Source organism: Xiphophorus maculatus, chromosome 20, assembly GCF_002775205.1.
Source record: "Xiphophorus maculatus strain JP 163 A chromosome 20, X_maculatus-5.0-male, whole genome shotgun sequence".
In the NCBI taxonomy this organism is placed as follows: domain Eukaryota; kingdom Metazoa; phylum Chordata; class Actinopteri; order Cyprinodontiformes; family Poeciliidae; genus Xiphophorus; species Xiphophorus maculatus.
The window spans coordinates 29,634,198-29,913,591 of record NC_036462.1 but is presented as its reverse complement, the minus strand read 5'-3'; the positions used below and the strand labels follow the sequence as shown (position 1 = coordinate 29,913,591).

The 279,394-nt window shown below is 40.4% G+C and overlaps 9 protein-coding genes across 35 annotated transcripts; 3 read left to right on the top strand and 6 right to left on the bottom strand.

Annotated features, from left to right (window-relative positions):
- Nucleotides 1-14,702: 14,702 nt before the first annotated feature.
- Nucleotides 14,703-37,891, top strand: LOC102228313 (microphthalmia-associated transcription factor-like). Of its 2 annotated transcripts, XM_023324479.1 has the most exons (10): nucleotides 14,703-14,763; nucleotides 19,730-19,925; nucleotides 32,794-32,994; nucleotides 33,073-33,168; nucleotides 33,709-33,817; nucleotides 34,076-34,159; nucleotides 34,340-34,396; nucleotides 34,531-34,606; nucleotides 36,038-36,185; nucleotides 37,016-37,891. In XM_023324479.1, exons 3-10 carry the CDS (start codon nucleotides 32,917-32,919, stop codon nucleotides 37,424-37,426), a joined length of 1,059 nt encoding a protein of 352 aa, XP_023180247.1. In that variant the 5' UTR covers nucleotides 14,703-14,763; nucleotides 19,730-19,925; nucleotides 32,794-32,916; the 3' UTR covers nucleotides 37,427-37,891. The 2 variants fall into 2 exon arrangements, with proteins under 2 accessions (XP_023180247.1, XP_005808522.1); XM_005808465.2 differs by lacking the exons at nucleotides 14,703-14,763; nucleotides 19,730-19,925 and adding an exon at nucleotides 32,149-32,291.
- An 8,540-nt stretch (nucleotides 37,892-46,431) lies between these two features.
- Nucleotides 46,432-91,834, bottom strand: camkv (CaM kinase like vesicle associated). Its single transcript, XM_023325755.1, has 11 exons — nucleotides 91,549-91,834; nucleotides 54,640-54,747; nucleotides 54,440-54,571; nucleotides 53,190-53,264; nucleotides 52,419-52,557; nucleotides 50,954-51,074; nucleotides 50,721-50,796; nucleotides 49,272-49,408; nucleotides 49,011-49,089; nucleotides 48,561-48,648; nucleotides 46,432-47,598 (listed from the first exon to the last, which is right to left on the bottom strand). The coding sequence occupies exons 2-11, from the start codon at nucleotides 54,732-54,734 to the stop codon at nucleotides 47,293-47,295; spliced, it is 1,248 nt and encodes a 415-aa protein (XP_023181523.1). The 5' UTR covers nucleotides 54,735-54,747; nucleotides 91,549-91,834; the 3' UTR covers nucleotides 46,432-47,292.
- Nucleotides 91,835-160,017: 68,183 nt separating this feature from the next.
- mst1r (macrophage stimulating 1 receptor) lies at nucleotides 160,018-184,790 on the bottom strand. 2 transcript variants are annotated; one of them, XM_023325668.1, is made up of 21 exons: nucleotides 184,481-184,790; nucleotides 177,934-179,238; nucleotides 173,407-173,583; nucleotides 172,108-172,230; nucleotides 171,088-171,258; nucleotides 170,847-171,007; nucleotides 169,704-169,839; nucleotides 169,449-169,585; nucleotides 167,957-168,133; nucleotides 167,700-167,799; nucleotides 167,373-167,591; nucleotides 166,451-166,597; nucleotides 165,098-165,251; nucleotides 164,773-164,862; nucleotides 163,856-164,071; nucleotides 163,693-163,773; nucleotides 163,408-163,589; nucleotides 163,091-163,200; nucleotides 162,832-162,997; nucleotides 161,876-162,012; nucleotides 160,018-160,394 (listed from the first exon to the last, which is right to left on the bottom strand). In XM_023325668.1, exons 2-21 carry the CDS (start codon nucleotides 179,134-179,136, stop codon nucleotides 160,154-160,156), a joined length of 4,128 nt encoding a protein of 1,375 aa, XP_023181436.1. In that variant the 5' UTR covers nucleotides 179,137-179,238; nucleotides 184,481-184,790; the 3' UTR covers nucleotides 160,018-160,153. The 2 variants fall into 2 exon arrangements, with proteins under 2 accessions (XP_023181436.1, XP_023181437.1); XM_023325669.1 differs by having other exon boundaries at nucleotides 177,934-179,195.
- A 1,334-nt stretch (nucleotides 184,791-186,124) lies between these two features.
- Nucleotides 186,125-194,057, bottom strand: mon1a (MON1 homolog A, secretory trafficking associated). 4 transcript variants are annotated; one of them, XM_023325387.1, is made up of 6 exons: nucleotides 193,930-194,057; nucleotides 193,400-193,610; nucleotides 190,787-191,173; nucleotides 188,682-189,447; nucleotides 188,193-188,340; nucleotides 186,125-187,137 (listed from the first exon to the last, which is right to left on the bottom strand). In XM_023325387.1, the coding sequence occupies exons 2-6, from the start codon at nucleotides 193,521-193,523 to the stop codon at nucleotides 186,997-186,999; spliced, it is 1,566 nt and encodes a 521-aa protein (XP_023181155.1). In that variant the 5' UTR covers nucleotides 193,524-193,610; nucleotides 193,930-194,057; the 3' UTR covers nucleotides 186,125-186,996. The 4 variants fall into 4 exon arrangements, with proteins under 4 accessions (XP_023181155.1, XP_023181154.1, XP_005808521.1 ...); XM_023325386.1 differs by having other exon boundaries at nucleotides 193,400-193,550; XM_005808464.2 differs by having other exon boundaries at nucleotides 193,400-194,057.
- Nucleotides 194,058-197,529: 3,472 nt separating this feature from the next.
- Nucleotides 197,530-202,627, top strand: traip (TRAF interacting protein). The gene is made up of 15 exons (XM_005808481.2): nucleotides 197,530-198,086; nucleotides 198,195-198,252; nucleotides 198,363-198,449; nucleotides 198,612-198,651; nucleotides 198,750-198,877; nucleotides 198,967-199,061; nucleotides 199,212-199,325; nucleotides 200,460-200,547; nucleotides 200,646-200,735; nucleotides 200,816-200,904; nucleotides 200,990-201,145; nucleotides 201,226-201,271; nucleotides 201,357-201,455; nucleotides 201,542-201,592; nucleotides 202,106-202,627. The coding sequence occupies exons 1-15, from the start codon at nucleotides 197,989-197,991 to the stop codon at nucleotides 202,211-202,213; spliced, it is 1,347 nt and encodes a 448-aa protein (XP_005808538.1). The 5' UTR covers nucleotides 197,530-197,988; the 3' UTR covers nucleotides 202,214-202,627.
- Nucleotides 202,628-202,757: 130 nt separating this feature from the next.
- On the bottom strand, nucleotides 202,758-224,511 carry LOC102232221 (metabotropic glutamate receptor 6). The gene is made up of 11 exons (XM_023353391.1): nucleotides 224,008-224,511; nucleotides 220,580-221,157; nucleotides 214,923-215,139; nucleotides 212,199-212,334; nucleotides 211,927-212,081; nucleotides 211,492-211,632; nucleotides 211,173-211,373; nucleotides 210,366-210,505; nucleotides 208,494-209,117; nucleotides 208,098-208,409; nucleotides 202,758-205,571 (listed from the first exon to the last, which is right to left on the bottom strand). The coding sequence occupies exons 2-11, from the start codon at nucleotides 221,108-221,110 to the stop codon at nucleotides 205,332-205,334; spliced, it is 2,697 nt and encodes an 898-aa protein (XP_023209159.1). The 5' UTR covers nucleotides 221,111-221,157; nucleotides 224,008-224,511; the 3' UTR covers nucleotides 202,758-205,331.
- A 1,388-nt stretch (nucleotides 224,512-225,899) lies between these two features.
- Nucleotides 225,900-265,078, top strand: cast (calpastatin). 21 transcript variants are annotated; one of them, XM_023325494.1, is made up of 34 exons: nucleotides 225,901-226,096; nucleotides 246,201-246,269; nucleotides 248,604-248,747; nucleotides 250,901-250,996; nucleotides 251,553-251,678; nucleotides 251,836-251,886; nucleotides 251,973-252,074; nucleotides 252,204-252,281; nucleotides 253,559-253,597; nucleotides 254,372-254,455; nucleotides 254,916-255,026; nucleotides 255,793-255,855; nucleotides 255,946-256,050; nucleotides 256,190-256,306; nucleotides 256,427-256,540; nucleotides 257,788-257,877; nucleotides 258,129-258,218; nucleotides 258,353-258,457; nucleotides 258,553-258,669; nucleotides 258,800-258,913; nucleotides 259,215-259,322; nucleotides 260,488-260,547; nucleotides 260,658-260,762; nucleotides 260,882-260,998; nucleotides 261,109-261,222; nucleotides 261,307-261,411; nucleotides 261,510-261,614; nucleotides 261,706-261,798; nucleotides 262,330-262,368; nucleotides 262,480-262,611; nucleotides 262,777-262,863; nucleotides 263,060-263,089; nucleotides 263,956-264,056; nucleotides 264,142-265,078. In XM_023325494.1, the coding sequence occupies exons 1-33, from the start codon at nucleotides 226,049-226,051 to the stop codon at nucleotides 264,046-264,048; spliced, it is 3,051 nt and encodes a 1,016-aa protein (XP_023181262.1). In that variant the 5' UTR covers nucleotides 225,901-226,048; the 3' UTR covers nucleotides 264,049-264,056; nucleotides 264,142-265,078. The 21 variants fall into 21 exon arrangements, with proteins under 21 accessions (XP_023181269.1, XP_023181262.1, XP_023181278.1 ...); XM_023325496.1 differs by lacking the exon at nucleotides 225,901-226,096 and adding an exon at nucleotides 226,535-226,675; XM_023325493.1 differs by lacking the exon at nucleotides 225,901-226,096 and adding an exon at nucleotides 231,775-231,919.
- A 552-nt stretch (nucleotides 265,079-265,630) lies between these two features.
- On the bottom strand, nucleotides 265,631-273,645 carry cd8a (CD8a molecule). 2 transcript variants are annotated; one of them, XM_023325516.1, is made up of 6 exons: nucleotides 267,657-273,645; nucleotides 267,231-267,557; nucleotides 267,038-267,139; nucleotides 266,843-266,944; nucleotides 266,691-266,730; nucleotides 265,631-266,274 (listed from the first exon to the last, which is right to left on the bottom strand). In XM_023325516.1, the coding sequence occupies exons 1-6, from the start codon at nucleotides 267,703-267,705 to the stop codon at nucleotides 266,226-266,228; spliced, it is 669 nt and encodes a 222-aa protein (XP_023181284.1). In that variant the 5' UTR covers nucleotides 267,706-273,645; the 3' UTR covers nucleotides 265,631-266,225. The 2 variants fall into 2 exon arrangements, with proteins under 2 accessions (XP_023181284.1, XP_014327776.2); XM_014472290.2 differs by having other exon boundaries at nucleotides 266,843-266,941; nucleotides 267,657-273,637.
- A 527-nt stretch (nucleotides 273,646-274,172) lies between these two features.
- On the bottom strand, nucleotides 274,173-279,064 carry LOC102231445. The gene is made up of 7 exons (XM_023325517.1): nucleotides 278,856-279,064; nucleotides 277,539-277,883; nucleotides 275,437-275,517; nucleotides 275,117-275,206; nucleotides 274,956-274,989; nucleotides 274,758-274,809; nucleotides 274,173-274,678 (listed from the first exon to the last, which is right to left on the bottom strand). Exons 1-6 carry the CDS (start codon nucleotides 278,911-278,913, stop codon nucleotides 274,791-274,793), a joined length of 627 nt encoding a protein of 208 aa, XP_023181285.1. The 5' UTR covers nucleotides 278,914-279,064; the 3' UTR covers nucleotides 274,173-274,678; nucleotides 274,758-274,790.
- Between the last annotated feature and the right edge of the window lie 330 nt (nucleotides 279,065-279,394).

The window sequence follows — 279,394 nt, the reverse complement described above, 5'->3', positions numbered from 1 at the left end:
CTAAAAATCTAGAACAATCAATCGCCTTTGGAAATCACCCAGTTAATAAAAGAACATTCACATGGATGCCATTTAATCTCAGAATAAATGCAGCTCTTCAAATGTTTTGGAGAACATTAGTAAGACAGTGTCATGAAGACCAAGGAGCAGAGCAGACAGACCAGGGATAGAACCGTGGCGAAGTGAGAAGGGAATGTCCTGATCTAATCACGTGGCCGGAAATTGGGCTGATCATGTGGTTTCAGACTCGATTAGAATCGGTCGATCGATGCATGTATTCTAACCCCTTAGGAAAAATAAGAAATAGTATCTACCATTATGTGGTGGTTCAGTCAGACTGTCCCGAAATAACACATGTGCGCCACTTTGCAGCAGTGATTGCCATAAAGCAAAGCAGAACACGGCATCAGCTGGAAGTGGAAGTAGCGCTGTATTTATCGACTTTTCAGACCCCCTCCACAGGTTCTGCATTTTCCCCCCAAAAAAGCAACTAGCCACAAACCTACCAACTTTTTCTGGTTCATTAGAGACTTTGGAGACAAAACGAGAAAGCAGCGATAGCACTGCAGTTACGATGAGCACCGATAGCTGCCAGAACCAGAAGGTTCGTGGTGTAGCAGCTTTCAGGAGAGCAGAGAGGAGAGAGACCCAATTCATTCCTGTCCATTTCCACGTTGCAATGGAATCACGCATGCGCAAAGCTTCCGGCGATCCCACTGTGGATTACAATAAATATTGTTTTTCCATGTTGCCTAATGGTATTTATAAATTAAAACTCTCACCAAATTAAATACCTGCATCTAATTTATACACCCTCAGTGTTCGGTTAGATGATAAATAAGCTCGATAAATTAAAAAATAAGGGACATCCTGGATCGGTTTCTTTGCTCTTATTAATTTTTTAATGTACTCTTGAAGTATCGGGAGTCGGTATTGGCTAAGACTCAAAAGAACTCGGATTCGGACTCTGTTGCAAAAAAAACAAAACAAAACTGGGACATCCCTGGTTCAGAGTTTAAATCAATATTCTAAGCTAAGCACATATCATGAATTTCTGTCCAAGCCATCACTGAAAAATGGAAATGGTATGGCACAACTGTAAACCTGCCAAATATGGTCTTTCATTTAAACAGACAATCCACACAAGGAGAGCACTAATCAGAAAAGCAGTCTGGCAGGCTGGAGTACCAAGCTAACTCTGTTGACAGGTCAACTATTACAGTAATTTCCAGACTATTGAGCGCACAAACTAACTTTTAAGGTGTCCACATTGTAACTTGAGATATTTACACAGAAATATTTTTAACTGTTAATGAAATATATATGCCAGTAACCGAAATACGTATCTTAAATGCGTTTTCCGAACACTGCTTGTAACACAGCTGCTTAATAAAAAGTATAGAAAAATTACCTGGAAAAGTCTCGTGTTACGGCTGCCTGGGAAGCACAAGCAGCAATATTTATCAGTTGCACCATTTGTCTCTCACGTTTTGAACAATGGGAGAGAAAATGTTGAAGAAATTAAGAAAAGCAGAGCAATATTTTTTTTTACAATTTCATTTCTTACTTTCAACATGATCCCTTTTGTTTTTAGTTTTCAGATTTATTTATATTTGGTCTTTTGGTAACACGGTAGCCAGTTGAGCATTTAGATTCTTATATCTGAACATACTGTATTTAACCCTTTTTTTTCATGTTGTGGTAAGGACCTGAGTCACATCATCTGGATTATTCATTCATTCATTCATAACTTTTCCCAACCTGCCTTGTCCTCTTCAAGAAGGAGCTGGAGCCTATCCAAGCTGTCAGTGTGGCAGGAGGCGCAAGGTCTCCTGTCGGTTAGAGGGCCAGCTAACCGTGCAGCCACACTCACACACAGGGCCAATTAAGACTCTTTGACACATGAGTTTGGGCTGTGGGAGGAAACTGGACCGGACATTGAGAACCTTCACTGCTTACATTTGAACTGGACAAGGGAATTTGACCATTTGGTTTGATTCTTTTTTTTTTTTAGAAGAGGGACATATTCAATACATAAAGAATGCCAGCACTTATGTTAGACAACCCTGGTTTAGTTTTTCTACATACATTTTTATTTTATTATTTTTTAAACATGGTTGGGAACATCTGTGATATCTTCTGCAAACTCCACCTTGTTTAATGACTGATTATGTATCACATAGTGCAAAAAAAGGCTTCAACATGAACTGTAGAGACAAAACATTTGGCATTCTCTGCAGTGCCTTGCATCACTCTTTCTCAAGTCTTTATAAACTGTGAGGGCCACAGTCCTCTCTGATGCAATGCTTTTGGAGCTGCAGTACATTTATCTCCCGTAGAACCTGCAGGGTAGGCACGTGCGGGGGGCAAAAGGGTGCTTGAGCCCCTGCCCTTTTTATCCTTGATGCCCCTAGTGCCCTTTTTAAGTTTAGTTTAGTTTTTTTTTTTCAAAAAAAATGTTTTATTTTTATTTTTTATTTTTAATCTGTATGTCAGAAGGCCTGTTTGTGTCCCTCAGCAATAATATTTAGCTAAATATAATAATTTAGCAAAATAAGCTAGTCTGGCTGCCCTCAGTGTAATAATGACTCTCAGAGCCTCCATGTTGTTCAGACTCCGGGTCCATGGTGAGGAGGAGGAGGGCGGATCTGCCCTCTAACTATCAAATTATGGGCAAGAATATTTTTTCATACACTGGTTTGTGAATAAAAACGTAGGTCTGACGTTAGAAAAACTGTTTCTATTTATATTTTCATAATCGTCCTTGCAATAGCGGGACAAAACCCGCCTCACCACTAAACACAGAAATGCTGCAGAGAAACTTCTGACTTTAACGTCATCATTCTGCTAAAGGCCCGGTTCACTACAGGCAGTCTGAGTCGGTCCCACCGACTGATATAAAGAATATCTGTCTTCATATCAGACGTCCTGATATAAGACACGGTACTGCGACTATCACCACGAGTCACAACGCAGCTCAAAGCCCTGGTACCACCTGGTACCACCTGGTACCACCTGCTCTCTGTTCGCTCTGCTTCTCCTTAACGTTTCTACCAGGCGGGTTAAAGCCGCTGCTGACGGGATCTGGGCTGGAGGTTCACGGCTGTAAATAGAAGTTATTGCAGAACCTCAAATGTTAAAGGAAGATTCGGCCCATTTAGAGTCACAAAATAAACATCAGAGAAAATATTGTAGTAATAATTAGAACCGCAGCAAAAAGCCAAACATGCCACAATGAAATGAATCAAAATGTCCCCAAAGCATCGGGGGACTGACATGGACCACCGGGGCATTCCAGGTGGATTCCAGGGGGATTCCAGGTAGATTCCAGGCAGATTCCAGTGGCTCTTCATGCAGGGCCGGCCCAAGGTAATATGGGGTCTTAGACAGAACCCCCCTCCACCCGGAACCCGTCCTACTAAGAACCTCAGCATCACTAACATGTTTAAATATCGATCAGGTGAATCTGTGAGAGGGAGACCAGGTTTATTGGCCCAGTTTAAAATCAATCACTGATTATTGGTTATTTGCTGTGATATATTTGTGAACAAACCCAATTCAAACACAAAGATTACACCATATTGTAGCCATGGTAACACAACAATCAAACTATCAAGATGATTCTTTAAATTTTTACAAAGTAAATGTCCTAATTAAATCCTAAATGTATTTTTTTTTTCTCAGCTGAATACATTAAATAAAATGTAATAACATTGTCATTCTCTATAAATGATGGTACAGGTTTAGATCTATGGTCTGTGTTACAATTAAACCATTTCTAGGGGCCCCTGAATGTCTGGAGGCCCCTGAATGTCTGGAGGCCCCTGAATGGCCCCTACCAGCAGCTAATGAGTTTTCTTTGCCTCGATATCTCAGTCTTATAATTGTAGATCTAGAGGTTTAACATCAAACTATTATATAGAGTTAACCCCTTTGAGTTTTTTGATCTATACATCAGTCTGCAGCCAGGTTGTTCTAGAGGTTAAATAGATATTATTAGGGCTTCATTAGTAAAATGGCAGCAATTTTGCTTATTTCATAACTTCATAACCTTTGACCTTCTCTCCTCTGATCTGTTTAACAGCTACAGTCTCAGATCAGCTCAGCCCTCCAGGACTGTCAGCAGCAGAAACAGAAACTTTATACCTGTTGGGGAAAATATAGACTAGATTTGCTTTGCATTTCCCCGTATGATGGCAACGATATAATAGGATCCAATTAGATTCTTGATTAATATGGGTTGTTGCTATGTTGTTGTACGGAGTTTTGTTCAATGTGCCCCTTTTTTTAAATTTGAGCCCCTGCCCCTCCTGGCCTCTGCACGGCCCTGCATGTCAAGGTTGTAACATTCAGTTTAATCGGCAGCTGTTGTTTTAAAAAGAAGCTATAACAAAATTGTAAAATAAATAAATAAACAAACGAGGTTGTTACACTGAGAGGTGTGGTGTGGAAGAAAAAAAACTCCTCAAAGTTGGCTGTAGCATAAACAAAGGTGGTTTATTAGGCCTCCTTCAGCACAGCATGGCTCACAGACAAGACAAAATGACATCTTCTCAAGCTTTCTTCCCCGCCCCCTTTTGGCTCAGCCAACAGTCCTCTTATATACTGTTGTCCCCACCTTCTCCATTAACTGCCCAGCCAATCAAAGTCCAGCAAAGATGGGCCTTTCTATAAAAGAGCTGGGTTTGAGGCGGGCCTCCTCTTTGGTAGGTTCCAAGATGGCCGCTACAAGGACACACCCAAAAGGTAACAAACATTTCACAAACAAAAGGATCACATACACATTCTAGAATTTAAATGTTACAGAAAATATTATTGCTTCTTAACAGAGGTCTTCTTACGCTGTTTGGTGTTATTTTAAACGCCAAGAGAATCGCTCTTTTTCTAACTTTTGTCACTTAAGTCTGACAAATAAAAGTCAGTCACCAAACACAGTTTTCCAACACGTAGTGTGTATTTCTAATTGTTCGTTGCTGATAGAGGATGGAAGCTGCTGATAGCAGGGCACAAAAATTAAGACTTCCTGAAAAGATGAGAGTGTAGACTTCCTGGTAAATCCTGTTCTAATGTAAAGTATGACAGATTACTGGATTAAGGAAATTTATAGTATATTACATGCTATCACATAATATTTTTTGAGAATTTGGAAACAGTTGCTCTTTATTTCCCCAAGTTATGGGGGGAGGAGAGGAGAGAATCGATATTTCAGCTGCCAGAAATTATTTGCCAAAGTTAAAGGAGGAGAACCAAATACTTTAGCCACCTGATATAATCCGTTCCCACTCTATAACATGGGAATAAATTAATTTACCAGCAACTCTTTAACTGTGCTTTGGAAACATTTGCTCTTCATTTCACAAATGTAAGGGGCTTTGGGATTTAAACTATCTTTCCATAGCTACCTTATATCAAAGTCCTGTAAGGATAAATATCAAACATAGTTTTCAAAATGTGATTTATGAACCATTATACAACATACATAAACCAAATACGAACCTGGAGGCCGATGGGACCCTCTACGAAGCCCTGGAGGTCAGCCAGGAGACCAACAGGACTCGCTACGAAGCCCTGGAGGCAGACTGGGAGGCTCTGCTGACCCCAAGCTCCTCATCTGACGCCTAACTAAAATAAAAGCAAAACTAGAGTTCATAAGATAAATAAGGGTCTGATGACCTGGCGACAAAGGAATTGTCTGGTGACGAAGGAGACCTGTGTTCGATGGCCTCAAGTTCCCATGGCACCGCAGTCCTGCGGGCCTCAAGCTCTCCTGTCAACATCTTTCAAGCGTTAAGCTTTTCCACCATAAGTCCCCAAGTGTCAAGCTCCCCTGACACGGTAGTTCTGTTGTCCTCTAGTCTTTCTGCCACAGATACTCAAGCATGAAGCTTGGAGTCCTCATCACACTTCTTTATTTAGAAGTACCAAGTGTCAACCCAGTACCTGAGAGTACCTGTTTGGTACATTTTCAGGAAGGTATTGGAGACGCCACTGATGACACGTCTGAATATAGGCTGCTTCTGTAGCTGATCTGAAACTGATTTGATGTTTTCGCTGGTTTTCTGGTTCAGCTGCTCCAGTTTAAGCTGCAGGTCGGTGTTCATATTCTTCAAGTCAGTATTTTTCTGCTCCAGGATCTCGTTTTCCTGCTCCAAGGCGGTGTTGATATTTTCCAAGATAGAACATTTCTGCTCCAGAGAGGTGCTTCTCAGCGTCAGGGCGGTGTTTATCTGTTCCAAGAAGTTGCTGTTCTCCTCCAAGGAGGCTCTTTTCTGCTCCAAGACGGTGTTTATCTCGTTGAAAATGGTGTTTTCCATCTCCAGGGTATTTCTTTCCCTTTCCAGGGCATGGTTTATATGTTCCAGAGTCGTGTTTTTATTCCCTAGAGCAGTTTTTTCCTTCTCCAGGGTACTTTTTTCTTTCTCCAGGGTGTTGATTTTCTGTTCCAGAGCGGTGCTTTTCTGCCCTAGGGCAGTTTTTTCCTTCTCCAGGGTACTTTTTTCTTTCTCCAGGACATTGTTTCTCTGCTGAAGAGCGGTGCTTTTCTGCCCTAGGGCAGTTTTCTCCTGCTGCAGGGTATCTTTTTCCTTCTCCAGGGCGTTGATTCTCTGCTTCAGGGAGGTGCTTTTGTTCTCCAAGGCAGTGGTATTCTGCTCCAGGGTGGTGTTGTTCTCCTTTAATGTTCTGTTTACGTGCAACAGTTTGTTTAATTTCTCATCTTTGTCTCGAAGCAGATTGTCTTTTTCAAATGCAGCTTGTTCTATGTTCAGAACTTGCATCTTCAGCTCCTCATTTCTTTCAATCAGAGACTGTTTTACAATGGACATCATGCCAACTTCTTTCAATATTCCATGGAGCTTCTGTGTCTCTTCAGCTAATGTCTGTTGTACTTTTTCCTTTCCAGAATCACAAGATGATGTCTTACTGCTGCGACTCATTGTTGATCCCGTTTCTCTGGACAAATCCAAAAACTTCTCAATGATTTTCTTGACTTGTGTGTTAGGATTTGCCTCTTTATCTCGAAAAGCTTTCATTTTCAATCTCTTGTTAGGATACTACTACGTGCTCTCTGTCTCTCTTCTTCAATGGTTATGACCGTAGAATTCAAGCGTGCAGCTCTGTGATGCCCTCTAGCTCCACAAAGTGTGCATCGCTCTTTGTGACATCAATTTGCGTGATGTCACACATTGATGTCACTGCCTCAGCAGAACAACTAGAAAACTGCTGAAGTTTGAATAAAAACAAACTTTACGGCTGAACGCTGCTCGGCTCGCCCCTTTTTTAAATTTGAGCCCCTGCCCCTCCAAAGGTCTCTGCACGGCCCTGCTGCAGGGAGATGTATGTTCCCCCTTTGTTCATCTCCACTGCATTTTTTCATCATGAACTGTTACTGTAAGGTTTGCCAGATAACTTTCTCTGGCATATTTACTAACCTTCTGCAGACAGATGGGCCTTATGGGTCCTAATGCGATGCAGCCCCTTGTTTAGGGTTGAAGTTAGGTTTGGGAGCATATTGGAAAGGGGACCTTCTCAACTGTCTAATGAGCAATTACATATGAGAGGACCTTCATATAGTGTCTAATAAAAAATCCTTATACATGAGAGTTTTTAACTGGTAATTTTTTATCCTAATAAACTTAAATCATCTTATGAAATATACACTTCATTTATCCTGAAGGTCTGAATAAACTGAAACTGAATTTACTCTTCTGCACTGTATATGTGTGTGTGCGTGTGTGTGTGTGTGTGTGTGTGTGTGTGTGTGTGTGTTCTTGTTTAGCTAGCCTACAGTACTTAGGACCTTTTGTGGCATATTCACTAATCTCTTGAAGACCGATGGTCCTTATGGGAACTAAAGCCTAGTCCTAACACGATAGACCCTCTATGAGGTTAAGGTTTAGGTTTGGAGGTAAAGTGTGAATTACTAGTATCTAGTAAGTAAGTATTACTAGAAACTAGCAAATTAGTGCTCAGACCATTACTAGTCCAGAGGACCCCAAAGCCTTTCACACTACATTCAATCATTCACCCATTCATGCACACTGATGATGGTGAGCTACATTGTAGCCACAGCTGCCCTACAGCGGTCTGACAGCAGTAAGGCTGCCAATCAGTGGCGCCATCTGTTGGGCCCTCTGATCATCACCAGCAGGCAAAGCGGGTAAAGCGTCTTCCGCAAGGACAGCATGACAGAGACAGACAGGGCAGGAATTCGAACCGGTAGTTGGTGAGGTAGGACGTGTCGTCATGGATTAGGGATTAACATCCTAACTAGCCTTTGGAAACTGCTGGGTCTTATGGGGGCTAAAGCCTAGTCCAGATGTGTTGGACCCCCTTTTTTGGGGGGTTAGTGGTTAGGTTTAGGGGTGTGGTGTAAATTAAGTTTTGGTTAAGAATACTCCGGTAATGGTTAGGGTAAGTTTAAGTGTTTGGGTTAGGCATAAATGCAGTGACTAAACGGAAATGAAGCCAATAGAAGTACAAACTTGTGTGTCTGTGAGTGACAGAGCAGTGATTAAATCGTCCACTAAAACTTAATGTGATCACACCGGTGGAAAAGCGAAACCTCCAAAAGGTTACAGCTTTATTGCCAGACAGATGGAAATTGCTGTGACTCAACAGGAAGCCAAGCAGAGTGGAGAGGAATAACAAGAATGCAATAAAGTAGGAGCTTCTGAGGATATGACAAAACCTTTATCTTACTCAGTTACTCTGGCTCAAGTTTCAGTTTACCTCTTTGTTTGAAGCATTTCACTGTTTATTATAATTACTATAGAATTGTCCATTGTATGGGTAGGCAACACTACAAAACACTCAACTCAAACTTGCTGTAAAGCATTCATTATTTATTTAAAAATGTAAGCAGACATTTGGCTTTCTTATACAACACATACATCTTTAATTTGATCCTTTTTTTGAGTCGCATGTGATTGTGTTTATCAGGGATATGTGCCTGTGTTGGATGAGGGGCATAATTGTGTAAAGATGCATCCAACTATGTAGTTCTTCTGTAATTGTCCATGAATGAACCTCCATTTACAGCTATAGTGCAGCTATAGCACCACCATGTGGGATAAACTTGTCCTGCAGCTTACAGAGAGCACAACTTATTAACTTTTCTCATTTCCTTAATTATTAGTCAGTAGGAAGGTTAGATCAGTGATATTATAGCAGAAAAAAATTAAATGCTTATGTAACCACTGCAGACTCATATTCTCTTTCAAAACAAATATTGCCCTATATGTCTTATATAAATATAGAACTGTCTGACATTGAAATACACTTTGAATGAACTTTTCTAGAACTAATAGACCTGCATATGTATGTCTTAAATATAACTAATACCTTTTCAAAGGCGTATAAATTTTCTGCTGCTGAAGTTACATACATAATAATTAATATAAAGAGAGCAATTTTGGTGATTTTTGTGTGTGTGTGTGTTTGGCTCCCTCTAGTGGATGTTTCACAAACAAGAATTGATTCAGCGTGTCATTTTTATCTAGAAAACTAAGGTTTTTAAGCCTTTAGGCAGCTCATAATATCTGTTCCTTCTGTTAGTGTTTCGATAATCTGCTTCCTGAAGCTGTAGTTTGGCTGATGTTGCATGAAAACTGTTTGGGGAAAACCCCCATAAAAATCCTTCTTTGGCCTCTCCAATTTTCATGCATGTTCATAACTTTAAGTGTCTCTTTTTCGTACATTGTAGAACTAAGACCCCATGCCTTAGCCACATCAGTCATCGCTGCACCTCCAGAATCGTCATTAGAAGCAGGGACTTTTTCTCCTAGTCGGCAGCATGTATTACCTCCAGGTGGAGGGTATGTGTCACCTCTTAGTCTTTAGGATGCACCGACTCCAACTATGTGTCATGCGTCCACTCCAGTCTACTTCATCTTCAGTTTATGCATCACTTTCTCCCTGGAAAGAACCCCCGTTGTCTCCTTCGTTATTCATTAACAGTGTAAATGGACCATGAGCAAGCGCGATATATTTACAGAAAACCATACAGTCTTTATCGGAACCATAAGGTTTCCCCTTATGGAGAGGGAACGTGAGGGGAAAAAAACATGAGAAAAAAACCTTCTGCTTCCGTGGATTTCTGTTTCCATGCGTGGGTGCCTTCTGTTTTGTAGTAAGCAGGGCAGATCTGAGCGGTGCTGTTAAATCTTTAATGATCTATTTTAAAAGTTTAAGACTGCTCCAGAGGCCTCAACATGAGTAAATCCCATTACCATCAGTTCAGATTTATGAAAGTCCTCATTTTCACCACTGGACTTGTTTTACTGGTGGCTGTTAAAATTATTTGAATAAATCCAGAAGTATTACCACCTGCTGTCACTCTGGTCCTTTAAGTTGCTGCAGTTTCACTGTAGATCAACTTCTAATACTATCAGACGTAGTAAGGGACCACCGATTACATCAGATGCTTTATATAATAATTTCTGATAAAAGTTGAAGAATGTTGACATATTAAAAAAACCCAATACACTCACTATCAGATTCACTGAAGCACAGCCTAAATCTGTCACATAAAGACTGTAGTCAAGTCAAAGTTTATTTCCACAACACCTTTAAAGCAGTAGTCGACCAAAATGCAACACAGTTTAAAAATTATGAGCAGCTTAAATAATTAAGAGTAGGAAAATAAATAAAAACAAAACAAAAAAGCACAACATGGTGAAATATGACAGTTACCACAACATAGACTAAAATAACATGTTTTCTAGAACCAACAGCCAACAGGTAGAAATAGGTTTTTAAAAAAGTGCCTTAAGATGAGCCACAGTCTGTGTAGCTTGGATGTGCAAAGTTAGATTGCTCCAGAACCCAAAGCCAGTTGAGAAACATAGTCCCTCCAGTGGGTCTCTGGTCTTCCTATGGGTTTCCTCCCAGTGGGACTTGCCTGGAACAAGAGGCGTCCAGGAGGCCTCCCAACCAGACGCCTCGTCCTCTCGATGTGTGGCGGCTCTTCTCTGAGCCACTCCCAGATGGCCAAATTTCTCACTCTATCTCTTTTGACCGCTTGTGCCTGCAAGCTTGTTCTTGCGGTCACTACGCAGAGACTGTAGATGAGGGTAGAAGCAGAGGTCAACCAGGTTTTCAAGAGCTTCAGCTTTTGGGTCAGCTTTCTCTTCATCACGACACATCAGTGCAGCGCCTGCCGCCACTCCAATCCACCTGCCATTCTCCCACTAAATTTTTCCCTCATTTGTGAACAAGACTGAGAGATACTTAAGCTCCTTGACTTGGGTCAATACCCCTACCCCAAAAAACTGGAGAAGACCCTCTACCTTTTCCCCTGGTCTCAACGTTGGAGATGCTGAAAATCTTAAACCGGATCCTCTAATGACTGCAGAGCGGTTTGAACCTGGTCATGTCATTTAGTGCTTGTCATTTTGTAGAGCTTTCAGGCTCTTGACTAACATTTATTTTTTGGCAGACTGAGAAGATAAGTGACGTTGAAAAATACACAGTGCAACAAATGCATTTTTTGGTCTCGGCAGGCAGAGCATACGTTGGTTAGGAAAGGGAAGCATTATTTGTGCTCTGGCACAGTAGATCCGGTGAATAACTCATTATCATTGGTAGAGAACACAAGATAGTGCCATGAATTGTCCCTCTGTGCACCGACAAATGGCCTTGTAACAAGTAGCATCCTCACACATTAAACAGTAAAATTAATTTCTATGCCTTCACCACTCATGGCGGGGAGCCTCATCTAGACAGTAGAGCTCAGAGTAAGAGACATTTGACACGCCATTCTGTCTTCTGTGCTGTTAGTAGACGTGTAAATGTCAAATGTTAGTTTTTCTTTTCTTTTCTTTCCCCCACTAAGAATTAGACATGAGAGACAGAGAGTATATCCAAAGCGCATTTGTCAGACGGTGCCTGGAAATGGGCAAAGGTTTTTGGAGGAAGGTGACAAAATAAGCGACTGGAAAAGAAACCAATTTTAGAGCCAAGTTTCAGGATGGAAATGGCTGACTCATTATTCATCCTTCCCCTTTTCAGTGGCTGCATCTGTCATGGTACATTGCAAAATTTAGCCTTGTAATGGAAGACCGCGGTTTTGTTTTTTGTCACGTTTGTGTTTTCTGTTTCTATACGTTTAAATTTGTTATGGACCTTGGAGGGGGAAAACAACAGTGAACCTGTCAGTGGTACAAATACATTTCTGTAATCAATAGGTCACTGCGTTTGTAGGAGAAATTTGGTCTGTTTGATCATGTAATAATAGTTGGTGTATATATATATTTTTGACAATTGTTTCTACCGACAGGGCTGCTGAATGAGGATACTGACCCTGCGGAATAAATGTCACAGACAGTTTTATGGTTCACATTACCCCAGTGAGACTAACAACCTTGGAAAATGTCAGCACATTTAATTTGATTACATATGTGGAGATATGTACAATGAGATAGTTACACAAGGAAAGATAAGAAGTTTGCTTCCTGTACAAGATCTTTAACATACTGGTCATAAACAACTCAAGCACCTTATCTGGAATGGTACACAGCACTCCTATTTCCCCTTTTTGCGGCAGAAAAACACAAAGTAATGCAGAATTATGATGTTAAAACGAAATGAAAAGGATATTTTTGTTTCTTTTTTTCCAAGTATGAATATGAAACAGGTGAAACCCATGAGGCAGTACTTTGTAGAACCACAATTTGCTAAAATTGTGGTCCCACAAGTAGCTTTCTTCCAAAGATTCTCAATTGGATATATGACTGGACTTCAACTGGGCCATTGGAACACATAAACATGCATAGATCTATGCATTGTACCTCTGGCTGTATGATGAAGGCTGTCCTCCCAGCCTCTGTGTAAGCCGAGGCATCGGATACGGTTTTCTTTTTCTCACTTTTGGCTTTTATTTAGCTCCATCCATCTCCCCACTAATTCCGAACCACTTCCCTATTGAAAAAGACAAACATTCCCACAGCCCAATTCTGCCACCACCATGCGTCACCGTGGAGATGCTGTACTCAGCTGATGCACGGTGCCTCGTCTGAATGGGACTTCTTATGGTGTTCTTTCCTCCTGTAACAAAAGAAAGATCTAAATTAAATTAGAATGTACGTATGTTTATCATGTGTTTAATTTTATTTTATGTACACCAGATCCAGCGGAGAACTGTTTTTATACAGTTACAAAGAATTTGACAATTAATTTCACTCACTTGTTTGCTAGTTGTACTTTTTTTTGTGTCAGTATTTATTTGAATGTTTCTTGTGTCCAGATAAGGATGGAATCCAACTGCTGATTGGAGTAACAATGGAAATCAGTCAGAGAGGAAGTAATCTGTTAAGAGATTCTTTATAGTGATAACAACATGCAGCTGACACAGCTATAGCTTGACTTAAAGAATACCATGCTAAAGATTGTTTTTCTCCACAAGCACAAGCTTCTCCTCACATAACCATGGAACTAATCTAAAATAAAGAGGCTGACATCAGACCATCGCCGAGTTTTAACTTCCAAGATAAAAGACACGCAGTGTGAGCTCCCATACTTCTTTCCGCCACACATGCTATATGCTAAGCTTACATTTTGGTTTTTCGTCCTGTACTTGGCGGGTGCGGGTGATTACGCCCTTTGATCATTTTGCATATTTAAAGTTTTCGGGGGTTTTTAGCAAGCAGCATTTTCTGCTACGAAGAATCGCTCTTTAGCGTGGGACATTTTGTGCCAGGCTTGGGCAAATTTGTAGCCACTTTTGGGACATTTCGTACCCACTTTGAAAGCCTCCAGGTCAAAAGTAGTTTCCTTTGGCCTGCTCATAGTCTGCTGCACTGCAGTATGGTGATTATATGTGACCCCATAAATCCTAAGTTTGAGCAGAAAACCACTTAGGAGTTTTCACAGTTCGTCAGGCGTTATAATCTAACTTTTATAAGACGTAACTGAGTAAAACAAGGTCAGTATCACAATAACTGGAAATCTTAAGGGAACAGTACGCTGTAGATTCAAAGCATGTATCATTATTAGTCAGATCATTAAAAATACTTAACTAACAAAACCACTACTTAAAATGATAAGCACGTGAAAATGAAAGTAGAAAGGTTCTACAATGGTAGCAAATGGAAACACAAATCCCTAAATCTTTCTGTATACTACTGAAATTTCATGAAATATTGGTCTAAATATTTCACCACTGTAAATAAACACTCACTGTAAACTACACTTTGGGCCACTTTTGTAGGTGAACATTGTACGTGTTCTTTTATTATTTTCTGCAAGCCCTCAGGGTCTTTTTCAGATTGTCAAACAAGCAAAGAACATATTCCTTTGTTAAAAAAAAGTCCCAACAACAACAAAAAAGGAAAATAGTTCTATTTCGTTCTTGGAACTGTTTAGACGTTTCCAAAAATAGCTTCCAGAGATTTTAATGGTAAAGAAGACACCAGAAGTCACGCTGAAAAAACCCCCAAAAAACAAAAAAAAAAACCCCACCCAGAAACTGTTATGCAGCCGTGTGTTTACTTACCAGCGATAATGCACATGATAATGGTTGTTGCAAAACCACAAAACGGCTATTTCTCCTTCCCTAAAGCTGTAGGTTTGACTAAAACCGCAAAATATCTCGACAAAAAGTTATAACTTCTGAGGCTCATTATTGTGTCATCAGCAAATGAGGCATCATTGTGTCAGCGCAGGAAGTTCCTAAATCTCTGAGTTCTTTAAAAAGGACCTAATTCCTCAAAGTGGAGCAATACGGATATCTGCAACTTTGGATTACGGCCGACAAAAATATATAAGGTAACGATGACACACGTTTTTTTATTTGTCAACAAAGTTCTAAATACTTTCAACCAACAGCTTTACACAAATCAGTGGTTGAAGAAATGTTTCATGCTTGACCTTTTGACATTTTTGCATAATCAGAATGGTCAACACAGAAGTTATATAAGCAGCTCATGCATGGCAGTCATTTTGTAGCCTCTGTTAAATCATGACAGCGTGACATTGGCTTTCTGTGGTCCCTGCGAGATCAAAAGGCCCTTCTTCTGAGACAAAGGGGTATAATTTTCCATTTTTAACATAAGTCAGTGGAGCAAATTTAGCTGTAGACACAAACTATTTGAAATGCTGCATCTGCGTCGTGGGTGTTTCAGTTGTTGACAGTAGCCACCAAGGCAGCCAGAAGAATCGTGTAACAATGGGCAATACAAATGTTAACTGACAGTACGATATATATATATATATATATATATATATATATATATATATATATATATATATATATATATATATATATATATATATATATATATATATATATTTGTCAGATAAAGTGACTTCTTTGAAATACACACTACATAAATGTGAAATTTTATGAAAGCAAGTGCTGGAATCCAGATTATCCAGAATTAATCTGGTTTGCAGGCCAAAAGAGGTGCTTACTTCCAAAAAACAAAATCTATCATCCACAACATGAAGCAAAAAAAAAGTAACTGCCACTATTGTAAACATAAGTAGTGAGTGACTGGTTCCCATTTATAAACCATATCTAAATTTGCCATCTTTTTTTAAATTATTTTTTACCTTTTTGCTTCTGAAATTTTTTCAGATTCTTTCAAACACTTAAGAAACACTCGTGCATAAGAAACATCCGAACCTCCTCTTATAGAAGGAAATCAGATAATAACATATATTATCTTGTCATGGGGAGTTTTGACTGTTTTTGATCGGATGCTAGTAGATTTGCATAAATAAACATATGGAGCCTGAATTAAAGATTCATTACTTTGTGTTTTTAATTCACAAGTTTGACATTTATGTTGCGTTTACCTTGGAAGTACAATCTCGGTTGAATGACTTCACAGCGGAGCTCAGCATGTTCTACTAGCTAGTTGGAAAACCTGTGGGACTTGCTAGCCGCGACTATTAACACTGCAATTTATTGGAGTCAAATATTTTCAGATTTGAGTGAACGACTGGAGATTTTCTTAAAAAAAACTAAAAAAAACTACGAAAACTAAAATCTGTATTTTATTACTGTGCAGTAGCATTTTATAGTTTTTTTTGTAGACAAAAAGAAAACTGATAGTTAAATAGCCCTTGATGCCAGCATGTCATTTTTTTTTCTTTAATTTTGGAGCTTGGAGCTTCCAACTTAAGCATGTTTATGAAAGATAAATTGTCCAAATCAGAAGATTTTACTGCTCAAAAGTCCGTGGTCATATCTGCTGGTCTTCCTCATAATGTGCAATAAACTGAGAATAAATTGATGCTGACGAGCTTAAAGACAGTTTTCAACTATGAGTTAAACATGGGAAAACTCCAAAACTTATGTTTGTGTAAAAAAAATACACATAATCAGTGGAGTTTAAGAGGTAAAATAATGGCATTTAACATAAAGGGGGTGTCAGTCTTTATGGCGTTGGCCAAGTGTAAAAGAGTTCAGAGAAGTGGTTTGACATGTTGGGGAATATGCTATTTTCCATTAAATTAGAAGCTTGGTAATTAATTAAATCAGTAATAGTTTTTTATAGTAGTTGTACATGTCAGATGCTAATTTAACATTCCCATTTGTCTGTTTCTCTCTTTCCTAACTAGTTTTTAACTATCAAATATTCAATAACTTTATTATCAGCACAGTGTAATGTCCAAAACACCATGCTGAAAAATCTCCTGGTTGTTTAGTCAATCTGTGTATAGCTGTACATGCAGCTGGAATGACTACCAAACAGGATGTTTTTGTTTTGTTTGTTGGAATATTTGATAAAAAAAAAAAAAAGAAAAAATCCAGATTAAATTTTTTCTGGAAATTTAGAAAAAAAAAAATGCTTTAATGATTTTAGTTGTTTCGTAATTACTTTCATAAAAGTGATTGGTCCAGCATAAAATGCAATTGGATCCTATTTTAACAAAAATACATAAATAAACTCCACATTAACATGATTTTATTGTTAATTGGTGCCAAAATAGCTGTGGAGTTTACTGGCTGAACTCGAAATGAAGCGTTTCTGGTTTCATGGAGAGCCCTCTGTGTAACAGAACTGGGGCGTAGTGTTAGTGAGAAAAACAGTCATAGCCAGAACAACATGATAAACCATTCAGGGACCTCAGTGAATTGCACTTTTGTCCCAGCCTGAGAATACAATGAGAGCATAAGTAGGTTACATGGTTATGTGGCCATAAGCAAGAGCTGGAATATTCTTCAGATTTAGAAGAAACCGAGTAGTTCTCTGTGACCTAATAAAGTGTTGGACAATCCAAAAACAGATAATAACCTTCCTGGTTTGGAAGCTGTGCCATTGACAACGTTGAAGTGCAAGCAGTAGATTGGGCTTAGATTTGACATGCCTGCCTAATTAGTGCGATTATCACACAGCTGCACAGGTTGAGAAGATTTGAAGTGGTTTTATCAAAAGAATCATTTTCTCGGGGAATGTCTTGTACTGACAGATCTATTTCAGCTTGGGATGTGCAGCTGCTGTCTGTGTGAATATACAGAAGTGAACTCAACAAGAACTTTTTTTTTTCAGAGTATTATTACACATGAGTAAATACATAAAGTCATCCGATTCATTTTAAAGTGCCTCAAGCCACACACTTTAACAAAGTGGCACATGCAGGGTTCCTATTATTTAAGTCAAAATTTCATACTTTTCCATATTAATCAATCAATCAATCAGGTGTATTTGTGTAGCACATTTCAGCCACAAGGCTGTTCAAAGTGCTTTATGTGATAAAAACACAAAATAAAAAGTCTTAAAAACATCATACAGTAACAAATGTTACATTTAGTCAAGTGCCATCATCAAAATCATCAATGGACATCAACTATGTTGGTCAATGTTCCAGTGATTATGGGTCAAAACATATTCAAATTTCCAGAAGTGGTCAAAGAGCGCTTCATGGGCCACTTTAAAAGTTTGAATACCAGAGGTCATGGATATGGAATGACATAGGGAATAAGTCTGACAGTACTTTCTCCATACTTACCCAGCTCTGGAAATTAAATAAAATTGTACACTTTCCTACAATCTTCCAGATTGTGTTGGAACTCACAGAAGCCATTATCCTCTGAGTTGGCAGAGGAGTACACAGCCTTAGATCCAGCCAATAATACCAAACTCTTTTGACCATCGGTTTTAGGATAATTAGCTATGATATTTGGTGATATAATCCCTAACCTAAAGATTTGACTTTTAATTCCACTGAAATGGAGGCAAGGCGAGGCAGGACTGTGTGTATATCACCATTCATACACATGGTGATTCAATAAGACATTAAAAACTTGAATCAAAAGAAAAGCTTGTGACCAGGCGTCTGCAGAGCTGAATGCCCATAAGGGAATTCAAGTGTGTTGGAGAAAGGATGCATCTAATGGTTACAGATTAGTTTTGATATTGACCTCTGACAAGATTTGAAATTCTTTAACGTCTTAGAGAACATTTCCAGTACCAGTTGGACTCTCATTGAGGATGCAGAGTCAAACCTAAATGCCTAACGAGGCGTCGTAGTAGTGCAACAAAAAAAGTGACGTCTCATACATGTTGCAGTCACTAACATTTTTCTGTCAGTCAATGGATAGTGTGGTGCCATTGTCAATACAACTAGTGGGAGGTCTGGGAGTAGTGCGGTACAGGCAATGGAAATGGACTGAACAGCGTACTGACCCCATGCCACACGGCTGAGTGGAAATGAGGCCTTGGAGTTTAGTTGAGTTCTAATATCTGGCCTTCTATTTTTTGGACCAAAAACAATGACTCACATTTTTTATTTATTTATTTTTGAATTAAGATACTGGAAATTCTGACCCATCCACGCATATTTTAGAACATCCTCACTCAGCGACCATGGGGGACTACGGTCAGATTGCTGATGGAGAAATATAAACTTGCATGTCATCAGCATAGATATTATATTGCAGTGTTTCTCCCAGTAATTTGATCTAGGAGGATCATGTTTACATCAAATCCAAATGGGACACGAGAAAGGTGCCTTGAGGAACCTCGCATACAAATTTGATTGTGCAGATTTATAATTACCTACTGACCTAAAGTAGTTCCCATCTGCCAAATAATATCTGAACCAGTTTAGCGAAGTACCAGACAATCCCATTTATTTTTTTACTGTTTCAGTCAGGATATTATCAGCGGTTTCTGACGTAGAACTGGAGTCCAGTGGACCCAAAACAAACTTTTTTGATGTGTCTCTATGAAGAAGGAAGCAGCTTTACCAATGTAGAGTCAGTGCTGTTGTGTGATTGAAAGCTACGAAACATTGACGTTTATAGGGTTTTTTAAATGAAAAATAATGAAATATGGTAAATATAGTAATATTTGCCAAACATTGGAGGTTAAATATAAGCTTGTTAATATCAGTGAGGTATTTTCAGGGCCTGGAGTAAAAAACAAACAACAACAAAAAAAACAAACACATTGAAGGTCTTTATTAACAGCATCTTAATTCGATGAAATACTGTTGATGATATTTTCCCGCAACTTAAATTCCACAAGCTAATCCCAAATACCTCCCAAATCCCTGAAATATTGGATGCATGTTTCACTCCTCTGCCCAGAACAATTACATATTCTTAGGACAAGAATTTCTGCTTCCCCTTCATTCAATCATCACATTGTACTCCACACCACAATGCCTCACGTTGCTCCCGGACTCAGGATGGCTCAGAAAAATGGCCGCAGCTACGTTAGCCTGGCGTGTTTAACTCCTCCTTCTGCTTGTGTCCTTGGGTGGGCTGGGGGGTCTTCAGCGCTCCCTCAGACCTGCATGGCCTCTACAAGCGCCGCCAAAGACCTCCCACCTCCGAGACGCCGGGGGTCCAGGTCAGAGAGAGGCTGACGCCAAGAGAGCGGGGAACCCTTCGCTTCCCCAACACCGTCCCATTCACACCTGCGCCCTGTGGGGAGCCTGAGGCCCATGGAAGTCCTGAAGGTAGGCCTGTTCGTGTAAGTAGTTCCTCAACCAAATCTCGTAAAAAGTCTTTCTCATCTTAATTTGAGTTAATTTGCTCCGATGAAAGTATTTGTCCTCAGAGATTTCGGTTCCAGCTCTTTGAGAGTGGGCTATGTTTAATCCATAGGGGGGGATTATCTCCTGAGAGAATTCCTGTTTCCAGACATTTTGGCATGCAAACCACCTAATCCTATTTGATCCACTACACTGACAAATTTCCATTCTGCTGCAGCCACCCTGTGAGATTCTAATTCTAATCACAAATCATAGTAAAGCAAATGAAGTTCTATACTTCGCGATATCAACTTGTCGCATTTTAAGGTTTAAAATTCACTCGGCCAGAGTTTTATGTCCGTGTGAGTGAAATTCCAGCTGTCAGACACTGGACAGGCCTTGGAGTTTAGTTGAGTAGTAGCCGATTCCTTGTAGCTGATTGCGTTGGGTTTTCTTTGATTTTCTGCACAATCAGGTCAAAGAAAAAACTATCATCATCATTTCCGCCGATTATCACGGATACGCGTTTTAATCGCTCTAGGCTGGATACGATCTGCTTGTGGGTGACGGAGACATTTAAGTTGTTGACTCGTCTGGAGAACAGGTTGCTATTTATATTCAGCTCTGCAGTCGCTACTAGCCGCGCAACGCAATCTGCAGATCCATACCCCCTGCAACTTTAGCATGAAAATCCAATCCCGCTGCGGTGGTTTTTGGCACGTGGCTTTTTGTTTTCACATGGCTCTCCAACTGTGTGTGTCGTGGAAAGTTGCTTTGAGCAAACTATATCTTTACATGTATGAATTACTAAAGATATTAACTTATTTTAGCTTGTTATATGAAGGCATTGCATAGATTAGTGTTTGACAGATGAAGGTTTCTAGTGAAACTCAGTGGTTACTAGTTACACCGACTAGATTGCTGTAATTATGGACAGTTTGTCTGTAATTTGCCATTTTTTACAAAAGTTGTTTACAAAACCTGAACTTTTACTTTTTCTGGAGTTTGTTTTGAGTATATTGATAAACAAGAAAATAATCAAAAAAATATTAACACAGATGAAAACCGAAACTCAAACACTTAAGGACTGCGACAGCCCCGAGGTTGTCATAAACAGCTTGTACCTGCAAATTTCACTTCATTTTTTGAAAAAAAGTGGATACACCGCAAAAATCTTACCAAGTATTTTTGGTCTAGTTTCTGGTGCAAATGTCTAAATAACCTTGAAATGAGACAAAACCAACTTATAAGTAACTTTTGAGGAGCTTGTCTGAAGTCAATAATTCCTTGATGTTTTTTTTTAAGTACATGTTCCACTGGCCGGTTATTTAATCTATAAAAATACATTTTCCCATGATATACATTTAGTGAAAAAAAATCTGCCAACAGTTTTAAGACTTAGAAAAAGCTCCTATATGTTGCAGAAAAGTTACTTGTAAGGTATTTTTGTCTTATCTTAAGCATGCTAAGATATACACTGGAAACTAGACAAAATATACTTGGTAATTTCTTAAAAAATTTTTACAGTGTACTAAAACTATAAAGTACTAAAACTTTGTGCATTTGAACACAAAGTAAATTGCATTGAGATTAGCCTAAAAGTTATTGTGGTTTTAAATCTAAGATAAAGTTTTGTTTGCACTAACAGAGTGTTTCTGTTGTCCGTGTTCTGTGTCAGTGAGTATTTAATCCATTGTTCTTCATAGTTGTGTGTAGCTCAGTCAGTGAAGTGACTCAATCTGTGAACAAAAAGGTGGCCCATGTTTAGGGATGAAAGCAAAAACTGTACATAGTGGCTGCAGGACATTCCTCTCTGACAGAATGACTAAAATAGGTGCTTTCAGTTGTTGGGGGGACTTTATTTGAAAAGTCGATTAGAGGGGCGCCACATTGTTCAGGTGCATGTTTTAGTTTTCTTAACTGAACCAAAACCCGACAAATTCTGCAGCACATCTACATGCTAAGGTTGTCAAAGTCAAGCTAGCATTACCGACCTATTCCCCTTCCCCTCAATATTTAATTTTTTATTAAAACTTTTTTCTGGCTTGTGAGATGTGATACCCTTGGATCTTGTTATCTAGATGTCGAAGTATTGGCAATTAATAGCAAAGCACTCTGTCCTTTTTTCTTTTGTAGATCTCGTGTACATTTGAGATTTAGCGTTTTATGCTACCGACGTGATAATTCATTGTCTGCGAGCAGCTTTTTGCCCTCACCACATTGCAGCGCATCTAAAGTTCATACAGTCAGACAAGTCTAATATTTTTTCCCCTCAATACTTGCAGTGTTAGCGTCAGATTTTATAAAACTTTTTTTTTTTTGATGTTTTGCTTTTAAATGTAATTCGCCATGCTCTCAATGCATTTGTATAAATCCAAAACCTAAACTTTGGGGTTTACTTAAGTTCTAAATACGCTGCTGTTATGTTGAGGACAACTGTTGTAGAGATTTTGTGTGGAAACATCCAGCATTCATCATTCAGGCTTCACACCCTTGTTTATGAGTTTGCAGGGTCCACGGCAGTGAGAAGAGTCTTTGTGTATCTGGGAATCCAGCTCGTTTCCCTCTGAGTTGTTTTGAGTGTTCGTGCTTCTCAAGATGGTATCGGTGCTGCTAGAGACGACTGTTGTTGTTGTTGATCTTCCCGACTTATCTGGCTCAGGCAGGTGGGGAAAAACGTACAATTAAAACAAAAATTCAGGGCAAGTTGTACGACTTTCTCTCATCTCCACAATGTCAAAAGATGTTAAACACAGGCTAAAACATAGACAGATGCGTGAGACAAGCTGCTCTTCAACCAACACTCATTTTGTAGCCATCAGCATTTTTCTGAGAATATACTGGTTGGACCTTTTTGGCTACAACTCTGGAGGAATAGAGTTTAATAAAACGGGTCAGTTTTCCAACATCAACCTGTTTGTTTGTTTTTTTACTAGTTTTATGTATTCTGAAACTAGTTTTGATGTGTTTTGGAACACCCAACAACAATGTAAGTTTTAACCTCTTGCCTGTTGAGTTTAAGGCAAGTTTGTGGCATTAACTAGCCGCTCACCATCATGGCAGACAGCTGTTGCTGTGTTGTTTGGTTTAAAAGCCTCACCATGGCTCTGTCTAGTGATTTAACCTCTGAATTAAGCATTTGAACATGACCATGTGGGAAACTGCAATTTTCCATTGAGATTTTTCTTGGTCGGCACCCTTTTCTCTTCACGGTGAAAGTGTAAGCCTTGTTGAGTGTAGCCGTGTTTACATTGACCATAAAATGGTGCGAATTGGAATTACGAAAAGAAATTTGTTTAGTGGAAACACAGCCATTTAAAAAAAACAAAAAAACAAAACCCTTTTTGCACTATGATGAGGGTTTTTTTGGCCGCACTGAAATTTGTTTTGCAAAACTGTAATGGAAACAGATTTTTTTGCACCACGTGAGACACGTGATCAACAACCGGATGTTGCCACTGGAGCAAACTGCAAAGAAGATGACAGGAAGTGGTAGGCGGATCACCGTTTAGTTTTTATTTTTAAATTTGTATGACTTACCACGTCAACAGACTTATTCATGTGTGGTTTTAACTGAGTGTCTTATTTTATGGAAACGTCGCAATTGCAAAATTGTGTCTTTTCTACGTTAGCGGAATATCGACAAAGATTTGCTCACATTCGTGGCGGAATGGCAGCGAGCTCCTCTCCTTCTCCTGCTGATGGCCAGATGGGTAACAGGTGTGTTCCTGCACACCTGTCGCTGCAGCTCCAAAACAGAAACAAAACCCACCGCACCATCTCAACGACCCGGATTCCCTACCTCATATTTTGTTTTGACCTCACTCTGCAGAAGACTTTTAAATATAATTTCATGGCCTTAAAAAAAAAAGCCCAGACTTTCAAATTTATCTGCTTTCATTCCACGTGCAGATGTTTGTGGCTCACGGTGACCTTTGCTTCAAACTGCAGGCACATTGAGCCAAATAATGCCGCATCTTTGTGCTCTTTGATATTCCGGGCAGGCATAAACTGGAGCTGCAGTCGAGCTAAGAGAGAGGCTTTTGTCGACGAAAACCCGGAGTGCACCTAGAGCTGTGGAGATGCTTCAAGATAAGGTTTTCAAAGAAACAGGACATGTCTCCGCATGTTTCCAGAACAATCCTTTCCTGTTTTTTTTTATTTTTTATTCCGACTAAGTTAAATCCAGCTGGCATTTGACTCGCTGCTCCTATTGCTATGGAAACGTACAGGCGGCCATTTTATTTGAACTTTTTCGCTCGATGTTTAGCATCTTTTCACAGCTTTAACGAGACTCTGCCTCTAAGTTAAACACTATTGTCCCCAAACTTAAGCAAGTGCATGTTCCAGATCGTGCAGTGGAAGGACAATGTGTCTAATTCTTGGAAGAGGACGTTGCATTCTTGCTGCTGTTACCCAAAAATGCTTCAGGGTGTTTAGCAAAGACGTCTCTTTGTCCGGAGCGCCTCCTTTTCATGGAGCGGCCTGCCTCGGCTGTCACTGCAGACAGTTGGGAAAATGTAACTGAGGGAACGAGGAATAAAACTAGGAAGCAAAAAGCCTCCAGGCATCAGTAAATAAAATGGGGAAAAGAAATCTCATTCTTGTAACCAGTTTGTTACCTCACGACCCCCCTACCCTCTTTGGAGTCAGTGTGTTCAATGATGTGGAAATAAACATTTACTCTTCAGTCACATGTTTTATATGGATTTTCAAACTTCGATTTGCAAAAGGAGAGGAAGCTGCACTGGAGCAGTTCACGGTCCGCACTGGTCATTTTCCCCTCGATGTCGATTATCTCCGGCCGCTAACTGTGAAAAATGAACACATTGTGTTCTGCAGATTTGAATTTCGAACGCCCTTTTGTCTTGAGACGTGTCCGAGGAGTTTTGCAAATGTAGTGAACGGGGGAGGCAAGTAAAAATAAAAAAATTCCCACGTTTCTCCACGAAGAGCGCATTTCCGCGTTTTTGGACTTTCTGAGAGCAGCGGCGTCATGTGGGACCTGAACAGGGGAAGCGAATTATTTTGTCATAGATATGACAAAAAATAATTATATATTAAAAATAAAAAAAAAAGTTGATGCATTATCACACATCTATCCAATTGAGTTTATATATCTTTGTTCTTGAGGTCATGCTGGGGCCTTGCTCTGTTGATCGAAGGTCAAAACATTGAGTTTGTTGAGTTTTTTTTGTGGATGGCAGTAGAACCACAGGGGGAAAACAGAGGAGTGTGACTTTTTTCTGTCTCATGCAATACTGTCATGACAGCGAAAGTTGAGTTAATATGTCTTTTTAAATTTTTTTTAATAAAAGTAACACACTGCAACTTTAAACACTGAAAAGTGTGGCTTGAACTCATAATTTGTGAAATGACTGTCACAGTCTTAGTCAGCAGTGCAGTTGGTTCTACTGGATTTTTATTTTGCGGATTCCAGAGGTGGCTGAGTGCTAATCCAGACCAGATTATTTACATTTTTATTTCTCAAAAATTCAGAGAAAACACTCACCAATTTCTCGTCATTTTCTAGCTACGCTTCACTTTGTTCAATCACATAAAATCCAAATAATACATAAAACCTTTTGATTCAGCAGGTCTGACTGCTCTGTAGGACTCTGTATGTAGAATAACAGCAGTCCGCCTGTGGAAGTGATTTTCGCTCTGACCAATGTCTTTTCATTGCGAGGGAAACTGCCGCAGGGTGTAGAGTTAATATTGTTGTCTCTTTTTTTTCTTCACTTTTTCTGGCATGAATTCCTGGTAAAAGAACAGCCTTTGATTCTATCCAGAGACTTGAACAATTTGAGTTTTATTTAGTTAATTACTCAACTATTTGATCATCGAAGAATACAAGATCGCATGTAAGAAGAGACATAAAAACAGAAAATGTTGTTGTTGCAGTTTGAAAACCACACATGGACCATAGATTTGGGTATTTAGATTGTGTAAATCCTCTTGTTTTACCAATGTATTCAAATTAAACCAGCTCAAAGCAGGAGAGTGTAGAACTCCTTTCACGTCCCGTCCATCATGTTTGACTTGGTCATTAAAGCTGGACTGAGGAATAGAAAAAGGAATAAAAAGACATCGTATTTCCTTCAAAAGCCAGATTCTTGTCTTTTTTACAATGATATTTGTTAATAATGTGTAGTATTGTTCATTATCTTGGCAGAAAGAAAAACTCTTAATTAATGTTCAGTAAGTTCAATTTTTGTGCTATGTTGAAAAGTATTTGGCTGAAGGCTAATTTTCAGACAACCTCATTTTCAGACAAAGCTCCCTTTCAGTTCTATCTGTCAATACGTTTGGGTTTAGCTTTAGCCCAAAGCTAACTAACTGTTGCCCTGAGCATTAGCAGTGATCCTAACCTCAAAGTGGAACTGCTGTGCAAAATGCAGTTTTTAGAAACTCTAGTAACTGTCCAAGTACTACAAAACCTCAACTCTGCCCTTTTCTGGCAACATGTTAATGTTTCTTGGTGTCTGGAAAATGAGCCATTTATTAAGTCACAATTGGCAGGAACTGCTCCCAACCTGGCAACCCAAGCAGAGCGGGGTCAGCTGGTTTTACCGCTGTGTGCGCTGTACAATGGCTGCTGGGAAAGACAAGTGTTTGGTTGTTGACTTTCCATCCAGAAACCACTTGCTGCGTTCTTGTCGGTTGTGCAGGAGGCTCCACTGCTTTTGTTTCTGCTTCTGGGTTTGACTCGGGGTCAAAGATGTATGGTTGTACAATTCTGTACCTGTTCACAGCCATTTTCACATGAGGGTGTATTATGCAGGATTCATATTTTACAAATTTTTGTATATTTGGGTTTCTATTGCTTCTAAAAACAGCCAAAGAGCTTTAAAGAACTCTCCAAGACATTTTCTGGCAATAAGTCTTTTGGTGTCGAAAATGAGCCGTTTCCAAGAACCTCTGGAATGTAACATCACAAATCAGCAGGCACTGTCTGTTACCTAGCAACCCAAGGGGTTTTGTTGTGGACTTATCATCCAGAAACCACTTGCTGTATTATTGTTGTGCAGGAGGCTCCACTTCTGCTTTTCAAAGATTTATGGCTGTTAGATTTAATTGTTAAAACTGTTCGCAGCCATTTTCACATACAAGTGTAAATGTTGAGTTGGTAGTGTGGGGTTAGGGGGGCATGGCCAACAACATCTTATTTGGATTTAAAGTAACAGGACGCCCTAAAACAGCTCATTCTGAAAGAAGCTCAAAACAGTCAGAACAAAGCAGACTAAATTCTCATTATCTAAGAATGATTTTGTGCAAAAAATGTAATGAACATGTTTTGAGTAACCCACACATCTTTCCTAATTTATTTAAAAGAAAGCATTCAGTCATTTGAATCAAAATGGTGTATTAGCCTACACACATTTGTGAACCAGAAGAAATTTTTACAGGCTTTCAAATTTCCATTTTCCAACAAAAACTGGAAGAAGGGTCAACCATGGACTGGACATACTGGGGAGTCTCTTGGTCAGAGTGGCAGAGCAATTCAAGTCCATCCAGTCATTGTGAGCTGGTGTTTCCAGCAGCCATTGGGCAAGAGACAGAGTACGCCTAAAGTTAGCTTGTTGGGTAAAAATCAACCCCTAGTTTTACCTTCTTCTAGACCTTCGTCCAACAGGCAGACTACAATTAACGCAGAAACTCAACATCGTCGTTCACAACTCCTCCTTCTTTTGGCTGATTGGCCCGGATGAAAAGCGTCCTGCTAAGTCAAACTCAATCATGAATCTCTTGTGAGGCGTTTTCTTACGAAACCACTCAAAGGCACTTTTTTTTCCTGCTCGTATCACCATGAGAACCATATTAGAAATTGTGGAAAATCTGGAAAAAATCTACACTGACTATGATGGCTTAAAAACACTAATTTGAGATTTATGAAACCTTTGCCGTTTGCTTAGACATGAAATCATGACTTGGTCGTATCGTTACGCCGATATCTAGAACAGTTTGGAGAGGTGAACACTGAAGTTTTGTGCTATGAAAACAAAACAAACGTCCACGATGGACTTACCAGTTTGTCATTTCTATTTGCTCACTATCTTACGGCTAATAATAATCCAGTACTGCAAGTGCCTCAATGTGCTCTTGTGCAACAGGTCTTATGCTTTTAGTTACCGATTTCCTAAAAGAGTCATTCAAAGACTTTTTTTCCTTTTGAGTGGTAATCCTCTCCCAGGAGATGTAACTAAAAACAGACCCATAACATTTAATGGCTTTAGCCCCAAAATCTTCCCGACTTATCAGGTTTTAACCGGTTTGTCTTTAAACTAGCCACAGGCCACCGCAAACCAGTCCTCATAACCAGCTTAATGTAACCGGCCCGTCGTTGGTGGGACTCAGAACCGTTTGAAAAGCTCCCCCGTTGTGGTATTTCAACATTTTAGCAAGCAGTAAATGCTAAATGTCTTCTTTTGACGAAATGCCCGAAGAGTGGCCGGATGCCAGGGGAATGGGAAAAGCTGGAGTGCGGAGAGGAGCTGATGTGAATGGATCCGTTTCATTTCGGGGGTCAAAGAGTGACGACTATCTCTCGAAATGTTGTTGGTCCTAAAGGCACAAGTCTAGAACACAGACCCATGTGCTTTCCCTGAGAAGGTAATAAATCCCTGTCTCACAAAGAGCCTATGAATAAAAGCAAGAAGCCGGGCTCGCTCAAGGGTTCGATGCAATGCAGCTCTTGTTAATAGTTCCCTTTAAACCCAAAGGTTTGGCTGAAGGAAAAGGGCAGACTACGAAGTGGAAACAAAGAAACACTCTACTATGAGTTTACAAAGAATGCTTTTTTAGTTTTTTGATCATATCAAGCTGTGTTCAGCCAGCGGCCACTCCCCACCCCCCCTCCTCTGTATTTGCGTTCACCTCTCCAATTAGAGAGTTTCCAGCCGTCCACAAACAGGAAGAAAACTTTCTGTTCTCAGCGCGTCACACAAGATCTGGCGGCGACCATTTGCATTATTAACTGGATAATTGAGAACACCTAGCGACACATGAGGACGCTGTTTCTAAATGCCTTGACTAAATGCCACAGACTTCAAAACGCTGTTGTGAACAAATAATCGTGAAACAATCTCTCGGTACACAATGTCCATTCTGTTCGGTTCATCCTCTTTATTTCCGGGCAGCGCTCGCAAGTGCAGATTCACATCGGTTTCAACAAATGGATTAGAAGCAAAAGAACTGGCAGCTGAAGTGTACAGACTGAAATGAAAACAATTTGGTAACACTTCATTTGAAGGGGTGTGCATAAGTCTGACATGACACGGTCATAAACATAACACCTGTTATGAACATGAAGGAGACTTTATGAATGTTTATGACTGATGTCATGAAGTGTCAAGGGATAAATAATGGCACATTTAATGCAAACTTGCATCTAACTCGCATAAAAATTCCACTAAAACTGTCAACTTTGCATTAAAAGTGTCATCATTTACCAAATAACACTTTTTGACAACAGTCCTTAACAGTCATAAACTCTCCTTCATGTCCATGACGGCTGTCATGTCATGTTTATGGCAGCGTCATGTCAGTCTTATGCACACCCCTTCATATAAAGGATAACCAAACATTTTAATAACACTCAATTTGCCCAAGGATGGATTATTTACAAAGGTTTGTTCAAAAACAACAACAGTGTTGTGTCAGCAATGTTTTTTAAATCACTGTTTTCATGTCAAAATGTAGTTTTCTAGTTCCTTAACAGATGAAAATAACCAAAAAAAGAAAAAACATTGAAACTTATAACTAGACCTGAAATTGATCAGTTCCAAATCAAAGTGTTATTATTTCCAAGTTTGTTTATTTTAAAAAAAAAACAACTTTATTCTAGAACAAATATGAAGTTGGTCTCCTTTTGGTCTTTTCTGGTTTAGCTGTTCACCAAACCAACATGTTTAAGATCATCACATATCAGACAAAGACAAGTTTTCAAATCATGATTTCATTTATTAAAGCAATAAATAAATAAATAAAAATATCCATACCAAACTGGAATATGTGAAAAAGTAACTGGTCCTGAAGCCTAACGACTGGGTCTACCGTCCTTTTTTTGTACTTAAATTTACACAAGAGGATTTAACTTTGAAACCCACAGGAAAACCTCTTTTTGGTTTCGTGTGGGGATTTTTGTGTGCGACAGAGTCGAAAAAGAAAGGAGAAGCGAAAGGGAGAAAGGCGCGGAAAGATTTAAAAGGAAAGAAGATGGGAATAGAGAGGAAGTCTCCCTCTAAACCTGCAGAAAGAGAGAAAACAAAACCGAGAAACCACCAACAACAGACGGAGCGTCTGCGTATTGTAGAAGGAGATTGAGCAATTTTGTTATCTCTGATATTTGAATTGAAATGACGTGTAGCGTGAATCCTCTGACGTTGCCATCATTCTCATGCTAGAGACTTTTGTGACATGTCTGAAACAATCTGAGGGTTGGCTTTTTAAAAATGTGATATAACTGGAAATGAGTGTAAGACACGGTGAGTGGAAACGTTGGATCATTTTTACTTAAAGCCATAGAAACAAAAGGGCGAAAAACAATAGTTGTACAGTAAATTAGCATCATCTATTCCTGTTTGGGTTTTTTTTTTTTTTTTTTTTTTTTTTTTTTAGATACATGCATTTTAGTTTTAGAAAGTAAATAAAATCAACAAGTTTTAATAGAAACAAATTGACATTTTGAATTTCTAGGTCGGCGAGCAACTCCAACAATTCTTTAAGACGAAAATCGTTGGTATGGCTATAAAAATCCACATTCTGGTCTTTGTGACTGAATTGTTTCTGTCACTTCCTGAATGGCTGTTCCAGCCTTTAAAAGACTTTTCAGAAGCTGCCTTTTGTGTGTTTTTTTTCCCCGTCTCTTAAGATAACTTCACACTGCTCCAGTTATTTTAAAATTAAGTCTTCAGGGAAGAAAATTCATCATTAATAGTGACCCATTGTGTGTGTTTCAGCCCAGTGCCTTTTCCTCCGTTGGGTGAAATGTTTTGGATCACTCTTGCACTGAGAGATGAATTTCTCTACCGAAAACTGTACTGGAGGATAGAATCGTATCTCAAGATCATTTTCTGTAACATGTGGCTTTGCGACCGTTTCTCGGTTTTCGTCTCCTCTGCAGTGATCGGCTTCCTCCCCTCCCCACAGCTGAGACGTCGAGAGTTTTAGCAGGAGAATGAATCTCTGAGCTTTGCTGCTAAATGCTTGTCCGACTGACGGCATGAAGGAAGGATTTACACCTGCATACTGTATGTCCTCTTTGCATAATTGTCCGGTTGGCGTGTCTTTTTGGTGTTTGTTGGAGCTAAAAGCTGATCTGTTTCTCACGATTCTTTAATGTTTTGTGCTTTTAAACACTGGAGCAGTGAGTTCATAAAGTCAGATTCAACAATATGACTGATCTATTCAAGTACAAATGATCAGAAGTGCAATGAAACTGTTTGCTTTCAAGATTGTTACCAAGTTTTTTGTTGTTGTTTTAAGTAAGGCAGCCATATTGGATTTTCAGAGTTTTTTTTAGAGAAACCTTTAGCTCTCACTGTTTTTTGTGGGACTCAAGAGTTTTATGGCTCTTTCTGTTCATTTATAGACTTCAAACTGGGATAAATGGATAAAGAAAACTCTTTGTTTCGCTGATAGCTTTTGTAACATGACGCATCAAAATCCAAATCTTGTTGGACTCATTGCTTTTAAAAAGGCTGTAATTTGGGAAACTTTTCCTAGTGACACCCTGAATGTGAATGACAAGCTAATGGAGCTTCATCCACTTCACTTTGCAACCGGACCAGTTGGCATGTTTAACCTCTAAAAGTCCAAAACAAAACCAGCAAACAGGCTTTTTGCTTTCTTTCTTTTTTTTCTGTAAACGCTGAATACATTTCAGCTTTTATCAGACTTGTTTGTCGGGGGGACAGTGGTGTCAATTGTGTTTCTGGCACTCAGAACAAACGATGTTTTATACCAAATGAGCAGAACTAAAGATTAAATGTTAGTTGGCCTTAAGCAAACTTTAGTTTGCAGACCACTAGCCAATCGACAGAAAGGCGCCTTTGTGCGCTGGGGGCCGTGACGTCAAAAGGCCTTCATAAAGACATAAATTCATAGTTTAATCCGGAACAACGCCGAGGTGGGAGGACGAGTCTTGATGTCCTCCTCTTGTTTCTTAACGTGCATAGCTAATGAGGCTTCTTCCCCGGATAAATAAAGCAGCGCCAACGTCGGCGGGACGTCAGATTTGGGCCGGCCGGAGCCTGTCGGAGGCGTTCCGAGGCGTCAGGGATTAAAACCTTTTTTTGTTCTCTCTGTTCGTTCTAATTTACAATCCCAAAATGCTGGAGATGCTTGAATACAGCCACTATCAGGTGAGATAGTCTTTTAGTTCTGCATTCTTTGTTTGATGACTAATTCAATTTCCAAGATGCCTGGAGACGTTTAAGATGTGCAAAGAAAAAGCAAAAAGTCTCAGAGTGATTTGTAGCATCTAATGCTAACGGACGTTTACATTAAAGCAGAATGGGGAGGCATTTCTGTGGTCATGTGATGTCAGCTAAAGGCTCAGCTGTGATGTTTTTGCTCCATTTCCGCTTGAGGTTATGAAAATAGAATGAACATAAACAGGGTTCTGATTGGCTTTAAAGGCAATTAAACACGACATGTCGTCTGAAATGTGGTCAGGAGTTTCCTTTAAATGGATCTAAAAACTAAAACTGGAATGACTGGGAATTTTAAAGCTGGAAACCTCTGTTGAAACCTCTAGAAATCCATTCACATTCAGGAGGTTTGATTCATAAACTGTCTTAATCTGGACAAAAGCTGTAGCATTAAGTAGAAAAATGTTAACATTTTTTCGTTGTTGTCTCACAGGTGCAGTCCCACCTGGAAGGTCCGAACAAGTACCACATCCAGCCGGCTCAGAGGCAGCAGGTGAGGCAGTACCTGTCCTCCGGTCTGGGCGGGAAAGCCGGCAGCCAGCCGCCCGACCACAGCATGCCGCCCGGGGCCGCCGGCAGCGCCCCCAACAGCCCCATGGCCCTGCTCACCCTGGGCACCAACTGCGAAAAAGAAGTAGGAGCGTTTCACGGGTCGTAGCAGACATCCTGATGCAACGTGGGAGGTTTTACCAAGCTGTTCTCTCTCACACAGATGGATGACGTCATCGACGACATCATCAGCCTGGAGTCGAGTTACACCGAAGACGTCCTGGGACTGATGGACCCAGCTCTTCAAATCAACAACCAGGTTATCTTATTTTGCCTTATTGGTTGTTTTGGGTTTTTTGGTTTTTATGACTGCATATTAATGCCATTGTGGATAGAATACATTTCTGCCAAATCACTCGGACTGTTTTAGAAAAAAACTTGGACATTTCCGAGTTTGAAAAGTCACAAATTTCCATTTTTTGTCAAATTCCAGACATTTTCCCCTTTTGAAATTCAGAAATCTTTGGAAGTTTTTCTAGAATTTTTCTGAGCTTAAAAAGTCTCACATTTTCCAAATTTCCCATTTTTAGGAAATATTCTGACTTTCAAAAGTCAGAAATTTTGAGACGGATTCATTCATTTTCCATTTTTCAAATTCATAGCAGTTTAAAATCTTCCACTTTTGAAACTCAAAATTTCCAATTTGTTGTTTGTTGAAAATTTCTGAGATTCTTTTGGATGCAAATTTTCTCCTTTATTTTCTCTCTCCAAAGGCTCTAAAAACGCCTCCTTAGTTTTTTTAGTTTTTTAAATTAATTTCTTCCCTGAACAAAACACTGACTCCTGCTTCACCCTCCAGCTGCCGCTGTCTGGTAGTTTACTGGACGTGTACAACAACCCGGGGCTTCCGCTGCCGGGCATCGCCATCGGCAACGCCTGCGCACCCAACATCAAAAGGGAATTCACAGGTAAATAATTGAAGATCCAGATACAAATTGCATCCATACTGCGCTTTAAACACAGACTTTGAAAAAGGAAGAAAAATAAAAGGCTACTGTAAATACTCCTGATTGTTTTCTCTCCCTGTGGGAAGAACAGTTAGAGAGGAGCCATGTTAGAAAACACAATATGAAATTGTTTCTGGACAGGCTCATGTGAGTATTTGTGTGTAATTATAAGTGCACAAGACACCATTAAGTCAATGCTTTGCCAAATAATCACTTCAGGTCCAGGCATGAAGCAGGTTCTGGACAAGTCGGGATCCTGTGGCCAGTTTGAAAGCTATCAGAGGCCAGACGGCTTTCCAGTAGGTAAGAATGAAGAATGAAACGTTTTGTCGTCGGACAATGTGTGTTTTGTGTTTGACTAAACAGCACGCAGTTTAAAAAAAATAAAATCCTTTGCATTTACAAAAAAAACCTCAGATAAACGTGAAGCTAAATTACCTGTATGAGTGTTTTGAGACCGTTTGTTCTCCCGTTGCTCCACAGAGGCGGAAGTTCGCGCTCTGGCCAAAGAGAGGCAGAAGAAGGACAATCACAACCTGAGTGAGTCGGTCGCACTGAAGACAAAATGAGATGTCTCTGCGTTTCTGTTTCTACTCGTGTTGAACAGAAAGGAAATGTAGTGGAATTCAAAACACCAATTCCTCTTTCTGCTCCTCCGTTCGGATCACGTCTAGTCGAGCGAAGGCGGAGGTTCAACATCAACGATCGCATCAAGGAGCTGGGAACCTTAATACCCAAGTCGAATGACCCGTAAGTATTTATTTTGTTCACTTTTGTTGAATTGGTGACTTTATGTGACAGGCCACATTTTTCAAAGATAACAAACAACAAAGCTTTCCTGTTTCCTGCCTGTCCTGGAGGGACGGCTGCAGCGGGACGGTTCAGCTTTAGGGACGTTCATCGAAATTCCTGTCAAATTTCAGACCTGAATACATTTTTGATCTGTTGGAAAACTCTTGTTCTGTGCTGACGCGTTTTCATCCGGTCTGACTACATTTGATGTTTTTAGAAAGAAGAAAGGGCAAAGCAATAAATACATAAACAGTCTGTCGATGAGTAAACTCTAGAAAGAGACGCGGCTGTCATGGCGACCAAAGGACGTTTAACAGAAGGTCGACTGTGGAGCTGAAAACACACGAAGGCCACACATTTCAGATTGTCATTGTTTCCGTTTGTTTTGTTTTTTCTTTTTTGTTTGTAAAAAAAAAAATAAGAATAAAAATTCAATTACATCTAAATTTTTACCTACTCATCAAAATTCTGGACTATTTTGTGTTGAGCTGTCAGGTAAAAGTCCAGTGAAAATAAGTTACAGTTTGTGGTTGTACTTAAACACACACACACACGCACACACACACACACACACACACACACACCCAAAAATAAATAAAAAATAAATAAAGAAAAAACTTTCAAAGACATTGTATAAATCACTTTGTTACTACTAATTGTTAGAATTAAAAAAAAAAAACATTTAGAATTATAAAGTATTTTGTACATGAAAATGTATAAAATAGTAATGTATTTTTTTAAATATTTTTCAGTAGGAAATGTTTTTGGATGGGATCAATTATTTATTTCGTTTTTTCATGTACATGCAAGCCACACATTTTAGATCAATATTTATTTATTTATTGTTTTACTTTATATTATTTTCCCTGCTACTGTTTTGTGTTGGGTTATGCTCATAAAATAGAGTTAAACTTTGTTTCTTTACTGTTAGAAAAAAAAAAGTTCAATAAGGATGAATCACTTGGTGAGAAACTGGACAAGTGACTTGATTATTACAAATTAGTGAGAGGAAATTTTAAAAATGAGTTTCATTTTGTCAGGAGTGAATTATTTATTTCTCATTTTACAGATCATTAAGTGGTAGAACTTTAAAAAGTTATTTCTTTCTGAGAATCAAGACATGTTTTTTGACATAACCTTTTTTTTTTTTTTAGAAAACCCAGCATCACTTCTTTGGAAGCGTCTCTTTTTCTGAACACACGCGCCTTGACATTTATCCATCTGCCCGTCGAGCCGCTCAACAGCGGGACTTTGTTCGCGGCGCTCTCCCTCTTCCATGTGTTCTCTTAAAAGTGCATGACTTATTGACCCGGGTGATCCGTGAAGATTCCCGCGTTGTTCTGGTCAGCTGGTCAGCTGTCTCCTCTTTGTCTCCTGTGTTTCCCCCAGAGACATGCGCTGGAATAAGGGCACCATTCTGAAGGCCTCTGTGGATTACATCAGGAGGCTGCAGCGGGAGCAGGAGAGGGCCAAGGAGCTGGACTGCAGGCAGAGGAAGCTGGAGCACGCCAACCGCCACCTGGTGCTGCGCATACAGGTGGGCCGGAGCGGCGTCCGCGACAAGCTGACCACGACTTTACGCTCGATTTGCAATCGAGGGCAGAAGGAGAGAAAAGACAATCATTTTGTGCATAAAAGATCATGATCGCACCGAAGAGCCCACTGCACTGAACCCATTGAATACCTCCTGGTTGTTCCACCAAATATTGATTTCTGAACTCTTCCGGAGTGAAAAAACGTTAGTTTTGTTTGTTTTCTTTGCATTATTTGAGGTCTGAAAGCACCGCTCCTTTTTCGTTATCTTGACCATTTCTCATTTTCTGCTACTTAGAATTTTAGAGACATGTTGTCAGTAGTTCATAGAATAAAAAAACAATGTTCATTTTACTCAAACATATACCTATATATATATATATATATATATATATATATATATATATATATATATATATATATATTTACACTTGTAAACTTGTTACTGTAAATTTAGTTTATCAGTGTATGTTACTTTCAAATAGTTGAAATAATATGCTACACTTAAATACCACTCTGCGGTTCAAAATTCTTTTTTTAGCTCAACTCAGTATGCTAATTTAATTCCTTTTAAAAGATCAAAAAATCTTCTTTTTTTGCTCATCTTCCCTCCAATTTTCTGAGGCCCCCACTTTGAAAAACACTGGTGTTGACATGTTGGTAGTGGGGGAGGGCCCAAAAGGAAGGAAGGAAGGAAGGAAGGAAGGAAGGAAGGAAGGAAGGAAGGAAGGAGGGAAGGAGGGAAGGACGGACGGACGGACGTGTTAAGGTGTTTGATGATGTCCCTCTGGTATTTCATGCAGGCGATTAAAACTCTGCTTCGTGTTCGTCCAGGAGCTGGAGATCCAGGCTCGGGCTCACGGTCTCACCGTCGTGTCGTCCCCGTCGCTCTGCACGTCCGAGCTGATGGCGCGGGCCATCAAGCAGGAGCCCGTCCTGGGCGACTGTCCGTCCGAGCTCTACCAGCACAGCTGCACCCCGGACATGTCCCCTCCGACCACGCTGGACCTCAACAACGGCACCATCACCTTCGACCACATGCCCGCCGACGCCGGCGACTCGGCCCACTACGGGAACTCCAGGACGTGTAAAATGAAGGAGCTGGTCAGGGACAACGGCCTGGGGCCGGTTTCGCCCAGCGACCCGCTGCTGTCCTCCATGTCCCCCGAAGTTTCCCACCCCGCCAGCAGCCGCCACAGCTCCAGCTCCAGCTCCAGCATGGAGGAGAAAGACCATGGATGTTAGCCCCACGCCACAACCAGCGGCTGAGCGGGCGAAGGAACTCAGAGGTTGTTTTCTTTTCAAAGGAGATTTTGTAAAAACAAAAGAAACGTTTTTCAATTATTGCTGATTGATTATTACTTTGAGCCAAGACTCTTCAGACCTTCTCTCCGTGTTTTTCATAAACTTCTCAGAAATACTTGACAAACACCCGACATACAAAACCTTGAAAACCTTGACGCAGCCTGTTTAATATTTGTTGTTGTGTATTTTACATTTCATCAGAAACTGGATCTGCCCCCCCAAAAAAGTGCATTATGAAAACGCCATGTTGTTGAAATTATAAGAAAGAGCAGAAATATGAGTTTGAAACATGTTTCATCTCAACAATTGCCCCATATTTAGGAAATAAACAGCCAATCCAATAATAATAATTTTTTAAAAAAAGTTTATGTAGCATTTATTTATTGTAAAATTGTGTCTTTTTTCTTCCAGATATCTCGTTTTGTTTTTGGTCCATAGACCTGATTTGGTTTTGCTCAAAGAGTCGAAGCAAATTCTTCCATCGCATCTGCTCATCGTAAAATCTAAAACAAATCTAAACTATAACGACGACTTTTGACGGAAAGGTACAGGAAAAAAACTTTTTCCTTTTTCTTCAGTGACGTCGACACATTTGCATCGCAGCTGTTACCTGCTTCCTGTTTACCCGACCGTTTGGGTCCTGTGTGGCCGCGACGCAGCAGAACTCTTGACTTTTCACGCCTTCGATCGCAGAACAATAGACACGCAGCGCTCAGAACAGGAGCTCAACAAAAGCAGGAGGAAAACATGGAATAAACGACACGGCGTGATGTTCCACCAAACCCTCGTCATTTCTCCACCCTAAGACCCACCTGACATGTTTAACCCAACCAGCAGCTGGGATGAGACACTGTGCGACTGAAGCGTAAAAGATTCAGAAACTACACACATTTATTTATCTCAAAATAAAATCCAGTGGGTTTAGACATCATCTAAACACCCAGTGTGGAATCTAATCTCAGTGTAAATCCACTTTTTCTATTAGTAACGTAAATCTGCAGTTTGTGACTTTTATGAAAAATATGCTGTCTGCACAATAAAACTGTCTCCATGCTGTGACAGTGTAACATGAGACAGATGACGCGTGAAAGACTCGCTCTCCTCCGCCGCCACCCTGAGCGACTACTGCCGTCTGAAGAAAAGCCCCGCTCCGACCAAACACAGCCAATCAGAGCCAGGAGGCGGGTCTTAGCGCTGTCAATCAACCTTGTGCTGATCGACAGTTCAGTGTGTGCTAACGGCGGAGAAGCAACTTGCAGTGACAGGAAAGCTGTGCATCTGCTGTCTCCGGTGGCTATGCTAACTAGCTTTAGAATTCATGAAGAGAAGCCGCACCGGAGCAGAGATTTGTGCCTTTGCACTGATTGTCATTGGAAAATGTCAATAATGTACCATAACAGGCCACCATAGGTTTAGATCATGTGTCGGTCAAAGTCCACAGACCAAAATCGAATTAAAAATCTGAACCACAATGTGAGACCTGATGTTCACAGATGCTGATGTGACTGAGCTACTTAGCAAAGAGAAATATGGGGAAACAAATAGTCTCTGCATAAAGGTCATAGAAGCTCTGACCTGAAAGGTCACACTTTTAAGTGTTGACTCAGAAGTGCTAAATACAAATTCATGCTCACATTTCTGTTTTTATTCATGACACCACGGTGCGTATGAGTCATTTCTGTTACACTTCACAACTGGTTACTTATCTCTAGCCAGAGTCTAAAAACAGGGAAAACATTAAAAGATGGATAAAAATAACAATCAATAAGAGTTTAATATGTAAGTTTCATAATATTTTTACTAAAATAAATCATTGATAAACAGTGTGTGAGGTCATTCATGGCAGCGGGTGCTGCCAACTTCACACCCAGAGGATGCTTTAATCAGCAGTCAGTGGTGAAGTGAACCTGATAACAGAGTTAATTGGCTGCTGCAATGTAGATGTTTCCTAAATTTATGTTTTGGTTTTCATGATTTTTTTTTAATTAGCTTGTCAGTAATTTAGAAAACACCATCTGGCCGAGAAAGAGAAAATAAAGACAAAGTCAGTAAATACTGACTAAAAGTTTGAGAGTGTTGATGCAACAGTGAGGACTGGGGTAAGTATGAGATCGTTCTAATCTAAACCGTTCTTACTGTTTAGAATGATTTTTTCTGCACAGCAGAAAAAAGTTACGTTCATTTTTAGACTCACGACACGTCTTTGCGAGGGTTTCCAGTTCACGCGGCAGATGACGGGCCCTGATTTTCAGGCGGAGCCACGAGTTTCGTCAACTTGGCAGATGGAGACTCATGTTTCCTGCCATTCTGTAAAAACTTCATCTGAATGGTGTACGAGCACAGGTACTTTTGAATCTTTGCAGTCTTCTGATATCTTAATAGATATGTTATCTAAATATCTTATCTATACAATGTGCACTGTACAAGTGAACACTAGCCAAAGTGCTAAACAGCCACAAAATGTGGGTTCAGTGTTTCGTCCAAGAGCAAGAACAACCTGAGACAATCCTGGGATTATTCATCGACCCACCAGGACAGTTGTCATTTCCTCCTATGTGAACTTTGGCTGCTGCTGGTGCTGCGTTCAGGTTTGTTAAATGCTCTTTGCTTCCTCTTTGTCCTTACATGCCTCATCCTGCTGTCTGTGATGTTATTGTTCCTTTGCACATTTTCAGATTTCGCTAAATCAAGAGGATTTATTAGTCTTTACTGTTACACTTTGTTCCTGGCAGCGATGGAGCCGTATTTTTACACCATTGTTATATTTAATAATGATCCGTAAGTTGTAGCTACTCAGGAAGCCTTTACTATTTGTGAAATTGTTAACTGTACCGGTCTTTGGCGCAGAGATGCAGCAAACACGTTGCCTGATTTAAATAAGTCCGATTAGGTGATACTCCTGTCCACCAGAGGGCAGTATCACCCCTCTTCTGAGTGGCGGGTCGCTCTCTCCTCTCTGTTGAGTCCGACGTGTCGGTATGACTGACTTCTAATGTAAATAGAGTCTCTGCTTGTATTTTTCTACAAATATTATATCGTCATTGTATAGTATGGCGAAAGAAATGAGCAAAAATGACCCAGTCATTTGTATAATCATACACATCTTTACATTATCATATACTATGTGTCATATTTGCTCATTTTCAACACATATGAGTATAGTGCGTATACTACGTCGAAAATGGTCAAAAACGTCTCAAAGTTATGTCCTTTTTGCTCATTTTTATTGCCAGTATCACGTCATTTTTTTGTCATGTAATGTAGTATGTAAAAGAATTAGCAAAAATTACGATTAATTTTAGAGTCAAAAATTCAAATTTCCTGCAGAAGTAAAAAAAAAGGGTGGTATAGTGTAAAAAAGAGAATATATATATATATATATATATATATATATATATATATATATATATATATATGGGGGGGCGGGGGGTCGTGTGTGTGTGACTCATTATGTCATATATTTTTGCTTGTTGAAAACTTTCAACTCTTGAAACCAAACTAACCAGATTATTCTAAAAAAAAAAAAAAAGAATGTCCGAGTTGTTTTGGCAGAAATGTACTCCTTTAGTCTCTACCTACGATGCCCCTAATACGGTATCCATCCATTTTCTAACACCCTTGTCCCTAATGGGGTCGGGAGGGTGCTGGTGTCTATCTCCAGCTACGTTCCGGGCGAGAGGCGGGGTCACCCTGGACAGGTCGCCAGTCTGTCGCAGGGCAACACAGAGACATACAGGACAAACAACCATGCACACACACACTCACACCTAGGGAGAATTTAGAGAGACCAATTAACCTGACAGTCATGTTTTTGGACGGTGTACCCGGAGAGAACCCACGCATGCACAGGGAGAACATACAAACTCCATGCAGAAAGACCCCAGCCGGGAATCGAACCCAGGACCTTCTTGCTGCAAGGCAACAGCGCTACCAACTGCGCCACTGTGCAGCCCCTAATATGATATTTTACTTTAATTTCTGGTGGCTGGATAGAGACAGAAGCAGTGACCCTCCTCCAACCTGAGCACTCTTCATGAAGCCATCATGACACACAGAGAGTTCAGCTCCCCTGAAGCTACGCTAACAGTTTGTGTGGCTGCCTGGCCAGGAAACAGGGGAAAGCTCCACAGAGGAGTCCTGGTTCTACCCCAGAGGTTTCAGGCTCTTCGCTCTTATTCCGATTCAAGTATCCTGGAAAAGTGTCACCGAATGGCCCTGCTGGGACTTCGCGCCCCACAATCACGGCTGCTGAGTCTGCTCTAATTGAGCAAGTGCGACACAGATGTTCCCGTCCTGGCTGGAGGGAGGAAGCAGAGTTCCCCACTTTTCTCCAGAAATAATCCTAATTGGCTGAAAAACAGGCGCCGCATGAGGTGGAGAAACGACAGGACCCAAGCAAAGAGACGGAATAGATTTTTTATTACTGTTAAAGTCATCAAGTCAGTCAAGGAGCACATTACAGAGCTTTACAAAAACCAAAATGCAGGACGGGAGCAGCGGGCGACCGCCGGTTCCTGGCAGAAACACCACATAACAGTAACATCTGTTGGAGCATGAACACAAACAGGAAGCAGGGCTTCAGACTGTAACAGTGTTTATTTAACATCAAACACATTCGACCGTCAGCCAATGAAATATCTCTCTGATATTTTCTGATTCAGGCTCTAAGGGATTATTTACCTGGCAAATATATTCACCACTTCCGCCCCTCCTTCCTGGGAACTTACTCAGATCTTCTCACATTTCAACCTTAAGATTGTAAATTGCTGGGTTTTTATGAGTCAGACCGACACAAAGTCAGTAATAGTTGTGAAGTTGTAATGAAATGTTCTTTGAACACCTCTGAGGCTTGTAGTTAGCCGAGTGAAAACTGTGGAGATGTTTAACCCAGTAAGGTCCACTGTTGTGATATTAGATCATCTATAGATTTTAACAAAAAAAACAAACAAACAAATGTTTACTTTTCTTCTGTTTTTTCTCCTCCTAAACCTAGAGATTGAATCCTACAATGTTTCGTAAAACCTTACAAAAGCAAAAATATTTTTATCTCTAAAGTGCTCCCGCAAAACCATTTTCAAGGTTCTTCTATGTTTTTCTACGTCTGGGTCTTCCAGGGTTAAAACCAGAGAAGCAGCCGATAGGCCCCTTGGTGACTTTGGAGGAGCTGCGCAGGTCCACTGCTCAGGTGGGAGGTTGAGAAGACTTAAAGCTACACTAAGCGTGGAAAGAAGAAAGACAAATAGTCACATTTGAAATTTGTGACGCGCCATGGGGAAAACCAGGAACAAGTCACCAGAGAAGAAGCAGGAAAAAAAAAAACAACATAAAAATACTTCAATTTCTAAGAATACAGTGATTTTTGTTTTACTGCTAAATCGTAAATAATCCATCCTCTGCTTTAAAAAGCAGCTTCAGAGATATTAAAATGGTCACATTTGTGTTTGGATTCAGAGTGAATCTGAGCTGTTTTGGAGTAAGCAAACGGCTGATTAACATACCGGGCATAATTGGCTATTCACACGTTTTTGGTTTTGGTTTCGGCCAATAAGACGAAAACATGACAGGAACATTATTGGGAAGCATCGACTCCACACTTTGTGAATCTGTAAATAACTTCAAACGCCTCTCAAGGAGATTTGTTCCTGGTTTCATTGTGGTCAGTCACATTCAGCAAAAGCTGTGAAGAGGTCACAGCAAACATGGAGGGATGTGTCTGGTCCCTGATGATGACTAACAGTTTTCCTGCAATGGTAAGATGTTTAGCCACCATTAGCATGTACACGAGATTGATTGACAGCGCTAAGACTTTCCTCCTGGGCTCTGATTGGTTGTTTCTGTCTGGGGAGGAGCTTAATTTTTTCTTTTTCAAAGATTGTCTGTCTCATAACATACTGTCATGGCATATTTTTTGTGACATTTACATACTGCAGTTACAGTTCTTAGAAAATCCATTAAGTTTGAGTGAAGCAAACCAAAAAAAAAAAAAAAACCACAATTCTCTCAATGTCTAATAAAGCACAATAAAGATGCTGGTATAATGTGAGAAAACGTGAAAAAGTTCATGGGGTTTGAATATGTTTGCAAGGAACTGTTAGCATAACAAAATACACGATGACATGATGACCAATCAGATTCAATATAATAATAAAAAAAAAGATGTTAAATAAACTGTAACTTGAGTATCAATCTTATAAAGCTAATAATAAGAACAGTAGCCTGTTTAATTCAAAATGTACATTTTCATCAAAATTCAGATGTATGTACACTTTTAACAATCAAAGTGACTGTGTGTGTGTGTGTGTTTGTTTGTAATACCTTGTGGGGAACATTTTCCTGACACATACTACGTTGTGGGGACCGACGCTGTTTTTGGGACAGGGGTCAGATTTAGGACTAAGGTGTGAATTGAGTTTTGGTTAGGGTTAGGGTTAGGGTAAAGGTGAGGTTTAGGCTGTGGAAATGAATGGAAGTCAATGGAAAGCCCCGGGAAAGTTAGCCACGCAAACGCGTGTGCGTGCGTGTGTCATCACCTATTGGATATAAATGAAGAAATCGGATCATTGTACTGACAGGCTGCTCTCTTTCTGTGGCCGATGGGGGGGGAAAAAAACATTTTCAGTGTGTGTCAGAACAGGCCACCCACACAGCCACCTACACACACACACACACGGACGCGCATTTATCTGACATCAACCTTACGCCGGAGGCCGTGTGTGTCGGTGACGCTGCTGACAGTCGGAGAGGACCACAGACTTCTGCTAAAGGTTACGTGGACTGGATCCAAAAGGACACAAAGAATCACAGTTTCTGCAGCCAGTCAGATATTGCTCCTTTCTTTTTCTTTGTGGTGCGATCACAGAGATCCGGACCTGTTGCTCTGTATTATTAATGCTTGACTGGACTAGAGACAGGAAAACATGGTTCTTATTACTGTTCATCAAGAATAAACTGAAAATAAGTTGAAATAAACTAAACACACACAGTGTCCCTCACGAGCTAATAAGCACCCATTGTAAAGACAAAGTATCACATGGGTAAATTTATATAAAAAAAAACATTAGAAAATAAATGAATAATAAAAAATAAAAGAAAAAATATTGGGAGATAAATAAACAATTTTTTTTTAAATGTTAGAAAATAAATAAGTACATCTAAACAAAAAACTATACAAAAATAAGTGGTACTAAAATTAATATAAAACAAAAAAAAACAATTGGGGAAATAAATAAAATTCGGGGGGAAATTATATAGCCAACATATAAATAAAACGGGGGAAAAAAACATTAGAAAACAAATTAATTAATTAAATCGAAAGAAAAAAATAGAAAATAAATGAATTATATATTATCTACAATTATCAAACTTCTTTCTTATTAAAACAAAGAAAGAAATATAAAATAAACAAACTACTTAATAAGTAAATAAAATTGAAAAATACAAAAAGAAAGCAGAGAGAGAGAGAGAGAGAACATGTGTGTGTATTTCTTATTTATTTTTTTTTAAAACACAATGTTTTTAACAAAATCACCGGTGTCTCACTCCTGGGTGGTTAAAGAGGTGGAAAAAAATATCCCAAGATCACTGTTAGAGAATTAGAGAGGCATTTTTATAAGCAAAGTGTTAAATATAAATCCGGCTTCCACTAAATACCTAAACAAAGTGTTAAAATGTGGCCCGGTCGACCCAGGAATGGTCCAACATGCAGAAAGTCTTCACAGCTCACCCACATCACTGTCAGGTGAGCTGAAAAGAAAAGATCATGCTGAAGGAAGATCTCTGTCTGTCTGTGCCGAAATGTGAAAAACGCTCCGAACCATCCGGCTGGAGCTGCAGAAAGTCTGCGAAATGCTGCAACAATACTAATTATGTATTTTTATTCAAGGCTTTTTGCAAATCTTTACCAGGACTACCATGAGCGGGAGGGGGGGCACTGTAGATAAAACAAAAATAGCAATAAAGCGAAAAAAAAAAACCTTCCCTCACAATCGCCTGGTTAATGCTTTTTTTTATTTTTTTTATTTATTTTTTTTTAGAAATTATTTTACAGTTTCAGCCAAATATTAAGACATGTGCGGCTTTCAGAGCACAAGTGTCAGGATATCAAGTAAAAGCAACGAGGCAAGCGGAGATCTAGCAGAAGAACAGCGGCTGACATCGGCTTATTGAAGGCGTCGGGATGTGGCGAGTTGAGGAAAACAAACAGCTGCCGATCATTTCGAACTGCTATGCATCAAGAACCGTGTTGGTCCTGCTGTGACCACACGGGGGCGGTAATGTGCCACAGCGCGCTCTATGGATGAAGCTTTCGCGGACAACGTAGCTCTCTACGAAGTGGGAAACGATGCATGCTGTTTTTAGCTACTTCTACAAAGGTCTCTATGTACAGGCTCTTTACATTTAACAGCCAGGAGATTCTTTCCCGAGCAAAGTAGCAAAGGAAACATGGCGTCTGTGTGAAGCTGCCTCGTTCAAAGGTACAGGACCGGGTGTAAGAACTCCCAGCCGCCAGTCTGAGCTTCCGGTGCTCAGTGGACAATAACAGGAAGTCAAGACGCTGAAGGAATGGACAGGAACAATTATTTCCCATGTGGAAAGAAAACACACATGAAGAAATATTCACATCCTTTGATCGTTTTCTCCGATTGGAAATGTATGGAGCTAAATTGTGACCATTAAGTTTGTTAGATTTTTTCCCCACACCCAACTTGAAAAAAATCGTTTTGAAAGCTGAAAGCAAAGTTTTGAACATGACAAAAATCATTTTTAAACTGATAGTTTTGAAATTGAGAAGTCTTCAAAACTGCTTTCCAGATTCAAGATTTTGAAACTCCCTAAATCATTTTGAAGCTGAAAAATAATTTAGAAACTACATTTCAGATTAAATATTTTTATCTATCAAGTTCAGTTATTTTTTTTTTTTAAACCAACTTTATGGCCCCAATTTAGCTCCATACAAACATAAACTCATTCAGTTGGGATTTTGTTTGGGATTTTATGGAGCAGAAAAGATAGAAAGTTCAGACTTAAAGCTGGAGCCAAATTCAACTTTCAGCAGAAAAATGACCCTCAACAAAGTCCGAGCTACGAGAGAGTAGTTCAGAACAAAGCGTATTCGTGTGTTTGAATGGTCTAGTCAAAGTACAAACCTGAATCCGATTAAGAATCAGCTGAATTTAATGTTAGCAGATGGTCACCAGTCAGTCTGACTGAGCTTTTTCAGATTTTTGATGTAGATATTTTGAAAGCCATAATCACTTCCTGCCGTATTAGCTAAGCATTGTTTCACTCTGATTTATCAAATAAAATCCACTGCAGTTTGTAATAATGAGGATCTGGAACGGTTCGAGGGTCTGAATGTTTTTCCAGGCGCAGCACCTTCCTCCATGTGTTTTGTTGATTAGTACGGTGGCCTACAGGGGACCATTTCTGTAATTTTCCCCTTATCGGCTTATTAAGCGCTAATCAAAATCCGTTTTAATACAATGTCACTCATTTATTTACACTCTCATTACGATTTGCAATGGCAGGCTTTAGGTGTGAGCCAACGGGTTAACAGATGAACTCGTTTGACTCTCTAAAGCTCAAGTTTGAGACACATTTGTTTATTTAACAAGAAAGCGCTATACAGGTTAGAATAAACAGAAAGGCAGCGCTCAGGGAAGGAAGCACACAGCCTTCATGAGATGATGCTAATGCTGCAAGTGAGGAAGAAGCAGAGTCAGTGTCACCATGCTAGCAGCTAATGTACAGTGTGCAGGAGGAGAGTTCACACAGGGCCGGTACCGTGGGGGGATGTGGGCGGGGCTTTAACCCTGCTCATCCATCGCCTCGCCCGCCGTGTGAAGCGCAGCGGAAGCTTCGCCGTTGCAGCGTGACGTGGGCTCGGCCGCCTGCGGCTCCTCGGCCGGGGCCGCCGCTGCCGCCTGTTGGCTCTTCTCCTCTCCGGCGGCATCGGGAGCGCCGTCGGGCCCGGCCGCAGACGAAGGCGCTGAGGGGTTGGCAGAGGCCTGGGGAGCCGTGGGGTCGGCAGCTGCTCCGGGGACGGCGGGCTTCGACACGCTCTGCTCAGGCGCTCTTAGTCTCTTCATGATGGTGGTGACTCGCACAGCTTTCTGTAAGAGAAGGAACGGGAATTTTTACACACATACACAAAAAAACATATATACTTCTTTTTTTTCCTTAAGCGTGTCCTGTCCAGCATTGTGGCACTCAGAACAGTTGTCCGAGTGTCAAAGTGAGGCCCAGCAGATTTACTTTCATAAACGGAGCATTACGGCTTTTGCCACGATACTCCACTTAATATGCGTACATAAAACTTTGGTAGAAATTGCTTTGAGTTCATATCAAGTGTAAAGGACACGGAGATGGAAAAGAAAGAGAGAAAGGTCAGGAAATGAGGAGACATGCACAGAGGAGAGAAAGAAGCGTAGAGAGAACACAAGTCAACACCTTATTGGTCTGACTCTGAACCTGCAGGAAGAGAGAAAAGAAAACAGAGAAACCATAGCAACAAACAACATGTGGATATGCAGGTCCTTCAGAGTCACCAGGAACCTCTTAGCTCTCTGTGCCGCTCCAGTTAGGAAGGACGGCCATGTCCTCTGAAGAGAGTTGCTTTCTTTGTGTAGGATTAGAGTAAATGTAGTTCAGGACAAATGAGCACTGCTGATTTCCTTTTGTGACATATGTCCTTTTATTTTTATGGAAGAGAATTAGGGCCAAATAAAAAAATATATATATACGTATTCTGACTTTTTCTCAGAATTTTTACTTTAATCTTCTGAGAAAAAAGTCAGAAATTTAAGGGAAAAAAAGTATATATTTTTTTCTTCCATCAGTGGTCCTGATCACCTTCCGTACCCTTTCATTCTACTTTGTTTTGTTTGTTCAAATAAAACTCCAGTATCACTGTAATTTGTGGCTGTCATGTGACAACATGTGGAAACCTTACAGTAAAGCGGTACGAAAGCTACGACAAGGCGCCGTTGGAATCTTTTTCTTTAAACTCACAGCAGCGAGAAGTGAAACCTGAAATGCCTTCAGCTGGCGGAGGAAGAGAACAAAAAGGGCTCACCTTCCATTTAGCTCTGGCGAAGTTCTTTTCTATCTGTGCACACACATTTTCCTTGATGTTCTTATCTGAAGCTGCGCCACCGGAGATCCTGCAGAAGAAAGAGGAGGATAGAAAATGATGGGTTACACTCACACCAAAAACAAGTTGCAGATTGCTAATACTTTTTCATAAACATGGGATATTTTAGTCCTATTCTTTTGGTGCAGTCCTAGAAGGTTGTAATATTACTAAAGGGTAAAGGTTGTTGGAAATACCTGTCCAGTACAACTAAGCAGACCAAGGGACAATCTGTCCAAATTGTTCAGGATAATTTATCTTCGATTTTATTTATTCTTTTTTTTTATTTTTTATTTAAAACCTCCTGAGAGGTTTTTTTAATCATGTTTAGCACACTCAGTTCCCGGCACTCTGATTTAGTCTGCACGATATATCAAAAAGTCCTCCGCCTACCATTCATGGTTTATGGCCTCCTGGGCCGTCAGCCTCTGGTCTTGATCCACCTCCATCAAACGAGCAACCAGGTTCTTAGCTGTCAGAGAGAAGTCAGAAGGAAGGAAACGCAACGAGAGACAAAGGGTTTTACTTCCTGACGGCATGACAACACAACCGTAACGGCTTTGAAAAGTCAACAGGAAGGAAGGAAGGCAGGCGGGCAGGTTCCTTCTGGAGTGTGTGAAGTGTGTGTGTGTAAAAAGCTGCCACTGAGAGTACCTGAATCGGAGATTTCATCCCAGTACGGAGAGTCGAACTCGTAATCGCCCGCCAGGATTTTTCGGAACAGGTTCTTGTCGTGGTTTTCGTAATCGTCGTCATCGCTTTCGTCGTAGAACGGAGGGTTGCCTGACAGACTGTGGTAAAAAAAAAAAAAAAAAAAAAATTAAAAACAGTGGGGGTCATGAAATCCTTGTAAGATATACCGACCACATTTGAGAACGTCAATGTAGAGATGCACCGATCAGGCCAGTACTGATGTTCCTATTTATTTTGTTCATGTGTGTGATTTTAGATTTCTATCATGTTCGAAATAAATAAAATGAATACATTTCTTTTTTTTTATGCCTGATCTAGTAATTCTGATGTATGTAAAAAAAATGTTTTATTCCAAGAACATAAAAAAAATTAATAAATCGTAGAACAGGTTGTTTGATAGAGGTGATAGTTTTAAATACAACTGAGATTTCCAAGACTTTTTCCGTTTATGCATCAAATCTCAGGTCCAAAATTAGACTTAAATTTATTTCACACGCAGCTTTGTTTCTGGGAAAATAAATACATTTTTTATGCATTCTGACCTTTCATCCACACAAAACCATTGTTTAAAATCACTAAAAACAATGATTTATAAAAAGTAATGCGCCAATATATCAACGTAACTGCTTCAACATGATTCCAAATTGACATCATCTTGGGTTTTTACAACTTTACATAATCAATCAATCAATTAATCAAATTTGATCTGTATAGCTCATTTCAGGAACAAGGCACTACAAAGGGCTTTACCTCATAAAATTACAAAAATCGGCAATTGAAACATTAAGTTATAATAGGCTGTCTAAAAGTATTTCAGCCTGCATGTCTGTCCACACAAATGAACTTCCTTGCATCATGTTTAATTCCAAACAGGAAGTTGTGGTTGGCTTGAAGCAATCTGATTGGCTGACAGGTTTTAGCTCTGTGCTACACTGCCCCCTATGGGTTTGGCGTGTTTAAAACAACAGTCAGGGAAGACTTTGTTTGGGTTCGTGTGGATGAAAACTTCTCTCAAACTGATTCCGTGCGCATGAAATAATTTCTTCTCAACAATATGGCGGATATATTTATCTTTTAGAAATACTCACCTATGTGTGAACAAGGGCTTAGATATTCAGACCTATTAGATTTAGGTCTAAAATAATTTTTATTCAACACAGGAGGTTATTTCTTGTAAAAAAAATAAATAAATAAATAAAAGACAGGCATTAAAAAGAACTTACATTTTATTAAGTAAAAGACACATAAAAATACCAGCTCACTCAATTTCTATGCTAGTAGTTGACATGTTTGTTGATCAAAAATAATATAGGTAATTGGTTTTGATGCATATAATGATTGGGGTAAAAACACATATTTTTCTGTATTTGGACTTCAGATGACTAATTAGAGACGATTCTGATAACTTACAGTATGTACATGATCACGCCCATGGCCCAGCAGTCCACAGGCCTGCCGTACCGCTGTCTGCCAACCACTTCAGGGGCTGAACAGGAAAAACATCATCAATGACCCAGAACCTCGTGCCACATTATAACTCTTGAAAATGAGATCTAGATCTCAACGGGGTTTACCTGGTTAAATAAAGGAAATAAAAATAAATTAAAAAAACATAACTGATTCACCACGTTTCGTAATCTCACCCAGGTACTCTGGTGTCCCACACGGGTCTTTGATCAGCCCGTTCTCCAGCTTGGCCAGGTGGAAGTCACTGATGACGATTTTGGAGTGCTTTAGACGGTTGTAGTACACCAAGTTCTCCAACTGTGGGTGAAGAGCAAATTACAAAAAGTCACACGCTTACTATGTTTAACGATTAAAATGAATATTTTTTGTGGAGCATCCAAGTAAGACAATGACAGAAAAAAAAATCTGTTTTAATTTGTACTTCATTATAATTCAACTTTGAAACAAATCCTTTTAATATTCCAAAATGTACAGCCACAGCAAGAAACACTTAGAATCCGTCAGATCTGCACAACATTCACGGCTTTGCTCACAATCCTTTCAGACTATGAACTCATTTTCAGACTGTGCTTGAACAGTGGTCTTAGCTCTGTCAATCATGCTAGTGTACGCACTGCTCACACCCTCCCGCTTGCACTCTGCTAGGCTAAGCCACAGCTAGCCTGTCGGGAGTGCGAAGGCTAGTTATCATGACCACAGACGACGTCAGATAAACAGTTTTCCTGTAACAGTAAGATGAGAATACGCATACACGAGCGTGATTGACAGCACCGAGTCCCTCCTCCTTGGTTCTGATTGGTTGTTTTTGGTCGGGAACGGTTCATTTCTTCAGAAGGCAATAACACCTCAGGGAGGAGGTGGACGAGATCCGTCTTTTCAGATGATCTGTCTCATGCTAAAATGTCACAACATGGTGACAGCTTTAACAAATACCATCACTGAGGAGGGTGACCATATGTAAAACATATGTTGTTTATAGCAGTTACATGCTGCAGCTTTAATAAGAATATTTTCATGTTTTATTTGAAACTTGTGAAAATCTTGCCTTATAAATAATAGTAATAAAACATTTAAATATGAATCAATTACCTATGCCACCAGGTAATAATTGATACCATTAAGAGTGGGCCTCTCAAAAACCATTCAGAGGGCCACAAATGGCCCCTAAGCCACACTTTGACCACCCCACAGTTAGACGCTATAAACATATAAAATAGGAGATTATGTTTTCTGCGTTGCAGAAGTGTTTGCTGAAACCAGAAAATCTTACCAAGTATTTTCATCCAGGTTCACTTGAAATAAGACAAAACTACAGGTAACTTTTTTTGCAAGATATAGGAGCTTGTTTTAAGTCAATAATGTGTTAATATTGATGAAAAAGTTCTAATTCCACTATCAGATTATTCCCATCACATTATTCCCATCCTGCCAGTGAAATAATCTGGCTGTGGAATAAATATGTTATCATCCATATTAAGGAATTATTGACTTAAAACAAGCTCCTGTATCTTGCTCAAAAGGTTATTTGTAGGTTTGTTTTGTCTTATTTCAAGCGTACAGAAATGTCTGCAGTGGAAACCAAACCAAAAGAATACGTGGTAAGGGTTCAGTGTTTTCTCAGTGTTGCCGCTGAGCCATTACCTTCAGGTTTCTGTGAACGATGTGCAGGGAGTGCAGGTAGGCCACGGCCTCCAGGACCTGCCGCACCACGTTGCTGGTGTCCCGCTCCGAGTAGTAGCCCTGGTCCAGGATCCAGTCGAACACCTCTCTGCCTGTCGCGCTGCGGAGAGGTGGGCAGAAAAAACTTCAATCAAAGCTTTGTTCATTTCTGCAAGCCAGCTACATTTTGCTTTACCTTTTTTTTTCCCTTTCTTCTTCAGTTCATTTGCCACTCAAAAACAAAAGCAATAAAGTCAAAGAAAATCAGACAAATAAACGTGAGAGAAGCTCCTCGTAATTTAGAGAACTCAGAAAAACCGACTTCAGCTACGAGAAGGTATTTCTGTCTTTCTAAGAACGGAGGATCGTCCACGGGGTGACTGATAATTATCATTTCCCCGCGGATGACTCTTGTTTGCTGAATTTTCTGCATAACCAAAAAAATCCCTCAGGTCTTCTCAGTGGGAAACATTCATTTCCACATTTAGAATTTCCACAGAAATGCACCCAATTCCCCCAAAACCGGGGGGTGGGAGAGATTGGGGAAGAAGAGAACGGAGCGACCGAAGCGATCGCATCTGAATACCAAATGATGCGGAGCCGAGAGCCGGTCTCTCGGAATCCGCTCGGGCCCCGAGCAACACCGGGGCCCGTTCCCCCAGGAGCGCTCCATCTACAGAAGCGGCTCGGTGGGGGTAGAGACGAGCTGGAAGCCTTTTAATCCCCACCCCCCCATCAGACGTCTAAACTCACAGCTCCAGGAAGAGGAAGTACTCCTTTTTGGTCTCGAAGACGTCAACCAGCTGGAGGATGTTGGGATGCTTCACCCTGAGGAAGGCAGAAGGCAGGGAGAGACCGATGTCATTCGATGAGCCAAAGCAGCAAGGCGAGGAAACCGCAGTTCAAGAATGTAATTTACGACGTTTATTATTCAGCACCAATGTTTTTGCTGAACTCCCTGGCACGAAGCGGATCAGCCTCGCCTGAGTTACAGAGAGCAAACGGAATAAAAAGTCGTGTATTTTCTCTGCCACCTCTTCGGAGGTGACAAGCGGTTTCCTTCGTGAGCGCAGAAGGAGATTTAGACGCGCAGCGGCTGAGTCCTGAATGAACCCAGAGGAGTCATTCAGGGAGAGAAAAATCACGTGTTGGGACGTTTATGCTGCGCGCCGGGCCCTGATCGGTGTTACTGATTCATAACTGTAATTAAAACATCAGGAGGTTTGAAAAAACAACGGTGAGAGGGAAAGAAAACTTCATTCCCCTTGTAATAGACGAATATAAAGAAAAGCATTTTGTATTGAAGGAAAATGATGCTTTGCAGAAATGTTCTCTATACCATGTTTGAACATGTAAAGGTTGTTTCAGCCCAACTCATTCAATCGAACCAATCCCTGCAACTCGGCGTAAAAAATAAATAAATAAGAAAATCCCAACTTTTTTCATTTCTCACATGTATAAATTCATGTGCCACTTAGATTTGATCAAACAACTTAAAAGTAAGAGCGCTGACAACAATAATATCAGATACTTCTAGCTTTTTAAAATATTGGAACAATTGACTGTCTACTTTGTGATGAATGTGTTCTTTTTTTTTCCTTGATGATTTGTTTTGCCTTACTTAATTTTTCCCCCCCCTAAATTGTACGGACTGCTTTTTGTTTCAAAATAAAAGACTTTCAAAGGTGCTGCAAAATCAGCAATTTTAGAAATGTGGATGTGTTCGCAAAGTCCTCAGAAAGAGAAAATAACACACTTATCTCTCTGTCAGCAACAAATAGTTCAATAAGATTATGCTAAAGCAGGATTTACTGAATGCCAGATAATCAGGAAAACCGATTTAGATAAAAAAAACAAGTTTAGATGTTAACTTTTTCACTTTGAGCTGCTTCTTTCTATTCACTTTTTATTATCTTGCTTAAAAATGCTATTTAAAAAGGAAAAAAAACAACAACAATTTGACAAAACTTAACACTGTCCAATAAAAAAAAACAACAACTCACATCTTCAAGATGAGGATCTCATTTTTGGCAGCCTTCCGGACTTTCCTCCCGTCTTTCTTCAGGAATTTCTTACACGTGTACATTTTCATGGTGGCTTTGTCCTTGGCCCTAAAGATCTCACAGAACTCCTCCCTGAAAAGAAGCGTTTGGTGTTAAAACGCATCTCTACACCACAATAAGGCAGACTTAAAGATACTCACGATTTAACAATCTGACCCAGGTCATATTTATCCGTCACGTCCGAAGGATTGTGGTATTCCTTCTTTTCCCCAACCGTTAAACAGCCAAATGGCATGGCCACGCCCGACCTGGGAACGACAGGGACAGAAGACGGGAAAACTTCAGAGCCTCCAACTGCATTGTGATACTTTGTATGATGACTTTGCAAAAAAGAAAAGAAAACTGTTTTTTCCTTTTCTTTTATGCTGAGAACGCTACCATACGACGTAGGCCACCAGAGGCAGTTTTAATGCAGCATTTTGTCTCATTTAACTTTCTGTAGCCAAGCTTTCCATAATCCTGTAGTATTAAAAAAGAAAGACACAAAAAAAAAAACACAAGACGATATCGGCTTCAGTCCCTCAGCTCTGCGCCGTCATCTTTTCCTCAGAGCGATAGCCTGACAAATTTCTCTCTGCGGGCAGACGGCGAGAAAAGTCGGGGAGCAGGGACCGCAAGAAAGCATTCTAGTGTTTCTATTACTGCATTTCTAAACAACCGGGAACAATACAAGTACGGGACAAGATAAAGAGATGTTCATCAGTCAGAAATCCGTGAACTACTGCGGCAGCTCATTAAAATTTCTTCCCAGACTCTGGTGTGTGCGGCTCTCTCTGAGGTGTTCGCTGCATGTCTTTTCACTGATTCATGCCTTCATCCTAATCTTGTCTTTGTCGGCCATTCTGTTGCTCTGTTTGGGATCATTGTTCTGTTTGTGACTCTTGGAAACTTTAGCATCCAGAGAAGTTGATGATCCCAAATCAAATCCTTTCTCTTAACTGGCCTGTCTTGAACATCTAACTTGCAAACTGAGGTCTGGAGCCAGACCGTGGTTATTCTTCGACTAGCCGGGCAAATTCTCTTTCTACGCAATTCCGCTCAATTCTCATCTCCCGTCAGAGCACCGTCTGGGATTTCTCCCATTGAGCTGGATTTCATCCTGGCCAATCAGTGAACAGAAGGACTTGTGGTGAATGATGAGGTCAATTTTCTGCACTGTTTAGAATTGCAGTCTGCTTGTGTATGATTGTAGTTTGGAAATGGCAGCGGAGGAAGTGAACAGATCCACTCAGTCCATGTTGATCCATGGGTTTTAACAAAAGTCTAATTTTGGATGTAGTTTTCAGCTTCACAGCGTAACTTCCTTCATGGTTGAATACATCACAGGGAAATGCTAGCGATTGGGTAAAATCAGATGCAATTTTTTAAAACTTTAGCAGAGTCCACGCCCCCAGCAAGAAATCATTTCCAAATGGTCGAGGCCATTCTTGTGCTTCTATTACTGCAACAAACAAACAAACAAAAAAAAGCAAAACAAAGGGTCGGTTTTTAACAAGCTACTCTGGGAGAGCTGTAGAAATCCAAAGCTCAGGTAAGTGAGGACAGCAATCTGCGATTTATTAAAAAAATGACAGCTTTGTGAAAGAATAGATAGAATAAATCGAAGAATACTGTAGTCTGCCATGGTAGAACATGGCAGTGGCAGCGTCATGACACAACAATGTCTTCTGTCGCAACGTGTTGGTCCAGGTAGAGTGAATGCCGCAAATCAGCGACTGGATGCAGTCTGCTGGGTTTCCTTAGAGAGAAACTTTTTAAACTACTTTGAATAATAAACTGAACCTAACGTTTGATTTCTTTTGGCGGCAGCCACAGATATATTTGTTATCTAACAGATATAACATATCTGTTATATTTTTGACAGATACAAAAATATAAAATAGTCAAAGTTCAAAAGAAAAGGAAGACTGATACGCAGAGAAACTGGCGGAGCTTATGAAGGGGTTGCAAAAGATAATCTCAAAGGGGCTGAATACAAATGCATGCCGCACTTTTCAGTTTTATTTCTCATTTTTACTACCACTTCAGCGTATCATGTATGAACTACACCAAAATGCATAGTTCTAACATGGGAATATTTCCAACTAATGTGATGCTACTGATCAAGTGAACATTAACATGCCCTATTTCAGTCCATATTATTCACATTCTTCACTCTCCACTTCTCCCCCACAGTCCTTCATACAAGGTGAGGTTTGCTCTTACTACGTCTTCCAAGAGAATGTTTTTTTATTTTATTTTATCATTCTTACATTTATTAACAACGTAGTTGGAACATGTTGTTCATGTGAACCCGACTGAAGACTTAAGAACACATTTCCTAAACAGCAAGTACCAAGTATCAGGCATTTGTCCTGGAATAAGAATAAATAAATAAATAAATAAATAAATAAATAAATAAATAATACTAATATCTCTCAAAAGCTGCACAGCACAGCACTTCACTGATAAGCATCGGATTGCTGAAGGTGTTTGTATGTAAAGCAAAGCAGCACTGAAAAACTTCAGCACAGCAGATTTTCCTAGAGGGAATTTGGGGTAAAAAAAAAAAAAAAAAAAAAAAAAAAATATATATATATATATATATATATATATATATATATATATATATATATATATATATATATATATATATATATATATATATATATATATATATATATATATACAGTATATATATATATGTGTGTGTGTGTATGTGTCTATTCATTTCTTAGCCTTTTCCTTTTCAACAACCATCTGCACTGACACTCTGGGTGATGGATGCTTGAATGTAAATAAGCACAGCCAGCATGAGAAGTGTAGCATAACGTGGCAATCTGTTCACGGCGGCGCCGCAGCACCACATCCCAATCCAATCTGGATGAACGAGGCTCGGCGAAGGAAGCCGCTCGGGCCGGAGCGAGGCGACTACTGTCCACCGTCTCTCTCTCAGACGAGGCCTGAGTCCGCGTCGTGCAGTCACAGAGCGAGAGGCTGACCTTTGGTTCAGCTGTACATCAGACAATTCAGCTCAAGCTGGGGGATCTGAGCAGATATGGCAGCTGTAGAAACCATACACTAACGAAATACAGGGCCAGATTTACAGGGATATGGGGCCCTGGGCTGGGGACTGTTTTGGTGCCCTATTCAATCAAAAATAGGGTTAATGCTAATTACAGTAACCAGGAATGAACTGATGATGCAAAGTTTAACATGTCCCTTTTGTCAGCAACTCCACTTTGTTCCCCCCAAAAGAAAACTACTATGACTTTATTGTTTTTAAACACTCGAGTATTGCTTATATTCAGAAAATGAATGATATGAGCCAAATGAAGAGCCCACTGCACTGAACCCCTCTGAAAACCTCCTGTTTATTCCACCAAATGTTGATTCCTGAACTCTTCCTGAGTTAAAACATTAGTGTTGTTGTCTCTAAATGAACATGAACTTGTTTTCTTTCCTTTATTTGAGGTCTGACAGCGCTGCAACTTTCTAATTTTCTGGAAATAAATTCTTCATTTTTGCTTGAATTTCTTTGAACTTCCTTTACGAGGTAATAGCGATCGTGTAAAGTTAAAGAGAAACATTCTCGTGTTTGATAAGACGCTTAAAGCCGCTCTTATTTTATTTTCTTCTTTTTAAAACACAGAGCTCGTTGGAAGCTGTGCAATAAGTGAACATTTTCCAGTAGCGGGGTGCTGGCCATGTCATGTAATGGAGGCAGGATAATGGCTCCATTTAAAGCAACCACCATCAGCAACATTAGAGCACTAAGTTCTGACTGCTATCCCCCCTCGGGAGCGCCAGTCAATGACTCGTAATGCGTTGCGGCACAGAATGTGACCCGGTCAACCCGCGGGGGCAACTCGGTCCCCCATCTGGTCTCTACGGGAACGGTGAGGCCGTAGGGCTCAGAAAACGATGGCGAAATGTTTGGGGCTCCTTCTTCTCCGACATCGGGTTGGAAGCTCTTGAATTGCTTAGCAATGTTTCGGATTAGGGTAAATGCAGTGCAAAATATGCACTGTCAAGATTTTTTTTCAAGCAGCGGTGAGGGGGATTAGTCTACCTGCAGCGGTGATATGATATGGAAATGCATCTTATAGAAATAAGTTATTTTGGGTGGTAAGCCTCTATGAAATGAAGCAACCCGCTGCATTGGTCCAATGAAATAAAATCCTCCAGGACTGGTGGAGGTGTTTTCAGAGGCAGGTTCTGTTTGCACAGGATTCACGACTTTCACGGTTCACAAGCTGTGGTACGCCAGGCGCAGGACAGTGGCGACTCCAGAGCTTTCATAACTCTGTTTTGCAGCATATTAAACCTGATTTAATAATCTTTTTTTAACTAAGTGGTATTATTCTTTTTTATTCAAAAGGTCTCAGCAAGTAAAATACAATTCAGTTCTCTCTGATTCTAAGTTAAGCAGCACAGTGGCCCCCCAGGGTTGCGTCAGTTCGCCTTACCTTTTTATTTTGTACACAAGTGAATGTGTCAGTTCTCAACCCAGGTTGGTAATCATATTTCTGACTTCCAGGGTAAACTCTGTTAGTTTTTTCATCATCAAACCACATTTTTTAAATTTCCGTACAAAGGGAAAATAGATCAACTGTTACCTTCCACCAATCATAAAACGTTTTTTTTTAAAAATATTTTTATGACCCTGGACAATAAACTACAAGAGTACAAATTCGGTAGTAATACCATTTCAAAGTAGTACTCTAAAGAGATTCTAACATCAGTCTGAGTGTAAAAGTATCAGTGGTTCTGTGCAACTACTTTCACGGAGCCCGTCAAGGTCTTTACCATCTGATAAACATTTCATTCAAAGTTTTCAGCTGTTGTCATGGTGAGCCTGCAAGCTGCTGGAGTCAAAAGGAACCTTTTATATATTACATATTTGTCAGTCTGCCTGTCAGCAACGTTATATTAACAGTATGTTTTATATATCTTTCCTGTTGGTGTTTTGTTTTAGCTTTTACTTTATTATTGCTGCAAGATTCCTTCCCTCTGTCAACTGAATCAGTGTGTTTAAAGGAGTGAAACTCAGCTAAATTACCTCAGAGAATTTCATCCCCCCCCCCGAATAGCTTTAAGCTAAAACACCATAGTATCTGGGAAAGCAGAGCACTCCCTGATAAAAAAGAAAGACTTCTACAAAACAGACTAAAATCCATAGAGGTTCTTTTCTGCTTAAAGTGCCGTCATGTTGACGTATTTTTACACAGTAAATAAAGCCACGTGTCACCAGGTCCAACATTCAAATAAACTTGCACCAAGTTAAAATTCATCTCAAACATGTCACAGCTAATGCTATTGTATTAACTTTTACTGCAGTCATGTTTGCATTGGATGATTTTTTTTTTTTTTTTACACAAATTCCAGTGATTGCTATGGGAGAAAATGGAGGTGGGAAGCAAACGTTCACTTCCTGCGAGAAACACACGCTCAAAACAGACACACAACGTAGGTTACAGGTGCGATTAGCTACCTAAGAATCAACAATATGTTGTTCACGTAAACCATTCAAATATAACTTTTTCCTAATGAGACGGTTATTCTGAAAATCTGAAACATTTCGAGTACGTGTTCCACTCAGGAAGATCATTGGTGTTGCGCCAAATTCAGCCTCCTTTTCCTGGAGGTTGAAGCTGCCGGCGAGAAAATTGCTGGATTAAAAGGAAGGTGGCATTATAGCATGATTTACCCCAGGTATAGAAAAACAAGACAGACTCAACAGTAGCTGCATTTCCAGTATGAATATTCTGCTAATATTCTATGGTTGATGGAAACAGCGAGTGAGACGTTGCTCTATGTTTCTCTAGTTAGAAAATACTTTGAATTCATTCTGAATATATGCCAGAAAGGTTGGAGGTGTTGAGTGAGCGTTTACTATAACTCACAGATTCTTGCATTCTCTTCACCAAACAAGGGATTTTCTTCCCTTAACAGAACCTTGCTCAACAATCTGACGATTGTTACATTAAACTAATAAGAGTTTGATCTTATTTTCCTGCTTTAATCTTCTGCTTGGATTTAAACACAATTCAGTGGTTACTGCAAAAATCGAAACATGAATATAGTAGTACGGCCCTTACAGTATTAGAACTCATCTCTAAAACTGGGCAGGGCTTTATTGTTTCAAGTCTTAAATGAGTGTTTGTACAAGTAAGCTAATAATTCTTTTAAACTGACCTCCTGGCAGCCTTCAAGAGCGACACACCGGACCCTCTACTTATCATCCTGCCATCCTGAGATTAGCTGTGACCTCAGCTCCAGTCGGAGAACCTCTGCAGCTACTAGGAAACAAACGTCTTTGACATTAATTTTGCTTTAATATCTTCTGATTTCCTGATATTTCCCACGAGAGCCATGAGAGCGCTTTCGCCATCGGCTGAAAAGAAAATAAGGTCAGCACACGGCGTGGCAACAGTCGCATAAATCTCCGCAGCGGACGGCAGAAGAAGGATGGCTCTCATCGACTTTCTGCTATTATGAGGGAAACCGTTCAAGAAAGCGATGTTGTATGTATTGCAATGGGGGCAATGAATACGAATGATGAGTTTATTTATTAAAGGGGGAAAAAAGTATATTCCCACCAACTTGGCCATATTTGAAAAGTATGGCTGTTGCTGCCAATGAGTGTTTTATATCGATGTGGAGAAATACTGGTCCATTGTTCTTTACAGAACTGTTTTGAGCCACAACTGGAAGGCTTTCTGGTTTCTAATTGAAGACTTTACCAGGCAACTCCAAAGCCTTAACTTTGCTTCTTCGTGTGTGTGTGTCATTCAGAGGTGGACCTGCTGGTGTACTTCAAGACCCTAATCTGTTGCAAAACCCCAGAGTTCCTCAGCTTCTGGTCATAAATTGATGGCCAGACATTTGCTTTCAGGATTTAAGACAGCAGAGCAGAATTTATGATTCTATCAATTACGGCATGTCAACCAGGTCCTGAAGCAGTAAAGCAGTAAAGCATCCCCAGACCATTAATCTACCATGCATGTTTGGTATTTAGTATGATAGTTTTTCCCCAACCCCACCCTTAATTTCTGTGTAGATTTACCCCAGATTTAATGGGTGGGACATCTTTGAAAAAATCTTTGTCTTATCACTCTACAGGATAATGAGTCTTGGGATCATCGGGATGTTGTCATCCTGGTCTGGTGTGAAGGTGGTGAGGCAAATGCTGTAGACCCAGGTTGAGATGATTAATGGTTGTTTTAATGATAAATAAAGTCAAACACAGTCAAAAACAAGTCCAAACAACACAGGCAGCATGACTGAGCGGAAGCCAGGGCTCAACGTCGGTAGCAACTGGTATAAAGAAAGGGCAACACGAAGGACTGAGCGCACATTAGACAAGGACCCGACAAAGACACAGACACACAGGGGGTAATTAGGGAACGAGAAACACCTGGGAGTAATCGAGGGGAGAACAGGACAACACGGAGACACAGAAAACTCGAAATAAACACACAGAAAAACACGGAACATGACAGATGTTTGGAAGATGAGCTGCTGTTCTTCCTGGTCTGCAGTTGTTTTTGCCGTTGAACTTTCCTATGGATGACTTTTTTGAACATTGTCTTTCATACTGACTTTAACTGAGGCAAGTTAAAGCCTTGAACTGAACTCCAGTGCGTTAGATGCGTTTCTGGGTTCTTTGTGACCTCCTGGATGAGTAGTTGACGGGCTATTGGAGTAATTTGGATAGGCTGGGTACCCTGGTTATGGGTCCCCACCGTTCCTTGTTTCTTTCTTTTGTGAGTAATGGTTCCGATTGTTGGTGGCAAGGTCCCAGGGGTGGATGTAATGGTATTTGTCCGGAGTTCCTTTAGGCTCTGAACGTTGTAGGGGTGCTTTGGTTGATGCCCATCCGCAACATCGCATGGACATAGGGAGTGGTTCCCCTGGACTGGCAGACCTGGGTGGTAGTGGTCCCCTGGTTTAAAAAGTGGGACCGCAATGTGTATTCCAACTATAGAGATCACCTCCTAACATCTCCTAAGTCTACTCAGGGAGGATCATCCACTGGATAGTCGAGCCTAGGATTCAGGAGGAACAGTGTGATTTTCAAACATTGAACCAGCTCTACATCCTCTGGTCTAGTAGACCCAGATGAAGATCCAGGACACGTTGCAGGGACTATGTCGCTCTGCCTTGGTATTCTCCCAGAGAAGTTGGCCCAAGTGGCTTGGGAGAAGAAAGTCGGGGTTTCCCAAGTTAGGTTGCTGCCTCTGCAACTCAATCCTAGATTAAGCAGAAGATAATGGATTATCAGATGAACAATTCCTACTGTGGTTCACAGTAGTTCAAATGCTTTAGAAATGGATTCTGCAGCTCTTTCCAAATGAAAGGATTTCATATGTACACATGTGTAGGAACAGATATTTCTCCTCTGGTCTTATATTTGTTTACTGTAGATCATGGCATGATATGATTCCTGTTTGAGATTTTTTAGCCTGCTTCATGCTACCTATTTAATTGGTTTGTTGCCGTTGTAACAAGATAAAATATGAAAAGGTTAATGAATACTTTTGCATTACATTTTAACTTAGATGAAGAGAATAAATTCCTTTGATTTGACAGAAAGCTGTGTTTATTAACTAACTGTAAAGACAAAATGGGGCACCAGAAGTAGAGTAACACATCTTTACATATTTTACATTATGAGGTCCAAGCTACATTATTTCAGTGCCCTTACACAAAAAACTTCATTCAGTGACTTCATCCTTCTGCATCATTACAGTACCTCATGTGAATTTATATTTCTTTCAACTTCTGACTTCAAGAAGAAATAGCTTCATGGGAGCACTGACATAAAAGTTTGCATTCCCAGTCTCTAGGGTTCTTTATAGCGCTGATTAAAGTTTGAATGCAGGATATAACATTTTTTATTTATTCTTATTTTTTGCCGTTTCAGCTTTTGGCGGCTCAGCGGAGGAATACGGACCTGAACACTAAGCCAAACCAGCACAACAAGAGACAGAAAGCTGCCTTCATTGTTGGATCGGAATAAAGATGGTGGCAAAGATTTTTAAAAAGTGGGCGAATACATAGTCGAGTTAATTATTCATGTCTGGCGGTCTCTTTTTCCTCTGCTTGTCTCGCTGGGCTGGTGATTCATGTCTTTCTTGTGTCGAAGAAACTGCCGAGTCCCGCGGTGCCTGCTTGGCGGCGCGCTCGGAGCAGAAGCATGGCGGCTTTGGCAGAGCACTAATAATTACCAGCCTCCTCTGCTCAGCCCTCGCCTAATCCCAGTTCAGTGAACCGTCCCGCCTGTCGGTGTCAGCGCGGGCCTCACAGAAAACACAAATCTCCAAAGGACGTAATACAGCCCTCATTTTGTCAGACGGCGCTGAAGAATGGGGGTTCTGTTCTGAGCCAGGGACATTAAACCATTAAGGCACCTTTTAGGAACAATCGCGCCGTTTGTGTCATCGCTCATTCCGAGCTTTGCTCTCCGTCTGAATTACACTGCAGCATTATTCTTATGAGAAAATACTGCAGCGGCTCCTGACTGAATACATTCAGTGCAGATTTCAGGTCAGTTTCTTGCAGCAAGAGGCGACGCAACCAAACTCCTAATAATCTTCTCTGATCAGTTTGGTCAAAGTTCTGCAACCTCAGTTACACTGGTCAACATCCCCAATAAAAATTATCTGGGGTTTTTCAACTTTCTTAGGGTCATTTTGATGAGCTGAATAAAAAAAAAATCACATTGGATTTGCTCAATCAGGTCAACTTTCTGAACTATGGATGCAACATGACTAGTGCCCGGTGGTTGGCTGCTAGGGCAGTCATTCATTCAGCAGCCCATCATGTTATTGAGTTAAAAAAATGTTTAAAGTTGACAGGAAATTTTAAAATATCACTTGATAATTATGTGTTATTAAAAGATTGGAAGATTAATACCTGAACACCAACTCTAAAATCTTTTTAAAAATGCAAACATTTTTAAAAGGCTTAAGACTTAAAACAAGCAATGCTTAGCCTGGTGGGATCACAAGTAAAGCCTGGTGGCCCCCCAGGCTTATAGTGCACTGAGGGAAACCCTGAAAATGCACGACTTGTTCTCACATCTGGATCGCTTTCCTGAGAATCTGGATCAGTGAGTGAACAGCAGGAGGAGAGACTCCATCAGGACAGAAAAGGGACGGAAAATTTTACACAATGAAGACGAAATGTTTGATTTACATGTAATTACCCCTATCAGTGTTTATTATTCAATTTACAGAAATCCAAGTTTGTAACATTTAATTAACACACTCTGTTAGAAAACTTTTTTTTTCTCCTAAAACCTTTTTTGGATGAGAAATATTAACAGAAATGAACTGATAAAGTCACAAAAATGTCATCACTTTAGGCAGAAGATCAGGTTTCTCTAAATCAAATTAGAATAAAAACCTGACTGAGAAAAATGGAGGTCACTTTAGGATTCGGCGGTGCAAAATAATCCTAACCCAGTTGAAAAAACACAGACTACTTCCAAAGAATGTTTTTTGTAACCCGGTGTTATCATTGGTGGTTTGAAAATAGTTTTGTGACAAACGCCCTCTCAGTTCAACCCTTACCTAAAGAAGTGCTGCGTTTTGCATGCAACGCCTGCAAGTCATGCAGATACGGTGAATATGCGGTTGGGTCACATCAATTATTAAAGCGACTCAAACCAGCAGATAAGCTGACTCTGCCACAACCGCTTGAATAGTAATAGTAAGCTGTGCTTGCATTTCCGGAGGGCATCTTAGGTCTTCTGTGTGGATATTTTTTATTTAATGTAGTGTATCACATTCCAGAAAGTAAAAAAAAAAAAAAAATTAAAGATTTCAGCAAAAAAGGATTTTCTTTAGCAGCCACCAGCCTATTACATTGCTGATCAGATTTGGGGAATTCAACCAGAAAAGCTCCAGTGCTGAGGGTTTATTAGAGAAGAAAGGCGGAGCTAGCTCTACCCAGGCGTTTTGCACAGCTGAATGGTTGCCATGGAGATGGAAGGATTTCTCAAAAATGCATGAAAGAATGAACTCCAGGTCTATATATATATATTTTTTTTTTTTGATGAGGGAGTAACATTAACAGATGATGTAAAGCTAAAAAATGTAAATTTTTGATAATACTGCCTTTTAAGTGTTTTTTTCTGGCAGACATTTAACAAAAATGTTTTTTCCTTATTTCTACTGTTGGATCCTATTATTGTCTTTTCTTGTGATGAGGTCACCTAGTTAGTTGTTATTGAAAGCCATAGAAATCAATAATCAATCACAAATCAAAAATGTCTTGTCAGGATTTCAGGTGATTAACCAAATACCAAGTAGAGCGCAACAGTGAAGTGGAAGGAAAATCAAATATAGGTTTGAATAAAAACCTCAAAACACCTGACACAGTAAAATCAAACCTCAGCTCTTAAGTAATGTTCCTGATGGAAAAGAAACAAATGCACAATTCTCAACCAAGCTACTGCTGTGAAATCAGTGGAGTAGGAACGGCATGCTGCTCACAGCACGTCCTCTCACACGTAACAACATTATGCAGCCGAGATGCATCAGACACGGCTTAATCTCAGTCTGCAGTACTTTCTGCTCCGCTTGTTTTTAGGAGCTCCTGTTGTTGGCGAAGCAACGCTAACAAACTGCTGTAAACATCTCTGTTCTTCTCTCTGAAGGCAGAGGTTCAAAGATCGTGATCCGAGGAGGAGAGAACCTCGACCCGGTTTACTGTGCCGTGATTAAGAGACTTTATTAAAAAAAAAAAATTATGCCTGTCCATCACCTTAGGCTACATCTGCGACCTGTCTTATTGTTGCCTTAGAGTTTAGAGTCAAAGAAGCGCATAAAACCCGACTGGAGTCAAAAAACAACTCTGGTCCACTAGTTTAAAGGGGCAGTGTTATGTATTTTACAGGCATATTTAGCCAATTTATACCACAGTCAAGTAAATATGTTACCTTCAGCTCTTATAAAAACGCTGTAAGTATAAAAATTACTTAAAAGAAATTTGACTTTGCTTCTTAGCCATGTCTGACGCATTCCAATTGGGCTTCTGTCTCTTTAAGAACCTCCTACTACTTCTGACACTCCCTCTTCAGCAAGTTGTCGCAACAGGGCTTGTTGCGGCTTAGGAACAGCTCTTCACTGACAAGCTGTTCCTAAGAACAGCATCAACCGGGGGTGCTGTGGTGGAGCAGGGGCAAAGCACAGCCCACGTATTGAGGCCCTAGTCCTCGTGGTGGTGGTCACAGGTTCGACTCTCGGCCTGGCGACATTTGCGGCACGTCTTCCCCATCTGTCATTAGCCTCTTTCCTGTCAAACTACTTTCAAATAAAGGCCACTAGAGCTAATAAAACCTTTAATTAAAAAAATGAACCGTTCTTAGTAGCGTTGTAGTTTGGATGATAAGCTCAGCAGACTCTCAGCTTCACCAGGCGTTTGCTAACTGTTGCTGCCACTAGTCTTGAGGAGCTGTGTGGAGGAACCCTGGGGTGGAGTGCTCTTTTAATCTCAGCATTGTGAGAAAAAAGATACAAATCAGAGAAAAAGGACAAAATTCTGATACTAAAGTCAAATTTGAAAGTCAGAATTCTTTGTGTTTTTTCAGTGGCCCTAATCTTCTTCCGCACGCTGGCGAACCAAAGGTGGCTCTCGAATGGAAGTTCATGTTCCATCAGACATTATCTGGGGAAAAATAATCAAAATGTACTTCATTTAAATGTCAGAGAAAGATACTTGTAGAATTATAAACTTTAAACCTGCTACTTTAATACTTTCTCTTCAGTAAGTGTTTGTTTCATTGTTTGTTTATGTTTTGGTTTCTTCACTGGAATCCATTTTCATAATTAAAAAGTGATTTCTAAACAGTCTCAAGAATTAAATGTAAATTAAATTTAAAGTGAATTTAAGAATTTTTTAACTTTAAGTAACATGCTGATATCTAATATTCCAGTAAACGCTACCAGCGCTTTGAAAATAACTCAAAATTAATCAAACTGACTCATCTCCATGTCAGCCTACAAGTTTAGTCAGCAGCGAAAATATCCGGCGATTATTGATGATTATTGATGTACCATCCATTTACCACTGAACGACCACTTGTTCACCTCCAGCAGATACCCAAGGTTCCTTCTGTTCACACTCAACACACACATTAGATTCCAGCAGTCGATGTCTGATGTTTTTTTTTTTTATAAAACATCTGCTGACAATTCATCCCCAGGCTGAACGGTGTGGTAGCTGAGTAGATATGAGCCCCCTTTATTTATTCCCTACTATATCTGCTGTAGTCGGAGCGTTTTCTGTCCTCTCCTATTTGCAAACAATGCACCCACTATTTCTAATTTTAGCCTGGGAAACGTCTCCGCTGTCAGAAGCAGTGTACCTTCATGTCGTTCCGGTGTGATGCAAGGAAGCGCTGTGAGCGCGGCGAATGAAGGAAAAAAAAAAAACAAAACCCAACAACAAATAAAACAAAAAATAACCGGATGATAACAGTATTGTCTGAATGTGCGACTGCGGACCCGGCTGATGTGGTTAATGTGTGGCGGAGGTCAGACCGGAGCAAGACAGACGACGGATGCAAGAAACCTGGAGCAACTTTAGAGTGAGCGACTGAGCGCTCCCTGCTCCATTCACAGGGATAAACAGGGAGAAGGATTCCTCCATGTTCCTCAGATTATTCAGATTTTACGGATTATAAACACAGACTGCCGAAAACAGGCTTTCGCATTAAACAGAAAGGTCAAACTGAGTGATTGGTTCACTGAATGCATCGCAGTAATAAGACGGAGGCTCCCACTCTTCGTCCAGCAGAGTCACGTTACATATTAGTTATAGATGGAGGCTCTGAGGCAGGCGTGTCAAACTCAGCTTCATTTTTGGGCTGGCCCTTTAAGAACCGCAACATTCTTAAAGGGCCGGTTTTGCCAGAGTGTATTGATAAAGCCCATTAAACTGTTAAAATATTAATAAATAGTTGTGCCTCCAGGATTTTACGATTGTTTTTGTGGGGGGCTTTTTGTAATCAAAATCATAGGTTTTGTGGCACCAATTTAGAAATACTTGCAAGGAATTTTTTTGCAATATTTGCGCTAATGTGTGATGTTAAGTGTGACTTTTTATTCCTCACTGTATCAATCACGGATTACAACTTGACATCAAGTAAGGATGAGGCAGCAGTCAATAAAACCCAATGATTTTGACCAGTTTTCAGAAAAAATGTCAATAAAGTCAGAAAAAACGTGGGGATCTGCTGATTTATCGGGGATTTTGTGTGAATTTTGCAGATCTGTGAAAAACCGGAGGGACTTATCCAGTTACTGGAACTGGAACATCAGCAGTTCCAGTTCCAGCAACTGGAACTGCTGATCAACATATTTGATGTATACTTGCTTGACAATTTGCGATGATGTGACGCTGTTCACTGTTTGTTCCATAATTGGTCGACAATTGGTGTTTTTATGACGTAAAGAACTTTGCAGTGCCTTTTCGCTGAACTGTGCTATAAAAATAAACTTGACTTGGTCAAATTTTTGAAGTAAATTAACTTTTGAATAATATTCTAATTTATTGAATTGGTTTGTATTTTGTCACGTTTATCTTGCATGCGGTTAATTTTGATGGAAGTGAACATTTTTAAGCTTTATGCTTTAGCTTAAAACTGCTAACAGTTTTGAGCTGATCCAAAATTTCAAGCAACACCCTGCAGTCTGAGAGTAGTGGGTTTTCAGACAATTATTTACACTTTGGAGTGAATAAAATTGAATGTGATCTCTGTTCCATTTCCAAGCACATTGGGATCGGCGTTTCTTAGTACACGAGATCTTGACTCAAGCTCCAAATCATCCTATTCTGCTTTAATCAACATTTTTACGCACTCCCTCACTATTCTTTCTTCCTTCTTTTTTATTGTTATTTTCTCGGGAAGTGACTTACACATGAAGAAGCTTAGCGCTCGTCTGCAGAGCACCAGCCAATCTCATTAGCTCCCTGTTCCTGTACGCTGCTTCAGTGGACAGAAATTTTAATTGCCGCGCATAAAATCGACATTACATGAAAAATGATCATCCAAAGGCGGGGATAAATAAAACGGGCGCCGCTTTAATGTCCGACCGGCGCTAATTGAAAGTCCCTCCGGACTGCTGACGGGGGAATTGATAGAGCACAGGAGAAACAAATTATGGGCGGTGAACTCGAGAAATGCTATCTATGAAAATAACAAGAGCCGACTTTAAGTGGATTGTATTTGAAGTGAGGGTTTTGGTGCGACGGCCACCGCGGGAAGAGCTGATTCCCCGCGGCAAGGCGAAGCTGTGTGAGTGTTAGGAGACTGACTGCAGCAGAAGGCGACAGTCTAGTGCTGGATCTTCTGTTACAAACACACAGCGGCCCACTTTTAGGACAGTTCTGCCTCATGTCAGGCGTTATACAGTATCCCATTATCTCTGAATGAAACTCAGCACAGTGAGAAATGAGAGTAAAATCACTTTTTAATCATATTCTCTGCTATCGGCTATGTTTGACCGTCCGCTCCTTCAACAAACTGACAGCGTTCATCTGTGTTTCACCTGTTAGTTTTACTTCACAGTAAAATGTTATTGTATTTTCAGGGAAATTATTGTACACACATCACGACCAAAACAACAAGCCTATTGGTGCGCTACAGTCAGGTTAGTGTTGAATGGCGTCTAACAGGCTCTCAGTGGCGTCAGTATGGAGGGGATTCATCAGCAGCCCCACAAGGCTAAGGTGTTCTTCATTCCTTTTCCAAAACAGATGCCTTCAGGGTTCACAAAAACCCCCCAAAAACTCTGACAGACAGTAGAGACAGGTTGATTACAACCTATTACAACCACACATTTACAGAATGGTCAAATTATTGTACATGTGGCTATTTTTTGGGATTATTGATTGTGTATCGTACACAGGGCACAATTATCGTACAAATACGATAATTATTGTACACTGGCTTCAGGTGTAAAGACACACTATTCCTAAAACATCCCGTTTGGTCTCGTTAGTCCAGAGAATGTTTTGGAGGATCATCCATATGTTTTTTGACAAATACAAGATGGGCATTGTTCTTTTTGGTTACCAACTCCGTCCTGGAGGCCATTTTTCCCTCTCTGGAGCCCAAGTGCTTCAAAAATATTTTTTTCTAAATCTGTCTAGCTTGACAGGTTTCAGTGACTTTGTTCTTGAATTTCTTAAAATTGAACAAGGTTTGTTGCTTTTTGAGACCTTACAGCCTGCTTTGTGTCGTTAGACAGATTCTATTTAAATTATTTCTCAGTTCTGATGCTCTGAAATCAACCCTGGGTTTGGCTAGTGAAATTAAACTTAAAGGAGACAGTTAATGACATATTCTGATCTGATCAGATTGGTTTATTTCATATAGGATTAGTTTTGTTGTTTTTTTTATCCTGCAGTCGGCTAAATCAGACTAGGATCTGAAAGTTCTTTTCCGTCCTGTATTTTTATTTTCCACGTTATCTGGTTCCATCTAGTCGTCACCTGCAGCGACAGCTAATCTAATTCACCTGTTAAATGTGTTCTGACTCCCTTCTGGGAAGAGCATCTCCAGCATCCAGCTATATTACTTACCAAACTCGACTTGCTGCTGTGCAGAAAATGTTTTCTGTTTTTCACTAAACCCCTAAGTAAAACTTTGTTTGTAAACTTTTGCACCCTGCATGATGAATTGGAGCATTTAAGTTCACAAAAACAAAAACCCCAAACAAAAGCACGTCTTTATCACCTCATCTTTTGCTGCCCCGAAATATGGAAATGATTTTTGATTAACTTCATAACCTTGTTTGGGAGATGAGATAACAAGACAGACAGGAGCATTATGTTTGGCTTCAAGCATGTCTTAAATGTTATATTTATTGACTTTTAAAGCTTTGTTACAGTGCTTTGCAAAAGTACTTAAACCTTTCTAGCTTTTTTTACCTTTGGTCACATTACAACCACAAACATCAGGGTTTTTTTTTTCACGTTTCACAGTCAGGTCTGTGAAACGTTTGAGGTTTGCTGCAGAACGTTTGTAAACCAACAACATCGTGAAGATGAAGGAAGATAGCAGACTGGAAAAGAAAACATCAGCTGGCAAAATAATATCCTGATATTGTCGAAAAGAAACACGATTTTACAATTGCTGTGTTTCCATTAAGTAAGAAACGCAATTAAAATGACACACAAAAATGTTTGCTCACATGATAAGTCGAAAAGAAGAAAAATGCTGCGCCATCATCCTTCTACTACTTTCTGTCGTCTTCTTCTTTGCGGTTTGTGCCAGTGGCAACATACGGTTGTTGATCATGTGACTCGTGTGATGTGAAAAAAAGTGTTTCCATTGCAGTTTTGCAAAAATAAACTTCATGAGCCAAAAAAAACACCTCATCATAGCGTCAAAATGTTTTATCGAAAAACAAGAGCTTGTTTGAAATTGCCGAGTTTCCATTAAGCAAATGTATTTTCAAAATGTCAAATTGCGCTTATGACGCTGATGGCCCAGTCTTTGCAGTCATCAACTCCTATGTTTTCGATGGCAACTGTTGACATTCTTCTAGAAGACTATATATAAGGTCAGACACTAATGTTGGACAAAATGGCCTCTCAAAACAGATGAGACCTAGATCCAACCCGGCCCGCGCCCGAACCAAACCAACTACTTAGCATTAATTAGAGGCCAGAGCCAGAAGTAAGCCCAGGCCAATTTTAATTAAGCTATTACTGCTTCTGTTTTTAGACCAAAATTTGAGTAAGCAGTATAAATTCTCCTGTTCTTAGCTTTTGTTTAGCATCTTCCAGCTCCATTTTGTCGCTTGTTGTAACTGTAGGCTAAGTCAAGTACAAACCATTTCAGAGCGGAGCAGGGTGGAGCTACGTGTGCATTTATTGTGCCGTGACCTGCGCTTGTTACAGTCTATTGAAAGCCTGCACCTTTCTGCCTTTCCTCAAAGGGGAAAGCTGCCTGCTCCTATTTGCACTATAATGAGCAGATCTCATTTGGTTTTATTCTCTGCTGTATGTATTTAGGCCCAATTTGTCCCAATTTTGGCTATAAATCTAAACTGTAGTGAGATAAGCTCATGTCTTTATGGAAGAACCAGGTTCAAATAGGAAGGAGCAACAACCAAAGCACCGATGAGTCCTAAACTCATTGGTAGAAAATGCAAATGTAGCTTGGCTAATCAGTTAATGTCACTGATACAAGATACAATAAAATAATCCATACAAAGTGACAACAGGTTGACTTTAAAATCTAGCAAGTAAAAGGGCAGCCATTTTTTCTTTAACTTTAACACAAAAGCAAGGTATTTTTCTGCCACATCTCTTTTTTTCTGTCGCACCGAGTTACACGTTTCCCCGTCTCCAGTGAAAGTTTGTGTCTCATGCTCTCATTAGCTTCTACTCCGTCTCGGCGTAGCAGTGTGTGCTGGCTCCGTCTTCCACTCGCTCCTCTCATTCAGTTTGAACAGCTCTATTCTCCATCTGGGAGAGGATGCTCCTTTTATTCCTCCCTTATATCATCGTTTCACTGAACTGAAAACAGATAGTTCACAGCTTGAAAAGGGGCTTCTGAGAGAGAGAGGGGGGGGAGCTGATACAGAGGCTGAGGCTGATGCACCCAGCAGCTGTTGGAGTTTGAGGCAGAGCTTCTCAAAACCCACTTTTTTTGAAAGATGTTTCAAACTATGTCATGAACAATATGTAGCATAATATAAAATAGGATGATTTGTCTAAAGCTGCTGTCTAATGAAGATGGGATTCTGAGAAGCGTGTTTCATTGGTAAGTTGTTGGCTAATTGTGAGAACAAAAGCAGTATTTTGTGGAAAATCAAGTCCTGTCTTTCATGTCTTTGAAAGATGTGTACTTTTGATGTGCTCTTATTCTGAATAGTGCATGTGCACTGGGATCAGTGCTGTGGACTTCACAGTGTTCAGCCTCATCAGAACTGGTGACATTACTTTTCCTACTTTTCACTGTCTTGTTTAATTGTTTTGCTGCCCAAAAAACTCACCGTATGCAAATGAAAGGGTATCTTTTTCCTTACTATTTGGACACATTCTGTCAAATCAAACGCTGCGCAAGAGTCAATAACTAAATTTTCGACAATGACCAAACACCTAGCATTGCGCACCTACCTGTGAGTGCATTCACAGCAAAAACATTACTCACTAATTTATCTTATCTTCACAGACCTAAAACAATGTGGGGAAATTAGAGGCAAGGAAAGCAAAACTTTACCTTTGACAAACTAAAACTTTTTCAGTCATCATCCTCCTCAGAACTTGTTTTCCCACATAAACAGGAGAGTTCATCTAAGCTAGATAATTGAAACACTCAACAATTCATTTCATATAATGAACACACTTGTTCCATGCGGCACACTGTTGTAAGTCCAGTTTGATGTTTTATTCAGGGTGCTGGCCCTTTCTATCTAGCAATTATCTCCACAGGAAGTTCATTTTTGATTAGAAAGTAATCTGCTAAATTTAAGACAAAATCATTAGATTTATTTTGATGTTTTTTAATCCTATGCACTCCAAAAACCCTCTTGTAACAGCAGCATTTTTTGACAATGTCAAAGCGTTGTACAAAATTGACATCTAGGAGCTTTACATTATTCCCTCATCCAAAACATACCTGGATTGTTGCCTTAATTAAAGGACTTCTCAAACATTAAAGGATGTTTGAGAGATCCTTTACTCTCCTGTGGCAAACAACCGTTCAGTTGTGCAAACGCCTGGGTGGACCTAGCCCCGCCTTCAAGGTGCAATTCTTAAGAGGAGCCATGTTGTGATGACTTCCTGAAGGCGGAGCTTCAGGAAGACCAGAAGCTTCTAAAAGAAACAGAGGCCCAATTACGAGGTGTTGTAATACAAAGTCTATTGATATATAAAGCCTCTTTATAACAACTTAAGGTAACATAGCTACTTGATTGTGCTATAAAATAGAATTACACTGCCGCTTTAATGGCAGCAACAGGAAGTAATAAATACTTGTACATTTCCTCTTATGGGATCCTCCAACATCCTGAAACAGTTCTGACAAATACATCAACTCCATTACACTCGTGTTTGTAGTCACTACTCTGATTTGTCGTAGTTAATAACGATGATCCAGTTACATCTCTCACTCATGCTCATCGTCTATTTTTCCAAACACGAAGGAGGCAAAAACTGATTTGCATCAAAAAAAAAAAAAAAAATGTCAGGATTATGAAGACGAACGATGCAAATTACAACCAAACTCAGCTGAATGCAGCTGTCTATCACTCTGGATTTGAGCGTACATTCCTGAATGCTCACCCCATAATTACGAAGTGAAGCTGCTCTGAGTTGGTGTTTGAAATGCTAAACCACCTCGCTACCACCGTCCCCCACTTTTTCCCTCTGCGTACTAAACACTATCATGAACACTTTGAGCATTTCTCTACCGTTCACTGTGTTTTTTCAGGCAAATGTCGTTTGATTTGCATTCAGATTTGAGAAATGCTCAAAAATAATTAATCACGCTTTAAAGATTTCCTGCACCATGTGTGACAACCGTTTGCATGGCGAGGCAGAATATTTTGTAACAATATTTCACAGTCTAACCAAAATCACTGAAATTTGTTTTATTTTTTGTTTGTTTGTTTGTTTTTTTTTGCTTATAGCCCAAGGAAATAGCGCTGACGAGAACGTCTAATTTATCCCAAACACCGGAAACTGACAAACTGTGAAAATAATGTGTGAAGGAAGAATATAAACTGCTGTACTGAGCAGTAATTATATGAAAAAAACTAAATATTAGCTAGTGTTGTTTGAAATGTGACAAGTAATGCAGTGAGGGGGGAAAGTATGAATCCTGTGGTTTGTGAACTGTGAACAGATGTTTTGAATTTAAAGATAAAAATACATCATAAATGTGCTAAAATTTGGACTATTTTTAAGTCTCACAAAACAATCGATGCCTCTTCAGTTTCTTCATATTTTGTCTCCTTTAAAACACAAAGCTGATGGAGATGTACCACAAAATGTGATTCTACAAAATACTGACTCCACGTTTTTGAAAAGCACATATAATTGTCCATTCACTTCACAATTATCTGGTACACTGCATACAGTTTCATACAATATACATGGCAGTTTATGTTTGTAATGTTCTAAAAAAAGATTAAAGAATCAGGGGGAATGACGCTGTTTACTGAGACAGGACCCAAAAAAAATAAAATCACCTAAACACACCTTCTTTTTTGAAATGCCAATTTTTTATGCCTCACTCCCAAAGAGGTTCTTTTAACTCTTCTGTTCAAAATACTATTTACTCATTTTAAAGGATAAAGCTGATCTGAGAGAAATTCAAACAGAAACAGACATAGTTTCATAAGTAGGGCACAATTAGGATTAGAACCATTTAATAAAAAAAATAATTAAAAAAATCATGACCCAAGTATTTGTTGAGGAAAAAAATGCTGATTTTTATTGTGTACACAGATGAACATACTCCTAAAACCAAATCTGCCTCAATAGCTGCATTTCCATAAATCTTAAACTTGCACAAATTTAATTTATGAAAATGAATTTATTTAATGGAAACATAATTAAAAGAAAAAATAAACTCATGTTTTTCGATAAGACGTTTTTGCACTAAGGTGAGGCGGTTTTTCCAGCCATATCGAAATTTGTGTATTTCGCAAAGCTGCAATGGAAAGACTGTTTTCGCATCACACGAGTCACGTGATCAACAACCAGATGTTACCACCGGTGGAAGCAGAAGAACAAGTGGTCGGGGGATTGTTTTTATAATGACTTATTACGTGATTCACGTGTGGTTCTAATTGCGTTTTTTATTTAATGAAAACAAAGCAATTGTTTGGTTTTTTTTGTTTGTTTTTTGTGACATTAGCAAATGTGGACAAGGTTTTGTACACATTTCTAATGGAAATGTAGCTACTGTTGAAAACAGAATGACTCTGCAGCAGATTTCCGGTCTGCTGTAAACACTGACCTGGCGAGGAGCGCTGAGCAGTGCGGCGTTTAGCCTCGACGGTCTGGACGGAATCACAGCACCGTCTGCCCAACGGCTAAGCCCACCTGCTCATCAACGGAGCCAAACCAAACTTCATCCCCATACCGGCAACACTTCTATGTACACACAAAATCTAGTTCACATTCCAGCCAGTGCTTAAATTGTTCCAGGCACTCATGCATGTTTTACACCCACAGTGTGATCACTTTTGTCCTTCACATAGGTAGAAGGTTCCAGCTCTTATAGGTCCAGCATAGCACTCCAGTTCAGCTTACTGTTTTATTCAGCATGTTGCAAAGAGGGTGTTATCTAACACATATCTGCAATGAAGTTTTCTAAACTTTCCCCGTTTTTTTTTTTGTACTCTTTTTTTTTTTCACCTCATAACTCTGAAAGTAGAAAAGAGCAGCAGAGAAAAACTGGCAGCAATAAAAACACATTTGTCTCGCGAATGCTTTGTATCCACTCAGCAAAGTATCGAAAGGAAGTGTAAATCACACACAAACGTGTTTTCAGCAGCTTCTGTCTGGATTTCTAAGAAAAGAGGAAACACTATAATATGAGCAAAACCAAACACCACTGTTGGCATTTTTGTTATTTTTGAGCCCGCCTGTCTCAGGAACGACAAAAATCTAGAAGTGGGAGGCAATAAAAATTAATTGAGTTAAAGCTGCAGTATATAACTTTGTTTTTTTTAAATATGTGTTTCACACATTTGTTAAAACTGTCACCATGTCATGACAGTATAATACGAGACAGATATCTGTGAAAAGATCGAGCTCTTGCACCTCCTACTGCTGCTACTATTGCAAGCTGAAGAAATGCACCGCGCCGCTCCCGACCCTCATCAGCAGTGGCGCAAAAAGTGGGTATGCACTGTATGCAACGCATAGGAGCGCTGCACTAGAGGGGGCCCCAAAACAATGTGGGGAAATTTTTTCTAGTCAGGATTTTCTGTATTTAACAGCTGTTTGAGCATGCATGAAATGATCAGCAATAGAGGAACGGCACTGATTATCCCCTCCCCCCTATACCCTGTCTCTTCACCACAGGCACATACACATGGGGAGTATGTGTGTAATGGCCCCTCCCCATTACACACATACATATACAGGTAGCTTGGGCAGGCGTTCCTTTGAGAACGCACTGAGGCGCGTTTGTTTTTCTTTTAAATTTGAATAGTAGTAGTGTACTCGACAACAGGGAGCTAAAGATGGGGCGGCAGAAAAAAACTCTGGGGCACAAAACAGAATAAGGACAAAGGGGAGGGATAAAAATGATGGAGGGATGAAGAAAAGCTTTTCAAAGTGGTTGAAAGACAGTAGGTAAGTAATGTCAGTGTATCAACAAGAGAGTTGGAAATATTCAGGTTAGCTTAAGTTAGGCTAAAATGACAGGCGACTGTTGTTGTTTTGTTAGGGTTGCCAACCGTCCCATAAACTACGGAATCGTCTCGTATTCGACTGTTAATTGTTGTGTCCCGTAATTGTTGTGTCAGTAAGTATGTAGTTGTGCCCCTGCTCATCAGTGGCTAAGTAAACTAGGGGTTGAGGGGAGGAGGGGAAAGCTGTGCGCACATGAGCATGATTGACAGCACCATGAGCATCAAAAACCTTTTCTGCTGCTAAATTATTGAGTAAATAGACATATGAGCTGCACAACAATATTTATTTTTTGATCTGGTATTTAGATTATTTAACCATCAGAGTGATTGATTGATTGCTTTATTTAGGGAGCACTTAAAACAAATTATAACATGGATGACCAAGGCACTTTACAGTAGGAAGTACATCACAAAAGAGAAATACAAAGCAAGAATAAAAAAACTAGATAAATGGTATTAAACGCCTAATAGAGCATGATTATTCCTGTCCAGCTCTGCAGTGTTTCAGGAACTCCTGATCATTCATGGAACTTGATTAGAAATGTGAACTGTGGACGCTGACATTAGGGTTGGGGCCGTCTGTGCTGCTGCTACATGTTTAGCAAGGAAATGCTATGTTAATCTTTATTTTTTAGCAGTAAAGCCCTGTAATGTTTGGCTCTGTGATGAACGCTTAGCCTGTCCCGTACACGCTAACACAACTAGAAAGCAGCTCCACTGCTTTCCAAAAGCTTCCTCTCCACCACAAAAGTCGGACTGGTGCTTCTTTTCCTCCCACGCGAATGAAAAACAAAAGCGGCCCTGACTCTGAACGGCTTCCTCAGATCGATAGTAGCAGTCTGAACCTAAATATACTTCCCTTCTTCCCTTACTTTGTCTATGCTAATTGACTCTCAATGTCTGACGATGGGAAGAGCGAGAGAGAGTCCCAACAATTGGAGAGCGCCAGGTGTCTCAGGACATGTGACCGGAGGTCAATGCAGTGGGAGGAAGTGAGACGAATGACTGGGGTGCGAATCCTCTCCGCTAATGGAGGCATCCACCTCCACTTAGGTCTGTGGTGCGCTCCTCTCCAGCCAGAACCGGGCCTTCAGCCTCACAGCTCTGCGGCGTTCTGCAGCAAGTGTTGATCTGATCGTCAAGTGAAACCTCGAGGAGACGCACAAACGACCTCAAAAAGGAAGCAACACATCCAGCTGGTAACGTCCCTTTCACCGTGAAAGCGCTCCACATTCACCGGCTAATCTGACCAAATACCATACCTGTAGTTGGTTGCCTTGGTTACAAAGCCACAGTGCTCGGCGCTTTGCAGGATTGTCTGTGATTTCATCATACTGCTAAATTAAGAAGATTCGATTTCAGTTTCTATTCAAGTTGTTTGTCGCTGAGGAGGTAAATTATCATATGAATGGGAGTTTTGCTGCCGTCTCTTTCATACAGGCTGAGCTGGAACTGTTGTTCTGAATGATTTTCATTAAAGCTGCTCATTCATGACTACCACCTGCTCTCCCAGCGTATTCTTACTCTTCCTTAATCTGCTGAGCAACGTGGATTTCCCACAGGTTGAGAAGTGAGCGTCTAATTATTAAAGCAGTAATAAAATGTAGTAAAAATCGGCAATCTGTTTTTTTCTTCTTAGTGTACATAAATTCTTCTCTAAGTTACTACATGACACAGGTGCCTGACAGATAGGGATTTCAATGCCAAAAGTAGAACTACATAAAACTTAAAATCTGTCTTGTAGATCCTTAGAAGCAGTGGAGACATTTGTTCACGCTCTACACAATGAACTAGTTATCTGTTGAGAATTTCTGTCTATTTTTGTGACGTAAAAGTAATTCTGTGATTGAGGGTGTAATCTAAAATAAATTTAAACTCATAAGTGTTCAGACCCAGGCGGATTTTGATTTTAATCATCTAAGAAGCTTACTTTTTGGGGGGGAAGGAGACAGAAATCTCCCAACAGATAATAAAAGCAATGTGAAATGATTACTGGATATTATTAGATTTTATCAAAGACATTCCAAAATTCATTTTGCCCTTCTTTTAACCCTCTCGTGCATGAATTATGATCCTTTGTGTCAGAATTTTTTTCCATTTTTTAAAATTCTTTTCTTAAGGCATAAAAAAGGTAGGAAAGTTTTTTTGTAAAAATAATTTTATTTTTATTTTTTATTTTTATGTGATCAATTGTAATTTTGTCCAAATACAAAGTTGTTATTTGAAAAATACATCAGTAGTATTGTTCCTTAGGGGTTATCTGATGTCACAATATTTTTTTTACTTGCAAGAGTCGTCTACAGTAGAAGGAGGGACCGGGTCGGTTCTCATGCTTTTTTGTCTGTCGGCCATATTGTATTTAACAAAAATAATTTCTTGCATTTGCAGCTGATGGCCAGTAGTTGATGGTATATTTTATGATGCATTAGTGTCCACTTCAGTGGTCTGTGTGCATTTATGACATAAAAATCCACAGGAAGCACAAGAAAATGTCTTTTAGATAGCTGTCCACTGTAGTGACCACTATGCATGAAATGGTTAATAGTTGTGTTAAATATATTACATATTGTAATGTTATTCCCTCATCAAAAACAGACCTGGAGTGTTGCTTTGATTCTCTCTTGCATGTTTGAGAAATCCTGTAATCTGCCATGGCAACCGTTCTGGGGTTGCCATGGCAGTCTCCAGCTGAGCTTCCGCCTCACAGAGCAGCACGACTCACTTAGCTCCTCCAGACTAGCGGCAGCAGCAATTAGCAATCACCTAGTGAAAGTGTGTATCTGCTGAGCTCATCATATGAACTATTTCTCTGTGCAATGCTCCAAAGAATTTTGTTAGAGACTTAATGATGATAATGATTAGTGTGAGAACATCCTGCACGTGTTGGAAAGATTATCAACTTCTTAAAGAGACAGAGGCCCAATTTCAAGATATCAAATTGCAAAGTCAAATTTCTTTTAAGACATGGTTGATATATACAATATATTATATATTTTTATAACAACTGAAGGTAACATAATTACTTGATTGTGCTATAAAAGGATATTATATGGCTAGAAAATACATAATACTACCCCTTTAAGCTTGGAAGTCCACTTTGCCATCACCCTATTCTTTTGCTCTTTCCACTGATTTTCTATTAGATCCAAGTCAAGACTCTGGCAGGATCACAGCAAAATGTTCCTATAACTTACACTCAGAAGAAACATATTGTTTAATTTAACAATTAAACAATATGTTGACTTTCAACCTAAACCTGCCAGGGGTATGAATAATTTTGGGCCTGACTCCACATGAGCTGCACCAGCCTTTCCTAACTTCTTTCTTTCTTTCAGGTTCACGACTCACATCCACCTGAACACGTGAGATTTCTGTTCCCTCCATCAGAACTGCACACGGCCACACGCACGCTCGGCCTCTACAGTCAATTTTATTTATTATTTATGTGACTCTTTTCAGGACATGTTCAATCCATAAATAGCCAACAGTCTGCTTGATCATAAATACCTCTGTCCTGAAGTGAATTGTCAGGATGTCTCGAGCGTTAAGGGGAAGGCTTTTCTACATTCCCATGAGATGCTGAACTGTCCAAGAGTTTTTCATGCCTCGGTGGAACTGCAGGCACGTCCTTTGGATGGCTCAAAACATTTAGTCTGTTTTCTTTTGAAAGTGCCTCTTTGAGACCAAATCAATGTGAAGGTAAGCGAGCTCCTCGTAGATATTCTGAAGCTGGACATGTAGTAGTCGACCAACACACGACTTCTTTACGAGAATGTGTCCGCAGCGTTTAAATGATTTATTTTCAATTCAGTTCAGTCAAGTTATATGGCGCCAATTCACATCTCAAGACACTTTATACAAAATGTCATTTCAATCCAACCATGCATATATTCCAACTGACAGTTATCAAACACTGCAGTCACTTCAGTTCGTTATTCAAATTGGTTTAAAAGGTTTTCTATCGGTAGTGCAACATATGACTGTAAATAATCTTTAATAATTAAGCAAAAAACAAAATTACCTTCTTAACCCCGCATGTATGTTTTTCATATTTCACATTAGCCACTTTAATTTTAAGACAATATTGTTTTAGCCTTTTATTGCCATAAAATGTTACCCATTTTTATGACTTGGGGGGCAAATTTATGCTCCATTATATGTTTTTGACTTTGCTCATCCTATTCGTACAACTTTAAAGTAGCAAAATCCGATATTAATACTGAAGCTGATGACTTTGTTGTTTGCGTGTCCTAATCGTTGTGAACTGTAAGGAGATGAAGATGTGAGACAAACTGAGAAACAGTTATCTTGATGGTTAGCGTTAGCTACCGCTAATTTTGTTTTATGAGTTTAGTAGTTTAGTGTTAGCTTCTGCAGAAATGTAGGCATTTAGCATTAGTTCCTGCTATTTTTTATGTGTGTAATGGTTTAGCGCTAGCAGAGAAAAAGTTTTTATGTATGAAAATTTATTCTCAGCTGCTACTAATTTTTTTGTGTTTAGCAGTTTAGCATTAGCTTGCGCTATTTTTATGTGTTTAGCATTAGCTTGCGCTATTCTTATGTGTTTAGCGTTTTAGTGTAAGTGGAGCTAATATTCTTGTTCAGTAAATTAGTGGTTAGTGAACCTAACATTTTGGCTAGCAGAGCTCACCACTGGCAATAACTACCGCCAATTTCAGTGCAAACATATATTCTCTGTTACCACCATGGCAGCCATTTTGAAAGATGTTTGCCAGAAAGAAAAAGAACTAGAACCTGACTCAAGCGGCCATTTGCCACGACTAGGGGTCTGAGTAAACTAGAGCAGTAAGAGTACTTTTCATCTTAATGAAAAATAAAAAGTTAATAGTGGTAATCTTTCAGTGAGTACTGAGAACAATTCCACTAAGACCCTCAAGAGTCACCAGACTGCTGCCTCATAGGAGGGCATTATCATTGGACATCTTTCTAAGTCACATCTGTATTCCAGTTGGTCCATGTTCATTCAGGACACTGCTAAAGGTTGTTGCTCTAATAGTGAGGACTGATTATGCCCACAGGAAATGCTGTTTGCGAATGTGCTCATTCTTTTTACAGTACAGAACATCTGCTTATGCTGTGTTTTATTAGATGCTGACATTTATGCTACAACTGGTGCTTTTTTCTTCAACTTTCTTCTCATTGTCTCCCATCTTTCTCCATCACAAACAGTAAAATATTGTGACTACAATAATTTCCCCTGTAAAATGTGGGGAACGCTGAAAGATGAACTGTCACATGAAATAAATGAATCATCAGTTTAGAGATTATGTCAGTGGGTTGCTCAATGAGTCTTTTACATTGTCACTCAGCCATTTTCCTTAGTTGTCCAAAGGTCAATGCACACAGGCGATGCCACACGCATCACATATGATCCCAGAACCCACACAAGCATCATCTGGTTGCCGGCTGATGCTTGCAGCTCTTTCTGAACCTGTAAGAGGTACGCTACAATACTTTTTCCTGTCTCGAACGTCATGTCTTTGGTTTGTGCACTTTGTGTCCTTAAGACTCCTCTATGTATTGAAAGTTTATCTTGACAGGGTCAAAGATGAACTTTTATCTTTTAGTTCCAGTCTCTTTGATCCTGTCAGAGTTTCCACAGATTTAATGCAGTAGTTTAATGTAGGGACTTAGAGTTCAGCAATTCAATAAAGGACTTTATTATAATTAGAAATATATTTGTAATTTAGCTGTAATGTTAGTCACATTCTCAACAACTCATTTACAGTCAAGTTTATGTTGCACAACATATCCATGATCCCGGTCATGGATATGTTGTGCAACTTAAGTTGGGAAAATGCTTCTTTTTTTTGTCTTACTTTCAAAATATGAGTCTTGTCTAAAGAACACATCTTAATTTCTCAGGCTCAATAAAAGCTGAAGCAGCTAATAGAGCAACTTTACAGTGTTTCATCAGATGGACTTAACTGGTAAATACTGTGGGATTTTGTCTTGTTGGATATTTTTGCAATAAGATCTTGTTACATGCAGTGCTTTAAGATGGCCAGTATGAACCGGTATGCAGTATAACCACTTTTAAATTTTGCCCCTCAGCGTACTGAGACTTTTACCGGTGTCTTCGCTTCTCTGTCAACATGCATTCCCCCAACAGCGCTGCACACTGGGCTCTCCGCACCGCCCAGGCGGCTCGCTCCCGGCCTGTAACTGCCGCGCTACGCTCTAACACCAGAGGACTACGGCGACCATGAAAGCTAAAACATCCTGCTCTGGTGAAGTAAACCCACTGTCCTCCCACCACTGTCCTGAGGTAGTGTTCAGTCATCGCATAAAGCATTGGATAATACTGCTAAACGGCCATGGGTTTGTTGCGACCAGGCTTAACACTGAGAAGAAGAAAAAAATTGCATATATATATATATATATATATATATATATATATATATATATATATATATATATATATATATATATGCAATTTTATTTATATATATATATATATATATAAACATATAGATATATATATAAGGGAAGGAAAAAGGAACAGTAGTAAGCTTACTAAAATTTTAAGTCTTAAAGGCACTCATCACTACTTTGTTTTTAATGTGTTTAATGAATTTATTTATTTCAGTGTTACTACTTTAACGCCATGAGGACGCCAATAAAAGTGGATCCATGACATTTTAAATTTGGCTCATGAGGAGTTAATTTAAAATTGGCTCTGTTTTTTTGTTCTTTGTATTTTCTGTATAACAGAAAAAAAGTACATCCATATTGGTATGACACTAAGCTGAGTATTGGCACTTATTTTTCCACTTAAAGGGGAAGCTTTGTATGTTTTCCAGCCACATAGTGCCATTTTATAACACAATAACTGTGTCACCTTCAGTTGTTATAAAAGTGTTCTATATCAAATATTATTTAAATGAAATTTGACTTTGTAATTTAACACATTGAAAATGGGCCTCTGTCTCTTTAAGAAACTTCAGCTCTTTCCGACACTCTGCCTTTGGGAAGTCATCACAACCTGGCTCCACCACTAACCCTTTAACAACATTTTCACTGAGAAGTAGCTCATATTATGAACTCAGCTGATGTTCCACCGGGTGTCTGCTAATTGCTGCTGGCTAGTCTGAAGGATTTGTTTGAGGGAGGACTGCTCCGTGAGGCAGAAGCCCAGAAACTTGGAAACTACAGTTCTGAGGAGGAGCTTCGTCTTAGTCCCTCCACGTTGTGATGACATTAGTCCTCCATTATAACGCACAACGGTATAGGATGAGTCAGATCTGGACCACAACAAACGACACCACTTGTTCTCCATACATGAACGGCTCGCCCACAAAAATGCCCAGAGTAGCAACACGAATTGATGCAGAGGTGAAATATTAATCCGTTTCCATTTAAAATTCCCCTTCAATTTTTCTATCTGTGGATAGTGGGCAGGGTGGCTCTTTGATGCTGCACGCTAGAGCAGCCCTTACTCTAACAATGAGACGCGACCACAATAAAGACACCTTCTGTCTTGTATCTGCTGTGTCTCCTGGGGTTTCATTCAGCACGCCAGGCTACACTCCTGGTTTAATGCACTCTGTTTCCTCCTTAGAAACTGAACTGGTACTGCTGCGTGCCATTGAAGAATAATTACTGCTCAAGCCTTCTCTGATAGAAGCTCGTTTATGACAACAAAGTCAAACTGAGTCAGCAACTTGTTCGGCAGAGCGGCAAGGCTAGAGTCAAGCGGGCAGGAGGCGGTAAAAGGTGAGAGGCAGACGCTGCATCGCTCACCGACACGACGCAAAACATTTTAACAAGTAAAAACAGGAGGAGGTTAAACGTCATAGCAGTGATCACATTTAACGTTTTTCTTCCAGGTTTCTGTTAATTCAACAAACTTAAGAGGTCGTAGTGAAGGTCAGTAAAGGAGAAACATCTCTAGGTGAGGTAAAGAAATGATTAAAAGCTGAGGTCTGAAACTTTCAAAACAGTCCATATGAAACCAGCTGTTTCTTATGGAAACAGATATGGCTAGCCACTGCTGTTTGTTCAGTGCTATCTGGCTTTCTCTCTGCATATTCCCGTAGACTCTTAAATGTCTAAGCTTCCACTCCAAAGGCTGGTGTTTGCAGCCTGATCTGGTCGTGCATACAGAAAGCATAAGGCAAGAATCTCATAAGTATTCTGATGATCTGCTGGTTTAGGGCATGAATGCCGATGTAGCATAATTTATCCTTTTTAGATTCATCTGTCATCTTTCATTATGTGAGCATCCATCCTTTCATGATGAGATTAGAAGCTCACGGGCAGATTTCAAACAGCCATTTAACAACTACAGATTGTGTTTTTTTTTTCTAGTTACCTAACTCCCTTTTCATCTCTTTTTAATCTCCCACTTCTCACAGCGTGGTATTGATCCACTAAAAAGCAGATCACTCTATACTGTACGCCCATCTGCAGGATACATCCCATCTCTCCCTGTGCCGTTCCTCTCGGTGTTCTCCCGTTTCTGTGGCGATGGCTTCGGTCATGTGAGGACAGCTCTGCTTTCTGTTTCATGGAGCAACAGCAAACAGCAGCAACGACATTTCAAAACTCAATCAAACTGCGTCCGGCTTAACAGCTGCTTAAGTCACGGCAAAAGAATCAACACGTGGAAGCGAGAGTCGACTTGATTCCCTCCGACGGTTTACATGAAGCATTTTGCCCGAGATGTCTGGGAGTGTCACATCACATTTGCACGCCGTTGCATTCTCTGAAGCAGAATGCCTCCGCAGGCTGTTTGAAAACGACTTCTAATGAGCAAATGTTTAATTATGGAACTTCCTTTATTTTACTAACTCATGTAAAATGAAGGAGGCAGACTTTGTGTATATGAGACGAGCCTCGCATGCGGGTTAAGCAAAGTCAAAATGAGTCGGCCTCTGCAGCGGCTGAGCTTTTGATTTCACTCTTCAAAGCAAGAGACTGCACCCAGAGTCCACACTGAAAGGAGCCGGGTCCTACCTTATTACTGCGGATCTAACTTTTCCACAATCTGGTGGATGTTGTCTCTGCTTGATTTCATTAGGCTTCTCTCTCCTCCATCACACGGAAATCCTCATAGTTACTTCCAAAGGCCCTCTATGGTTACGGTCTCATCGTTTCAAGTGTCAAAAAGTAGAATAAAACACCGCCTGGGGTGAGAGTCTGTCAGCAGCAGTTGACCTAATGGGTGACAGTTCCTGCTTTTGGTATTGAACTATTACGTTCATCCTCCAGACGGCAAAACGGCCAGCCTTTTGCACGGATGGACGGGAAAACGTAGACATAAAAAAACAACACAGCCGTATTAACACACTTCCCACTTTATATACGGCGGAAACAATTAATCAGATTAATTGCGATGAATCGATTATTGAAAGAACTAACGTAGTAGTCGATTAATCGTTAACTGGAGTGTACAAACTCAAAGCAAAAGCCATTTGCTGAAAAAACCCCAACATACTCAGAGCAGTAATTAAGCCAAAACTGTGCGTTTCAGTTAAGAACATCTTTGTCAGTACGTTTTACCAAATACTTCTCAAGTGGCTTCCCACAGTTCAATTTCACTAAAGGAATGCTACGTTATTGAATTTAAGCACCATAATGTTTATCTTCTTATTTAAAAAAGGAATAGAAGGTGCAAGTTAAACAATAAATCAATATAATGTGCCAAATTTTTAATCCGATTAAGCAGTTAATCATCAGCATAAGCGATAGGATACTCGATTTCTAAAATATTCGTTAGTTGAAGCCCTAATTTTATCATGTCACAAATATACATTTTAAAGCATCTTAGTCCAGTGTAGAGGATTTTCTCGACTTTTTTAAGAGAAAAAAATCTTAAAAGTGTTGTGTATATTTGTAATCAGACCCCTTTTACTCTGATGCGGCTAAATAAAATCAAGAATAACAAACTGGCTGTTAGTAATTTGATGTCAGTGTGAATACTGCTGTTGTATGAAGTACTCAGAGGTTTGTTTGAGAATAAAACAAACAGTATCATAAAGACCAAGGAACATGGGAGACAGGTCAGGGTTAAGGATAAGGAGAAGTTTAAAGCAGAATTAGGTTAGAAAGTAACTACCAAGACATGGCCGTCCACCTCAGATGAGAGGCTGGGCAAGAAGAGCATTTACCAGCTTACAAAGAAAACATTCACACAAGCCGTGTTTAGTCCGCTTTAATTAAACTCCAGTCCATTTTTCCTTGAAAATCTGGTTTATTTGGGGAGGGTTAGGGTTAGGGAATGCATAAATCACCAGAAAAGTTAACTGTGGCCCGCCTAAAAACCTATGTCTCGGTTTGGGTGAAGTGAACTCTGGCACGGTTTGAATGTCTATGTGGATGCAAGCGGACCAGAGACCGCTTCTAAAGCAGGAAGCAGACTATAGCGCAGGGAATTCTGGGTAAATACAAACAAAACCAACGCACAAGTCTAGCGGGAGAAATGGCTTTTGATCTTTCACCAACAATGACTGCTAAAATCTGACGCTGCTCAATTTTTGGTGACATTTGGTAAAGGAGGAAGTTGCATTCAGGGTCTTCCTCAGAGTTTTTTTGTGCTGTTTCCTTCAGTGGTTCTTGCCGCGGCGCCACCTCAGGTGAGGTGGGGGGAAGGTTTCTCAAAGGTGAATCACACCTCTTGAAAATGTAACAAATGTTGCAACTCCGAGTCTACCGGATTATCAGGTGAGGAAAAAAACACCTGATAAAAATGACATCCGAATGACTCTTTACAATTCAGAATTATACATTATTGTCTATTGGTTTGTTACATATAATCTGAATAAAAAAATTATTTTGTAGAAGCACATTTGTGCTTTTGTAAATCTGTGCTAATAGATCCCAATGCCATCTATCCGTACAGTGCAGAAGAATCAGTATCCCTCTCCTCCTGTTCTCTTGTTCATTTGAAAACGTCTCCATTGCCCTCAATAAATCAGCAGCTATTGCAAATTTGTACCCTGACAGTCGCATTTGCAAAGCACTCCTCAAAAGTGTTTCCTTCTCCACATTGCCAGCAGCTCACAGAGAATTAAGAGCGGATGACGAGGGAAAGTTGGAGTCGTTTTCCCCGGAGAGCTAATTGTGTACAAACTGGGAGGCCGTGGTGGTCCACTGCCGTTTCCTGTAAGCGGCTGGCTGTGGCTGCCGCCTCGAGGGACACCTGGGGGTCCAAAGGAGGTCTTCTGGGTTTGTAAGAAAAAAGTCATTATGCTCAGCTCGCTGGCAACTTGAGGGAACGTCATAAGGAGGAATGCCATTATAATCTATAATGGTGATGCTCCTGCGGGTGATTTCTTTTTCCTGTGGGACTCAAAGCACGTGGCTTCGCTGCCAAATATACAGTTAGTGACAAACCTCACAAGCAGAACAAATGAACGTCTTATACGAAGATGGTCTCTAACATATTATAGCAGGGCTGGTGGAAAGCGGCATGAGGCCCTAAACAACTGGAATTCATGTGTGTCAAACTCAAGGCCCTGGGGCCAAATCTGGCACGCCATGGCTTTTTATGTGGCCCTCCAGACTCCAAATTACACCAATAAGTTCTTCCAGTTTTTCACAAATCTGTAAAATTCAAACTAAATCAACAAATCTCCACATATCTTTCCTGATTTTACCACAAATTTTCCCCAAATTGGTCAAAAACATTTAGTTCAAGTGACCGTTGCCTCAGCCTTGATGTCAAATTGCTGGTAAATTTGTCCAGTTCTAAGGTGGTCCTAATGTTTTTGTTTTTTAATTAAACTGTGAAAATGCTCTCCTTCACAAACACAAGTTTCTGTTATAAAAAACAGCTCAACAGCTATGTAGTAGCAAGTCAAGCCACAAGCTACATGCTAACTTTAGTGGCTACTTATTAGCCAGCCGTGGGATTCTTTGCTGAAAAAATCCGTTGTATCTCATCACTTCACCATTTGTTCTACATTCTGCCAAGCAAACAGTATAGAACTAGTAGGAGTTTCTTTACACAACAGTCTGGCTAGCCATCTTTATTAGCTAGCTCTGCTAATTACAGCACAGCATCACAGAAACTACTTCATTCCTGCATTACTTCAAAATGAGAATCTCAAACACATACCAAACAGTTTCAATCTAAACGCATTTTCATATCCAGGGTTCATAATAGTTTACACTCGCCTCACTGTTCAGAGCCACACACAGAGGAACAGGATAGCAGTTTACAAGACAGATTTCACTTGGCTGATAAATATTGCAGCCTCTTAATATCACGAGATCTCAGGCCACGAAATCTCATTACTCGTCTGTTTTGTGTAGAACTGGTGCGTTTCTAAACCCGTAAATTCAAGCACTCTTGAGGCACCTGGTCAAGCAGAAGGAATTCAGAGTTCACTTATACCTCAGGCCGACTCTGGACTGCATCTTATTCTATTTCTTCACCTGTTAGTTTTCGTTTCCGATTTAAGTTTTTCTTAGAAAACTGTTGACTTTCTTCGTCCTCTATATGTGCTAAATAAGGAAACCATCAACTCACTATTTTCTGATAATAAAAACCCTAGCTGGACTGGCAGACTGACAGCTCCTGATCTGTTTCACATTTTAAGTAATTCTGCCACATTCATCCGGAGGATCAGAATATAGATGAATGGATGGAACTCATGAAATAAATATAATCATGCATAATTTTAACATGGAAACGCCTCCCAAAGTTTACATTTTAATATTTAATTATGCAGTAAACAAATTTCGACATTAACACAATTATAATTTTACTTTTAACTGCATTTATTTCCAGTTAAGCATAAATTGTAAGGTAGATAAAAAAATAACTATTCTGTTTAATCACCTATGGCGTTCAGAAATCCTGTGCTTTACTATAAAATAATTGAAAATAATTGAAGTTTATTCAATTATTCAATAACGTATCTGTCACTAAATTCCCCCAAATGTATTCTAACTAATGACTGGCTAATCTACAGTTAATCCAATCAATTTTATTGACTGGGTCAAAATAAGCCACGGCCATTAATTCCGATGGTTAAGTCTTAAAGATTAAATCAATTCCTGGAATTTATTTACTTACCTGATTATCTACTTGATAATTGATCTCTTAATTTGTTACTGATTTTATTTATTTATGAGATTGTGTCACTTTTGGACTTCCATACGATGCAAAGTTATGAATTTTCATTCAACAACACCAGCCTATTTTTTTTTTTTTAGCAGACGTCCCTAAACGCGATGGTTGGGCGGCTGACAGCAGCATCCTCACCGGGCTGCAGCATCCTCACCGGGCTGCAGCATCCTCACCGGGCTGCAGCATCCTCACCGGGCTGCAGGAGAAGTGCTCCCGCGGAGCCACGGCGATAATGAAGTGCTGCAATAAACTCCTGATCAGAACTTGCCGTTCCGGAGCCAAATATACCTCTACTTATTTCAACTTCATCTGACAGGTTGAAATGAATCGGGTTTTCAAGTAAATTTATCAGAGCCGGACACAGTTAAACCACGTGTTTTGTAAATTGGTTTTAAGTTGAATAAACGTATCTAATGGTCACCACTGCAGTCAACTTGTTTTTCACTCAAACATCGATTTAGGACACTGCACTTGTACGAAAAAGTGTTGAATGACCCAAAAATGAGAGGACTCGCTTCCTCTACGCACACAACAAACAGTTTGAACGCCTTTCAGGAAAAATCCGAACTTACCTTGGCAGCAAAACTGCGCCTCTAAATGCGGGGGGGTCCAGTGACTGTCCGGAAAGTCGACTTTTGTCAACGGAGAATCCCGCCACTTCCGCTGAGACTCAACGTTCCGGCGAAGTTCGGAGGTATAAAAGTACTTCTGAGCCAATTTCTCGCGCTCCTGCAGCCTGTGGTACTGTACCATCTGTTGTGCCTGTGCGCGGCGAGCTCTGCGCGGCGAGGGAGAGAGAGAGAGGAAGGGGAGAGAGAGGAGAGGAGGAAGAGGAGAGGAGAGGAAGGGGAGAGACAGGAGAGGAGGAAGCTGAGAGAGCTGAGAGGAAGGAGAGAGGAGAGGAGGAAGGAGAGAGGAGAGGAGGAAAGCTGGCTGAGCTGGGGCTGGAGCGCGAGCGCGGACACCGGTGGATGTGACAGGGCGCGCGCGCATGGGAGATTCTGAAAAGGGAAATCGATCGATCGACGTATCGCTAATAATTAGCAGCGCGACCACAGAGTCCGTGACTTCTAACATCTTTTATTCGGCGAAAGGAGGCGAATGTTTGCGGGCTCAGTTTGACTCATGCAATATTAAAAAAGAAAAAAAGAAAGAAAAGAGAAAAAACTTTTTTAAAAAGCTAGCTTTTTATTGCAGTAGCATAATCGCTCTTTGAAAAATCCAACCGCACTTTGAGAATATGTCTAGAAGTAACAGGTAAAAGCCAACAATTTTCTTTAAAATAAGCATAATTTTTATTTGTAATTTATCCTCATTATGATGTTCACTTCCGCTTCTGTAGAAGCCTAATGAGGTTCATAATATGAATATTGTAATATCAATAGTGTACAGTATAATATACTGTAAAAACAGCGACAGCACGTCCCATGGAGCACCTCCATAGTGTCTGGTCCGACAGACCCGAAACTGATGGTGGAGGTGCAGAAACTTTCTATATTCACAGGTCAGTTTTAAAAGAACAACAAAGTACAAAAAAAGTGTAAAAAAATAAGATGCGTGAAAAAAACCTTGACAAGGTATAAGTGAGCAATGCATCCATGATCGCACTTATACTACAAATAGGTTTTCCATATTTGCAGCCCGTCGATTGTGGGCTGATGCTAACCCCAGGTTAAGGAGAGATTTCTTTTTATTGAAAAAACTGGAAAATATTTGATTTAACCTTCAGTGGCTTATATAAAAAAAAAAACGCTTTATTGGGCGGCAGTGGATTCTCAGACAGCAGATGGTTTCTTCCAACTGTGATAGCTCCCTGTATGAGATCTTATAGTTTCACATTTAATAAATCAAAGATCCAAACGGTCCAGTAGCCCTTAGAGCAGGGGTCTCAAACTCCAGTCCTCGAGGGCCGCAGACCTGCAGTTTTTAGATGTGCCACAGGTACAAAACACTGGAATGAAATGGCTTAATTACCTCCTCCTTGTGTAGATCAGTTCTCCCAGCCTTGCTAACGACCTAATTATTCTATTCAGGTGTGGAGCAGCAGAGGCACATCTAAAAGTTGCAGGACTGCGGCCCTCGAGGACTGGAGTTTGAGACCCCTGCCTTAGAGAAACTGTAACACCAACAGCTCTGCGCCTGTTGAGGTGTACGGCAGGGTCACGCACATGAGAAAAGCAGGGAACCGAAAACACCCCGACCCCGTCTCTGTGTCACGGGTCTCTCTCTACTTTTTATGCCTCGGCGTTTTTGTAGCTTCGGAGGTGAGAAGTAATGGAAGTTAAGTGTTGCGCGAGAGCCTGCGAAAAAGTGTGAAACGTGTCTCGCGCGCTGACCGAGAAGTCAGCAGACGTGCTCTTTGCAAGTGAAATGAATTGAGTCCCCAGATGTAAACAAATCATTTGTAAGACGCACCGACAGCCAGCTCCTCATCTGTTGTTGTGGAGTTAAGTGGTTTGTGCTGCAGTAGCAGAGATGCAGAGATTCCTCTAACACAGTACAAGGCAAATTTATCACTTATTTTTAAATTGCGGTGCTTTTAACCTGCAGGAGGGTGTGGGAGCAAAAAAGCATATGCATTTTTATTTATTTTATTTTTCTGGAGGAACTCTATTCTGTCTTCTTTCTTGATGCAGCATGGCTTCCATATTCTGCTGCTCTATTTCCAATCTGAAAAGTTATTTCAGCATCGTTCCACCGTCTCCATCTTCCTCCCCGAAGTGTCTTTTTGTCACGGCGTCTCTCTTCAGACGCCTCGCATCGCAGCGGCATGCGCGGCCTTGTAGCATCGCAGCACTCGAACTGGAGTTGCCATGGCAACGGGCGGTTGGAGGGGTTATTTTTTTGGGCCGGCCGTTTGTGAACATATCGAGGATATGATGGGGAGAGGATGATTTTTCATAATCAGACAGATGCAATCCCACCACACCAGTTTGTTGGGGTTTTTTTAGGTTTTTTTAAAAGCCTGTCGAGTAAAAAGCACTGCTTTCCGTTTGTTCAACAGTGAATCATGCCAGGACACTGATGTAATCACCATGAGGACATGGCTGCATATTTTTGGTAGCCATCTATGAATGAATGGCTCTTTTGGCAGCAGCTTCCTGCTGTGCAGATTCCACAAAAACAGGAATTTTAAGAGGGAGACGCGGCTTTGTGGAGGGATTTGACAGCACCGCAGCGCTCAAAATTAATGTCACAACACGCCTTCTAGAAGTATTTATGCCCCTTTTAGCTTTTTCACAGTTTGCTTCATCGCAGCCACAATCTTGATGAATTTCATTCAGGGCACGCACCGATCCACTTTTTCCACTTCTGATTCAGACATCTGAGGTTTGGTATTGGCTGATCCCGATCCGATACAGAAAAATAAAGCTGGATTGACTTAAAACATTTCTTTTTTTTCTTTTAAACACAGACATAAATGTACTGAATTACAAATTTAGTTGACAACTCTGCACCACTACAGCACACTTTAATACAACAATGTCTTCCCAAAGCTTGGTCAAACATGTAAAAACAACCCAACTTTAATGCTGTGAAAGTGAAAGAAAATAACATTTTTGTAATAGTTTTATAAATTGCATCAATTCAAAGGTTCCCCAAAGGTTGATTTGTTGAGTCAGTGTAATTAAAACAGTCAATGTAAAATAAATCATAAAGAAACTGACGAAAACAACAGCTTGACTACATTGGCGAAACATGCCAAATTAAATGCGACAACGGTTCAGGAAGTGCGATTAGGAATTCTCCACGTAATTTAAAATAATAATAAAGCATGACATCGCTCAGAGCACAAAGTATAGAATTCGACTAAATAGATCTGCCCGTAAGAACTGTGGAGCATTGTCATCAATATCTGATCTAGGATTTTTTTTCCAATGTCGGGGCCGATACGGATGTTAATATCGGATCGGTGCCTCTCTACTCACAAGTTGTAATGGGACGATGTTAAAAAGGTTCAGTCAGTTCGAATACTTCTATATCAATCTGTGGGATTCAGCACACTCTCTCTGCTGAGACGTAGATGAGCATGTTTTGTTCAAATATCCACTTAGAGGACAACAAATCATTAACATGATGTAAAGCCGAAACATTTCTATGATTGTTGGCTTGTAAAGGGACGTACTTGTATAAAAACTGAGATTTGGTAAAAAAAAAAAAAAAAATCAAAAAAATTTGATGAACAAGCCGCACAACAGACATCAGCCCGCTGGTAAAAGCCATAAATCATAGACCATATTTGACACCCAAACTACAGTGGGAACATGAAACGCAATAAGAGGCCGCTGAAACCACAGGGATTTTTCTTCATGTTCCCTGCTTCACTGCTCTGTTCGCAATAAGTGCAAGACAAACATTAGATTTTAGATTTGCAGGCTTGTTCGTCCGGCACTACGGCAGCTCATAACAATAATGTCGTCTGGGATCGTTCCTCCTTTCCTCAAAATTGCTCCCCTCGTGATGCATGCATTATTTCACAATACATAAATGTATTTGTCTTCGCTTAGCTCAGCGCTCCAGTGGGGCCCTAACACAACGCCAGACTCCAAAAGCATCCTGCAGATCCTGCAGAAGAGTGTGACGAATGACTGTAATGCCTTTATTGATCTTGTTAAAGTGTTAGATTTATGCTGTGCTGGTTGAAGATGCGGCTGCAGATATGCGTCCATCTCTTGTTGAGCTATGTTCATTAGGAAAACAATATACATATAATAGGTGTGACTATTTGAAGTTGGTTACGGTGGACGATTAATCGGATAAAAAAAAAAAAAAAATCTGCAGATTTTTTTATTTAACTACTTAAGCCTTTTTAGGCAATATTAGAAAACATTAAAATACTGAAAAAGTTCAATTCCTTTTTTTAAATAAGAAAAGGCATTTTAGTGCCTGAATTGCAAAATCATAGCATCCTTTAGTGAACACTTAAATCGTTTGTAGCACAGGATGGATAGTGTTAAAATCTCAAGCCTTTCTGCTTGAATTAATATTAATACCATGCAGGGCTGACCTGCTGATTATTTATTGAATCAACCAATTAATAATTAGATAGCAAAAGGTGCAAAATAGGAGATTTATTCCCATAATTTGAGCCAGGTGAAGCTAAAATTGCCACTTTAGTAGTTCTGGGTAGAACATCATTACAAAATGTTTTATTTTATCTTAAATATGAAATATATTTTTGTACAGTTTTGGCATAGTTACTGCCATGGGTTGTCATTTAAGCAAATTGACTTTTATACTGTCCTTTTTCCTCTTAATAAGGATAAATTAATTACTAAATTAGTTGACAATTATTTCAGTAAACGATTCGTCACGATTAATCTGAGTAATTGTTTCAGCCATTCCGTACTTCCATGCATAATATGATTTTTTTTAAATAAATAGGCACTCTGAATAACGGTGAAAGTTCCAAAGGCAACAAATATGTATTAACATTCACTGTTTTCTCTTACAGAAGTGAACATTATGATTTCGATCAGCAATAAATAGTTAAAATGACAATTTCTGATTTCTTTCACAGAAGTATTAAATTGAACCGAGATTATTTTGATTACAACTGTAGTGACTCATTACTTGTGAAATCATACATGCTAATTAGTTACCATGTACGATGTAATTAGTTAAATGAATTGTGATTTTTGGCAATGAATTTGAAAATAACGCGAACTATGACTGAAATAGAGTGGAAAAGGGGAAATAGCACAGAAAAGGAGCCGGCCTTTGAGGTTGTTGGGGAGCGAGGGCGGTGTCTGCGGTGGCCAGGGAGTGAGCAGGTGAAAGGTAGAAAATCGTAACATTCTTCGCTGCTAAATTAAGCCACACTGGCCCTGGGGAAGCATCGCTATTTAAAGGAGCCTATCAAATTTTAGAGAAATTGTGGATCTTCGATTATTTAACTCACCTTTCAATCATAAGTGCTTCTATGGCGGTAGAATTGTCTTGGCGCCCTGTTTGTAAATTTACAGGAGGTTTTGAAAGATGATCTTAAGCCCAGAGTTAGCAGAGAGACATCTCTGGGACGCCACACTGAAGAGGTCCTGGATCAGAGTCGAGAGCAAGTAGAGCAAAAATAGATAGAGAACAACGGTCAGTGAGTGATCTGTGAATCCTAGTTGACTACAGTGTTGACTAATTCATATAGGACGAAGCCAGGTGAGTCTTCCTCAATAAAAACAGATTGTTATGGAGAGCTGGTTAAGTGTTAACCTCTCAGAATGGGGAGGTTAGTTTGAGGAGTGGCTGAGCACTTCACACTACAAGCATTTTATGGACTCACATGTAAAACCATCAAAAACAAGTTTAATTCATTGTGTTGATAGTAATTTTCAATAAATCAGAATATACGTCCTGATGAGTTTCGTTTGTCAGATTAAAAGTTGAGAATAACCCTAAAGTGCGTATTAAACATACTTTTCATTAAGTCCATACTTCTGCTTTTAAAGATAGTTTTTTGTATTGGTCTGATGTAATATTCTAATTTTAAATGTCCTGTTTTCATTAACATTAAAGCGTAAAACCATCATAAAGAAAGGATTTCAAACAACATATCTATTGCACATTATATCTATATAATGTGCTTCACTAGTGAGAAAGTTTCTTAATTAACTTTTCAACAGCATTCCATTTTATTAAATGGGTGTAGTAGCTTTTGGACTTCACAACATTATCATGAAGAACACAGAAGGTTTAAAATGAAATATTACACATCCCTATGTTACATGTAGAACATAATGTCTGTTGTGTATAAAACAATAATGTAAAATGGAGATACTGCAAAACGTGTAATGTAAGTATATTTCATGCGAACCTGCACAGTCTGGTTGAAGAAGAGAAAACGCCACATTCAATTATTCTCCAACACAAAGGCTGAAACTATAAGATCCATCTCTTATAGTTTCAGAAGAAGGATAAATGTTCCCACATCAGCACCCATTACAGCACTAAAAGGCCTCTTCGCAGCACGTAGATTGATCCACTTCTCTCATGGCAGCATTTTTTTTTTTTTTTGTTTCCTGAATACGAGCTAATGGTGAAATCGAAAATAAAATTAGAACAATGGAGAGGCTGTAGAGTGAAGATCTGCTTGTGTTATATAATGGACGCTTTTGAACAATTTTGGTGGCAAACAATTGGGAGCCGCAGGGGAACAATGGCAGAACGCATATAGACTTTATTCACCCGCGATGTGGCTAAGTGGGTCGTGGGTCCGTTGTTGATAAAATGCAAAATAAAATAAAATAAAAATAGGAAATGTGATACCGGCATTGTGTTTTTAATCCTTCAAAGGAATTAGACATGCCATCTCTCGAGTGTCCGCGAATGCTTCACAAATCCCAGCGCGTCAGCATTTTTAATGTCGTCTGAGCAACAAAGACGCTCTCACTCCCCGCTGCACAATGGCGCCGAGATTCAATAATATATGATTGCAAACCACAGATGAAGTTATCGCGTTCTGAAAGTAAATACTCGCTGCGGTCAGTGAGTATTTACTGGCCGGTCTGTCTTTTCTGTGGCCGACTGCTCTGCAGCAGGTTAGCATTTGCAGCGTTTCAGCGCCAGACCGCAAAGGGGTCCCAAGTGTGGGAACACAGCCAAATGCGCGAGCAGCTCAACATTCAAATATCTTCACGTCTGTTTATTTTTATTTTTTCTTCATGCCAGGTAGTGGATGCGAGTGCTCACCAAGGATTTCTGCTATTTCAGACGGCCCCAAAATAACACAGTGAGCTAATTCCTGTGAAAGGCTTGGAGGATTTACTATAGATTAAATGAATGATTAATCATGGCCAGGCAGACAGATTTCTCTCAGAAACGTAACACAGACGCAACTATGTGAAAACTGTAAAAAAAAAAAAAATCATTAAGTCATGATTGCATAAAAACAATTTTTGCTACATAAAGGTTTATATTTCAATTCATGTGTCTGCCTGAAGAAGCAACAACTGTCCTGGTTATTGAACACAATAAAACAAGTAAGAAAAAGTAATGAGCAATTTGTTGTTGACATCAAAGCTTGTCCAGGGAGTAAAGATGGATTAGCAGCTTTCTTCAGACACGGAAGATCAAGCAACACTTTGGACATGAGCTGCAGCCGACTCATCTTATGACGGCCGAACTGTGGGAGAAATCAGAAACCAATGGCTGCGATTCCATTGACCAAATAATGACGCAATTTCACATTTTGAGAAGAAATTTGATTAATGGAAACGCAGCAAATTCGAAAGAACAAATTTTTCAATAAAATTTCAATAAAAAACATTTTTAACGGTAGGATGAGGTGTTTTTCTTTTGTCTGTAAAGAAATTGGTTTATTTTACAAAACCGCAATGGAAACGTTTTGTTCGCATCACACGAGTCACATGATCAACAACCAGAATGTTGCCAATGGCGTAAATCATAAAGAAGAAGACAGGAAGTAGCTGGAGGATGGCGCGGGATGCTTTTTAAGACTTACCACATGAACAAGCTTAATCACGTGTGATTTTAGTTGTTTCTTATTTAATGGAAACACCTCAATTGAAAGATTGTGTTTTTTTGACATTAGCCGAATACTGACAACGTTTTATATGCACATTTGTAGTGGTGCGACTTTTTAATCAGCAATGCCTCTTCTCCAGCCCATATTTAGTCTCCATAACAATTAGGTATTGCTATGAAATGCATCATAGCATCAAGATGTAGGATTTACAGCAAATCCACCACTTCTACCAGCAAGGCAAATATTTTATTCAAGTTAGTTATTCCAACTGAACAATGGCTCTAAATATGTGGCAAAATTAACTACAAAGTGGTAAATAAAAACCAATGTCATCATTTTTAGAATAAGCATCACAAAGCTTTGATTTCCATTCAATAGAAATTGCTTATGTTCCTTGTCGGAATCGACCCGTTTCACTTTTAACTCTTATTTTACACGTGCAAATAGTGAGACACCTGAAGATCTCACTGCACGCAGTGGCGACGTTCACTTTTACAGCGACTGTTGTTCTGAAGGAAACGAGTTGGTTTTGAAAAATATTCAGCCACTTATGCAGCATTGCGTAAAAGCCACCTGCAGTGCTGGAGATCCATCTGTCACACTGAGATCATACCAGAATATTAGACAAAATGCCAGCATTTGGTTTCAGTCCTCTTTTGTGCAAAGCACAGGATGGCAAAAGTCTCCATGTACCAACTGCAACATCCACAGCATCTGAAAATCTGAGTTATAATCTTCACAATTTAGCTCCTACAGTCAAAGATGACAATTAATCGACCGTCATCTGCTTCAACGCTAATTTATTTTACGTTTAGTCACTAAACGTCATGACAAGCAGTTGCTCGGGACATGGTTTGTTTCACTTTGTTACTCCTGTTTGAGAACTGAGCTACTCAGAAAAGGCTTCGACTTCAGCAGAAGTAGGTAGAAAGTCCAAAAACTGCACTCAAATGAACTCAACATATTTTTACTTAAGTAAAAAGTATGAATCCAAGAAATTATGCAAGAGTAAAAATGTATTTGGTAAAAAAAAAAAAAGCTACTCAAGTACGGAATAAAAAACAAATAATATTTTAAAGTTACATCTGAAGGACCAAAATCTTGACATTTTAAAGACCAACTTGAAAGCAATTCATATAAATGACATTTAAATGAATTTCAATGTTTTTTAAAGACACACCTTCTCAGATTGGCTTTTAATTTGAGAGAGCTCTTGACCAGTTCTCGTTTCTTTTACGTTTCTTGACTGATTTGTGCAGCACTTTGGTTGCCTTTGGCTCTGAATAAATAAACAAATTAATACTTACAAAATAACAAAATCAGGCAAAAATAAACATTTCCAAATCAATTTCTTTCAACACAAAAATGATGAAACTTTGAGAAAAACTGCAGGTTTGTCTCTGTGTCTGGTGACTTTTTGGTTAAAATATGTTTGTCCTTCATTCAGTGAAGTGACTCAGTGAATAGAGAATCCAGAAACTTTACTCAAGCGTAGCAATACTTCAAAATGAAATAGTAAAGTACAGAGTAGTGAAAAATACTCCTAAAAGTACTTTTTTCCCCCAAAACGTTACTCAAGTAAATGTGACTGGTTACTATCCAACTCTAGATTTCAAGTCATTGCTTGAGCGATAAAGTTACATATTTTAAAAAATAAATTATGTGGAATTGAGCTTTCCCCCTCAAAAATAGATGTGTGTTTTGTTTATTCTGGAGGTGCATATGGCCGCTTCCTCTGGAAAGGGCCTGTTCGTGGAGAAGACATGGCGTTCACTGCTGGGTGGCGACCATCTGCAAAGGCCCCAGGGAGGAACGGGTCCGACCATGTGGTAAATGCGGTTTCTGCTTGTGGTTCCGCTAAAGCACGACTCAAAGCGACAGTGCTTGTGTGTGTTACGGCGCCGTTTCATCCAACAAGGGGCAGGATTTCGCTCCATTACGTGATGAGCAGGGTGGGCCAACCCCCTATAGAATCTATTAAAGGAACGGGGGAGTTCGAGGGCTTTTCGCCACGACAGCAGTAATATAGCAAAATCTGAGTTCAAGCAATGCTGGTGGCTCAGCAGAGGGGATGTGGCCATTGATGAAATGAAATGAAATCCATTAAGTCCGGCCTGAGTGACAGATCATTGGAGTTTGAAGGCGGCTCAAATGACGAATCAATGCGTGCAATGTCAATAGCACAGAGCCGCTTTTCACGGGATAAGTTATGATGACTCTCACATTATATCATTCACAACGGATAACTTTGATGAAGCTCTTGTCTTTTTAGCTTCAATATATTGAAAGCCCCATGGTTTGCAGCTTTAACACCCTTCAACCAACCTGCTCCAGTGTAGCGAAACATACATCATGAGTACATTACAATTAAATGACAGAAAAATAATTATTAAAACAATTTAAAGGGGCAGTATTATGTAAAATCAACTGTTTTGAGCTTTACATTATGTTATAATGTTATTCCCGCATCAAAAACATACCTGAAGTTCTGGCATTTTTGAGAAATACCTTAATCTCCCGTGGCAACCATTTATGTATGCAAAACACCTGCTTGGTCCTAGCACCGCCTTCAAGGCATAGCTCCTCCTCTGAGCTGCAGTTTCCAAGCTTCCGCTTAACAGAGCAGCTCTTCCCCCTCTCAGCTCCTTCAGACTAGCCAGCAGCAATTAGCAATCTGGTGGAACTGTGCATCTGCTGAGTTTATTATATGAGCTACACCTCAGTGCAACACTGGTAAAAGCGTTGTTAAAGGGTTAATAGAGGAGCCATGTTGTGATGACTTCCTGAAGGTGGAGTTTCAGAAAGAGAAGGAGTTTTAAAAAAGACAGAAGCCGGGCGTGCCGTGGTGGCGTAGCGGTTAGCGCGACCCGTATTTGGAGGCCTTGAGTCCTCGACACGGCCGTCGCGGGTTCAACTCCCGGACCCGACGACATTTGCCACATGTCTTCCCCCTCTCCTTCCCGTTTCCTCTCAGCCCACTGTCACATAAGGGACACTAGAGCCCACAAAAAAGACCCCCTGGAGGGGTAAAAAAAAAAAAAAGACAGAAGCCCAACTTCAAGGTCACATTCTTTAAAGTCATATTTAAGATAGACAGCGTTTTTATCCCAACTGGAAGTAACATTGTTACTTGATTGTGCTGTAAAACGATTCTATGTGATTGGAAAACACATAATACTGCCCCTTCGAAAACAATCGCCTTCAAAAATGTGACCTCCATAAAGACAATAAATTAATGGGTGCAATAAAGTACTAAACCTTTGCCAGTTTCATTCCAGAAATCAGTTTGAGTCCAGCTTGTAATGCGTTCCAAAGTCCAACGCCCAAATAGGCAGTAGTTACCCCCAGTGCTTTGTAATTTGAAATGACTCAGAAACACATTTAAACGGTTTCTTTCAAACAGAGTTTAAGACTATGTTTCAGCCACTGATGAGTAATACATTAGAAGAGGTCTCTGGTTTGTAGTTGGCTGCAAAAGCACTGGGTCAAACATATCACATGGTATGAAGAAAAATACAAAACTACATCAGAGAAGTCTACCAAAATATGAGAAACAACCAGCCGAGGTTGAGCAGACACAAAGTAGATGAAATGCCACAAGAGTTGCCAGTTAAATGAATCGCCATGCCACTAAATAACAACACTGTGCATTTATATATATTCCTTTATTTAACCAGGGAAACCCCGTTGAGATCTAGATCTCATTTTCAAGAGGGACCTGGGCAAAAAAATTTGCAATACATAGCAACCTGGTTACCAGGTTGCTATTAAATTTCCTGCTTTAATATGTCAATAAAGTTCATTGGAAAAATAAGCAGAATGAAACACTCCTTAAGAGAAATTAAAGCAGGTCTGAGTGTTGGCATCTAAAGCAATAAATTCAGTGAAGTGACTCAGTGAATAGAGAATCCAGAAACTTTACTCAAGAGTAGCAATACTTCAAAATGAAATAGTAAAGTACAAAGTAGTGAAAAATACTCCTAAAAGTACTTTTTTTCCCCAAAACGTTACTCAAGTAAATGTGACTGGTTACTATCCAACTCTAGATTTCAAGTTGTTGCTTGAGCGATAAAGTTACATATTTTAAAAAATAAATTATGTGGAATTGAGCTTTCCCCCTCAAAGATAGATGTGTGTTTTGTTTATTCTGGAGGTGCATATGGCCGCTTCCTCTGGAAAGGGCCTGTTCGTGGAGAAGACATGGCGTTCACTGCTGGGTGGCGACCATCTGCAAAGGCCCCAGGGAGGAACGGGTCGACCATGTGATAAATGTGGTAGAAAGGTACTCAACTTTTTCAACTACTTTTACACGGCTTCACAGGCCCTCGCATACAGGTGCTGGTGCGAGGGCTTTCACAGGCCAGGGCCTTCACATGCCTTCGCATCCAGGTGGCGCTGCGAGGGCCTTCACAGGCCAGGTCATTCAAGGATCCCTGGCCTTCACAGGCCCTCGCGTCCACGTTCGGTGCGAGGGCCTTCACAGGCCAGGTCCTTGAAGGATCCCTGGCCTTCACAGGCCCTCACGTCCACGTTCGGTGCGAGGGCCTTCACAGGCCAGGTCCTTGAAGGATCCCTGGCCTTCACAGGCCCTCGCGTCCACGTTCGGTGCGAGGGCCTTCACAGGCCAGGTCCTTGAAGGATTCCAGGCCTTCACAGGCCTTCACATTACCACATGGTCGTCTTATTCAAGCACTTCTGAAGGAACAGCCTGCGATGTCATCGATGACATCACGTTCGTTTTGTCGGTCTGATGTCATCAGTGACAGTCAGGGACGGACGTGATGTCATCGATGACATCGCAGGCTGTTACCTCAGAAAAAATATTTTTTATACCTATGTTACATGTCTCAGCTGTATTGAAAGAATTGTAACAATTGATGTTTGTTTTGTTTTGTCTCTTCTTCTCCTTTCTTCCGAGTGGGAAGCCTGTAAACAAGAACAGCTTTAGCGAACGAAGAACGACCGCCGTTTTCTTCCCCAAACTCTGTCTGTTTTATTACAAATTGTCAAAATCATGAAATCATGCAATCATACATTGAACATTCCTTTGTGCATTCATGTCCATGTGTCCTTCCGTTGCTCCAAAACAACCATATTCCATCTACCATCTAAAACTCATAAATTTGACTGGCATGGATTGCGTTGTGTTTATTGATACAGTGGCTGGGTCTCAGGATAAAGCGTTGCTCATCCCCAGCTGTTACAGAGGAAGACTCTCACCGAACTCTATAACGGCACTTGTCAAAGTCTTATTAAAAAAGAAAGACTCTCAGATTTTAATCAGACGTGGAAGGCAGATGCAGTTTATTGCTGTCCGCCTTAAAACCGGTGGGCCACCAGCTTTCATTTTATAGAGACGTTTCTTCTGAGGCCACCAGTTTGTGTTTTGGAAAGCTGCACGGCGTGCGATGAAAGCCTGCAGCGTGGCAGGTTGGATCATACTTGACTTCATGAGAGAATTTATAGTTAGATGATCTGAACTGACCTGTTACAAACTACCTCTGAATCACAGCTGCCTCACCAGCAAGGGGTTCTCACACACACACACACACACACACACATGCAAACACCGTTTCCATGGCGACCTTATTTGATAAGCGCTCTCATAGCGATCAAAAGGGGGAATAAAGAGCCACCTTCTTAATAAGTAGACTGGTGAGAGCTACTCTATGACTGCTTAGCAGTGTTGTAGAACTCGAGACCATTATTTGATGGTCTCGGTCTTGTCTCGGTCGCTGAGGACTCGGGATTTTATTTCAAGACCAGTCAAGACCGCAACTGTGGAAATATCACTAAACTTAGAGCATACTGTTCATTTGTTAACATGTTCCCCACCTTTCACTTGCACGCGGCGCTCTGAGACAGACATGCGCAGTGGTTTTCTTTGAGCGGAAGAAGATGGCTGTCTACTCGTCAGTAATGGGCTCTTTGCACCTGCCGCTCTGACGTCACAACCGCATGCGCAAATGCGGCTCTCTTTTTTCCGCTTATGACAGCTAGAAAAGACAAAGTCTTACTTCAGATGCAAATCAAACAATACTATGAACATTGCTGCCTTCCTAATATAATGGGCTTTTAAGTTTTCATGGATTTCCAAGCGATCCTGAATTAAGAAGACAATGGTTTGTAAATATTCGTTGCTACCAGTTAAAGCTAACGCCGCACAGCAAAGTTTACAGCCTTCACTTCACTCTGGATCAACTTCTTCAGCCTAAAGCAGAAGGTAAAGGAGCCTCCCGTGTTATTTCCATGGAATCACTTCTGTATTCAGCCTGAAAGAGTTTATAGGAACCAGAGAGCAGACCAGAGCCAGACAGCCGAACTACTGATCCGCCTGTACACTCTGCTGTAAACACCGTCCTGCTTCACAAGAAGCATGCAAAACTAATAAAGAGAAATAACACGGAGAGCTTAAGGAACACGGCCATATTTTTCTAAAAGCAACAACTTTGAACCTGAACAGTCAGCTGAACTAGAACTCTGACACCAGAGCTAATGTTAAGCTATGGGCTTGTTGTTCCTCAGGCTTCAGAAGCAAAAGGCCTGAACCGTAAAATCCCCGTTACTTGGTCTCTGATACTAATAAATGTATGTAATATACTTGAAAACAAGGTAAAAACACTGTCCGTTAGAATGGATAAAAAATGTTTAGATCCTTAAATAGCACATTTTTACAAGAAAAATGTTAGAGAATATTGACTACTAGCATAAGCTAAAGCTAACGTTGCCACAAAGTTTAAAGAAAGTAAAACTCACCTTTGTATCTGTGAATGTTTAACTAGGCATGCATCATTAATTGTTACCTTGGACAAGCCCTACCAGCATCCAGTGTAAAGAGCCTTTTTCAATAGATCCGAAACGATCGAGACACTTTCCCCGAACGCGGAAGCTGAGGTGCAAAGAGCCCATAGATAATAAATCATAAGAAATCCAATGGCGACAGCTAATTCAGCAGCGCTTCGCTTTCACACACGGTGGGGACCACGTCTAACTTTTACCGTCACTTAGAAAAGAAGCTCAAAGAAAGGTAAGCTCCGTTGACGTGATGTTAGCAAAGCTAGCTGTACAGAGACACATAAACATTTGTGATGAAAAAAAAGTCACTCACTGCACTGAATTATTGTGCGGAGGTGTTAACTAACGTGTCGCACATATGGGACAATAATGTGTCCAAAAGTCTGCAATTTAGTGATGAGACATTCACGAACCATCCGAGTCTCCTGAACTTCTCTTTACTAAGAAGAAAGGACTGGAGCCTGACTGGGAGCCATTCTTTGTTCTTGTAATGCTCTGCGTACACTGCAGTAGCTATCATTATTTTATTTAATTATATACATTGATATTTATTTAATTAGCAAATAAAACACAAGAACGAAAGAACACGCAGAGCATGCGCATTGATCTTTGATTGTTTTGTTCAAAGTGGCAGCTGTAATGTCTGCCATGATGACAGATATTACAGCATTTAGTGCTGCCTGGCTTCATGCAGTGGGAGAGAGGGTGAGAGCAGTCATGGTGAGCGCCTTGTGCTTGGTTACTTCTTGCCTGTTGCTCTTTGGTCAGCGCTGTTTAGTGTCAGGGTATTGCCTCGATTGCTATGTTTAATGGTGCAGACAGTGGTGATTTCTGACATGGGCAAATGCCCAGGGCGTTATCTTTTTAGATAAGCAGAACAAAGAGTTTGTTAATATTGGTTAAATTTATTTCAGCTCTAAGTATTTAATATCTAAGTGTTTTATGGGAATGTAAATCTTTCAGATCAATTTGATTATATTTTGTTCATATTTCACATTTTATTGTGTCATGTAGCGCGGGGCGCTGGTCTTGGTCTTGATACACTCTGGTCTTGGTCTTGTCTCGGTCTCGGGTTAGGTGGTCTTGACTGCAACACTGCTGTTTAGTGCAATTTGGAGACTGGTGTCCAGTGACAGAGTTTATTCAAGTAGAGAGACATGATGTGTTTATGAGTCAAATTAAAGTCTACTTCATAGGTAAGTACAGCACAATGAAAACATATCTGTGTCCTCGGTTTTCTCTTTTTTTGTTAAATATTTCAAATTATCCCCCCAAAAATGTTGATAGACAAAGAGAACGTCAGGTCATAAATCTGCGGATAAGTTTAGGATGTACTGAAAGTATGAATGTCATTTATTAGTGAGCTCATGTGAACAGAACAGTAGCTCTGTTCTGTTCCCTGTAGGTGAAACTACAGGGAATCATGTTGATAGTTCGATGCTAGAAATGCAGAGAGGACAGGACCTTGATGATGAGCAAGAGACAAAGCAGACAAGTCGGGGAGAAAGATCAAAGGTTTAGCTTTTCAATCAATGTCCTGAGCATTTGGACACTTCCAGACTCACCAAGACGTGGCCATCTACCTAATCTGACCGGTTGGACAGGGAGAGCATTAAGCAAAGAAGCTACCAAGGTCCATACATAGATCCATTACTCAGATGGAACAATCTGTCAGATGGTCAACTAGCTGCCAAGTCTGGTACTTATGCAAGGTGGAATATAATCAAATGCTAAAATGTTTATTGGGAGTGAATATGTTTGTCAGAGACTATTAGACTATGTTTACAAAGCAAGCCAATGCGACCCATATCCAATCTTTTCACAGACAAAAAAAAAATCTGATCTGTGCCACTTCCATATGTGCTACTGTGTTTTCAAAGTGTCTCCGGTATGAATGGCCATGTCGCATCTTATCCGGCTTTTGCGTCACCGACGTGAGACGTGCGTCATAATCCTGCACCAGAAAAGGCCAGAGAATTATAAAGCTGAATAATCATGAACTTACGAAGGAAGTCTGTGTCACTGAAGCACATGACTTTATAATCCCACAACTCTTGGCTCCGACTACACATCCAAACAGACTTCTCTACAGAAATTGTAGTCAATGTTCCATGGAAGGCAATCGCTATTAGCTGTGTTTTCTTTTTGTTAGCTTCCTTCGCGTTATGAGCTTGTGATGGTACTGTCGGCTCCCATCGCTGTGTGAACTTTAAAACTGATCCATAAACGACTCTATCCCTTCTTACTTCTGCAAACGGTGCGCTGCCATGTGGTGTCTTATGCAAATGCAGGTTGCTTTGGGGACGTAAACTGTTCACACAGAAATCTTATTGAGAATGGGTTTACTTAGTTACATGAATGGCTACACACACACACACACACAAAAAAACCTGAATTCAGCATTAAGGCCTGCTGTGTGAACAGAGTCTTAGTTCATTTTTCAAGAACAAGGTTCTTTCATGTATTATTCTTATTCGATTCAGAATCGTCCATAAGAAAATATTTCAGCCTAAAAGATATGTCACCGTGTCCCGTTTTACACCCTGAAAATAACTCCAATCCCTCCATGTGTGAGGCATGATTTGTCACCATCAGCAAATAAATGCAGCGATCACAGATTGGATGACATAATTTGACCGACGCAGTCATGGCAACCTGAAGAGGCGGCTCTGGCATCTTGATAGGCTGTCGTTTCTGTGGCTAGGCGGCTCAGTTGCATAATGTTCTCAACCTTGATTTTTCTGGGCTCCTCTTTGTGCCTTTGTACCTGCGTTGAATATTTATATAACGAACAGAGAGAGGAGAGGACAGGAACAGCTGCATTACAGAGCAAGAGTGGTGTTCTATTTTCTTTTTTTCCTAAAATCCAATGTTCTCCTGCTAGTGCGCCATGCAAACTACAGCACACCAAACTCCAGCAAGCAATTATGAAGAGAAACGGCAAAGTTCCTCCTGTTTGGATGGAAGGTGGCCCAGCAAGCACAGCAAGTTTAGCTTCTGTCAAAGCCATCTGCTGGCCCCTTTAATCAAACGCGTTTGAACCGTGTCACATTTGTTCGCCCAGCCTCACCGTTTACTCCACCAGTCTCAGCGGTGAAAGATGACAGAGAACGGCGGCATGGGTGGGAAAAAGGATGCGAAAATGTAACGTGTGTGTCTGTGTGTGTGAGAAAGAGCTGCTGGCAGCGGGTGGGTGGGTAGGTGGGAGGAAGATAGGGGTGCGAGCAGTGAAAGAAAGACTAAATGTCACTTTAAAATGCAGCGTGTTCCTGCTAATGACCGGCATTACAGCGAATTAAAATGCGAGCGGCGTTTTGTCCCTTGTTAGGCAGACCTTTGCTTGTTTCTAAAATATTTAGAAATGTGCTCAAAGAGTTTATAGCAGAGGTCCGCAAACTTTTTGAGACCAACATCTACTTTTTCTGTCACCGGCTGGCTGAGATCTACCACATGACACAAAGACATACAAATTGTAAATGAAACTTGTATGTGAATATACATTAGCTATAGCAAACACATTCAAGTGATACAAAACCTAATGCAGTTTCTTCCAATTAATGTAATTTCACATAATTATTGCGGTAAGAGGCAATTGTTGAAATACATTTGTAATGTTTAGTGTGAATGGTGCACACTAGCAAACGAACGAGGTAATTAGTCCGATTTTGACGTTTACTGAACATCCAGAAGTCACAGCGTCTGTAGGAAAGGTAAAAAAAAAAAAAAAACGAACAGGTGATCAGCTTAAAACCACTCGGACCTTTTTACTCTCTTTGTCGTTTAAGCACACGCTTAAACGACAAAGAGAGTAAAACAACTCCAAGCAACCGCCGGAGTTGTTTGGAGAAACAACTTCTTGACTAAACAAACTAAATTTGAATGAATAAATAAACAATTTTGGACAAACTCCGCATCTATAATATTGTTAAAATAAAACCCTGTTACAATTACACACAGTTAGATGTTTGAAAGCCTTTATTTCTGTAAGCTATGAGTGTTGTAGCTCGGTTCGATTGGGAGCCAAAACTGCAACATATATTACGTTCTCAGCGGTGCGCTTCCCTTTCACACTGCACTGTGTCAAACTAAGACCAGACGAGTAATTAAAGTGTAGAAATATTGCTTTTGTAATATTGTAGATATATAGTATATATGTGTATATATTATTTGTAAATATACAAAACGTGAAGTGAGCTCAAAGTGCAATGCCACAGTTAGCTTACCAAAGCATTATGTTTAAAGACCGCAGCAGGTACGGAAAAACACAAATGCAACAAAATCATGTACATGACATCATGTCCATCACAATAGATCAAAGAAGTTCTGAGGCTTTGAATGCTTGAATCTCAATACATCAGTTAGGATCCAAATGGTTCTCTGGGATTCGGCTTTGTGCCTCGTGAGGATGTTAAGTCCCTTTGGTTTTCCCACTCGGTTTCGGGCTTGGATACCTAGTGACCACAGGAATGAAGAAAGTGTGTGACCATTTCTTTCCTGGAAAGGATTCGGATGAAAGTAGCTCTCGGGATGAGAGCAATTTCTTTTTTAACAAATTTTCTTCCGTTCCCAAAGAACAAACTTACCCGGCTGGGGAAGTTTGTCTTGAACAAGCGACAGATGTCTGTGGAACCACAGACTTTGACTTGACTAAGACTTTACAAGACTGTACTGAGGACGATCGTACTGTCTTTGAACAAACTAAATCAGCTGGGGAAGTTTGTTCTGAAAGTCGGACAGCTGTCAAAACAACACCAGCGGCTTTACAAAGACAACATTACATGACGATCTTGACTGAGAGGACAGCGGCCAAAGAAAAAAACTGACCCAGCTGGGGAAGATTTATCTGCGGCTGACCTGACAGCAAAAGCCTTTGCTGAACTGACAACGCAAGTTTTGACTTCGATTTCATCTCTGTCTTTGCCAGAGAAGTCTCCATTAAAAGGCATATACACCAGTGTGTTTGAATTACCAAGTTTCCCAAACAGGAAACTTTTCTCAGAGGCAAAGAGTCAACAGAGATGTCACAGCCATGGACTCTGAGTTGTAGGGTATCCGTTGTTTTTGAGGATAACTTTTCCCCGGAAGGAATAACCGACCCGAACGGGGATGTTAATAATTTGGAGCAGACCGTTGGTGCAGACATCCCAGATGTGGAGAGGATGGAAACTGCACAACAAGGACAAACTCTTGTCCTTGTTGTGCAGGACAAGAGAAAAAAAATGCATTGTAACATTTCAATCTCAACAACACGGATCCAACAAATCTAAATAAATATTTAGACACAAGCTCCACTGGCATTCCTGGAGCTTGTGGGACTACAACTCATGGACTCTGAGTTGTAGGGTGTCCGTTGTTTTTGAGGATAACTTTTCCCAGGAAGGAATAACCGACCCGGACGGGGATGTTAATAATTTGGAGCAGACCGTTGGTGCAGACATCCCAGATGTGGAGAGGATGGAAACTGCACAACAAGGACAAACTGAGATGGTAATCAAGGAACAAATACCAAAACAATTGGGTGAATGCCACTTTTCAAAGTGTCCTTAACCTGAGCATTACCAGGAGGTGTCTCACTCGGGAAAGGGTGTTTGTAGAGGCTTCACCCATCCCATGTTGTGTGAGTCTGATCCACTCAGCAGTTGGACATCCAGGCTAATACCTTTCCCCAAACAAAATCTCTCCAGTTCTGTTGGAGCTGAGAGAAAACGGTCATCAAAGACGGGGAAAGAGTTTGAGATGAAATGCCTTCTGGAGTCTCTCTGTCTGGCTGGACTCATTTGGTGGTGCCACAGATAGGGAATTGTACACTAAAAGGTCTTGTACAAAATGTGAGACAGATTCCCTGGAGCTCCTGAGTAATGGCCTCTTGTTGTCCTTCCACTGGCAACAACTCCCACCGACATACAGTAGCTTCCCTCTTAATCAGGTGGGTATGTTTGGGGAGCAAACGTTACTGTTCGGGGTGCGGGTCAACCTTGAAGAAAAAACACTTCCTCACTGACAACAATGTGCTAGCATTTTTTCTCCACCGGTCGGCCAGGTGTCATTATTTGAGTCTTCAAGTGATTCCCAATAGCACCACTGGCATTCCTGGAGCTTGTGGGACTGAGCGGTACCACGTGTCCTCGACCATTTGTGGTGATTCTCAACTGGGCTCAACTTTTATAAATATTTAGTGATTGGACAGGAGACACTAAAGGCCAATGACGAACATGTCTTCACTGCAGATAGCCACTGCAGTGAAGACATGTACAAAAGATTCATTTATGTTTATGAAAAGGACATAAATGGAGAGGAATATGCCACTCAACAAGATATGATGGTTTCTCCTGCCGACAATGACAAAGGTGCTGTTGTTTTAAAATTATTTTGGTAATGGAACCAAAACGCACAGAATTGCGCAACACCTTGTTGAAACTATAATTACTGAGATCATTTTTGTTGGGTCACTAATTTGAACACGTTTTGTTGAATTTTTTACTCTTTAATAAAGTTCCGTTTGTCACCTACTGCCGAGATCGACACAAAACCTTCTGCGAACAACGTATTGAGCACCCCTAGTTTACAGTGAGACGTTTCTATTCATGAATGGATTTTCTGCAGTGGAAGGTATTAGCATGAACTCACATACAAGTATTCCTCCGTGGCGTGTGCGTCCGTGACAACAACAAAAAAAAGAGGGGTTAGCAGCAGTTACATCCAACAACATCTCTTAAACGTTGGGCATGTATCCTTCACTATTTTTACACCTTGCACTGTGTGAGATGGTAAAAATACCGACATACTGCAATGCTTCAAGTACGACTCAGACCCAAAATTCAAACCACACCACAGGAAGGGTTAAATGGATTTTCCAGTCAGTCAGAATGTGAGAAACAGCAGCTTTTCATTACGATTGTGTTAGAATGGCCCTTAGCGGCTGGATTAAGTAGGAGTCTTGAGGCAGAGAAACGGTGCAGAACCACTGGGTGTTTATTCACCAACATTTAACACGCAAACAACCCTGATTCACAACGGCCTAGGATCTCAGCAGCAACCACTCACAATGTGACTAACATGCAACCTTTTATAGTCCCTGGCTGCTCCAATTAACAAACCCACAAAGAAAACAGGGTAAAACAAAATACATACACACAAACAAACTTTGACAAAAATAACCAAATCTTCAGAATAACATATGTTGGCAAATAGTATTCATTTTAAGCACCTCTCAAAAACACATTTCTATGAATATAAACGTAACATTAAACTTCTAAAGTGCATAGTTCTATTGCTCCCCCCTTCCATCTGCATCTTTAAAATGCTCAGACCCATGGGGAATCTTTTAGCCTGAACACCCTGCAGAGGACGCGACGGAGGTAAGACGCATCTACGCAAAGCCTTCAAACATTTCAGTGCATTCCAAACAGTCACAATACTTATATTATCCATTTGTTTGTTTTATTTTAACAGGACACCATCAGTTCCAGCTGAGATGACACTGCAGAAAAACACACAATCAATAAAATACTTAAATCTGTTTGTCCATGTTTCTTTCATCATTCAATACACATTTTAAGTGATTCCAGCTAAGTAATGAAGACCTTCATTACAGATTGCCTCTTGTTAAGGAATCATGGCTATTTTTGATGGTTTAATATAGTTAAGCTAATGCCATGTGTGTTTAAGTAGACCAACATTCCTTTGGACAAAAGCAGATGCAAGCAGGAGTTCACAGATAAACATTTTTCTGGCAAGGCCGTAACTTAGATCAGCCATAAAACACAAAGCTCTTGAAAGGTTTTAAATTAGGAGGCCATAAAGAATATCTTCCCCGGCTCGCAGGTCAGAGGTCGGGGGTTTCTCAGGAGCTCAGAGTTGCATCTGGAGTTGATCACAACTTAGGAATCTTGGAAACACTGAGGTTTAATTTCTGATACACTTTCTTAATATTAATAGCAATAGTGTGTTAGATTAAAATATATTACCCAAGTTACAAGTACTAATCTAGTTAAATGGAATGTATTTGAAAATGTACTAACTATGACAATATCGGAAACCAAAAGGGAATGGTTTGAATGTTATGTTTTACAGGATGAAAAAGACTTCTATCTCATTATTGTTTGTGATAAGGTAAAGATTCAAATCTTTGGAGAAGCTGACTGCAGAGGAGCAAGATAGGTTTTGTGAAAATAACTTATAATTTTAATAACTAAAATGACTCTTGATATTTGTCATTAAAACTCAGGGGAAGGTCTAAGTTTTTTCCAAGGTAGCTCTTGGTTGGTCAAAACAGAGGTACGCCCTATTTGCATATATTAACAAAGAGAAACGCCTTCACTAGAAAAGGGAATGCTCAGTAATAAGAATTCAGACAACTGCCCTGTTTTGCTTTTAAGCATCAGCTGTCTCCAAAGGCGCCTTTGTTCTTTTTCTTTTAATTCTTTTGTCTCAGGTAAAGAATGTACTTCTGTGTACTCTGAAGTTTTCTTGTTAAATTCATACGGTGTTTTCTATTGAATTAAACTCTACATTTCTGTGACGTCATTGTGCCTCGCCGTCTCCTTGCCAGCCGTGACGACATCCGCTCGCGACCCGGCGAACAGGAGGGAAAGCAGAGCCATGCTGTTTCCAAAACTTAAGCTAACCAAATAACTTTCCTTCCTTAATACTCTCTAGTTAAGAGTCTGAAGGAAAATAGGTCTGTGAGTAACCAGCATATTAAATTGAAAGTGCTGAAGAGTCAAGAATTGGTGAGCTGCTCATCATTGCACAACTTGACATTTCGAAAATAAGTTTCTCTAATGGAAACGCATCAATTTCAAAAAACCTCTTGTTTCTCGATAAAACGTTATGCCGCTAGGAAGAGGTGGAGTTTTGACCGTACTGAAATTGGTTTAATTAGCAAAACTCCAATGGAAACACTGCATCACACAAGTCACGTGGTCAACAACCGCATGTTGCCACAGGCTCAAACCACGAAGCAGATGGCAGTGGTTGTAGGATCATGGAGCTGCGTGTTTTTAAATGATGAGTTGTCACGTGAACGAACTTTTTCACGCGATTTTAATTGTGTTTATTTAATGAAAACGCAGCAATTGCGAATCATGGCCGTCTGTAAATTTGAGCAATATTGACGAAGTTCTGCACACTCTTGTAATGAAAATATATTGAGATGGGTTATCATAGAAAGATCCCAATTAAATACTGTGAATTTTAGCTGTTATATGGCAAGATGTGAAAGGAATATGGAATGCTTTTCATAGTCTCATGGGTAAGAAAGAAATAGCTGCAGAGAAGGTTACATGAGGTTAAGATAGGATTTTTTTTTTCCTGCACCTAAATGACTAGTTCCTGTGAGAAAATAAAAGATTTTCACATGCACTCAAAGACTGTCTGCTTAATACCCACAATCCTCCTTCAGCTCCAACACTGCTCCATTGACAAAACGCGACTTCAGCCCCCTGTGGCACTTCCTTTTTTTTTTAACAATGCTCCTGAGGACCAACTGCACCAATATAGGTATTAATACCTCAGCTGTGTGTAAAGTATGCATTCTGATCCGTATGTAAGCGAAGGAAACGGACTGGATCAGCACTTTATCCCGACCGTTTTACAATAACGCCGGAGCTTCACGCTTCCGCGGCATGGTGGGGCTCGAGCCTGTCAAAACACTGCAGTAATGGGAGAACATCAGGTACGTTTTTGCAGAGCCTAAGTGGAGATTCTTATTCACAGTCCAAAAGTGATTCCTACATGAGAAAGACGATCTGCATACGCGTTGCCACTGCTTCTCGTCTTCAGCAACTCATGGCGCCTGATGAGTCTCATTAGGAAACGCAGATGGAGCTGGACTGATCTCGGCCCTGCACTTGATGTCAGGGGGACGTGTTGACCTCGTCACCTAACACATGGCAAATTCAATATGGCCCTAAGTGGGATGGACGCTCGAACAAATTGCGCTGCAAATAATGCATCAAATAACGGGACTGATTCAATTTCTTACACACACACTCCCTGGAGATGGATTTGGAGAAGTTGCCTGCTAATCCTTGACGTGAACACACACCAAGAGGGTGAGAAGGAAAGCAACAACAATCGTTTATTGTGTTCCTGCCAAGAGAAGACAAATTTTACTCTTAAGCCTGCCAGCATCTTTTTTTGGTTTGCCGGGATCTGTCTTACAATGCCGGCTCACAATGGATTTTTCTATCTTTAAATGCTCTTTTTTTTTCCCACAGAAAAGCAGGCGCGCTGAGGTGAGGCACTGCTATGCCGTCAATATGCCAGTATTAGCCCGTTAATCCCAAAGCATGGTGATCTTGGAAGCGGGATTACTTGCTGTGTTGACGCTGTGTTTTTTTGGCATAGTTAATTTAGTATCTGGTGGGAAATTGTGAATGAGGCTCAGGCTGCAGGGAGACTTGTGTGTGCGCACTGTTAGCAGATGAAGCTCGTTTTCGCCGCAAATCAGATTATAAAGTCTCTGGCAATTCACAGAAACTCATCGGCGCTCACCCGTTCTTCCACCCTGCAGGAGTCAGGCCTGTGTTTACCTGTCAGCAAGCTGTGAAATAAAACTCCAAACTCCTTCCAGCCTGAGGTCTCAGTGAGATGCTCAGGTTCTTCATTTCTCTTGGCAGAATCTGCCAGAGGAAAGTTTAAGAAGTGGGAACCTGCACAGACAGGTGGATGATGTGTTTTTCACCAGTGTGTTGCAGCTCTGCAGCAAGAGAAATTTCAGGCATATTTAGTGTGGCATTCAGTTTATGACTCCAGAATTGCCGCATTTGCTACGTTTTTAGACAAAATTTTGCGCACATTTGTAATGGAAACACAAACTCTTCTCATTTTGACATGACAGATTGAACAGAACTCAATGGAATATTGTTTAATAACTTAACTCTGCTTTAAACCTCTTCACATCTTCATCACTTACCTCTCCGCCGTGTTCGCTGGTCTCCAGGGTGCAGGAGACAGAAAACTGATCTGTTGGTAGTATAATTTTAATCAGCAAATTTGATTCGTTACTGAATGTCATCTAAACTAAATTGAACTATAAAGTGGCATTTTATTTTGTAATATACTTAAATTAATCATCTCCTATCTATAAAAAAAAAAAAGCTAAACAGTCCACAGCAGGAAGCGGTACGACTGGGACGCATGATGTCAATCAGGAACTTCCTGCAGAGACCTGGAGGGAGGCGGCGCTCTTTGTGAGACACGGCGACATCGCTTACAGCCATTCCTGACCTTATTTCCAAACCCAGTAAAGATCCTCAACCTTTCTGATCCTGAAGAGAAACCGTGAATTAAACCTTCTTTAGTGGAAACTACATTTCTAATTCAGCTTCTTTCAGGCCACATGTATGCAGGCATCAAATAAATATAGTGTCTTTTTCCTGTGTTGTGCTACAATCCACGCATGCACCTGCATCACACACACACACTCCTCTTGGCTTCCCGACTGGTGGAATCTATATAAAGCAGCATGACAAACAGCATACAGAAGATCCACCAGAGTTTTGCAGATGTGTGAACCAGCTGACTTGTTGCGCCTTTTGTTTTCCTTCGTGCCCTGTGGTCACAAACAGCCACTGTTTCCTCAGGCAGTCCGGCTGCAAGTGGTGGGGATGAAACGCCTGCCCACCGTTTTCAGTCGTACTCAAGACTTTCTGTTTTGCTGACTCATCATTTCCCTGGCAGCAGTCCGAATGACCACGCATCTGTCGCAACAACTGAAAGTAAAACCTGAACATGAAAATTGGACTTTATCGCATAATGTCTCTAATTTACATTATGAGTAAAAATAATGATAAAAACATAGCGATGACAATCATGTTTAAGTTGTTATTCGCATTTCCAATAATTGGAATGAGTTTCACTTGCTCATTAACCATAATTCATCTGAATTGTAAACTGGAAAACAGACAACATTCCTAAGAAATATTCCATCTCAAAAGTCCAAGCTTTTTAAATTCATTGTGTTTCACGATTTTCATCATGTTTGTTCATGTGTATGCAACACACTAGGTAGCAACTCAATGCTAAATTTATTTTAGAACTTTTTGGACTCCATGATTAATTTTGATCCACCAAACTAATTCTAATGATAAATTGCTGCTAGAACTTACTTCAGCCGTGTTACGGTTTCATTCAAAACTGGAAAATTCTGACTCCCGGGCCTTAATGAAAGCTCAAAAGTTATTTTCATAAGGGACTTTTAATCTGTCAAAGGACACTCATAATTTACTTTTCTTTTTTGGGGGGGATCGTTTCTAGCAGTTAATTGTTAAATGACGTGCCATAAGCGAGGCCGAGATCTGTTCCGCATCTCTCTTTGTACATGCAAGACAAACGCAGCAGCTCACAAAAAAAGTACAAAACCAAAGATTTAAAACTTTTCAGGTCACATTTACATCCATAAATAATAAACAGTGGCGGCAGCTCTTCTTGGGGTTCACTTCCTTTCTTGCTTTGGTTCACTGGACAGTCCAGTTACAATCACTGTAAGCAAACTGCAGCAGGGATCACCAGAGAGAAAACTGAGACTGACTTTTACGTGAACCAGAGTCAGCTAAACACTCTGGTTTAGCTATTCACACCTTCCAAAACAAAGCGCACTACCTGACAAGATGCGCACTACAGATTAAACCCTGGGCAAAAAAACTAAACAAAACCAGTAAAATGGCTCTGTGAGCTTGTTCTTTATCTTCAAAAATCCAATAGTAGAGAAAAAAAAGTCAACGTTTTGTTTGGTTACTCAAAGATAAAATGATTAGTTTAACTAAAAGAAACATTCCGATTTGAATTCAAACCTTTTGCGTTATGGAAAGAGGAAAAACTTATACAAACTTGGAAAACGATCAAGTGAAATTCTGTACCTTTTCAGACTGCTTAGAAACCCCGTGCAGTGCACCAAACCTTAACTGAGCCAATTATGTCCTCCATACACCTCTCAGAAATAATAAGCTTAAAGCTGTTAAAATGTAAAAACCTCAACCATTTATAATGAGGTAAACACAAGTGGCTCTGGATTTAAATTGTAAATCCACGCACCGTGACTTCATAAAAGCAAAAGGTAAATTCTTTTCACGAGGCAGTGCCAGACTCATAGGTAGATAATCGGGATTTGAGCATTTGTTCCCCTCCCGCAGCAAACTTCGCACATCAAAACAGGTAAGAGAATGTAAAGTGTTTCAATTAAAATGAATATTAGTGAGGCAGATGGAGGGAGCATCAAGCCTGGTTAGAACAGCAGCAGATTAGATCTGAGTCATACGATCTTTTTTGCAATAACATCACTGCCTGTGCCTCCCACTCTGCTCTGACCTCTGGATAGTTGAGTGCACTTGTTTCAATGTTTTTCTGCCACTCGTCCTGTTGGTATCCAACAGCGCAAAGATGTGATGCACACAGTCACTACAAACCCACAAAATGACCTAAAAATACCACCAGCCAAAATTCAAAGGCATATCCAGCAAAATCAAAAATGTGGCATCATTCGTAGTTGTATTGAGGTCTGAGTCCAGAAGGCACAACAAGTCGAACCTCTGAGAAGGGCTGTGCGGTGGGAATGGGTGGCACCTGCGCCAACGGGCAGATTCCACGAAGGGGGGCGTTGCTATTTTAGATTCAAGTGGACCCCTGCTAAGTGTGTGTGCTCGGATGTACGTCACAAGCTAAATGTTCCTACATACAGGAAATTTGTAGTGAGATTTGATGTTTTTCCTGTCCTTTTACACCGATAGTTTCACGGCTAGTTGGAATTCTGCTTCCTTTCAGGACTGTTTTACTTATTTTGTGGCCTGCTAAAAATCAGCGCTTTGTTCTACGCTCCGCTTCGTACAGAGTGTTTGGACTCAGTTATCAGAAACTATTGTTCTTGCTTTGACATCTGGACAGCAAATCGAAGCTACGTTTGATTTGCTACGAGGTTCTTGTTTTTTTGAAGAACTTCTTACAACTGTTTTGCTTCCTCTGATAGTATTTTAGGCTGTCTTCACATCTGATAGTCTGGTACACTCGGTTGGATTGGGGACTGTTAGGTGAAATGTATATATTATCATATATTTGTTGTTTCCTTTATAACAAGTGTTTCATATTTGATGTTCCATGATTGTTTTCTTTTCTCTAAACATAAAGACTGTTTCTGTATGTTTTGATCTACTTTATCTCCGTCTTCACAAGAGGGCCTCCCTGAAGAGAAGCAGTGATAACCGTGCTCACGGGGTTCATTGCTCACCAGGACTTCTTCTTCCTTTGAGCTGTTAGATAGCTGACGAATCGTCGCCTTGAAGATATACGACCTGTTCTGTTTTTACTCTGTGTTCTAATGCAAGATAACATGTATTTAGTTAGTGATTGTCATTTAGCACTGCAACTAAAATGCTTTGACCCCACCCCTTAGAGTTGCAGTGCTCTCTGTGATAGGGACTCTGAAAGTAATAAAAAGAGAGGAGCGGACAAATGTGTTTCAGAGCGGTTGGAGATTTGTAACTGTAAACACATCTCTGTCCGTTCTCCTCGCGAGTACAAAAGAATCTAACTCTCTTGTCTTTTCTGTGTTGTTCAACTTGTCTTTAATAGGTGTCAAACCTGACAGGGACCAATCCAACCGAGGTCCAGTTCGCTTTCACACTGCACTCTCAAAAGATCCAAACCTTTTTAAATACATGGTTACAACTGAGGATGGCGCTACGCCACGAACCACTGAAGGAAATAACATGAAAACCTCTGAAGAAGACGCTGAGCATAACTTTCGTCTTTGCAAAATGCAAACAAAAATGGAGTGGCGTCAGACGTTGTTGTTTGTAAAAGATAGTGAGGGATTTTTCCCAAACCTTATTGGCGATGCTGAGCCAATAAGATTGAGAGTCAAAACCGTCCTGTGGACGAAATAGAGTAACTTTTTGAAGCGTGTCTAGAAACGTGTTCTAGAAAAGACGAGATTAGAAAATATAGAAACTTGTTCATATGATACATCAGTGAGGGACTATAAGGACTTTCAGGGAACAAAATATATGTTGGAGGAAACAGCTAAGACACTTGGTGAGGTTTTGTCACTGTTTTGAGTTACGTGGAATTGTTGGAAATGAAGGAATTTGTCTTAAGAAATTAGAAAACAGAATACACACAATATGCCCACGTATGTGGAAGCCTTATTGTCTTCTTAACATGGCACCACCTGCCTATGTTGTGCGCATTGATCAGAAAAAATTATCCAATTTCTGAAACTCAACATTAGGCAAAAACAGGCTAAAAATTACCTACCGTATTTTCCGGACTATAGAGCGTACTTCACTGTAAGCTGCAACCACAAATTTTTTGAAAAAAAAAAAAACTAGAAACGTACATATATTAGCCGCATCGGGTTATAAGCCGCTGGTATCTCAGCCGCTCTCGGTTTTCCACTGCCTCAATAACTCTGCTATTAAGGCCCTGCGCCTCCCAACACCGAACCATGGATTCGTTCACGCCAAGCTCGCAGCGGCTCTATTTCCCTCCTGTCCTGTCAGATCGATAGCCTTCAACTTAAAAGCGGCATCTTTTTCTTGGTGTTGTTTCTATGATGTGGGGGTTTGAGTTTGAAGAAATTTCTCCGTCGTGCCTACTACTAGCACGTCCTTGTTCTAAAAGAAAATTAGCACTTTCTTTGATTTCCAATTTTGACTTCCAACTTTTCACGTCCTGCTAAAGAGCTCTGTGGCGGTTGAGGAAAAATCCACAGAAAAGTTGCACCGGGCTATAAGCCGCATGGTTCAAAGCATAGAGAAAAAGTAGCGGCTTATAGTCCAAAAAATACGGTAATTGCTCTGAATAGATATTTATCGGCGCATCATATGGTGTCTCCTGAAGATTAGATTGATTTTGATAAATATACATCTATTTCTGTGCTCCTTCTTTACTTGCATGGTGTTTTGTGTTTCTCTCGTCTGCCTTTGTATCTAAACTTCAAGTCCACATGGTGCATCCAGCAAGTGCTCACCTAAAGAGATGCAGGAAAACTAACCAGCTGAGGGAACTCACAGGGCAGTGAAGCATACCTACTATCACTGAAAAACACAAATTAAGCTCCACAACAGTGGGAGTTGTGGGAACAGAGAAGCTAAAACGATCCTCTCTGTTGGGAGATTGCATGTATTGTGTGTAGAAGAGGAAATGTGAATTAAGCCTACTGATTTACAACTCTGCTCGCTGCACCCCACACAGTGTCTGCACTACAATCAGCTGGTAGGTGGTGAGATGCAGTTGATGTCTGCTTGTGGGCAGATAGTCTGCAAGTTTTTCTTTTCCAAGGAGACGAGAGCTTCTTCATTGACTCGGAAGATGGACTGCCTTCCCAGAGCCAAAAGTCACATGAGAACATCTGCTGTGAGAAAATAGTGAAAAATATTTTTATCTTCCCTATATTAGAGCGCTCTGATCGGCCCGTTGCCATAGTTATGTGAGGCTGGGGGACCAACACGGCTGAGTAATGAAATTATTAATAAATGAGCACACAACAAGACCAAGGCAGCACAAGGCCCGCGTACATACACATTACAGGATGTGTACAACATCTTTTCCTGGAGAAATAAAAAAGAGAAGAAATGTTGGACCTGTGGATTCATTAAAATTTCATGCCGACTTTCAGCAAAATGATGCGCAGAAAAACAGAAGATGAAAATGAATTTGAGTAGCAAACCTTTGAGCTTTCCACAGAATAGCTGCATTTATACTGATTAAATTAGGCCTATATTAGGTCATATGGGTCATTAGATTAATTAGATTTGCATTTAGAATATCAGATTTTATTCAAATGTGTCTGATTTACTTCTACGTAACAATGCACTAAATTGGGCTGGTATATCACATAAAATCCCAATAACAGAAAAACGTTTGTGGTTATAATGTGACAAAACAGGGAAGATTCAAAGGTTACGTATTCGTTTACCTGGCACTGTGTGAATTGGACCTACTGTTAGTTGATGAAGATCATGGTTTGTCTGTGCTGGCCATTAGCACAAATAAGATAATGTTACCCTTGGCTACTCTAACAACTAGCATGCCTAGATTGGTCAACTGCAACTCATACATTTTTCTTTAAAGATAACTTTATCAAGAAAAATGTTTGTCATACAATATCTGTAAGTGACACACATTAGATGTTTTGACATGTTCTTTTGACATTCCACTGGGTGACATGGACACTAGGCAAGTCTCCATAACTGGTCTCATAGCATCATTTTTGAAAAGTAAGAGTTTCAAAACCACCAAAACTTTCCACCATTTTGTTTTGTTCTTTATTTATTGAAAAGCTCAATCGGTCCACAACCACATGCCGACAGCGCAAGTCAGTTTCCCTAGCAACGCTCCCTTCCTGTCTATTTGTTTTTCTCATCGTGAAAGTGGAAGATCCTTCAAGGTCGGACCAGAGTGAAAAGCCACACTCCAAAAACACACATTTGAATGTCACGTAACTTTGTTATGGACTTTTGCGATGCTGTGAGAGCTCTGGTGGAGCCAGATGCTGTCTGAAAAAAAAACCCCACGATAACAAACATCTTATTATTACTTTCTGTCGTTGTCTTTTTCATGATTTTTGCTAGTAGTAACATCTGCCTGTTGATCATGTGACTCGTGCAAAAAAAAGCTTTTCCACTGCAGTGATGTGAAATACATCTATTTTGATACAGCTGAAAAACCACCTCACCTAACGCAAAAACTTTTCATCAAAAACCATGAGTTTTTTTCAAAATTGCCGTGTTTCCACTTAGCTAATGTATTTTTGTGATTTCAATTTGTACAGTTTTATGGTTAATGGAGGCACAGGTTTCCAGTTACCAAATGGTCAGCCTGCACTGGAAACCAGGAAAAAAAAAAAAACTAAAAGAGTTTGGGACTCTCCTCTGTAACCTCTGCTGAACCCAGAATCAAGGGCTCTACAGCGTCTCCCGAGCCTCACTTTTCTGTGATGATTTTCTCCATTCACAAGAGGCACTCAGATCAGCCCATGTAACAAAGTGGCCACTCGAAAGCGACAGGACACGAGTATCTTCTGTAGCCTACACACAGAACAGAAGAGCCAAAGACGAAGGTGGTGATGAGGATGATGTGAATGATAAACAAACGAAGCTGAATCTTGGCATTAATTTTGCTCGATGCTGCCTTAATATTATTATCCAAGCATATTTTTGAGCTTTGTGAATATCATCTATTGCTGTAATAGCTGAATCTCTGCAGAGATGTTCCTTTGCTCTAGGGTTGTTGTTTTTTTTTTTTTTTACTCTGACTCAGATGATGGTGATACGATTGCCTGATCTGTCATCCCATTCATTCAGCAATGAGTGCTGTGTTTTCTGTTTAAGTAGTGTCATTGAATTTACTATCCCTGTAAAAAAGGAGGAAGAGGTTTTAATCACAGCATTTAAAATAGAAAACATTATATAACCTTTCCAGGTTTGTGCAGCTATGTAAGACTCAAGTTTTCAAAACAAAAATATGTTATTGTTTATAGAACAGATATAAAACCAAAATGGATAACATTGTAAAAAAGCTATGTATACCCTAGATTTCTATGTACAAGATGTACTAGATGTTAATGATTTATTCTTTTGTTTTCTAGTGTGTCCCATACAGACTGTGGTCTTGAGTGTCAAGGAGAAGCCCAACTTTTACTTCCACAAGTATATATAAATATATATATATACATATATATACACTGCTCAAAAAAATAAAAGGAACACTCAAATAACACATCCGGGCTGGTCAGTCCATAGCTTCAATGCCTTCATATTGCAGGAACTGCTGACACACTCCAGCCACATGAGGTCTAGCATTGTCCTGCATTAGGAGGAACCCAGGGCCAACCGCACCAGCATATGGTCTCACAAGGGGTCTGAGGATCTCATCTCGGTACCTAATGGCAGTCAGGCTACCTCTGGTGAGCACATGGAGGGCTGTGCGGCCCTCCAAAGAAATGCCACACCATTACTGACCCACTGCCAAACCGGTCATGCTGAAGGATGTTGCAGGCAGCAGACCGCTCTCCACGGCGTCTCCAGACTCTGTCACGTCTGTCACATGTGCTCAGTGTGAACCTGCTTTCATCTGTGAAGAGCACAAGGCGCCAGTGGCGAATTTGCCAATCCTGGTGTTCTCTGGCAAATGCCAAGCGTCCTGCACGGTGTTGGGCTGTGAGCACAACCCCCATCCGTGGACGTCGGGCCCTCATACCATCCTCATGGAGTCGGTTTCTAACCGTTTGTGCAGACACATGCACATTTGTGGCCTGCTGGAGGCCATTTTGCAGGGCTCTGGCAGTGCTCCTCCTGTTCCTTCTTGCACAAAGGCGGAGGTAGCGGTCCTGCTGCTGTGTTGTTGCCCTCCTTTGGCCTCCTCCACGTCTCCTGGTGTACTGGCCTGTCTCCTGGTAGCGCCTCCAGCCTCTGGACACTACGCTGACAGACACAGCAAACCTTCTTGCCACAGCTCGCATTGATGTGCCATCCTGGATGAGCTGCACTACCTGAGCCACTTGTGTGGGTTGTGGAGTCCGTCTCATGCTACCACGAGTGTGAAAGCACCACCAACATTCAAAACTGACCAAAACATCAGCCAGACAGCATAGGTCAGGCATGTCCAAAGTCCGGCCCGAGGGCCAATCACGGCCCGCGGTCAGATTTCATACGGCCCGCAGCTTCGGTCTTATAATGTATTATTTATGGCCCGCCTGCACTGTCAAACAGAATAAATAAATCATAAAACTTGAAACTGTAATTCCTCCTTTCACCAAATGGTGGCAGCACCACTTTAATACTATCAGTCTCTGCCTCCGTGCAGCGAACCGCTCTCCATTCATTTCTGCCATGGCCACTGCAAAGAAAACAAGTTTACAGTGAGGGCCGCCGCTTTCAAGAGAGATGGGAATTATAACACTTCTTCACTGAAAATCAGGGCGATTGTGCTTGTCTAATTTGTAATGAGACGGTTGCCTTGTTTAAGGATTTCAACGTAAAGAGACACTTCCAGAGTAAACATGCTAACACATACAACAAGCTAACAGGAAGTGACCGTGCTGAAAAACTGAAGCAACTCCAAGCTGCACTGGCATCGCAACAGCGATTCTTCACGCGGGCCTGTGAGTCAAAAGAAAATACCACCAAAGAAAGCTACGATGTTAATGTTAATAGCTAAACATGGCAAACCTTCTACTGGAGGTACATTTATCAAAGACTGTTATGAAAATGGTGGAGAACATTTTGCCCTGAGAAGAAGCAAGAATTTGCGAATGTTTGCCTGGCATGTAACAGTGTGGCACTGAGAGTTGAAGACATGAAACTGAGTGTTTTGAACGGCAACGTCTGTCACTATCAGCAGTGAAGAGCGAATCGAACATTTATGGCACTTAATTTTATTAAACTCTTGAGTAAGATTTGGTTATTACTGTTGATGTTATGAACCTGTAGATGTGACAAACTATTACTTTCTGAAAGATATTGTAAATGACAAGAGCAAAATTCACTTGTTTTAAGATTTAATAATAATAGACAACTTTGCATTACTTATAACTCCTGTTTAAAATGTTCTTGAGGCAAAGATATTTTTAAACTCATGTAAATTTAAGGTATTTCATACAGTTTGTTCAATGTTATCTGACTCTCCAGATATGAATGAAAGGCAGAATTTGGGTTTTTAGAGTTGTTCTCATTTGCCTGAGTGGCTTATATTTGGTTATTTTGTCATTTGAAAAATAAAGATAATTGTGACAATGAAAATTCTTTTATAACAGTGTGTATTTGCATGAAACTTTTGTAGTTAAAAAATGTCCGAGCAAACTATTGGCCCCCGAGCATCTTCACTTTATCAAATCTGGCCCTCTTTGCAAAAAGTTTGGACACCCCTGGCATAGGTACTGAGAAGTGGTCTGTGGTCCCAACTGCAGAACCACTCCTTTATTGAGTGTGTCTTGCTAATTGCCAATAATTTCCACCTGTTGTCTATTCCATTTGCACAACAGCAGGTGACATTGATTGTCAATCAGTGTTGCTTCCTAAGTGGACAGTTTGATTTCACAGAAGTTTGATTTACTTGGAGTTATATTGTGTTGTTTAAGTGTTCCCTTTATTTTTTTTGAGCAGTGTATAAACAAACGCTTTGGGTTTACTACTAGCGCAAGAGGAAAAAACGAGGGGAAAAAGGAAGAAATAAGTTGGAAATCTAGACATTAAAGTTTGTACTTTCTTTCCTGCATGACTGCGAAGAACCGTAGGCTAGAATTCAATGGAAGGTCTGCTTTCACCACCATTTTACATGTTTTAATTACTTTAGGGACTTTTGGGGGGAATTTGTTAATAGGTTCTAAAGTAGTGGATTTAATTTAAACAGGTCAATTCCTTAATTGATCTATCCATCCATCTTCTTCCGCTTATCCAGGGTCGGGTTGCGGGGGCAGCTTCAGAAGGGAGGCCCAGACTTCCCTCTCCCCAGCCACTTGTTCAGCTCCTCTGGAGGAATCCCGAGGCGTTCCCAGGCCAGCCGGGAAATATAGTCCCTCCAGCGTGTCCTGGGTCTTCCCCGGGGCCTCCTCCCGGTGGGACGTGCCCGGCGAGGCGTCCATCCTGACCAGATGCCCGAGCCACCTCAACTGGCTCCTCTCGATGTGAAGGAGCAGTGGCTCTACTCTGAGTCCCTCCCGGATGACTGAGCTTCTCAGTCTGTAAGGGAGACCCCGGACACCCTATGGAGAAAACCCATTTCAGCCGCTTGTATCTGCGATCTCGTTCTTTTGGTCATGACCCAAAGCTCATGACCATAGATGAGGGTGGGAACGTAGATCAACCGGTAAATTGGTCGATTGGTTAATTGATATTTGACAAATATGACATTACCATTATTTGTCTTGCAGTGGTATATAACTGGTATATGAATGTAAATAAAACTCCATATTCCCTCAGTGGGAACATGGAGTTTTATTTAAAAATATCTGAGGCTGGGTAATAGTAAAAATGCTTTTTAGCTCTGTCGCCAGAACACAGACATCTGTATATTGCTGGTCACCTGAAAGAATTTGTCGCTTAAATATGATACAGACAAAACAGTGAGTGTTCCTATCACTCTCACTGTTTTTCCGTCTTAATGAACATCCTGTCAGTCTTTTGGTGGCTTCATTTCACAGCCAAAAACAGCCATTAGCTCCAGGTGTATGGCACGCTGTTGTACTTCCATGTTCAGCTTAGCATAATTTTGCCTCTGCTCCTCTCTCTTTTCCTTATTTAGTTTGGGTCGTCAACCACTGATATTATTTCACAGTTCACCAATAATGTTTTGTTTTAGCAAAAAAGAAAAAGGCCATTTAGTTTATCACGCTTGAGGCAGTTTATATTGTGAGTTTTTTTAAGTGATGTTAACTGGTTGTTAATAAATCTAATCTGGTACTGCGAAGCCTGAGTGGTTGCCTGTTTTAAAGTAAAAAAACAAGCAAAATGAAACATAGTTTATTTCACTTTGAAGCAAACTATGTATAGTCGCTGTTCTACATATTATTTTGCATTTGCTCAGTGTTGTCTATAAAAAAACAATGTGCGTTATGTAATGGTTTGCAGGGGGAAATCTGTCACCATTAAGGGACAAAACAGGTAACCTAGCAGAAGAGTTTGTTTTTCAGTCATTTCAGCTCATGCCACCTATTGAACCTCGTGTGCACATTTTCAACAAGTTGAGTTAATTCGTGCGATTTTAGTCTCAAGTGATTTAAGATGAGGCCACAGTGGGAACACTTTACTTATCAACTTCTGCCACTTTCCAGAGGTCGACAAGCGGAGTTTCAAGGCTTTCCACACCCGTTAATTAAAGACAAGCTGGACAAGAGTTGGCAATTAAAGTGTCTCCTGAACCACTGTATGTCCCGAGGGAGGTGCCATGAGGAACTCCTGCTCACCCATTAATCTTTAAACCGCCTTTATTGCTCTGAATTATTCAGTGAGTCGCGTGTCCTCTGGAACTAAGTTGCTACTTGTTGCCTTTGGTCTCCAGTCCGAATGGGAAGCAGCAGTTTTGCTTCCCATTAGGACTGGAGACCAAAGACTCCACATGTCTTAGGCCACAAGAAACATGAGGAAAGTCTGTAGACAACAATAAAACGTGAGAAATCCAAGAAGTTTATTTTAACTTTGAAATCAGATTTATTTATTTTTTTCTTCATTTTGAGTCTGAAACATCTGACTTGGAAAGTCAGGCCTGGCTTAGAACATCAGCCATGTTAGATTTTCTCAACCCTCATAATCAAACAGATGTATTAACTAAAAAGAAAAAGTGGCGACAGCAGAACTAAATTATTCCTTTCCTGTTTCGCTATTTTTCTGCTTATAAATTATGCTGCACACACAGTATTTTACAATTTCCATTAGAGCTTATGATTTCATTGTTTGAATACATTAAAAAAAATTAAGATACCAACACAGTGCCTTGATATTAAGATTATTACATTGAGGAAAATTAGCAGATTTTTCAAACTGAAACCAGAACACGGTTGAGTAAATATCATTACTAGTCTCAAGTTCTCACATCTGAAGCTGTTTGACTGCAGCATTACTACAGGTGAGTGATGACAAACAGGCCAAGAAAATATAACCTACAAACAACACATCATGTTGAGACAGTGGAGGCAGAAAATACAGAAACCAACTTAAGTAATAAAAAGCAAATTTGTTCAAATGAAAAAAATTGTAATATCTAGTTTTGAAACTTTCAAGCTAAAACGTCAATATCAGATATGTAGTGAGTCGATTGATTTAGCTGGCAATCCATAAACTAACTGAATAAACTAACTGGAATTAGCATAACGTTAGCACGGCTAAGCAGGGTCAGGACTACTAAACTTAGTGAACTAGAACGTTTTGTAATTCAACTCTATGGTTATTTGGCCAAGTAGTAATAATTGCATTAAGATAGGGTCTTGTATACATAGGTGTTTTAGGGTGATTGTAAATTAAAATAGGTTTTTAAAAAAGGAGTGAATTTCCACCAAACACGTAAGAAATTTTAAGAATAATTTCATAAATTTTCTAAAGAATAAAATATATTGTTTTGCAAGCTGGTCTTACATCAAATGGTACATCTTGTTTCTTTTTAATGCAGGCCAAACACCATAGTCAAAACAATCTTACAGAAAATCCTTTGTCGTTTCAGACCTGTCTAGTAGAAACTCAAACATGCATATTTTCATGAAGACAATCATGGCAGCTATATTTTTGTACATATAATGGTAATTAGTGAACAATAATGTTGATTAGATCTAGTTTAGCTTATCTCAGTCTGTCTGTGGTCACCATTCGGTAATGTAGAGCAATGTTAAGAGAGAAAATGCAGGATAGATAAGGTAATAGTGGAGGCATGGATGCATAAACTGATTCTAAATGTCATTTTCAATTCCCTGTGGATGCTAATAACCAGTGCTGGCCTTGAGAAAAACTCATCACAATGGCTCCTGGTCTTATTTATGCTATCAACATTTCTCACAATCAATAAACCCCCCCAAGATCCAGAAGTTCACAACATATACACTCGGATGCATCATGTTCACATATTTCTCCATAGTGGCTTAATTTAGTTTCTCCTAAACACAAAGGTACAGATCGTGCTTCCGGAACAGATTGTGAAGTGACACGCTGCTCCAGCAGACTACACCATAGAAAATGGAGTTAATAAAGCTGCCCTTAAAACACCTCGGTCTCCTCATGCACAGCTCCTTAAAATGCACACCTTGCCACAGCAGGGTGTGCAAGAACCAACTGATTTAGCAAAGTACTTCGTCTTCATAATGTACGAATTTAGAGCAGGAGACCAGAATACAATTCAGAGATGTTTGTTTCATTGAAAGATTCAGTTTAGTTTGTCGTCTCCCAGTTTACTCTAATCGTGTTGCACTAAACGCATTTCATGAGCCAGTGAGGCTTATGCAAGACTCCGGCAGAGACGCAACATTGCCTCCGGTCCGGATCGCTCGGGCCGTGCACACACAATGTGCGACATAGCTCACACTGATCCTAATCCATTATTGACAACATCCATTTCTCTAGCAGATTCTACCACAGAGGCCCATTTTAATCTGTGGGGGGTTTTTTTGTTGTTTTTTCCTTGAACGCCGAATCTGGCTGACTCCGACCGACTCCGACCGCACGTCCCAGCTCTAACCGGAGCCGTTCGTAGTAGCTTATTTCAACAGCTCAGCGACGACCCGTTTACCTTTATTGAACCGAATTCTGGCAACGCTTCTGGCATCCTACACGTTTTCATTGTGAAAACAGCGGTTACCGTGGTAACAAGAGGCACCACAATAAGGGCATGTTAGAAGACAAACAAACCGTGCTGCGCCGAGGAGGCTGGGGCCGAATGATACGTTTATGTAATCAAGGACAGCTACTGTACAGCCACTTTTTTTTCTGTCATCTAGAGCATTGCCATGGCAACACATTTGGTCGATCTGTTATTCGGACTCATCCATGCTTTCTTTTACCACCTAGCTCATAACTGACCAGGTCAGCTCTCCCTATTTTTTTTTTTTTTTGCAAATGCTCCAGGGTGGAAGCAGGTAGGAGAACCAATAGAGAGCTCTGACATCAACATGGTGAATTTCCTCAGCAGTGAAATGGATTTGTGTCCTGCTCAATCACATGGATGCCACTGGCACTTTTCCTGGAGTAATTGGATGAATTTGTACACTTAAGGTGACACATGCACCTCTACAGTGTAGAGATTTTAAAAAGCCACGCAGATTTCAAGTGATACTACCTATTAAAGGGGCAGTGTTATGTGTTTTCCAGCCTTACGGTATCATTTTGTTCCACAAGTTGTTCTGTCACCATCAAGTGTTATAAAAATGCTGTATATATCAAGCATGACTTAAAAGAAATTTGACTTTGGAATTTATTGCCTTGAACTTGGGCCTCTGTCTCTTTAAGAAGCGCCTGTTCTTTCTGAAACTCCGCTTTCAGCATGTCATCATTCCTCTATTAAGCGTTTACAAACATTCGTCAGAGTACTGGACTGAGAAGTAGTTCCTATAATGAGCTCAGCAGATGCACAGTTCCATCAGATGCTTGCTAATTGCTGTTGGCTAGTCTAAAGGAGCTGAGTGGGGGAGAGCTGCTCTGTAATGAGGAAGCTTGGAAACTACAGCACTGAGGAGGAGCTTTGTCTCGACGCGTTGCCCCAGGCGTTTTACAATCCAGAATGGTTTCCATGGGAGATTCAGGGATTTCTCAAGTATGTATGAAAGAATCAAGGTAACACTCCGGTTCTGTTTCTGATGATTGGATAACAGTATAACATGATGCAAAGCTCTAAAAAGTTGATTTTACATAATAGTACCCCTTTAAAAGTAAAGTTTAGCTATAACTTGTGAAAACAGAAACACAAACTTTCCATATGACCTTAAATTTTTCCTGATAAAAGAAAAACAGAACATCTTACTTACAGTTTTGATATTTGTGGCTGAAATCTTCTGAGTGAGCAGGACTGAATTCTGGTGTGCTGGTGTAAAGATACCTAGCTATTGTGTCTAAATTTAAATATGGCAAACACAGGTTTTTAGCAGCTTTTCAATTTATTCCTACAATATGTGCACTGAATTTCCACAAAGAATAACGCTAAAAGTACTAATGATATTCTTTTATATCTATTTTTCTGGTCATTAGGTTGGAATCTATGTGGCCTTTTAATTTTTTTACATCCTGTTCCATCCCACACACACAAAAAGAAAGATCCATCCTCTTTTTTGCTAAATTTTGCGTTTCTTTGTTTTAAATCCTAAAAACGTACAAAAACACCTGTAAAATAATGAAAAATGATCATTCACTACAAATCTTGGAAGGTCATAGTTGCAGCCAAGTGAATCTTGTAACTCTGCAGAGGAAGCCCTGCATGTGTTGACACGGAGTGCCGCACTCTGTTCGCCTGCGTCAGCAGCACCCATCCAGGAATCTAATAAACCCCACTTCCCCCTGTGCGGCGAACTGAGTTTAGATTGTGGATAGTGCATCTCTTCAAAAGTTCAACGTTAGGTCATTATCTTTTCTTTGTTTTGCCGCAGAAAGCTTTGAGCATTTTTTTCCCCTCTGATGCTGTGGCATTTATTATTCAGCTTTACAGTTATCCTAAAATAGAAATATATCCCACGAAGAATTACTGACCAACGCAGAGCTACTCTAAACGAAACCATCGTGACTGCTCTCTCTGTACTTATACGACCAACTGAACAGATTCAAATTAGAGACTAGTAAGTAAATTAGTAATTCAGTTCTTTTGTATGTGGGGGGGAAATGAACAAAACTGTCACCATTTGAGTTATTATTAATATCAGTGAAAGGTGCAATTAGGACCCAAATTAAAAGCTTTTCGTAAAATGTAAAGAACAGCTGAACAAATACTACTGTTTGCAAGAGTCCAAAAAGGTTTGCTAATGCTAAGCAAATATCAGGATAGCTACGTCTGGCCAATTTAGTTACATTGGAAATTTTTCCTGGTTTTGAAGCTGGTTTGGTCGCAAAGTGAAGAAATTCTGCTCTTAAAATTACGTATTGCACATTAATACAATCATATATACATTTTCTGTCATTCTTACCTGTGAAAGGTAAGGCCAATGGATCTAGTTTGTACTGTAAAACCCTGGAACAATTCGGGGTGAATTAGGGACATCCGTTCACTCTACATCCAACATGGCGGCAACGGCGACGCAGGCCTCAGCGCTCAATGAAGCGCCTGCCTGACAATGGCGCCACCTGCAGGAGGCTTCTCTCTGTCGCCTTTCTTTCTGAGACATTTTCGTCTGGAACAGTTTCGGATTGGTTTGTTTGTTTTATTGCTGAATTTTTACTCTGACGCCGTTTAGTCAAAGGTCTAATGTCTTTTTGTCTATAGTTTGACGTCTGAGCCCCATTGTTCAGACGTCGAAGACCTAAGAATGTCCTAAAACGTACGCCGTAGTACGGAGAACATTTCTAGGTTCAGAGTGAACGGTTTTCACAAGGAAATATTACAATACTTCTTGTGGAAATAATGACAAAAAATTTTTTGTGTGTGGCTCCGTTTAAGAGGATTTAACGCAACACCTCCTTTAAAATTTCACACTTCTCGCTGCCCTTGTTTACTCAGCCAACAGTTTTAAGACTTTTAAAATCAGCTAATTATTTACACGTTTAGAAATGGTGGTCCTCATTTGGTGTCACCCTTGAATTCATTTCTCAGTGCAACGCCGCGTCTCACTAATGAGACGCTTTGAGTCTGAGGGAGTTTAGCGTCGCTGCAGTGCCACTTCAGTTCCTCCTCTCCTCAAGTGTAATGGTACCGAACATGTTTGGTCCATATTGGCATCGAATTATGAAGCCGTTGAGTTTATTTTTGTTTTACCAATAAAAATTAGTTTTTACTTACTGAACTGCAGCTTCCAGAAGGAAGAACTCTTCAACTTTTTCACATTATGCCACGGTGCAGCTAAAAGAATGGATACTTTAGCGAGCCGGTAAGTAGGACTAGATGTTTTATTGTGGGAAAAAAAGAAGACAAAATAAATTAAACTTTTGTTTTTTCTTGTGTCATTCTTTCTTTGTCCACTGAAGATATTAGAAGGAAGTGTTATTCTGGATCAGAGTGAGGCACAGATAATACATCTGAGATCAAATTACTAAAGATGTTTCCATTTAATTTTCATTTTGCTTTTTTTTTTTTTAAATCTCATTCGCTCAATAATAAATATGAATAGTTCATGTAACCACTCAAAAAAATCATGACTGCAAAAGGAGCAGAAAGAAGTATAAATTTGTAATATTCATCTGAAAAGAAAATTAGCTATTCAGTTCAGAAAAATATTAAACATATTTCAAATGCACAACAGAACACAGCTTATTCAGTGCCATATTGCTTTGTCATAATAATTTTACATTTTCTAATTCATGCAGAAAGAGATTTAGATAGTTTCATATAATTTTATTTGAAATGCACCTTTCCATGGTCGCTGTCCTGAATTTAGTTTTTTTTTTCTATTATTATTATTATTATTTTGAAATCTTATAGCTAAAATTGGCTACGTTTGTTCCGGTGTCTATGAACCTTTCCTCAAACACCTCTAGGCCTCCTTTTCTGTTGAGATATAACTATCTTCTCCAAACATGCAGAAACTCGCGCGCCATTTGGGAGAGATTAAACGTGAAAGCCCGGCTGAGCGTTTGACTTTGCAGAACAGTTTGCGAGAAAGAGGGCCTGTTTTAATTGGCTCAGGTTGAAAACAACAACACAGCAGACGTTTGCTTGGCTGTACAGACGGAGACGTTTCAGAAAGGAGCTGCCGAGCGTACAGCGGCCGCGGATAAAACGCGATCTTTGTCGGTCACATTAAGCTGCTTTTCTCCGATGTGCAAAAACAAAAACTTCTGATGGAAAAGAAATTATTTTCTTACAAACAGGCAGGCATTTCATGAATTTTAATGCTGTGCGTGATAATTGTTCTGTATTTTTCGTTAGCAGCACTGCCAGCTACTCATTCTGGGGTTTTCATTCATTAGTCCCTTTACAGAATGTTTATCTAAGACGCTCTAATTTCTCTCTTGCTGGGGGTGATTCAGCAACGCCGAGATCCCAAACAGACAAAGCGGTCAACCTGAGCGGCTGACATGACTCCAACACACTACCATGTGCACAAATATGGCGGAGCATTGGAGCATTACATATGGAAGCACAAACAAGCTTCACGTTGCGATGCAAGACGAAAACACAGAGATAGCCTGAGTTCTAAGACTTTAACTTGTGTTTTGTCTTAGTAATAATACCGTCAGCAAGACTAAATAACGTCTGAATGAGAAGAAAGAAGCTTCTGTGTTTTCAAACCACGAGAGGGAATACGTATTTCACGCTAGAGACGCAACGATAGCTAGTTTATAGCAAAGAAAACCTGTCTAGCATCTTATATTAGCAACTGGCACTGTTAGCATTACTAGGGCAAGTCAGACTCTCAGAAGTTTGCCTGCATTTCCCAGTCACACCATGCTCCCTGACAGACAGATATTGCACTGTTTTGTCCATTAAAACTGCAATATGTAACTTTTATTTTAAAAAGTAAATATATATATATATATATATATATATATATTTTTTTTTATTTTTTTATTTATTTTTTTTTTTACCCCTCCAGGGGGTCTTTTGTGGGCTCTAGTGTCCCTTATATGACAGTAGGCTGACAGGAAACGGGGAAGGAGAGGGGAAGACATGCGGCAAATGTCGTCGGGTTCGGGAGTCAAACCCGCGACGGCCGCGTCGAGGACTGAAGGCCTCCAAATATGGGTCACGCTAACCGCTACGCCACCACGGCACGCCCATATATATTTATATATCTATATATTTGTTAAAACTGTCACCATGTCGTGGCAGTATAAGATGAGACAATATGTGAACAAGTTGAGCTCCACTGCCTTCTCCCAGTGCTGCATGCAGAAATACACTACTCGGTCAGAAACCAATTGGAGCCAGGAGGAGGGTCTTAGTGCTGTCAATCAACCTCTCCCTTACTCTGCTACGCCACAACATAGCCTGCCAGAATGCTAAGGCTAGTTAGCATTCACGGGAGCCCAGGGAGGAGGTTTAAATTGATCTTTTTACAGATTGTCTCTCTCATATTCTATAGCCAGGACTCAGGACATAGTGACAGTTTGAACAAATATGTAAAAACAAAAAAATAAAACCCCATATGTGATTACGTCCGCGCTGACAGGAGACAAGCGTCTCATCCTCTCTCACAATCTGATCCATCTTTCCAACCCTGAAGTTTGAGATGAGGAGAAGGATTCCAATGTCTGCTCATATCTTCAACATTGATGTCGTCCCTGTTTGTAGAGGGGAGGGCTTTTGTTGCGCAGCGTTGGGAAACGGAGTCTTGTTTTTACATTTGGTTCAAATATAGCAGAAACCTCATTTACGGTAATTACTGCGAAATGTAGGACATGCTCTTAGCTGAGGAAATATATTCATACAGACATATGCAGAGATTTATATTGGTGTCAGGCAGCAACTGAAAACACAAAGGTTAAATGAAATATTTAAAATATGGATCATGGTGGTCACGATGAATGAAAATATTCTAGCAACATTTGAAAAAGTGCAAAGAAACCAACTTGCAAACACGGTTTGTTTACGGATAAATAGGAAAGTAGTAACATATGGCAGTACAAGTTTATCTTTTTCTGTTCCGGTGTCTGATTTATTCATGTATCTCTAATTATGCAAGTCAAGCTCAGTTTTTTCCCCCTTTGGAGTCCCTGAGAGAGCCAGCATGTGTTCAAGGTGAAACATGTTCATTTACACAGTTTTGCTCTTTAGACGTGGAGCAGCTTCGGTGTGTTCCACTCGGCTTTCTGCTCGTTCCCAAGCTTTCTGCAGTTTCAGTAGATTACTATCGGCAGCCAATCTTGACATTGGCTTCTTTTTTCTTTTTTGCAATTGCCGCAAAACTCTTCAGAAACTTTCATCATTTTAGAAGGTTGGTTTTCACAGTGACTTCCATGACCAAGTGCCATGAGAAAATGTAAACCCAAGACAGAGGACACCGCCAACAGTCGCAAAAGACATAGCATTATTAGATCAAACTTAAATACTTTTATAACTAATAATAACTTTTGGAAAGTTAAGGTTCACGAAGACAACAGATTTCAAGTTGGGTTAAAACGAGTAACAACATAAACACAATAAAGTAAGTGTAACAATGGGGAGTATAATGCAGAACCGGGTCTCGTTATGTAAACTGCTGTTAGAATAAAACTTGCTGTTTTCACATCCCTACTTGTATGATGCAAACCCCTAAAAACAAAAGATCTGACTTTACAAAAGGCGACTGACCCATTAATCATAACAGGTTTTGTTTTCCTGAGGAAGATTAATTAGGAGGAGCTTAAGAAAATCCCTCAAAGTTTTAGAACTTTTTCACATTAAGTTAAGTCATTATTTTAGATTAACGGAAGGCTGGTCAGAGTAAATCATTCTTGAAGCAGGACAGGTGTAGAAAGGTTCAACCTGGGATCATTTCTCATGTCTTTATTGCTTTTGTAATTATAATTTTTATTCTCATTGGGTTCCAACCAGTATATGTTTGTTCCAGGAGTGAATGACTGCATGTAAATTGACGCTTTGCTACATTTGTTTTCTGTCTACAACAGTAAAATAATTTCAGTTATACATCTTGCTTCTCTCCCTTTGAACTGCCTTGTTGCTGAAAAAGTGCTATATAAATAAAACTTCTTCTGTCAGCGCTATCTCAGCACAATAAGCCGCAACAAGTAGGAGAAGAGGGCGAGGGAAGGAATTTGAAGGATGATTTGAAGGCAAATCGTAATGATTATTGTGATTTTTAACAAGTCTGATTTTTTTGGTGAAATACAAACAAACCAGCAACTGTGTAACCAGAATAGCCAGTTTCATCAGTAAAATGGTTACCAGTCTCACTTCTCTCCACATAAGGCTGTGCCTCACTGGTGAGGTTTTACTTACACCACAGTGGTCCAGCTGTCGAAACTTCATTGTAGAGGCCCTAAAAAGTCACTTACAGGCGATGCCGCACATGTAATTAAGAATTTTAAATTCTAAAACTCAATCAGACTGAAGCTATAGTCAAGCACTCCTTCATTTTGCTCAGACACAGAGAAAAAAAAACTGACAAAATGCATCTAATTGCTGTAGTTAAACATGCAGTAGGAACATTTTCAAATTTAATTGTAATCTTGTGTAAAGACAACATATTTCTTGCAGCTAGAGTCTCAAATGGACAAGATAAAACCTGCAGAGCCTTTTGTGGACTAATTATTCTCTCTGGGCCTGACCGTGCTCTCATCCACCTGTGATTAAATCAACAGCTGTTAATGTTTCCCATCTTAAATTTATCAACATTTTAAATTTCAACACCATATGAAGACACAAAATTGCCTTGTGGTCCTGTAATGAGACATGAGCTTTGTGTCTGCATTGAAAAATGGTAAAAAGAAGGAAGAAGATGAGGTTTCATTTCATAATTTAAAAAAAAAAACAACACCACCATGTCTTGCTTCATAACAACAAAGCATGATGTAGAATTGGGCTGAAATCTGCATCTACTGTGAAACGTAACATATCTTCAGTTAGAAAACCAGAAGACAAACTGCTGGACGGCACAACGCGGATAAGTAGGGACAAACTGAACTCTTAACTCGTGGCTTACGGACACACACTTCCAAACCTTAAGCTTTTAAAAGCTCACAAACTAAACGCACAGTCGCTTTTCTCCGCTTCGGCATCTCCTTGGCAAGAATATTGCCTCGTGAGTTGTCTGTGTTAAGGCAGAATCGTCATGCACTTCTGCTGCTGCACCCCACAGCTGATAAGCTTCTGTGAAAGTGCAGCTATATTACATGGCTCTCCTTCCCAGAAAGCACAAGTTGAGAGACTGAGGCACTTTTGTGACTGCTTGAAGAAAAATGATTCAAGTAGGTGGTGGTGGTGGTGCTGGGGCGTGGGGGGCGCATACAACCTTTTGAAGTATAGATTTCCTTGGAAGTGTCATAATATTTCTGCAGAGCTTTAGATGCCCTGCATAGTGTTTTTGGTTTTTTTTTTTTTTTTTACAGTTATTGTTCCTGTATGTGATTTATTTTTCTACATAAAGTTAAACTCTCACAGGTCTAGCAAGATGAGCCAGTCGCAGCGTCGACCTGGATACAACGGCAGAACAATGTTGGTGACAGGCTAAACATAAGCGCGGTTAGCAGGGAGTTATTGCGGCTTTATTGTTTTAGACGGCATTGATTGTGTATAGGTGCGGCAAATAAACTTGAGGGAGAATGTCCATTTTTCCTTGTAATAAGTGTGATGTTGCGCAAGTGACAGTAATGCATAGTTGATGAAAGTGTAATTACGTTAGCAAGAAACTGGCCAAGTACACCGCTGTTTCATCATTTCCACATCCAAGCGTTAGCAGCGCAGAGCATTTAGCGCCGTTGCTATGCGAGTCACAAGACTCGGCTGGTTTACTGACTTTTACACTTCAAATAAAACAGACATAAAGAACGCCATTATTTCAGATCAGATACTTACACTAAAGTGTCTCGTGCATGGTTAGTTGGGACGCAGGGCTAATGTTTGCGATCACTGATCACCATGGTGACGGTTAGCATAACTCTTGCTAAACGCTTTTAAACAAGCCTGCCAGGGTAAGGCAGGAACTCAAGTCTCACGTAACATATAGCACGTACTGTAGGTTTTGTTCTTTTTACATTTTCAGTCAGCTTTTTTATTTATTTACCTACTTAACTGGGAAATATTAATCCTTACCACAAACCAACTTCCACGTGACTTATTGACAAAAACTATGACTTTAAGCTGTGTTATTATTCCACATTTCAGAGGGGTTCATGTATTCTGTTTACATTTATTTACAAAGCATTACTTGGGAGTCCTGAAGTGTTTACTCTGATACTTTACGCTTACACGACTTAGGGTGAGAAGGTTTTCGTTTGCTCTGCTTCCTTTTCCTGGAACTTGCTACTGAGCTAACATTGAGATTGACTGATTTTTTGTGTCGCTTTGTGCTTTTACATCCAAACTAAATGTTCTTGATGCTGTTTCAATGACATGTGCCTGTTTTTTAAATAGCTCATCATTTTCAACTGTGTTAGGTTTTATGTTGTATTTGTTCTTCAATGGAAAAGAGGCTTTTAATTTCAATGGGCTTTTATCCTGGTAAAATAATGGTAAAATAAGAAATAATAATAAAAATAATCTCTGAAACAACACTAAAACAAGTTTGCTGCAAGTCTTAACAGAATAAGGTGTAATGACAAATCCAAGCAAAAAAAATAATAATCTTGCCACTGGTGTTTCTAATTTGGGAGGCAACAGACCAGGAGGGGTTTTAGTCAGCAGCAATTGTTCATCATCAAGGACAGCTGATGACTGACAGGAATCTTTTAAGTGGGAGGCAAGAGGTGAGATTGTGTGAATTAAACGCGTCAGAGGAGCTGGAACGTTCACTCCGACCAAACGAACAACGGCGTCACGAACAGCATCGCAACCTGAGGGAAATGCAGCTGGCACGTCGCTCCTGTCCTGCTGTGCAGCTAAATGAGCAACGTTTATCGCCGCTCGCTGTGAAACCATCTGGTGTCACCTGTAGATCGGAGCTAACACCTGGTGACTCAGACTGCATATTATAACATTTATTATTACATTTAAGAAGTCTACATTTGAGGGATTATCTTTTGTCTGGTCCTCTTAAATGTTTTTTGTTTTACCGTATTGAGAGTAGCATTTACTACATTTTGGTTGACCTTGGGTACTACCAGATACCAAATGCATCTACTGTATTCAGTTTCTGCCTCTCAGAAACGGTTCTGGCCACGCTGGTGGAGCTCAGCCTCGATGGAGCTGACACCGTCTGACATTCACAGTTGATGTTTAAGGAAGATTTTTTTTTTTGCCGCCACTGGTGTCAGGTCTCATTGTGCCCTTGGCTAGTTCTGTGGGCCTGACATAATGTCATCTACATTTTGCAAGTTGAATTCTCTGTATGGCAGTAAAAATGTCTCACGAAGCAGCTAACCCGATTACTGGAGTGAGTCGAAAAAATATACTGTATATATCACTCGGTCTGACACTGCTCATATCATATCCTTTAAATTTGATTATCTTTGTGGAGTCCATTTTGATTGATTGAAACACTAGGAGTTTATAGGAATTAATTTTCAGAAATGTCAACAGAGTTAAAATAAGATTGACATATAAGATTAGAGTCAAAATTATATGTTTATAAAATAAGGTGATTCACTAGTACTTATGGTAGTTAAACATTAAAGCTGCAGTATGTAACTTTTACAAAAAATCTTTTTTCATATTTATTAAAACTGTCACCATGTCATGACAGTAGTATGAGACAGATGAGTTTTTTGAAAAACATTAAGCTCCTTCACCTTCTGCTACTATTGTGGGGAGGTCTGCAAAAAGGCACTGCTCCCAGTCAAAAACACCCAATCAGAGCCAGGGAGAGGGTCTTAACGCTGTCAATCAACCTCCTGTATGCTGCTCAACAAACTAATTGTGGAGAAATAACTCACCTTTACAGGAAATCCACTTATCCGGTGTTATCTGTGGCTATGCTAACTAGACATTGGATTTTTTGGCAGGCTACATTGTGGTGGACCAGCTTAGCAAAGAGCAAATGGGTGAGCATAAGAGTGATTGGCAGCGCTAAGATCCTCCTCCTGGCTCTGGTTGGTTGTTTCTGACTGAGTGGTGTATTGGGTGTACTGGGAGCAATGGAAGAAGGAGCTCAACCCTAACCTTTTTTTCACATTTTATCTGTCTTATACTGTCAGGCCATAATGATAATTTTAAGAAATGTGTTAAAAAATATTGACTTTATATATATATATGCATATACTGTATATATACAGTACATATAAGTTGAATTTCAAAAATGATAGGATTTATTCATTTTTCGAAGCCTCAACTGAACTGGTGACAAACCTCAAGTGCAAAACTCAAATTCCCGCCTCTCCAGACATATCTGGGTGGCAGCAGTAACCAAGTGTCTGGATAAGAAAAACAAAATGGAGGCCTGACTTTTTGGGAAAGTCACAGCTTTTTTATTTATTTATTTTCGTGCCTTGTGAGCTGGCAGGGGCTTGTTTTGCTGTCCTCCCCCTCGTCCCTAGCAAGTTATAATTATTTTACAAATTGCCGTGGTAGAGCATGAAAAGCACTGGCTTTTTATTAGCTTCTGGGATGAGTGCTAATTTTAAGGGGGGAAAAGGTCTTGCATAACTAATCCATTCTACACAAGATCAGAAAGGCGTATTTATAAGTCAGACGTGGGCCGGAAATGTCTCGGTGATTAAACATCTCCACACGCTACAAACATGGCTTAAGAACAATACAACTTGAGTATTTTACTACCTTAGTGCTTTATTAAGTTTGACCCATTACAATAAATTTGGGTTAAAAACAAAAAAATTTGTTAAAAGTTACTACTGTCTTATGTTAAGGTTACCAAATAGTGGTACGAAAAGAATAACTACTAAGCTTTATTACTAAAGATTGCTAAAAAAAAAAACCCATAACATTTGGGTCGAATAAATATTTTTATTGATAATAATGCTGTACTGTGGCTTGTTGTATGCTGCTGTGTTGACCTTTGCACCTAGCAAGACTTAAGGAAACTAAGCCAAAAAGTAATTAAAAATAACTTTTTACCAATCTCAGGTTAAAGAGTGGTTGAAGTAAAGACAACAACAATCAAAGTTTTAAAAAAAACCTCCATTTTTGTATCTCGAGTGATGCTATGTGGTCTGAGTGTGAATGTTTTTAGCTAGCACTACCTTGCGCTAACAGGCAAAAATGTAATGCTAACAATCAACAAACTGGTTCTTCAGAGTTCTTTAGTGTTAACTAAAGTCATGAACACAAACAATTTACATTAACATTATCATGTTAACATGAACTATTATTAAGTTAACATTAATTATTAGCATTAGTATAAAGTTTTTCTGGTTATCTTAACCTTTCGTTTTACATTCTCTGGAAGACACAGGTTGTTGTGTGGTTCAAAATGGAGGCCACTGAAGAATGAAGCTTCTTCTCTTAACCCAACAAACTGGGTCACAATTTTTTAAAGCAATATTTAGTTAAAGCTACCCAACTTCTGCCCCACTATCTTAAACCATGTGGGTCAAAGATGCAGCATGGCAACAGTTCATGTGCGTTTGTTCTTTCATTCGGATCATGCGAGTGATTGTATTTAGGCCAACGGGCAAAGCAGCATTGTGTAAAAGGGAATAATTCATTTCAATAATATTCTCTCGAAATTCAGCTGCTTGTTTTGTGTAATTCTCTGTCCTCTCACGCGGTGTGAGGAGAACAAACACACGGGGTCCTTTGACAGGTTGTCATCTTTATCTGCCTGTAGAAGCTGTCTGACTCCATCCATCTGCTGTTTCCATTACTCCCGCTGTCATCTCTGCATCCTACCGCCCTAACTGGCGCCTGGACTTGAAAGACACTCTTTTTAATTGCGCTCTGTTTTGTGACGACCATCTCATCTCCCTGAGGACTTGCTAGTAAACCGTCAGAGGGAGCCAGCTTCAGATTGAGGCCTTTATAGCGAAATTAATGGATCTAAGTTTCTGCTGATTTATAAGTTCCTCTTTATTACGCGCATATTTCATTCATTCAGCTCTATATTCTAAATAGTCATGCGTTTTATTGATATTAATAAAAACAGTCTTAATGCAGAGATACAGGTTTATCATTACAACATTTATAGATGTCAGATTTCTATTTCCGTCAAGTTAGGTTGTTTACACTATGGCGATCTGGTACAACGAGCCTTTTATCACTTGTAAAGTCTTTACACAATTGTAAATTGAAGTAAACTTTTCAGTTGAGAACGATTATTTAAACCTTTTTTTTTTCCTTCGCAATGTTTGGTGTTTTCTTCTGAATGAAAAGCAACTTTATATCATGACAAACAAGGGCCACAAATTGCTGTCAGAGTTTGCCTGGCATTGCTGTCAAAACACAGGTTTATATGGGCACAGAGTCTGTGGAAAGATTGGACCGTCATGTGGGAGCAATGTTTGCACCATTTGGGGTTCCTGTTGCAAAGAATGGCCACACATCCCTGTGCTTCAGAGTTAGAATAACTCACAAGGTGCCCCATTCTAAAAAACGGGAGCAATAGTTACGTTTCCCTTAACCACAAAAATTGCACGAATTGAAATTATGAAAATAAATTTGCTTAACGGAAGTACGGCAATTTAGAAAAAATTCAGCTGTATCAAAATAGATGTGTTTCACAATACTGCAATGGAAAGCGTTTATGTGATCGACAGCTATCAGCGAAAACACTGAAAAAGATGCACAGGAAGTAATTGGAAGACGATGGATTGTTTTTGCACAATGTGCAGCTGACTCCACCAGCGTTCTCACTGCATGGCACAGTTCATAAAAAGTCACATGACATTCAAATGCGTTGTATCCATAGGTCTTCTATAAAATCGCCAACTACAACTTCTCCAAAACGCCGAATGCGTAGTTGCTCCCAAATAAGAAGGACTTGTCCCTCAAACACTCTAATAAGACGCTAATGTCTCCTCCGATGGCTGATAGATGCAAGATGAACCACGACTGAATTATGAATATATTTAATGTACCGTAAGTCTTTATATCCATCACTACTGTGATTTTTAATTATTTTTTTGTCGCGTGAACAAGCTCATTCAAACGTGATTATAAATTCATTTCTTATTTAATTTAGCAGAAAATAGACAAATGTTCGCGCACATTTGTAACGGAAACACAGTTGTTCCAAATGTAGAAACCTGCACAAACACAGAGGCAGATTAATGCCTACCCTAGCAGGGCTAAATGACTACAAATGGTATGCCTGATGATAACCATGTGGGTAGCCTGAAAATAGACCTGGATTAGCACATTATGTTCTATTAACACACCACCTGTTCACTCAAATCAGTCTGAACCAACAGCAATAGTAGCTAGAAGCTCTGAATGTGCTGAAGACAGATGTCTTGAAAGGACAAGTTTTTTCAAGGTGTGTGATGCTCTTGACACTGACGAAAATGAATACAATATAGTGCAACCAATTTCCCTCAGTAAATAGTCTCCACTTATAGCCAACTCAAATGTTGGTTAGAGAATATTAGTGAACGTCCAGCACCATGAAGACCAAGGAACGCAACGGTCAGGTCAGGGAGAAAGTTTAGGCAGATGTAAAAAAAGTTATTTGTTGATAGGACTGCTATTAGTTATGCTCTTTATAAATCCTTCCTTTGAGGAAGAGTGACGCAAAGGTAGTTGTCGTTGAAAGAAAGCCTGTATAAGATTTTCTACAGCTGTATGGTAGAAACTAACGTTGCACATCACCATAAACGCACCATCAAATCAGCAAATTGGTGACAATTTCTTTGAGTAAAGTGACAGGCTTATATTTTTCTAGAAGACCTGAGGCAGGTGCCAAGGTCACAAGTTGAATTCTTTCAGCTCTGATGATTGAACCGCCGAAGAGTTAAGCAATGTCCTCCGCAGGACCTATACCGATTTCTCTTCGCCTTTTATAGGAAAGCCTTGTTAGTTTCTGGGAATCTCTCACAACAACAGCACAATAACAGTTGTAGACATAGCATGAGAATCCCTGCGTCAAAAAAACGGAATCTGATGGCTCAACGTCCTCATCGGTACGTCTGCAGAGGTCTGATACGTTCATAAGGAAAGGCATTTGATTCAGGTGTGTTGGAGAAATGAAGCATCGAAAGGTTGAAGGGTGGTATCGCTTGAGAGCCGGACTTGGGCGTGGCGCATTTAGGGAGACGATCTGTAGATATCTGCTAAAACTAAGACCTGGATCAGTAGGATGTCATCTGCATAGAAACAAACCATTAGGATCCTCTCTGAAAATTGGAGCAATGTATGAAAGTGGCCAAAAATTGTGTTAAATTAACATTATTATTTCATCACCAACTGATGTGTTTTCCTGGTAATGGAAAAATTATGATGGTGTCCAAATGTGTACCCTAAAATTATATAATTTATACACATGGCGGTTGGTACTGTTCCTTCTCAGCTATTAAATATATCAAGTCTCGAGAGCGAGGCTCCAGACTTTTCCAAGTTCTTTCTGTAAGTACTGCAGCATTCCACTCAGAGAGAGGCTCTCTGGCCTTATAAATTTTGCAGAGTACATTATGGGGCTGAAACTATCAAAAATAAGGTTTCTTGTTGAGTTTGCAGGTTCCTCCACTGATATTACCCAGGTTCCCAATGCATCTCAATTTCTCTGAACTGGAAACACCTGAAAAATGAACCTCAGAAATCTTGAGTGTTTGCATTCACAAAAGCACACATATGCACATCTTCACCTCGTCTGACCAAAAATGCCACTAAGGAAAGCTAAATCACGTAGGTAGATTAAGCAGAAAGATCTTTTATCCCGCATGTGTTGGGTCTTTAGATTTTTAAAGGGGAAATATTATGTGTTTTCCAGGCACATAAAGCCCTTTTACCACATAATTAAGCAACTAACTCCAGTTGTTATAAAATACTAAATTTATCAAACATGACTTGAAAGAAATTTAATACCATAAAATTGGGCCTCTCTTTCTTTAAAAACTCCTGCTCTTTCTGAAACGGCGTCTTCAGGAAGTCATCGTAATGTCGCTCCTCTATTAACCCTTTAACAACGTTTTTACCAGAGTTGTACTGAGAATTAGCTCCTGTACGAGCTCAGCAGATGGTTCACCAAGTGTTTGCTAATTGCTGCTGGCTAGTCTGAAGGAGCTGAGTGGGGGAGGGCTGTTCTGTAAGGCGGAAGCTCAACAGCGTGGAAAATGCAGCTCTGGGGAGGAGATGCGCCTCGAAAGCGGAGCTAGGTCAACCTAGGCGTTTTGCACAGTTGAGTGGTTGCCATGGGAGATTAAAGGATTTCTCAAACATGCATAAAAGAATCAAGGCAAAACTCCAGGTATGTTTTTTGATGGTGGAACAACATTAAAACATATGTAAAGTAAAAAAAAAAAAAACTCAATTTTATCATAACTCTGCCCCTTTCAACCATGTCCAAATGTAAAGTTTATCAAAAGACAAAATGCTCTTTGGAGTCAAATGACCTTATTCAGTAAGTTTTTTTAAATGATCTGTTGTTAATTTGTGATCAGTTGCAACGTCTAGTGTTAAACCGAATGCATCCTTGTCCGTTGCTTCTTAAGGCACGTCACAGATTACATCCCCCGGAGGTGATATCCTCATTTAGCCCCTGTTTTAGAAAATTTGAGTCTGGAATTTTGAAACCGGAAAATTATCATCATCATCATCGCTCATTTTCAAACCACATTCAGATTCAGATTGAGCGATATGTATAGATGCAAAACAAAGCTGCACCTGCACATCAACTTTGAATGCAACTGTGAGAAAAAGAATTTGAAGTAAAACCTTTAAAATGTGGAGGTAGGAGGTGGGGGGTTAGAGTCAAAGCGTCAGTCAAACTGACAAAACAAACAGTTGCAGATGGAAGAGTTGGGAGTTAGAAGCGGCTGTGGAAATTTGGGAGGACACAAAGCTCAAATTATACAAAGAACTTGTTTGCGTACAGTGGGGAAAGAGACGGCTTTTTTTTTTTTGGCGATGTGAACGCCTTGCGTAATAGTCACCCCAGCGCTCTGCCACTTCCACAGATGCTGCAGGGAGAGGTGGGCTGCTGCTTCACCAGCACATCTATTTCCACAGCGCAGCAGTAAGAGCTCTTATCCCCTCTCCGCAAGCCCACACTGACAGGACCGTGAGGCTCTTGACGAGCCGCGGCGAGGCCAGATACCGCGATTAAAAGTGGATGCTGATGTGTGAAAGGGAGAGAGAAAGAGAGTCAGCATGATGCTGCCATATGAAAAAAATAAATAAATCCAGTCAGGTCCGTGTCTCTGGATGGAGCAGCTTTCGCAAGCGTTATTGATTAACCGAACGGAGATAAGACTGCTGCGGCTGGAGGTTTTGCGTGGTTTATGCATTCTTTACGAGCCTATCCTGTGCATCAACGTGTCAGCTCAACGGGGGGGGGAGGAGAGAAGAGGCGCACTGTTCCTGATGATGAATGGCAACTTGTTGGGATGGGGATGAATCCGTATGCAGCCGATGGCGGCATGAATTGCAAATGTCAAACGCCTGAAAAGCAGGAGGTTTGTGCGGCGGGCCGCTTTAGTTGAGCGATAAATACAGTCGGATGTGTTTGGATAAGCTGATTGAAACAGATGCTTTCAGCTTCTAGAGAAGTGTGAGGTCTGCATGCCGATTATTGACGGCACTGATCCCTGATGGAAATATTTTTACAGTAAAAACATTCATATCCTTTAAAAAAAAATTTATTGACAGAAACTTTCATGTATATCATCTGGGATTTTAAGTGGCATCTGTGTAATTGTGGCAGCATACAAAGTTTTTACTTTTTTCATGTAAAAATCAATCAATAATATCAATCAATCAGATTGATACTGACAACACTTATTGACAGAAAGTGCCAAATCTTAGGAAATGTTCACATTTTCACCCTGTTTGTTTTAACGGTTACGGACCTATCAATGCTCGTATTCCAACTCTTATTTTGTTTGTCGTCTCAAACTTAGCTCAAAATATGAAGGTTTTTTTTTTTTTATCATAAACATTTTTTCTAAAAGGAAGTTGTCAAACAAAAACATTATTCATTGTTGTGTGAACTAAAATATCAGCTAAGTCACACAATCACAGTAGAAGATATTGATCATTTTAATCTTGACTTCACCGATGGGTCCCTTCCAGTCCTGTGTGTCTAAAGACGATTTTATTTGTCACTTTCTGACAAAAAATGAGCAGAATCCAATCCATTTAACTAACTGGACTAAAAGCTTACATGCACACACACACGCACACACACTGTTGTCACTGATTAACTGCTGTAAAGATTTAGAGGAAAATTACCTACTCTGTCACCTCATTAGTTTCGTATAAACTAAAGGATGCGAACTGAAAAGATAGTAAAGACGTATAATGGGGAACTTCTGTTATCAAGCCTGACAGCCACACAGATAAGCCAAATGTGTCCTTCCTGCTCGCTATTGTGCCCGGTGTTATCACCCTGCGCACCCTTGAGCCCAAATTAGAGCCGCAGATGTCCAGTAAAGGCCTGCTTTTCATTACAATGCTTGAATCGAGGATTCACAAAAAAAGCCAGCTATAATTGAGCTCTGCCAGACTTTTGTCCCACCGGAGGCTATTTTCGGTCACCCGTCCTTATGCTACGTGCCAAACAAAGCCCGTCGTCGGTGAGTAAGTCAGTAAAAATGGTGGTGAAAATGGGGGTGGGGGGTGAATGGGAGCATTTACGGTGCAAGGAATGTTTCATGGATGTTCCTGCAGGATGGCGCACAGCTGGGAGTCTTTGGAAACGGCAGAGATGTAATGAGAGGAACGCTGATGGCAGCTTGTTTCCAGAGAGGCACAAGTTACATTTAATTTGTTCAGTTGGTCACAAAGAGCAGTCGGGAGATTTAGTCGTGTTTTATTTGGCAAGGTATTAGCTAGTAGCGCCTGGCAAAAAGGCTCCACATTTCAACTGAAAACTTTCATCGATTTTATCAGGATTTTCTGTCCCAACGCCCAAAGACCCATCTTGGTCCAGTCTGTTGTTCAACAACCATCACTTCTTCTCCCAGCTAAAAACTCAACCTCTGTTTTTGTTAAAGAGTCTGACGTTTGCTTCTTTTAACTGCAAACTTCCCCAGCCAGGGAAGTTTGTTCTTTGGGCTCAGAGAAATCGATCCCTGGGTCAGATTTCTCTTCATAGGTCCAGTCTTCTAAAGCTGCTTTTGTTAAAGCAGAGGTTGACTTTATAGATGGGAGAAGAAGTGATGGTTGTTGAACAATATGAACACCTCAGTGTTCATCTGGACAACAGACTGGACCAAGACGAAATCAGGAGGAGCGTGACAGATGTAACATGGTGTCGGTCAAAATGCGGTGCAACAAAATTTTTTAGTGCAACATCTGAATGAACATTTGCTCATTTCTGCGCAACGTCTTTCCTCTTCGTTGCAAATGTTGCAACCGGGTAAAATGGGTCTTTGGATCTTGGGAGATTTGGGAAGATTGGGGTAATTGTCCCCTACGACAGATCTGGTCTGGTCTTTTAAGGCCGCTTTCGTCAGATCAAAGGTTGAGTCTTTGGACTCAACCTCTGAAGTTTGCTTCTTTTCACTGCAAACTTCCCCAGCTGGGGAAGTTTCTGCTTTATGCTCAGAGAAATCGATCCCTGGGAGAGATTTCTCTACATGGGTCCAGTCTTCTAAAGCTGCTTTTGTTAAAGCAGTGGTTGACTTTTTAGACTCGACCGTCTTTTCCCCATCCAGGGAAGTTTCTTCTTTGGGAAAATTAGCTAAGTTGTTCCCTAAGAGGACAGTCTCTACATGCGTCTTGTCTTCAAATGCCTTTTTCTCCAAAGTTGGGTTTTCAGACTGAACTCTTTGAAAACTCCCACAATGGCCTGATAAGTCACAGCGTTTAGAAAGATTGGAGATGTTGTTCTGTACTACAGTCATATCTTCAAGAGTATCCTCTTCTGAAAACTCCGTTTGCTCTGAGTTTTCTCCATCCAGTGTAGTTTGCTTCCCATTGAAAAGATAAACATCGTAGTCCATGCTGTCGTCTTGAGAATTATTTATATCAAATTCGACACCAGGAAATAGTGTCTTGACAACCTTCCTCCAGTGGTTGTCAAGTATCCGGCGCCAAAAGATAAGGGAAAAAACAGGGATTTTAATAGTTAAATATTAAGTTTAGATTGACAATAGTATATTAAAACCATTAAATTTAGGTGGTTTTTATCATTCTATCAGGTTTAAAATTTTGAATCATACTTGACTTAAAAATATCTTAAAAGTAAAATTAAATGTTTGGGTTATTTGGGTTATTTTCATAACCCAATTTCTGGGTAGAAGCTGTTGGGTCATAGGTCAAAGGTCTCTGCCAAGTTTGCACATCTAGAGACTGAACCTGACTCAAGCCAGTTCTTAATGGCGCAAAAGCTCAAATCTTTTGAGCCAAGACATATGACAAAACATACTGTATGTTGACAAAAGACATAAAATCTTGTTACTGATTCTCATGGGATTGAAGTCTGGATTTGACGGGCTCATCAAGGCCAAGTGTCACTGCTGGTGTTCAACTTTTTACATTCTGTTTTTTACCTGACATAAAAACAGGTTCTGACTCAACGGTTCGTCAAAAGACAACTGGAGTCCAGAGAGAGTGAGCATTCACCTCAGAGTACATGCCAGAAATCCCTCCAGCACACGCAAACGTTGGTCCGGCAGTGAACTCAAAGCTGCTCAGACAAGATTACTACTTCGTTCTTACTTTTTTAAATACGTCTAAGCTCCTACTCACTGTCTTTTTTGTGAGTAAAATATTTAGGTTTGTATTTCATCCCAAAGCGGAATCATTTTACTTTGGTTGATTGTGGTCTGCAAGGCCCCATTAACTCTAATTACTCTTCTAATTTCTGTGTATATCATCCAACGCAACTTCCTGTTGGGTTAGATGCCGAAGCGGGTCCAGTGTGTGTTGGCACTAACACACGAATACGTTTTGATCCTAGCTAATCCACCTCTCAGCCTGCAGAGGAAGCTAAGGGTGAATGTGCAGGACATTAAAGCAATAGACCCAAACATCATCACTGGAAGGGTGCTGAAGGAGTGTGTCCAATTACTCACCGAGATGCAGACCGGTCTTTCCAACACTTTGCCGTCCCAGGCTGTGGTCTGAGTATGTCTGAAAACACACTCTGACCACTCTAATTACTCTAATGACCAGTGGTTTCTGGTCATAGCACAGATAAAGAAGACCAGCCACAGAAAGGTGGACCCAGATCAGTTTGCCTTCAGGACGAATCACTCTTTTAGATGTAGTGTCAATAGTGATCATCTCAACCACTTAGAAAGTCGGGCCCGCTACTCTTTAGCTCTGTATTTACTATTATAGTACCGCAGAGACTGTAAGACAGACTCTTAATGCTTGGTATAACACCGTCTCTCTGGAGCTACATTCTGGGTTTCAAGACAGACAAACTACTGACTGTCAGAATCCACATAAATCCATCTGCCCTGTCACTCTGAACGCTGGTGCACCTCAGGGCTCACTAAACACACCTGACTGCTCAGCTGAACATCCAGTCTGCTGAAGACAACACAGCAATAAACTGATACTGAAACACCACAGAAATGACTCAGCCTATTGGCAGGAGGTCAACAGGGTAGTGGGCTGGTGCCTATAGAACGACCTCTGCTTCAGTGCAAGGAGGATCAAGGATCTCATCATTGACCTTCGGAGGATGGAAACCACCCTTGTTCCAATATTCATTAATGGGAGTCTTATGGAAATGGTTCAAAGCAAGTACCTTGATGTCTAGATTTCCAAGGACTTGACATGGACCATCAATACCTTCAGCATCAGGAAGAAGGTTCTCCAACAGCTTCCTCTTCTCTGAGGAAGCTGAGGCAAACTGGATTGCCCCCCACACCACAGATTTCTTGCTATGCTGCAGTTGTACTGTAATTTTTTCATGCATAAATGATGGTGTGAGATACATAACCTAACTTTGCTCTCCATAACTACGACCTTGATCTGTCGACTTGATGCTGTTTGTTCTCTAATGTCCTCTCACAAGCTTCAGAGGCCTTCAGAGAACAGCTGGATTTAAATTACACACAGGTGGCCTCTAGCAATTTAGGTGACCTATTTGACTTTGACACGTCAACAGCAAGATACTTCCTGTTAACTTTTCAGAAAGGTTGTTGATATTGTTTATCAACTTATGAAGCAAATATGTTTTAACTCCACATCGGACCACAACAGTCATTTCACTTCAAAGCTGCTCCAGCCTTCAGAAGACGTTCAATAATTGAAGGGTTGAATTCAGAGAGGTGCGGAGGAAAGCTACCAAAGGGATGTTCACTCTGCTCAGGCAAGATGGACTCACAGCTTCTGCACATGAAGAACCTTTGATGGAGTATTGATTGGTGCAAACCTTCAGCTTTGCTTCCTGCCAACAGGCTCCAGCGTCTGGGGACTACAAGTTCCTGCATCTGTACTGTATTTTCACTGTTCCTCATGGAAATTTATCCTTTTTAAAGGATAGCTGTTCAACTTTAAATGTTTGATGGAGCGCCTACATCAAACAGAAAAAGGAGATCCTAGTCATATTTAGAATATCTATACATTTCATTTCACTCATCTATGTTTTCTCTCACCGTGCACTCTCTCTTTTTTTCTTTGTTTTGTTTTTTTTTTGCGAGAGCTAAACATTACATGATGTTATGTTCATCAAACTTCCACCTATTTTCAAGGAATTCAGGTTTGGAAGCATCTCTTCAGGAAGGCGATGATTAACTCAACCCAGCATGTTGGGAACTTAATAGATGGCGTAGCAGACTTTTTATGTTTTTAGCAGCTGGATTAATCTCCACAATAAAACCAAACACTAAAGATTCTACAACCAGCACCGTGCAAAACAGAAGGAAAGCTGCAAACTCCACAGTGTTTATTTTTAAATGATTTGCTCAAATCTAAAATAAAAAAACAGATAATTTTGGGTACATTTAGCTTGTTATTTGTGTCTCTATAAACTTCCATTGATAACTTTTCATTGTATGAGCATAAAGATTTGGAGCTAGATTCACAGGAAGAGAGCAGGTGATTAAAGTAGTTTGTAGTTGTGGTTTACAGTCAGCTTGTTGGCGCTAACTGGTTTTTAAAAAGGGGCTTGTTGACAAGCCAAACACTTGCAACAGTCAGTACTACTCACAGAACCTCAGTCCAGTTAAAGCACTCTGACTCATCCTGTTTCCGCAATTTTGTATGCTCTTTCTTTTCTTTTCTTTTTTAGGATTTGTACTATTTCTGTGCTCTCCTGTGGCAGACTTCCAGACCTCCACACACAGACCTGATGAAGGGAGAGCACACACCATTTCTACATTTTCAGCAATTTTGAGAGGATTTTTTTTTTCTCTTCTTTGTGGCTCCCCCATTTTTTTTTTTTAATCGTTTCTCAATTGCCCGCATGTTTGGCACTCCCTTCGACCAGCAAGGTCTTTTTTTGGTGTTTTTTTTTTTTGTTTAGGTTTATGGGGTTTAATACACTCTTCACCCCAGCAGGGGAGGCGTAAATGAACTCTCCTGTTTTACTTCCTTGTTTACAATTTACTGCTGTCTGAGGGACGGCCAAGGCTCCTGCTGCGGCGCAATAAAGATTAATGGCTGCAGGAAATCATCAATCCAAACCACCGTTTAAAAATATGGAGATAACTTAAAGTCCTGCAGCAAATGGCTGGCTTTCTGGACGGACAGGGCCATTCTTTATGTTTATTTTTGTTTTAAATTATTGCGTTTGGCTGGAATGAAAGTGATCCACTGAAATAAGCATGACTCATCAAGTCTTATCAGACTTGTAGTCACTTGTGAGGGATCGAGGCAATGTAACACCTGCAGATGATCTTTGCTGTTCCTCACATGAAGAACTAAATAATACTGGTGAGATTATTTCCTCCAAACTCAGCTCACCAGTGTTGGTTGACAGAGGTCAAAGGTGAAAAAGCAAGCTGTTGGAAATGGTGTAAATACTTGGATCGAACATTACGTCTTGCCTCGGTGTTTCAAATAGGGTTGGACGGTAAATGTACAGTGCTGTGAAAAAGTATTTACCCCCTTTACAGCCATACGTTTTGCTTTCTTTTGTGTGCGTCTTATTTAAATATGCCAGATCGAAGCCAAAGGTTCTACAAAGGACAGCTTCATACAAAAACATAACTCACTTTTTAGATTTTTCTAAATTAAAAAAAAAAGAAGAAAAATCCTGTTTCTCTTTGCTTTATTTTTCAACCATTTCCTTCCTGAGTCAATACTACTAACACAGAGCTCAATAAACTGTACTGTCGTAAACTGCTTTACAACCACATGTTCGGATGCCAATTATATCATAAAGAAAAACAGAGCAACAACCTAAGGTGTAAGTAGTGCTCCAAGCAATTAAGGCTGTAGCTATAAAGCTGTACATTAACTCGATGTTAAATTAGCAGGGCTAATTTATGCCGGGTGCTGTCTGCAGTATTCCTCTTACAGTAAGGTGCCTTGGTGCAGCCGTAATTAATGCATCAGTTCTATTACATCCAGATGTTACACCACAAACGCCAGTAACGTCACGTTGCAGCAATGTCTTCGGACGACAACGGATGAATTACCTGGCACAAGCCTGGACTCTGTGCATTATATTTTACTAATAAACCAGGGAGCTCAATGTTTTATGCTCTAAACAAGACATGAAGGGATAGAGAAGCATGCACAACGTGTTTGATTCCAAAGCTAAGCAGACATTGAGTTAAACTGTAAATATCAAGCGGAAAATGGAGGGAAACCAGGAAACTTGTTCCCAGTATACAGATGTTTGTTGTTGTTTTTTTTTAAAGCTTTTACAAAACGCTTTCTTCTGATTTTTTTCTCTCTCCCAGGCATGCACACTGCACAGCCATAAAGACTAAAGACCCACCCTGGGACCCTTTTCCCTGCAGAGAAATGAGCTCTGGAGCCTTTTTCCCACAAAATCAGCCTGAAGCGCAGCGCCTCTGACAATACCTGCCGGTTTCCGAGCAGCTAAGAGGAAAACACTTACCGGGGTACACAGCTCACTGCTGCACAATGAAACTTTAACACAGCAGGGAATAATTCCCTTTTTCTTTTCACAAAAGTTTTTTTTTTTAAAGGGCATTATTTTATCACAGAGTTTTTCGCGTTTGTGTTGCGATAACAGCGCTAGAGCAGAATCAACAGAATCCCACAGACTCTTTACTTTGGCTTTGCCATTTACTTGCAAATGTGCCACCAGCGCGGCATTCTGACGGAAATAATTAGCATATCAATTTCTGAAAGTCTTATTCACATGGCCAATCTCACAAATTGCTGTTTCCTCTCTTTCTCTATTTCACTCTGAAGATCTGGCACAGGAGTCCAGCACCAGTTATTTATGTTTTCTCAAATCTGGCTGCCGTCTAATTCAGCAGCTCATAAACCGCCAGGACGAGAAAAAAAGAAAAAACATCAGTACGTAGTGGATACATATTATTAGTAGTAGGAATAATAACCTGCATTTTGTGGGATATGCACATAAGGAAGAGGCCATCTGCAAAGGAGAGGATGTGGAAAAGCATGAACTTTTTTTCTTTACATTTTATCTCATTACAACCCCAAAGTGTATTTTATTGAGACTTAATGGAATGAAATAATACAAAGTAGTTCAGAATTGTGATGCATTGGGAAAACAAAAAGATGATTTTCTTTTTCCCTGATTCCTTGTTTCTATTATTGTTGTTTTTAGGCTTCTTTTTTTTTTACTGTACAGTGTCTTTGAGTGTCAGGATTGGATTCTATAGAAGGTGATGTCTATTTACATCGCAGGAAGTTGCTGCTGCATGTTGGTGAGGCGTTTCCTACGTTGATGAGATTTCTATAGGCTGGTCAATCTTGCATCTTATTAGCTTGAATTTTAAATTGTTCTGTCCTGATACAGTGTGAAGAGAGGAAGAAGTTGAGTTGTCGAAAGTGCTCTCATCTGTTTTAGTACCGTACACGGGGCTTAGTTTGTCTCCAGAAGAAGGGGTGGAAAACCTGATTCAGTCATGTTGCAACACTGCTGTGAAAATGATTAGCATACCCCACAAAATGACAGCTTGAGCTGTGCAGCTGGGAAGAAGCGAGTCGGTGCCAGGAGGTCCTTATTGATACATTAGTGACCTCTAGTGGAGAACTGGGAAATCTGTAGTGTAACACTAGGCACACAGATACAGAAGAAGAAATTAGAGTATGAGAAGACAACGTGGCTGCTGAACTTCTCAGAACTCAACAACACGACAGCCAACCTATAAACAAATAAATATTTTATTACACTATTTCAAGGACAGAAATATCAACAGACTAACTTGCTCATCTTTTATTTACACTGGAAAAACGACAGGAAATGTAGGAATGCATTTAACTTGACGCTATTGTAAAAGTGAACCACGTAGTGTTGAATAATGTTTTACTCGCCGTTGTGTGGAACAACTGACGCTACAGTCCTCATATTTACACAAATAACAGGAAAACAGCAAAGTTAAAAATATTTCCATGCTATTTGCTTAGCACTAACAAGTTTTGTAAAAAATAAAATAAAAAAAAAAACATGGCTAAGAGCGGCTAACCTTTAAAAAAAAGCCATCAAGCTAACCATTAGCTAGCTAAGTGAGATGCAGTCTGACTAAAGGCCAGTGAGGTGCTACAAAGCTGTGCTAAAAAAAATGTTGGCAAACTAACATATTTTTCCTTTGTTGGTATATTGGCACTACATGCTGTAATGTGTTAAACTTGTACTGTATAACTATACTACAGTGCTGTTTAGCAACATTAAAAGAGTGCTAGCTAGCTAGTTAGACAGCCAGCTAGTTAACGGTGAGTAACAAACAGCAAAAGAAGTCAGAACATTTGTGTTTGGTTAATTACGTGTCTCTCTAAAGCTTATTGGTGATCATTTCTATATCATTGGAAAGCCTCTATGCCAATACTAAACAGGTTTTGGCAGAGGTTGTGTGTGATGGTGTGAGTGTGGGATTTTTTTGTTGTTTCAATTTCCAGAATAAAACAATAAAGGTAAATAGAGCATGAAATCATTAAATCAAGGCCTTCAAAAGTTCTTTACACGTCTTTGAGTTAAAACAAAAGGAAGCATTTCACTGAATTCATGTTCTAATTCCTCCATTGCCACTATATCAAACATTGTTAAGTTATAAATGCCTAACAGGTCCAACTCAATGAATTGTAAAATCAGACATTTTCATTTACTTCAGTAATTTAAATTCAAAGAGGAAACTCAGATATCCTTACATTCAGAGTGATCGGTTTCAACCATTTAGTTCTACGGTTGCACCAATTGCAGTTTTCTGATCGATCACCTACCTTTAGAAAGCCTGACCTGCCGATTCTGATTTTTGCCAATACCGATTTTTTATTTTTTTTTCTTTGTCTGAAAAGTTGCTGAATATGCTGGCAGAGGCAAACAGGATAGTGGCTGATTTTAGATATGATCTGTTTCACCTACAAGTACATTTTGGTTGATCTCCAAAATTTAAGGAAATTGGTGCGATTTACCAACCGGCTGATTTCTCTGGGCATACCCATTTCATTCTTTTCGTTTTGATAATTACTGCTCACAACTAATAAAAAATTACTAATTTAGTTTATTACAAAATTAAAATTTTACAAAAGACCAAAACAAAGAAAGTTTTTTTTAATACGGAAATATTGTGGCCTAAAAAAAAAAAAAAATGAAATTCAAGGTGAAGTGCTGACTTAACATTTCCCTAGCTGACAGTCAGTGACACACTCCACAGGCAGAGGAAGCAATAGAAGTTCAGCACAGAGCTGCAGTAAAGCAGATTCATGGGAAATTTAGTGGAAGGAAAATGTGTGGTAAAAGCCACTCCCACTAAAATCCATGATTAAAACAGTTTGGGCTTCCTTAACACCTCCACATCCATTCTACACAGAATCGATGCAGTAATGGGTTTAAAAGGACGCACAAATACTTTCCAGCTTGCCGGCATTTCTTTGTTACAAATATGTTTTAGGTGTAAAACATGATCATCAAAATTAAGAGAAATAAGTGCTTGAAATATATACCCGGGAGTCAAATGAGTTTCAGTTTTTGTCTTGAATTATTTATATATATATATATATATATATATATATATATATATATATATATATATATATATATATATATATATATATATATATATATATATATATATATATACTGCTCAAAAAAATAAAGGCAACACTTAAACAACACAATATAACTCCAAGTACATCAAACTTCTGTGAAATCAAACTGTCCACTTAGGAAGCAACACTGATTGACAATCAATTTCACCTGCTGTTGTGGAAATGGAACTTTGTACAGAACAAAGTATTCAATGAGAATATTTCTTTCATTCAGATCTAGGATGTGTTATTTGAGTGTTCCCTTTATTTTTTTGAGCAGTATATATATATTTTATGGAGGTGCCGCTGTATGAAAAATACACAAAGTATGATACTTTGGCCCACAGAGGCAGTTTTGAGACGTGACTAATGTTCCTACGTTTTCAAACAGAAAAACTAACAACTTTTGGTATTGTTCAGGTAACCTGCAGTCTCTTATTATCACATTCATGTCCTCAGACAGTAAGAAGGTACTTTGTTTTTCCTGCTTTGACATAAAACACACAAATGTGTCAGAGGAGAGTGGCTTGTTTGGTTTGTTTGTTTGTTTGTTTCCTGCATCAGGAAGAGTCCGAGTCTGAGCCGGAGTCTTCAGACTCGTCTGTGGAGTCATACTCATCGGGGGAGTCTGTGAGAGCGGGGTACGGCCGCGGCTGGTCCAGGTTCACGTAGGCGACGTTCAGGCTGATGTAATGCTCTCCCTCCAGGCTTGACAGGATGGTGGAGACGGCCAAAACCAGAATGGCGAAGCTGGGCCTGAGCTCCGGATCAGGATCCCAGCACTGCAGCATGATGCGATATCTGGGGAAAAGCGAGGACAGAGTGTAGATCAGGGGTGTCCAAACATGTGGCCCGAGCGCTATTAGCAGCCAGAGGAGTGGCTTTGTGAGGCCCCTGACTGCAGTTCAGGAGTAGTCAGGGCAACACGGTGCATCCCACCAGCCCCGTTTAGTCCGCTTCAGTCGGACTCCAGCTCGTTTGTCTAGAACACGTGTGTCAAATTCGAGGCCCGTGGGCCAAATCTGGCCCAGCATAGCTTTTTATGTGGTCCTCTAGATTCCAGACTAAACAGGAAGTTAGTCTTAAATATTTTGTTATCAAACAAATCAATGCAGTTTTTATCTATTTGCTGCCAAATTATAAATTCACACAAAATCAACAAATCCCTGCACTTTTTTACGCTGATACGTAATTGGGAGTTTAGTGCATATTTTTCTCAAAAATGGACAAAAACAGTCTTACTAAACAGCTGCCTCAGTCTTAATTCACATCAGATTATAGTCCATGATCTATATAGCGAGTAATAAAAAGTGGCTTTTACTATCATAAATAAGTGCAGATATGGCAAATATTTCCAAATGAGTACCACAAACACTTTGATTTTTATTGCAAAAAATCACAAAAAGAATCACGAGGGACTGAAGAGATGTTCAATAAACCATGTAATTTTAAGAATTCATTGATATTTTAACGGCTTGTGAACAGGTTCTGGCACAACTGGCCCTTTAAAAGCCTTCGGTGTCTTGATTTGGCTCAAAACGAAAATGAGTTTGACTGCCCTGGTCTAGAAAGTCCAGTTTGTTTGGGGATCTGTGAATGTGCAATTGAACTCAAATGCGAACCAAAAAAGCAAACTCTAGTCTGGATAAGAACTTAGGTCTGGGTTTAATAAAGGGAATCCTGGCGCAGTTGGAATTCATGTAAATGCTAGCGCTCCAAAAGCAGGAAGCTAACTGTAGCGCATGGCATTCTGGGCCTGTGTTTAGCTGCTTGTGACAAACTACAACCTGGATTAATTACTTTCCTCCAACAGTGGGTCTGTACTTGTGACTCATTAGTCATGAATTTATTGAGGGATTTGTGTAATTTTGTGAGAATGCTTTTTGACGGAGTGTGTGACAAAACCTCGGTGGAAAATACACGTGAAACGATTGGCTGGTTAGCATTGCCTCTCAAAACGGTCGTTATGGCTGCTAGGTAAAAGGTTTAGTGCAAAAAAAAGTATCATTAAACCTGCTAAAACAAAGAAGTGTGTCACTGAGTTTGTTTTCAAAGTGCGTCGTACACATTAACTCCCCAACAACATTTCATAAGCATGTTAGAACAAGAGTAGTGGACAATTTACCACTACTGGGTTACCATTTGAACTGCTTGTTTCCGCTGGTTGGACTTTGTGTCCAGATCTCCTGCGCTACGCTTGCACGGGGGGGGGGGGGGATACTTTATTACCTATTGGGAATCCACAGTGCTAGCGGCTAATTGCTATCATTCGTGTTACTCACAGTGGGTCAGGGCAGTACTGTGGCTGGGGAAGCCTCCTGCCTTTCAGTAAGTAATGCGTTATGTCATAAGGGTCCACCTCTGGGTAGGGGCTCGCTCCTCTGGTCAGCATTTCCCACATCAGAACACCAAAGGACCACTGCAGGAAAGAACACGGGGGAGCAGCCAGTAAGACACATGCAGAGTCCCACATAGAGGTCCTTGCAGAACCTCTATGTGAACCACACACAGTTCATAAAACGTTTTCAGTGGAATTCATTGCGACCTAATGTGACAAAATAGCACATAGATTTAAGATGCAAGTATAAAGGGCACTTGGTTTTATTTATTTATTTTTTCTTAGAAATTAAAATAGGAGAAATAGGAAAAGATGGACATAAATACATAAATATTTTTTGTTCCACTTCACAAACATGGATATCTCTGTGGTGGTTTATCACATATTATTATCCCAAAAATAAACACTGCAGTGTGATTGTTACTGAGGATGATATATTGGCACTAACATCGACATCGGCGGAAATTCAGAATTTTTTAACAAAAAAATAGCGATATTAACAACCAATATTTATCTCCATCTTGTTATCCTTTGTTTCTGGAGATTGTTTTGTCATGTGGTTTTTGTTTGGTCATGTGACGCTGATAATGATGCAGCAAAGGATTGTGGAGAGTTTAACTGTAGCACAAAAACATTGTCAGTGGTGTGGGTATTTTTTTTCAAGATGCCGAAAGGATAGTGAAATATGTATATTATCGGTAAGTATTGGTTAATAACAATGAAGTTAATATGGGATATCAATATCAGCCCAAATTTTCATATCGATGCACTCCTAATAGTAACAACACAAAGTTAACTGGTTATGAATACTTTTGTAAGATATGTCAGATCTAGAATAGACATCAATAAACAAACATATTTAACTCTTCTGCCAGCATCGGCATCTTTAATCCCACGTACCACGTCTGACTTGGTGGTGAATTTCTGCGTCTGCAAACTCTCGATGGCCATCCATTTGACGGGCAGCTTAGCCTTCTTGTGATCCTGTACGCTGTAGTATTCCTTATCGAAAACGTCTCTGGCCATGCCAAAGTCCGCCACCTTCACCGTGTACGACTCATCCAACCTGAAGGCGGAACAGTGAGCTTATCATCGCTTCATTCGCTGATTTTAGCAAGAGGTCAAAATCTCATAGCGCTGACTGATGTTCGTTTCCTACATGCAGTTGCGCGCAGCAAGATCTCTGTGGACAAACTTCTTGGTTGCCAAATACTCCATCCCCTTGGCGACCTGCAGCCCAAATCCGATGAGATCCTTTACAGTCGGGTTCTAAAAATAAAAATAATAAAAATTCAACAAAAGAAATATGTTACCCATTAGGTAGTTAGCAGACAGCTTTATGAAAACAGACCAGTTCAATCAAATAATGCATTTCCATATTTTGAATGTTTATTAATTTTATCTGTACTGTTCTTTGTCGCAGCAGTTGCTGTTTTTTTTATGCTTTATAATTAAAGTAATAACAGTACATCACACCCTCTTCTCGCAGCGTATGAAGTGCCGTAGGTCTCCGTGTTTCATATACGGAAGCACCACCAGGGGGAGCCCTTCCTGCGGCAGGAAGATGCCCAGCAGAGACAGGACGTTGGTGTGGTGGAAACCCTTCATTATGATGCCCTCTTTCAGGAACTGCTCCACCTCTTCCACATCCGTTATTCCTGGAGAGTGGATAGATAAAAAAAAAACATAAAACATTATAGATGCTTAGACAATTTGTTCCACTGGATTGACTTTCTAGTTCTCTTGTTAAATCGACATTACTATTCAAAGACTTGACAGCGCAGTGAGTTTCTCTGTTGTTGGAGTCTGATAAGTAACCATGGTAGACAGTTCCAAAATGACCTGCGGGCAAAACCGCAAACAGAATGAGAAATGTTGACTTTTTGTACCCCTTTGACGTTCATTTTGATGTGGTTCTTCTCACCCTTCCCGATGATGCGGTGGTGCTGCACTATCAGCATCTCAGCAGGAATGAGAACGTCCTTCACCTCCTCCAGCAGCTCAGGTCTGAAGCTGGAGATGGAGATCTTCTCTGTCTGCATGAGTGGGGTGAGGGTCGGATCTCTGTTGCAGGCGGAGTAGGCCAGGCCCCGAAACACCACCGGCCCAATCAAAGGGGTCGGGGGGCTCAGGGAAACGACTGGTGGAAGCACAGATACGGAGGAGTGTTACTGCTGTATCACTGCGGTTTTGATGTGTAGCTTATTACTGCAAAATTATTAAAACCCCTTCAACTTTTACACATTTTCTCACGTTGGCAACCACAAACTTTAATGTAGTTGAGTGGGATTATGTGTCAATGCACTATAACGTGTGTCAAGCTGAAGGTCTGGGGGCCGAATTGCTTTTTATGTGGCCCTCTAGACTCTAGAGAGCGTTCACTTCAAAAAGACAAAATCTTACCAAGTATTTTTGGTCTAGTTTCTAGTGGACGATATCTTGGTACACTTGAAATAAGACAAAACTAACTTAAAAGTAAGTTTTTAGCAAGAAATAAGAGTTTGTTTTAAGTCAATAATTTCCTAATATTGATGCAAAAAGAACTAGTTCCATTGGCAGGTCATTTCACTTATAACTTGGGAAAAAGGTCTTGTTATAAATAAAATAATCTGCCAGTGGTACTAGTAATTCTTTTCATCAATATTAAGGAATTATTTGCTTAAAACTAGCTTGTAGTAATACAGCTTTTTTCTTGTGATGTTATGACTTTATATGTGTAATTTTATTTTATTTTGTATTTTCTTGTTGTGGCCTTAATACTCCATCGCACAGTAAAGTATGTTAGTCACATTAAAAAATGTGCAAAGGTCCAAGGGGTGTGAATGTGTTTTCTAGAATTACCTCTCCTGTAGTCTCCCGTGGGAGACATTTCCACAGTGTTGGTCACAGAGCGAGTGGCAGAGTGGGACAAACGGGCTTCTATCATTGAGGCTGAAAGACAAAGCTTTTGTTGTTGTTTTGTTTTTAATCATCAACCCCCTCGACCCCCAAAAAGTAAAGTGCATGGACATCCGGTCAAAAACTTGCGTTGTTCTAGTTGAAAGACTTTTGTTACCCATTCAAGACTCCAATCCAGTTTTATAAACAACTCTGATCAAGGTCCACACAAGAACGAGAGAGATAGAGAGGGAGAAAGAGAGAGAGAGAGAAAGAGAGAGGGACCTACCTTTCTTTTTCTTTCTCAAATGTTTCATCACAACAAAGGCCAGCACGGCCCCGGCCACCAGAGCCGCCAGAATTCCCAGAACTACTCCCACCATGTAGTGATTGTTGACCCTCACCACCGTGCCAACATTATGAACCTGGCCGTTGATGGAGATCTGGAGCACAGAGACAGACACACACACACACACACACACACACACCCACACGCGCACACACACACTGCAGGTGTTATTAGTTTTGCACATATCTCCTTTTTGATGCTAAGCACTACCTTGCAGTTCTCCAAGTGTTTAAAACAAAGCTGTGTTTCCTGAAGCCTAAATGCTTGACCTGAAAAATTAGAAGTTTTTTTTAATGTAATTTGTTTTTGCATTTAGAGGGGAGAAAATATCAGTCATGGTTGTCATGGTACTTTCAAAAGAAAGTACGCTCTCAGTCAGTTCTAGGGCTTAACAAAAATAAATAAATCAAAGATCAAAAGCCTAGTGTAAAACACTTGGGTGAATTTTCTACTGAGATATAATGAACATCTAAATCAATAAAACTCTGGCAGGACTTGATTAACATTTTTTATTGAGTTAATTGCAGGGTCTACAATTAATTAATCGCAATTAATCAAAAACTACCTCTATTGACAAAATGAGCAACATTTTCAGTTCTAAAACTCTTTTTGCTGCTGAATTATTGAATAAACAGACATGTGAGCTTAATAACAAAGATATTAATTGTTTTTTTATGTTGTTTAGATTATTCAACCATCATATTGGTGCAAAGTGGTATGATACCAATTCATCTATCAAGTGTTTCAGGAACTCCTGATCATTCATGGAACTTCTTTAGAAATGTGGACTATGGATGATGCTGACATTAGCGTTGGGGACGTCTGTGCTGCTGCAACATGTTTAGCACTGAGATGCTATTTTAGGGTTGAATATGTTTGCTGGTAGGTCAGGTCCTTTTTGCACAAATTGCAAGTGACAATAGTCTTCTCCAGCACATAGTTTTTTGAAGCAAAAATTAACCCCCAGTGGGCCAAGAGGAGCAGCTTTGTCATATACAGCTGTTGCTTGCAGACGTACGATAAATTTAGGGGCGTACCAGAAACATGTGAATTCAAAGATTCCAGCTGGAACCTTTTGGCTACAGTCTGACTAGCTCTGAACTTCAACAAAATCTATTTTATAACTGAAAAATCCAGCTAAATATTTCATCAGTCACTGTCCTCTTGTTCCCTGTCACGCTTAAATCTGAGTCAAAGGTCAACCAACAGAGTATTCAATAAGTGCCTGAGCAGATCGCCTTCACAACATGATCCTGGAGGGCAACTTTTCCATGAAAACACAATCTGACCAACCTTCACTGGAAGTCCCTCGCTGGGAATGGTGATGTTTTTAGGGATCCTGCAGGTTATCTCATTATCCAGGACTTTGGCATCGCAGTCGACATCGGCCACCGTCATGATGATGGTCATGCAGGAGCTCACCAGGTTCAGTTTCTTATGCTAAAAACAACAAGTCCAACGAAGAACATTTTAAAAGACATTATAAACTCACCGGCCACTTCAGTAGATATACAAGTTCAACTGCTCGATAACACGAGTAGGGAAGTAGCAAATCACATGGCAGCAATCGGATACCCTGGGCATTTAGATATGATAAAGACTTCTGTCTGAAGGTCAAACTGGGCATTAGAATGGGGAAGAAAGAGGATTTAAGTGACTTTGAATGTTTCAGAAACTCCACCATCTTTCAGAATTATAGAGAACGGTCTGAAAATGAGACAATATGCAGAGACTGGAACCCTTCAATGGAAGAAATCCCAGACACAGCAGTTTAATGGGATTAGAATCCAGCGGAATTGCACATGAGGGCAATCACCATGTTAGCAAAGAACTGAAGGCTGAAGGAAAGGTATGATTTTCCTTGCAAAATTGGACAATAACCAAGTAGAAAAATGTCGCCTGGTCCAACAAGTCTCAATTTCAGCTGCCATTTTTTCACAGGGCCGGGTCAGAAAGACGGTGTAATGGAGTGGAAGATGCTGTTTTGGTGAAACTCTTAGCAGCAGCAGCTAAACATTTAAACACCACAGCCTGTTCCTACTGATATTCATCCCTTTGTGACGACAATGTACCCATGTTCTGATGGACACCTCCAGCGGACAAAAATACAAACCCACACCACAGTACTAGTGAGGTGTACCTAATCAAGTGGCCGCTAAGGATTTAATTCCAATAGAATATTTTCAGAGTAATTATAAACAAGCTAATCACTTACATGAAGGGACACTTCGTCAAACCCAGGATACAAACTGAGCACATGTCCCTCTGTTTCAAAAGGAATGGGTTCTCCGTAGGGATGATAGGAGAACTCTTTGTTCCAAAGGCCCGGGGCGCCGTCCATGTCAAACGACAGCAGGCCCTCCTCGCTCTCATCCCTCTGGAACACCGGAGTGACGCATTCCATCTGAGTGGGCAGGGACTTCCCAATGCACTCCTGGAGCCAAACACCGTGGCGTTACTTTAGCTCTCAGTACATGGTAAAAATCAATAACCCAAAAAGATTTTTTAGGGTCACGTGCCCCTTAACACAGTCAAAATGTACCGTTGTTACTGCTCTGAGGTGGCTCTCGTTGGGCTTAAAGCGGATTACGGTGCGGTAAACCGAGTCGAGGTTCTCCCCTTCGATCACGATCTTTGAACCTCTACGTTCAGAGAGAAGAACAAAGGCATTTGCGTTTTCATTCCTAGATTGTCAAGTCCTGAAATTTGACAACTTCCACGGTTTGACGTCCTTTTACGTTCCAGATAAAATTAGACACAAGCGCCGGCTGCTTGGGCTGAGGTCTCTGTGTTGCCAACCTGTGAAAGCTGCAGGCGGGCAGCACGGCCGTGATCTTCGGAGTTTCCTTGTAGTAAAACACCTTTGTGGTGTGGACTGGAGATTTGTCGATGAAAACGCTCAGCGGGACATCCCTCACCTCCGAGATGGCCTGGGACAAGCAGATGATGGACGAAACATTGGCTACTGATTTGGACCTGAAGAAACAAAAATGTGAATTCAACTGAAATGCTCTCCACATTTGACCCCAGTTTCCCCATTAGGTGAAGATTACAGTAAAATGAGCTGAATTATTCCTCTGCCTCAGTCAACAGATTCCTAACTAGTAATTAAAGCACGTTTTAACAAGTTTGACTGTTAGGTCACAGCAATAAAAATGTCTGAGCAAATATCATGTCTTTTAATCATCCAATAATTCAAGGCCTTAAAGGGATAGTTTAGACATTCATTAATGAGGCTCTGCCTGAAGGTTATAAGCAGCTAATATCTTTTCAGCAGTAGATAACTCTTGGTGTCTTAGTATAAATCCAGGCTGAGGCTGGTTATAGGGGCCAAGACCAAAACATGCTTTTTATGGTCTTTAAACAACTCACAACTTTAAAAATTCAAAGGGGATTTATGGAAAATACCTGAAAACGACTGTCACGTTTGCATTGGGTGGGTATGTACATAGAAATTGATGATTATTTACTGTGAAAATGGACGTGGGAGGCTGTGCGCCACCAATAATCTTCCTGAGTGAAATATATACTGAGATGGAAACATGTAAAGCATCTCCAGTCAGAGTAACTATCCACATACATATTCTGTTCTTGGTACGCGTTTCACACTGGAAGGTCATACTCGTACTACACACAGGTTCCGCTCTGACTCTAGATTTTCTGTGGGAATATCAGCGCTAATACAAACATGGAAATGGTTCGAAGGTCATTAAAACAGCATTTCAACAAATCAGTGTGCAGCTTTTGACACTGGAGTTGTTTTAAGATGCTAGACGTCTGCCTTCTCAGATTAGCTGTTAGCTTTAGCCTCTGGGACCAAATAATCTGGATGAACAGTAAATGAAGACTTGAAAAGAGTTTGCATAAGTTAAAATAAAATGTTCAATGCAAACCTGGAAATGGTTTAAAGGTCCTTAAAACTGAATTTCAACAAATCAGTGTTCAGTTTTTGGCCCTTTAGTTTTTGTAGATGCTAGACGTCTGCCTTCTCAGATTAGCTGTTAGCTTGAGCCTCTGGGACCAAATAATCTGGATGAATAGCAAGTGAAGCCATAAAAAGAGTTATTGAAATTTCCAGTAACTTGTTCAACGCATGCGTGAAAATTGTTTGAAGGTCATTAAGAAAGCATTTGTACACACCAGTGTGTGGTTCTTGTCACTGGAGTTGCTATAAGATGGTACAGGCTTGTTTGGTTTTGGTCCCGGTGGGGAGAGACATAACCTTAAGCCTTTGGAACCAACTTATCTCAATGTTTTTTGACATTTAAGAATATCAAAATCCATTGTTCACCTTCTCATATGGCAGGGTACTTCATTCAGAGTGACTCTTCTGTTTTTTCCAGCATCTAAGTGGAACCCAGTGATCGTGATGAGTGTTCCTCCGACCCGCGGTCCGTAGTTAGGCTGGATTTCTGTGACGTTTGGAACCTACAGGGAAGGTGACTCTCTGTTTTGGTTAAAAGGTTACTTAAAACAATTTTATTTACATTTTAGTCACTATGAACATGTAGTCTTCCGGGTCTGACAGAAGGAAGAATATAGTTACCACAAACGTGAACCCTGGTACTTCAGCCTTGCCATCAATAGAGTAGCGGCCCTCCACCCTGCCCTCGTGCACATCCACTGTAATGTTGACCGGCTTGAACAGCTCGGAGGTCCCAGAGCGAATCTTACATACTAAACTGACAGAAGCAAACGACAGACAAACATCAGCAAGTCATCAGCAAACAACTTGCATCTGACTTTAGCAACAATTTCCTGTTTTAAAAAGAAATTGGGTAAAGTTTTTCTATACACAGAAACATTAAATTTTTTGTGAGTACAATGTAATTGTACAACATTTTAGGGGGTGGCAAATTAACAAAATAAACTATTATAATGGTCAAGATTAAAAAATAAAATTGTAAGCTGCCATGTTGATTTTTTTAGGTAACCCTATGAGCATGATCAAGGGCAATAACGTGGGAAAAGTAGTGTACAGCGTCCTTGTAGTGTCAGTCCTTTGTACATGTTTTGAACAGAAAAACACAAAACTGTTACAATAACAAGTGGAGTGGGAATCGGATTACAGGTGTAACTTTTAGGGAGAAGGGGCGGACATGTTTGGGAATATAGCTGTGGAGTGAAGGACAGCTTTTTTGTAAAGTTATCGAAACTTATAAAAATTCCTAGTACAATCATACTTCAATGTGTACCTACTCAATTCAAACATCCTCTGAAAACCTTTGTAGTTCATAAATTGTAATTCTTCAACAGCTTCCAATAATTTCTTTCTGTCATATTTACTCATTGATGCCTAAATTAGTTTTACTTTTTCATGTTGCTGCTTCAGAGCTCTTCATACTCAGCAGATATGTTTCCCATGTCTCTTTAATGACCATCCTTTCACAGTGATAGTTGGCACAATTGCTCCATTTTCTCACAATCTGCCATGTTTCTCTTTATGTATGACATTAACATGCATTGTCCTAATTTAAATAAATAGGGAATAAAAAAAATTTGATTTGTCTGAGTAAGAGTAAAAGTGAGAGGCATGCTGGAGACATGAGAGCCTGCAACCCTACGAGAACCAACAAAGGTTTCTTTTTTTCTGTCTAGAGAAAATTTTAGTTTAATGTTTTGTATTCTTCTAGAGCGCATTGACTATTAAACAGAGAACGACAACAGTTAACCCTTCAGGTTCACTCACTGCGTGTTGTTGCTTTTGAGTGGAATCACAGTGCAGGCGGTCTGTCCCAGTCGGACCTGGTGGGTCTTGGAGGTGATAGCAGGTCGAAGCGGCGACTGAAACTCCCATCCGCACACCGTAAGCTCCGTTTGTCCATCAGGGGGAGCAGTCCTTGGAAAAAACTGCATAAGTAGGAGGAGAAATTAACGACCTCAATATACAAAGTCAACACCTTGCATTGACATCGCAGTGCAAACCTCACCCCACTGATCCCGGGCGGACAGGATTCATTCCTCCAGCGGCTGTGGCACTCGCTCTTCCACGAACACACTCCAGAGCACCAACCGCAGCCCATGAACTTCGGGGCCGTCAGGCATGTGACGCAGGTCACGAAGTGCTGGCAGCCGGGCCCCCTCTGGGGCACCTGAATCATCTGAACAGAGAAATCAGTCAACTCGTTCAAAGACCGCTTCATTCTGCAACAGTTCATTCCAAACACAGCTTTTCTATTTTAGCTTGTCTAAAAATAATAGAATAGAATAGATATACAGACTCACACAAAGATAGGATAAAGTACATACAAAAAGCTGAATAAAGAACAAAAATACTGTACAGTAAGGGAAACATTTCAAAAGTCATGTAATTATAAAAAATACTACTACAACTTATAATGACATAATAATGAGAGTAAGGACATGGTTGCATGTTTTTCTTAACTTGCAATCAGACTGAAATAATTTTGCAACCATGATCCCCAAGAATTGACGTTCTGATTACTATCTGTGTGAAACGTTCTGTTTTAAACACAACATTTGAACTTAACTAAGCTAATTAAATTTACATTTTAACTACTTCAGTTAAATTCAAATGCATTACTTAGTCATAGACAAGAAGAGGAAGAAAAAATTAAATGTCAACAAAATAGTTTTCTAAAAGAAAGCTGTTAAATGTTGATAGCCAGCGCTCCTGCATAGTTATGGTAGAAAAGCCTTGAAAAGGACCAACATGTTTTCAGGATTCCATTAATATTATAACAAAGCCTTTCTGTTGTTAACAGTGCTAAGTTTGACAAATGTAATAACTGATCTGGTATTTTACATCCATCTACATAAACTGTTTTGTCAAAACATTCAGGCATGGACTGTAATGAAACCTTACAGGAATGTCTTTAAACCGCTGGAGAAAAGTTTTAGTCCTTCTACCTGAGAGCTCAACTAAAAAAGGGACAGTAATATAAATTAATTACAATATTTGACCAGAGAAACGGGTTGTTTTACCATACCTTGTCTCCAACTACAAATAGCAGATACTCCGAGGAGTAAACAGCAGCAATAGAAGACACCCTCTGATTCTCGACCAAGGAGTAATTGGCAAACATGTCTGGGCTGGATCTTGTCAACACAAGCTGCAAACACAGACATAGCATAGCATGTGCTAAGAAATTATATATATATATATATAAGGGTGAATGGGTGAATATATTGATCATCCATCCATCCATCACTGGTACCTATTACTGGGCAAGAGACAGGTCACCAGCAAGAATACTGTTGATCACATCTACTTCTAATGCTGCACTAAACTTGTTTTAAACACTGTTTAAGATTTATTAAATTTTATTCTACTTGTGAAAACACAAGAACCAAGTATTTTAAATGTTTTTCTTCACATTAGATAAAGATAAAAAGCACAACATAAGGTCTAATTAATCATAAGGATGCACCAATCCACTTTTTTTCCACTTTCGATACTGATGCTGATATCCGAGGTTTTGTATTGGATCGTATCGGCCGTTACGTTATTTTGTATCGATATGATCCGATACAAAATAATGGCCCTGAATTGACTTAAGATGTTTCATTTTTTAAAAACAAAGACATAAATGTACTGAATTACACATTTAATTGATAACTCTGCACCAGCACAGCACACTTTAATAAACTGATAGCTTTACAAGCTTGGGCAAAAATGTAAAAACAACATAACTTTAATTTGTTCTGTCAGTGCAATTAGGAAGAAAATAATAAAGAAACTGACAAAAACTAATAGGTTGACTCTCTTGGCCAAACATATATATAAAAAAAAAGCTGCAACAAACCAAACAAATGATTCAGAATTATATTTAAAATTGCAATAAGCAATTTTAAATATAATGTAAAGTAAAATTTAAAAAGCATGACATCACTTATATACATCACAATTATACTGAATAGATCTGCCCTTATCAATCAGACACATTGTCACTGAAACCCAATCTAGAATTTTATTCAATATCTGGACTGATAGCGATATTAATGTCGAATCGGTGCATCTCTAGTCAATAGTATACTGGATTATTCTAAACTAATGATTACAGACTCTTTTAAAGACAGTTTGTGAAGCCTTTACTCTATTTGTGAAAAAAAATCCTAGCTTGGTTTTCTCGAATCTAGTGCTAAAATCTCATCTCTTCTTGTTCTTATAAATTCACAATGTATTGCACCATCTCAGGAGGCAAATGTACTGTAACCCAACACAACCTTGCAATTTGCAAAGCATTGTTATTTAGTTGGGTTTTATTTTTTGCAACAACGCGACATACCTGAAGCAGACGTCCAGTTGAGGTGCCAATGTGAGCAACGGTTTTGTTCTCTATGGTCGTCACCAGGAGAGAGGTGAGCAGGACGTTGGTCATCTTCCTGTTGAAGAGGTCCACTCTGTAGTACGGCTTTGACACCATGGTGGGATGGTCGTTGCACGTGGCGTTGTTCTCCATGCTCTGACGCCACCAGCCAGGGGAGCAAACAGAGAGGAAACAGTGACCAGAAGTAGAAAGCAGGCAGTCTTTAAGTTCTAACATTGAAATGCTGACAATGTCTGCAAACTTCAAAAACAGTTGAAGTCTTTGAAGTTCAACTGTCAACCCCGCTACTGAAAGAACGAGTCTGTTTTTACTGGAGTTGCTGCTTTCAGGGTCAGATATTACAGAACATCATTTAACATCTAGACAAACAAGCCCATCTGCTACTAAAGACTGCCTGTTAATACTTGCAGGCAACTGTTTATAGGCAACTAACAACAAATCAGCAATAATTTTTATGTTAGTTTGACGAAAACAATACAAGCCTGACAACTGGGCATGTCAGGTTCAAAGCCAGCGTCATAAAAATGATGCACTGTCCACCTTCAAGATTTGATCTTTAGAAGCTGATACGTGTCCAGGCTCAGATGGAGACGTGGGGCAAGGTGTGCTCGTCACCACGACGACCATGAGAAAAAGACCCGGCACACCAGATGCGCAAGGTGATAATGTGATTTAGTAAGAAGCAGTGATCAGATGATGCATCGTCGACAGAGAGATCGCCTTGCAGATAGCAACAGAGCACAAGTTAGATCTAAGCTTGACTAAAAGCAGCTCATTAAATGAACAAATGTTTGTTACAAAAGAGGGTCAAAGTTAATGATATGGTATGAACTTTGGTTTTAGTAATCTCCATGGAGAATTACATTCCAGTATTCTGATTACCTTATTGTGATTGATCAGGGGATTAATGGGAGTACGTGGGTTTCTTTTGGGAAATGGTTTGTTTGTTTCCTCTATGTACACTGGTTGCTGTGGGAACACTGGCATGCAAAGAACACAATAAAGAGACTTCAGAGATGGATGTTCTCACATCAGGAGAACCTGAGAAATCTTTAGCATTTGTGTTTCTGTCCAGTCCTTGTGGCCATCGCCAGATACTTGCCATATCTGAAAGTATGTGCTTAAAAAGTTAGGAAGAGTGGATCACAACATGTCCAAAGACAAAGTGTCAAAAACACTCTACAGCAGATTAAATTACAATGCATTGCTCTTTAGATGATCATTGACTGTATTTCTAGTGTTTATGCTAGTTTAATTCTGCTGTCGGTGTTGTTTTTTATATAGCTAAAGCGGGATTGATGGAGGCTATGTTAGAACTGGTTCTTTGATAGAATTTCTGTTATGTGTAAATGCGACAGTGATACAGCTCCTACATTCAGTTTATGAGTTTATGTTCAATAGGTCTAAGTTAAGCGACTTAGCAAATACACAAAACGTTCCTCCTTAATCAGTGGCCCAAAACAAAAATGTGATTACTTTGTGAGGACTAAAACTAACTCTGGACACAATCGAGTTTTTAATTAAGGATGGACATTTACTGTAGAGCTTTGGAGAAAAATGTCCTTATTATGTTAAGAATATTTTATTTATTGTAAAAACGATACAATTATTTTCTTTTGCTTAGTCATATAAAATGTAAATACAACACATTTACATTTTACATGTAATATAAAATGTTTTTCAGTTGCAACATGACAAAAATAAAGTAAGGGGCGTGAATACTTTTGCTAGGACGTGTCCAGTTGTAAATCTGTTTGGCAGAGAAAGAGTGAATTATTTTTCATAGAGAAAATAAGACAGTCAACAAACACATTTCAGTCTGTAATATTTTCTACACTTATTGGAGGTTTGGACTTTAGAGTGCATTAAAGAGTGTTGGAAAACACACGTGGCTGGGTAAGAAACACTTAGAGCAGAGGAAGCCTGGGGAAAGGAGTTTTCATTCTAATATTAATAAAAGACAGAATATCAGAAACATTACAAACACTGTTTAATTGTAACATAACTGCATAACTTCAAAACAGACCATTATGAACAATTACTGATCAAGTACTAAATATTAGTTGTGAAGTTACTATGGATGTTTTGTTTAAATCACTAACTAAAATGAAATAACATCCCAACTATTAACTATTGTTGCAAAGGTTTCAGCTATAAAATTCCCCATGAATTCTCCAAGACAACTGTTTACATGGGACTTAATGGAAAAGGTCGTCTCACCACAATGCCCACTTTGCCAGTCTTCCTCCCTACTGGTAGCACTGGTGCCAAAGCAGAGAAAGCATGTTTGCTATGGGAAATATGCATGAGAATTGGGAAAATAAGCAGCCTTTTTGTAAGCTTTTCCCTGGAGAATTAACACACCATATGCTGTGAGATGATAATATCCTAAAAAAAAAAAAGCAATTTTCTGTACATCACTCAACTGTTTCATAAAACAATAGTAATAATAATAACAGTGTGCATGCAGTGAGACTTTTTCATGACATTTTTTTAACCAAAAATAAATCTGTAGCCCAGACTTCCTCTTCTCCTGTGCTCTAGAAAACTAGAGATAAATGAAGTAGATAAGACAGACAGACAACTTCACTATAAATTTAACTGTTATGAAAAATTTCTTATGATGAAAAGAGTTTGGATTTATCTTTGCCTTTATAAATTCCAAGTAACGATGTTAAAATACAACAAAAACTGACAGCCTTTTCAGAAATGACATTTTTACTATTTTCTCCGCCATTTGTCTCACAAGAGCATCAATAAGTATCATTAAATTTGAAAATTTGATTAAATGCAGTTACTGTGTGCAGCTTAGTGACATTAATCACACTTTTTTATGTAACTGGCATCCTGAGGAACCCAATTATAGGAATGTTTTGTGTTTGTGGTACTATGAATGATGTTGCCTACTTTATCATCCTTTTCATCGTTATCACAATAGTACCACCAAATATCGTCAGTCCATAATGCCTAGAAATGGTGTTTGCTATGTCCCACTTGGGCTACCGTAGTAACATAATGGTGCGACATGTTGTTTCTACACTTCTTCACAAATGCAAATTATGTCACCCTGGATTAAAATAACCAACTTTTCCATCTTAATTGTTTCTGGATTTGTTCTTAAACAATTTGTTTTGATAGACTTTTCTCAAACATGGTGCTTGAAAGGAATTGCTATTGTTTTTTATTTGCTTTGTTTTCTTTCATGAGGCATATTAAGATGATTTTTCTACAGCTATGCTGCGCCTGCCTTAGCAGGTAAAGAGTTTCTTATAGTTTTTTTCAGTCAGAAATACTTTTTTGGCTAAAATAATCATATATAAAAATTTTTAGTTGCTCCACTCATTTCAACCAGTCAAAAACTGTTAAAACACAAAGATACTTTAAAAATTCACATGCGGTGATGATTCTTTATCAAGCTACTGTACCTGAACAGTAATTAAGGAAATATGTATTCCTGTAAATACAATCTTATCGATTATATGACCTCATTCTCATCTTATCATGTTCTCTCTTTCCAGCATAATTCAGATCAGTCACACACACACTCCACTCCTCTGCCGACCAGACTCTGTCTTCACATAATAATACAGTCATGAGTCCCAAATCAATTCTAATGAATGAGGCAAACATTTCATCACATATATAAATGCAATTTAGTGTCTGAGTTATGAATGCAAATTATGTTCAAATCTGCTTTTTCATTAAGAATAATTTTATGCAATAACATTTGTTATCTTTTTCAGAACCTGTGATGAAGTGCTCCAAATTACTTATACAATTACATTTCCTGTTTTCCTTATTGTCATGTGAAAAAACTGGCGACCTCCTCAGGGTGGGACCTGCTTCTTGAACAATGACAGCAAACACACACACACACACGCACACACACACACACAACAATGCAAGAATACTTAGGTATAGACAATGAATGGATGAATCTTCCCTATCAGATTTTTATGCCTTTATGTCAAAAGAAAAATTGTATGAAAGGTATAAACAACAGTTAATGCTGAATTTCAAAATCAGTCAAACTGCAAGTCCTTTTATTTTGAAGAAACACAATCATCTTTGAAATGGTTTCATGAACACCTGTTAGTAATAATTACACATTTCCCACTCCTTCACTGTAAAGTGAAAAAAACCTAAATATTTCTACATATTCCAATTTGTCAAATTGTATATATAAAAAAAATTCTAAATTTGCATTTATATTTTCTTATCAAGTCTAAATAGCAAAAATATCCCAAGGCACTTCACCAATTACAGATGGAGGCACAATGTAACGAGTGATTAAGAGAGACAGTTGAATTTCCCCTAATTGCCAAAGTTAAAGGTTGTTGATGAGAACTGAGTTCCGGACAACAAGTCTAAGTCAAGCTACCATCTCTGCTGTCCATAAGTAGAACTGCGGACCTTTCCGTTACATCAAGTATCACGTCAATGAGGTGGATTTGTTCTGTTGTTGTTGTGAACCGACAGACTCACCTCGTGTGGACAGCTTTCACATGGCTGGAAGTGGCAAAGCCCTCTGGAGAGTTGCTCTGGCCCAGACTGACAGCAATCATCAACGCCGTCAACGATTGCCTTGTTCACACTGTCCATAGGAAAGGCGCACAGAGCCGAGTCGTTCTCCGTGACCCCATTGTCATCAGTCACAGCAAACACCCCATAGAGGATGTCGTCCTCCTCCTCCGCCCCCAGTTCCTCCGCCAGCTCCCTGCCCGCCTTGCCGAAATACGCCGCCTGGACCACGTTGTACACGACGTCCTTGTAGGGCTCGCGAACGTTCCTCCTCCTACGCTTAGGCTCAAAGCGACACTCCAGGATCAGTTCACGATACCTCTTCACCTCCCACTCGCTTCGGGGCAGACGTCCCAGACGAGTCTGAAATGGAGATGACTCCTGATCTGGGCTCTCTCTTTGGACCGAGAGGAAGTAGACAAACTCCTGAGTGAAGAAGCTGTAGACATAGTCAATATGGTAAGTCCTCCGGAGGGTAGGCAGGACAGTAAGGCCTCGCACATCACTATAGAAACCATCCTCTGTGGCCAGTGGTCTGCGAACTGATATCGACTTCCTTCCATAACGTTGGGTAACGCTATCATTGATGGAGGCAGCAACAAAAAAGTAGACTGCCTGACCCTCCTCTACCATTGAGACTTTGGTACCCAGAGGGCTCGCCACGCAGTCTGGACAATAAGCAGCAGAGTTTGCACTCTTCCTGAACAAACACTTAGAGCGAGAAGGTAGTCCTCCATTTGAGTTCAGCTCGTGAAAATAGCAAACACCATACTGAGAGCTTCCACAGGAATATAAATACATAAAAGGAGTGTCCAGCAACAACACTTGATTGTCCGTGTCCTCCAGAAAGTTGTAATCCTTATCGATATCGCATAAGTTGCATATGCGACACTCTGGGCTTCCAACCGGCCCAGTGCGGAGCTCCCAGGCCTTTTCCAGACTCCTGTTGACGGCTTCGATGACATTCCGTGAGGCCACGTAGACTTCCTGGTAAATTGAGTTGTTCACTATGTTCTGGATGGGTCCCTGTGCCTGAAAGAAGGGCATGGTGTAAACGACGGAGAAGTTGAGCGGGCTGGGGGTCTGTGAGGGACAGTTGGCCAAGGCAAAGGCCAGCAGAGTCTGGAGCCGGATGCATGTCCCCCACACTGTGGTCCAGTGGACCATCGCCACTCCCAGGTTCAGAGGGGGAACAATTCACAGATGATGTAGGACTACCTCCACGCCTGGTGATATAACAAAAACATCCTTAGCACCAGCTAATGACACCTAAAAGGACAAGGAGAAAAAAATGTCGTTCGATTGTTAAAGGCATCAGTTTAATTTAGGAAATATGACATAATTCTGTTCCTGTAGCCCTGGTTTAGTAATTCTTGCAGCTTATTTTTTACACATCACCTGGCAGGTGCCAGGTGTTCCACAATTTTTTAAAGATTGATCAGAAATTTAAAGTGGGAGTGGCTACTACACCAACAAAAGCAGCAGTCGGCGGTCCCCATGAGGACTTTCCTAGAGTTCTGAACTGGAGTTGTTGTAAAGTATGAAATATCCTGACCAGTTTTTGCTGCCTCGAGTAAACAATCAAATTTCTTTGTAATTGCACACGATGCACTAGCCTGTACTCAAGGTGGCAAGAACAAGAACAATTGTTTTGTGCTTTTTTTTGTATTTGGAAAGAATTGTTTTTTTCCTCTGTTCATCTGCAGTTTATTCCAAGTTGACATTGCTGGTCATCCTGCAAGATAAACAGAAGCTAAATCGCTGTTCTAGTCTGTGAAGATAAAAGTTATAGTCCTAGAACTTATGATCATATTATTCATAGTCACTTCTTCATTCTATTACAAATGGGACCATAGGTATCATCACTCTGGTGGAGACAGATGATAAAAGCATCTGTAGTCATAAAGAAAAGAATTTCCTGTGGCTCACCGCAAACACTTAGAAATGTTTATGTATTCCAACAGGGAGCTTCTCCAAACACGACTAAATCTGTTTCTGTTATGACATCCTGAAAACACTAATCTATGAGTGCTTTGCAAAAGTATCCATACCTCTTTGGAAATTCCACATTTTGGCAGATTAAGACAAACTTTAAAGCATGCTCCTCGAATTTTATATGACAGTCCAGCATGAAGGAGTGCATAAATGATAAGTGAAAAAAAAATAATGCGTGGTTTTCAAGCAGATTATTTCTCTTATAACAGGGAACATGTCTTGTTATAAGTGAAATAATCTGTCAGTGGAACTAGAAGCTTTTTAAAATCAATATTAAGAAAGTATTGACTTAAAACAAGCTCCCCTAACTTGTAAGTTAGTTTTGTCTTATTTCAAGTGTACTTAGATATTTGCACTAGAAACTAGGGGGAAAAAAATAATTGGTAAGATTTTGTGTTTTTGCAGTGTGTTCAGTTTGACTGATCTTGTTTTGAAGAGAAGAATTTCAATCTGTAGATGTGCAAAACTCTTAAAAACATAACCAAAAAAAAAGCAACTATAATTGTAGTAAAAGATGCTTCTGGAAAATATTGACCACACTCAGCAGGTCTTTGCTTTGTAATTCTGCACTGCTCTGTGTTTCCCCGTGTCTATTTTTGTCAGTCCAAATATGGAAATTCTCCAAATTAGTCGCTTTATGCAGGAGAGCAGAGAACAGGTTAGTCACCGCTGCTGAACTCGAATCCACCGAATCCAAATGTTTCCGTTGGCTCTCTCTGACCCATCTCTGCACAACAACCAACCACGACCCTTCCCTTCATTCTGCACAGACGTTCTCACGTGGATCATTAACTCGACACATTACAGTAGAGTTGCATTCAAGAACCCCCGGCCTCTTTAGTTTGCATTCCTGTCACAACCTCTACGTGCCTCGCGGAGGGGAAAGATGTGCGTGAACTCACGGCAAGGAGACACAGTGTACCTCCTGAAAACTCCCAGGCGGTGAAGAAAGTACTTTTCCGCTCGTGTCACTGAAGGTAATCAGCTCAGAGCGTTTTGTTTAGAAGTAAACAAACTTTATTCAGACCAGAAAAAGGAGATTTTACTCCAGAAAAAAAACCCACAACACTCGTCCTCTACTAAGCAGCCGAACGGAACATTTTGCAGAACAAGAACGTCCTTGCATCAATAATTCATAGGATGCCGCTTATGTCGTGTTACATTTTAACGTTTTCATCTCCATGTGAACCTGAGGTTAAAGTGTGAGGACATGGGCGTACATAGTAATGGCACTGATTGACTTTCTTTCTGACTCACGGTGAATAAAGCGGGGGAAATGGTTGCAAACCGGTTTCAGCTCATTGTGCTATTTACAGCGCGGCTCCGCAGACGTTTTTATTGTTTGTTTGGGTTTTTTTTAGACCGTTATATCTCCTCTCTCAAAAGATCGGTCTCAAGGACGTGACCCGTGGATCGAGAACGAACCGTCCACCGCGATATTCCGCAGCTTCTCCCGATAAATGGCACTCAGGCGGGCGAGGAAACAAAAAAGGGAGGACGACGCCGTCACCAATCGAAGCAGAGAATTCCACTGGGATTAACAGAGATGAGTTATGATTGAAACCGCGTCACGTTCACATCGTACCCAGAAGTCTCACTGAGTCACAGGCAGAAATTGAGTTCCTGATCATTACAGAACCTGCCTGTCGATTTTCACCGTTTTATTCCATTCTACAAAAGGCCTGCAACAATAAGCAATACATCAATTAATCGCGTGAAAAAATAAAAATAAACTCAATCATTTCCATTTGCACGATTTATTGTTTTTTCTCTTTTCTCTCTTTCTACCAAAAATTGGATGACAAAAATCTTCAGTCTGGTGCTTTGGTCTCAACTAGACCTTTTTTTAAGGACAGTTTTCGGAGACCTCATAATTAATTTTATTTGTCATTTCTGTTGCCTTGATTATTTACTTTGGATATTTAAAATGTATTCAAGTTCCAGTGTTAAATGTTCATTAGATCTGAAAGTTTATTGATCTTTATATTACTTGAAAATGGTCTCAACACACCAATATTATCATTTATCGCAATAACTTCTGGTACAATTTATCATCCAGCAAAATTAGTCATAGTGTCAGGCCTATTCCATAAATCAATTCAAGATTAACACCAAAATTCAGATCAAGACACAAAGTTCTTCTGTTGAAAATATCTAAAATTAGGCGTCATTAGTGTTACTCTGCCTTGTTTGAATCACGGGTTAAGTCAGATATTGATATTAATATGAAAAGATATTAATTTACTTTATATAAAGACACGTTTCTCACTATTAAGAATACAAAAGTTATTTTTAAAAGCTGATTTCCAAGTAAATAAAAGTTATTTTTTGTTTAACTATCATCAAACTGAAAGGTTTACTCACATTCCTTTTACTATTTGCTACAATTGTCTTTCAACTGTATGACTTGGGTCAGATGTTTCGGGTTTCCTTGCACAAGGTCATCACATGGTTTGCTGGAATGTTGGCCCATTCCTCCTAACATAACTGGTGTAACTGGTCAGTAAACCGCGTTAATCACACAAATCCCCTCTGGCGCTGAAATTAAAGTTTTATCATGATTTGTCTTCATTAAGCCACTTTAGAACTAATTGAATTGCGTTCTGAGGATTATGGTCCATTTGGAAGATCCATTTGTTCCGAAGCTTTGCCTTCATGATTGATGCCGTGAGATGTTGCCTCGACATTTCCATATAGATGTGCACTTCACATCTATTTTGCGAAGTGCACTAATCTCTCTTAAAGCAAAACAGGCCCGCAACATGATGCTGCCACCACCGTGCTTCACTGTAGGGATGGTGTTCTCAGGATAGCAAGCTAGCCACTCCAAATCATGAGTCTACGACCTCACTAAAGATGAATAAAACTGGTTTAAGGCCACAAATGTTACATGGCCCTTTGAAAAATGACAACATAATTTTTGTTGCATATCTACTGTAGAAAATGTGATGTCATTTTTAAAGAACAGCCATTTTATTTCTATTTCTAGGTTTTAAAATAAAGAAAGAGTTGAAAGTTTGGCAAGAAAAAAAGGATACATTTCTCCTATGGGATGTTAACATTTGATGAAATTTATGTGGAAAAGTACATTTGAACAACATCACTGGTACTTTTATTGTCACTGTGTGGTGGAAATTCAGTGTAATTGTTCCTTTAAAATACAGAGAAACAGCAGAAGACCTGCATTTGTTATTGAATTTATATTTAAAAACATTAATTGTTCCTTTCTCATTATTAACCACAGTTATTAAGAGCCATTATGGAAAGTCCAAATGGCCACTTGCGGTTCTGTAAATCCCAGCTCCAAATGGGACATTATGCTGGCCAAACAGCTGCAGTGTTGATCACTGTAATCTCTTTACTGATAGCTTTGTCGCTTTAAGAATAACAGATTCTTCCTCTATGAATAACATTCACATATGGAAATTGCGCCGAAGGTTGAGCTAGATCAATATTTCTCTTCTTCATATATTGTCATGATGAAGCAGTGTGTTTGAGATATTGCATTACACAGCATCCACAGGTCGTCCTCCGTTTTCCTCGACTGTTGTTAATGAACCTATCAGAAGCTCACAAAGCTGAGTCATCCTCATCTGAGCTTCCCGACATTGCCTAAAGGCATAATGACTTTTAGTGTAAATTAACTTCTGAGTTGAAAAAAAAAACAAACAAAAAAAACGCAATAGAAAACTTAACGACCGGTTATCCTAAAAGATTTAAAACAGGAAAGGTTTAGTGTGATTTCCAGGGCCTGTGAGGGAAAATGCCTTTCTGCAGAATGAACTTCAATATTTGGTTTCCTTGTGATAAGGTGTAAGAAAGTTAAGATTCATAAACTGTTTTCCAACTTTCTGCTGAGCTCAGCACTCAGAAAGATATCTACACCTATCGGCAAAGAACAATTAGATGAAAATTTGGAAAATATTTTTGTTCGCCCCAATGTTGTTTTTAATAACATTAGGACCGATTTTAACTCTTTTTTTTTTTTTTTTTTTTTTTTACTTCTGAATGCATACCAGACAGACACTAGTATTTTCCCTCAAGATTACCATAACATGTTGCAAACTGTTAGAAATTAAACAGGGCTTTAAACTAAATTGTCTTCTTCTCGTGGTCGCCACTGTTTCTTAATCCAACAATCTACCTTGAGCGCACTTGAGCCACGCCAACGGATCCTGGCTGCAGTCCACAGACAGGATGCAAACATCTGAGCCAACTTGAAATAATAAACCAGGGCAACACCTTATTCTGGGAATTTATTGTGAGTCAGTGATGTTTGAGGTATGCTGCTGCTGCTGCTTAACCCACTCAGTTGCTATCGAATTGATGCAGAGAGGTAACAGTAGAATAAAGAACAAGTAGAAAACACAGAGACAAACAATGCTTTTCATCAATGTAATACGTTTATAGCAAAATAAAGAGTTTTAATTTCTTATTTTGTTATTAAATTGTTGTACAACACGAATATGTTTGACATTACGAATTAGCTTAGTTTATTTCATTTTTTAAAGCGTACCTCCAACAACTTTGGATCCTCCGTCCCTGGCCGAGAGCGCGCGCGCGGGGTTCTCATCGGGTCGGGAGGAAAATCACCGCCCGCGTGGGTTGTTGCTTCTCACGTCAAAACTTCAAAAACCAGCAAACCTTCATGTGTAAACTCCTGGTGTCGATGGAAAGCTCCTCCGCCGTTTCTCCGGCTCGCACTCCTCCCCTCCTCTCTGTCCCCCCCGGACTGACACCGCCTGCGAGTCCGAACCTGGATTTATCCTCCTTCCGCCGTCTGCGCGCGAGATCCAGGGGCGCCGCCACGGGGTGGGCCGGAAGAGGGGCCACTGTGCTAAATGACATATATTTGTTAATGTAACAAATATTACAGACATGTTTCAGTTAATGCACTGTACAGTGTATATGCACTCAGTACCTGCTTGTTGCTTCTGCATGAATTATGACATTAATGCAGCACGACTGTAAACAGCCTGAGGCTTTGCGGAGGCATTAGGGAAGACTAACCTTCAGTTTGTTGTTGGTTCATTTCTCTCCTTTTTAGGTCAGACGAGTTAAACCAGACATAAATGTCGCAGCATTTAAGCCAGGTATTTTTCCATCCATCCATTTTCGGTACGCCCTTGTCCCGTAGAGGGGTCGGGCGGTGCTGGTGCCTACCTCCAGCTAATAAGTTTAAAGCAAATTACAAAACTGTTTAAAAGAAATGGCATGGATTAATAGAACCACGTCATTGCGTTTGACAATAAGGCAAGCTCTGGAGTAAAATGAAATCAGAAATCTTGATAAAGCTCACCGGGAAAAAAGCATGTGGTGCATTAACATTTATTGAAGTTCGACTCTCCACTCCTGGTACCTTGATTATTTATTTTCCTATTGAAGTGCTGATCACATGTTTTTATGTGAAAAGGGACTTTGGAAATCTCAGTCCTGGTGGAATCCATCTAAGGTTGTCTCTGGTTTTGGAATGGCTTAACCCAATGTAACCAGTAGTTCCCATACCTCTGATGTATCCCCGCTAAACTCTCAAAATGGGATTTGCTTCCCAATCCACTCAAGGATGCTATTTCTGTACTTTTCCCCCCTTTACCACACTTTTTCCTTCCACTAAACTTGTCATTAACATGCTTGGATGCCATCAACTCAGCTGTCTTCCGACTGTGCGCGCCATGACGTAATATTTGTGCTAATAGTATTTTCTACTAGTCTAAAAATAAGTCACTTTTCCACAAAAGCTGAATTTAGGGTTTTCATCTGTGGCAACCAATATTAGTCAAAATTTCAAATATTCAAAATGCATCTGTTGTTCAACCTATTTAAGCCTCACAATTTGAATTGTACGCATCTTTTAGTGTTGTTTTAATTGTGAGATGCATATGTATTGTTGTTCTTAACTAGCAAAATGTGAATTTGTCACTCCCTTCCAGTCCTGCCTTAACCATTTTAATCCAATCTTTATGTGAAAACTACAACTAATACACTTTCTTTATACTAACCTGTCTTCTCCAATCTAAAGTCATATTTTGGAGCGTCTGGGTCTCTTGTTTTCATCGTGCTTCATGTGTGTACAGTTCACCTACCGCTTAAGGCAACAGCAAACATAGCGTTGTGTTTTGTACACGTTTGCATCGGGGCGGAATTTAAGGATGACGAAAGCTTGGATTGGTCTCTTATTTATTAACAGACAATTGTTCTGAGAATGCGGCTTCAATAAATTATCAGCTTTTGCACAAAACTAATGAGTTAAGGCGTGCTTAGTGGCAACCCTCCCCCCCCCCAAAAAAAACAAGATGTAGTGAAACACAGAGGACTCTCGTGGTGTGGCACATGCATTAAAAGGTGATTTCTCAGGTGAGAGGAATGAAACGGCACATTAGCATTTGAACACTGGAACAGTTTACATCGAGAAAAACAACGAGAAGCTTAAAAACACAGTGAACAGCTTCCAGTCTCTTACATGGAGTATTTTTTTAGAAGACAGGAGTGCATAGACGGGAAAACGGCAGCGTTTCCTGGAATCAACAGGGCTCAACAGGAATTGTGGCCAACAGGCTTGGATCTTCAAAGACAGTAAAAGGTGTTGCTGCAGCTTGTTAGCGCCACGTTTGCAAAGCCTGGTTTTTTTTTTTGTTTACTCTAAGTTCCTAAGAAACGAAATTACAGCTTTTAAAAAAAACTGTTGTGCTTTCAGAAGCATGACAGCTCTGTTACAGTGAAATGAGTCTTTATTATTAAGAACTTTCACAACGAACAATTTCTATCTCAAGCTGCAGCAGTCTCTCCTAATTCAAAATAAAACTATTTAAAATCTTCCCAGGTAAAACACTGCTTTAATTCAACTTCTATAGCAAAGCCTGTAAAATAACAAATGAAGGAATTAAATCGGGGGAGTCCCAGAGTCTTGAAATGCATAGCTCTGACAATCAACTTGTCTACGGTGAGATGATTGTGGTTTTATTGTCCCGTGAGGCTGCTGGCACCATGCCAGTAGGTGGCGACAGAGTTGTCTACGATCTCGGGAGGTTCGGCTCAGTATGTGAGAGGACTCAGGATGAAGAGGCGATCCTCCTCCCTCCGGATCCACTTTAGGAGCTTGTTCACGGCAGAATACGCCAGGGCCTTAGTCGCCAGCGGACTGAAGCAGAGGTAGAGCTCGAAGCCGCTCGTCACCTGCAGGCCAGGAAAAAACAACAAAAATGCAGAAAAGGTGGCATGAAAAAGCAGCAGGATGTAACATTCACTTAAGCTCCACTACCACAGATATATTTTTTCCCTTAAATGTAAAGTTTTAAGGAAACAAGATGGTAAAACTACAAGACATCTTCCCAGATTTGAAATAACAGAAACAGCTTGGACTGGTTTCAGCAAGTTCTCATTACACAACTGAAACACTGAGGATATCATACTTTATAAATGTCCTGCTGTGGAATGGCAGGCTGCAGGATTCATCAAGCCAACTAAAACCAAATGAAAGCGTCAAACTCCAGAGGGGCAAAGTCTGTAAGGTAAACAATCCCACCAGTAGGTGGCAGTAACAGAATACTCTCAGAATGCACTCCCACATAAAAAGTTGAGAAGCAATTTAAAATACTTTATTCAAGAAGTGAATTGATTCAAATAGAGTTTTGTTGTTTCTCAAAATTCTGATGTTTAGCCTTTGATATTTTTTTTAACCTATTTATTTATTTTTAATATGAGGTTGTTTGTGAATTTTGGAATTACTTTTGATGTTGGCTTCATTCTAAAATGGCATTCTGGGGCATGTAGGCAGAGGAAAGGCTTTAACTGCTGAAACCCTCACGATGAACTAAGCAAGGCTAGTGGCATCAACTGCAGCATCCAGACGCTGACTGGAAGGAGGTGAATAATTATGCAATTGTTTTTTTTATTTAAAAGAACAATTTTATTTAAACATATTTTATTTTTGTAGAAATCAGTCTTTAGTTTGACATTAACAGAGTTTTTTGTACTTTTTTTTTTGTCAAAAAAGCCAAACTGTGTTGATCATAAATGCTTCATTAAGCCAAAATATACTTTCTATAGCCACTGTATGGAGCTTGAAGTAAAAACAATCAGCTTACTGGATTCTGTGCTCCTCGTGTTTACGCTAATGAATTGAATTTACAATCTGCGCTCCACTTGAAGCAGTGTAAAATTCCTTAATAAAAGCAAAAATGCAGCTTCTGCTGTGATATTTTTGCATTTTGACAGAGACATCCACCCACCATGGCCAGCAGGTTTTCAGCTTCACCGCAGCGGTAGAAGGAGCGCAGCGGTCTGGTCGGGTGGTGTAAACAGCTGTGAAGGTCCTGGTAGAGTCCCATCAGCCTCTCCTGCTCCTCATCAGACTGGTACACCTCAGGTATCTCTGGACTGGACAGAAAAAACCCATAAAAGTACTCGAAAAACGTCCAACATCTCAGTTGGAGGATAAAAATGAGCATTTTCACTAAAGATGCACCGATCCAATCTTAAATACTACAAAGGTGTTGAAATAGCACTAAATTATGTATAATATTGGTAAATATCGGTTACCGGCCATAACAGCAATATTTGACCAAAGTTTTCCATATCGGTGCATTGATAGTTTTTCAGTGTCAGGTTGGTGTTGGCTGATACTAAACCTCAGATATCGGTATCGGAACCAAAAAACAAAACAAAAACAAAAAGTGGATCGGTACATCCCTAGTTTCCGCCAGAAGTTGACCTCTCACCTGGTGTACAAGCCTGAGCTTTTCGACTTGTACAGGAAGTGCCGCAGTTCTGGGATTCCGACCTGCACCACCGAGTAGCTTTGGCACTTGAGCGCCTCCTTCATGGCCTGGTAGGCGCTGCGCTTACTCAGCCTCTCCATGAAGCGCTGCTTGCAGTCCGACATGTTGAAGAAGTCCTCCCTGTCGGTGGAGACCAGGATGAGGCAAAGCTCGGAGCCGGGCTCCAGGTAGGAGATGTGGGCGTGGAAGAAGCCGGCCGTGTTGAACTTGGGCAGGCAGATGGGCGTCCAGCCCTCGCCCTCCCGGAACGACGAAGACGAGCCGACGAGGTTGAAGACCAGGTGCAAGTCTATGTGGTGCAGGAACTGGTCCTTCTTGCGGACCAGGGTGACCAGGCGGTCGCCGGCCAGCAGGATGGAGAACACCAGGTTCTTGGCCTTGGCCGCCTGCAGGCTGGACGACACCACGTCCCTGGCGGAGCTGGCCAGGGGCAGGCAGGTGACGGCGCTGAGCAGCAGGCCCGGGTCGCGCTCCAGCCGGTGCAGCAGGTTGTCGGTGAGGTACTCGGAGCCGGCCAGCAGACGGCGCAGGTCGTAATTCTGCTTGTGCTGAAAGATGTGGTTGAGCTGGGTCAGGGTGAGCAGGCTGACGATCTGGTAGTAGATGTACTGAAGCTCCCGGAGCAGCTCCTTCTCCGACTGACCGCTCTTGGTCACGCCTACCAGGACCAGAGGACTCTTGGTGAGGAAAACCACCTTACAGCCGTCTGGGAGCCGAGACACAGAGGGTCAGGTCGATTGGCTGCTTTGCTGAACGCGTTACCAATCACCAATTAATCGTCCCTGACGAAACTCAGCTTCTATCCGACACAAATCTTGAACAAGCTTCCAGAAAACTGCAAAAATGCCAAAACACTAAGTTCCTTTAAATCAAGGCTAAAAACCCACCTGTTTCGAGCTGCTTTTGATTCGTAATAAATGGAGCACTGACCAATACATTTAAAGTGTATTGATGATTTTTGATTATGGCTTTTGATTAAAGGTTATGTTTATTGCTTGTATCAAAACCGTATAATGTTTTGGGCTGAAATGTGCTAAATAAATCCTCTTGACTTCTACCTGTTGCTGGTCAATCGTCGAAACCGTTTTTCATCGTTTAAAACGAGGATCACAGTATGTCGTCTGACCTGATCTGTTCTCAGATTAGAGACACACCGATCCGACATTAATATCTGTATCATTCCCAAAACTGAAAAAAAAATTCTAGACTGGGTATTAGTGGCAACGTGCCAGATCCATAAGGGCAGATCTACACGGTCTAATTCTTTGTGCTCTCAGGCATGCTTTATTATTTATTTTATACTAATATTTAGATTTCCTAGTTGCACTGTCTGAACCATTTGAAAGAAGGTTTGTTGCAGTGACCGAGACAGACAACCTACTGTTTTTGTCAGCTTCAGTTTTGATATTATTTATTTTATATTGGCTGTTATACTCCTAGTTGCACTGACTAAGCAAACTAAAGTTGTGTTGCTTGTACATGTTTGGCCAAGCTTGTGAAGCCACTGGTGCATTTAAGTATGCTGTACTGATGCAGAGTTATAAGGTAAATTTGTAATTCAGCACATTTACGTCTGTGTTTAATATGAAATGTTTTAAGTTCATTCAGCACTGTTTTTCTGTATCAGATCGGTATCGGCCGATACTGAACCTCAGATATCTGTATCGGCATCAGGAGAGAAAAAAGTGGATTGATGCATCCCTAATTTGAACAATAAAAAATAAAACATTTTTGATACATAAATGAAACTGTATGTTTTAGTCACACAAACAAGCCTCCCAAGAACACATACTAATTATTGAATATGACTGAAGTTGATATTCAAGCACCAAAAACTAATAGGAACTCATTTGCGTGCATGTTACGAGTTTTTGCTAGATCAAACTATGTAGAAGTTGTAAAAACCTTCATTTAAAAGTGAATACCTATGTTATTTTACCAAAATTTAAGATAAGCGAGCATTTATTGACTTTACTAAAGTATCACACTCAGCATATCAGGGACAAAACCTGATATGCTGAGTTAAAACCGAAGCGTTCTTTGACCTGCGTGGATGGAGCGGATGATGTTCTTCTCCGCCTCTACAAAAGACACCAGCGCCATCATCACCCCCATGGTGCTGGACAGGGCCTCCTCCGTGCCGTAGCGGGTGTAGATCGGCTTTCCGGCCTCACTCAGCACAAACACGTGCTTTTTGTGGCTCCTCCATGCCTCGCTGGACACGTCCTCCTCTTTGGTTCTGCTCTCGGACGAGGCCTCGCTGTTGAGCCGCTCCTTGGCGCTTTTCTCCCCCACCAGGGCGTTGAACTCCTCTTCATCATGTTCCGCTGAACTGTCTGACCCTGGCGCCCTCTGGGCTTCTTCCTCAGCCTGGGCGGTCAGGTCTTCGTAGGACTGTGCGTGATAGAAAATAGCGCTCTGCTGACCAGCGCCTGCATTGATAAAAGGGACATATTTATTAAAACAAATGGCTTTTAATGGAAGGTGTTAAGAGGCCATTTCTACTTAAATACCACAAAAAGACCTGAAATCAAAGTGGTTAACCAATGGTGATTTCTCAAAACATCCTCTTAGTCCCTAACGTAAGAACAAAGATTGTGGATCTCATCCATTTGAGATTCACAATCAAGATCAGATTATGATAGGTCTTCATGTTCCACAAAAACGAAACAGAAATAACCGAGTTTAATCTGAAAAAACATAAATATTTCTCCTAGTGGAAACATCCAAAGTGATGATATGTCAGGCTTGCATTTTTTTATACCATATGTGTCATTTGAATTAGATGATGAACATATTAAGGAGTTCTGACGTGGATCAGGTGGGGGCGCCAAACACCAAGGAACTACTAAAAGTAAACTGGGAGATAGAAGAGCTTTTTCTTATAACTGAGTATTAAGGCCACTGTAAATAGAATTTTTTTTTGTAAATTTCCACCAAATAAATCATCTAAATTAAAAAAAAAAAAAAAAAGTCTGAAAAAGTTTGAAAAGTCAAAATTTGGTAGAAAATAAAACATGGAATCGAGATTTATCTCAGGAATTTTTGAGAAAAACAACAAACAAAGAAAAACCTGGAAATTTCTGAGGTTCCAGAATTTTCCACGTTTTGAACCTCAGAAATTTCTATCAATGTCTCTGATGAATAATGGGACACAGAAACATGTACATATTCCACAGATTTTTCATTTAACCACTTTACCTTTTTTACAGTATTAGAATTACATTAAAATATGAATACAAAACAAATACTTCAGTTCCTTTTTAAATATAAAAATAAAAAGTTTATTTCCTAGAATGCAATAAGTTTGTATTCCTTTAATGAATCTGGACAAGGCAAAGCTAAAACTATTCCATTTGAGGAGATTTGGCTAAAACATTTTTACAGACAATGGTGTCTTAATCTTAAATGCGAAATGTATCAATTTTATGTATAGTTTTTGACTTAATTACTGCTCTAAATTTGTTATTTTTTTCTGTAAGTCTCCCTTTTTTGAGTCTGTATACTCCAGATAACGATTAATCATTTACTGAATTAGTTGACGATTATTTCATTAATCGATTAATCACGAATAATAGTTTCAACCCCAATCTACAGGTTGCAGGATGCTGGCTCTGGAGAACTGGATCGGTTCTCCAGAGCCAGCCAGCTGTGTTGTAGAACGTCTAATGTGAGCCTGCAGAATTCCTCCAGCCTGCTACCAACTCTCATCCCTGGAAAGGTTCTGTGTTAGCATTAGCAGCTGCTCTTCACTGAGTGCTGCCTCCACTTGCGGAATACAAGTGTGCTCTTATGAAAACACAAGGACTTGCTATAAACGTCCAAGTTCAACTCATCTCTGCATGTACTGCTGTCTTTCACGACAGGAAGAGCTAAAGCACAGTGTTCTGCATTAATTTACACAACCCTAGAATGTGCACAATCATGCTACTTCACACCCAAACCACCTTCAGCATGACCTCATCAAAAAATATCTCTAGGTTCAAGAGATAAGCCAGCCTAACTACAAATACATTCTTCATTTTTCAAGTTTCAAGTATATGTATATATGTCTTTCAGGTCAACGGTTACTGTTTTTAGTTATTCTGTCTTTGCTTTCATCATCTTTCTTTCATCTAGGTCACAAATTCTGTGGACAATCCCACTGAAACCGTGAATAAATAAGGTTATGGATTTTAAAATCAACTCTGAGCAGACAGTGGCCAGTAAATTCATCTATCAGATGTGGAACTTTTGCACCTAAATCTGTATTACGTTCTCATAAATGAGGCCCTAGTCTGGCAAAGTGGGGAGTGGCATATCCCGAAAGACCTGTAGCAATTGGTGGTTCTACTAAAGTGTTGGGGGCCAAATACAAATCCAAATTAAACTTTTTGGGTATACAGTAATTGAAAATTCTGAAAAGTTGCTACCAAGGCAGTAAAAGACACTTAATATAATCTAATCCAGATTACTCCAAAACTGACCTGGAGTCTACATGATGTTGAAGCCCTACTGCAGGACGGGAAAAAAACAAACATCTGTCTGGGAAATACAGACATGTTGATGTTCACATATAACAGTTTCACGTGAATCCTGAAACAAAAACAAACCAAATCACCCCGGAAATAGTTTCAGATCGTTTTTGGAGAGGTGAGAGCGGGCTAAGCTCAGCTCACCTGGTTCCGTCCCCTCCACCAGACCCGGTGTGGGGCTGTCCGCCCTGTCCGAGCGCAGCCGGTCCACAGGGGCCAGCATACCGTTCTCCCAGGACACGGTCGCCTTGCCAGTTTCTCCTTCCATCCCTGGGTCAGGGTTAGGTTCACACACCTGGACAGCAGGACCGACACAGACTGAGAGCTGGGTCCAAAGGTCGGGGCGGCTTCGTGACTGCGTCGTTTAAAGATGCACGGGGTTATACCCTGCTTTACTTCTACAGTGACTAAAAGCTACAAACTAGTACCAGCAGTAAAAAAAATGAAGTGAAACTAAATTACGGAACCAAAACAATAGTGTTGGGGGGGGTATATTGTTCTCTCACATCCTTTATTTAGCTGGAAGCATTCCCTAAAGGAGAACTTCAGAGGCTACTCTTAACTGCTAACGCCAACGGACGTCAGTTATATCGGAGGCTCGCGACGTCTACTCCAACTTCCTACAGCAACACGAACATTTCTCGTCACAAGACGGACAACTGTCAGATTTCTACCTCTCATTTCCACGGCTTTCGTGTTTCAGTCCACGTCTCCTCCACTCATGTAGCTGCTGCAGCAGCTAGCTGCACGAAACTAAAGTACTGCTGCTGCCTGCCAACATGCTAGGTGGCGGAAGTGGGAATTGTGGGATATGAAGTCCCTAGTCCAGAAAAAGAGAAGCACGTGAGTGCTGTGAGGACGAAGTCACGTGCTTTTTGTTTGTTTGTTTGTTTGCGTTTAGTTGATTATCTAAGCTACTTTATGTATTTTGAGTCTAAGTTGGTAAAGAAAACATAAAAAAAAACATAATTATTAAGTCAATGACTGAATGAAGAGTTAAAAATACTTCAAATACAAATAAATTACACTTTAAATAAATAAATATTAAAACATTCACCAGATTATTCTCAAAATTAAAAATAAATAAATACAATTATATGTGATTTTTAAAAAATGTAGACTGGAAAAGTATGCATTCATTCTTACCTATAATACATGTTTGTTATTAAAAAAATAGAAAGTATTTATTTTATCATATGCCAAATTAACATATGAATATGTATTTATTTTACTGTTTCATCATTCCACGTTTCAGTACATTGTGAATTTATTTGCCAGGTTTATCCAACCATTGGAGATGTTCAAGGAAAACTTATTAATATCTACTCCTCGCTAGTTTTGTCTATTTTCATTGAACAGAGAAACTTCTAATTGAAAACGAGGCAATGTTTCAAAAAATAATATAAAAAAAATGAAGATGGAATATCAATTTCGTAATGAAATAACGGAACTATCTTCATTTGACTTAAAGCAAAAATAGTTCTTGTCAAATATTTGTATCCTTTTTCAAATTGAATGCAACAACCTTTTTAACCCAAGCCCAAACTATGTTGATTACTGTGTCATTATGTGTTTAATGTTCAAAGGGGTGGTATGTATTTTCAAGGCAGATGGTGCCAATTTATAGCACAATCGAGTAACTATTTCACCTTCAATTGTTATATATCAAACATAAGTTAGGAAATTTAACTTTGAACATTGACGGCATGAAATTGGCCTCCGTCTCTTTAAGAAGCTCCTGCTCTAATACTCAGCCGTCAGCGCGTCATCACAAAATTGCTAACACTGTTGCTAGCTTAGCAACTTCTTTGCTACATTTAGCAACTTTTTCGCAAACGCAAAATCAGCACGTTGTTGTTATCGTAGCCATATTTAAAAACAATAGTTGGAATTTTATCATCTTAGCCAGAGTTATAAAGACCCATTGTGGAAGATCCAAAGAACCACTCGTGGCTCTGGAGCCGCGGGTTGCAGATCCCTGTATCAGAGGCTTGAGAAGAGTACTTTCACCTTCATTCAGACAAGTTGGGTTGACTCTTTACCCCACTGCCTTTTGACCAAAGTTCTTTGTTTTTACTATCCATCTACACTGTAAAACAAAAAGAAGAAAAATCTTTAATTTATAGTAAAATACAAGCAACTATGGTTGCCAGAATTCCACCATAATTATATGGTACAAATACAATAAAATTCCTGCCGATAGCTGCTGGTATTTAACCATAAATTAAAGACTTTTTTTTTTACATACAGTATACATTCAGACTATCACCTATGGTCACAGGTAGTAACTGAACGCCCCCCCCCCCACCATTGTCCCAGCAGGATTAAGGGTGAGGGTTATTGAGATATTTAGGGATTTGGTCTGATTGCAATGATCAAAAGTAAGCATTTGCATTTGAACAACAACAACAGCGCACAAACTCTAGTAAAGATGATAACTTGGGTTTCTGAAAACTTCATTCAAGTTCAAATAAAAACAAACTGTGTAATTCATGAAGTGAATCCGTTTAGTCGCCTCTAAATCAGTCTTGTCAATCAGTAACCTTGTTATCACTGTTCTTTGCTCGCTCAATCATTCACCGCGATTGTCTCTGTATTTTATTCATGGTGACTCTTCATGTTTTTCATAGGACACTAAAACGCTCCAACAGCTGCAGATTTCTAGTTCGGACAATCAATGCCCACTGTATTAGAAATGGTTGAGTTAAAATCAGTCTATGCATGGTTTAACATGGAAAATACATTCGTGTGCTTTACATTGGCTCGATTTAATTGCTATATTATAGCAATTCAACATGGATTTTGTGTAACACTGGTTGGACCAGTTGAAACATCAATGGATGGGAGAACCTGCTTCAATGCTAGTTAATGTACATGTACTGTTGAGTCAGATTTCCCGTTCACCAATATTTAACGATTTGAAGCGACTACTTTGGACATCACAGCTAAATTCATCTCATAAACCATATAGTTAATGTTGGATTATAATTCTTTTATTTTCTTTGAGAAATTTTTGTTGGGAGTAATGTACTTTAATGCAGCTATAAACTATGTTTTTAGTGAGGGCTTTTCGTGTGATGCTATACAACTTGAATGTATTTTTTATTGTGTTCTCAGCTACATTTTTGTATTTGAATGAGTATCTTAGGTGGATGTTGCAATTCCCCAAAGCTGGATGGATTCCCAGAGTTTTTTATAGCTATGTATGTAGTTAATTTTACTATTATTAAATGACCAATGACATGAAGTTGTCCAACCATCAATCATTTCTTTCAGTGGTTTAAAGCCTTTGGACACAAATATTGTGTTAGAGTTAGAGTGTATGCACCAAACATAAATCCAATATTGTATCGCAATTTGTTTGTAATTTAACTAAGTTCTTGTTTCACACTTGTACAGTAGATAATCAAAATAATTTAAAAAAAAAATTATTTTGATTTTCCAGAGTAATTAATAACTGGGGTAACGGCTCTGTAGAAAAAATAGAAGATTATCACTGACGTAGATTTTAATTCAGTATTTGAAGAAACACAAAATTAAAAGATTAGAAACAAACTGTTAGGATAATCTGTTCAGACAATAAAATTTTTCTAATGCTCGCATAAATAGGTATACCTTAAAGTCAAATATTACGTTTTGATTTTGTCTTTTTTTTTTTTTTTACGATTTGGCGTTTTAAAAAGTGATGTATACAATTGCAAATAACCGAAGGTTAAGCTCCTTATTTGTTGTATTCCCTTTTGCCTTTATGTCGTTTTGTTTTGTGTAGTATATGGTTGACTTCCGGTTTTTGATTTGATGCTTTTATTTTGATGGGAGAGCTTCCGCTGTTTATGTTGTGGAGCGGCAGCTTGGCGGAAGACAAGTTGCAACCAGTGTTATAAAAATGAATCTTATTAGCGTATCAAAGGGGGCCTTTGATAGAGGCACAAGGCATGCTTATTTTGTGAATGAGGATATTTCTAATATTGATCGGTTGGAATTGTGAATTTGTTTTACTGTAATCAAATAGGGTATAATTTTTGAATCAGTCGATATTTTTTAGTAGTGAACGTTATTTTTAGTTTTCAAACGTGGTTTGTTGTAGCTTACACTTTTTGTGTTTGTTTGTACAGCTCTTACGGTGAAACTCAGGGTTTACTCCCAATAAACCTCACTGTTCATCGGTAAAGCCACAATCCTACATTTGGGGGGGGGCGGTAGGGTGGGAGGCGTCTGCTACAATAATAGTATTGCAAAAAAATCCCATAAAATCTACAACTGGACAAACGACTGCAACAAAACTGACGCACAAATAGCACCGTGAACGCACCATATGGGGGCGGGGCTTCCGTTTGAAAGTCTAGCGGGGAAACACACACAGATGGAGGAAGTGTTGTGTGACTGTTAGCTAGCTGTGGTTTGAGTTACAATGTGGCGCTAACCAGTTTCAAATAAAGCTTTACGGATATGTTTAGGGATGCTTGAGGTTGTTACGAAGGACTGTGCTGTAACTTAGCGTCTCTATTTAGTAAATATGAACACCGGTAATGTAGGTGCTAGCTCCGTTGCTGTTGTAGCTGTCACTACGTCTCATGAGACGACAACACTCATTTTAAAATATGTCCTGTTAAGCACGCTGATAGTTGGTGAGATAATAACGCAGTAAAGTCGTAACGTGAACCGTTTGTTGTTTCTTTCATATATAACGCGAACAGGTCGGGCCTTTTTTTCTTTTCCGGCTTTTTAAAAAAATGCCCATTTTCGCCTATTGTACAATCTGCTCGGACATCTTTGATCACGCCAGAGATGTGGCTGCCATTCACTGCGGACACACTTTTCACTACGAATGGTAAGACGATTTAAACTGTCCAAATCCGTCAATATTCTCCAAAAATGCCAGCACTTTTTTTTTGTGTGTGTGTGTGTTTGTAAAATATATTTTCCTAATTTCTTCCAGTCTTCTTCAGTGGTTTCAGACCGCTCCTACCAAAACCTGTCCTCAGTGCAGGAAACAGGTACTGTAGCGAAACACCCGCTCACAATAACAAAGAAAACAGAGCTTGACCGAACTACGTACTCATGCATATTGATGCATAATTTTTTTCTTCTTCTTCTTCTTCTGTAGGTCAGCACCAGACACATCATCAACAAACTGTTCTTTGACATTGGAGGAGAGGGGGAGGAAGGGTCTGCAGACCCAGAGAGCCTGCAGGTAAACAAACAGTCCAAGAGAGATTTTTAAAAATTTATTTAAAAAATGTAAAATAATTTGGATAAATTTAATCCATCAGATCAAGGTAAAAATGACAGATTCTGCTCTCTAGCATGTGTTTTTACATTTCACTTGAGTGTGTTCTCCACATGTTTTTCACAGAATGAGATTGATCGAATGAAGGCACTGCTAAGCTCTAAAGGTGCTCCACACACGCACTTAATTTCCCCCTTTTAATTTGAAGGTTGCTATGGCCAGCTGATCGACTATCTAATCGTTTTTGTGTGTTTGCTTTTTCAGATCGAGACTGGCGGGAGAAACAGAAGGAAATGGACGGCTTGAAGGACACGGTCAACAAGCAGAGGAGAGACCTGGACGCCATGCGGAAAGAGGTCATGGAAAAGGAGATGCTCTGCGTCGCTCTCAAAGTACGGCTTTTTGTTTCGAGGCCGACGCGATGAATCCTCCCCGTGAGACCGTCGTTGGTCGGCCTGGTAACGTTTGGATGTGTCAACAGAAGCAGATGGTTTATTTGGAGACGCAGCAGAACGAAATTCAGGTGGCGAAGGAGGAGGTCCGCAGACTGAGGGGCAAAATGAAAACCTTTGAAGGGTAAAATGAGGAACTTAAATGTTCACTTTAGCGAAGTGGTGGTGGGGGTTGTGTGTCACAGGAGGCAGAACGGATTTATTCTGATGAAATCGTTTTGACTTTAATTACTGACTTCTTGTGAACTGATGATCCAGCTGTTGTCTTTCCCAGCCTGAATGTGCTGCTGCAGGGTCAGCGAGGCGAAGTGGAGTCCATGATCACAGATATGGGTGTGAGCCAGGCAGCAGTGGAGCAGCTCTCCATCTACTGCATCTCTCTGAAGAAGTAAGTACCAGCTGGTTAGGCTGGATCCTTCCCTTCGATTGATGGATTTTTGTTGTTATTGTTGCAGGGGTCACTGTCTCTTCATCCATGTCACACATTCTGTTAACGTAACAAAATCTGCTTACGAACAGTAAATAATTATTTCTAGCTGGCAGATTCGTCAACATCCAGATATATTGGTCAGTGTACACACTAGGGGTGTATCCGTTGGAGTTTTTTTGGCTGACAACCAACTTTTAAAAAGCCTGAGCTGCTGATTTTGGCCAAATCCGACTTTTATATGTTTTTTTATTTTTTAATTATTTGTCTCAAAAGTCACCAGCACCAATAAACCGGCACATATTTTTGTAAATTTTTTTGGTGGTTTGGCGGTCACAGAATCGTCCAAAATTAAAAGTCCGCCAGGTGACATCTGCAGTTAGCTGCCTAATAGCTAACCCCTATAGAGCTAACTGTTGATGTGACCTTGGTTTTTATTCACACTATTAGCTTTTGGTGTCTCCCAATTTTATATTTGTGTTATTTTTTACTAAGCTTAATTTTATTTTCTACTTTATCATTTATCTACCTGTGATGATGTGTTTGTTGTGAATCACTTTGGTCAGCTGAGGCTGTTGTAAATGTGCTGTATAAATAAAGGTTGACTTTGAACGTTGACCTGGCAGACCTTAATTTTGGCCGATTCTGTGCGATTTTTTTTTTTTTTTGGTTTACCCCTATTGCTCGCAGTTTCATAAATAGTTCTCCTGCCACCACTTCTGCACCCAGATCTACCCCCAATCTTTGATAAACGATTCTCAGTGAGACTGGTGGGGAAGGAAAGGCCTCTCATCATGGCGCTCTGCCTCGTTCTCTGGCTTTACCTGCAAGTTAAATCCAAAGCAAGTTGAAATTAGTAAAAGCTGACACACTTTCCTTCCGATTTAAAGAATTGTTCAGCGGTGGGCTGTCTGGAGAGTTTGTAGTGACTCTTGGACACAGTAATCGGCAGTACCTGTTACAAGATAGTAGATATCACATATCTAGAAGGGCAACAAGTTAATTTTAATTTGACAGAAAGAAAAGCTATCAGAATTAATCATTTTTCTTAATTCTGCTTCCTCAAAACATTTTCATCTACTTCCCTGTACTCAGAGAATATGATAACCTCACAGGAAGACTCAAGTCTTCAAACGACATGTGCGAGAAGCTGAAGAGAGAAGTTCTCTCCTCAGACAGCAAGGTAGCGTCACGCCTGGAGCTTTAAGTGAAACGTCCCAAAAAACATCTTCCTGATTGTCAACCTTTTTTTTTTTTTTTTTTTGGTTGCTTTGTTTTTAGCTGCAGAAGGCTTCCCGGGAGGCGCTTCAGCTCAAAGAGGAGTTGAAGTCTCTGCAGAAAGACCTGGTCGGCGCCGACAAGGAGATCTCCGTAAGAGCAGATCAGACAAACACGTACACTTGCGCTGTCCGAGGAGCTTGTGCCGATTCCTGCTCGCGTTCTGTCCCCAGAGTCTCAAGAAGAAAGTGGAGTTTCTCCAGAAGACTCTGAGCACGCCGACACGCACCAACGAAGCCCTCAGCAGGCTCGTCTTCGAAAGGTTCGTTCCCTCAGAGCCTCCTCTGGCCTCGAAGCGGTTTCCCAGGAAATTCCGTCGGTCATTCGCCTGGGGCTTTTCTCCGCAGCCCGGCGCCTCTGGAACTGAAGCCCCCCAGCCTCCACCAGCCGGCGCACGGTGACGACATCGACCTCAACATGACCTATGACATCGCCACGCCCGACGTCTCGTCAAAGAGATCGGCCCAGGTTCCCTCGAAGAAGATGCGGCTGGAGCGACCTGGGTAAGCTCTTTGAGTCGACGGGTTCGGACGACGAGTCAGTCGATTTAAGGCTCAGACGGAAAAACTTGTTTCGTTTCTAGAACGTCTTCGTCAAAATACGGAGAGAAACTTTCCTGTCTGAGCAAGGTAAGGCTTGAAGCAGTCTCTCTGCAAGACACGTTTCACTATCACCCGTTGAGCGTAACGCAGTGATTTTCTGCCGTTGGCTCAGAATGAAGATTCAACGCTTGATCCTTTTTTGAGGAACTCCCTTCTGTTCAGAAAGAAGATTCTTAGAAGCATGTTGGACCCTCAGAAGAAGGCTGGAGTCGTATGTACAACATAATCAATGTACAAATCTCTTGCTTCTCGAAGTACCATCTGTTTTATTTAGTTTCTGTTTTTTCTTCTCATTAGGTCCAAACTGGCTACGATGGATTAGGAGGACGGACTAAATTCATCCAACCTGTATCCTTGTTTTCTGTTTTCACTCCTGTGGCAGAGAAAAGTTCAAAATGGTCTTCATGAATGTTACAGATTTTGGCCGTTTATTCATTTATTGAAAGAGGAGGTCTTTTTTTTTTTTTAGGTGGAAACAAAACACAATAAACCTTTTACCAAAGGTTCTGTCTCATTCCATACTGTTACAACATGATGACATTTTCAACAAATATTTAATTTTCTTTCATAAAAATGTCATATTGCAGCTTTAAAGTAGTTTGTTTGTTAGTGGGTTTAGGGGTTATTTTCTAGTTGTAACCAAGTTTCAGTTGCTACTGCCAATCCTAGTGCATCTTGCTAAAGAACATTTAACCAAATATTAGTGGTTGTGTGTGGGCATATATGAGAAAATCCACAATAAATTCAACTTTGTTCTCAATTCTAGCTCTTAAAAAGCACTTAAAGTATTTGTTGTAAATTGACCAAGTTGTGTTTTTTGACCAGCATGTCATCATTCCTTAACCAAGCTCTTTGATCCAGTCTCCTTTATCCGAGATCCGGCCTCTGCTGAAAGCCAAAAGGAAAAAAGTAACTCGGCCTCCCTCTACGATTCCAACATGTCCGACTCTGGACAGCTTCCTGGAATGAAGTCGGGACGTTTGGGGGAGAAACCAATCAGTGGTGCTGCTGTGGGAGGGGGCCCACAGCAGGGGCACCAGAAGGAGGGACGGGTCAAGCGGCAGAACTTTGTAATTACTTCTTTATTAAAAGTCAGGAGAACGCACCTCAGAAAACAACAAATGGTGCCTTTATTTTTTAACATCAACATGTCTGATGTATAGTCTTTTTTTGTTGTGTGTTATAAATTTGTTTAGAACACAAATTCAGTTTGTCCTGAACCATTATTATTGTTGTTGATTAGAACCATTATTGTCAGAGTTTATTTTCCCGCTTTCAGATGATTTTCACGGCATTATGTCATAAAGATTCACAGTTAGATTAATTATGTTATAGTTTTTTGTTTTTTTTAAATCTCTCGCTGAATGTCAACCAGCTCAAAAATAAACTTATTTTTTATTGAGTCTGCGTTTTTCACTAATATTTGCACTGAGCGGTGCTCTCCAGCAGAGGGCAGTACAAACTATTTTATTTATTCCTTTAACATTACGTGTCTATTGGTCTGATGTAGTACTTTTTACTTAACGAACTGAAATTGTAATTTTCATAGCTGTAAGCCATAATCCAAATTAAATAATTTCTTTTCTAATTGAAGAACAACCTGCAAACAAATTTTTTGTGATGTAAACGTGAATTAAGTGAAGGTAACTGCTCAGTTCTGATAGGATTCAGTTAGTTGCTGTGATGTAACACAACTAACATGAAACCATGTTTCAGGTCAAGGTGCTAAACCCAAAAACCAGCAGGATTTGCTAACTGATGTGCTAACTATGCTGTTAGCAGTACAAGCTAATACCATTTTATTTCTATCACTAAACATCAAAAGAAAGGCAACGATTTTCAATTTTGAGGATAAGATTAGGTACAAAATCAAGATGAACCAAAACATGTTTGACTTCTCTGTTACCTTTTCACACTTCAAACTTACCAATTTTAATTTCTTTAAAAAAAAAAAAGGGGCCGCTAACCTACAGCCCATCCTTCAAACAAAGCAGCACCACTAACGGGTAAAAACGTTTCCTTTAGTTCGGTGAAACAAGAAAGTGAAAAAGTTCAAGTCGTGCTCCTTAACTATTTACTCTGTTGTAAAAAAACAAAAAGAAAATCCTGAGATGAATGAAGTTTACAAAGGAAACTAAAACAGGTCTATTAGGCGAACATGAGCTCGTATTGATTCGGTGTCATTTTAATCATTCCCAACATTTCCTCGACTGTATTTTCATCGTGATAAAGGCCGATCGGCTGCGCTCTGGCAGCTTCACAGGCGGTAGCATTACAGCTGCCACGCAGCCTGACCTTTTCACAGAATGCTTCATATTTTCACAAACAATATGGGGAAATACCAAACATTGTTTTCCAGAATGCTTATGCGAAAGTACCAGGTAGAGAACAAACATCCTGCTCACAATCACCCACGTCCTGTTTGTGCCCCTAAATGAAGTTTCCACCTAAAAGCGAATTAGGTTGTCTCATTACTACATTGGTAAAAAGAAAGAAATATTGCGTGACATAAGCGACTGGCTATTGAGACCAGCAGCGATACAGACATAGTGATATGTTTTAAATCTGCCTCCCTCCAGTGTGATACGAGACGGTCATCCCTCATAAACAACGTGTGAAACATTCATAAACACATGACCATGCAGTGCTTTAGGAGCCGCTCAGTCCCAACGGCTTCCACTAACGATGTAAATCTTCCTGTAGGAAAAAGGAAAATGCCTTTCTTTTTCCTAAGAAGTATTTCCGAAGGAGCGTTTTAAACTTCTAACACGCCTCCATTGAGCTGAGGTATAAGGACAGTCCTGCAGAGTCTTTTATGTCCACCAATCGTAGGCATGGATCTATTCACGAAGGGCTTTCAGAGACGCATTCAAACCAAAATGCTGTTTGGGTGGTTTCTAAACCCAAACAGCATTTTTTTTTTTTTGAAATAGAAATTAAATGTGAATTTTCTGTTCGCCACAAAGGGTGAAAATTATAACTATAGGCTCATATATGTAGGAATGTAGAAATTGTTTTGAAACCCGCACAGATTTTGTACATCAGGCACAATTTGCAGTTGGATGTTTGATCGTTGAAGCAGGAGGAATAGATCAAGATTCTTGAACTTCACAGCCAGTCGCCTGAAACTTGGTCACCTGTGGATGTGACGCATTAAAACTAGAGCTGCACCGACTCAAGTTTTCCAGTCGATCGCCTATCTTTTGAAAAGCCTGACCTGTCGATTCCAATTTTGACCGATACAAAATCGGCCAAAATTTTGTATTGGCCAATAAAAAAGCCAACTGAAAAAGGTGGCTTTTTTCAGACCAACTTTTTCTTGGTCTGAAAAGTTGGTAAATAAAGCAGCAAAGTCAAATCGTTGGCGACGTGCAGATGTGACCGGGTAGAAGATCTGTCACTTAAGCCAGGAGAGAAAAAGGATACACCTTTGCAGAGTTAGATAAGATCGGCTTCTCTTGTAAGTATCGTCCTATCTGCAAATTGTATCGGTGCACTCCTAATTAAAACTGTTTTTTGGAATGCATGAAGCAGGCCGACTTTAGGCTTGTGGAATGAATGCGATTTAAATGCGTTGACCATTCCTAAGAAGAAGAATGGTGAAATATCCGTGCAGAATTATGCCAGAATTATGCTGACCGCCTTAAAAAGTGCGTGGTTTCTCTGCGGTGTGCTGAAGGACATTTACTCAAATATCGGCGGATGTTTACGTACGTATTTGAGCTTCTACGTCTCATTTTGTCTCTTTTTGGATTAGAAAATCAACATTGAATTCAAACTTGTGCACCAATTTCATATTTTTAAAATGTAATTAATCCCACCTCCCCTTTATCCACCTACAGACTAGAGCAGTCAGTGGATAAAGGAGCATAAAAAAACCAGTTGTTTTTCCATTTGATTCAAGACGGCTCAGTATTGCTACAGTCCCGTGTGTGTGAGTGTTAGTTTTTCCTTTGTTTCCATGTTTCCCTCCAGGTTGAATAAAGTTTTCTAAACCTCCACATTTGCTGGTAGTTTGGTTCCACAACTCAAGGACAGAAACAGACGCTCAGATGTTTCCAGCTCTAAATGTCACCCCCCCGTCGTGTCACTGAGACCTGTCCGGCTCCACCTTGGACTCCCCGTTCTGCTTGTCGTTGACCTTCTGGGACAGGCGCGTGGACACGGTGGCCGCCTGGACCACGGCTTTGAAGCTGCGCTTCCTCTTCTGGACGTTCTGCTCCGGGTGGAAGATGATGACGTAGACCTTGGGGATGTAGAGCATGCCCAGGGACACGGTGGCGCTCAGGCTCATGGAGACGGTCAAGGTGGTGGTCTGGATGAACATCTAGAGACAGAGAAACACAAGCAGGGGATCTGGGAACAACGACAAGGCTCAGGAGAACAGGCTGTCGTATTTATTGTATTTTTTCCATTTTAAACCACAGCGGCCAGTATGCCCTGATGAATGATGTATGTCTCTGAATATGTAGTCTGGAGAAGATGTCCCATTTCTGGGTTTTCACAACATTTTCTCTTCACCGTTTACTTTACTTCTGAAAAAAAAAAATGGCAAAAGTAATCAAAAAGTACGACGGAGTACTGCGGCCATACTAAGATAAAACGAGAATAAAGTTGTACTGCGAGGGAAAACATCTAAACAACACGAAAATAATGTCGTGCTACGAGAATGAAGTCTAAATAATATGAGGCTACCGTTGCAATAGGAGAAAAGTCAATATTTTGAGAATAAAGTCGTAATATCGTGACTTTATTTTCGTAATACTATTCTCATAATGTTGGCTTTATTCTCATAATTTCATTTGTCTAGCTTTATTTTCTTAGCGTCACTAAAAGGTACCAATAACATGTGAAATTATATATATTTTCAAAAAGTCTGTCAAGGCAAAAAAAAAAAAATGAAGTGTATGCGCCATGAATAATACATGTGTCTGCCATAAATAAGTCACCAACCATCATCCCGCCGCTTCTCAGTTGAGGTTATACCGCTGTCCTCTGCCGTCTTTCGCATGTCTTTTTTGTATTATTATTTATTTTTTCTCGGAGGAATCTTCTTTCTTAGAGAAGCTTTCAGTGATTTTGTGGTACAGTGGAGAGAGAGTGTGTGGGTGTGTGTATGTGTGTGTGTGTGTTTGTGTTTGGCCCCGGGGCAAGCAGGGAGAGGTGCTCAGAAACGGATAACTTTTGCTGCCGCCATGTTTCGGGCTAACAGGTAGACCAGCTCCTCCCCGCGCGAGGCTCTCTGCACGTGACGGCTTGGTAACAGATGTCACTTTCACGACGCCGACAGAAGACGCGGCCTATATTTAGCCGTTTTCCCCCAAAGTGATGATTAATTGAACGAGACGGTTAAATTGGTCTCCGAGCGGTCCGGATCATCCCGTCGGCTCGTCTGTCCTCCTGTCGTCTTCCCTTCCTGTCTTCATTCACTTCACTTCCAGTTTGTAGAGGTGAAAAGACTTTAAAAGCACCCCAAGGCTTTAATTGTTTCAGCTTGACTGAGTCATAACGCGGCTCTCGATTAGTCAAAGCCTATCCGTATTTTTTTTCTCCGATATTCCTCCATCGGTCCCGTATCTTGCGGCAGAAAATAACCCCAAAGCTAATTTAAACCCTAAGTACAGTGGTGGCAGGATGTTCTGCGAGGGCAGCGGAAAGCAAATACGATTTGACAGGCAGCAAACCGAGATTTCACTTTGAGGATTTGAGGGTTTCTTTTCTTTCACTTTCCAACTGTGAGTGTGCTTGCCTTTGTGTGTTGCAATATTTTCAGCCACTGCACCAATTTAATGCCTTCATAGGGATAAAGGAAAGAGTTGTCTCAAATGGGAGTCGACAGATCATCCATTGTCTTTTTTTTAGACCAACAGTCCTTTGCAAACATTTTCACAACTCTTAGTCTCCATCCATCTACTGTTCAACTTCAGCTAGCCTGCCCCATGCCCACAGCGTGCTGCCTCTGACACCATGTGTCACCGTGGTGTATGAATGTGTGACATGTTGGATTTCCACCGCATAATCTTTTGGACGTAGCCCAGAAAGTTAAGTTAGGGTCTCCTCTGGTCAGAGAATCTTCTTCCACATGCTTGCTCTATTCACGTTCCTCGCTGCGTGTTGCGTTGATCGCCCCCGTGTGGTGAGCCCTTGAGGCTGAGTTGGTTACACTTTTAAAAGTTTGCATTAAGCGCACACGAGCCGAGCAAGTGGCCTGGCGTTTACACTAGACGCGGACGTTGGTGCGGTATTCTCTGAAAATGGCCCTCATGTAGGGTTCATTGAAATGCCAGTTCAGGCGTACCTGCATTGACAGGCCACAATCCGAATTGTTCAGTATGAGTGACGGGTGGTGCATATGTTGCAAAAATTCAAAGGTTCGGGGACTGCACTACTTAATAAGGCTCAGTCAGCCTAGGTCTTTTGTGTTTTGACATATCTGCAGTTAAAAGGCAATAGTGTAGCATTCCTACTGTATCAGTTGGCAAGATGTGAGGCAGTGAACCCTGCTTCACCCTTGTGTTCATTGACGCTTAGATTTGTGAATGGTAAGAACATGCGCCGAAGGTACAGTCTGAAATGTCTGAATACAGGATAGTGAAAGTATATTTCACTGTATGAAGTACTCTAAGTCCTCAATAAGACTAGGGGTGATGTTTACCAGTCGTCCTTGCCTAGTTTCAAATGGCCCTATCATTTGTTTTAATGTCTTATTTCTACCACTTTAATTACAGCAACAATTGACAATGTGACACTTTTAAATCGAAGAAACTTCATAATTAAAAAAATTTCCTCATTAAAAAAAATGTCAGCTAGATGTTGGGGAGCAGAAAACTGGGCTCATTCTTGAGTTCCCTACCTTCTCTGTAGACTGTGCTGTTCCAAAAAAGATGGGAACGAAGGCCAGCCAGATGATGCAGGTGGTGTACATGGTGAAGCCAATGGGCTTTGCCTCGTTGAAGGTCTCCGGGACTCCTCTGCTCTTGATGGCGTACACCGTGCAGGTGATCATGAGCACAATGCTGTAGCTCAGACAGAGTATAAGGGACAGATCCGACATGTCGCACTTCAGGATCCCACGTGCAAACTCCGGATTCGGAGGCTTTAGCTCATCGTAGTCAATGGTAGTGTGAGGGGGAACCACGCCAAACCAAATGAACACCCCCAGTAACTACAGAGAGAGAGTGAGAGAAGCATTAGACTGCTGTAGGTACCGAAGCGATGATGTATGTCACAAAACCATTTACCGGTTTACCTGAACCAAAATGAGGATGAAGGTGATAATCAGCTGAGAAGTGGGGCTGATGAACTTGGGAGGCGTGACAGATTTCTTGCCCTGTTCAAAGATCCGGTAGATCCGATTGGTCTTGGTGAGCATTGCGGAGTAGCTGATGCACATCCCGAGACCTAGCAGCAGCCTGCGTATGGTGCACACACCCGCACTGGGCTCCGCAATCATGAAGAAGGTGATGAGGTAGATGAGAAAGATGCCCGTCAGCAAGACATAGCTCAGCTCTCTGCCAGATGCGCGAACAATGGGTGTGTCGTTGAATCGGACGAAGGTGGCGATGACTCCAGTCGTGGCTAGGATTCCCAGTATGGCCAGGAAGACAGGGATGATGGCCCAGGGAGAGCTCCACTCCAACTTGATTATGGGCGTGGGCCGACAGCCTGTGCGGTTCTTCAGGGGCCGCATGTCAAAAGGGCACATGTCACAGGAGAACTCGTCCAGCAGGAACTGGTAGCCGTCACAGAGCTCACAGTGCCAGCAGCAGGGGACACCCTTCACCATCTTCTTCCTCTCACCGGGCTCACAGGGGAAACTGCACACGGACTCCGGGATCTTGCGGTCACCTCCTGACCACTGCATCTCCTCCAGCTACAGTAGATGTTCAAACACACACTCGTGTAACCAGTCTTGATTTCTGTTATTACGTAGATAACACTAATAGGAAATATTTTTTGCTGAATTTGACACAGCTGAAAAAAAAAGAACTCACAATGTGGCACTACTGCATATATTGCTGGAATTATACAAATGCTAACTATACTCAATGGTTAGCTTAGCATTTAGCTAGGGGAACAGTATTGCTCCTTTGGAACAATTAGAACAAGGAAACCACAAAATACAAATTTTAATTTTTTTTTTTCCAAGAAAAAAAAATACTGCTTATAACTGAAAGTTACTTGCTTTCAGATTGTGCTGCACTTTATAGAAGAGTAAGTCCTTTTAACAAAATGCTGGAGAAAACCCGACTGACCACAGTTTCCCCAGGTTACCTGAGAGATGTTAGCGTTCCCCTTTCCTCCACTTATTGGTCCATACAGCCAGTTGCTACAATCTTGCCAACACTGTTATTTGGAGACCTAAAGAGCACCACTTTCTCCTTCTTATTATGCTAGCACAGTTAGCTAGCATCTCTGTCAAACAGGAGGCCGGAGGCTAGCTACCTGAGCAGTTGTCCAAAATTAAACGGATAATATCAATTAGTAAGAGTTTTGTTGCTCTGTAAAGAGCAGAACGAAAAAAAAAAGCATGTTTATTTAACTACTACTAAACTGACCAAGTTTTTATTTTAGATTTTGTGTAGCCACATACTGTGCGTACATCAAGAGGATAGTGATCCTCTTGTTTAGGCTATCTTGTGTAAAATGTATCCGACTACGACCCCTTATGTAGAGTTTCAAAATATTTCTAGACTCAAGAGACAGATTGGTATATATATAATTTTGTTTTCATAACTGTACTCCATTAAAAGCTAATAAAAACAGTTTATTACTTCAACTGTCGATAAGTTTTATGAGGCAATCAGTCAGATTGGGTTATGCAGTTACTTAAGGTTTGAATTTTCTACTTATATTTCTGACTTTATTCACGCCAGCTGATTTCTCACACTGGAAAATGTTGGAAAGGTTGAAGTTGCATAATCCAAATCTTACATGAAGTCTTCCATTGTGGACTGAAGTCCCTCTCACTTAGACTCGCATCTAATTGATTTTGCTAACTTTTTATTTTGTCACTATTATTTTTATCTTCTCTACTGACTCTTTGTCAAAACCAGATACCTTTTTTTTAATTAATTTCCCATTAGTTGGTATAAGAGGTCTGAATCGTGCAGATATTTACGTTAAGTCGCAGGTGGTTTGTCCATTGGCCGATAACCCTGTAGCCGGGGTTGCTGACGTTGGATATTTGGTACTGGAAGATATCGTAGCGACCGGGAGCGTCTCCGTTCTCATTGAACATCACTGCCGTACCTGCGCTGCCTGTTGTTTGGAGGAAGACTTTTAAAAAGTTGAACCCACACAAGACGTGTGACAGAGAAATCGAGGATACAGAGAGAGAGAGAGAGAGAGAAAATGCCCACACACTGTTGAATACAGTGTTGCTTACTTTAGTCTTGCGCAGTCATTTGAAAGCTAAGTGCAGGATGCTTTTTAGCAGCTCCAAGCGTACAGTCTTTCAGCGCACTCTGCTCTCTTGCCCTAACGTGATTGAATGCTCCTCTCGGGTCCCTGCAGGCGCTCTCAATCAGAAAGTCTTCTATACAAGACAAGGTCGCCCAGGAAGGAGGAAAGTAGTAAATAGGATGCTTCCATAGAACACTTTTTTTTATTTCTAATTTTTTTCAAACTGTGACTCTTTTTCTATAAAAGACGAGAGAGCGATGAAAAGCGGGAGTGTTGTGCGCACAAAAGACCGAGGAGGTAGCCTCAAGGGGAGGGGACTCTCTTTGAGAGCAACGTGTTGTGTTCTGCAGTTTGGAGCATAAGCAGAAAGCATCTCAAAGCTTTCACATTAAATCTGGCCTTCCCTTCTGCCACTCTCTCCTTTAAATCATCTTATTTTATTTATTTTTTTGTCAAAGTTTCCTTTGCCGGGTCTAAATCTTAATTTCCTTTCAGTTTGGCCTCTTTTCTAAACGTGACTCACCGTTAAAGTTTACAGAGCGAATGTACTGGAGGAGCATCCGCCCCTCCACGGGGTCCATCTTCTCGCAGACGCCCATGGAGCCGGGACAGAGGTCCATGTGCATGCTGTGCAGCGCATGGGCCATGGCGTACACGGCGTCGATGACGAACTGCACCTTGCCCTCCTGTTCGTACTGAGAGTCCCGGCTGATTCTTTCTTCGCCTGGCGGGAAACATGCCACACAGACACACACACACACACACACACACAGAACCGAGGTTAAGTTTCAAATGTGTACGGTCAGTGTCTTCGCTGCGGATCGAAACCGTGGCCTCCTCACTTGTGCATTTCCTTCTGTCGGGGTCGTATTTTATGCCAGGTCGAGTCAGTTTGCACTTGAAGTCGTCCTCCCAGAATTCAGCGAACCAGATGTTCCTTCTGTTGTTTTCGAGGGACCTCGAGGTGAAGTACTGGTCAAACCCTGGATCGAGAAGCATTTCATATTGAGTTCAAGTTCATGGGGGCTTATACGCCAGTGAAACAGACAGCTGGGGTGAAAATCAGAAGGGGAAAAAAAAAAGTCATATTTTTATACAAGCATGTTTGAATGTGCTTCTGGTTTCCTCAATTTAAGTAGGATGGCAATATCAGATCGAACTTATCAATCAGTTGTGAACTATTCTATAGCATTATTAGTTGACTCATCGATGACTGTCAGATGTCATATCCCTTTGGATGTGCACCCAGCCTTCCCACATGTATAAATCTCGCATACCATCAATAGAGGCTCTTTTCGGCAGGATGGTGACCGCTCCCTCTGCCACCTCTTCCTGATCTTCGATGGGGGAGCTTTTGGCCCCCCAGCTGTCGGACCCGACAAACAGGAAGTGGCCTGTCAGGTTGGCTTTTTTTGCAGCCTGCAGCACCCGTCTGAAACACACAAGCACAAAATATAATGGAAAAGAAGTATAATGGATATAATGGATCTGTGGTGGATTTCGCCATCTCTCGTATCGTAAAAGCGGCAGCCAGCGGAGCTCGACTCACTTGATGTCGTCTTCGTTAGCAAAGATGATTACCCCGCGAGCGTTAGAAGTCTCCATCAGTCTCTTGATGATTTTGTCGAACTCGCCTCGTCTGGGCTCTCTGGGGATCTTTATGGACTGAGCGATGCAGAGACCCCCTGCAAAACAGGCAGTACAGACAATGTCGGGACTGTACATCCAATTCAGTTCAAAAATACTTTATTGATTCCAAAGGGAAATTAAATATTGTGCTGTGAAAAGTATTTTACCTTCCCACAAATTTCTTGTGTGTTTTCCAGACACAGCACCGTTTTATAGCATAATCAAGTAACTGTGTTACTTTCAGTTGTTATAAAAATGCTACAGGCATCAAATGTGACTTAAAAGAAACATGGCTTCGTAATTTAGCGCCTCGTAATCGGGCCTCTATCTTTTTAAAAACTCCTGCTCTTTCCGAAACTCCGCCTTTAGGAAGTCTTCACAACATGGCTCCTCTATTAACCCTTTAACAACGATTATACCAGTGCTTTACCGAGAAGTAGCTCTTCAGCATGCACGGTCCCATCAGATGTTTGCTAATTGCTGATGACTAGTCTGAAGGAGCTGAGCGGGAGAGGGCTGCTCTGTGAGGCTGAAGCTCAGAAGCTTGGAAACTGCAGCTCGAGGGCGGAGCTAGGTCCACCCAAGCGTTTTGCACAGCTGAAAGGTTGCCGTCGGAGACTATAGGATTTCTCAAACATGCATGAAAGAATCAAGGCAACTCTCCAGGTATGACGAGGGAATATCATCATGACATCATGTAAAACTCAAAAAAGTTGATTTTACGCAGTACTACTCCTTTAAATGTTTCAGGTCATCAAACAAATTTTAATATCAAACTACGAGTAGAAACAAAATCCAGCTATTAAATGATGATTTCATTTATTGGGGGGGGAAAGCTATCAGAACCGATGCGTTTTATTTCATTCTCATTGATTTTTGAGCATAAATTATCTGTTCAATGTCAACAAAAGCATCTTGTTCCACATGCTTGTTGTGTCCTCTGCCAACTGCAAGCAGGACTATTTCATAGGCGTTAAGAGAACACCTATCAAGAAGCCTTCAGGAAGTTTTCTTCTTGCCACACTTCCGTGAAACACCAACTTTGTGAAATGCACAACCGACAGTTGTCTAGAAAAATCAATATGTACAAACAGTTTTGCAAGGCTACATGTATGCTGTCAAATATTGATAGGAGGTGTACATGGTTTGGTTGCTACCCTGGCTTATCTCAAAAGTCAGGCATAATAAGTTCTTAGTAGTGTAGTCATGAAAGATTCAAGAACGTAGGGTCACGCAAGGGGCTCTGAGACTTCTGCTGGCATGCTGCTGTTTAGCAAGTACACTGTTAAAGAGCCTAATTTGGCACGCTAGCTTTTTGTGTAGCAGCACTAAGTACCACCAAGTGTGGCAGCAGGGAATTTACACGACTCCCTCTGGTTTTCCAGTGTAAAAACACAGCTGTTAGCTCTGGATTTGGTGTTAACGTCTGACTCGTTACGATTCCCCAACAAGAAATCGTGACCGTCTGCTCAGTTTGCACTGCACACTATCCAAAACATATCCCCATGCAAACCATTTGGTAAAGATGTGTGAACAGTCATAAAACATTTATCTTTTATCCCAGTTAAGTTATCCGTCAATCAGGAAAAATCTAACTTTTGAGAAATAACTGCCTTTATTTCAATCGTTGCTATTTTTGTGACTTGGCCAAATGTTTCGGATCATTATGAATGCCGATCCGTTTCCTGCTTTCAGACCACCAGATTTTTAAAAAAAATTTAACATAGCATTTTGAAATTACATAAAGTTCCTAATGCCACACACTCCACTGGGGTTCCAAGAAGCTTTGGAGAAGGAGAAACATAAGTTCTTGAGATGTGGTGACCCTAAAATGCCCTTCCTCCCTACAGTTTTATGTACATCTAATCTCAAGGTGAACAGGAAGTGATTGGTTCTTAGCTAGAATATTTTAGAAACTCTAAGCGACTTTAAAAAAAGTTGATTTGTTTAAAAACACTTTGTTGCACTTATTTTAAGAGTTTTTAGCTGCACACAGTGGTGCAAAAAGTGGGTATCTAACGTGACGTATGGCTTGCTAGGTTAGACAGGGCGTCAGAATAATGGCGGAAAAATTATTTCTAGCAGCATTTTCTGAATTTACTAGCGACAGCTGTTGCCTGTGCAAGTTACATAATCAATAATTGATTAAGTGTCCTTCTGCTCTCACCCCCACCCCCATGTCGCTCGCCATCATTTCATGAAATGACGCTGCAGCCCCTTCGAGAAGGCCCCAATAATAAGTTTGCATACATCTCAGAAAGTACCCAAATTTATACCATTAAAACCAATTCCTCCATTCAATTATGAAATTTTAGGATAATATTCCTGCAATAGAAAAAAAAATTCATTTTAAGCCCTTGTACACATCTTTGCCAGCGGTTTGATTGTCAAAATTGCTATAAACGTCAAAAAGTGGTAGCGTGCCCTCTGTGGTCACTGATGTCGGACTTTTTTTTAATGGTATTGAATCGGTACATTAACGGTAGGCCTATATGGCGACGAGCTGCAATTGCTCATCATTGAGTATTAAAGGATTGCCCTTTCGCATTCCAGTCGTTTAATAAGCGAGAGCAGCGCAGCTCGATGAGTAATCCCCCCCTCGTTGTGGCAGCACGTTTACAGTCTCACGGGCAGCGAACTCGACCTGCTTCTCTGGATATCTGCACAAAGGCGTCCACGCCGCTCTCCCCGTAGTTGCCTTCGGAGGCCAGCGTGGAGACGTAGTTCCATCCCATGGCCTTGACGATGTCCAGCATGGCCTGGGCCTGGTAGGAGTCCGGTGGCACCACGCGGGAGAAGAACTCGTAGCGACTGTTGTCGCTCAGCTCCGGGGCGGTGGAGGCGTAGCTGATCTGGGGGATCTGAGGCACACACACACACACGGGACGGGGTCAGCTGTGAGCAGAGGGGTCGGGTCGAGTGGAAAATGCGAGCGGCGCTGATTATTAGGCCGATGCGTGAATAAAAAGTGAAAAAAAGGAATGACAAGAGGACGCACTGAGCCATGTCAGAGGATGATGCACCACTTACTCACAGAAACACAAAGTCTAAGTGAAGGCTTTCTATATTTATCCTATCTGGATGTTGAGCATAAAAAAAAAGAGAAACATTTGGTCTAGATTTAACTCTTAGTGGCTGACATAGAAATTCAGATGCAACAAGCTAAAAGCATTTGTTTCTGGGTAAAAAAAAAAATGGATATGGAGATTAATTTACTAGTGTGCTACTTCTTTTAATGACGGCAGTGCATGTTGGCAGCCTTAACCCTGAACCTGCTAATGCCATCCAGGGCTTCAGCGTGGCTTATCGGCGAGGCCCTCCGCAGGGAGCGAGGGGGGATGGGGGGTGAACACAAAGGTAGACACAAGGGCTGGGGAAGGGGGAGAAGGAGAGAGGGGCGAGAACCATTTCACAGATTATCTGGAAGGATTATAGGGGTTTTAAGCAAATTATGTTAAGCACAGAGGGAGAGACGGCGATCAAGAGACTAGAAAAAGGTTAGCATTTCTCAGCTGTGAGCCATACAATAAACGTTGCTTGATGCAGCTCAGCGTAGCAGCTGTTTTGAACCCTCCCAAACTCCTAATTTCCTGTTTGATATTTCAAGCAACAGCGTTTTTTTGTGTTTTTCTTTTTTTTGGGGGGGGGCTTGGTTCTCCCCTTCCCACCCCCGAAAAACAAAACCTCTTTTATGAACGTTAATGAAGAGTCTGCACCAGGATCACAGAGCAGATCCAAATGTTTGCATACAAATCGCTAATGAGCGAGACAACGTGTAATCCCCTGCAAATTAATCCCACAGAGGCGTCCGCTCTAATTCTGGCGGTACAATCAATAAGCCACATCGGTGACACAGCAATCCCCTCCGTGAATTCATGAGTCATGAATTCATGAGTCAGGAGGGGGGAAAAATCTGCGTTTCCCCGAGGCGGGTGTGCAAAAGACACAATGACAGATTATGTGTTGGTAGTTAACTTCCATTAGAGTTGTTAATTCTTACATAAATAAACAGTGAAATGGGTTAGTTATTGCAAATTGAACTGCAATCGCTTTTCATCCTGTCACCGTTTGCCTTGTATTTGAAGCCTTTTCATTTTTCCCAAATTTTAACACACGAATGTGTTTTGATCAAAGTCGGTGTATGTTAGGGTCACTGTCATGGTCAACGCCCAACTCAAACCGCATCTGACCAGATCTGTGTGTTTCTCAAAACGTGTGGTGTTCATCTAAAGTCGTTTGGTGTCGTCTACCGAGAGCGTTTCCTGCCACATCCCCTACAATGTTTTAATTTTAATTTTTTCCAACAACAGGTTGTTTTTTTCTTCTTCTTGCCAATCTTCCATAAAAGGACGGATTCACGCAGTGCAGGGACTAAAGGTTGTCCCGTTGATAGACTCTTCAGGTTTCTGCAGCTGATCCATTGGGGCCCCTTGGCTGCTTCTTTGGTTTCTGCTCTTTAAGTGTGTGCAGCTATTTCATAGCAGCTACATGTTTGGAACAAAAGTTGAAACTATAGTGTTGAGTGGACATTTGTCAAGGCAGGAAGCCTTGTTTACAGTCATTGCACAAAAATCTACAATAACAGTAACAATAATAATAATATTAATAATGTATTAGACAAAAATAACCCAGCCTGATTAAGATCAGTTGTTCAGTATATATTGTATCTCAGACCAGGAGCCTCTGCAGTCTGTTGCTATCTGGATATCAGGAGCAAATACAGCATTTAGCTAAATGTACCCTATCCAGGTCATAAGTTAGTTTCATCCTGAATCAGCACCATCCTGCTGCTCTGATGCTGTTTTGTTTGTTTTTTCTTCTTCTGATCCATTGAGCTGCTGAGAGGTTTTTGTTTTATAAGAGGAGGTTGGGATCTATGATTCTGTAGTTCACATCTGCCTCGACTGCAAGCCGCTTCCCATTGGCTGCTGCCTCAGCACGCTCGCTGTGACGCGCGACGTTCGGGTGGGAACGCACGAAACACCCGACTTTGTTTTCCCTCCAAGCTCGGCCTGTCGGATAACCGAACGTGGGATTTCACAGAACGAGCCAGCGCCGTACGGAGGCAGCGAGTTAAACATGCGTCACATTTTGTCACGCTACCTACGGTGGCCGACTACGGTGGCCGACAGGTGCAAATGCGCAGCAAAAGAGAAAACATGCAAACAAAAAAGAAGACACCCCCGAATGAAATGCAGCAAATAAAAAGAGAGACGCAAACACCCCCGAATGAAATGCAGCAAATAAAAAGAGAGACGCAAACACCCCCGAATGAAATGCAGCAAATAAAAAGAGAGACGCAAACACCCCCGAATGAAATGCAGCAAATAAAAAGAGAGACGCAAACACCCCCGAATGAAATGCAGCAAATAAAAAGTGTTGAAAACGGAAGTGCTCCAGACCACTAGGGGGAGTCAAAGAAAATAGTATTCATTTCTATGGGACCAGATGCAAGATTCTTCTTCTTCTTCTTCTTCTTGGTATTTATTGGCGGTTGGCAACAAACTTACAGTAGCATTACCGCCACTTACCAGTATGGAGTGTGGTTCGAGATGGTCTATAAACTTTCACTTTCTACCTTTTCCCTCCATTAACTCCTGATTAAACATACCCCCACACATACACACCTGCTTATATTATCCAACTTGCTTATAGCTTTATATACCCCTCTTTGATATTCTTTACACACTCACACCCAACTTGCTCTACTCATATCCTATGAAATAGCTTTGTTTTTTTAAGATACCGAATAATTATTTGAATATGTCTACTCCCGAAATCTCTCCTCAAAAATTCTATTAAATTAAACCTTTCTTTAATACCTACACACTCTCTCAGCATGCATCTTCTCTCTTCTTCATACTTACAACACTCTAAAATAACATGCTCTATTGTTTCAGACTTCTCACAATAATCACACTTTCCAGATGCAAGATTCAGAGAGATACCTTTACTTTCTTTCAAATTTCTTTCTCTGAATCTTGCATCTGGTCCCATAGAAATGAATACTATTTTCTTTGACTCCCCCTAGTGGTCTGGAGCACTTCCGTTTTCAACACTTTTTATTTGCTGCATTTCATTCGGGGGTGTTTGCGTCTCACTTTTTATTTGCTGCATTTCATTCGGGGGTGTTTGCGTCTCTCTTTTTATTTGCTGCATTTCATTCGGGGGTGTTTGCGTCTCTCTTTTTATTTGCTGCATTTCATTCGGGGGTGTTTGCGTCTCTCTTTTTATTTGCTGCATTTCATTCGGGGGTGTTTGCGTCTCTCTTTTTGTTTGCTGCATTTCATTCGGGGGTGTCTTCTTTTTTGTTTGCATGTTTTCTCTTTTGCTGCGCATTTGCACCTGTCGGCCACCGTACGCTACAGTCCCAAACTTCAGCGTATTTTATGACAATTTGATTAGAAAGACCACAAAGTAGTGTGTGTGGATTATGAGCTGAAATAAAAACGGTAAATGTTTCACAAAATTCGGAGCGAATGAAGTCTGAAAAAACAAAGTGGTGTTCAGATTTGAGAAATGTTTGACTGATATTTGCCGTTCCAGCACATTTTCCCACATCAGCTGTAGACTGACGCTCTCCTTCAAAAACACCTCTGGATTCATACCGAGATTAAATTCAATCCATTATGTGGCTTCTACAGCCAATTACTTACACTGGATTTTATTTAGAGGTATTATATTAAAGGGGACTGAGTACCTAAAAGTTGACTGATTTTCATTTTGTGCTACAGTTCTGCACCGTAACAGAGGATCCAGCAGTGAGCGAAAGAGGAAGGGCAGCGTCAACACTGAGGGAGAACGGCGCCAGAAGGGCTAATCACAGGTGAGTGGACGCAGCTGAGGAAGGGAGCAGGCAGAGGCACACGAGGACATGAAAAACAGCTGGGGAGGGGGAATCGGGTGAATCAAAGCAGAGGGGAGTGAAAAGGAAGAATACTGAAACTGACATAAACAGGAAACGGAAAGAAACGTTAAACTACTTAAACCAGCTTAAAGCAGAAATGACGAGGATGAATAAACTAATATAAAGGAATAAACCAAAAAATAGCGACATGTAAGCAAACACACAGTCAGAACAGGAACATAAAACGAAAACCAAACGTTCAAACACCTATAGATCAAAACAAGATTGTGGCTATTGCACAACAAAACACTTCATTATCAAAATTCAATATGCTAATTTCAGACACCAAATGAAACAAAAACAATATTACAAACACAGATGCTTCCAGTCAAATGGTGGGCTTTAGGACAAAAACAACAACAGAAAACAAATATGGTGCTGAACTGGTGAGTTGAGGCTGTAAAGGAACCAAAATCAAAAGATGGAGACGATAGAAAATAAGCACCGTTAGAAAAGAGCTGGTCATTTTTGACAGAAGTTATTAGTCAACCCATTAAAGCTGAAGATAAACTGAAAACTTGGAAAACGATTCAACAATTGTTGCTTTAGAGTGTTTATGAAGTGGAAAACGTTTTCAATTTTTAATTTTTTTTTCCGCTTTGCTAACCTTCAGAAATATCAACTAAAGCTTCCATTTGATGTCTGTCACAATCTCTGGACCCATGTAAAGTATCTACGTACAGCTCACTCCTGACTCACTGGACTTTCATAACCAGCACTGGGTTATGAAAAATATTCTTTGGAAGTTGTCTGTGTTTTTTCAACTGAGTTAGGATTATTTTGCACCGCTGAATCCTAAAGTGACATCCATTTTTCCTCAATCAGGTTTTTATTCTTATTTGATTTAGAGAAATCCGACCTCCTGACTAAATTCATGACATTTTTGTGACTTTATCAGTTCATTTCTGTTAATATTTCTTATCCAAAAAATGGTTATAGGAGAACAAAATGGTTTTCTAACAGAGTGTGTTAATTAAATCTACAAACTTAGATTTCTTTAAATTGAATAATAAACACTAATAAGGGTAAGTACATATAAACTGAACATTTCGTCTTCATTGTGTGAAATTCTCCGTCTCTTTTCTGTGCTGATGGAGTCTCTCCTCCTGCTGTTCACTCACTGATCCAGATTCTCAGGGTCCAGATGTGAGAACAAGTCGTACATTTTGATGCTCATGTTGCTCCATAGTTCAGGAAGTTGACCTGATTGAGTAAAACCAATGTGATTTCTGGATTCAGCTCATCAAAATGACCCTAAAACTGTTGAAAAACCCCAGGCCTTTTTTTAGCTGTTGACCAGTGCAGTTTATCGCTTCCGTCTTTGTCGGTCAGAAGGAGGACATTCAGGCCACTCAGCCGTTTCCCTTCATTAGCAAAAAGAAGTAAAACCTCACCGCAAACAGTCTGAGCACGTTGGCCACCATGATGGACACGGAGCTGCCCGACGCCCCGATCACTCCCACCACCCTCTCCGGTTTGGGGATGATGGGGGGCTCCCCGTTGGAGCAGCGGACCCCCGAGTTGTCCTTCTGGATGAGGGCCTGGACGAAGGTGAGCGACTGCTCGAGGGCATAGGTGTCCCTGGAGCAGGTGTCGAGGATCCGGGCCCCCAGGGTGATGTTAGGCAGCAGGTCGGGGTCGCTGTTGATCTGGTCCAAGGCGTACAGCATGGCCTCCAGCCGATGGATCCCCTTCTCCCTCTTGATCTCGCCGCAGGGCACGCCGGCAGGGCCCCGGGAGTGCACCGGGAAGAGCCCGCCCAGGGTGATGTCGCCCTCGATTTTGAGGCTGGACTGGGGCTGGGTGCCCAGTGAGAGGGGGCTGGAGCCCACCAGCAGGAGCCAAAGCACACGAAGCCATGGACGGGACGCCAACAGCGAAGTGGAACGGCAGAGGAGACGGTATGGACAGGCCTCTGGCATCATGATGATGTCCAGCAGAGGTACTGGCAGCACCGGGCCACTCCGTCTACCTGTGGAGCCCCGGGGGCAGAAAACAGGAGCAGTCAGGGGGGTAAATATCGTGTCCTATTTCTCTCTGTTTTACGATATTCTTCTGTTTTCTGCTGTAAAGACAGAAAACATGATAACATACAGAAAACTTGTATGATATTCTTTTGTATGACTTTGTAATGTTTTCTGAAGAAGTTGTCGTTGAAAGTGAGAATTTGTTCTCAGTCTATTTACCTGGTTAAATAAAGCTTACATTTTTAATTGTTTTTTTTTTTATTCTTTCTCGATCTCATAGATCTACAGCTCTGGGGAAAAAAATTAAGAGACCACTTAAAATGATCAATTTCTCTGATTTTACTCTTTACATGTAAATGTTTAGGTAAAATGAACATTGTTCTTTTATCCTATGAACTACTGACAACATGTCTCTGAAAATCCAAGCAACAATTTAGTATTAATTTGCAGAAAATGAGAAACCGTCGAAATAACGAAAAAACATGCAGCGCTTTCAGACCTCAAATAAAGCAAAGAAAACAAGTTCATGTTCATTTAAAGACAACAACACTAACGTTTTAACTCAGGAAGAGTTCAGAAATCTATATTTGGTGGAATAACCAGGAGGTTTTCAGAGGTCTCTTCATTTTTTCCACAGCTGTACGTCCTGTAGGGGGATCCTCAGAAAGTTTCCGTACTCCTTTACATGTTTTCCCACACTTAGACCAACTTCAGATGGGTTTTATATGACACACAAAAGAAGATTGGTGTGTCAATTAGATGTTTTGCAAATAAAAACCGAAGCGGACACTTGAATTGCTGCCCATTGTTTTGTTTTGTACAGCAGCTCAAGAAAAAAAAAAAAAAAAAAGTCTGGAATTTGACTAGGCCGCTCCAACACATGACTGCGTTTCAATCTAAAGCGTTCCACTGTAGCGTTGACTGTATTTTTAGGGTTGTTCTCCGGTGGGAACCGGTTGTTCTCATTACACACAGCGTGTTGCACGGAGGACAGAGGGCTCAGGTTTTTGTCCTGCTACAGGAAACGTACGCAGTGATCAGACCATGGCCGTAATAATCAGTAGGTTTTTTTTCCCCCAATAAACGTAAACCGAACAATTTGTCGAAGGAGAGATGTAAACGGTCCGCCTCATTTATACCAACCTCGCAGCTAAATTTGGTGACTAAAGCGTCGCTCTAATTTTTGCAGCCAGGACTCAAACATTAGTCAGCGCAGAGAGAAAGAAGGACGGATTCAGAAAGAAATACGCAGCGTTAATAAAGCTCTTCCCACGGTGAGTCGAGCAAACGTCAACATTTCAGGAAGACGGCAACATAAAGAAAGCTGCTAAAAAAAAAAAAAAAAAAAGCAAAACTGAGAAACCTCTAAAAGTCAAGGAGTGATCCAGAGTTTAGAGTTGAAATTCTGGATCTCTCCTTGATTTCACTCTTATTCTACCAGGAAGAGAGAAATCAAAAGATGGTCGCCATGGACACCGAGGTGTGTGAAAGCGAGGAGAATCTCAGGCGTTCATCGTTACATAAATCACAAGAAAACTCCAGTTTGGGGGGGAAAAATGTTGAACGTATCAAAACAGTTTTGACATATTTCAGCTGCAAAAATCGAACATTGTCACTGCTGAATTTAGGTCACGTGTCAAACTCCAGGCCCGTGGGGCCAAAACCGGCCCGCCGCAGCTTTTCAAGTGGCCCTCTAGATTCTAAACACTAAGAGTGCTTAAATATTATGTTACAAGTCAAATCAATGCAGTTCTTGTTTATTTGCTGCCAAATTGTATCAATCAGTCCCCCCAGTTTCTCGAGAATTATGAAAATTCACACATAGTCAACAAATTAGCAATTTTTTTCTAATACATAATTGGGAGTTTATTGCAGATTTTACTCAAACATTTTCAAATATGTTCTTACTTGTACTAAACAGCTGCCTCAGCCTTCATTGATGTCAGATCGTAGATCACGATCTATACAGCGAGTAATAAAAAGTCAAATTCACCATCATAAATAAGCGCCACTATCTGCAAATATTTCTAATTTAGTACCACAAACACTTTGGTTTTTATTGCAAAAAAAAAATATAACAACACAAAAATAATCACAAAATCCTGGAGGAACTGAATAGATGTTCAATAATATTTAATTTTAAGAATTAATTGATATTTTAACAGTTGGTGAAAGGGTTTTATCAATATGTTCTGCCACAACCGGCCCTTTAAGAACCTTCATGATCTGGATTTGGCCCAAAACAAAAATGAGTTTGATGCCCCTCAGTTAGGTGCTTGTGGTTGCACTGTTTCAGGAACTAACGTTTGTTTTAGTTTTTTCTGCTTTTGCTTTACTACACAACTGAAACAAAACTCAGGAAGAAGGCCAAAACAAGTGCATAAAAAGTAAAGTTGATAAAAAAAAATGTAAAAAGCAACCAAAAACGCAGAGACGAGGAGTTTTGTAAACAACCTGCAGGATGACACGGAGGGAACGCTGGAAGCTTTTATCGTGAAGGGCTCAGAGCCGGTGATGGAAAACATTATAAATTTTGCAAAACCAGAAAACATCACGAAAACTGACGGGGCAATCCGTGCCTCGAAACCCCAACCAGCTTGATTATATCTGCATGAGAAGAGCAAGAGAGAGAGAGAGAGAGAGAGAGAGAGAAGCATCCACAGCTGTCTGTGGAGCCTGGACATTTTTACTTGATGTTTTTCACTCCAAAGAAGTTTGAAGTCACTGAATCTGTCCAGATTCAAAATACAAAATACAGGGATGATAGAGAAAGTAAGACAAATCACTTTTTTAAAAAAAAAAAAACAAAAACAAAAAGTTGCAAACAACTTGTATGAAGTCAAGTCATTACTCACCTGCCCATTCTTCATGGATCACTCTTCATCCATTCATCCATCACAGGAGATTCTCCAGGCGGGCCTCCAACCTCGGTCCCGTTTCGACGGACTGCACTTCAAACCCAAGGCTCTGTCATCTCAGACTGCCTGCTCTGCACGGTTAAAAAAAGACAACAAAAATAAAATAAAAAAAAACTAAACAAAAAACAAGTTAGAAAATATTTGAAAAAAGAAAAAAAAAAAAACGGATGTGATTTTAAAAAAAGACTAAATGAAGAAGAGGCTCTGGAGGGTTTTCAGAGCGCGGTATCCTGGCAGGAGCAGAGATAAGTGCAACATCACGGCATGAGAATTTCCAAATCTCCGCCAAATCCCTTAAAAGCTCTCCTCCTGTTCTGCCGTCCTTTTTTCAGCCGTGCGTCCCTGTCCAGAGCAGTCACTCCTCCCTCTCTCCGGTGAACACTCGCTCTCTCTCTCTCTCTTTCTCTCTCTCTCTCTCTCTCAGAGCACTAATGGCCTCAGATTGGGATTATCATGCAGCCGTCTGTGAAGAAATCACTAGGTGGACAAGCTCACTTTTTGCTCTCTCTCTCTTGCAGCTGCAGCAAAAAAAGGAGAAAAAACCCTCCTCCCCCTCCATCACTTTGAGAGATTAGATGAGCAGCAATTTGCTCTCTCTCTCTTTCTCCCTCTCTCTCACACAAACACAAACACACCATATCCACTCACTATCACAACCCCGTCAACACACGCACACACACACCCACACACACAGGGCCGTGCAGAGGCCAGGAGGGGCAGGGGCTCAAATTTAAAAAAGGGGCACATTGAACAAAACTCCGTACAACAACATAGCAACAACCCATGTTAATCAAGAATCTAATTGGATCCTATTATATTGTTGCCATCATGCGGGGAAATGCAAAGCAAATCTAGTCTATATTTTCCCCAACAGGTATAAAGTTTCTGTTTCTGCTGCTGACAGTCCTGGAGGGCTGAGCTGATCTGAGACTGTAGCTGTTAAACAGACCAGAGGAGAGAAGGTCAAAGGTTATGAAGTTATGAAATAAGCTAATTTGCTGCCATTTTACTAATGAAAACCTAATAATATCTGTTAAAAGTCCGTCTGTTTGTTTGGCACTGCATTACCCAAGATGCATCTGGGTTTTTTTTCTCAGAAAAAAAAGAATTCTGACTTTAAAGTCAGAATTTTTTTTTTTCGGTGGCCCTAATCCTCTTCCGTACTCGGTGGCATCCGCGTACATCCACCATCAATCCTTCTTTGGACTTCCGTGTATGAAACCTGTGTGCGTTTTTATGATGTAAGTGTGCAGTTTCATGTCGGATATTTGTGTTTGTGTCGGTTGTTGGCCCAGGAGGTGATGACGTCCTCGTGTTTCTCTGGCTGCCGACAATGCAGGCGTTTACTTATAACAGCTCAGGTTATATACTATACTTTGCCAGATACATATTGTTATTGTATCTGGCAATAACAATATGTTATTGCCAGATAACATATTGGAATATGAGGAATTACCCTCATATTCCATGATGGTAATTCCCTCAGGGAATATGAGGGAATTACCATTCATTCCATGCGTTCTGACGGTTTTTGTCATTTGTACTATTTGTTGCATTTACCCGACTGTTCATTTGTGGTGTTGTGGTGCCCTCTGGTGGATTTCTGTGGTGCTGCAGGCCACTTTCGTCCTGTATCTACGTGTAGCTGTTTATTGCTCGCATGGCTATTAATATGTATCTTTATTGTTTTTCTGTTTCAGATAACCACACATACACACACACACACACACACACACACACCCACACACACACACATACACCCACACACACACACACACCCACACACACACACACCACCATGCTGAATCATTTTTGGGTTTGCCATCTTCTGTAAGCATTCCTAAAACCCTCATTTTCCACCCCACCAGCGGGAGGGGCAGCTCGGCTTAACTGGGTCCGAACTCACACGGTGACTTCCGAAAGACAAGTCGGGTCGCAAAGGGAGCTGGAGAAGGTTTATCCGTCCTGGTTTGCAAAGATGCCACATAAGAGGAGAAGCCACGGCCATCAGAAAAACACCAAGGAGGTACGTTTGATCTTTGCTTTCATTACTAGCCCTCATAAAGTGCCAAACAATGCAATCTCCACAATGACATACAGGACTTTTTTTTTTTTTTTGTGGCACTTTTGGACCCGATTCATCGTCTGCACCACGCAGGAGACACGAGTGACTGAACGTTTCAAAGCTACTAACAACAAACTTGCTTTTCTGTCCAGAGGCAATGATGACTAAGACTTCTGGAACGCTAATGATAACTATTAAGGATTTTGTCTTTAAATGTTTGCGTTTCCAAAAAAAAAAGAAAAAAGAAATGTACACTGGGTGGAGCAGGTCGGCAAAATGCTGCAAACAGGTCGCTGCGTGTGGCTTTGATAAGGAGCCCGAAATTCCTTCGAAAGTTGTGAAACTTTCTGCATCCATTGAGTCAGAGAAAGGAAGTGTTGCAGAACAGACAGTATGCGGCAAGGTGCAGTCTGCAAGGGAGTGGCACGTCTTTAGGGGAGGCATGACATAAAGCAGGATTTGTTTCTGAGAGCGCAGGAAAAGAAGTGCAGGCTTCAGCTGTGGTCCCTCATGGCGTACGCTGCGTACTGGATGAGTCGTGTAAGTACACCAGCGTTGCTGTCTTTCTCTCTCTCTCTCTGCTGATTTTTCGTCCTCAAACTACATGCAGTGTTGGAGCAGCTTTATTCTGTCACCCAGCATTATTTATACAGGAAGGTGTGTGACTGTTTGAACTGAGATAACCTTCTGAACACTGGATGTTGTTATTACCCAAGTACTGAAGTTATGCAGTTAAGCATAATCTGACATATTTTAAATTAATACTAATGTCATTTTTTCTATTTATTTATTTATTTATTTATTTTTTTTTTGCCATTTTGTTAGCTGTCCACAATGCAAAGTAGCACGAGTAACCCACTGAAACAATAGGTTGAAATGGCTGCATCCTGTTCACTGAATTCAGATTGAACAATAATAATCATTCTGCCTCCAAAACGTTTGTTCTCATAATAACAAGCTGGTGTGTGTGTGTGTGTGTGTGTGTTGGCTTGCGTGTTTCTTCATTCTATCCCTCTGCAGTGTCTTATTATAGCAAGGTACTTATTTCACCTCCTTCTCTCGTCTCATACTCACAACTCATTCATTTGCACCAGATCGAGGAAATATGTTTTATTAATCGTACAAAATTCATGAAACATCGTTCAGAGGTTTTGGGGATGTTTCAGTTTAATTGAGTGAATAAAATAAAATGTACTGCAGTGAAATTGCTAACTACTCAGCTATTAATTTTGTCTGTTATATGGATGTAATCAGTCTACCCTGTCGGTAGGGTAAGGTTTTGGTTTTCTGTGTTATTTTAGTTGAAAGAAATAAGGGTTTTTAATAGATTACCATTGTGCTGTGTTCTCTAGTAATACAATCCAAAAGTGGGAGCAGCAGACAAAGACTGAATTATGAGAAACTCGCTGTGGATTACTGCTTGTTGTTTTATATTAACATGAAAGGGTGTGTGAGTGGGTGTGTGCGTGTGCGTGTGTGTGTTTGTCTCCCTCTGCTGTGTGCAGCCACAGTCAGGTGAGCACGGATTATCCGTCACCTGATGACAAAGACTCTCTCTACAGATTTGGCCAAACTCTCAGGATCCACACAAAGTTATGTTTTGACTCATTTCTCCTCTGGAGACTTTCAAGGCTTTGGAATGCTTTTATTGAGAAAAATCCCATTTTTATTAAGATGTTTTTTTTTGTTCTCTGTGTCTTATAATAAACTTTTCATGTTTTAGGTCAGTTAGGATGACTAAAATTATTTCTATTTGCTAAGACTGATAAGGAGTATTTTTACTACATCCTTATATTCAGATGTTTACACTAAGATTAATTTGCCATTAAATCATTTGTGGAAAACCAGAAGATGATGGGGACGCTTAGGAAGCTTTCTGATTAGCTTAAAGTATTTCGATTAAATAGAGGCACACCTGGTTCTAAACTCTTGAGCAACTCCTGAAAGACACTGCTCCATTGTGTGACATCATGGGAAACACTAGAGACATCAGCCCAGAAAACTAAGTCTGATTCATTCTTATTACAATTTCTAAATACATGGAGTTGCCACAATAATCTGTCCAAACAATGACGTTAAAGAATAGACACTGTGGCATTGTCCAGCCTTTGTATCGTACAGAGAGTAGGCCGTTTTGGGCCTGAACTGGGCAGATCAACCCCAGACCAAAATCAAAAGCCTTTTGAAGAATCTGCCTGAAGTTGATTGTTCACAATCAAACGAGTCCCGCATCAGCAGGTGGGCTGAAAGGCCACCAAGGGAGGAAGAAGCTTTTACTGCGAGAGCAAAACAAAATGGGACAATTACAGTTCGGAAACAGACTCACAGAGAACAGCTGCTTTATAGCGACGCGCTTTCGGACTTCAAAGTCTTTCGCCATAGCGACCACATCGATGATTCAATAAATGGATTAGGTTGCGGCAGTCTCTGTCGGAGAAGCCGTTTTGACGCAAAGCGATGCTGACAGCATGTGATTTTTGGATTTAATGATGGCTGACAGAACAACTTCCTTTTCAGGAGGTAGAGCGACATGTCCTTGTTGACATTTTCACATGAATTCGCTTTAAGGGTGAACGATGAAGACGAGTTTCATAAACTTTTACTAAGTGTGTGCAGTCTTGGATCGAAGAGCAAAATCTGAATTCACATTTATTTTGATGTGAGATTCACTTTCAACGTGCCAACACTCTGATCGTCCTATGATCGCTTTCCAAGTAATCTGATGTGTTTTTATTTTAATTTACTTTTCAAGTTTCCTCTTTTATTTCTAGACCTCTTCTATCTCTGCTTCTTTTTCTTTTTATTCCACACATAAACATTTCAGATAATTAAACAAATGGTATTTTTTTCAGAAATAAATACATAGAACAGTTTTTAAATTCAGTGTTTGTTTTTTAATGCAACCAAGAAAATGATCTTAAACTAACCTGGCCCAATGATAAAAATGTATCACGCCAGTCCCCCTCTGAAATCATGAATTACCTAAAATTAGCCACCGTCTTTTGAAAACGTAGTTCGATTTCAACTGGCCACACCTGATTAATTCAGGATCTGTAGAATCAACGACTGACGACACAAATTGGGTTAAATAATCTGAAAATGCAACGCGTCCTGCTTCAATCTAAAGAAATTCAACAGATGATGAAAAATTATAAATGGACCCATTAAACCTAAATCTAAACCCTAAACCGCTTATTAGGTTTAGGGGCCAATTATTTTTTTCCACATATGCCAGGGTGGGTTTGGAAATCATCATTTGCTTTCTGTGTCTCTTCAGCTCATATCTCTGTCTGATATTAAAGTTTGTTTTGAGGATTTGATTCATGTTGGCATCATAAAACTAGAAAACACAAGAAATGCACAAGGGTGCAAATACTTTTTCACAGCATATGGGAGTGTTGCTCAGTTTGTCAATGTATAAATTACAGCGGGTGAGTCGCAGTGGCTGTTCGGCGGTGTGGCTCTAAATATAAGGAGGAACCCACAGATTAGCAGCAGGGTCCAGTTACATATACCACCATATCCTAAGACACAGCGACGGCATCTTCTAGTTTCTTATTTATACCTCAGTGGCTGTATTTATATTTGTTTACGGCTGCCTGCTGAAAAACTGAAAAAAACAACATTCATTTCAGTGCAGGTGAAACTGTATTCACTGAACTTTCAGATGGAGCTCTGCTGATTTCTATCTAGATAGCTGTTTGGGAGGCTGCAGCGGAAAACATTAATTTCCCACGGTGCACCAGCTTGTTTAGCAAGTGCATTTATCCGCTGTGTGTTACGCAGCCGAAGGCGTCTGACCGGGACCGTGCCAGGGTTTGCTATGTGGAAGAGCCTGTATTGTTCCTCTGTTCCCACATGCTTCACCAATGATCGTTTCCATGAGTGCATCTGAAGTACGTTCTGAGATAAAGGTGCCTGAACACCTTTATTTTGTGACTTTTATAGCTGTAGGGTGTGGAGGAAAAGGGTTTATAAAAGGCACACTTGTGCAACTTGATTCATATTGAGTGTGAACACAGTGAAAAGATGGAAGAGGACTAAACTGATCTCAGGTTTTTTTTTCCTGCTTTAAAAAACTGAGAAAAGTCCAACCATTAATTTGAGTTGAAACGGACTCTTGGACTTGTGTCATTTTGTGTCCAGAGTTCCTTATACCACAGTGGCAAAAAAAAGGGCTGTACAAAGTCTTAACAACATGTGACCAACAATTACGGCGCTGATTTTGTTCAAAATAATTTATTTACCTAATGCTCATTCGACATTTCTATAATAGTGAGGCAATACATTTGCGGCCCTCATATCGGTACATTTATTCTTTAGCTGTAATAAAGTCTTATTATCACAAATAGCTGAGTAGTTTGTTAATAAGGTGATGCAATAAAGAGTTGGTGATGGGATGAGGTCATCTCACATGTTAGTAAAGTTCCTGAAATGCATCCCACTCCCATGTGTGTGTTGCTGTTGTGTGTGGGCAGCAGTGGACGCTCCCTGTTGGTTTTATGTCCCTAATACTGATTAGTTTCCATCAAACCTATTGTGTGTGTTTTGAGAGGGGCAGATTTGCTGCTTATGAGGCCTTAATGATTCACCTGTTGAGACACACAAGCGAGTGCGTTGTTCTAGGCTGGTTGAAACTGGTCGTGAAACCGTTTGGCTGTCAAGAAAATGAACTCGACGTTAGGCTGAGTTGTGCTTCGGAAAGGCTGGAAAAGCCCAAACGGCTCAGTTGTCGGACTGAATCAGTCTCGGTGATTCAATCAAAGGATTTAAAAAAATTTCTTTTTACCTGCGCACCCCACCCATTAACTATTTAAGGGGAGACGTAAAGTTGTGGAGAAACGAAAGCATCTGGGATATGACAGAGATTGCAATTTCTACTCTTGCTCAATTTATAAATTGTAAATGTAACATTAGAGCAGCTAAAAAAAAAACCCACATTTGTTGTGATATATTTATTTATTTTTGCATATAGCAAGAAGGGTAGGGTAAGATTCAGGACTCTCACGCTCTCGCCTTCAATCTTTGCACATCTGTTTATCTGCGTGTTTGCAGAGAAAACACTCCCTACATTCCTAGCTGTCGAAATCACGCTACTCTGCTTTGCTGCACAATCGCAGCACAAAAACTTTTCTTTCCACGGACTTTATTTTTGCTCACTTAAACATCGATTATATCCAGGGTGTAACCTTTATCGCGTCCTGCTTTTATCTTTAAGAGGTAAAACCAGGGTGGTAAAGAATAAGGTCAAAGTTCTCCGCTCAGGCTTTTTCTTCTCTTTGTTTACTCTCCATGGTGATTCAACGAGGGTGTCGGGGAACATAGCACAAGTCTTTTATCCCAGTGTGAACATGTGTTAATGCCATTGGTGTAATAATTGTATCGCATGAAGATATGAAGACTTTTTTTTTCTATGTGCGTATGCCCTTGTGTGTGCGTCCAAACATGATCTGATGCGGCCCCTGGTCAGCTCGCCTCCCCTTATAGCTCAGAGAGAGTTACACCGATTCCTTCTCCGACTTTCTCCAACATCTGATCCCTCTCTGCTCCTTAACCACACCTCCCAGTCGTCCTCCCCTCCCCTCTCTTTTTTCATTCGCTGCTTCCTGCCCGCCTGCTGGGAACATGCTGCAAGCCGACAGATAGGACTCGCAGGCTGACAGACAAACACAATCACACACACACACACACACACAGCCCGGTTGGTCGAACATGGGCCAGATATTCAGCTGGATCCGAGGCCCGCGGGACGCCCAAGCCCTGCAGGATGTGTCTGTGGAGGAGGTCTGTGCCAAATGTGTTTTATTTTATTTTTTTTGTGTGTTTGTGTGCTTATACCATTGTGGTTAATCTAAATGTGTCCACGTGAGGTTTGTTTTGGGACGAAATTTCAAACAGCACATTTCTAATCTAATGAGCTCACAGTGCTGTTATCGCTCTTCGTCTGGTTTGTGCTGCTTGTTGGACAAAAGGACTTATAGGGGAAACTCGAAGTCAACCCGAGTCAGACTTCACTCTCTCTCTCTCTTCAGGAATGTGCGAGGCTCCGGGTTTGCCTCTGAGTTCAGTGTGTGCGTGCATGTGTGGGTGTGTGTGTATGTGCTGCTCAGAGTGAGATATTCAACCAAGACGGAGACGAGGCCTGCAGTGTCCAACAAACATTAAAAACTATCATGAAAATGTAGTAACCATTCTAATGCTGTTAGAAAAAAGGAGTTGGTTGGTTTTGGCTAACGTTTCAAAAAGGGGTTTGATTTCTGTTTCCCACCCTGAAACATATTCCCATGTGCTTATCTAGAGCAGCAGATGAAGCAATCTGACTTGGGTGTGTATCTGCAATAAGCTTAAATGTGTTCGACTTGTAAAACTGCATGCAGGTCAAACCCTGCAGCCTCAGTCTCGTTATCTTTGGGCTCTCAACCTGACAGCCAGGGTGACTGCGTGCTGATATATCCCAGACTCGATGTCACCAGCCTGTTATCAGGGTCGCTCTAGTTTGCTGTTAGGGGATTTTGTTTGCTAATGGATTAGCGGAAGAGGCCCGAGCACAGTGAGCATATCAGTGCTGCGGATGGAAGATATGTGCAGATCTCCTCCACTGAAGTGGATCCAAACAGAAGACAGCAGCCCTGGTCCTGGAGAGCTATTCTCACCTGCAGGTTTTAGATGTACTCCTGATGCTCTGCAGCAATGTGCAAGCTCACGATTAACAAGAACTAGATAATCTGTGTGAAGTTCAGTTCACATGGGTTGGGGCTAAATTGATTCGCATTGATCGGCACCTAATTAACTAAACTGAAATCGCAATCCCACTATGAGCTTTTTTTTGTCGTTCATCTCTGAATGATGCACATGTCAGTCTAATTAGAAGAATATAAACGTACACTAAGGATAATAGACCCATATTATTTACCCAAATGCCCACTTGGTATCTATGTTGTAAATTAATCCAGACAATTTTAAGGAAAGCAAAGACTTGCAAACACTCTGCACTGCCATTTATGTTTTATTTTGTCCTTGTTGTCTTGGAGCGCATGAACTGAAGTATAATTTTTCCAAATTTACAGTAAAGCCGTTTGTCATTTGCAAATACAAGTCAAAATGAAGAGAGAATGTTCACTCTTCATTCTTCAAAATGAAGAGTGAACATTCTCATGCATGAGCAAAAACATGAAGACAGATTTGTGTGTAACGTGTTGTCGTAAAGTCGTGAACTCAGGAAATTGGAAATTCGGCTCAGGAAGTTGGAGTTTGTCTTGTAACCGGTGGGTCAGCGGTTTGAGCCCCTGCTTTGTTTCTGTGGTCTGCAGGACCGTTTAGCTGCCTTTCCACCAGCTAGTGGTGGTCAGAGGCCCAGTTGGTGCCAGTGCATTGCAAGCTTCTTATACGGTCGCTTACCACCTCCAATGGGTGAATGACTGAATGCGGTGTGAAGCTCTTTTTGGGGTTCTCTGAACTCGATGAAGCGCTGTACAAGTATAGGCCATTTACTGACTAAATACAGGGGTGCCCAAAGTGGGTCCTCGAGGGCCCCGGCATCCTGCAGGGTTTAGTTCTCTCCCTGATTTAACGCACCTGGATCCAATGATGGCTCATTAGAAGGCCTAAGAAGAACATTGACATGCTGAAAAGGTTGTTGGTACCACCAGGGAGAGAACTAAAACGTGCAGGATGCCGGCCCTCGAGGACCCACTTCGGGCACCCCTGGACCAAAGTCTCAGTAGTAATAACAAGCAGTGCACATCTGCAGTTATGCACATCTAATAATGTGTGGATGTTAATTGGTTTATTCTGAACAGTGATGCTTTTCTTTGGAATTCACAGCCCAGAAACTGGGTCTAGCCAGTGTTAGCTCTTTTTTATCTAACGTGGGGAACGGGGAGTTTCCAGCTTGTTCTAATCACTTGTGTCCGTCCTGGTTGTAGTGCAGCTGCAGCTTCTCCTGCAGCTGCACTACAGAGGAAAGCACAGAGCTGACAGCGAAGTCAATGCACTTTAGCACAGACACTGCACAGTACCAAAGAGCTGAACGAGAAAGTCAGACAAAGGCTGGTGGGCACAGCAAAGCCTTTTTACAGGTAAAGATTAGCAGATTTGTCCATTAGTTTACCAAATTCTGACGCGACGCCACAGTGTTCACATTTCTGGTTTCTAGAATTCAGTCTCTGCTTGAACGTTATCTTAGCATTTTGATTAGCTCGGTTGTGTGACACTGTTGATAGGAATGCTTCAGATTTTCTCATGAGACCTCATACAAACAGAACCATTTAATTCCATGTAGACTACATCTGTAAGATTTATTCTAGGAAATGACTTTGTTGTTGTTTATTCAGTGTTATTTAACTCAAATAGTTCAGAAAGCATTTGGCTCAGCTAGCTGATTGCTATGCTAATGCTAGTTATGAGGGTAATCAATTGCGTATTAACTTATTCAGCTCATTTTTACCTATCAATTGCTGGCCTTTTGTTGCAGTTGCACTTGCATAAAAATATTTTTATTGGACTAATGTGAAATTAGTTTAAAGTAATATACTTTATTAAAGTATCTATTTAGTAGGAAGGTATAGATCAGACTTTTGAGGCCAACTTGTAGATATTTTTAACTGATTTGAAACAAAATTGTAGTTTGATTAATTTCTGTTCAAGCTGAAGATACTACAAGTTCCTGTCAAAGAGATTTTTACCTTAACCTATTTAGAAAAAGACAGCTGTCTTATAACAGTGAATAAAGCTAAAAAAATATAAAACAGAGCAACTTTAAAGTTTGTTAATCCTTCCTGTTACTTGCTGAAAGTCTAACTCTCTCTCTCTGTCACAGATATCTTGCAAAAAACCAAAACAAACTCTATTATTCCTTTACTGACACTGAAAACAGCTGTCATTGAGTCTCCTCCCCTCTGTAACAGACTCTACACGGAAGAGAGTTTGCAGGCATGTTCACATTTCCAATGACAGGAAGTTCAGTGCAGCCCTGCTGGGTTGGCAGCAGGAACTGGTGTCATGTGCATTTAACTGACATCATATCACACAGTGTCCTTATGCTTACAGTCAAAGGTCACAAACATGACCTGTGAAGCAATCTGTGGCCGCAGGTTCTAAGCAACATCAAAAATACAAATAAAGTAAAAGGAGAAATGGACCAAAAGGAGATGAGAGTCGTCAGTGCTGATGAGATGAATCAGCCTGGAACACGACACTAAACTCGGAGGATGTGTGCGGCTCCAGGAGAGTGAAACACAGTGTTATGATAAACCCAAACACATCCGGTCCTGCCAAAGTCAGCTAAATGTAATCCTTTAATTTCCTTTAAGTTCTTAAGAATTGCTGCCGTTTTTCACGTCTCCATCTTGTGACGTGTCACTGCAACCCTCCAGACTCGTGCTGTCAGATGTCTCCTGTCGCTGTTCGCCTGGCTTGTTCTTGACTGTTGACCCAGTTGTTATATAAGACCCACTGAGGCATACCTGAGAAAACGCCAGAGGTGTCGTCCTTTGGCACCAAACTCTATTTGTTTGTGTGCCATGACGATGTTCGCCACGTGATGTTTGTCCTGAAGAGCAGAGTGGAGAAGTAAAGACCCTGCAGCCTCACGCTTCCTGGACGTGTTGGAGGATAATATGATAGCAATTCCTGATGTTGCAACTTGCAATGAAAATGTAAGTTTCAGTTTGATGTACCGTAATCATTTGGCAAGCGCGATTGTAATCAATCCACAGTTTGGTTTATTTATAGATTGATGCCTATGTATATGAACAATAGTGAATTTAAAAGTATTTGTGTCACTTGAACTTTCAAATTGTGTCATTGCAAGTACACACTTGATTGGGATATCATCTGATTTATAAACACAAAGTAATACGTGATGTGAGATGGAAAGAAAGACAAAATGTTTTTAAAAATGTTTTACAAATAAAAATCTGAAACGTGTGGTGTGCCTTCAGGCCTTAGGAGTGGATAAACTTTGAACACTTTTTGAGGCATGTCTGAAATCTAAAGACGGAAACTTTCACCAATTTGACTTTGCAACATAACTCAAATTAAATCAAATCGAATCAATTTAGTCAGGTTCTGAACCGAAGCCCACTGATCAAAACCATTCTATCTGTATGCTTTAAATACATTGAATATCATTCCACTGAAGTAAATGCATGAAATACGTTGAAGTTGGCTGTGATAATGTGTTGAGAGTAAAAGGCTGAAGCTGATCAACAAGGTTGCAGAGGAGTCTAGTTTTGCTATTACTGTGTTTCTGGCGTGGAAAGAAGAATGAGCTAACAGACCATGGCGAAATATGTGAGCAGCTAAATTTAGTAGCAGTTCATGGACGGGCAGCAGGGCAAAGGACATCTGTGTATGACAGAGAGAGTCTGGGTGACAATGATGTAAATGATGGATGAGTGGAGAAGAGTTACACAGTGACACTATTTCTATTTGTGCTGATGCATTAAATCTGTCCAGTGCCATGCTCTTTCCACCAGACTGACTTTTGATGGATGGGGATATCGACACATTCAGGTCAGCGTTCTACAGAAGTGTGTTACGTGGATTTAAAAAGAAAAAAAAAGATTTGAGCGCAATGGTACATTTCAGGTTTGAACATCACGCACTGTCAGATTGTTGTAATTTAGACCTGACACATTAACAGCAGATCTGAGTTAAAGGATGCTGCACCAAAACTATGTTGTCACCTTCCTAAAACGATGGCCTAAGTCTTTTTTTTTTTTTTTTTTTTGTTAAAAGTGGTTTTGAAAAAAATTGCTTAATCATCAGAAATGAACTAATCAGTCATTCTGATATTTGAATTGGATAGCTTTCGATCAACTCTGATCAGGTGATCAGCAGGTCAAAAAATAAACATAAAATGTGATCATCAAATGCATACAGAATAACTTCTGTCTTTAAAATGTATAAAGTCACTAACCAATAGCATGATGATACTTTCTCTCAGTTGAACAAAAATCTGATAAAACATTTCATTTCATAAATACTCAGGATTACTACTGTATTCCTTGAACACATAATCACACAAGGTCACAATCTTTAAATGTATTCTAATAAATTAAAGACTCACACTTTTCACATTTTGTTTTGGAGGGTGGACTTGCAACATGTATTTGCCTTTTCCTGTTTCTTCAAGTTGAATCACGAATCTAAATGCATCGAACCTCCAAGATAATAGATGAATAGTGCCAACATGTTGACTGACATGTCGACAACATCTTTAAGAAAAAAAAACTAACAGTTTCCAAGTCGCAGTTCTGATAGGTTGACCTCTCCGTACTGCGGTAGGTCACCGCTTGTCAACAAACAAGCGTTACCAGGGTTTACTCCGTTAGAAATGTGGATGCTGTGTGGGTACGTCGCCTCTGTGTCTCACAGACAGGAAAGTTCATAGGTTTTAAGCCCCGGAGAAAAGCACAGAGGCTCTGTTGTGTTTGTAGAGTCAGCAGGGCCAGAGCGGTTGGAAAAGATTTGCTCTGAGAGGGTCCTCAAACGCGTGTGAGCTTCAGATGTCTTTGTGCTCGACAAGTATTTTTAGACAAGTGAGGTCAGAGTCGATCAGGCACAAGACAAAATAGTACAAGGCTATGATTAATATATCACAGTCCTGATTATGGTTTGTTTATGTTCAAGGTGGTAATCTCAAATCTTAATCATCAGGTTGTTCTTTGTAATGTTTGAGCAAGTGTGCTCACATTCTTGTCAGATACGTCTCTGAGAAAAGTCAAGCTGCGTCTGTGAAGACGCCACAGAGGAAAACGTTTTCAAATGATTTAGCATCGAGTCTGTGCAGACCAACACGTGTACCAGCCTCGTGTTCATCCGTAGCAACACAGACACACTGAATACAGATGCTGGACATTTTGCCCATCGTCCAGCAGGATAGGGCTACGCAATGTTACAGGGGGACAAAGAAAGTTGTTGTTGAACACTGCAAAGACAGAATCCTTTCCCCCCAAATCACTGCTGGAGAGTTTCATCATTTCAATCACTGAGATTAGAGTGACACAATATTTTTTTGCAATCAGAAATGATTGTTTGGGCAAAACATTTCTTAGAATACAAAATAGTTATAGTTCATGAAAATGCTGAACTACTTTAAACTAACATGTCTTTAAACACGCAGCCACAAAACGGTTTGTTTATAGCTACAAAGTAGGAGTGGAAAGTAAGGAGCTGGTGGCATCATGCATGTGCAAGCTTTTATTTTCCTCTGAGTGCTGTGAGAGTTTTCAGGCAGAAGAGGGCGCTGTTCAGAAAGCCCAGCCCTTCTTTACAAGTTTGAAACACTTCCCATGTTGATAAGGAGTAAGTTATCTGCGCACTGAGCTATCAGCTTGTGAATGCTGTTGCGGCTCAGACCGCGAGAGTCCGCAAAGAGAAGAGGGATCACTCTGCCTCGTTTTTCGAAAACCTTATATAAGTTTTGGCTTCTGTCCAGGAGCTTGTTTTTTTTTCTTTCCTCCACCCAGGATCTGCTTCTGCAGCACATCTGACCACCTTTACTTTTTTTTTATGTTCTCTGCTCTTTGATAAAACCCTCCCCCTGTTCTCTTACATATATTTTTCCTCTCTCCTCTCTGCTCAGACACATACTGACACACTCAGTCTTTGTTGGTGAAATCTGCTGGATTCCTAAGCAGTGAGTGTATGGGACACACCCAGGCTGCCAAGCAGGACTGCTTCAGCACATCCACGTTTGCCTCATCACTGCTTCAACCTTCACGCCTTCTTCCGCTTTAACGCTTCAAGTAGAAGCCATCACACTGGCTTTTTTTTTTTTTTTAATACAAAATCAAACTGTAACGTTTCTCCCTGCCCCAGACATTTTTTCTGGGTTAAGCTGGTTCACTCAGTTTTGTCATGCAGGGAGCAGCCAGTGGGTGGGTCACTGTGTGTCCAACCATCCAATCCGACTGAGCCGGCTCTGCTGGCTGCGGCGGAGAAAAGAGGTGGAGTTTTTTTTTTACTGGTTTTTTTAGGAGGGGCGGAGCAGCAAGTTTTGTGTCACTGGGCGTGTGTTTGCCTGTGTGTTTGTGCGTGTTTATGTGTTTGCATGTGTGTGTGCATGGGCTGTCTCCTTGACATATACTGCAAGCTAAAGTGCTTCCAGAGCAACTGAAGCAGCGGAAGTGGAGCAATCTTGACAGAATCTCCAGCAAACTAAAGGATACACACAAAGAGTCAGATCTATGGTATGTATCACTAACTTTCTGCGTGGCTGGCTGTCGGTCTGTAAAGGCTTCCTGTAAGACTGATGCCTGTCAGATTGTCCTGATAGCTGTTGTCGAGGCTCACACCACAACATTTGACAGCGATCGTACATGATGTAGCGATCAGCTTGGTTCAGCTGGTTTCTGCGCGTCAGGTTAGACAAAAAAAAGATTTTTGGGAAGAGTCAAGGCGAGGTTACCTTGCTGCTGGCGCTGTCATGTCTCAGGTAACACTAAAAATTGGATAAAAAAATAACAAAAGGGAACGGGAAAACTATTCTGTTCTTATCAAATACTTATGAGTGCATCCATATCCTCATCAATATAAGTTTGTCAAATCTGACAAAAGGGGTTTGTATATGCTCCTAGGTTGTTGTTCTGGTCTCACATAGGTGCTACTTTTGATACCTGAGCAAAAATTGTCCTGTGTGGAAAACGGCAAGTGGTTCAGTCGTAAAACGTCGGGTAGTTTTGATTAAAATTGACATGTAACATAAAGACATTTTACATATTTCTTCCACTTTCTCCATTGTGTGTTTCATGGTGAGTTGCCCTCTTCACACTTGGGCCTCTTTTATTTTTCTTTTCCTAACTTTTAACCTGCCTTCACACATCTGAAAAACGTCAGTAGCCGTCTTGCTGTATTTCATCTTTTACTTAAATCCAGATTAAGATGGAAAACTGGGCATAAAACAGAAAATGTGACGTAAACACAAGAGGCTTTCCGGAGTTTCTCCAGGCTTATATTCCCGTCGACAATGGCAAGTATCACATCAGCTCCGAGAGTCTTGTACGGCAGGTTTTTTAAGTTGCTGCATCACTCCTGAGTTTAGTCATCTGTCTGCTCGCTCATGTAAGCTTCTCTAGAGTGAGAATATTCCCCTTCGTTCACCTTAGTTCAAGCTGAAGTTCACAGGAGGGAAAGGTCTCGTTCCTTCTCTGAGCTTACATCACTCCCTCTGTTTAGGGGATCCACATCATCACAAGCTGCCACTGCTATTTAAAAGCAGAGTTAGCAGCTAGCCGAGGAGTCGATTTCAGCCCCGTTTGTAGTGCCGGGTGGGGCAAAGCATTAGTCATCAACTTTCATAGGAGGGCCGAGCTTCTGTGACTGAAGTTGGGTGAGGTATCCATGTCACGCTGCCTGTTCACAAATGACACAAAATGTGACGCGAAGCCGTACCCCGGTTACTAATATTTGTGTAGCTGTTTCTGTGCAGGAATGAATGACGGGCAGACCTCAAGCGTGTCGCTTCCTGTGCGTGTTGAAGACTGCAGGTTTCATGAAGCGCCCTCTTTTCCTGCTCTCTGGTCACGTGATGACTCTGCCAAATTTACCACTCCACTCAGCTTCTGTTGCACCGAGTAGTTCTGTTTGTTTGACCTCCAAATCGAAGCAGAATTATTTTTGATTTCCATGCTTTTTTTTTTCTCCTCTTTAATGGTTTGTGCATTAAGAGTTTCTAGCTGAAGTGCATCAATCATATTAACATAGTGTACATCAAGTAGTTGATTTAGGTCACGTTTTCACTTTTAGCTCAATATTATTTTAAGGTTGCACAATGCTGCTCTGCTGCTGGCTCATAATTTAAGCTTAAAGTCGGGTTCGTGAAAAACCTTCGCTGTAAAAGAGGCGATGGAGGTCGATCTGGTTGTTTGCTTGAATCGGTGATCTGTGGTGTTTCAGTGAGAGGATTCCTGATGTTGTTTTGAGGATCACCCAGGAAGAAGTGGTGACATGTGGCAGTGTGGGAGGAACTAAACTTTTAAGAAGAAGTTCAGTTCTTCTGAAGTGAAGATCTAAATTGTAGCCTGGAGAGCGAGGCCGGAGATGACCTGTGAGGGAGATCTGAGTTTATTATGCCATCAGCTGCTCTCAATGTAAATTTGCATTATTAAAAAAATGCGTGAAATACTGGATGTCACACATGCAACCTGGAATTTGTCGTCTTCTACCAATTTGTTTACTTTATTCACGATGTAGAGCGATATTTGCTATTTCTGGACCCCAAATAATTTTATGTTTTTTATCAGTCACAATGTCTTTAGTGGATCTGAACAAACCCGGTTTAGTGTACCGATTCTGTCACTGGGTGACAAATGAAGCTCAATGTGACAGACACACCCAGCCAATTCAACTCTCTCCTGACCAAACATGAAGCAGCGACTGAATCTGCCTGGGGAAATGCACAGCCTGGCTGCCTCCGGTACATTATGTTTAATTATTGAGTTTTTCTCAGCCAATGAATGCTTCCAGTCGTTTTTCGTTCACCCCATCCTTCTCTCCTTCTCTTCGACTCTTAATTATTTGTTGTTGGATCATTTTCCTCTGCCGGATATTTCTGAGTCTATTTTGCTCCAGCAACAAGTCTACAGCTTGGCATGTTCTATTGTGCAGAAAGAGACGACTTGATGCTAACCTTGTATCATTTTGCTAAATCAATGTTCAGGTCTGGTACGATTTGATGAGGATTCTTTAGCAGGTCATAAGCCAGACATTGTTTCAGCTTTTCTGGGGAAGAAAAACACTCACTGCCAAAGAGTGAATCTTGGAGTTGAACGTAACCGAAGGAAATGGAGAGTCAAAATTCAAATGCAACCCACGTTATGTGCTTGTCACATTTAACTGTGCAAAATATACGAGACCTGCAGGCGCTTAAATTGAATCTGTATTTTGCTGAAGGGCTGTGGTCTTCATATAAACGGCTACAAATGTGTGCTTGTAGGACAGCTTTTTGTCTTTAAGCTGCTGCGGTAGGGGAGCCATGAGGAATGTAGGAATGCAGCAGTCAAACGTCACAGCTAGCAGAAAAGTATTTAGGTTGCAATCAACAGGTGAGCTTCTTTTGTCAATCTTCTTAACTTGATGCCTCTTGTTCTTTAAAAATAAAGATAAGTTCCTCCCTTTCCTATAGGTTTTAGTCTTATCTCGTTGTTTGTCTTGTACAGATATTCATTTTTCAAATTCCACATCATTCTGGCAGATCAGCATATACTATATGTGAATGCAGCAGTTTCTTGTTTTTTTTTTACATTTATTTTTTAACATGGGGATGAGAGAAAAAAAAACCGGCTTGTTTGGTTGGCCGCCTGCTGCAATGCTAGTTTAAGTGCTGCCTTACCCGTCTTTTCTAAATGGCACCTGAAGGAGGTGGAGTACTTGTGCAACGCTTCCAGAAGGCAGACTTGGCCTCAAGGGGAGGCCATCAAGGTGTACTCCGTGTTGTTAAAGCCGGCTCTGAAGCTGATCATACATGGACACTGACTTTGCAGATACAACCAGATGCATTTTGTTTTCACCTTTGTGGATTTTAAGTTTGTGACCTTAGCTAGTAGCATCCAGAAATGACACCATTCGGTGATTTCCCTCACTGCCACCTGCCCCGTTCGTAAACGTACCTGAATTTACAGTGCTCTCTATTCAAAAACATTGAAAATAATTTTTGTGTGTCATCACGTATCTCGTTTCCCCGTTTCCTTTCCTATTGCTATGAATAAGCCCCGAACTTGCTACAAAAATCTCTTTCTGGCTGATTACTCTATAGTTTTAAACTTCTAAATTAATGTATTTTGATCCAGAATTGATGGCTTGCAGACTGGAGGCTTTAGGTTAGTGCACAATCAGAACCTGTGGAACTGATTACAGCTTCATCGTCATTAGCCAGTTGCTACAAATAGCCGTATCATTTTACTCTGAACGCTACACGTCAGCTTTCAAACTTTAATTGAATCTGCAAGCAAGGATATCCAGCTTTTTCTAGTGCCACTCTCGAGAGAATGCCACCCTGGGCAGAGAGTCATACCTCTCATAGAAATTGCCACTATTCTTAGCTTTGACTGTGCACTTTGTGGACCGCTCTGACACAAATGCTTACAAAACTACAGCATTATACGTAGAATTGGATCTACATGCATTGTGTACATAGATTTACATTGACAGCACTATTTTCTACAATAAAAATCTCCTGTTAATTTAGGAACGTAGATATTTGATGCGGCAAGGTGACTTCCTCTGTGGCTGAGGGGGGGATGCTCTGGGTGCGTCTGACCTCACTTCTTCCTTTATATTACTTCCTTCTCGTTCTAAACAGTCAATCTTCCATCAGTCTGATGGAAAATACAGGAAAGAGAAGTTCTAGTTGTTTTCACAACCATAACTGGACAAATATGGAGTTCCCTTTTTTTTTTTCCTTTGAATTATTGAGGATTTTCACCCTTTCATCTGCTTAGACAGGGACATTCTTGAATTTAAATGAGCCATCTCTTTCAATTTGTCACTGGATGGAAACAAAATGAGCAACGTGCAGTTCACATTCAGAGATGGGGCTGTGGCTTGTTTTTGTGTGAAAGGCAACAGCCAACTCTCCTGAGGTGCAACAATTTCTTAATCAGGAGTCGCACATTGCAGATAGTTAAGAGTTGATTCAACACGTTGTGGGTCGTTGTAACGTTTTTCTTTTTAATACGTGCTACGTCAACGCTTTAAAAAAAAAGTGGAATCTTTAGAGGTGAAAATAAAAAAGGTGCTGGTCAAAGACAGTATTATTAAACTCGGTTATGAACAAATAAGTGGAGTATGTTGACCGGCAGGCTTGGTTAAGTCTGAATACACAATGTTTCAACGGCGCACAAAGCGCTGGGCTGGATGTGAACCAGCAATCACTCATGTCAGGTAAAAGAACTGGGCTGGGTCCTGCTGGAGTCTCTGCTCCACCTGAACAGTGGCGTGCTTCCAACATGCAGACGACACAAAGCTTTTATCCTGCACCCTTTTTCCCCACATTAAGATGTGAAACGCAGAAAGCATTTCCTACAGTCAGAGTGTACCAATAGAGTAAACCTGTGTTCTCTTAAAGCTTACATGTAGTCAGCTGGAAAATGTTACATATAATTAAAGTTATTCACAAACATTTTGATGCTTTCTTATTGGAATGGAAAAAACTAGTGAACTCTTATTGCATAAAATGCTACTGCATGGGATTTCCTGCTTACCTAATGTATTCCTATGTGCAACTCTCACCTTGAAACTCGAATGGTACGATCATTTCAATTATTTATTGGAACAATTGTTTCTTTCAGGATGGAATGATACACTCAGCAACTTCAACTAGGTCAGAAAAACCAATCAGTTTTGATTCAGAGTTAAAATGCATACACTTCCACTAATTGCTTTTTTTCCCCCAACCTCCCTTAGCAAGCTGCAGTCGAACCATCAAAAACCTACGTTTCACCAGACCTCTTATCAGAAATGGCTGAGTTTATTTAAATTAGTTGGTTTCTTGTTGCAGATGTGGAATTAATTCTTAAAAAGCTTTATTGTATTAAAAGTCCCAAGCTTTGAAAAGACCTTTGCGAAAGCTTAATGTCAGTCTGCTTTATTGATTCCAAAATGTTCAAAATCTAAATGTGTCATGTACCTTCATTGTTCGGCCTGTTCTGTGAAAGACACAGCAAAACAGCCCCGTAGCATAATGCTGCCACCACCATGTTTAGCAGTTGCTCTTCGGCTTGAAAGCCCAAACTCATATCTATTGTTTTTGTTAAATTTGGTGTTTTATTTCTTCAAAAGATATTTGGTGGTTTACACTGACCACTGCATATTTCAGTCACCCTCTCGGTGGAGGTTGATGATGAAACTCGCTTCACTGTGGAAAGTGGCTCTGGTATTTCATCAGTTTCCAGTGGATAAATTGCTTGAGCCTTGGCAATTCCTTAACATGATCACCATTTCATCTGAGGATGGCTGTTTGTGTCACTATAATTTAAAACCTGTACATAGTTTGCTCTTTGGACAGGTCAGAAAAACTAGTTTTTGAATCAGTAAAGGTAACACTGAGGTTGTGGAGGAGTTCCTGACCCCAGTGATACAGTGAGGCCAGGAATAAACCAGTTCAATTAAACTCTGACTTGTTGTTTCAGAAGCTTGTTTCTGGCTACAAAAGCCTGTTGCTAAGAGACATCTGATCAAATATTGGTGAGGGCTTATGTATAATGGCGGCGTATGCATCCGTTTGACCGAATAATTATCGTTCTCACCGTGTCTGGATGAGGTGAAAACCCACAACAAATTCAAACTCGAGTTGTCCTTGAAAACGTCTGATGAGAAAAAAGAACAAACATGCCCAGGAGGAATGGATGTGATCTTCTGACTGGTGCTGTACGGGTGTTAGCTTTCGACTCAAGACGCTGGTTTTATATCAAACCTTTAGACTGCTTTTTTTTTGTTTCTTTGTTTGTTTTTGTTTTTTAGAATGTGGCGACTAAGTCCAGATTACATTGACTGAGGGCTCAGAATTTTCTTATTTCTCTTGAAACTGTTTGAACTTCACTCTGGTCCCAAAAGGTTTTGCCTGCAGTCATCTCAAATTAAAGCAATTCAGTCTTCACTTCAAATACATGTCTAGGAGGGACACTTGAAGCTAAAACACCAAGTAGATTAGCATTTATTTTACTGTGCGACCTCAGCTGAAGAATGGGTTGCTGTCCCTGCTCACTGTTGCCACTGGCAACAATAGCAGTGTCTTTGCACTCTGTTGTCAAACAGCAAGCCACACCCTGCAGCCAGGAATGTAGCACTGGACTCATCCATCTCTGACTGGGTTCATGATCACATGACTGCCATTCTGCAGTTCTACTGTTTTGCAAAAGAATTATTAAATGACTTGTCTGCATCTTGACTCTATGCAGATTTGTTTCTGCATGTTTTCACCAAACATGGTGAAACCACCAAACTCCTGTGAAATCTGAATGTTTGTGTTTCCAGCTTCAAGTAATTAAGATTTTTTTCCCTGCATTCTCTGCACATGTGTGACTCTTTTCCCCCTTTTGTATCCTTTTCTTTCTTTCTGCAGTCGCAGTCAAGCCAGTCAACCCCCAAACCGGCACCTCAGGTCTCTACTGGGAGCACTGCACAGTTTGAGGTATCTAACATTCCTTTGTAATGTGGCTCAGCCCCAGAAAACCATTTGTTGACTTCCTGTCTGGCTGACCCTGACCTCCTCCCCCCCCAACCCCATTATCTGAGCTGCGTTGCTGTTTCCTTTCCTGCTCCAGAACTCGGTAGTCGTGAATTGCGACATCTTTAAGAAAAGAGCGGATGCTCTTTGCTGTATTTCCAGAGAAACGTTAGAAAATGTTTCCTCTCTCTTAATCTAAAACATGTCAGGGGTGACACCAAAACAAACCTCAAGAGGACTAGAGTTTCAAACATTGTTTGCAGATGTTAAATGTTAGAAAATGTCTGTTTAAAAAAAATTGATTCGTATGTCGAATCTTCTGATTTAATGTCTGGCTAAAAAGTGTTTCATCAATTTATAGATTTTGTATTTTAGATTTGCCATATTGCAAAAAACGTTACTGTGTTTTTCCTGGGAACACAAAGTGCTGCGTAACTGGGAGGAAAATGATAAATGACTTAAAGATTTTATACAAATAAAAATCCTTAAAGTACAATGCTTTTATATTCATCCCTTCAAGTTATGAAATTATGGAGCTACCTTTTGTGGCTACTTGGGGTTTCTCTTTAGAAGCATTTTATATATGGACACTCCAATATTTACCCATTTTTAGTCAATTTTATGGATCCCTTCTTTGAGGAATTATTAATTTTATAAATTTTATTATTACCATTCAGTGTTTTGCACTTAAGGATTGACCTGTTTTTTGCTTTGTCCATTTTCTCATTTATTCTCCTGACCAACTTCCTTACAAAGTTGAAGAAAACCATTCCCATCGTATGATGCGACAGAGCAACCATGTCCGACTTGATTGTTTTACTCGCAGAACATGTTTTACACAATCTCAGACCTCAAGTGCTTCTGCTCATCTTATCAACCTGAGGCTCAGAAGTGTCTTGAGTGTTTTGACTTTTAGAATAATTCTATTTTTACAGGTTTTACAAAACAGACCAAAATGCAGTCCGTCAGGCAAACGGAGTTAAAGAGTAACATAATACAAGGCAGCTGATCATTTATTGATATGAAGGAATAAATAGAAATGAAGGCTTGTCATAATCTGCTGTCTTAGCCAAAATCTTTCAACTCAAAAGAAAATTTATGGTTGTTTTCTAACACACACCACCACAAGTTTAGCACTCCTCTAATCAAAGATGAACTATGGTAAATATTAAGCAGAAATGGAGATTTTCCAGTTAGTCGTGCAGTGTGACGGCGGCTGATCTCTGTCCGACCGCGACCACTTCTAGCCCTCTCTCCTCCTCTCGTTCTTTCCAGTATCTGACTATAATTACTGCATCAATAGCCATAACGCTGACCATTTATTATTGGAGTTAATTACCACTGGGATCTGTCTGACATGATTCCTGGCACCAGCAAGTAGCCAGAGATCTTCCACCAGTCGGACGAGTTTTACTGTCATAGCGAACAGAAAATGTTCCTGTGGTGGAAGGGTGTCCAAAGTGTGGACCGCGGGCTTTTATGGACCATAGAATCATCTTGTGTGGCCCCCTCAACTCAAATGATTCACTCAATATTTTCAATGATGAATTAAAATCTTCAATTCAAAATGTAAAATGTTCGATACAAAACAAAGTATTTATTTTTTATTAATCATGTTTCCTGCTTTCAGTTTATTTTCATTGTTAGTGCGACTGCACACCCAGTGATTTCACTCAAAAATAAACTTGGTTGCAACTATTTTAGTAAACTTGACAAAATGCAGCACAGTGACCCATATCCCATCCTTACTTCTTTATATATAATATACCAAGAAAACCTTTGTTTTATTATCTTAGCATATGTTTTTCTAAATGTAAAAATAGCTTCCTGTGGCTTAGAAATGAAGGTAACTGTATGCCTGCCTTTTTAACAAAGTCAATGTTATCATTTAGGTGAAAACAATGCTATAAAATTATTTTCAGCTTAAAAAATGTGCTTTATTGTATTGCATTTACTTGTGGTAAAAATTTGGATACTACTGCTTCAGTGGAAAGCCCCTGTTAGCTTAAAGTCTATTCCCTGACTCTCCATACTACGACTGCTTTTACTTCAGATAATTCAGTACTGATAACCACCCAACATGCCCTAGATAGCAAAAACTGGTACCTGCAAGACATTTTATCCACATTCTGGTTGTTGTCTTGCACATTAACCTAGTAAATATTACACAAAGGAAAGTTTTGAAGGAACCAGATCTTTGGTTGTGTATTAAAAACTGAAACGTTTAAAATTAGAATTAGAATGGTAGTTTAACGTTTCAGTTTTCTGATCCACTTCCCCATACTTGGTGCATTGCAGAAGGCACCTTCAGGATCCACCATGACCACAAAGCCCGGGGTAGTTACCATGGCAGCGGGCGGGGCCACAGGGAGTGGTGTGACAGCAGGAACAGCTGCTAAAGCTGGAACTACAGGAAAGGATTCGCCTAAAGCCAAACCAGAGGTAGACGGATGATAGGCTTCAAAATAAAAGTTGAGGGCACTTTTGGGCTGTTTGGTGTAACATCCTGCACCGCTTTCGCCTTTTGGTCTGAACACTTGGTGTGCTCATGAAGGGAACCTGGAATTTCTTGTTCACTGGCTTCATCTCTTTACCATTTACTCCTCTTTATGGTTTGGGCTGCACATCCTCATCTCACACAGGAGTCAGAAGCTTATCACTCGCTGTTTCATTTTTAGGTGGGACCTCATAACTCATATTCTCGTAACTTTCCACTTGATGGGAATACTCTTTCCTCACTGCCTGGCTGACCTCATGAATAACTTTCTCAATCTTTCTTTACACACACTGGCTGATGACTAACAGTGAGCTGGTTGGTGCTACTGTCAGCAGCTGGGACTAATATAATATCAAACGTTACAAAGTCATGGACTGTACTTGTTTTCGCTTCTCTTTTGTTTAGTTTTATAAGTAAAAAAAAGCTCCATCACTGATCAAAGGTCAAATTTCTTGAATAGTTGAGCCTGAATCCATCCAGAGCTGATGATAAAATACAACGCCTTGAAATGTATTCATTTAGCTTGATTTTGTTTTCCCTTTTTTTTTCTAACCAAAAACTTTAATTTGGAAGTTGATTACAAATAATCCATTTTAAACTCTTTTTTTTTTTATAACATATTAAAATGTTAATGGGGTGGAACACACGCATTCAGTCTCGTATTACTATTGTATTCCCAAGTAGAATCCAGTGAAACAAAACAAAATGCCTTTGGAAGTCACGTAAATTTACCTGCATGTACTTTAATCTCGGTATAAATCCAGCTGACTAAGGAACACCGTAACAAATCCGGCCTTTATGCAAGATTGGCAGGAAGGAAGCCGATGTTGAAAGAAAACCTTTGGAGCCTCCTGTTTGCACCGAGGCGTGTAGGGGACACAGCAAACATTTAGAGGAAGGTCTGGTCAAGAAGACCAAAATAGAATCCTTTGCAGCAAACATCTTAGATCAGCGGTGTCAAACTCATTTTCGTTTCGGGCCAAATCAAGAACATGAATGCTCTAAAAGGGCCTGTTGTGCCAGAATGTATTGATAAAACCCATACACAAACTGTTAATATATCAATTAATTCTTAGAATTAAATAATATTATTGAACATCTTTCCAGTCCCTCCAGGATTCCGTGATTCTTTTTGTGATTTTTGTAATAAAGATCAAAGTGTTTGTGGTACTAATTTGGAAATATTTGCGCTTATTTATAACAATAAATGCGACTTTTTGTTACTCGCTGTGTAGATTATGGTCTATAATCTGACATCAATTAAGACTGAGGCATACATAATCTGCAAATTATGTATTGGCACAAAAAAGTGTGGGGATTTGTTGATTTTGTGTGCATTTCCATGATAATTCTCAAAATACTGGAGGGACTGATTGATATAATTTGGCAGTAAATAGATCAAAACTACATTGATTTGATTGAAAACATAATATTTAAGCACACGCAGCGTTTAGTCTAGAATCTAGAAGGCCACATAAAAAGCTACGGCGGGCCGGATTTGGCCCACGGGCCTTGAGTTTGACACTTGTGTCTTAGATGCATGACAGCCACAGGGTTGGCAGCATCATGCTTTGGAGACGGTCTTCAGTCCAGAGAAAAAGAAGCTAAACTGTACATTCGTCTTCCAGCAGCATGGCCCTACAGCCACAGCTTTGATGAAACGGTATAGATTAGCATATTTATATGTGCTAAAATGGGCTAGTCAAAGTCCAGACCAACGTCATGTTGGGGAATCAATGGAAAGATTTAAAAACTGATGTTCTCAAACACTACGTATCTAATCTGAGTGACCTTGGGCCATTTAGCAAAAAGGGTTTGATGGAGATACATTGATAGACCTTCTGCTGTATTTGAAAAACATACTCTCTCATTCCAGTTTCACATCCATGCACTTTTTGTGTCAATCAAATCAAATGAAAGACATTAAAGTTTGTGTTTGCAAGGTGACAAAATGCAGGAACATTTCTGCAAGGTATTGTATTGATAACTCTTTCAGTTTCCTTAACACCTTCAAAGTCTTCCTCATGGACTCCTCACTTATTTGCTCGAGAATGAAAACTTTGGGTTTTTGTGTTGTCACTTGGCTACGTGTTTGTAGGCTTCTCTGGGCTCTCAAGTCAAAGCCTCAGTCCATCCTCCTGCTGCTGGAACGGCTGCCACCACAGCAGAGACCAAACCTAAGGACACAGCTAAGGTAGACTCCGCCATCAGTCCGGGACGGACCAGCTGGGATGCATCATGCCTTTTAAGGACGTCTTTCCTTTCTCTCTTTGTTTCTTTCTGCTTCTTTGAGTTGCAGAGTTTTACATGGTTTGGTTTCTGTCTTTTTAACTGGAAACATCATCTTTAAACATGGTTGTTGGAATTTTCTTCTTAAGCTTCTTTGATCTCCGTTAAACGTCGACTTTGATTTCTTGGGGCGGTGTGAGTGACCTTGAATCTTTGCTCTCCAGTTCTTTGCCCAGCATGCCTCCACTTGTTCTCCCATAACATGACACTCATCTGCAAAACCACAGTCACTCTGAGGAACTGAATAACAAGGAGAGGTGTACGTTTTGTTTTATTTTTACTTCTACCCTCGCATCACTTTCCTTTCTCATCTTTTGACCTCACAAAGCTTGGAGGAGACTTTTCCTCTCTCTGGATGTCGGGGACTTGTTGTCCTGCCACCTGTGTGTTCGTCACGTGTAATGCACAGTTTACATGTGCACACTGGACCTGTAAATTAGTTACGTCTCTTGCATTTTTAGAGCACAACTGCGACCACAACAGTCCAAGTCGATGCCGGTAAAACGTCCAAGCCAGCTGCAGCAGCTGCGGCTGGAAATGTTTCAGCTCAAGCGAAGAAGGAAGACACTAAGCCAGCACAAACGAAGGTAGACGATCATAATCCGAACTACGACAGAGGCTGCCTGAAAAGAATATGCCATCATCTTGCAATCCAGAAAGATAACATTTGCTTCAGATTGCAATCGACTGTCTGGGCGAAGAAGGCTTTTTCCTTTATGACGCTGATGATAATCTACGTTGCAGGTGCAGGTGAAGGTTCCTCCCACGACAGCCAAAGCATCAGCAGCCAAACAGGTAAAGGCGCTTTGAAGCGCTATGTGTGTGTTTGCTTTGTGAAGCACCTTGCTCGCTTGCTGCATGCTGAATTGTCGCCTGCGCAGGCCCCTGCTGCGGATCCGCTCGATACCCTGAGCAGCACGCTACCCTCGGCTGATTCTGTCGCTCCCTCACGGCCCGCTTACACAGGGCCGGAGGTCGTGGAGGTACAGCACGGGCACAGCTTTTGCATGCATTTGATCATCCTGCTAATTGTTGATTTAAAAATAAATAAATAAATGAACGCATACTTGCATGGCTCTGCTACGTGTAATTGTGTGGTGCACGTTCCTTAGCATGACACCTTTGAAACAGTGGAGAAGTGTGGAGAAAGAGACGACACGCTGCCTCCAGGATACAGATGGGGAGAGATGGTCAGTTTGCTGCTTCTTGCTAAGGCTTTGTTTGCTCTACAGCTTCAGCTTTTTCCTCTGCATGCGTCTTTCATGTCTGCTTTCATGAACACTCGCTAAGAAGCTTTCACACTAATGAATCAAACTTACCCAGATTTATAGAACTGAACGGCTTGTTGACTAAATTACATCATTTTTACACTAGAGGTGGGCAAAGTACTCAAGTAAAAGTAGCACTACTTCAACATATTCTTACTCGTGTAAAAGTCAAAGTAGCTCTCGGAGAAACTACTCAAGTAAAAGTAAAACATTTAGGTATTTTCTTTAATCTAAGGGATGCAGGGGGGGGGAAATGACACCTGTACGCCATGAGTCACTGTCATCAGAAAATGTGACAAAAAGCACCTGAAGGCAACTGACGCATTCAAATGCATACTTAAGTTAATTATTAGAAGTCTTTGCATGTGTGACAAGACGTTCATGTCCCGTTTCAGACATAGTCATCAAATTAGAGATGTATTTGTGTGTAATAGTTTGTGTATGAAAGGTAATAAGGTGTTGCATTTACACTTAGGAATACGTAAGTGCTACTTTTGTTTTGTTTTGTTTTTTTGGTGGAATTCCTGAAATAAATTTACCATCGCCAATAGATGTTTGTACTTTTCATTATTGGATATTTCACAAAAAAATCTAAAAGTCTTTATTATTATTATTTTTTGCATCAATAGAGCAAAAATATATATAAAACTAATCTATAAAATCTATAAAACAGATTAATATATAATCTGTCAAGTCATATTGACAAATTAGTTTATAACATTTAGAAGTATCAGAAAGTTGCATCAAAAGAATTAATTTTGTCTGCCATTTGTCTAGTATTTCTTAAGAGGCTAACAATCTAGACAGCAACAATGGTGTTGCACTTTCACATTGACTAGGTGGATTTAATTGTCACAGCTACCGTTTACATAAACCACAACACAGCAGAAGGTATTTAGCAATCATATAGGAATAAAAATAAGACATGAAAATCAATTAAAAACTTAAAATCATCCAAATGTTAGACCCAGGTCACAAAACAACATTACATGCAAAGATTATACTAAAATATGTTTGTATGGTTGACTTCTGAAAACCCGGACCTCCGTAAAAGGGGATTTTATGTCTAAAATCTTCAAGTGGGGATAACTGTGGAATCATCAGGCCTCCAGGCTGTACTCTGAATGTCTAAATTGTTTTGCCTCTTTATTTCTGTCCTAATATTGAAACATGTATCCTTGTCTTCTCTTTATTTTTAGCCTCCAGCCCCTGCAGATGCAAAACCCAAGGATGTTCCTGTAAGTAACCCTTTCAGTACCGCCCCGTGTCGGAGCTACGGCTTCCCGAACTCTGAACTCTGTAATTAAACCCAGAGAAAGATCGGAAACTTACTCCTGATAAACATTCCTACTTGTGAAACCAAAAGAAGCCCCCCCCCCCACACACACACACTCGTGCATGTTTACTGTTTCCACTGTATGAGCTGCAGGTTCCTCTGCTGCTGCACTGCACTGCTACGTGTTGGCTTGCCAAACAGCTCGGAGTCGGATCTACCTCCTCCTTTTGGAACTAGTCGATTCATGTCGAGCAGAACGCAGAACTCATATAAATATGTATGCGTGTACAAGCACATGCAGTGCGCCGCACACGCTTGCAGCAGCGCCTCAGCTGTAGTTTAATATTTGCTCCCTCTCAGCACAACCACTCCTACATCGACCTTCTCCCACTTTATTCAGAGGTCACGGTTCTTTGGTTCGTCTGTAGCCTGATAACATTCCTGGGATTTTAGTTTGCGTTTATCTCTGAGTTGATAAAACGGCTTGAGTTAATGTCCCAAGTGTTATATTAAAAACATTTAATTGTGACTTTTTTTTTTTCTCTTTGTGGAATGTGAGGAAGGGTGTGCCTGTACGTTTTCCTCAGTGTGGGTACATACAGTCTGGTTTGCATTATGTTTCCTTTAGCTTGTGCCATCTAGTGGAGCATTGCATGGTTGTTCTAGAGAACTAATTTGGGCATTTTACTAAATAAAGATGTGATATTTAACATTTCTGTTTTTCTTTTAACGTCAGAAACCACTGAGCACAGACGAAGCGCTGGATTCCCTTTCGATGGGTTTTACATCCACTGCTCCATCGGCGCCCAAGAAGCAGGAAGTGAGTGTTTTTCTTTTTTGTTGGCATTTTGTTGCCGTTAGTCCACCCTTTCCGTAAAACCCAGTGTTCTCAAAAGAGCATCTTATGCTTATCTGTGCCAGAGAGCAAAATAATTTGTTTCCCACAAAGATTTTCACATTTTATAATTTCAAGCTATAAATTCTAATCAGTCACTTTATTTGACATACAAACACAAATTAATGCATAATTGTACAGTGGAAGGAAAATAACATTTTTAATAACAAAGTTGAAAAGTAAGGCTTGCAGTTATGTTCAGCCTGTCCCAGCCAAGACTGTGTGAAGCCACTTTTCCACGTAATTACCGCTGCAGGATTTTTGGTGTACGTTTTCCAGCTGTGCACCTCTATATCAAATGCATAAAAAAAAAAACATACCTTTAAAACATCATTATGGTATCATTACAGAAGATTGGAGGTTTTATTCTGGGTTTGTATTGCAGAAAGCTGCTGCAGCTCCTGCAGCTGCTCCTCCTGCTGATAAGAAAGCCAGGATGGACAAAACCTCAGATGAGTTCTCATTGGACGCTGCAGTTTCCTCTCTTCCCTCCAAGGTATTTTCTCACTGACGTATCCCAGCAGCAAAATTTAAATAAAACGCCATGTTTGCTTTAGTGACTCGCAGCCATTGATTGTGAAATTGCTGCCTTTGCTTTTGAAAAGTAGAAGTTATTTCTAAAAGCTGGCTCTAAATCATAAGTTTCAAATCAAAATCTGTAGTTCATTTTTGGATTTGGAAATGTTGTGATTACGTTTGATAACTTTTAGACTCTCCCGATAACAATAGGAGGGCTTTTTATTTATTTATGATTTTTTGGATCACTTTTCGAACTTGTCATACCAGAAAAGTTCACTTTTGTTATAAGTTGTTAGACTTTTTTTTAGTTATTATCTTGTCTACATTCAGAAATAAACATATTTTTCAAACAATCAAGTCGGACGTGGTTTCAAGAAACAAACCACCTGCTCCACCATCCATGACTTTTCTTTAAATAATTTTGATTTGGGGGTTTAAAAGGCCTTGACAAGGTTTATATATTAATTAGGGGTTAAAAAAAACATTGATTTGATATTTATTTTGAATTCAATTGGACTGTTATTTTGCTCATGGATGGCACAGCCAGCACATTAATAACACACCGAATGAACCAAATTAGTCAACCATTAGGGCGATCCTAGCTCTTCTTAGCTGTAGAATAAAAATATTGATAAGACTTCCTTTGACACAAGCTGTGTGTTTGGTTTCTTTGCACTCATTTAATCTCAGGTTGTAATGTCTGTTCTTGGTAATATTATTCTGCTGTCTGTGTGATATTGTAGAAAACCGTTCCTCCTATAGCTGTGTGCCCCGGTATGGTCAGCGCCCCGCTCAAGTCCGACAAGGTGAGAGAGAGGCACGAGGTTGAAAACCTATCTATATAGTGAATAAATGAGTCAGATTAACTCACCTTTTGCATCATGATGTCCCGTCAGGGCGAGTCGATCCCTGTGGATGCTCTCGGTGCTCTGGAAGACATGTTGGGACCAGCTGAACCAAAACCGGAACCTCCCAAACTCAGGCCTGAAGATGTCGTAAAGGTCGGAGCTCAAACAGCAGCGCGCCCCTGCTTTTATCGCCCCTGAGCTGAAATCTGTAGCAGAAATAATTTAGTCCAAAGCAATTAGCTTTTTTTAAAAATGTCTTACTATAGTTTTCTCTCATGGTTGCCTTCAACAGGAGGCAAACATCAAGTCGGAGGTGGGTGTTCGCGTAGGAGAGAGGGAGGACACGCTCCCTCCAGATTACAGGTTTAAGAAGGAGGAGTTAAAAAACCTGCCTGCTCCTAAACCTGAGGTAGGACATGGAGAAATGTACATTACTTCTAAAGCAAATGGTAAATAGTTTCTAATGGAAGAGGTGAAAATATTTTTTTAAAATTGCAACACTTTTGCTCTTTGCTTTCTCTTCCGGTAGCCGACTTTGGGAACCGGAGAAGCTTTGGACATTTTATCTGGAGACTTCACCACCCCGTCAGCAGCAGCTAAAGTCCAGGCTCCGGTGGTCACGCCTTCAGCTGCTCCCGCACAGGTACGCACTATTAATGTGACAGAGATGCCCGACTCAATGGTTGCAAAGTTTGGACCAGTCAAACCAATTTTAGGCAATTCCAGTTTTTCCCCCTGAGCTTTATTCAGCATCATTCAGGTACTATTCTTGCCATTAGAGAACAGTCTCTGTTTTAATATTTCAAAACACAAAAAGAAAAGCAATTTAAGCAAGTAGCATCTCATTTAAAAAATACACTTCATTAGCATTGCTATATTGAAGAAAGTAGGTCATGTCAACATGTTCCATGACACAGAGAATGGCAACTCTAAAAGGTTAAATATAAAAACTTTGCTACAGACGTCTCTATAAATTAGAAAAGTAGCTTCCTTACATTTCTTGGTTCATCTCCGTTTACTAGTGATGTGTCGGTCGCGAACGATCCGGCTCTAAGAGCCGGCTCTTTGAAGTGAACGATTGGAACCGGCTCCACAATGGGAGCCGTTTTAGGATCCTATTTGGGAGCCGGGTTTTTTTCTACAGTATATCGCTGTCTCTCCCCCCCTTCTCCCTCTCCTTCACGTTTTGCTCTTCTGCCAGTGCCAGAGCGGAGAGGTTTTTTTTCCCTCGGTCGGTCCACTGCCCTCATGTCAAGCGTGTGCTCCACATCTGACCAATCACACATAGTTTCAATTAGTAATGTGGCGGGAAAACACTGAAAAAAAGTTTATCTCCACTTTTTTTGTGGAAACGGCAGGCAATTGGCCAAGCTGTATAGCGTTCGTCGGCAGGTGTTTATGTACAGACACTCACTCAGCGGTCAAGAAGCACGACAGAAAGAAGGGGAGTCAGTGTGAGAACTGAATAGGTGAAAATAAATGAGTGACAGAAAACGGAGCAAGATTTGGACTCATTTTAATGCTACATCAAGCTCCAGGGCAGAGTGCAGACTGTGCAAAGTCAGCATTTCCTATCGTGCAGGCTCGACAAACAACCTGCACAGCCACATGCGGACATCACACGCATCGGTATTGCTATAGCATTGTTATGAGGCATTTTTACTCATCATAAGTGCTTAACAATGTCAATAATGAAACAAAATGTTATAAAATTAGGTTTAAGCTATTAATTAATTAATAATGTCAAAAATATATATGGGGAGCCGAAAGAGCCGGCTCTCCACAGTAAGAAGAGCCATTAGAGCCGCATCTCGAAAAGGAGCCAAAAATCCCATCACTGCCGTTTACAATGTTTTCTCACTTCTTCGCTGATGTCGCTTGTTGTTGCAGAAAGCGCCCCCTGCTGTCAAGAAAGCGCAACCAGAAAAAGGTCCTGCTGACCTCTCTCTGGAAGCTGCTGTGTCCGCTGGCAGTGCGCAGGTACAGTACACCTGTTTCACCAAAAGGTGTCACCAGATTAACTCACTCATTCGTAACTTTTTTTTTTTTTAAAAAACGGTTAGGGTTACATTGACAGATTTGTCAATGGAAAAATGGTCAGTTATTTTAGGAGTTTACTGAAGTTAACTGGTTTGTTAACTTTAGTGGAGGATTTAACTTCTTAACTTGATGTCTGATGTGCTATTTTTTTTCTCCCATTTAAAATAAATGTCATGTTTTTTGTCTGTTAGAAAGTGGAGTCCTCTGGAGTTCCTCCTGTTTCTGGGAAGAAGCCTTCAGCAGGAAAGTCTGGCCCCGTGGATAAACCAAAGAGTGATCAGGTGCAGTGGCAAAAGCTTTTTTTTCTCTCTCTCTCTTTGTCCTTCATTTCCCACTTCCCATCTTGCTTCACATTTGCACAGGAGAACCTTTTGATATGGGATCGATATTAATAGATTTTCTTGTCTCTCCTCAGGGCGGCAAAATGTCTCTGGATGCGCTCAGCGCTCTCGTTGACACTCTGCCAGAAGACAAACCGAAACCAGAACCTCCCAAAGTCAGGCCTGAGGATATCGTCTCGGTAAAATAAAACTACTGAATACTCTGAAGCTTTTTGATGCCACGCAGGATGTTCTCTGTGTTGCTTATGCATCCTTTCCCTTTTTATGTTTGCAGGAAGGCAAAGTAAAGGAGGAAAAGGGCGTGCGGGTTGGAGAGAGGGAGGACACACTTCCCCCGGGTTATAGGTTTAACAAAGAAGAGCTCAAAAACTTGCCCGCTCCAAAACCAGAGGTTAGACACTAAACAAGTCCAATCTGAGGGAGTTCAGATTAAAACGCCTGCTTCAGACGATGCTCAATAACTTCAGATAATCATGGGTCAGTGTCACATCAAGTGATGGAATCTTCTCTCTGTCCTTTAGCCCAAAATTGGGACTGGTGAAGCTCTGGACTTTTTGTCTGGAGATTTCACAACCTCGTCTTCAGCTGCTCCTGTCCAGGCTCCAGTTGTAAAACCCTCAGCTCTTCCAGCACAGGTATACCACAGATACACCTGTTCAGTGGTCAGGCATTAAATTTAGTCATTTTTAAAAAAAAATAATTTGTCTGCAAGTAAAAGAGATAAGTTCATTAACATGTAGGAACATTTGTAGGGTTATCTTGGAGGCAGATATGTGGGTTTTTTTTTCTCCAGCATTATATTATTTGTTTATATACTTGTTTGAACTGAGGGAAGTATCAAAACATGGATTTGCAAAATATCACACTTTCCATTCTCTGTTGTTTTAAACAGTTTGTAAATATTTTATTTTATTTTTATTTTTTTTGTATTTTTAGGCAAAAGTGGAGGATTTGGCTGCTTTGGAAAGTCTTGATTTTGTGGCTCCATCTAAAGCGTCCGGAGTCCACGCACCTGTTCCTCCCCCTGCAAAGAAAACTCCAGAGGTAAAAATCTAAACTGAACTACCTGTGCGCTCACTAGAGATGACCCCCATGAGGGTTTTATCGACCCACATACACATCTAAGTTCTTTACAAACTGGCTTTTCTTGATCCCAGTCGCATATTTCCTAAAAATCAGTTAGATTTTTGTCTTTGAAAACTCGTTAGCTTAAAGGCTCCGCAAGTTATTCTCTGCATTTCATCTGGACTGCATTGGTGCTGTGATTGAGACATTCTGAACATGTTTTTTTTGTTTGTTTGTTTTTTCTGAGTGACAGATATTTTGTCCAAGACATCTTTTGTTTATTTTTTTTTATTTTACACATTTATTTAACTCTGCTCATGCGACCCCAGTTGTCAGTAAACTCACCACAGGCTACAATAAAACAATTAGGCAGCTAACTGAAATGCTAGGCTAAGTTTAGGATGTTTTCTGGGTTTGTTTTTTTTTGCGACCTAGTTTCCGCTTATTGTAAGGAAAAGATGATTGCCTGCTTCATAAATGTAGCGCTTTACTCTGAACAGCATACACTTGAATAACTAGTGTTTCAGCTGCCCTTTCCCTCCACCAGGGGTCAGCAGACAGCAGCTATTTACACCCTCTAGGGTTGAGCTTCATAACTTTGGCCACAAGTGTCAGAAAACCAAGCAGTTTTTTTTTTTTTTTAACTATAAACAGATTTATAACATTCATTTCTCGGTGATGCATAAATGTGAAATGTTTTTACAGATATATCTTAGTTAAAATTATTGCCATTTTTAGTGTAGCAATAGAACAGGTCATGTAGATTTTGTGACTCAATGCAAACTTTATTTAGGACTGTAAACGTTTCTCTCCAACCCTGGGGACAGTCAGACCAGGAGCTGCAGCATCCAATACAGTCTCCTTTAACTCCAAAGTAATTATAAAAGGTAAAACTCTTAGCTTGTAAATGGAGAACCCAGATTTGTTCCATCAATAAAATATTCTCAGACAGCAGAACGGTGTGGATCAGCAATGACTGATCACTTGTGGTCTTCATCTGATGTCCCCCTTTCAGACACGACGTCTCCTTTCAAAGATTACAACAATCAACGATATAGTTTCCAATTATAATGTTCCTCTAAAACCTTTCAAAGTTCTCCAGTCGATATGTGGTACAGTGTGCTTCTTTTGTGTGTCTTTGCAGAAGACTGTCCAGAAGAGCGACTGTCCCCAAGCTGTCCAGAAGAAACCAGAGCTAGCAAAGGTAAAGCTGGCGGTACAAACCATGTTTTTGTTTCTTCTTTTATTTTTCTTCTACTTTGTACCGATTTCAGTTTGGAGGTGTCATTTCCTCTCTCTTTCCTTCCACTTCAGGGGGACTCCATCTCTCTGGATGCTCTCAGCGCTCTTAGCGACACACTTCCAGAGGACAAGCCAAAACCCGAGCCCCCCAAACTCCGACCTGAAGACATCGTCTCGGTAAAGAGCACGCAGATGCACGCGTTTTTTTTTTTGTTTTGTTTTTTGAGGATGTGCACATTTTTGAGGTCTGATTACTAAATTGAATGATTCCTTTTGCGTTCTTCTTCTTCTTGCAGGTGGGCAAAATCAAGAAAGAGAAGGGTGTGTTTGTGGGTGAAAGAGACGACACGCTGCCTCCAGAATACAGGTTTAACAAGGAAGAACTTGAGAAACTGCCCGCTCCCAAACCGGAGGTGAGACAGAGAACATTTTACCTTCTAGTAGTCAGGTGTCATTTTTTGTTACTAACCTGGTTTTAGAGTGTGTTAAGTTTTTCTTTTCTTCTTTTTTTTTTTTCCACCAGCCCACCATGGGAACCGGAGAGGCTCTGGACATTTTGTCAGGAGATTTCACATCCTCCTCTGTAGCTCCTGTCAGCCAGGCTCCTGTCGGCCTCCCATCTGTCCCTCCAGCACAGGTACGCAGCGGCGCGGTGTAATCACAACTGCTTACCTCAGAAATGGACTCTCCTTAGTAAAGACTGTCGCTCCATCGTTCTCAGTCGTCTGGTGCCGCCCTGGATGCCTTGGCGGGAGATTTCGTCGCCTCCTCTGCAGCTCCGTCTGTAAAATCTGCACCTTGCGCTGCAGCGGATGCCGACATACCGGTAAAGATCCACCGCGAGCCAAGCCTGTTTTAGATCTCGCAACACCCAGGAATTAGAAATCAAACTTTCCGTTTCCTTTCTTTCTCTCGTGGACTCAGTTGCCGGCAGAAGCGAACAGCGCCCTCGACGTTCTGTCCAACACGCTAAAGGACGTCGCCCCCGCTCCGCAGCCTGCCCCCGTTCCCGCCAAGGACGTCGTCAAGGTAAGTCCTCCGGCAAGTCCTTGAACTCTCAGACGACAGGGTCACCATGTCGCATCGCCTTCTTTGACGTGTGGCCGCTCTGTCGTTGCAGGAGAAAAAGATCGTCGAAGAAAAGTTGGCTAAGATGGGAGAAAGAGACGACACTCTGCCTCCGGAGTTTCGGCCGACTAAGGAAGACCTGGAGGTAAAATGATTGAAACTGCAGCTATGTCTTCTTTTAAGTTAACACAGTAAAGACACAATCACAGGGGTTGTTTTTATTGTATTACATTTTTTTATGAGGTTTTGTGTAGATAAATTAGTAATGGTTCCCTTAGTAGAAATATGTCATATCAGCTTTATTGACATTACTCCCTCTATGTAACTAACTGAAAATGTTAGATTTTTGCCATTGTTTGCGAAGCCAAACATAATTCATATTACTAGGCTGAAATGTTGTTGGTTGGTCCACCTCATCAGATTATCAGGACTCTATTGGAAAAACTTCAAAATCCCTAGAAGATTAGGAAAGCGACCGGATATGACATCTTGAAAGCTTTTGCAGAAATGGTCAGAAGCATCTGTGTTGTTATGTAGCACATGTGTTGTGTTATGTAACACTGCACAGTTAGGTGAAAAAAAATCATTTCCAAGCACTGTTATTTTGAAAATCACAGAGTCAGGTGGGATAATATTGTTCACTTTGAATCTTACGTACGTCTTGTTCGTTTTAAAGAAACGACCAGTGGATAAAGCTGCAGCAAAACCCAAGCAGGTACACATTTTTCAATAATATATTAATAACAAAATATAAATATCACGTGTTGATGAATGCAGAAAGATTTTTATTCCCTGCTCTCTCTCTTTTTCCTCCTCCACCCCGCAGGAGTCTATGGATGACCAAACCGCCTTGGACCTGCTGTCTGGGGATTTCTCTGCACCTCCTCAGGATTCTGCTCCGGTCAACACGGCCACAACAAAACTGGAGCCTCCTGTGCTGGACGCAAAACCGCAGAAGGTCACAGGAAAATGAAACTCTACTCGATTTATTTCTAATGAACCACACTTCCTATAGGTTTTATTAGAACGTGTTTTCTGTAAATTTCATCAAATCTTGTGTTTGTCAGAATTAAAGCTTGTTACTGAATTCATTTTTATTTTATTTTTTTCCTCATGTTTTTAGCCGATGGCTGCTCCTGCCCTGGACTCCCTGGCTGACACACTGACCCCAGACGCCATAAAGGCCAAATCCAAAACAGACAAGCCGAAGGTAAAACTGAAATGTGGTCATTAATATGAAACACGACGCCATTTAGAAATGATACCGCACGCTTTTAAGAACATACTACTGGAGGTTTGACCCAATTTAATTTAACGTTATTCATTGGAGAAAACTCGCTGGCAGTTGCTGCGTCACCACCACTAGGAGCAGTGTGAACATAACCAGTCTGTCAACTTTGTTGCAGGGCAAGAGCAAGTCAAAGTCAAAGTCTAAAGTAAGCTACGCGTCTAGCGCATGGAGCCCAGGTTTAAGGCTCGACTTTTCACACTCTAGCCTCATTCAGCCAAAGCATTTTAGAATTGCACATGTTTAAATCACAAAGCTCCCACAAGCCAGGGCAAAAAGCATCCGACTTTTGCAACAGGCCTCTAGGTTCACTGCAGCGTCTCCTGAAAGCTGAAGGTAGTTGCTACTACAAAGGCATAAGAGCACGCTTCTGCACGGCTCCTTTCACCTGAAAACAAACAAAAAAGATAAATAAATATCAATCCTTTGTGCTTTTGGAGGGCACACCAAGAGCAAATGTGATAATTACACAATGTAGATTTTTTTTTTTAACTTTAGTAAATATTTCTCATATAGTAAAAAAAAAAAAAGGTGAATCTTGCCAGCGGCATTTACACGATGCAGCCGAGAATTCAAAGCATTTTTATTTCCCGTTGATTTAAAAGTGGCTTTCTGCGTGTCTTTTCTTCATCATTGATTTAGTACTTCATGTGTAGCTGCAGTCTTTTTTTTTGTGTTCCTTTTTGGCAAAATCTTACTTTTCGTTTGCGCATGGATGACCGCGATCTGGAGTCAAATATTTGCAGCAGCAGGTGTGTAGATTTGTCACATCCGCCGCCCTGTATTGCATGTTTGTGCCTGGATGCCAAACAATGGTGCTTATTCGCTCGGCGCATGAGACTCTAGGATAGAGCAGGTGCAAGCGATAAGCGATGTGCGAGCTTTTCGGAGCTGAAAGCGGGTTATCAAGCAAAGTCTTCGAGAACCAGAGTATTTGTAAAGTTTCTGCATGCCAAAATGTTCCCTCCTTTTTTTTTTTTTTTTTTTCATGGTTTCACAATAACTTCCACACAGAAACAAGACGCCCAACCTGCCGCTGACGTGCTCTCGGCTCAGCTGAGCTCGGATGTTGTGCCCACGTCTACAAAGAAGGGAGGCAAGAGCTAGTTCACTTGGTGAGATGCGCTCCCATCTTTCACAAAGCAGACGGTTTCACCTGACGACCGGCACGTGCTGACCGCCTGTTTCATCCTTTCGCAGGTTGTGAGTGGAATTCCTCCGCCAGACCACAGGGACACATCAGTGAGGGAGCTGCTTTTCGCATTTCGATTCTATTTTTCTAGCTCATCAAGAATGTCTAGTAGTTGACCAACAGACTTGGACACAGCCTAAAACACTTGCTCAAAAAAAAAAAGAAAAAAAGCCCCACACACAAACATATCTGCGAGCACCGACTTATTTTCCGTTACAAGATGTCAAAAAACCTTCTTGGTTTCTGTCTTTGAGGGCGGGGGGAATGGATCTGAAGAGACTTTTAACATCAAAATGGGTCGAAAGAACGAGAGAGAACGAAGAAACTGTTTGGAAACAAATGCAGGAAACCTTTAACCTTAAAGTCCTGCATCTCAGCTGGCGTGACACCTGAACGTCGTGAGGCAACACTTGCGTACGCTTAGGTTGTGTGGGAGCACTGCGGGGCGAGAGTTTTGTGTTGGGATGTACGTGCAATCTTGATGTACACGGAAAAAGCCAAGTTGCCTATCGAGTTGTGGTTGGATGCTATGGAGAACACTAGTGTACAGCTCTGTGCGTGTGTGTGTGTGTGTGTGTGTGTGTGTGTGTGTTTTAACCAGTTTACATGTTTAGGACGTCCAGGAGGTGTCGAGCTTATTTCTGTACCTTGGAGCTTTTTGCAAATTCTTCTTCTGTTTCTGCAAACAAATGTCTGTTTAGAGAAGGGTATTTTAGTATGTTTCTTATTATGACAAAAAAAAAAAAACAAAAAAAAACTTTGGCATTCACAAGTGTACTTAGTGAACTGATACGTTTACAATGTTTGTGAAGTGCTGTCGTTCACATGCTGTAAAAATGGGGAAAAAAAGGCTTTCTGCTCTTTTGAGAAGAACACTGTTTAATTTACAGAGGGTTGCTTCTCTTTTTTTTCTAACCAAATAAATCATATTAAAGAAAATGCAAACCTTAGAATCATTACGTTTGACCTCATTTGTGCCAAAACGTGAAATTAAAGCCAACATGAAAAGCCTCATCATCTAACAATGCTAGTGACAAAAAATAAATACAAATCAGGAACAAAAACCAAAACTGGTCCAACGGAAATGTGTATCTTTAGAGCCGTAAGGAACAGAATCTCCTTAAATGCAGCTTTCTCTTCTGTGGGTTTTTCTAAATGCCGTTGAAGCAGCCCGCTTCCTCTCGACTCCAGTGGGTCTTAAAGCGAATGTCTTTGTCTCAAATATTGTAATTTCACAGATTCTCAAGCGTTTGTTACATCTGTGGAAAAATACCATAAAATAAAGAAAAGAAAAACTCACCATGCGAGGAAATTTTCTTTGACTGGAATTATTGAAAGAAAGAGAAATCTTGTTTTTCCTGACATATAGAGGATTTAAAAAAAAATATCCAAACGTTACAAAAACAAAAAACATGCAATATTAAGATTTCAGGTTTTGGTTTTTTCGTTATTAGTTTGGCTGCCCAAATAATGTATTAAAATGAAAGAAAACGCACATCCAAGAAGCAGGTTATATTTCAGCTGAACAATTGAACTGTGGTTATATAAAAGCTTGAAGCACAAACAGGAAGCTAAAGTGTGACAGTAAAGTTTGATCTCAGTTCAAGAGGAAACTCAGATCGAAGTACTGTAAATGTGAGCAAAGAAAAGGAGAAACAAATATCAATATACAGTTACAAAAAGGTTAGTTGGAAATATAAACATGATATATTCTCAGTTTCGTCTTCAGTTAACATCAGCAACAATTAGGATTGGGAAAATTTACATGACAATAAAAAATGCTAACACAGCAGCGCATTGTTTTCTGACATTAATCTGCACCTCGGTTAAAAACTTCATGTCCATAGTAATAATACGTTTGGCATAATTAATAATTAACCAAAGCTCTCTCTGTACTCAAAACAGGGAACCGCTTCGGTCACTAAATATTTTTTGCCATACATACATTTTTTTTTTTCTTCTGACATGTCAGATTATTAATTTTGTATTTTACAAGCTGTTGTTAAAAGAATACTTTTTTTTTTCTGGCAAACATAAAGAGGGAGATATAGCTGCACTTTGAAAAACTGCAGACGAAGTCACTACATCCGTTTCAGGTGTACCGATCGGGCAGATGTTTTTCAGGAGCCATCATCCTCGGCCTGACGAGACATGTGAATAATTGGAAATTAAAAATAAAAATAAAACTTGCATTTAATACAACAATTTCACCAAGAAAAAGTGTTTCAAAGGACCTGCTAGGTGGTTTTTAAGTTATTGCACATGTGGCCCCGTTCGTAAACAAACTTACAATATTCTAAAAGGCTATCAATCATACACTTGTTCTAAGATATCACAAGTAAACTTTTAAAATTCTGCCTTACAAAGAGCAACTTAAATGCATAGTTGATGCGCTTTTGAAAACTAGTTTTCAAATGTTAAAAAGTAAGACAGAACAACTGCTTTAAAGTAATCTTTATGGCTGAGAGAACAAAACCAAAATAAAGCACAAAATTTCCCCTTTTAATGCTTCATCCTCAATACTCTAAGACAACATTATGGAAAATGAGCGACTCACTTTCTTTTGTAATGGTGAGGGCATCTCCGAGTCCTCATTTCTAGAAGGCATTAAAAATGAAAGCGGGTCACTTAAACTTCCACGCCAATTATTTCATTTTTGCACCACTCCAGCTGAGTGAATTATGGGTGCAAAACGTCAGCCGGACTTACTGTTGCAGTATAAAACGGTGATGACGAGGAGCAGGAGAAGAAGGCCACAGCCTCCGGCCAGTGGGCCCAGTATGATCGGAGCACAAAACAGGGAAGGGCCTGCTAAATAAATGCTGGTTTTACCGCCTGTTTTGCTGCGCAGCTTCACTACTATGCAGATGATATTGTGCTGTGCTTAAAGTTTGCTCTGTGTACCTGACTTATCCTTCTGGTTACAAAGACACCTGGTCGGAGTTGTTGTCTGCCTGGTGGTGGAAACCTGGATTACTGGTGGTTTTGGTGTTGCTGTAATTGGTCCTGAAAAAGGAGCAGAATTTGAGAAATGTTACTCCACACAAAATGTAGCTATCGGCTGGGGATTTGTTGGCGGTAACAAAGCGAAGCTCACCTCGAAGTTGAGTTACTTGTCCAAATGTGAGCTTATTTCCGGTGATGAGAGCAGCACAGGTGTACACTCCACTGTCACCTTTCCTGTCGAAGGACTTCACCGTTAAAACAAAGTCATCGCTTTGCTTGCTTACAACGAGGTTCTTGCCGTGGTTGGGTCCAGCTATTTTTAAGGCACCACCAGGAGCGAAAGACCCGATGAATTCCATGCCTGAGTCCTCCACCACTCTAAACCAGAACACAATCGTCCCCGGCGAAGGCAGCATACACATGATCTTCACCTGCTCCCCCTCTTTTACCGATTTAGGCTCACCAGCAGAATTGATTTCTGAATTGTGTAAAATGAGAACAGAAATCATTTCCTTCTGTTGTCTTTCGACGCACAACAATGACAGTCATAAGAAAAATAAGATTAAATTGAACTTACTTGGACAAAGAAATAAAAGCAACAGAACTCGTATCGCTTTTTGGTCCATTTTTAACTTTTCCAGGCAACGATAGCCGTCGAAGCCGTCTCTTTGCTATTTACTGAACGCTGACGGCAGATAGTTGAGCGAGATATCAGAAAACCACGCCCCAGCTGTAACCTTCTTCTTTTCTGTGTCGAATGGGATCATTGCAGCGTGAACGCTTGCAGAGCCCTCCTGCAGTACGGTCGTGGTCTGCACGGCGTTTTGAAGTGGAGCCCACCAGATCTGCATTTCGCTCCTCTGCCTCCTGGTTTAGAGCATCAAAACAGCACATTTTGATCCAAAAAAAACTATTGGCACACTAACGCAGCAGTGTGTGGGCTAGAAGAAGGGGGCTGGTTTGAGGGGGGAGGTAGAAAGCGCAACTATAACTGTAAACAGTTTCTGCCCAAATCAAATGTTTCACCCTGGTTTCACGTAAAGCAGGTTGAAGTTTTCAGAATTCTTGTTTCATCATTTGTTTTTTTACTCCCATTGTTTTTTACTCCCTTTCTCCGTCTTTCTTCTGGTAAAACGTCGTAAGGGAGAATCCTTCATCATCCCATACTGACCCTAAAGATTACTCTCAGATTACCTCCTAGGTTTAGGTTATTCGAGTTTGCTGGCCTGCCGAGCACCGTGAAAACATGAGCATTAAGGCAGTTCAGCAATCCTTCCACTAAACTTTCTATTAATACGTGTGGATACCAAACACTGGGAATATACATTCCCTTTGTGTGTCAGCAGTTTTCTCTGTGATTACGTAGGATAAAAATATATATATATATATATATTTCAGCATTAAAAATCTTTCTTCATTGGTTGATTTTCTTAGAAACTTTCTTCCGGGTTTTCATAACCTGTGAACCACGATCATTAAACTACTTTGAATATAATATTATGTGTGCAGCAAACCTATGAGTTTCACTTTTCAGTTGATTTACTGAAACAAATTAACTTTTCAATGACATTCTAACTTGCTGAGACGGACCTGTACAGTTCTGTCTTCTGTTTTCAAATAGACGTACAGATTTATTTTCAGGGTCAAAGTTGAGCAGCATTGCCCACATGAAGCTGCGCAAAACGCCCGAACTAAACTGCGATCATTAATTATTTCAAGAAGGCGTCGCAGCAGTAAATTGTATAATTTAAACCACTAGATGGCGACAGCAACTGGGTCGCACCCGCACCGCCTGCTGAACATTTGAACGCTGAAACGTCACGTTGGTGCTGCAGAATGGACTGACGCTGAAGAACGGCGCATTGCTGCATTTCTGACCACAGACCCGTCTTGACCTCACTAGTGTTTGGACCTTTACAGCCTGCAGAATGACAAAAGTCCTGACGGCAAACCACCTTCACTGACAGCGGATGTCATGACTAAAAGATGCTGTTGACTTTGGGGTTAGAGTCTGGCAATCTGAAGCAGCGTTAAGGCGGAAAAATGTTCAACCAATCAAATTCAGCAGTTTTGAGAAACGCTCGTGACTAAAAGTCCGGATAATACGAGCTGTACAGATGTGCCCTTTAAAAAAAAACAACAACTCAAGACACAAGAAGGACCCAATCAGTATTTTTTAAGACGTAAGGTGTGTTTTTGATCAGGCTTTATTGAGGAATTCTATAAAGCTAATAAAAATAATAAACTAATCCAGAAAAAATCTGAATATTTGGACCACTAGCGTCCCCAGTTTTATACAACAAGAGCACTTCATACGATAATTTGCTAAAGTACTCAAACCTCTTTGAACATTTTTCACGTTGCAGGATTCACTGGATTTTAATGGGAACATTTGTTCCAGATCAACATGAAGCTGTGCAGTGAAATGCAACAGATGGCTTTTTAATATGGCCTTTACAAATAAAAGTCTGTAAAGTGTGTCGTGCACATGTGAACGGCACTGGGTCAAGACGAGCGCGTTCAGAGGTCAGGAAGGCTTCTTGCACGCCGCTGAACATTTTCTACTAGCTCAGACGAAAGCTGGCCTATAACAGTTGTGGGGAAGTGAAACTCTTCGGCGAGGGGAGACATGGCTGCCGCGGCGCAACGCGAAGCCCGCCACATTTCCTGTGCTGTGATGGAAAATAAAATAGGCAACGAGTTCTGACATCTTTTCTCACCTGTGGGTGATTTCTGTTCCACTGGTGGGAGGAGGTGAATGCTCTGGATGAAACAGCAGACCAAATAGACACATTAAATGATCACCTCTGCTGTTAAGGGACTATTGCTCATTGCCTCATGACAACTGAGGATGAACATTATAAAAGTGGAAGCTATTCAGTTTCATTAAGCTTCTTTAACATCTATTTCAAATTGAACCCGGATGGAAAGATGTCTGGTTTCAGTCTTAGCAACGTTTTCAGTAAGCAGGGGATTCTGTTGATGCTCTTTTTTGTCGGAGGGTAGACAAAGTCAGAACGCGCTCAATTAGCCCACTTCACCTTTCCATATCTCTGTTTCAGGCGTGACTCACCCACCGAGGCGCACCTGCATGGGCTTCCCTGTCTTAGTCACGCAGGGGGGGTCTCCAAACTGAAACTCTCATATGTGAGCGCTTCGCGTTGTGGGTGACCAGGGGAAGCCGGTGAGAAAGAAACGCTGGCTCCCCGAACATGCAGGCAGAGGACCGGTTGGTGCAACATTAAAGCTTGAAGCGACTGCGGGTCGTTCCGTCTGCTTGCTGAGAACCATCCGGTGGGACGTGGAGGCCAGGCAGCAGATCAAGAGGAGGAAGAAGGACTGGAGAGATCTGACAGGGAGGCACTGGAAACGTGCAGAAAGCTGGGCACACCAAAATGTCTGCGCATCTTTTTTTTTTCTTTTCTTTTTTCTGCCTTACTGAGACTTCCTGTATAAGGATTGTTCAGACTATGGTAGGTTTTTGGAACAATGTTATGCTCTCATTTTTTTTAGACATATAAAAGCTTAAGTTTGAAATCGTAGAATGCTGGGAATGTGAATTGTAACTATAAAACACGCTAGAGATGTTATGTAGAAAAACACGTCACAGGTGGAGCAAATGCTTTAGACCTTCTGCATGTCGAGGCCCGATTCACTTCACTGATGAAGTGAAACATGAAGTCATTCATTCATTTGTTAATTCTTACATTGTGTGTGAATCGTGAGACAGTTATTTTTTGTTTTTAAGCATGTGCACTGACTGATGGCACCTTTTAAATTTCGTTGTCCTTGTGACAATGACAATAAAGATTTATCTTATCTATCTCATCTTATCTTATGAGGCAAAATTTCAAAGAAGAGATTCTAAAGGGAAACATTTTTTTTTAGTCTTGAAATGTCGTAGAAATTGAACAAATCATTTCCAGAAATAATCTGTCAGTACAAGAAGAAAAAGCTAACACGTTCATAGATGTCAAGTTTTATTATGTATGATGATGAATACGTATTGAAGTAGAAAGCTAAAAGCAGGCTGAGAGGCATCACTTACACAAAGTTTGAAAGGAGATGGCTTAAAAATTATTTGTATTAGGAAGTCGATGATTGTCTTGAGTAAGATATTTCTTAAAAAGTAGAGCATGTAGATATATTTATATGTAGCCGTCATGACAAATTGAACATTAAATTTGAAGTTTATAGCAGATTTCTATTCGTCCTGGAGGTTTTAAACGGGCGGCTGGAATCTTTTTTTTTTTTTTTCCAGTGTTTATGCTAATCAATTTGTTACTTTCACAGTTACAAATTTCAAAAGGATTGAGATTATTACAGGGTAATGTCATGCAGACGACATGAAAAAAATGCTCTAAAAATTCAATCTGTTTAATACAAACAGTCTTCCAGGAAATCTTATTAAAATAAAGAGAGTAAATGGCGACGCAGCATCATGTTGTTATTCATATCTTTTTGTTTTTCTCCACTACTTTATTTCCAGTACAGTTGTTCCCAACAAAGAATGTAAAGCACAGTGTTAACTTTAAAAATGTATTTATTTCAACTTTCTTTTATGACAAGATTGTTATTAAACATTTTGCAATCAGAAAAAAACCCAACATTTTAAAGTTGTTTAATTATAGCACTGGTGGCTTAAAGTTTCCATCTGATTTCAGTTATTTATCGGAAGAGATTGGAAAATAAATAATCAAAAAGCACGCAGTAGATACGGGTCAGTTTGTTTGGTTTGTTTAAAACAAGAAAGCAGCAACTATTCCTAACGTGACTCACGTAATAGAAAATATCGATTATATTATGTTGTATAATGTGTATATTAATGTTCCTGATAACCTTTTTTTTTTTTATAAATGGATTATAACAAAACTATTACAAAATACATGCACTAAAATATTACGTCAGTCAAATTTGTTGTTCTTCTAAGCAAAATTGCAACGTTTTTATTTCTGCCGGCAACAGGTATGGGAGAGGCTGTGTGTCATAATCAGAGAAAACAAAACAAAACGAGACATTTTTTCCACACTTTATACGGCACCTCATGAAAACTCTTGTCTATGTTTATATGACGACCCAACACATCATTCCCCAAATTTCTGATCCAGTCTTTTACACAGTGGAGGACAGGATCTACTGGTCCCCTCCTACGGGGCACCAAAACTGACGAAACTGGCTCAAAAATTTACATTAATTCTCAACAAAATAAAAACTGATACGCCCTAAATTAGGATCTGGATTCCTAAATAGGGACCACTAACTTAAAAAAAAAAAGACAATGAGTGGACTATGTGTAATAATTAATCTATTTTTCATCATTTTCATGTTTCCTTACCTTCCCCATTTTAGATTCGTCTACCCATCGCTTGTCTTCTAACATTTACCAATGTAATATCTCATCACCCAGTTTCAGCAGATTTACATCGGCACCCTGTTCATTTTCATATTGATTTTAAGATTATTTTAATTGCTTTCAAAATTTTAGATAGTTTGGCACCTAGTCATTTAGCTGTTCTTGTTTTACAGTCCAAAAAGAGCACGGACATGCAGCCAGAAGTCAATGGTCAAATTAAAGCGCAGCAGAGATCAAGCTATTGTCTCTGCAGTCCCCAGACTCTGAATCAATCTGACCCTTCATATTTGTACTGCAGAGTCGGTACAGTTTGATTTTTTTAAATCCCTTTTGAAAACTAATTTTGCCAAACTTGCCTTCGATTCGAGTTCAGACCTGTTTGACTGATGTCCACTACCTCAACGTTTTATTCTATTTATTGTTCTTGTTGATTCTTATTGCTGCCTTTGAGCGTTGTTTTCTACGCTTAGTCAAACAGTTGGGTCAACACTGTTGTTTTTAAATGTGCTTCTACAACACATTGGGTATGAAATGGAACGGTACGATGGAAAATTTGTCAAAACCTGATTGTAACTTGACACAGGAAACTGGGCCATGGCCAGTTCAAAGAGACCGCTTGAGTGTCGGTTACTGGCTTCGTCTCCAACGCTGCCTGACACATTCGTTTTAAGTTCTTAAACGGTATTTAGTTTTCTTTTTTTGGAAATGGATTGTTTTTTTTACACTCACTCAATAAAGTTGTCCTGAAACTCAACTTGTTGCCGCGTTTTCCCGCATTTCTCTGACTGCATGCACGAATAAAAAAATAAAACGTCGCCGCCGCTGTGTCCAGGTATTCACCAAATACGTGTCGATACTACAACAGAAATAAACCGCAAAACAGCTTTTCTTAATATTGCATCACATTATTTATGATAACATAAATTATAACAAAAAAAAGGCTTGTGAAAATCCTCCACTTTGTTTTATTCATTCTCACCTTCGTTGACGTGCTTTTCGTTTCCAAAGAGCCTTTTGTGTCGTCGCCTTACAGTCTCTGTGAAGCTGTCAGAGCTTGTGGTTCTGTGTGGTTTTCTTTGCGGTCGCTTTGTTTCAGAGACGAGATGAGGAGCTCAAAGCTGAGCGGAGCGATAGCATCTCCTGTGAGCATGGCTCTTTGTCTCCTGTGTCTTCAGCACACAGGAAAAGGGGCCGCGCACCCCCCCAGCCCCCCAACGAGACCCGCACCACCACCAGCTCCGCCGAGCCCTCTGCACTCCCCAGTCACACAGGTGTGAACTCGTGTATGTGACTGAGCGGTGTGTGTGTGTGTGTGTGTGTGTGTGTGTGTGTGTGTTTGAGGCAGCAGTAGACACGCATTTTGCTGTAAAATGACCTTAGACCCTCCACTTACAGTAAAGCTCCAGCACGCACATATTGGCTGCAGCTAAAACAGAAACTGAATATGAGGCAAGTCACAGATCAAAACCAGAAGAAGAAACCAAACCCTGTCACTCACCTACTCAACTTCCGCTCAACACAATATTGACAATGGAAGTACAACGCCCACTTCCAAGCCTCTCCAAACGGGGTAACACGCAACTACTCGGCTCAATTTTATTTTTCCTTTTTTTTGAAGCAGACGACTTCTGAGAACCTCAAGAGACCGAATACGTCTTTATCACCAGATCCTAACGCTGCGTCGAATTGTTACCCTCCGTCCATCCGGAGCCGGTGACAGAAACTCTCGTCTCTCTGCGATGAGGTGGAAAAGCAGAAATTTATTCATTTCAACTGCAAACAAAAACGTGTGTTTTCACCTCTGGGACCCAGCATGTTCTGAAGTGACGTGACGCAAACAAATAAATACAAAAAGGCGAAAACGATACAGAGAATGAGCGCAGGTTTGCAGAAGATGTCCGGCTGATTTGTTTTTAACTGGAAATGACAGTCTTTTTGTCAAAAAAAAAAAAAAGGAACAATAATACAGAGAATTTTTTTTTTAGTTCAAGGTAAAATGGCTAAATGATAAACAGTGACACATGAAAATAATCTATCTAAAAGAATCTGCCTGGCTTATGAAATATACAGCAGTGATTTCTTAATATTTGTCAATATAATACAACCCTGTCCTGCCTCCGGCTGTGGACCTGTTCTCCATTTAAAGGTAATTGCTTTTAGCAAAGAAGATCTTCAGGGTGCTTCAAGCTGCTCAGCTCATCTCCAAACGATGAAGAGCTGCAGTAAAGCGATCTCAAATGCTGCACCTGCAGTCAGAGGAGCCAGCTTTGTTAGTTTTCAAATAAATGTAACAATTATAAATGACCTAATGCAAAGGATACTTACTTAAGGTTCGTGAAAAGCAGAAAATGAACTTCTCTAGTTCATCAGCCTCTTCCTTGGTAACAGAAAACAAAAGTAAACATCATCAGTATGCTCAGTTTATAGTGATACATCTGAACAGAATGCCGATAGAAATAGAAGAGAGAAAACCAATTTTTTTTTTTTGTAGAAAGAAGCCAACAGTTTTACATCTGGACTTACTTCACAAAGTGGTGGCGACATTTTTTGGGCAATCCTGTTTGGGAAAAACAGTGAGAAACAGTTTGAAGGATAAAAAAAAAAAAAGATGTGACATTTGATGATAAAATGTTTGGTGATGCGGATGTTTTCCCACAGAAGAAGCTGCGTAAAACAGCGCTTACGGTTGAAATAATACAGCGTGCAGAGAAGACCCAGACCCAAGCCCGAAACGACTCCGACGAGCGGCCAAAAAATCAGGGAGTCACAGCCATCTGGAGTAAACAAGCATTACAGTTACACTGATTGGGGTTTACTCCGTCTTTTACACATAATTTAGCTGCAGTCTTGTACAATCTGCCATCATAGGTACATGTTCTGTCTTCTATTGCTTCGGTTTGATTCCATTCTGACAGCATTTGCACCCTCCAAGCAAAGAGTGATGATCGTGTGTCATCATTATATCCAGACTGGATATAAGAAGCTGCTGAAAAACCTCACGTACCCTGAGGCCGGTTCTTCGGCGAGCAGGGACAGATGGGTTTGGGTTTCGGCTTCGTGACTGGAGGCAAAGTTGGACGGGTCTCTGCCGAAAAGAACCATACATGTGAAGTTAGAAAGAAAAAAAAAGAAGGTCATTTTATATGAATTATTGCAGCAAATTCTTACATACGAGGATCTCCGCATTTATTTAGCACCGCTGGTGAACGATTCGTAAAAACCCCGGCTTTAAATGAATTTTTTGTCGCTGAAGCACCTCACCTTGAAAATCTAGGATGGTTCAGGGAGTGGTTAAAACTGCGAGATGACCCGTTTGATTTGGAACAATAAACCCTAAACTAAGCAGTCTTCAGGTATTTCAACTTTGGTTCCTTTGGTTCCTTGCGTACGATGGACAGGTGCAAAGTTTTGAGATCAAAAATAATTATTTGATTTTATTCTCAGAAGATGAAACTTTGTTGAAAAGATGCATCAATGTTTTGGCAGCAAAACATCTTAGTTGCAGTTTCTCGCCCTCCTGAATTACCTTACGCCGTATTAAAGAACAAGCGGCCAATTACTAGACAAGAGTGGTTGAATCATCCTAATAACATATTTGGTTCATATTTAGCAGTTTTGCGATTTAGAAATTATGCACAGAGATAAGACAAAAATAATACACCTGAAACTTTCGTCGAGGCCTACACATCTTCCTTACTTAAATGTCATGCCCTCTTGTCTTTCCCCTTTTTCAGTGTTGCTTAAGAGAAAGTGAGATCCAGAGAACAAAATGTTTAGATCCCCAGAAAAGAGAAAGTCGTGGATTTTCTATGTCTTTTCTACTTGCCTAGCGCCTTCTGAAGTCCAGAGGACCCCAAAGCGCTTCACACTGCATGCAGTCATTTGCTCTGTTCACGCCATGATGGCGGTGAGCTACAGTGTAGCCACGGCCGCCCGGGGGACAGCCTGGCAGGCCGTGCACCCTCTGCCCATCAGCAGAAGGCAAGACGAGTGACGTGTCTGAGACAGATGAAGCAGGGATTCGAACTGGCAGCTCGCCGGGATCAAAGGGACGATCTCCTGAACCACCATGGACCCAATAAGAAGTTCTGAATGAAGCGTTCCTTGACACTTTAAAAAAGTGAAGCATACTTTAAAAAGCAGCCCAAGTACACTTATATTTGCTCCGATGGTGGACCTTTTAAAAAACATAATTTTTTTTTTATGTGTGGCGTTTTAAAAGCTTTTGGCATATCTTAGAATAGAATAGAATAGAATTCAACTTTATTGTCATTGCACTGTCACAAGTACAAGCAACGAGATGTAGAATGCTGATGATCTTCATCAAGCGGTCAATAAATGTGGAGGGTGCAGTACTTTTGCTATTTTTAGAAATAACTAACCAAAATTTTAAAGACCCCAAAGTTTTCTTGCTATATGACGAACACTTTGGGAGACTCTCCTTTTGCCATGCTGAGCATTTTTTTCTTGCATTTCTATCTGCAGACAATTAATGAGCTGATGAAAAATCACGTCCAAACAGATAAGTGACATCCAAAGCTGATATCTAAGATATACGAAGCCTATGATTATTTTACATTTGCAGTTCCAAGGAATCGACATTTTGGAGTTCAGTCAGAATCTGTGATAGGTTTCGTGGGCTCCATCCTCCATGAATGTCTACGGCATCTTTACGTCTCTCAGGAAAAGCAGCAAGAGAGCGTTCGTGAGTCCAGCATGGCCAAACAAAGAAAACAGAAAAAGGAGGGCCGAAGAACATCCTCTGACCTTGAAAGAAATTAACAAGGGAATATATTGATTCTTCATGTATAGATTGGTTGTAGTTTTTAAGAAATACGGGAGTAGGTGGAAGCTGAATTGTAAAAAAAAACGAGAATCTGACCCAAAGTTCATTGGACATTCATATCTGATTGCCTGGCGCACAATTATTTCCACTTGTGAGTTCATTTGTCTTTTTGTTGTTATAGTACAAAAGATGCCATCCATTTACCTACTCCCCTTGTGCCTATAAAAATCTGACAGAGATTGCGTTGAAACCTTTCTCAACACGCATTAATGAACACCCGAGGCTTACCGAAGCAAAACAAAGAACTTCAGCATACTAACCTCCTGGCCGAAAAACAACCCCAGGATTAAACATCATCTCTTTAGAGGCCGTTACGACGCACGAGTAAATCCCTGCGTCCGCTTTGGTCACATTGATGATGCGCAGGACAAAGGTCGAGCTGCCCCTCTTGCTTAACTTGAAGCGATGTTTGTCTGCCTCGTACGAAGGCCCATGGTTAGAACGGTCAGCGTTGTTGGATCTGCCAATAAACTCTGCTTTGCTCTCGCTGGGAACAGTTCGGAACCAGTAGACATTGTCACAGCTGAGTTTACCACAGTCACATTCAATACTCTCAGTGCTGCTGATCGCGGGGTAAGCGACTTGTTGCAGGTCCAGGCACGAACCTAGAGAGCGAAAACGTAAAGTTGGAGATTATAATAAAGAAAGTCAAGCACCAACAACTAAAAAGGTCTAGCTAAGAGTAGTTAAGATCATTTCATTTATTTACCACTGAGTAAAGCGAGGCGAAACAAAGTCTGAAAAGATTTTTAAAAATGTAGACTGGGGCCTCCATCTGCAAAAACCAACGATTGCTGTCTGTAAAGCTTAGGGAGCGCTTCAGTGTTTTTCCTACAATTCATGCAGCAATGATGAAAACACCACAAACTCAGGCGACTTTAGGGAAACACTGCAGATGCAATTGAAACAAAATGTCCAACTCGGAGAGGGTGACTTTTGGAAATGGAAATGTAGAAAGTATCAAGTCTTTAAGCGAGCGGCCTCCATCGGAAGATTTACTTAATCTAAATTCATAATAAACTAGGAAGCATTTTGCGCTTTGTTTATTAATTTTTTTTTTTAATGTGCACATATTTCAATTGAAATTGTTTATATTGTGTAATACAATGTAAAGGTAAGCGGCTGACAGTGAGGGACGAGTTAAAGGTTGCTTGTTGTTGAAAGATGATTTTCTATTAAGGATTTATAAAATGCACAAATTCAAGAAAACAAACAAGCAATCTAAGAAAATATCCAACTCGCTGCCAAATACAGAATATAAATACTTTTTATTTCGATGCCACTCAAAAAAAGGAGCTGACCTCTATGAAGGCCTCCTGCAGTAAAGGTATCAATAGTGCAACAGTAACAACACACAGATCTGTACTGCATACATATATTTATATAATATCTAGTTTTAAAAAAAAATCACATAATAAATTATAGCACAAACAATTTATTATGGTAGAAGAGCAAAGTTAAACAACAGACCGGCATCAGTTTGAGCCGCCACTACGGAGTCTGCTATGGAGAAACGGTGCGTACAACACCGCAATCCAAAAAAAAAAAAATGTAAATAAAAAATGTTATGATCTTACCAAACATCCACATCGAAGCTGCTGTCAGTAGAAGCCGAAACAGGAGCGGAGCGTTCATCTTGTCGATTCGCCACTGTGTTCAACGGTGTGTAAAAGATGAGAGTGGTCGATGAAGGCAGCTGCCGACACTTTCTGTTCCTGCTATCTGCCTGTCAGTCAGTCGGAGGAGATGGGAGGAACTGTGCTGACAGGCCAGTCTGTCTTCAAAGTTACCACCCCGGTGTGACACACACAGGGCCTATCAGGGGGGCCCAAACACACACAGGGAGGATTGGGCCAACACAACACTTTCAGTGCAATCGCAGTTTACACCTATGTAAATGCTATTCACTGAACATGTGCTTACTTTTGAGTTTAACTCGGCGCAGTTTCAAGATAACTTTAAGATTTACAGGCCAGCTTTTCGCTGACGCATAAAACGGCTTCAATCTGCGATAAAACCTGATGCTTATTATTTTTTATTAAATTGCATTACAATTACTTGTTGTAGTCTTTCACCTCAAGCAATGAGTGTCTCACCGCCACGATCACTTAACGAT

Excerpts from the sequence above, each read along its gene's own strand:
- LOC102228313 (XM_005808465.2), top strand. The coding sequence starts at position 32,259 with ATGCTGGAGATGCTTGAATACAGCCACTATCAG. Across the intron at positions 32,995-33,072 it reads GCACCAACTGCGAAAAAGAA|ATGGATGACGTCATCGACGA; the intron begins GTAGGAGCGTTT and ends TCTCTCACACAG. Across the intron at positions 33,169-33,708 it reads CTCTTCAAATCAACAACCAG|CTGCCGCTGTCTGGTAGTTT; the intron begins GTTATCTTATTT and ends TTCACCCTCCAG.
- camkv (XM_023325755.1), bottom strand. The coding sequence starts at position 54,734 with ATGCCATTTGGCTGTTTAACGGTTGGGGAAAAGAAGGAATACCACAAT. Across the intron at positions 52,558-53,189 it reads TACTTCCTCTTCCTGGAGCT|CGCGACAGGCAGAGAGGTGT; the intron begins GTGAGTTTAGAC and ends ACCTCTCCGCAG. Across the intron at positions 47,599-48,560 it reads TCGCCAGAGCTAAATGGAAG|AAAGCTGTGCGAGTCACCAC; the intron begins GTGAGCCCTTTT and ends CTTCTCTTACAG.
- mst1r (XM_023325668.1), bottom strand. The coding sequence starts at position 179,136 with ATGGTCCACTGGACCACAGTGTGGGGGACATGCATCCGGCTCCAGACT. Across the intron at positions 165,252-166,450 it reads GCGAGGGACTTCCAGTGAAG|ATCTCCATCAACGGCCAGGT; the intron begins GTTGGTCAGATT and ends TCTGTGCTCCAG. Across the intron at positions 164,072-164,772 it reads CACGGGAGACTACAGGAGAG|TCGTTTCCCTGAGCCCCCCG; the intron begins GTAATTCTAGAA and ends TGCTTCCACCAG.
- mon1a (XM_005808464.2), bottom strand. The coding sequence starts at position 193,523 with ATGGAAGGAGAAACTGGCAAGGCGACCGTGTCCTGGGAGAACGGTATG. Across the intron at positions 189,448-190,786 it reads CATCCGCTCCATCCACGCAG|ACGGCTGTAAGGTGGTTTTC; the intron begins GTCAAAGAACGC and ends CTCGGCTCCCAG. Across the intron at positions 187,138-188,192 it reads CTGAAAACCTGCTGGCCATG|GTGACGAGCGGCTTCGAGCT; the intron begins GTGGGTGGATGT and ends CCTGGCCTGCAG.
- traip (XM_005808481.2), top strand. The coding sequence starts at position 197,989 with ATGCCCATTTTCGCCTATTGTACAATCTGCTCGGACATCTTTGATCAC. Across the intron at positions 198,878-198,966 it reads TGCTCTGCGTCGCTCTCAAA|AAGCAGATGGTTTATTTGGA; the intron begins GTACGGCTTTTT and ends ATGTGTCAACAG. Across the intron at positions 201,456-201,541 it reads CTCAGAAGAAGGCTGGAGTC|GTCCAAACTGGCTACGATGG; the intron begins GTATGTACAACA and ends TCTTCTCATTAG.
- LOC102232221 (XM_023353391.1), bottom strand. The coding sequence starts at position 221,110 with ATGATGCCAGAGGCCTGTCCATACCGTCTCCTCTGCCGTTCCACTTCG. Across the intron at positions 211,633-211,926 it reads GAAAAGAGCCTCTATTGATG|GGTTTGACCAGTACTTCACC; the intron begins GTATGCGAGATT and ends TTCTCGATCCAG. Across the intron at positions 209,118-210,365 it reads CAAACCACCTGCGACTTAAC|CTGGAGGAGATGCAGTGGTC; the intron begins GTAAATATCTGC and ends CATCTACTGTAG.
- cast (XM_023325493.1), top strand. The coding sequence starts at position 231,848 with ATGGGCCAGATATTCAGCTGGATCCGAGGCCCGCGGGACGCCCAAGCC. Across the intron at positions 256,307-256,426 it reads TGCCTGCTCCTAAACCTGAG|CCGACTTTGGGAACCGGAGA; the intron begins GTAGGACATGGA and ends CTCTTCCGGTAG. Across the intron at positions 257,878-258,128 it reads TGTCCGCTGGCAGTGCGCAG|AAAGTGGAGTCCTCTGGAGT; the intron begins GTACAGTACACC and ends TTTGTCTGTTAG.
- cd8a (XM_023325516.1), bottom strand. The coding sequence starts at position 267,705 with ATGGACCAAAAAGCGATACGAGTTCTGTTGCTTTTATTTCTTTGTCCA. Across the intron at positions 266,945-267,037 it reads TAACCAGAAGGATAAGTCAG|CAGGCCCTTCCCTGTTTTGT; the intron begins GTACACAGAGCA and ends GCATTTATTTAG. Across the intron at positions 266,275-266,690 it reads CCTCACCATTACAAAAGAAA|GCCGAGGATGATGGCTCCTG; the intron begins GTGAGTCGCTCA and ends ATGTCTCGTCAG.
- LOC102231445 (XM_023325517.1), bottom strand. The coding sequence starts at position 278,913 with ATGAACGCTCCGCTCCTGTTTCGGCTTCTACTGACAGCAGCTTCGATG. Across the intron at positions 275,207-275,436 it reads GCCGAAGAACCGGCCTCAGG|ATGGCTGTGACTCCCTGATT; the intron begins GTACGTGAGGTT and ends TGTTTACTCCAG. Across the intron at positions 274,990-275,116 it reads CACGCTGTATTATTTCAACC|GATTGCCCAAAAAATGTCGC; the intron begins GTAAGCGCTGTT and ends TTTCCCAAACAG.